Genomic DNA, 283,032 nt, shown 5'->3' on the forward strand with positions numbered 1-283,032 from the left:
CACACCATTCTGTGATTCTGCGATCTTATGTCAAGAAGAAAAGGCACTTTAAGCAGCACATATTTATATCGCAAGGCAAGGATTTCATCCAATCACCACTACATCAATTAAATATCTTGCCCTCTCAAATGACAACTCAGAACAAGAGTTCTGAGTCTCTTGAACACATTTCTGGCTACGCACATAGACAGCGGTATACAACCACCCTGCCACCACTCTAATCTGAGCTTGCTTTTCCCCCCACTAAACCAAAAACAAAACTGTAGCATTTCAGGAAGCTTCATCCTCTTCCCTGCGAAAATTTGAAATGTGAAGGAAAAGTTTGCCAAAATTTTCACACACACAATATACGTTCCACAGCTGTCTGGAGACACAAGACACAACGAACTGTTTATAGTTGAACCAATGCTCTGCAGCTCTGCATACCACAGCCATGCAGGAGTATTGACATAGTAGATGGCGACTGTATACACATCCTTGCAGCATGCATGCAGTGGGCATGCGCCTGCCAGACTGTGAGATCCAATCTCACACACAGGCAAAAATCAGGCCTTCCTGGGTCCCGTCCATCCTGACCGATTTTCCCATAGTTTGCTCACAACAGACAGGATTGATTCTTTCAAGGAGTTACCTACAGGGACTGAGTTTCCCAGTTCTCTGGCTTCAGCCCAAGCACATTTTTGGCCAAAAGCCTCCTGCATAGTGGCTTTCTTGCCCATGTAGTGGGACTCTACCCTTGGTTTTATAAAGACAACTTTGACAGACAGTTTCATCTTTCCATTAGTAACCTAAAAATTATGATGTAATGCTTACTTTACTGCCACGCTTGTCAATGTAGCCAGGACTTGGAGTAAACTACATAACAGCAGCTACAGAAGGACTTAAAATGAAGTCTGCGACTTTTGCAAGATCAGGGTGCCTCCAATTTTATTTGTGGTGTTGAAACTGATATCACAGCACAGCCCAGGCTTTTGGGATGTGCATTTTCCAGACTTTGGATTTGTGTTTGGAGGGTTTTTTTCTATTGTTGTTATTTTTGTGTTTTGTGTTCTGATTTCTAAGCTAAAACTGGACATTTGCATTTTTGCCATTAAAAAAAAAAGTCTTTTTATTTAAATTTTGTACATCTCTAACTTCAAGAACTGAAAGCATTAGAACTGAAACCTTTAAAGCAAAAAAGTGGAGAAAAAAATTGTTCATTACTTCATAAGCAGCTATATGCAATAAAAAGCATCCTCTTCAGACAGTTTTGAAAACAATGAGCAAACCCTTGTGGCAAAGTAACATGATGCTCAATAGCATAATAGCCTCCTTGAAACAGTATCCTTTAGAGTTTATTTTACCTTTCTGCTAAGAGAAGATTGCAAAATAACCACCCTCATTTCAGGACGCACACACAAATGCACACAATTAGAAGGCTTTCTGAGATGCTGCAGCAAGGAAATTCTGTAAGCAGTAATAAGGTCTGCTGGAATTGTCATCACAAGCCCATGAAAAAAAATTCAGGGCTATCAAGGGCATTCTCAAGACAGCACTTCTCCTGTCGCATCCTGGGATGTATTTCTTCTGCTTTCTCTCTGGGTCACAAGCAATTCAAATAGCAATTTTCTTAATGGCTGAGAGTTTTACTCCCTGCAGAGTCCATCTTCTTAAAGAACCACAGTGACATATACAAGCAACCTTATTCTTTATCTATTTACTGATATATCTCTCTCTCTCTCTCCTTTTTTAAGCCTCTGGGAAAAGATGTTCTGCAAACAGCCAAAACATAACAGCAGACAAGATGAGGAAGGCTGCCACACCGAAGGAAAATCCCAAGGACAGCAACAAGCCTGCAACAAGCCCAGAGAATTGGCTGGAGTAACATAACCTGCTGTGAGACAGGTGGCCCAATATAGAAGGGGCTAAAATGCAACACCATGTAAGCCTCAACAGTGGGTCCATTTACACAGATTCCATCTCTACCCAATTTCATTTCAGTTGGTGATGTAGCAAGGCAAATAAAGCTATCTCAAGCAAAGATTAATCCAGTTTAAGGTCTCAGATTGTTAAGCCATGTCAGCTCTGAAAAGCTGGACAGTACAGTCTTAAGTAAACAGTTTTAGCTTTCTGACAATAAGCCTGCACTTGGCTCATTTCCTAAACTGGATTTCTATAATACGAGTTTATTATGACTTAGCCAGATCAAACTCAAACTCTGTGCAAGAAGCTGATGTGTATTTCCACCAGAAGGAGCCAAATGGTCTTATTTGCTCCTACAAAGTCAAGTCCAAAGTGAGAGTAGCAGTACCACCAGTATTCCCAGCACCAGGAACTGGTGCTGGCATCAGCAATGACTAAAACAGCTACACCTGATGCACAGTGCATCAGAGAAGCAATGTCTGAATTGCTACATACAGATTTGAATATCATTAGAGTATGAAAATCCCCATTTCCCTATGTATCTGATCATCTGCAATACTACTTACACCTTTGTCATCTTTAAATTATTGGTGCACACAACACTGAGGTTGGGGGTTGGGGGGGGAGGGGAGGTTTGGAGGGTTTTGGGGTTTTTTTTTTGTTACTTTAAAGCCTCAAGAAATTCCAGTGCAAATTCCAAATCTGAATGTCATTAGCATAAACCTTCAGGCCACATGGAAAGCATGTGGATCTGCTTTTGTTTTTTTCTCATGCAATTGTTTTATTCTTTTTCAAGAAAATTTACAATGAATCGTGTCCCCAAAAGTTGTTTATCTAATGAGCTGGAGGAGTTGCTAATAAGCCTCAAATGGTCCCAATGATACGAATTTTCTTTTTCTAGGAGTGCTGACAGAACATGAGGTAATGCAGATTTCCAGGAGCTTTTTGCCAAGCAATCAGGCAGGATGTGAAAATGGAGCCTGGCAATTTTACACCATGCACATGATGGCACTTATGTCAAAGGTACATTCATTTTTCATGAAACATGGAGGATTCGAAGAGGTAAAACTTATCTACACAGTTCATGGTCTGGATTTTGCAAATGGATTCTGGCAGTATTTTGGGTTCACAACCACTCTAGGCTCTGTGAAATAGAGATCAGTAAGTGGAACTTGAAACATATGTATATGTCATATATTTAAAAAAATGCCAGACACTCACTGCTAATGTCCTGCTGGAAGATGCAGTACCTGAAAAGAACCTAAAATGAGGCGTATATGCAGTTTAAAAGGATGTGAAATTCATTTGACAGAAACGTAGTTATACCAGAGGCTGATTATTGTATAAAAATGGGAACAGTAATTTAAAGAAACTAGCAGCATGCCTTAACTTTGGCAATTGGAGATGGCACCTGTAGTAGTGATAAAGCAGACAGGCTGGTTAGTACTTGCTAGTGAGCAAACACATGCATCTAACCTTGATCTTTTCTTTACACTATATGATAACATGACAGTGATGCCACTCTGCATAAAAGTTAACTCTCAGTCTTAGCCCCTAGCATAAACCTTAGCCCTTTTGCCAAACTACCCCAGCCCTCCCAGTGTGCTCTGAAAACCTCTGCAAATACAGCAGTAAACACCCTGTTCAAATAACTTAAGGACCAGAAATCAACATGTCTATGGAAACTGGAAATCCTAGTCCTGAGATAGCACGATAGCACTGGTTATCAACTCCCCAAGAGTTTCCTTAAAGAGAGAAATAAGTGAACGAGATTTCAAGAGTAGCAGGATGAAAGACAAACACTGCTGCCATCCTCAAGGTTTATTTTGAGCTCCTTTGAAACACAGCAAATCCTGTACTGATTTAAGAGGGAGCACAGGTAAATCCCGAGACCAAAACACATTCAAAACTGTGAGGACAACATCTCAAGCTTGAACACAAGCAAAGGTTTTGTCCTTTTGGTGCATGAAGAGTTGGTTGTTAGACTGCCCAGCACAGCTCTATAAGACAGATGAGTACAAACCAAAGATGCAGTCTGGCTTGAGCACTGCATTTTCTGAGCAGTAAATTACTTCAAAGTCATAACTGCAACCCCTCCCGAGTCATGTCTTCTTTTTAATTCATGTGTTATTTTAGTTTCACCAAACTAGTCCAAGTCTGTGTTATGTTTGGGCCTTACCTTTCTCATGGTGCCAGGGACAATTTCCAAAGATCTTTTGGCACCTGAAGATTAAGTTACAAGGTTTTTAGGCAGCCCAAGACAGTATCTAATACCCACCAGGCACTTCACAACCTTAGAAGCCTAGAGTACCCTCCCCCACTCCCTAAACCCTCCCCAAACCCCAGACAAAATATTTAACTTTTACCCTAAGCCAGCCCAGCTAAATAAACAGGTGGGTTTGGGACTTAGGTTGATCACTGTTTTCTTCACATGGCCAACTTGGGGGTGACCACCTCCTAAGTAAGATTCCTCTCCCTCCCCAACTGATATCATTATTATTGTTAAGCAAGGCATGAAAGAAATTTCTGCTGCTGACAAGAGATGATGCTTCTGAATTCCCTTCCCCTAAGCACAAACACAGGATTAGGAGTCGAGTGCATGAGTGGAAGTTTGATTGCAATTGTTGGAAAGGATTAATCCCTGCCCAGGCAGCCGACTTCCACAGTGCAATAATTAAGTGGAACCGTTGCACGAGATGAAGCATGAGAAATAAAATTAGAGTATACCATGCAAGGGTTGTTTTGTACTAGAGCTGTCCCCACCTGGGTTTGCACTCCATCACGCTCGCTTTGTGCAATGCTGTCAAGCATCTGGACTAATCCATTATTCTAGGATGAAGTGAAAAGAACAGAGGGCCAATCTCATCGTTCTTCTATGTAATTGCAGGAGACAGTGACTTGCTATTGCATGGGAATGGAGGTAAAGAGACAAAGTCCAGAGGCAAGCAATATGAGATCAAAACTGAAAATACATACAGACATCATTCTTCAGTGACAAAACTTCTGCCTTCCTTTTGAAAAAGAAACCCAAAACATCCGGCACAAAATTGAACAGCCACAGAACGTTTAAACAAAAATAAAACCTAGGTTACAACAAATGCATGACAAAAAGCACAGAAATGTGGGAAGTCCTGACAAACAACACACATAAAAAGCTGCTGCTGTTCAGTAAAGCTCTAACTCATGTCAACAAGTCAGTTCAGAGGCAGAAAGTCTTGGCATGTCTAACCTAATACTGACACAGGGCCCCAAACTGAAGGTGGCAGGCAGTGCACTGGTAAGAATCCCCTCTACTTGAACTCTTAAGAACTTCAAGGAAGACTGACTGGCAAAATGCCTGAGTCCCCTGCTCCCATCCTAGTTCAGCACTGGTTCATCCCAAAAGCCCTCTCTTCACTGCCCAAAGCAAGAGCATTTCCACTGTTTTATGGAAAGATAAGGTTATAAGTTACCCTCCAGCCACTTCATTGCACAAGGATGTAACCTGACCTGGGGGTAAAAAAAACCCACAAAACCCAATAAACCTCCATGCAGTCATCAGCTGAAAGATGAGACTGCTGGGCAAGGATGTTTCTGTCCTGCAACACATTCAGTATATGGCTGGATTAAGGTGATGGCCTCAAGGTTTCGAAGCAGATTTCCTTTAGATTTCCATGCAACTTGCTTTTATGTGAGGCAACTCAGGAATTATCAGGATTTAAAAGCTTAAGTACTAAGATAGGGCACTTATCCAAGGTATAGCTAAAAACATCGCTCCCGAGATCCACTCTTGTTTTAAACTGACATGACTCCGGCAAAACGGACTAAGTTAGACCAGTGGAATAGTGTCAAGACATCACATGGAAGAGCAACTCACAGAAGTTAAGGGTTATTAATCTCTCACGTTCTCTCCAAAATTAAAATCCCTGCAATGTTAGGTCTCCAAGACATGCCGTGCACACAGAACGCCATCTGGTGTGTGAGAAAAACTGGATACAGCCCAGCCTGAGTTGTACTCTACCATGGCATAAGAATGCAACAGAGTCACCGCTGCTGCTAAGAACACTGGAAACGTCCTGGAATTCGGCAGGGCAGGTGGCCCTTCCCACCACAGAAGTGCACAAACTGCAACCTGGCCGCCTTTAGCTGAGTTTCCACCCCTGTGCCATGCCTGGCCTACAGAGAAAACGTAGGAAGCTGCTAGGGAGATTTCACTGGGCTTCCCCACAATGTTGTGGGGCAGCTTCACTGAAGCTTGGATGCAGATCACTCCATACCCCCCTGCCTCAAAGGCAGTCCCAATCACCCAGCAATTTTGAAAACTGAGCCAAACACTTGCCCATCTCGTGCTAGTTAACAGAAGTATCGGTCTTATCCATGGAACTATCATATCTTGTGACTGTCTTGTATTTAAAAACAATATCATTTTTCTTATTAGCCAAAGGGTAAAATGAGGTCACACAAACCATTATAGAGCCTAAAAGCCAGATATTAATTTTGAAAGACTGTAATAGCTTTGTGATCTGTGAAAAAAAAAAAAAAAATAATTCACCATCATTCCAGATGATGTCTTACATGCACTGCCTTCTCTGTAAAATGAATTTACCTTTTCATTATTATTTACTGACTGTGTTTGTATTTCATTTGTATGGATTTTATCCAGCAAACCAGAGGGGGAAAAAAAAAAAACGCCTCAGAAAATCTAATAAAAAGATGGAGACAGTGAACAATCATTAGAATCTGTATCTTGACTCTTGAGGTCACATTTCTGCCTTTTTTATTATGTTCACTTCAGGGAGACAAGAACAACATTCTGAATGGGAACAAATCAGAGCTGCTAATGGTGTTGTGGACACATTCAGCAGCACCACAAAGCACAGCTGTGACAAAATCAGTTCACCATCACTGTTAGGCTTTAACAGATAACCAAATCAATATTAAAAAATCTCTGAGACTTTTTAGTAGCTTCCTAACACAACTGCCTATGCTCACATATGGCTGAGTCAAGATCCGTATTTTGCAGCACATACTGGCCTACACCCATGCTCCAAGTGGTGGCCTTCAGGGGGTGTACTGGGAGCAGTACTGTTTAATATCTTCATCAATGACACAGTGGGAACAAGTGCACCCTTAGCAAGTTCACAGATGACACCAAGCTGAGAGTTGCAGTTGACAGCTGAGGGATGGGATGCCATTCAGAGCAACCAGGACAAGCTTGACAAGCCGGCCCATGTGAACCTCATGAGATTCAACAAGGCCAAGTGCAAGATCCTGCACCTGGGTCAGGGCACCACCTGGTATCAATACAGGCTGGGGGGATGAAGGGATGGACAGCAGCCCTGAGGAGTGCTTGGGAGTGTTGGTGGATGAAGAGCTGGACATAAGCTGGTAACGTGCATTCACAGCCCAGAAAGCCAACTGTATCCTGAACTACATCAAAAGAAGCATGGCCAGCAGGTCAAGGATGCTTCTGCTCCTCTACTCAGACCCCACCGGGAGTACTGCATCCAGCTGTGGAGTCCTCAGCACAGGAAAGACATACACCTGTTGGATCAGGTCCAGAACAGGGGCACAAAAGTGATCATAGGAGAGGGGTTTCATACTTCTGAGGACAGGCTGAGAAAATTGGAGTTGTCTAGCCTGGAGAAGGCTCCAGGAAGACCTTATTGCAGCCTTTTAGTAATGAAAGGGGCTTATAAGATGGGGGACAGACTTTCTAGTAGGGCCTGTAGCGATAGGACAAGGGGTAATGGTTTCTAGCTAGAAAGTAAATTCAGACTAGATATAAAGAATTTTTTTTATGACGAGGGTAGTGAGACACTGGAACAGGTTGCCCAGATAAGTGCCAGATGCCCCATCCCTGGAAACATTCAAGGTCACACTGGACAGGGCTCTCTCAGAGCAACCTGATCTAGCTGAAGATGTCCCTGCTCATTGCAGGGCAGTTGGACTAGATGACCTTTAAAGGTCCCTTCCAATCCAAGCCATTCTATGATTCTATGAAAACACTGTATTACACCACAATTTCAATTAGAGCTTGCAGTCTAAACTGAGACACAACTGCATATAAAATCAGGCTTCCTTAGTGCTAGTACTGACAAATGTTCCATTTATGCAACAGCTACTTCATGTCCAACATCCACAAAAAAAATACCTAACTAGGAACCTCCTTCTAGGGCATTAATACTAGAACCTGGGACAAGTCTTCATAGCTGAAGTCTGCTTTCATCATCATTATGTGTCTTCAGGGTGTAATTTGGCATTTTCCTTTAAAACCTCAATGCTGCTTAAAATCCTTTCCTTCCACAAGCAAGAATTTGCTGATTTGGATATATGTGGACTCTCCAATTCTTGAGAAATACTTTGCCAGCCTGGTGCTTAGTCTTCTACAAGTCATATCAGATAAATATTGGGGGGGTGGGGGGATGGAGGAGAATGTGCCCTAAGTCTAAACCAGAAACCTCTAGCAATCTGTTCAGTAGCGGGGAGGACAAAGACATTTTAAGCAGCTTAAATCTCAGGGTATAATATAATTTAGATTTTGACCCAGAAGCTTCCAAAGCCAATACTGAGTTTTTTCTAACAAGTTTGCAAGGACTGTCAGTTTGAATATTTTCATTAGTCCCCTTCATATCAAGCAAGAGTTTCCTATGACAGCCTGCATATGTTTAATGCATTACAGGCAGAGCAGTTTAACAGGATGACCCTTGGCTACACCCACTGTGTACAAGATAGAAACAGCATGTGGATTTCAGCAATAGGAAAAGAATTAATGACATCTGAACTGGACTCCACCACCATCTTTAAAACCAACTGTTTCTTTGCCCAAAGCCAGCGAGGCACATACATTTTTTGTCAGAGGTTGAAAGTGGCCACTCGTTCTCTGAACTCAAAGATCTTCCTTTAAATCTAAACAAAAATAATAATATGTACTTAGACTGTTGAATAAGAATCTCTAGGAACTAAGACTTCAACTGCTGCATGGATTTCTTGAGCTGTCTCTACTGATCCAACTGAATTCACCTGCAATATTTCCCAGTTCTATAAGGTGGAAAGGAAAAAAATTGCACAAAAAGCTTTCCAAAGGCAATAGAAAGAAGACAGTAACTTAACTGGCACCGAGCAAAATGGTATCTTGTATTCGCTGCCCTTCTGCTATTAGCCATTGTGGTATACATCACTGCCCTATAAAAATACTTCTCCAAAGTTAATAGACTCATTTCCAAACCACTCAAAGAATGTAGATCTCATGCTGTTACAAGTTTGGGACGTGGCCCAGAACCATCTATCAGTAGCCACCATTGCTTACACAGACTCCCTGAACACAGTATTTTCAGAGACAGATCAGTAATATAGGGTCACAACACCAAAAACCTATCAAGCCTTGCAAGGAATGGAGTCAAAGCACAAGCAAGACAACATTTTGCTTAGTAAAAATGTATAAACAACTGTAGGTTCAAGAAACCTCATCAACTTATTCACTCACCTACATCATCTCCACTCATGCAGTAATTAAGAACTGAGTGATGCCTCTTCTCATGGCCACACAGATATACTCTACTCATACAGCTAATCTACATGTTTTCTTGATAAATCCTCTCCAAAATAAGGTTAGATTTTGTTTAACAACGAGTTCAGTAGAGGCTATTTCTAAGTCTGCTGAATCACAGATTCTAAAAGAAAGTAAAAACATCCCATTTGGCTTGCCAAACAACATTTCATTACAATGTCACTGAATAATCTTATTGTCATCATCCTCTGACTTAGAAGCGTTTGGGGTTTTTTGCCTTAAAATTCAGTTTTGCCCTAAGCAAGAAACAAATTGCTTTGGCACTTTTCCCAAAGCTCACAAATCTGTTGCTGTAAACATGTACACCCCAGCAAGCACAGTTCAGATTTCAAAAACCACTGCAGTTCAGTAATTGATGACTGGACAACTCCAAAAGCAAGAAGCAGAGGAACATCAGCACATAAACTGACTGTGAGGATTCTCTTAGGAATCATATATTTAAGCCTTCAGCAAAACAATTCTTGTTCCATCTACAGAGGAATACATCACAATCTATAGCTTAGAATGAGTATTTTTTTATATAGATATACACACCAATATTTATACATAAAAGAGATTTTTAAATGCTACCTAAGTTGTATTTTATGTGAGTATGCATGTGCACACATTCAGGCATGTTTTAATAAAAGGTAAGTTGTCCTTACAAAGCTTCCTACTGTAAGTGAAGTCCAGGAAAGCTCAAGCTCACAGCTAATATCCGCAATTATGAAAAACTGATTAATTAGCCCAAAGCTTGCATGGATAGTTCATTTTCATAGTATAACAGTTCAAAGTTGAACTAGGTTCACACTAAAAAAAAAAACCTTTGCTTTGTCTCATCACTCTAACCTTTTTAATATAAATAGTTTTGTTCTTAAAGGCCTGCACATTTCTCTAAAAGCCCCTTCCCAGCATTTTCTTCCAAAGTTACATACCTGCCACAGGCTTCAAAAGCAGATTTCAAGACAAAGTACAAAATGCTGCATGCCTATGTAATAGTCAATAAATAAATATATTTGTCCTTGCCTAAGTGCATGGACTGAGATATAATGGAAACCAGAACAGGAACCCTTTTTTAGTAGGCTATGTTCTAACAGGTTTTTAAACTTTATTATTAGCTGTGGAACAGTAATTTTTTTTTTTCAGCTTTAAATTAAAAATCTCTTTGCTACAGGAAAAGAATACTTACAAACAAACTTCGTTTGTTACAAGTTTAGAAGCTCATAGTTGTTTCCAAGTTAATTACAGCTTAATTAGTTGAGTCTCCCTAATGTGACTTCATGTTGTAATTTCAAGTTCAGTCTGCCAGATGAGTCACTCCTACTCTAGAAAGTATAAACATGAAGCCATATAAGTTCCTTAGAGTCTGAGAAGGGGGAAAAAAAAGAACAAAAAAAAGGAAAAAAGTCAGGTTAGAAACAAGGCAAGAGCTAAACTACAATTTGTCCTTTATGTCACAGTGACTAAAGTTTCCAGGACCCTAATTTTACGTTCTCAGGAAGTATAACCGTTTTATTTACACACATTTAGAGAAGAGCATAAATGTCACACCAGACCCATTAGAAATATAGAATTTATTTCTCTTTACATCCAGACAGCAATATATTGCAGATTTGAACATGCCACTTCTTGTATCATACGTGACTTATGGATCCTATGCTTATAGTTGTGATAGCTATTGCTATCTTAGATCAACACAAAATGTGTTTCTGGACTGGTTCTCCTAAGATCTTTAAGCGATTACCAGCAACTTTTGAAGAAGGGTAGTCTTGAAAACCCACTTCATAAAAATTAATCTGTCATAGCCTACATCATCCAGCTGCTTACTGTTGTCTTACCTTTACAGCTCCAGATCTCAAGAAAGTAATTTCAACAGTAGCAGTGGACAGAGAGATTGAGGACTTGCCCCTTATCTTCCCTCAGGCAGCAGTTCTTAATAAGGCAATACTGTTATAAGGCCACCAAATTCCTCATGGTCCATGAACTGTGCTTTTGGCAGGGCAGCTCCTTTCCCACCTGCAGCCCTTGCTTCCCTTCCCCCCTTGCACTTCCAGGTGCAAGCTAACCACAAGAGTCAATCTTAACAGTTCTGACAACATCCTAAAACATATTAAGTCATCCACAACTAAAAGTCTCTGAAGTAACAGGGAAAAAAAAAAAAAAAGAAAAAAAAAGTGTTCTGTTTAAACCTTCAAAGTACCATGAACAAGAGGTATCTTCATAACCAGTGTCCTGACAGCACCCGTTCAGTGTACTTCGCTTCATCTTTACAAACTCAGAAAAACTGTGGTGCTTTTTTCCTTTTGTCTCTTAACTCTCCACACATTCAGCTCAAGAATACCAGGAGCTGCAGTGCATCACCACGTGAAGATGGGGAGGGGCAAGGGAGTAAGAAGAGTGAAAAGGGAGGGAGCGCTACAGAGACACTGCCCCTTGGCAGGCTCTGCACCAGCCATACAGAGAATATGCATACACATGATGAGAGATTTTGTTGCTCCAGTTTATGTGGTGTTTTTTGTTGGGGGGTTGGTTGTTGTGTTTTGGGTTTTTTTTAAATTAAAAAACATTATTCCCACTAAGGCTGGTTGTGCAAAGTTGGTTTTCAAGAGCCACCGTTCAGTCTGACTCTGTTCCTGTAGACAGACTTCCTATGGATCCATTTCTCACTAGCATCTTGCTGTAGTTTTTCTGCTGTTCTTCTTTGAAAGTATCTTTGACTTTCGCTCGTTTCAGACCTCCATCCCTGGAAAAGAGCAAGAAAGAAAAGTAACCCATCATGATCGCTACCACTATTGTTATCAAACTATGAGCTGTATTAACTATATTAGTCAACACTAGAGCCTTCACCTAAAAGATTATTAAGAAGGCTTTTCTTCAGAATTTTCAGAACATCCAAGTTTAAGCAAGTTTATTAAATTATGGCCTTAAGCCATAACGTTTATGCAGTCCAAATTTTGAGTCTAGCCCATTAAAGCAGCCTACTCATGTTGGTAACAGGTTGCACCTACCATAGAAATCTTTGCCAATCTGGGATGCTATTTCCCTAGACTGTAGAAGCAGTCAATCTTGCGCAACGCCATAGCTGTCTCTTGCCTTACATCGTTCAGAGGGCCAGAGCTGGGCCTCATAGTTGAATCCGCTTTCCTGTTCTCTTCATCAGAATCTTGCTCTCAAGTCTGTTTCATACAGTCCTATGAAATCTAGGTATTATGCTGCTACTTACTGAGGTAGGACACAAGAAAATCAGAGCAGAAAGCCTCAAGCCCTGTGTTTTATTTGTTGTTCATCAGTTTAGCCAAATAACTTCACTTCTGTTCTTTAATCTCAGCATGTCTCAACATGAGAAACAACTCCGAAAGACTGATCTTCAAAAGCATCAAGCCTTTAGGTCAACTCACTGCACGAGAGCTATGTGCTCCAAAGACTTTATGTATCTTTTTTTATTTTTACTCTCTCATACACATGAAGTTACTCCCTGGTTTTCTTCAGAGTGGAATAAAGTTATGTTAAATGTTACCTGTCACAAAGCTAAGGAGGAAGAATATCTCAATCAAACTAACAACAGACAGTCCACGAAGTTCAACAAGGACAGCACCACTCACCAGGGAAGTTCAGTCAGTCCTCCTTGGCGAGCAATGGCTGACCTCACTCTGTTGGCAAACTGAACAGCATCTTCGCCTTCCTTCAAAGGTCATAAATTCAACATAAGCAAAGCAGAGAGAAGTGAATTGAAACAGACTTCCGTAACACTTTTCATCTGCTGCCTCATCAAATTAGCTCACTGCCAAATGATCTGTCCCCTACCATTCCAACACGATCTAATGTTCCAATACAATAATAATTTAACTCATTTTTCCCCTAAAGAGTTGAAATTAAAGGAAAACTTTGCTATCAATGTCCCATCCTCTTGGAGCATCTCTACTGTGAACAGCACTGTATTTACTGCTATCCTTTGTATATATGATGCACTGCTGATGGTACCAAGCTGCATGAGGAAAAGCTAAGTCCAATCATACATCAAAGTCAACACTAACAAAAATCCAGTATAAAACTTTGAATTTGGAGACATGGGGTGGGTAGGAGTTTTGCAGGAGGAAAAAAAAAAAAAAAAAAAAAAGAGTAAGAAGAGGCATTTGCAACACAGTCAGGTTCTTCAATAGTTAAGAATCAAACAGATGCTAGATTACCTTTCTAACCATTGGTGGCATGTACCACACGTTGCAAACAATGGCCCAGCTGGTCATTATTCGCAGAAGATAGCTCACGATGTTATATTTGCTGCTGTTCCAGAATGCATCTCCAAACTGAGGATCATACTGTAAGGGACCACAAAAAAACAAATGATATAACCCTTTCCCCACAGATCTGAGACAGGCTGTGATGTTCTGAGGTGGATGCTTTCAGTCAGATGCCGGAGTACAAGAAGATTCACAACTGACATGTTTTCTTAGAATGAGGCTTTAGAAAAAGTAGCCTGTGCTTATTAGCAGCAGATGTCACCCATTTGCCTGAACTAAGAGAGCTATGTCTGCTGCAAGCTGCATGCTTCGCTTCCCTTCCGCATCAGGGAAGACTAGCTCAATCTCCCTTCCTTCCAGCTTTCTGAAGGAAGAACCTGACCCCACCAGGTCCTACCACCCAGGCTCCATAGGCTGAATGACTTCACGTTCTCATTTTAGCCACTTATACGCTAGGAGTCACCCATGACATGTAGCCAACTGCCAGGGCTCCTGTGCTTCCATTAGCAGCCATACTGAAACAGTTTCTTACTGCCCTGACAAAAACAGATCCCAAACTTTGATATTCAGCAGCTAGCTAGTTCCACTTACTTTGATTGCAACAGGATAGATTGTCCCTCCTATCTCAAAGCTCCCCTTCTTGAACATCATCACAGATGTATTGTTTATGCAGGTGCCTGTCCAGAGAAGAAACTTGGGTCATTACTTCATATAGCCTACCACATTTCAGCAGCAACACTACATCAACATACAGGTCTTACGCTCACGAAGGAGCAAATGCAGGCCCTTTATGGCTAAGTTAAGCATCTCTCCCCTGCTTGCTTTCATTCTCTGTCTTGTGACTAACTCCCTGAACAAAGTCAGAACATGCATGAGACAAAAACCACAAGGCTGAGGTTACATCTGTAGGACAGCGAACTGACATTCACAGCACAAAAGAAACAATCTTCCCATTCTTCTGCCTACAGCTTCTGTCAGGAGATCCAACAGCTAGGGACCGTATTGTGTTGTCTTCCTGTAATCTCATATTAAATTAGCAGTTCCCTAATAAAATCTAAGCCAGAGGTACATTTGATACACCAGACACATTTGAGCACCAAAAGCCATGAAAGAGAGAACAAGGATGAAATCTACACTGAATGGAGATAAGGAGCAGTTCAGCTTCTTACCTTCTGGAAAAATTAAGATCGGGAGCTTGCTTTTGTCCGCCACATGTTCCCTGAGTCTGTGGAAGCAGAAGGAAAGCTTCAAAACCAGCTCCTTTCCACTTTTTTCCCCAGGCAGGTCTATTAAAAATATCTTTACGTAGAACACATCTGTTTGAAACCAAAGCCTTTTACTGGACATAAATTTGCACTTGCTTTTCTGTTTCTCACAAACCTGAAGCTTTGGGCAGGCCACCTCTTAGGCCCCAGTGCATTACACTGAGGCAACATCCTGCTTGCTTTCCTCCATATTATTTTATTAATGACTGCCAGGGAAGCCAACAAATGTATGCCATTAAGTCAGTCAGATTAATTATAATCAACTCAACCTGCAAGAAGCTGTCTACATAAGAAAAAAAACAAACAAAAAAACAAAAAGCCTTGTGCAGGAGTCCATCCACGCTTTGCTTGCTTAGCAGCAGATTTCTTAAAAAGAGGACTCTTAAAACACCTACAGCTCACACTACTTGAGTTAGCACTTGGATGACATAGCAAAACCATACTGCTGCACAGAGGCCAATGAGGTGGTGAAGTAACCTGCTAAAGTTAACCTAAAAGTTCTTTAAAAATTAGGAGGACTTTCTATCCCTTTTACTACAGTGTTCATACTGTAGTGATACAGTTTGGTGATAATTGCAGAAGACTGCCTTTGTACGCAGCGCAGTTGTATAATTAGACACATTTTTGCCCCCCATCCAAACAAGCAAAGCTTATTATTTCTAGCTCACAATTTCAAATGAAGTTGAGACAGTTCATGTCACAGAAAGCCCACTTCATCAGTATTTCTTTTCAACAGAAAGTCCCAGAATTTGAAGTATATTCACAGCTTTTAAAAGTGTATCTGAATTCATCAGACATTAGTTATTATGCTGATGGTTACCCAAATGAGATGTTTTGTGACAGTCTGCTGCAATCCAGACCTTACCAGAACCTTTGGTCTGCACCATTTCACCCTGTATAAATGTCTCAAGCCTTTCTTGGTGACCTGGGAACCTAACATTTTGATCACAGCAGCAAGCATCTTCAGGTCATTGTGAATGATCTCGTTTGCTTCCTACCATCCCTCCAGCTCACTCCAATAACTGCTGTTGAGCCACTACTATACTGATTGCTTTCACTCCTGCTGACATCTACCAATTTGCAATACCCTGCATCATTCCAGCCTACAATAACGTGCAATTACAGATAACTCATGCCCTTGTGATTAGCATTTATAAGCAGCAGTCATCATTTGGAATAAACCAAGTAGATATGGCTCCTGTAGATGTAGTGCTTAGGACATGGTTTGGTGATGTAGTTGGCAGTCCTGGATTAACAGGTGGACTTTACAGTCTCAAAGGTCTTTTCCAACCTAAATGATTCTAAGATGTTCTTGCAAGTCAGCCTTTTGCCCTCCTGAGATCCCTAGGCTCCAACTACCCTGTTTCCCAGTGCAATCTCATCAGCTTCTTGGGCTTCCGTGTTTCCAAATTTTTAATTCCTCATCTGGGTCTTTGTTCAACAACTCTTCGAGGATTACATACCTGGGCGTGGCCTCTCGGGCACTAGCAGGTACCAGAGTTGCACTAGCAGGGCAATCCCCTGCTCCGACCCACACCTCACCTTTTTGTCACTAGATGGCGGTCTTTGATTTCTGAGCGTTCAAACCAGACGTGAGGACAGGCCTTGACCGTGGCTCTCTGAATGACTCCCATTAGTCCACCGTGAACCTGGCCAACCTGCAAGCCCAATAAGGCACATCAATCAGCATATAAGACACCTGAAAAGCAGAACTTCCTCTTCTGCATCCCCCTCAAAAAAACCCACAAGCACACCGGAGACCGCAAACCAGGACTGGGCAGTGCCCAAAAGAACTATTAAAATGTTTGAAAGGATCTAGATGCAAGTGTGGAAGCATCTCTCAAGTATTTCATCAGGTGAGGAGCCTAGCATTGACACTGCCAGGACAACTTCACCAACATGTAACTTGTAGACCAATTTCAACACAATTTATACTTTTACCCACTACCTAGTGCTTAAGTTAACTTTCACAGTAGAGATTAACTGAACTCCGCAACCAATACCCCGCAGCCTTTCCCTTTCCTGGTCTCTCTCCCTCTGCTGTGGTCATCGTGGATCTCCTCATACCATTGCATAGCATCCATCATTTGTCAAAATGATTGCATCTATCGGTGATGTGTGGTTGGCAACACAAATTCCTCCTTTCTGAGGTTTGTTTTCCCTGCAATTACATAAATTTTTTGTTAGACTACTAGTGCACTAACCACCACACTACACACACAACAGTTCCATAAAGCTGCCAAGTGAGTCAGCATCTAGTGCGACATTAACCTGCAGGTCAGGAAAGAGCTGCCCCATTTCAAATAGGATACTCACACATGGAAGTATACACACACTTTTGCTATAGCAACATCAGCTCACTCACTTGTTATGGTAATGGATGGTACCAGACAGAGCTCTGACAAGGATGCGGGAGCACGTGAGGTGGACCACTTCACTCAGATAGTTTTTCACACTGAAAGAAATCACAGGCATCTGGAGCATCCTGGAAAGCAGCTAGACAGACACACAATATTCTCCAGCCTCAACACAACTCAGGGCTGAAATTTTCCTGGTACTCTGGAGCACAGAGGAACATTCCCAGCTCTACGCCTCACTTGCTACAGCAGCTCAGCCAAGACATGCGAGACCCTTGGTCTCACTTACCGAGGCAAGGCTGTCATCTCCTCGCCAGGTACTTCTTTGTCCCATGATGTCCCACGACAGTAAGAGGAGCCCATCAGAAATCACCAGCCTCAATGCTAAGCCTGGCAAGAAGCCAACCTCTGCCCAAGTTCAAAATGCCACTAAAAGCAAGGCCACAAGCTTGTGGGTGAACTGTCAGTAGTCTACCACTTGTGAAATCTGTCCAGTCCTAATCTTGAGCTGTTTGCACGGATGCCAGTTGGCAAATTTGTCTCTCACACACCACAACACAGTACCTACCTGCTGTTTGGCAGCTGTCCAACCATTGTTGTCCCCACAATCATTGAGATAATCCCAATGGCAGCCAGGGTAAAGCTACAGGGCAAAATAGACTTTAAATCAAAATAAGTAGTTTTGTTCATTTTAGTATCACTCTCCCCTTCAAAATGGAAAGGGATTGCAGGAATTCAATTATTCCTCAGATACTCGACATATCCAGTTCCATAACTCAATAATTCCCCAACACATTGCTCAAAATCATGGTCTAGCAAAGGCAGCAGATTCAGATACCCCAATGCATGTAGTGTCATGGAGTTTTAGAGCTTGCCCAACTTACACTTACATTGCAAATACACAACTTACAGGAAGCATTCATAGAAAAAAGATGACCACTAGCCCTAACCTACTCTCCACAGTAAATGGCAAGATAGAAGTGTTCTGAATGGCTTCTTAACCATTCAAAGAAGAATTTAAGCAGGTTCATCTTTCTTTATCTACTAATGCTGCTTTTGGGTTAAAAGAGCTGAGATGACATTTCCCAAGAAAACACACATTTACGTTCCCAGACTGACAAAACCCCTCAGCACCCATGAGCTTACCGCAGGGGCAGCAGTAAGCAGTACCGCACTATAACCCCAACGACCCACACAACAGTCAGCCTCAGGCTGATGTAGTGGAAGTTGACATTAGTCCTTGTGAGGAGATTCCAGGAGACCAGCTCTTCAGAGGAAAACCTTTGGGTGACTTCATCTTCCACAATGGCTTCAAACCCTTTTCTGCAGAAGTAGAATATGTCAGAGAATTCGAAGTCCACTCGATGCAGACGCGCGATTTCTTTCTCCATAGGCGTTTCATCTCTTTCAATGATACCTTGGGAAGGAAAGGGTAACCCTATAAGGAAATAATTCTATACAGTAACAGTCATCCTCCAAATCACTTACCACTTTGCATTACTCAAGGAGACAAATTCACTGTCGGAGCCTCTCCTATGAAAGCAAGATCAGGTGGGTAGTTGAACACAGCATACTCGTCAGTAGGCCAGTTCTGGATCCCCTTCCTCACATAAACACCTTGAGCAGCAGATATATCAAGTTCTGCTGCCTCCTGAAGGTGAAGCAAGAAGGTAAACCCTTTCCCACTGTCTGACAAGTCCTCAACTCAGCAACTTTATTCAAGACCATCTTACACTTCCAGAGCAAACCAAGCAAGACCTTGGGCTTTCCATTCCCTTCTCCTGGTGCTCTGTGTATTTAAGGGCATTCAGCATCCTCCATGGATAGTCTCAGGCCCATCTCTCATCAGACATTCTGGCATCCCACAGCCACATCCAGCTGAGATGCACTCCACTACTACTTGCCAAAGCCCCAAACCACAACTGCTACCTGACATCTGTGCATGGACCAGCTTTGAACCAAATGTACCTCCCTCCCTTCTCAGCACAAGTGTTTTCTACAAGCAAAGACAGGATCACACTAATTTTTATTTAAGTCAAACCAAGAAAAACCCTCCAAAAAACACATCAAAGAAAGTTGTGTCTATTGCTGCCTTGATAAAATGTAGTTCAGCACTAACAGTTGTGTTTCAGTTGAACTGTGCCCACATAATGCCTGGCAATAGAAAAGAAACCTGGAGATTTCAGAATTGCAGTACAAACAGCAAGTATTCCCTCTCCTCCTCCTCTTTTCATTTTTTATACTTATGGTCTGACAAGCACCAATTTCTCACTAGAGCTTACAAAGGCAAGGAGAAACTGTGTAAGCTAAATATAAAGATCAAGTAGCTGCTTTCAAGCAGGTCTGGCTCCAGAAATTGATGACCGAAGGAATCCAGAATAACATTTAACTAGAACCACCACCCCATGAGACACTGAACTAGGATTAGAGGTCCAAGTTCAGGTTGTCACTCTGTCAGACACCCTCTCACAAATTGCATAATCTCTGTTTCCATGTTGAGATTAAAAAAAAACAGAAAAGGAGGGAGCATCTGACTGTTCCAAGCTACTTGGCAGTTTCCCACAAATACATGTTCCACAATGTGCCAATCTGTACCTAAAAAAGTCTTGCCAGCAGGAGAAACTTTGTGAATATATTTGCTGTACAAATCACATGCAACATTTAAATTACAAGTGACATGGAAAAAAATCTTTGTATTGCACTGTTGCATACAGACAGGATAACACAAGAAGCTCTAAGATACAAGTCCAACAAATCACTGAGGTAAACACTACAGAACAACACGCAAGAGAGATGTTACACTGCAACAAAACCTATTAGCACCTTCAGCTCTGAACCTGGCAGCCACGACTTGCAATTCCACCATTGGACCATCTCAGTGCATTCTGAGCATGACAGCACTCCTATCACTAACCTATAAACATAAATTGTTAATATGGCACACCCAAACACTCACATGCCCTTTGGGATCTAAATTATAAAACATGTAACACATCAAACATTTAGCAGGATAGACTACACTCCTGTTGCATTTTAAACACAAACCAGAGCTCTAGTTTGTGGTTCAATTTTTCCTCTCAGTCAGTCCCTTAAACCTCTAAATTGTGAAACATCCAGGACTGTAGGTGAGTCAGCCCAGCCTGTCAGCTCCATGCTGCTGTGGGGTGTGAGGCAGGTCATAGCCAAGAAACTGGCCAGGGGAACTCTCCAGCACTGATCACAGAAGTACCACTCTTCTCTCCAGTTCCCAGGAGAAATGGGAACACTTCCTCCTTATCCAGCCCCTAGTTCAGCATCAGCCAAGCAGTTGGCTCCCCTGGCTCCTGCTTCTTGGCTGAAACCAGCCCAGGGTTCAATTTTAACACACTGCTGGCACAGTCAAGAATAGCACAGCTGTAACGTCTTGCCCCACCACCCTGTGCTGTCATTGTCACATGACACCCCATGTGCAAGCTGCTTTGCAGCCTTTGGACAAGCTACTCCAAGCCAAGTTCTCAACAGCACCCGAAGGTATTATGAACAGAATTAAAACACATTCTGTTCAGGCAACGTACTTAGCCTTCTTGTAATCTGAAGTAACATTTAACAGCCTTTAATCCCTTGGCCATGGGCAGAGCTGAGTTTGCCAAAAACAGCATTATGCAGGAGTACAGCAAACCTCACTCCCAACCGAAAAAAAAGCCATAGCTGCTGCTTTCCTCAGCATCACAGCACAAGTCCCAAGCCTCCAAGCTCATATGCTCTAGTCAGCTAATTATACTAGGCTCAAATTTAGCACTATTTACACAAGCTTTTCTTTTAGTGGATGTCAGTTTTAAAGCTCTGACTTAACAGCATCTTTGTACTTTTTCTTAACTTAAAGAAGACTGCTCACCAACACAGCCAACACCCACCCAGACAGCTGAGAGCTGGTTATTCAGCTGCAGTAAGATAGACATCTACACTGCAAGTGTCTGCTCAGCCAAGAGCTACCATTGAGCCTGGCACACAAACACGCTGCCCTCTTAACACAGAGGGACCTTGAGGTAATAGCACCAGGTAATTCTCCACATAGCAACTACACCAGCCAATTTCTTGGGACTATTTCCTATCACACCACCAACGCAGGGACACTGGCTGCCATTTCTGCCAACAGATGTGAAATACACTGGATTTGGTACTGCAGAGAGAGGTGGTGTCCCCTCAGTCATGCACTCTCTCTTTCATACTGAGCAACACTGGATTTTAAGGTCTTTGGGGAGGACCGTTTTTGCTCTGCCTGGGAACAGGAAAACTTGCCCTTGCACATGCGTCTGCAATGCTCCCTCCTATCCTGACTCATCTCCTAGTGAGGACTGAATAGTCAGGAAAGGTGAAAGAGGTATTACACATTCCCCGCCCCACCCCCAGCACTCAACATGCATATGCATACACAGACACCAACACCTACCTTTACCCTGGTTTAATCAGATACTCCACCAGTTATCACTGGAAATGTCTCCTCCCTCAGTAAATATTGTGTAATGCAGCGGCACCTCTCTGCCTGCTCATGCTCTGCCACCTCAGAGAATGCCAAAGTATATGCTGCACTGTTAGATCTACACCTACACCGACCCCCAAGTACTTCCATTGACGTACAGGAACCCAGACTCCTAATTATAAGTCAGTCAGTCCTGTGGTTAAAAAGGTCTAAAGAGCAATATATAGAGCACAGCTTGGTGCTGCAGAGTCCACATCTCCCCTGCTCCCCATACCTTCTCAAGTAAGGAGTAGTTGAGACTCTAGCTTACTGCAGTAAGAGCCACCTACAGGGGGGAACGGTTAGTTTTAAATTAAAATATAAAAAGGATATTAAAAAGTGTATTTTGGGCCACCGTTGTGATTGCGTATCCCCATCCGTAAAGACCACTTGAACACAGCCTGCATGCAATCTATATGAATTACCTCAGGCCATTTTTACTACCATTAACGCTCCAGACAGTAGAGCGCAGTCGGATTAGTCCAAGTTCTGATCTACAGCATGTATTAGCACTTAACGCCCCTCAGTCACACGTACAGGGGGAATAGGTACTTGCAGTTTTATGGAAAGATAGATCATAGAACATTACCTGCTAGGTCCTCTCTCCCTTTACCTTTCTTTTCTAGGGGAAAAAAACCCTATGTGCCAGAAAGATCAGATATCTAGGAAGACAAGAGCTCCTACAGTGCAGCTCAAGCAGCACAGTTTGAGATCTTGCCCTCTCACTGACCCGTGACGTGAAGGAACACTATCACCCTTACAGGAAGAAAAAGGATATCTTGCTGCATCACTGACAACCTGTGAAACACAGAGAGCAGGGAACTGACATTATTTGGAAGGATCACACACCTTGCCTTCCCCCACCCCCAAAAAAACCCACAACTTTCAGGACACTGGTGAGTGATACGGGATATACTTTTTCTCAGACACTTTGAAGCCAGGAATTAAATAAGACCTGTTTCAAGAGCTGACGTGCAGTACCTCCAGTTTATTATTACAGGTGCTAACTGACAGTTGGATCTGCTACCATCAAAGCCTGTTTTGTGCCTGGCCAGCAGACAGTACAATACCAGTGTTTACACTATTGATAAGAATACTCCTTCGGAGGTGAAACACAGCCAGCTCGTTCAGCACATCAGTCCCCATCTCATGTTCGCATGAGCTAACTCATAGACTCAGGCAACAACTGACTTGTCTGCTAACTGGCAAGCTGGTTCTGTTTCCAGCTGTGCTGCCTAACAAGGGAGCACTCAGAAAATGCTGTCAAAAACAAGCAAATCAATACCAATACTGAAGCTGTCAGGAACCAAACGAAGCACTGGCTGCAATGTCTTGTTCAGCCTTCTCCTATTTCCTGGGCAAACAGACTGCTCTCACCACACTTGTAGCTCCAAAGTCTCACAGCCAACTCTGACCTAGTAGAGCCTATCATGACACACACACAGAATGGGTTAAGATATAGTACAAGAACCAATTTCAAAATTAGGCTAGAGGAAGAAATATGAAGCAACTCTTCAGCTGTCTTTCTACAGATGATGAGTGTAAGAAGTTCATCTGGCAAACACCAGGATAACTCCAGAGGACAAAATGTGAATAGCAGCAGACTGAAAAAAGGGAACAAGTGTAACACCACACACTCGCATCCAGCACTCCTACAACAGAAAAAGCATGGAGCTTGGGAAAAAACTACTGTCCACTAAATATTCAGATCTTGTTAGAGATTAAGCATACTCTCATGCTGTTAGGACTGTGACAGCTGGCCAGCACCCCTGCAAGCAGCAACCTAAAGACAGATTTCAAGACAAAACAAAAAAAAAAATCAAGTTCATAATGTAACTCAAAAATCTCTTTCAGCTGAGGACAGTCTCCATCTTAAGCTCTACTCTGTTTTGTTAAACAATGTTCTTTCATACCCTTCATTTCCTCACCCCCAGGTTTTTCAACCATTCAGTACAAGCCACTAAAAGCAGCATTTCATTCTGCGGGAACAGTTCTTGTGCCAGCAGCATTGCAAAACAATTACATGTATCTGTTAGCTTGCAACCACCCCACTTCTTTTCGAGCTCTCATGTATATATCTAACTTCTCTGTTTGAAAAGGACTTAGTCTTATCAATTTGATTTTACCCCAAGCTCTCACCATTAGCAGCAGGAGTCTTTAGCATCTGTGGCTGCGGCTTTTTGACACCTTTTTCTATCCGTATAGTGGCCCACTGTTGAAGAGAAAAAAAACATTAATTTCACAAATGTAGTATTCACTTAAGAAAAAAGTCACTGAAAAAACCAACAGTTAATCAAAGTAATTTTCAAAGAATATTGTCACCAGATAATCATCACTCATCTTCCTCAGATGTGTCCACAAACCCACACACAGTTCCTCTAAAGAAACGCTGAGGTAATGTACCTAATAAAAAACCCCCACTCAGTGCTAGTTAGTACTTTCCAACTCTGCTTGCCAGTCTTTGGAGAGCTGACTCAGTGCTTCACCGTTGTTTCAGTTCCAGTTCAGGTACACAGCCACCAACACCATGACAGGCCTCAGTCAGCCTTACAGGAAGCTCCAGGAACTGAGCTAGAACAGCCCCTGAGCACACAGCATGTGTTCAGTGCCAACAGACACATCGCAACTCAGCTTGTCTACTTTCAGAGTAGTTTCACCATACTGAAGCAAAAAAAGCCCTAACTGGATTAAGTCAAACTGAGGCCTGCACACAGCTAACTCTGCTAAAAAACAAAAACAGTGTTTGTAGTCATGGGAAGTCTCATTTAAATTCAGTTTCAGTCCAAAGAAGATTGCACCTAGGATTTTTCCAGGCTGAACAAAACTGAAATTTCCCTCCACTCTGCAGTTTCTCATTTCTTGGCATTTTAGAGGTCTGAGGAGCAGAGAAACAGGCCAAATCACCAGCTCTAATGAACAGCTGCAGAGCCCCTTCCCCTGCCGCTGGGAAGGGCTGCCAGCTCACTGGGGTTAACTGCTCTTTTCTAGTGGGTAGGCTGAGAGAATTCGACTGAAGTAGGAGATAAAGTAAGCTCTGCTCCCCAAGGCATGTCAAAGCTTCCTAGCAGTTCAGCTCCCTCCAAACCCCAGCGGCAGAACCACAAAGGCATCAGGAGACTTCCTCTGATTTCCAGCCCTTATTGGGCTGGAGCCAGTTTAACCTGTTCTCAGGCCAAAAGGTTTTCTTGACCTTCAGCTGACTCTGTTCCACACAGTGCTTTTAAATAGCCCTTCTACCTCCTACGTCAGGCTTCATTTTTACTGGGTTAACGATTACAACCCCTTTGCCACCCCAAAAGCCTGCCTGTGATGACAGAATAGCCCTTCTGGCCTGGATCCTTCCTTTCCCTACATGGCAGCTTTGCAAAGGGATGGAAAGCTCAGCCAGCGGGGACTGACTTTATGGCTCCCCATTACGCACATTAATTCCTCCCTCATGAGACTTAATCCTGTTTTAAGGAGTACTGTTATAACAGGCATTTCTAAGACAGACAGGTGACCTGGCAGAAATGAGCTCATATCAAAGGATCAGGATATTACCCTGATTATTATACAACTTACGCAGTATCAAAGGCATACTTTGTTTTAACAGCGTACAGATGGTCCACTGGTCTGCACAGAAAGGACCCAGACCAATGTTAAACCACGCAGCTTCCACCTTTCCCCTCCATCAGAGCTATAGGGCATTTGGTGATGCAGTTCCCTTTTGAAAAGTCACTATCCTGACTCACAGCATTATCTCTACCATGTAACTTCCGAGGAACAGCCAGGACTGCTTATTGTATCAGGTCTTGTTGAATCACAACCTAACCTGGCAATATATTCACTTGTTTTCTCAGTTCTGCTGCTGCTAAGGCAACAGCTGTTCCAAGAACTAATTTCACCTGTAGGAGTAACCCAGTACCTTCTGGCTACATATCATCCTCAGCAGTGCTATGGCCATAAAAGTTGTGGGAAACACCAAAACAAAATATTGTTCAAGGAAGAACCTATACACAATACCTCCATTTCTACATTTCTTCTACTAAATGGATTTGGGGGTACACAAACCAGCAAATACATTGACAAAATAGTTCTCTGACCAGACCTGAACCACTGTATTCAAAAATTAATATCTCCACAAGCAGGTAAGTCACTTATTACATAGGAGGGGTAAAAACAGACTTTGCTAATGGTCTCAACCATATACACTAGCTGAGAAAATAAGTTTTCATCTCCCAAATCCTCTCAAACGGGTTATCAAAACTTAGCACTGCCACCTTTTGCTATGCAAAATCCACAAGAACAGTTTCTGTTTGGTGCTCTGAAAGAGCATGCAACAGTCCCTTCACAATACTCTTGCCACAGAGATCATGCTAGACAGTGCCAAGAAGTTTGAGCCTCAGCATAAGCCATGAGGACACAGGCTATTGAGACATGCTTTTGTAATGTTCGACAGCTTGCAACATCCTACTGCATTGCAGTATCTTTTGATACTTTGCTATGCAAAGGAGGCAGCGGACTTTTCCCAAAGTAGACAGAAATTGTAGAGTCATGCTACCCAAGTAAGCTTCTACTGCTTAGAAGCATTTATCTACTCTATTCAGAGGAGTACATTCCTGCTTCCAAAGTAGTCTGACCTTTGGTCCACCGGTTCACCTAACTCCAGAAAGCTGCAGTACCCTACCTGGGGGATAGGGATGGGGACACGGACAAAAAGAAAGATGGGAGAGGATAGTTAGTTCCCTTTACTCTCTACCCATGCCTTCCCAGGAGATGGAAGCACTGCCATAAGCTTGACAGCTGTGTGGCATCTTGTACAAAGCGTTCCAGGGGACAGCTGACTTGTGCTCCACATGTCAATAGCTGAGGCAGTTTTACTTTTGGTGCCAGATCTCCCAGTGGATTTAAGCATGTTTCATAAAACCAGCCAAGGACGACACCAGTTGACCCTCTTGCTGCCCTCTTGGCCAGAAGCCTTTGGGCATTCCTAAGGGCCCACATCTAACACATGCTACAGCAAACCAGTTTTAAGTCCTCTGTGTCAGCTTTCTTCCCTCAGTCCATTACATTTCCAAAAATTATGCATGTTCCAGCAACCACGCAGCAAGATATTTTTACTTATTTACTTAATCTAATCCTTCCACTTATTCTCAGGCACCTGAAATAAAGGCACTATCATCAATGCCGAAATTTGAACTCTGATCAAGTAAAAAGCTTGTTTATATCCAGTCTAGAAAACAAAAGAGAGACCACATGCAGCAATGAGTAATCTCCCTTCCTTCCTGCTAGCTAGGGATTTGCGCCATCTGTTGCCATTTCAGCTGGTTCCTATACTAGAGAACAGCTTTATGCTACAAAGATCTATCACAATGTAAGCTGATTCATCCCACAGGTAAAAATAATGTATTTGTGTATCAGAGATCAAAAAGCATGAAACAAAATTTTAAGCCATAGCCTCTGTTCTACTCAGGAGATGAGCGAAAAAGAGATGGCACATCTTTAGGGTTTATCACTTACCAGTTACATTGACACAAACCTAACCAGCTTCTCCCAGTTTGCAAACTGGTGCTGAGCAGGCAGGCTCAACTACCTTGTTGCAGACCTAAGCCTTCAGCAGGAATCCTGAACCACTTTTGGGGAATGACTGTAACACACCAGGCTCCCAAAGAAATTAAAAATAGTTCTGCAGCTGGGGCTACCCACTGAACTAACACATAAAGTTAGAAAGCAGCATGGTCACAGAATCTACACAAATACTACCGCAGGTCTGATTTGGAAATTTTGGTATTCCAGCTGCTCAAGACAAAGTAGCTTGGATACTTTGATCATACAAGGCATAGCCTCAAAAAACCCTACACTTTACTAGGCAAGGAAAACATACCAACCTTCCTCACAAGAAAGGCTTCTAATTTATCAGCACCTTAAAAAAATCCAAACCACCACACAGCAAGTCAACAGCCTACACAAAATAGCTAAAAGATCAACTTCAGTTATGCATCACTATGCAATTCCCACATACATAGGGCCTAGGCAGTAATTGTGAAAGATCCAGTAGACCTCAGAAGCAAAAAATACATGTCATTTACAACAGATGTCAAAAAAACCTTATCTCCAGAAAAGCTGCCTATCTGGCAACTATCTCCAAAGCCAAGCTTGACATGTTGTTTCATGAATGCGTATCTAGAGATGCTGTGTTAGAATCAGTCACAAGTTTTTAGGATTACTTCAGGGACTTCCCCCTTTTCCTTAAAGGATGGAGCTTTGCCTTTCACCCCATTTATCACCTTTACATCACCTCTGGCTTAATAGCAATGCTTGACAATTATTCAGAAGAGAAGAGAATTACTGATGATGACTGAAATCTGCAGTCATATGGAGTTAGATCACTGTGTTCCCCTATTTAAAGGCATTGTCAGGTCACGTTCAGAGCAAGAGTTCATACGCTAGTTTAGCTAAGCATTCCTCCTTGGAGACTTTCCAAACCTCAGTAACAACAGAAAGACTTCGTAACACCTCCCATGCAATGCTACATTGTTTAATGCAACAGCATGCCAATTACTGAGTTATTTTGTGTGAGGAGGAGAGGAAAACACCACCACGAAGAGCAGCAATTATTCCCGAGTGAGGGCAAAAGGTCCTCAGTGGTCACCTATTCTGATGGAACATCCTTGTCACTGCCTCCAAGCATCTTTCCAAATCCTTCTGCACACATGGGCTGTGCAGCAAGTCCTTCCTGGTGGACAGGTATCCAAAGAACAACCCATCTTTACAGAAAAACACCAAAGGCATCAGCAACAGAAATGCCAGACAGCCTCTTTCACACCACCTTCACAAAATGTTACTTTAAGGCAAGCTCTGAATAGAGCTGCTGTTATTTTTTCAAGCAGCATTTGCTATCAACAGTACCAGAAATCCCAGCATTCACATGCTATGAAATTGAGAGCAGTTTCAGATCAGAGTTGTTCAGATCAGAAAGATGCTGCATTAACTAGTGATACAAATCCAGCAGAGGGTAACCCCCAACTCTGCCAGCCTTACTTAATGTACAAGAAGCCTTGATTATTAAATCTGTGGAAATGATACGTAACAGCCTTCGTAGGACTGGGGTCTAGGTTAATACAGCCCAGGGATATACTTCAGGATTATGCAGCAGATTTGCTAAAATACTACTCTGAAAGTCAGTCAAAGCCCTTAAAGAAGGGCACATCATTCACATCAGGCACATCTCCAAGACATGCTTCTTGTTAGCATCTGAGCTGAGCTGGCAGCCCTCAGAGCTGCTCTCTCACTTCAGAGCTCTGTTTCTCATCTGCCCAGCAGCCCTTGAAGGATACCAATTACACAACAGAGGCCTTCATTGACACTGCGCAACAACATTAGTCAGCAAAGCTTGCTTCAGAGGCCAGTGAGTTAAAGAGGAAACCATCAAAACCCCACAGTGATTCACCAGTTACTAGCTTACACATTCTCCTTTTCTGTTCCCTGCTCTTATGCCCAGCGCCACATGCAACCCTGACGGTGGTTCATGAGAAGAAGCTACAGCATGGCGTACTTGGGACAGGATGTAACAGCCCATCCCACTCACACTGCACAGCCACAGGCACCAAAGGGTCCTGCCCCACTCCCCACCCCCCATATATTATTCTCAATTTTAGGTCCATTCACATTGCCAGGGTTATCTGCAACGCAAGGAACTTTGGCTTGACATCCTAGCTGCTAAATATGTTACACCCTTGCCTAGCAAAAGCACATTCCCTGCAGGGCAGCATAATAAGCTATTCAAAATTGCTTCTGTTACAAGGGGCCACTATTAAACCCAGATGGATCAGTTACAGGACATGAAAAACACCTATGACTTCAAGCATCTGCTGTGCATTACAGCACAACCAGCAAAACCAACCACTCAAGAAATGCTTTCTCTGCTTTTTCTGCAAGCCCCACAATCTGAGAGCCTAGGGAGATCGGGGTGGGTGGGTGGGTGCATGCCCATTCAAGGTGCTTGCAGCCATCAACAAAACATTAGCCCAAAAATACACAATAATATGGTGTTATTTTATAGCCAGATTGTTTCTTAACACAAGTGTGACCTAATCACTTCCCTCAGGCGATCACATTTCTCAGTATTTCCTAAGTACCAGTTTAAAAATACAAGAAATGTTTTCCCATTAGAAAGAACAAGCAGGGCAGTCTGTACAAGTGTTGCTGACAAGTCAACTCTACTGCCTCAAGGAGCTAGGCACATAGGCACACCCAAAAAAACCCCACCAGCAGACTGGGGGGGGGCGGCAGGGGCACAGAGAAAAGAAAAAAGAAAAAAAAAAACACAAAAAAACCCACAGAGTGTTGGAATTGGTTCTTAACAAGGTGAGCTGCAATCTGTCAAGCAAAGATCATCACTCAGGGGTGCTCATTGCTACTGCCAAATATATAGGCACACAGTCAAAAGTAGTCCTCCAGATTTTCTGCAAACTGATGGAAACAGAGAAATAGATTACTCTGTGGTAGTGGCTACTCTATGGGCCTTAATGAAAGACAAATCATTTTCTGAAAGGCTGGATTTCCCCACTGCTTGGCAAGAGTGCTCAAATGGCATGCTTACAGGGGACTTACCAGCCCCAGTTCATAGTAGAGCTTATAAAAAAGGCAATGGACTACAACAGAGGAAAAATGAGACCAAGAGGTAAAGATGCACTAAATTCAAAATTGGAAGCTATCCGATGATACTTAAAAACAAACAGGGAGAAACGCAGCATGTTGTGGTGATTGCCATATGCAGTCCCCAGCACTTCAGCAACAGGAAAGATTTCTGAGATTTCTGTGGCAAGTGATTTCACAAGCAACAGCATGGCAGCTGACTAGCTCAGACTAGCTTCTTGTAGGAGCAAGCAGCTGCTGGAGATGCTGTTGTAGCAGTAATTCAACATTTAAGAAAAAGTACACTAACATTGTACCAGAGATCCTTCTATTAACACTGAAAGGCAAACCGTGGGCAGAAGAGAGCAGTTTCCTAAAAATTTGCTTAGTTTGGTAAGGCAATTCAGAATCAAGTTAAGGTACTTTAAGGAATAACTATGTGATGGGGGAAGCAGGTTTTCTAATAGCAAGTAGCCTGCCTGCATTCCTCGGGTATTAGCACAGCTGGTTATGCTTTTCTGCTCTTTTTTCCCTATTGCTTTGGAAAAAATGTAATCATATAGGAAAAAATATATACTACATATAAAGCTAGTGCAAGTACTTAAGGGTCAAATGCAACCCAGCAGAAGCACATCCTCAACACTGCTGTCCGTACATGCTGCATCTTGCTTAGAAGCATGTGCCTTGCTGAGGCAGCCCAGTGCAGAGAAAAAGCTATTGTACACCAACCGATCTCCCTTGTCAGTAGTGTCAGAGAGTCAAAGAACATTTTGTTCCTAAAAGTTTTCCTCCCTCTTTTCTTGGGTCGTGCTTGCAGCACTAAGAACAAGCTTCTGCTCTCCTGAAACCAGTGGGAACAGATTTTTTTTTGACAGAAAAAAAATTCAAGCACAAGTCAAGTAACATCCTCAGTTTGCTCCACACTACAGCCTAGACAACAATTGAACACCACAGACGCATTTCTATACGCCTTCTGTCATCTGGCATAACAGTGGACCAGCAGACATACCACAGCAAACTACAGACTCTCCATCTACTTAGTCACTAAACTATGGTGCCAAAGTAGACAGACCTGGACCCTCACAACAGATTAGCTTTAATAAGCACATGTTATTACCTGACAACATATGCTGTGTGGGTAACAAACCACATAGTCACTCCCACTGGTTGTGTCCTCCCACTATGCCAACACACGGGATACAAACAGACAAAGCCAGAGAACAACCTGGTATTCAGCTGGGGGTATACAAACAGCCACCGCTTCACAGTTCCTACAGTCTAACCCATCAAAGAGGCAACGAAGGCAGCAGTAGCACCACCATCCTGGCCGAGCACTCTGCAGGTAACCATGGGCAAAAATAAGCTGTTCCCTAAAAATTCTTCCACCATCCTGCAAAGAGAAAAGGAAGACCACCTGGGTGATCCAGGGCTGGAAGCCAAAGGGGAACCTTAAGGAAGCTATTAATTTAACCACTGCACTGAAAATGCCTCAGCCATCAGAGACTGCAGCATCCTGTGACTCAACATAGCCACAAAACAAAGACTACTGCTTCTCAGGAGAAAGACTGCATACCCGATTCAACAGCCCAGGAAGTTTCAGACACCTGGGAAGCTGTACAAGGCTAGCAACTGTGTATTTAACACTTTCCATTGTTAACATGATTTTTGGCAGGGAAAAGTCAGGTGCAACCACACATATCTTCATGCACTCTTCAGGTGCTGCTTCAGCTGGCTGGCAGACTATCACCCTGTCTCTGCCAGGCTGCTAACCAAGACAAGTATGTGAGCCAAGGAACAGGAGACATTTTACAGCAAAACACTTTCTTTCAAGGACTCTCCCCATGCAGGTATTCTGAGGGCATAAAGAATTCACAGGCAAAACAAGGCCAAGTTGAGATTAATTAAAATTAAGTAAAATAACTTACTTAAATTAAAAAATTAAACTTTTCACTCTCCTGCAGCAAGTCCAACTTACCACTCTTCTCCTCAGAAGACGTCCCAATTTGTCATTGGCTTTTCTTTTATATAGATATTTTATAGAGATAATGTTTATGTACAATATAATCATGTATTAATATAATATAGTTTAATATAATCAATGGCACAAAATTCCAGAAAGTATTTAATGCAAAAGTAATGACAACTCTCACAATAAGTCATTGTTTCCTCCCTTAGGCATCAGAAGTACGCCTACAAGTCACCATCACTGATATGTTGTCAGCTGCTTCTCCATGCTTCTACCCAAGATATTTTGAACCACCTCTTGTCACAACATTTGATGACACTAAAAAATAATGATTAATGAACTAAGAATAAAGAATGTAAATTGTGGTTAATCGCAGGTGAAGGTAAATCATCCAAACAAAACTATCTTACTAGGCCATCTGGATTGCTTCCTCAGGCCAGTGTGACCTTCACCTCCTCAGCTTCTGCTGTTGTTTTTTTTTTTTTTTTCCAGTAACAACTGCATCTTCTATCCTTAACAGTTATCCTCATGGCATGCAGGGCCTCAGAACACACTTCAGCAGGTTCCTTTCCACCTAAAGCCGTAAAACATTTTAACTTAAGATGTATTTAACAGATGCCGTTCTTATTAGGTGGCTCACTGTTTTTTTTAGCCAAACACCAGGGATCTTGAAGGCACTGAAGTACACCAGCAAGATTTGACTGAAAAACCTCATAGAACAAGATGAAATCAGACAAAACCTACTTTCCATAGCCACATACTGACATATATTGAATTGCCACAGACTGTGCCTTACATCATTTTACTTTCCCTCCTTGCAACTGTTCGGTTGGTTTGGGTTCCCCTCCTCCTTGGGCAAAAAGTGTAATAAAGATTTAACCAGATCACTTCCACCAGCCACTTTAACACACTCTTCCTCACCACCACCACGACCTTCAGAAAAAGCATTTTCACACACTTATGAACTATGCCACATCCAGAAAGCAGTTGTTTTGCAAGAAACTTACTTTCCCAGAGAATCTGGAGGAAGATGGCAACCAGGGTGCTGGACACGCTCGACTCGACTCGGATGGGAGCCCATTATCTCTGAGCATCAGCACTGCTGGCACTTGCCATGGCAAGCACTGGGCATGCTGCCAGGCATTTATACCCTCCAAGGGCATGACCTGGCAGGGTTTCTCTCAGGTGGGGAACAGCTGACACCCAGCAGAGACAACCACACCCAGGGCATAGTGCAGCCTGAGGGAACAAGGTTTGTTTTGCACTCCTCCAGGTTCAAAGAGCACATGCCAAAGTCTGCACAACCACTGAATTCACAGGTTTAGGTTCCCGCCCCAAGGGCTTGAACTCTAAAACTACAGCTGGACACCGATAACGCCAGACAGGATGTAACCCACCACCTCTCCTCCACAGCCCTCACCCCCCGAGGCAAGCCCAGGGCACAGGGGTCCCTGGGCTCCCCAGCGCCGGGCAGGGCCCCAGAGGCGGGAAAGGCCGTCCCCTCACGCCTGCCCGCGGGGCCCCAGGCGGGCTGCCGGCGGCCGCCGGGCAGTTCGGCTTCCTCCGGCCCGAGGGACCGTGCCCGGCTGGCGGAGCCCGGCACCCCCTCCTCAGGGCAAGCACAACTGCGCCGGCGCGGCCGGGCGGAGGGGCGCCGGGGAACTGTGAGACGGAGCCAGCGCGCCCCCCGCCTCACGCCGGCCCCACGTAACACCTCAGCGGGGCGCCATTTTGAAGCCCCCCGGGGCTGCAGGCCAGGCCCCGCTCCCCGCGGCGTGAGGAAGCGCGCCGGGCTGAGGGGACGGCGGCCCCCGCCTACCTCCAGCGTCTTCACCAGGACCCACATGTAGGCCTCGGAGATGCCCAGCGAGACGCCCAGCGCCGAGGGCAGCACGATGAGGCCAAGCACCAGCGCCAGCCACACCGCGCCCACCCGCCCCGCCACCGACCACACGTCCTCCATCGCGAGTCAGCGCCCGAGGACGCCGCCGCCACCGCCGCCGCCACTGAGCGGGCGGGCGCCGCCACCCGCCGCCCCACACCCCGCGCCCGCCCCCGGCCCGCCCCGGGGCCGGGCCAGGGCGGCGGCACAGCCCCGCCGCCGCGCGGAGGGGGCTGCAGGCCTCCGGTTTAATTGAATTTATTACATTTACCGTTGTTTAGTTCATTTAAGCACATGTTTCTCCAGCGAGCGTCTTCCCGTTAGGGGGAACAGAGGGTGCTCCTTACCGAAGACCCCCTTGGGGGAGCACAGGGCTAGGGAGATGGGGCTTTGCCTCAGGAGGTGACACTGCGGGGGGCAGAAAGCGCTGAAAACAGGCCACGTCCACGTTAAAAACTACTCCTGCAGGAAAAACATCTCCAGCGGAGCTGGTGCCACAGCGCAGCGCTGCGCCTGAGGCAGGTGTGTAGGTAGAGGCCACAGGGAGCCCGAAAACAGCAGCTCGGGAAGTAAAAGAGAGAAGGAAAATTGGGTAACGCTCCTGGATCCATGAATAGATAAGGAGGACAGATGAAGGAACAAGGCCTGCGCTTTGGCCAGCAGTGTCTGTCCACGCTGTGTCCCAGGCGTTGTGCTGGGAAGAGGGATTCGCCGAGGGAGCAGCCCGCGGGTACCTGACCAGGCAAGAGAAAGGAAACTGGAAAATGGCTAGAGGACGGTTTATCTGCCGGGGCCTGTGCATGGCAGTCACAGCATGGCCTGACACAATCTCTACCAGGAAAGCAGTGTTTAGCAGGAGGAGGCTGAAGTATAAGAGGGATGGCAGCCTTGCTGAAGCATCCTAGGGGAAGAGAAGAACAGTTTCCTGTAGGAAAAAGGCCTTCAACCTCATGTCTGCACACATCTTTCTTAGGCATTTTTAAGAAAAGGGATTTTGATTTCCCTTTCCATATTTGAGAGGTCAGAAATGTATCTAAGAGCCAATTTCTTAGGGTCCATGGAAAAACCTGAATCAGACCCCAAGCCCTTGAGAACTATTTGCAGGAGAGTCATGGGAACAAGGGTGTTGCATTCTGCCTGCTATTTTTGGCTCTGGCACTGCATCATTTGGACGAGTCTTCTCTGGTCTCAGCGTCTCACCTCTCCTCCCACAGTTTGCTGCACATAATTTCTCTCAGGCAAAGACAGGATGATCCCTGATGAAGCCTCTGGGCACAACCACCACAGAAACAATCATCCAGCTAGATCTGAGATTGCCAGCCAGAACTTCAGTATTTTCATCCCTCTAAGTGTTTAGTTGCAGTCATGCCTGAAAGGCTCGCTTAGGACTGAAGGCAGTAGGCTGTCAGTGCCATACACACATTAATGCAAGACTCCCTACTCTAACGAACTGTACTACAAGTGGTGTTCGTACGTTACAGGGGTGTGTGGATCCAAGCCAATTAAGAGTGCCCAAAGTCTGGAACAGAAACAAATCAAAAGAACATTACTTTCCAAACTGGATGATATTCACCACACATACACCTGTGGGCAGCTTACTTTAAATTTGTATTTTGCCCGTTGCTTCACAAGCAGAAGATTATACAGGGCATTTAGTACTTGCTCATGAATTTTCATCTGGGGTGCAAATGGCAGAGGCCAAAGGCTTGGTTGATAGGTTTGGTTTTACCTGGCATTAAGGAGCAGAAGTCTCCATCCAAAGAACAGATGTAGCCCAGGTAGCAACATTGGACGCTGCCTAGATCCTGAGGAAAGCAATAAGGTGTTCACAGTAACATGCCATACAGTTTTAATCTCCATTACATTTCAATATCTTAATTTAGATAGTAAGATCTAAAATTGCCACCTGAAGCAAGAACTGCAATACAGATAATCCTGTGTGCAAGGCAAAGTTTTTTGTGTTTGTTGACAAAACCTTGAAAACTGAAAATAAAGAACTTGTTTGACTTAGTCCACATGCTTGTTAACCTCTGCTTTAGTAAAATGCAAAAAAGTCTGGACTCAGCACAGTGTACGTCAGATTTGGTGGCATATGGCAAATTCCTGAGTCTCAGAGGGCTGAAATCCATCAGTGTCCATGAAGCATCAAAAGAAAATTCTGGAGACTCCTATCATAACATTCATCACGCGGAATTAAGGCATTGCTTTTTTGCTGCAATAGCCTCGCTCGTGAATCTACTGCTGCTGTCCACAGGCTCCATAAACAAATAGTAGAAAATGAGTAGTCTCTACCAACGTTTGTGTTTTAGAGCAGGGGAAGTTGACTGGTTTGATCCCTGCTGTCACGATACACCAGTGGGGAAAAAAACACTGGCAAAAAGATATTTTGGCAGGCAGCAGTTCTAGGCACAGCCAGCCATTCTGCATACACTGAACAGAAGCAGGACAGAGGCAAGACTCACATAAACAGAAACTGTTGTTTTATCACATCCAGGTTTCCCCTCCACACTCGCATGAATAATTCACAAAGCCATTAAAGATAAATTGGAAAAAAAATCAATTCCATTCTTGAGCTGCTTGAAGAACCACCCTCGCTCTCTGGGACAGCAGAGAGGAAACATGCCTGCTAACCTGACAGCCTCCCTCTAGTGACAGAGCTGCTGGCAAAGTCTTATCATGAACGGTCTGAAGTTCATCCTTTGCGCGTATCTCGCATTCCCGTCAAAGCTGGCTGTTATTGCAGAAACTGTTGACGTATTAAAAAAAAAAACAAACCCAAAACCCAAAAAAACCAACAACCACCAAACCAAAAAAAACAACACAAAAGCTTGCTGTCTTTGCCAGGTGGCCTTGTCTTTTAAAATACAGCTGTTATAAGCCACTGATCACCTATCTACTGATAAATCAGTTTCAAATGAATTCCATCATTACATTTTATTTGTTTCCTTTGTAGCCTGTGAGAACATACAATTTCTCTGCTTTGCTTTTACCAGTAAGCCTGTTTTCCTAAGAAAGGAGGATTTGCTTCATTCGGGCACTAGGACCATACTTTCAGCATGGGTAGGACAGCATGATTCCACTCAAGACACTGAAAGAGTGCTAATGTTAATTTTCCATGCTTTCATTTGTTGAAGGCTTGTTTTATACCCAAAGGCTACATGTAGTCATGCTTTCTAGTGGATTATTTTCCAGTAAAAAGTGCAAACCATAAGAAAGAAACATCTCATGAAAATATATCAGAGTTGATAAACTTGCAAGAGAACATTTTCATATATCCTTATGTTTCAACTTATTTCACAAAGTACAGTGCAAACAAAAAAAAGCTTCAGTTGAAATTATATGCTTCAAGTTCATCTAAACCAGGTACTCCAAATGGATACAAAAACTTTGGGTTTGTTTCTTTGTGAGAAGTTATCAAGATTCTTAATTTTTGTTCTATAAACACTAGTAATAGTGTATTTTATGTCTGTATTAAGAATACATTTACACTTATTGCCTTCATACGCACGGCTGTGTAATGTAATACACTATTTTAACAGTGGGCTGGATTGAATCAAAGGCTGAGAAAAATCATGTGTAAAATTCTCATCAGTCTTACCACACTGCTTTTCTGAATGATGTATCTTCAGGTTCCTTTGGCTATACTTATTTTATCCAACTTAATTATCAGAGCCCATCAAGTTTTGGCGGTATGGAGTGTGCCTGCAAATGTGGTTTACAGGATGAGGGAAATCTTGTTGAACTGACTCAGGAAGAGCGACAGGACAGCGTCACTTCACATAGCAGTCACAGTCTCCCTTTGCTAGGTTATTGCACACGTTATTGGCTTCTGGTAGGTCAGATCCAATAAAAAGTAGCTTTTCATTTGTCTCCTGTCACTGGAGCTGGGCAGCTTCAGAATATCGAACAGTTTCATCTCATGTAAATATCTGTATTTTATTGGAAATAAATAGGGTCATGGTAGTTATCCTAGTACTCCCTTTTATCTTCTGCTGTTGAGGAATGGCAGGAAGCCAGCAAACCACTCGGAGGAATTCTGTACTCCCTCACCTGTCTTCTAGCTGCAGGCAGGTCATGCATCCTCTCCACGACTGTATTTGCTATAACTCACTGTAAAAATTGATACCCTCTACACAAGGAGTCAGGTTCCCAGATAAAAAGTGAAGCTGAAAACATATAAGTGGAACGTTATCTTCTGTTGTTGTGGTCCTCCAATTCTTATTACACTGAAAATAAATTCAAGTAGCCTGACTCCTACATACCCTTTAAGCCTAGCAGTGTGTATTGACAGAGCCAGACCCTCGTGTTTTTCTCCAGGAGGGATGAGGGCTCATAATAAGCACTGTGCACTTCAAGCAGTGTCCAGGTATGCCCCACCTCAAAAAGTTTAACTTCCATAATTTAGAAATTTTGGTTTCTACAAGTTATCAGTCCAGCTACAATGAAAACCTTGTTAAAAGCCCTGAGCTTATCTTCCCCTTATACGTGGGGAAATGTGAACACAGGAGGATATGAACCGAAGCAAGCAGAAAGGGAGGGGATTCTGGCCAGAAAAGCTAATTGGAAAGACTGTGGTGGAGATAACCGCAGGCCATTGGAACTGCACACCTCCCACACAACCCAGAGGTGCCTCAGTGAGAAACTGGTCTTTAACAATGGAGGGGGAAGAGGGAAGAGAGGGCTCTTCTCTAAAGCAATGGTCATATGAATAAATGCCAGGGGCAAATGCTCCCAGGTGTTCAGCATCCAGCACTTTTCATTTGGATGCCCTAAGCACAGGCCTTGTGGTCATTTGGCCTCCAACCTACAGCAGGACTGTATCACTTGGAGCACGGCAGCTGAGACTCCTCGTTAGTCTTGGAAACAAACAGTACTTTGTGACCATTCTAGCAAGAGGTACGCTTGCACATTTTTGAATGAGACATCTCAGTGCTTGTTCCTGCAAGTTGCTAAATATGCTGGCCTTTATACAACAAAATATTTAAGAGCATACTTAAAGCTTGGTTCTGTGGTAGAAGAGCATCAGAAGGCAATTCAGTATGGGTCTTCCTTTATGACCTTAAAAGCATTTGCACACAACTGACCAAGCCACCTATAAACCTTCAGCACTGTATTACGCAGAGGGGGTTTGTGAGTATACGAGCACTTCTATGCATCAAGCACCAGAGGAGATGCAGACACCGTCTTCAGAGCAAAAATGCTACAGACAACCCAGCAGACGTGCAAGAATCTGCGGCATCAACACAAGGAGCATGCCATGCGGGTGGTACCTCCTTTTACTGTCTACCATGACCTGAGGCCTGGCAGCCTGGCTTTCTACTGCACTTAGAGAGGAGAAAGAGTCAAGAAAAAAATATGTAAGTATTACTCCAGAACGTCATGATCTTTTTAATGACTTAAGTTTCCAATATAAAAAAAATACCACTTAACATGATACTGTACTATTCTGTTCATGCCAGTGTTTTAAGGAAGAAAAAAACCCATGCTGATGTCTAGTAAATTGACTTATCTTTTCGTCTTTTTTCTAAACTGATAGGAAGGCTTGTACTTCCCAAAAGAGCATCAATAAGGTTCTAGTCCTCGCGGCAGTGTTAGACACGCATACAGCACTGCCACCTCCTGGTCCCACAGCAAGAGTGACCCGTCCCCGCTTGACACGTGAAGCAGCCAGTGCGGTGTAACGCCCTTGGTGCACCCACCACATTCCCCTGGCACACCTGCAATGCAAAGAGCGAGGACGCAACATGCAAAGAACCACTTAAAAGCCCAAATGTTTAAGGCGGCATCTGGATAGAAACCAGCCACAGCTCAAATCTAACATAAATGTATTTTTTATATTAGATATCTCTGCGTATAATCCCTTGTAGGTGTATTTTATAAAATCATATTCATAAAGACATGGCAAACAGAGTGGTTACTTGAGGTGTAACACAGTTTATTTTATTGAACATGTCTACATACATCTTATGTAAAGTGATAAATTATATGAGTAAAGGAGACTGCCCATAGCCATATGATAAGCATCTTTTAAAATCTGTTATATAATTGATAAACACAGTATTTAATGTATGAGCAAATGAATGTTTGTGATGTAGTTCCAAAATAAGCTGTTTAATAGATGCCCGTATAAACTTGAAAGGTAGGATTTAACAGCTATCCCATACAGAAAGAAGAAATGTACTTATTTCTTAAAAGTCCAGTATGCAAGTATATAGTGTTTTCCCCAATATTACTCAATTTAATATCCACCATGTAGATATTAAATGTCTTTCACCACATGCATCTTTCATATAGTCAAACACAAATACCAAGGGATATCAACTGATGTCAATAATCTGCAATTGCACACAAATCATGACTACTGATTAGTAAAGCAATTATCATATTAAAAGAGTTCAACAGGGCTCAACATACTGTAAAATTAGAAATCAGTCAATACCACAGCCATTATATAGAACATCATTGATTGGATGTACTAAACGCTAGCCTTGATGACAATCGATCACGATGAACCCTGCTCACAAAGGAGTCTGGTACACTAATTGAGGAGCCATCGTTAAATAGAATAATAAATAGAGGAGGAGGAAAGAGGAGAAATGGCTACAAAGCTAAAGTCCCTCCTGTCTGTACAACAACAATAAAAGAGCAAAGAGCCAGGAAGGTGCCTCTCTACACCGTATGTCCACTAACTTCTAAGCCTACTTTTCCAAAACCAAATGAACCTGTGAACCCCTCAATCCATGCCACAGCTGGGAAGCACACTCAAAAGAGTCTGAGCAATTGGTATTTCACCTCAGCACAAACATTTCCAAAAGCAAATCCCACAGAGGACTTGAAAACCCAGAGGTCCTGTAACACCTCTGTGAGCTCTCTCCGTCAGCCTACCTGAAATCAGGCCTCAGACCGCACACATAACAGAATACACCCCTTAGAGTGCCCTGGGGCTCACAGCGGATGCCACTGAAGAGCTGCTTTCCTCACTTTTGTTCAGGGCAGCTGCACAGGGAAGAGGCTGAATAAAACACTGGGCCATCGAGTTTGGCAGTAACTGCTTGCTGTTCTCACTACAGCTCAAGGAAACACTTGCTGGTAGAAAATAAGTTCAGAATATCTCCCTTATTATCAAGAAAACACAGTTGCTTCTGAAAGTGGCCCCAGACCAGCAGCAAACAGCATCAAGGTACTGAAGAAAGGTACACATCACAGCAAATGCAACTGTTGGACTGCTTTCAGGAACATCCCAAGCTTGCTCCCTCTACGGAATTTTAAAATACAAATAAAAGCTCAGGGGTGAGACCCATACCTGATTTTGAAGCAACTGAAGGACAGAAGTATTTCTGATTTTGGTTTGTCACAGGGAAGAGATGACCTGGGGAAACCCCACGCAACACCGCCTGCTGAAACTCAGAACAATGAGAAACTCAGTACACCATGACTCATAACCAAAGATCCGGTGTTTGGGGTATGCAGAGTTATTTCTACGTTTTCATGGTTTCCTGGAAATGTAGGAGGAATAACAGGCTCGTTCACTGGAATTTAGGGCAACTCTGCATTCAATGAAACACGCCGAGGCGGCTGTGCAAGGGCGTTTGCTACTGTTACCCAGCCGCCACTGGGAGGCACCGTTTGCACTTTTCTTATAACGCTCGCCTGTGCAATCGCTGAAACACGTTTAAAAACAGCGAGTTAGGAAAAATCACTGTCTCCCAATAACGTAGAAGTCAGCAGAAGTGGACGAGAGAAGAGCATTTCAGACCTTTCCAAAGTAAGACAGATACAGCTGTAGAAAAAGACATTTGGAGTCAAGAGAATAAAAGGATTCTAGCTACATAAATCAGACTTAACGTGCAGGTACATTACAGTGAAATATTAGACATTTCAGCAAATTCCCATTCAGCTCTCACAGAGTACAAGAGGTCACTATGTCTTCTAATAATCTGTAATGTTTCTATTGTTATCATTAACTCCTCTTTCTTATGTTCTCATGTCCATGCTATGCTCCTAATTGATAGTAGGCATCTGGGCGTCCCTTTATATACGTACAAAGTGAGTACATATATATATATACACACACACACACAGAAAGAGAGAGAGAAGAAAAAAAATGTATATTTATATATATAAAAAGAGACCTCAAAAACTCTGTCTTATATTGGTTTTGAGTCACATATGTTCTTGGAGGCCCAGGAAATTTAGAGAACCTGTCTAAAAAAATGCTTAAATACATTAAGGCAATGATGGTCATTTACCCAGAAACTCACCTTACACTGCTTAACAACGCATAGTTACAACCTGATTCAGGTTACTTTACCCTTGTAGCACAGCAGCACAATATACTTTAAACATTAATAGCGGTAATGTCTAAATAACCTCCCCACAGTCCAGGGGTGAAAACTCAGAAATATGAGCCTGATGTTAAAGCTATTTCAGACAGCGTATTTAGTTTAAAGGGGTCAAAGCATAAATCATCTTTACGTCTTCTACTCCCAACCAAGGAAAACTTAGGTAATAGTAATGCAACCACCCCAAAAAATGCTTTCAGATTCCTTCTCAAGCTCCAGTTTTGGAAGCCTGCTTGAGGAAGAAGAGGCATGTTAGACACAGTGACTCAGCCTTTACGGCATTCTGAGAGCTGCCCTTACTCATTCAAGGTTCAGGACCTTTTAAATACAGGGGACAGAGCTCCAGCCTTCAGTCCAGTGCAGAAGCAGGATAGCACCCAAGTGACTTAAGGTCCCAGACCACCCCAGGACCCATGTTGTGTACAAAGATTCTGCACTGCACCTTGGGCATGCTGCACAACTTTCATTAAGGACCTAAAGGTGGGGTTTATAAGTGTATCTGGCTTTCCATGCACCAGCTGATCAGACAGTAATGTCTTCAAAAGTCAGCATAAGCAGCTATTTTGACTCAGTCTCTGACAAACCCACATAGCGAGAGGGCCTGGTTTCATTCACTCGTTCCAACATACACTTACTTTCAACTCATGGCCCACTGTCTTAGGCATCTCAGAAGTCCAGGATGAATATATCTAGGACTTTGGTTTGCTTCAGTTGCACCAACATGATGTGTTACTGCCACAGCAACAGTTAGCATCACTTAGATGCTCAGTATGTAGGTATTAGCCAACAGCACCAAACTACAAAGCAAGGCGACATTTTATAACGTACATCTTCCCTACACTGGTTAGCTGTATCACAAGGCCCTCGTGTTTTATTTGAAGAAGCGACCCAGTCAGTTAGAAGTGCAAGGCTCATTGGATAAGGAACTGAAGGGTAAATACATTAAATAGTAAACAATAGAGGAAGTTTGTGCTCTTGAGGAAGACAGAGCCACAGGCTTCTCCAATGTAGCTTGCACAAACAACTAATAAAAAAGCCAAAACCCCCGTTACTTAGATATTTTTTTAAGGTTTTTGGCAGGGGGTTTGAGTGTCTGATCCACTGAAATATTTATTCACTTCCATCTAAACATATCACTTGGCACCAATCAGCATGAGACTGTGATACACTTGATCCTGCAAAGGAACAGAGTAAAAAGGAGCAAAAACAGTTCAGAAGCCTGGCTGCTGCAAGACCAGTGGAAGATAAGCAAAGAGGAGGAATAAGACAAGTGTGAGTTCTTTGATTGTGAAAAATAAGCTGCAGTTTACCAGCTTCCCACTCACATACTATCATGAGAACGTGTTCTTTTTACTGTTACCTTATCCTCCTGTTGGAGGAGAAAGACACACTTATCTGTGGTGTCCTTTTGGAAAACAATCAATTCCTTCACAACCTCAGTACTCTAAGGGCAGTACACAATTTCAGTTAAAAGCAATTACAAGGCTACTGCTGATAAACGCAAATGAAATACAGAATAGAAAGAGAAAGGAAAGGGGGAGATGGGAGGCAAGTAAAGAAAGCATGACCAAAACCAAGAAACATTTCTTTACAGCAGGGCAAGACAAAAAAGTTTAAGTCAAGTTGGCATTTTTACTGGCAGCTAACAAACCCCATTTTGCTCTTGTTGACAAGCTCATCACTTGCTTTAAATTTCTCTGTTCTATACGTAAGCACTTCACAGTTTTTCACTTCTTTTGTCAAGACAGCCAAAAAATGGCAGAGAAAATACAGACAACATCACCACTCCTCCCGCAGCTCAACAGGTGACCTGTAATACTCGTACATTCAGAGGTCTAAGCTATACTTTTTACAAGAGTTGGAGTCGTAACCATAATGAGGATCACACATTCAAGGGCTCTTCTGCTCTTGGTGAGCTGGGGAAGTATTGCAGGACAGGAAAAGAGGCCTGTCATCTTCTAATGTCTTACAGAAGCAAAGCCCAAATAAGAAAACTGCTGTTCCAATAGTTCTTCTTTATCACCCCATCTTTTCCTGTCTCTGGTCCCTCTTTTTGCCTGTTCCGTCTCCCCTTTTACCTCCAAGCAGGAAGAAAGCATGCAGTAGTGTGGGAAGGATGCTCCCAACACTTGTCTTAACCGCTTGCATACAACTACAGTCTCTGTTAGCAACTCTCAGACATAGTCACACAAAAAGGAAAAACTCCCAATTTTAAGCTCTGGCACACTGAAGAGATTTACCAGTTGTCAGGATAGTCTGTGACATTTCTTCAGCTTTTTATACTTGGAAACCAAATCAACAGCTTCAACAGACATGGAAGCACAGCTTACTACAGTCAGGAGCAAGCAGACCTCTTTCACAATAGGAGTCTGAAGCAACTTTCCTCTGTAGACACACTGCTAGCACTCTCCCTACCTGGGGAGCTAACAGCTTTTTAAAAGGGCAGTTTCTCCTACTGCTTACCTATGACCCCAACATTTGAACTGACTGATCCACCAAGAGAATTCATGTACCTGTAACAACTAGACCCAGGGATGATACACCAGGCCTGGCCACAGAAGAAGAGAGCTCAGTTCTGTGCCGTGCAGCCTCAGGGCCGTTACCACCTCTGTTAGCTATTAGTTTCCTAGACCCTCCAGGGCTGGGCAATGGAACATCTGTGCATCTGTCTTTCTGCAGGGTGTATTATGCTCACCATGACAGGTCCTCCATCTCTGCTGAGACCTCAGTCAGGGGGCTGCTGTCACGTAAACTTTATTAAGTGTCCTTACCAACTCATTTGTCTTAAAGCAGCTTGGGCAAAATAACACCTATCCATGTGTGCTTCTTTAGTAATGTTCAGATCATTAAAGAAGCCAGATTCTTCCATGTGGGAGCTACTCAACAGGAGAGCAAATATTTTATACAAAGAAATACTATGGGTGACAGAAATATTTCCATCTCAGATTCCTTAAGTGCACTTGCTCTGTATATTTCTGGAGGGTGGGCTTGCCAGAGAGCAAATCAGTAGCCTTCACATCAAGCATTATCACAGGCAGGTGGCTATCCAGAAATAAATACGACATAGAATAACAGAGGTCATGTCATAGGTTTTCTTTAATTTGTGTAACAAAGGGACATGGCAAAATCAGAAGACACAATATATTTTTTTAAAAAAATATGTATTTTTCTACAACATTGTCCTTTCTTGTGACTAATTTATCCCAGCATCACACACCCAGGCATCAGGGACACACTGCCCTGGACACTGTTCTGCTGTTTGTTAGTGGGACCCTGTAAAACTTCCTATGTTGCCATCACGGGTCTTGCGATACAGAGGGGAAAGTCAGTGACTGCCTCTTTCCCTCTGACAGTCAACACTTCCTCTACAACTTGCAATTCAGAAAAAATATTTTAGTGAACTCCACGTCTTCTGACATCAGGACTCTCTCTCTCCAGCAACACAGTGACTGTGGCACACAGGAAAACTGCTAGTTAAGTTGTTGAGAGAGGCTAGTACAGTGGTGTTTTATTACAAGTTGAGAAGTTACTATTTAAGTCTTCAGGCTAACTCAAAGGTTTAAAAAAATATAATGGTATTTTAATGAACCTAAGTAATTTTATTGCAGATTCTTCCCACTCAACAATGCAGAGAATTTTACTAGTAAACCTTCCTATTTATAGGATAATTGTATATTGTAAATCTCATTTATAAAATTATATCCTTATTTAATGCAAAATACTATCTCTTTATGGTTTACCTGCTGTGTCGTATGCAAAATATCTTACAGGGACAGAAGGAAAATACGTTGGTTTTAATATTAAAAAAATAGCCCACTGTCTGGTGGAGATAAGTCACAGAAAAATGAGATAAACCAACATTAAATAATACAAAATTAACAAACATTTCTGTTTCCCACAGATCCATTTTCTATTACTATCTGGCAATATTTTTTCTGTTGCTCTTCCTTGAAAGACTCTTTGACCTTTTTCCTTTTCAGTCCCCCATCCCTGAAAAGATACAGAAAAGAAACAGCCCTGAGCTCACTTCAGGGTCAAGGCAGAAAAACGTTACAATAACTAGACTATGTAGTCAAAGCACTTTTCACCCTAAATGTTGGCTCTTGCAATACAATGCTAAATGGTCTGCGCTGCCAAGACTTACCACAAAACACAAACAACACCTTTCCTTTAACCCCACGTTTAACAGGCAAATAATTTATTTTCACCAAATACTACCTTTTGGCTAGATCCACCTGTCAGCACCGTTTCTCCTTTTTATGGTATATTATTCTATTTATTCTAGTGGAACTGTTCAAGGAATAAAGTAGTGTTTTCTGACTCACAGTCAGTAAGGGTGATGGACTACAGCCCAAGCAAAGCAAATCTGGAAGAAGTTTTAACAGATTCCAGGCTAATGCTTCAGAATACAGAATGCCTAAACATACTTTAAACGCTAACCTCAAAAGTGTTGCTTCTTACCAAGGAAGCACAGACATTCCTCCTCGAGCAGCAATGACAGCCTTGACTCTGTTGGCAAAGTGAACAGCATCTTCTTCTTCCTGAAAAAAAATATATGAATAATTTGCTTTGCAACTTAAACCATTTTCTCCATGTCTCACTTAAAGAGGTACTTTCTGCCAGACAGCAGGCACTTGGGTTTCTGTCAGGCCCACAAGCCAAACGTGACCTGCAGGGCAGTTCCAGCTAGCTAGTCTTAGGGAACACTGCCTGGTTTGCCACCATCTGATGCCAAAAACAACTAAGAGGGAGGCTCTGCCGTTTCTGAGGCAATCTCAAGCAACACACAGGGTGAGGTCACAGATCAGGCCAGAGCAGGGGATGCATCTGCTCCCAGTATTTCAGTATCAGTCCAAAGCTGGGAACACACCAACAGGATCACCCTTGGAGGAGATGGCATGCCTTGAACATGGGTGGGGCCTGGTGCATTCAAGACCAGTGAATTATTGTGAGTTCTCAGGAGCCTGTTTGCCCAAACTGCAAAGGACTGAAGATACATGCATTACAGCAGCTTCCTTGCCAAAAGTAGGGCTGAGCAAAACCAGAGTAGGCAGTACCAAACTGGGGCACTACTGGAGCAAAGGCCTTGACCACTTCGTTAGTATCAGGTCAATACCCACGGGTAGTAGGCAGAGAAGCTGTGCCAGGTTGTGGGGTAAAGCGGCTGAGCAAAGGATCAGCTGGATATTCTGCAGAGCTGAGGAACACGGAGGTGGGAGGAAGCTGTGCAGATGGAGGTAAAGGGGGAACACAGAAGGCAGAAGCACCCCAGTACAAAGGGAAAAGAAGGCCTGGATCTATGTATCACTTCTGAAATAAAACAGGGAAGTCTGCACCAGGCCGAGGGACAGGACACTGACAGCATAAACCCACAAATTTATCATCTTTTCTAGTTTCTGGGAGAAGAGGAAAGCAAGGCAACTGCACCCAAGTAAAGATGCTGTTTGGGAGCAATAGGAAGCATGGCGCAGAAATGTCTGAATATCTGCAAAAGTAATTTTTACTTGAAGGTAGCTAACCCACATAAATCCATGCTTGCTTACTTTTAAGACTACAGTGTTACTTTCTGGCCTTTGTCCATTAAGTTGTCGATAAAGATTCACAAATATAATGCCAACACACTGTGCGCAGTAACGCAGACTTTCTACCAGACAACACTTTCTGAGCATTTCCAAACCATAAAAAAAAGAAAGCGCAAGTACCTCTTTGATCATCGGTGGCAGGTACCACACATTACAGACAATAGCCCAGCTGGTCATCACATTAAAAGCATAGGTCATCATGGAATACTTTGTGCTGTTCCAGAATGCATCTGCAAAGCGGGGGTCATACTGGAAGACAAGAATAAGGAAGGCATAGTATATAAAACAATATAAATACCGTGGTTTGAATCACATAAGCTGTTCTTTTTTAGCCATGAAGTCACAGTTCAACTTGTTAAATCAGGGGCAAATCTAATCACACTTCCTCAAAGCAGTAGTAAATTCAGAGTAAAGCTCCACATTTCAACATTTATTACAAGTTTTTAACAGTTAACCTTTAAAAGCAATGCAGGACCCCAAACTGTGACAGACCTGTTGAAACATCTCAACTGTAACAAGATAGATCTACTCAAAATGTAAAGACTTGTCATCTACAGGTATGCTGACTACTAAGGTTTCCTTGACAATGCTCACACCAGTTATAATGATTTTTGTAAGATTAGGCAACGTTATAGTTCCAAAAAATTTAACTAATCTATCTAAAGCTAGGGTGACTTGGCTAAACCTACTCAGAAAGCCTTGGGAGTGCTAAGAAAAGTGCCTTTATCCCCAGAGCACACAAAAGCCCTGGGACAGAAAGAGCAGGCTGAATGATACTGGAGTAATTTTATCAGTGTGCTTAACTGTAAATGTTGCGACTAATGTATCCATGACATGGCCGAACTGTACAACGCTGTATTATGTAGTTTAGCTACTAGTAGAACGCGGCATTGTATAGTTTAGTTAAGCAGATAGGAACCAAATAATGTCCGAAATGAAGACATAAGCCAAGAGTGCTGAAACAGGGCCAGAAGAAGAAAAGGTCATGAAAAGGATAAGAAGAAGAGGAAGATGACAAAGAAGATGAAGATGTCCCAAACGACCACCAGAGGACCCCCAACCCATCAGGCCACACATGTGTAGCAAAGAGTGTAGATATGATAGGTAGTTCTTGGAACTGTAATGAATATGCCAATAGTTTTTCAGAAATGTCATTAATACGTATAGATCGGCCGTATAAAGATAAACGGCAAACAAAGCCTGTATGCACATGGGGCAGAACTTGTCCCCCGTGCATCCAGCTCCAAAAATAAAGCATGCTGCTTTCTAACACTCCAAACTGGGTATTAAGAGAGTTTTGTATCCGATGTTTTGGTATCAATAACTGAACACACAACACAACAATTGCAGCTGTGCTTTTCAGGTTCTTCGTTAATCAGTTGTAAAAATATGCAGTGTTAACGTTTGCCATACTGCACTGACCTGCGAGATATTGAGCACCATGAAAAGAATCCATTTTCACAGGCTTATTCAGTACCCTATTCACACAGAGCAAACCCCTGTTTAAGGTGTATCCGCAAACAGCTTCTCCGACATGAGAAGTTTCTGTGCATAATCCTTCTGTGTTTGGAAACATGCAGACACGTTACCTTGATTGCTACTGGATGGATGGTCCCTCCTACCTCAAAGCTTCCCTTCTTAAACATCATTACTGATGTGTTGTTTATGCACGTACCTGCCCAGAAGTAAAACAGATTAAGTTTTAATCCACTCTAAGAAAAATATCATCAAAAGAATCCTAAACTATCTTTAAGGAGACTTTAGTTGCTAAAGGAGAAAGTAAGTTTTAGTTCTGAAACACAATCCCAGAGCCTGTTCTCTCTTCCATTACGCTATAAGCTAAAGCAAATAAGACTGTCATAAAACTGTTGCAAAATACTAGAATCTCACTTTCAATCTCTCACAAGAGCTAGTTAATTCTACAGAGTAAAACCTAACATCTCACTTGAAAAGACTGGGTATAATAAACTGCACTCAGTGGCAAGAGCAGTAATAAAATCAATATATTTGTTTCCTACCTTCTGGGAAAATTAAAATGGGTAATTTGGCCTTATCTGCAATGTGTTCTCTAATTCTGTGGAGAGAAAACAAAATTTCAGTGTATACTTCGTATTTTTATTTGGCCAAGAATCTAAACATCCATTACTTCTTACATAGGACAAGAAAAGCCCTTGCCCAATTGCCCTTTGCCAGTCAGTAGCCTCAGCCAAGACGTGTGCTAGTTTCAGGCCTTTATCCCAGAGGTTATCACTTGCTAACTGCAGAAGCAGGTCTTCTACAAAACTGTATACAGTCTTTATTTCACCATTTTAATGCAATTAACATGAAGTCAGAGAACAGTGGTACTTGGAGCATGTAACAATCACTTGCCATTTATTTTTGACAGGTTCCAGCTACGAACACAGTTGAACTTTTTTTTTGATTGAGGTATATTCCATATTTTAAGTTTCATGCCTTCTAGGTTCATAACATCAGTTTTATGCTACCTAATGATTCTCTGCATCTAGTTAAGAGATAGGCCACTATTTTACTATATTTGCTGCATCACTTAAAACCAAATGTATTACGACTAAGCAGATTACCAACACACAAAATCTGATGTTTTCTGAGACACCTCTCTTGCCTATGACTCAAAAGCATGCAGTTCATCTCCAGCCTGCATATAAAACCAAAAAAACCCCCACCATCACACCAAAGAAAGCAGAGAACGATCCAGCATGGAGGGGACCTTCTCCATTTTTCTAAGAAAAAATGTTATAGACAGTTAATGTTAGCTGCGTTGCACCCTATTTCATGAAGATTTAGGATGACTACAAACAGCCTCTGTGAACACCTGAGAATACTGACAATGAAAGAACTGCCACACTGAGTCAATCCTGTTCACGTCCCTTAAGTCCAGCATGCTGTCTTTGCCAGGAATCAATACTGCAGGCCCGGAGAGCAGTACAGTCAGTAAGCAAACACACTGACACTTCTCCAGAGTGCTCCTCCGGTGTTTAGCAGCTAGGTGGTACCCTGGGTTTGGGTTTGGGGTTTTTTTTTCGGTTGGTTGGTTGATTTTCTTGCTACAGTCAGCCTCCCTTTAAGCTCTGCTCACAGCAAATATAACCAGATTCAATGCTCAGAGCCAATGAAAAATGTACCACGATCTGGGAAGCAGATGTGCTAACAGAACTCAAAGTTCTGTCCTGACGTCCCAGATCATCAGCCTCAAAACTGAATGAACAGGCTCCTGTCTGTGGAAATTCCCAGAGGTTACAGGGCAAATGATCAAAAGTTCAGTAGACAATTGCTATACCCTGCACCTTCACTGATGGAGCAGTTCCAAACCTTACACTGATGACAACCTACAGCTGTCCAAAGAGAGATGCAGGGTGAGAACAGTCAGACCTCACAATTACTAGGCCTGACGGGACAATTAAGCAAACACCTCACTACCTTACTTTTTCCTCACCAGATGACGATCTTTCATTTCTGAGCGTTCAAACAAAACATGCTGACTGGTTTGCATGCAAGATTTTTGAATGAGTCCCAGAAGCCCTCCATGTGCCTGGCCAACCTGCAAGCCCAAAAGAAACTGGTTACTGTACAAACACACACACACTTAAATAATAAAATGATGAACACAGATGCACCAGTTCTTAAGCTCATTCACAAAGTATAACAATCTTGGACAAAAGTGTGCACACACCTGCCTGTATCTATTATCTTGCAGTCTTGAATGCTATCAAATCCCACCTTTTCCACCTGTAAGTTTATCCTTTTACCTAACACTACATCTACAGGCACCTCAACATTAGCAATATTTACCGTCTCTCTTGTTCATACCAAAGAATAGCATCCATCACTTGCCAAGATTAGAACATCTAATGGAGATGTGTGGTTGGCAACACAGATGCCTCCTCCTCGTGGTTTGTTTTCCCTGCGACAACAACCATAGAAGTAATTACTTAATGTTTATTCTCCAGACTACAGGCCCCATCCAATGACCATACATCCACAATCGAGACTCTCTGTGACAAAAGCATTCCAGGAACATAGCTTATCTACAGATCCATAGTAAGTGGAAGAACACAAAGCATGTTAAAATACTAATATTACTATGATATATGTTAAAACTTCTGGCAGCACTTTACAACAGATAAGTCATCTTTCCTCATACTTTCAAGAGTCTGTTCACACTTCCATCGTCTTGGCATCTCACCAAAACCAGTTTCCTTTAGCTGAGAATATAAGACTTCATTGGAGCAAGCATTTTAGCTGCATGTATTCATAGAGGCATATATCAAAGATTATTCGGACACTCAAACCCTTAACAGCAAAGATACTAGAGCATGATTTTACTTGTTTTCTAAAGTACAAACAAAAAAAATATTTCAGAAGTCTCCATTACATAAAGCTCCATCAGTAAGCAAGCAAGATCTTATGAAAACTTACTGAAATACCACCCATAACTTACTTTAGGAGAGAGCATGAAGAATTACTTACCAAATAGATCAGTTAATAGAACAGCTGAACATTTTACGGTGATACTCTTGCATGTGATTATAATACATTCAAAACAAACATTGAGATAAATTTCTAAGTGTATATTTAACCAAGAATACAGTACTACTTCCCTTTCACATACCCTGCCAATACACAACAGAAAACACAGTGGGGCATGCAAACATCTCAACAGAGTCTAGATGATCCAAACAGCTTCCTGGATCAAATTGTACCATCATAGTATCTGTGCAATAATGGAATAAGAATCCCACTCTGAAACTTGATACACTGAGTACTGTAAGAAATCAATACCAAACCAACAAGAGCAGGGTGGCACACTCACCTGTTGTGGAAATGAACAAGACCACCCACACATCGGACACCTAATGTGGCACATATCATCTGAACCTGGTTGCTCAGCCAGCACTTAATTCTGTAAGAAATAGACATACATACATTTCTATGTAGTTGCTCACAGAACAATGTAATGTAAACTCTTCAAATTATTCCCAATAGCTGTTACAACAAAGACCATACTATGCAGATTACCTGCACTAACACCTCCATGCAGGAGGAGCTTATCAGGTATCACAGATACTCTTGTTCCGTTCTACTGTAATCTATGCTAAACCCACCAGATTCAAATCAGAGAAGATAACAATCAGGATTTTGTTTTATAAACCTTCTCTGAAAGCCACTGCTATTGACTCATTCATTAACATTAATAATATAAAAATATTTAGCTGGTAAAACACACTTGAGGTTTTTTGCACCGACAGGACATAACAGTCTCACAGTATTAATATGCAGTCACTCAGGACAGATGATTTACTTGCCCTGTTCTGACTCAAATAGAGCATACTCTATTTTGCACTCCAAGACACACTTCCAGCAGTATCTATCTGGCTTACATTGCATGTCCACTTTCAGATGCCATTGCCATACTCTCTCTCACAGTGCTCTGAGTTTACAGTAGAGAAAAAGTCACCCCATGATAGTCCACATTAATCCTTTGGACTCAAGCAGATTTACACACCAGCACACTAATTCAAATCCTTAAAAAAAAAAAATAAAAAAAAAATGCGGAGACCTCAGCAAGCACTTACCTGCCATTCGGAAACCGTCCTACTACCGTAGTGACTAAGACCAGCAAGAGAATGCTGAAAACAGACAAGCAGATGCTACAAAGCAAACAATCAAAATTAAATGCTAAGAAGCAAAACTGGGAAAGCAACCAAGAAAAGGTTTTATTTAACCCTTTGATCCATTTCAAAATTCATCCCTCCACTATTAATAGCATCTAACTAGCAATACAAACCAGTTAAGGCCAACCGGATAATATGAGCACGTTTCCACTCAATCCTGCTGTATTAACTTATATATTGTGGCTACAAAGGCCAATGATATCCTGGGGTGGGGCATGAGGAGGAGCGTGGCCAGCAGGCGCAGGGAGGTGACCCTGCCCCTCGGCTCTGCCCTGGGGAGGCCGCCCCGGGAGTGCTGTGACCCGCGCTGGCCTCCCCAGTTCCAGAGACAGGGAGCTGCTGGGGAGGGCCCAGCGGAGGGCTACAAAGATGATGAGGGGCTGGAGTATCTCCTTGACAAGGAAAGGCTGAGAGAGCTGGGCCTGTTTAGCCTGGAGAAGAGAACACTGAGAGCGGATCTTATCAATGACTACAAATATCTTAAGGGCGAGTGTCAAGAATATGGGGCCAGGCTCTTTTCAGTGGTGCCCTGTGACAGGACGAGGGGCAACAGGCACAAACTGCAATGCAGAGGGTTCCATCTGAATATGAGGAAGAACTTCTTTATCTGAGGGTGGCAGAGCACTGGAGCAGGCTGCCCAGAGAGGCTGTAGGGTCTCCTTCTCTGGAGACATTCAAAACCCATCTGGATGTGATTCTGTGCAACTGCTCTAGGTGAGCCTGCTTTAGCAGGGGGTTGGACTAGATGGCTTCCAGCAGTCCCTTCCAACCCTGACCATTCTGTGATTCTGTGAAACCTGCATTGAATACAAAACCTTGTGCTGCCTGGAGTCTATCTTCCAAAAACCACTACACTCTGATCTGAAGCTATCATATGGTAAAGAAACGATCACGTTGGAAAAGAACGGCAAGTAGGCTAGTGTTCTTTAATGCAGATGACATTTTTCAATGCCAAAAGGGACTTGTCATTTCATTTTTAATAACCTATCCAGAAATTTCAATATGTACTTCCACCCCAAGCTGTAAGCTACTATATAATCATGAAAATTAAATGTTATTGGTTACTAATGGCTGAGCAAGACCAATATTGAAGCTATTTGTACACGAATGTTGTATTCTTAAGCTCCATATCTAAGTTTACACACAGGCACATGTGCTCTACTATGTGATTGACTGTATGAAATCCCTGTATGTGCTGCAGCTATGTTTTAAATATACTGTCCTCCCATCAAAGGAACAAGAAAATTTAAAAGCTCCTGCTCTTTACAAGAATACATGAATATTTGTAACTGTTTCGTCAATATGATAAAGGCTGGTTTTGCTTAATAGAAAATTTTAAAAGTTTGGAAACATAATACATTCCAAGTAGATGTCTCTCTTTCCCATCCATCCCTGTGCTCCCTCAACACTGGCTTTGCTTCAAATCCCAAGTGTTCAGCATACAGTTTCCCTGTCTCTTAGGCAGGTAGGGCCTGATCCTTTCACTTGAAAAAATCGTTACTTTACATAGCAAAAAAATCTTCAGATAGTTTCTGTAAAGTTTTGCTGGATTTTAAAAACAAATTAATTACTAATAAAACATACAGAACTTGAGAAATGTACAGCTTCAGCACATTTTTTTCTTTTAGCAATATTTAAGTTTCAATGACATCTTGGAAAACAAAGTAATGCTAGGTTCTCCTTTCTGCACTAGTCAACAGCATATAATTTCACATTTTTTATAAGTAGTAACACAAAAACCAGATCCCAACAAGTTACACCTGGCTTACCGGAAAGGCACCAGAAGACAATACCGAATTAGGATCCCAACGACCCACACAATGGTCAGTTGCCAGCTGACATGGTGTAAGTCAGCGTTGGTTCTGCTGAGGAGATTCCAGGACACCAGCTCCTCAGAGGAGAACCGTTGGGTGACTTCATCTTCTGCAACTGCCTCACACCCCTTCTTTGAGAAGTACATAACATCAGCAAGGTTGAAGCATCCTTGGCAGTGGCCAGCAATTGCCTCTTCCATGGAGGCTTCCTCTCTCTGAACAATCCCTGCAGGAGGAAACGAGTCTTCCTTCCACACAATGGAATGGACAGTACGGATTCCAAAACGAGCAAAATACACATGCCTTTTAGAAATAGCTCTCCTCCTACTCCAAGCACCATAATTGCATTGTTATGCCTCATTTACATACTGGCTTTTAATTCCACAAGTTACTTGTCTAATGCTATGCCATATAACACCACTCAATGGTTGAGGAAAGGAGAAAAGCATTCAGAGAAAGCTGCAAATAAAACCTTGAGCACAACACCTACTTCATTGTCATTTAGCAAACAACATATGTATACACACCCAGAAATGCCAATAGTGCACTGCTAAGATTGCAGACCCCTCCTGGTCCTTTGACTCAAATTCAGGCAGTGTTTCTACAGTTGTTCTTGCTGCTGTTGATTAGTTTTACTTTTTCCTAGCAATAGCAAACATCTTTCTCTGGTATTTTTTCTCAGAGCCTTCTCTCCTCACACATCCCTTCTCCTTTAGGAGTCACTTCGCTACCAAGAAACTTCAAGAAATGTCTAGATTTGTCCACTGAGATACACCTAGTGTAACACAGTAGTGTTGTGCAGGAAGAATGACAACACATTCATGCTCCATATCTCTAAAATTACACCTCATAGGCCAGCCACACAGCAAGTCTCAGTGATGTTTGCTGTGGCCACTCTGAGACCAGATTCTTACCTAGCTGGTTACAGTGACTAAAAATTGTATTGACTCATACCAGCTAACACCTGGGGGTTTTGTTTGCCTTTTTTTGGGGGGGTGGGGTGGTGTAACTGGAGGACATTAGATATGCATTATACAAAATACATCTAATTTGCCTTAATCAACATGCTACCTTCTGATCAAAATCACAAAACCTTCCTCCAGCTTCAGTGTTCAGACAATCATCAGACCTGAAATTCTGACAAACCAGTCTACATGACTAGTGACTGAAAATGGCACTACAAGTAAAAGGATTATTACGAGAACTTAATCCAGTCCCCTTTGGTCAAAGAAGAAAGGAAAAATAGTTGGGAAGAGAAAAAAAAATAAATTGGTCTTTCAGATTTTAACCCCATGCTTAGAGAAGAATGCAAATTGTAACTGTGATCTGTGGGACAGTGTAGCTTCTTTACTTGAGAGACCCTGGCTTTTTGCATGCTAGGAGTTACAAGAAGCAAGAGAGAATCCATACAGAGGAATGTCAAGGGCAAAGAATACTCTGTTCTCCTAATCTCTTAAAGAGAGAGGTGATGAAGTCAGAAAGTACAAAATACTCATGAAAACAGGGACAGCTTCCCAAATGCTTATCGGCAATGTCCTTCTATACCCACACTGTCTTAACATCTTTTATTTAGAAGACTCCATTGTTCACTGATTGTCTTGCTTATAACATACTTAAGGTCTCTTTGTAGTTTGTAACCTCAGCAGTTATTTGCACATCAAAGTCCATTTTGGCCATTCCAGTTTTCTTACTTAACATCAAATGCAATTTATGTTTCTGCTTACTCTTTTCTAGGTAAGATATTAAAATAGTTGCCTTTTTACAAGACAAATAGTGCTGTGTCACCTTCATTCAGAGATCTTACCAGTGGAGATTAAATTTTCAAGTGCCAGCGCCTTCTGCTTTTTTACTCCCTCCTCAATCTGCAGGGTGGCCCACTGTTCCCAAAACAAGAAAAGTAGATGTTGATGGTTTTCATTTCATCATTTCCAGGCATCCTGTAATTACCTTAGGTGAATTGTCTGAACCTCTCTTATTGAAGCCAGGTCTTAGATTTTCATTTTTCAAATTCAGCCTGAAGGCTGTCCTGCACACCTCCTTGTTTCATTTGTTACATAGATTACCTTTGAGCCAAACAATTTTTCCTGAAAATGACAAAACTTCTTTTCAGGACACAGGCAGTTGTTTTTTCCCTGGGGTCCCACAAATTACTGTACTACCTAAGAGACTCTATGAGGTCCACGGGTCCAAAACCCTCTCTTCCCCAGTTAGTTTCAGGCAATAGAATGATGCAAAATACTATCGCTGACATTAGAGACACGCTGGAAAAATAGATCTAAAAATGGATTTTCAGAATAAAAGACATTACCACAGTTTTAGGGCATTCATGCAGTTTCTCTTAATAGAAAACAGAGGAGGGATCATTTCATATCCATAGTATTTCTGTAGTAGTAGCTCTGGTAATGAGCTCTCACCCTTCCCCATCTTCACCTTTCTGAACTAAACCAAGTTTCTCCTCCCTGCACACAGCAGCATAAGACTTCTCCATTAGGCATATTGGTATATTTGATTTTGCTAATTTTTGAAGTTTTCATAGTTTTGAATGTTTCCATCATACACATATAGACATACAAATAGTAGCTCTCATGGGTACTAGATCCTCCCATATTTACATCAAGATATCTGCCCTAACAAAGGACACAGGACACTTGTGTGTAAGCTCTTCTCATTATTAAGGTATCAATGACCCGCTCAGGTTATGTCCTCACCTGCTATTAAGGTTTTCCCACCTACAACAGATAAGGACAAACTCTTGCTAAACAGTTTATTCCCCTCTTACTGACATACGCAGCGATTGAAGTCACCATGAAGCATGATCTCAAAATAGTCTTTACCACATTACAATGTGTTGCATGTGCCAACATCACCAACTAGCTTTTTTGCCATCCTTAAGTTCTCTACCTCATCCTTACATTCTCTACCATCTCCTTCTGTAACTATTGAAGTTTAAGTCAGTAACAAAAAAGGGACACTTTAGCTCAGCATAGTTAGGATATTTTAGTTACTGTTAGTTGACTTTTTCTGCTGGCCATCTGAAAAGAAGAGAGAAAGCAGAACAGGCAGTGATGCTGTATTTTAAACTCCATGCAAACCATCTGTTATAACACCATAAAAAAACAAACCCAATCAAACAAACAAACCAAAACAAACAACAACAACAACAAACAACAAACCAAAAAAACCCACCAAAATCCCAGACCTTCAACTTGTCTATACTTCCCAATCATTCCCTAAGAAAGATAAACTGCTACATCATCCGTCTCGATCTTTTACAACACATAAAGAGTTACTCAGAACTGGGGAGACAGGGGATGTCATGAGAACAGCAGCCCACACACTGAGAAATGAAAGAATATATGGCATAGGAACAAGGGTATCGCAGACGAGAGTAATGGCAGACATGTCAGACTTAATCACTTCATAATGCACTGCTGGTCTTCACCCCTTCGCAAATATCCTTTAGAATAGTTACAGGGCATGAGGGAGGAAAAAAATAAAAATCCCCTAGTTCAGCAAACAAAGCCTCACTCCCTGCTTTCATGTCTCCTGTCTACCATCCTGATCTTGCCCATCTCAGTCCTCCTACATGAACAGGCACCTGCCAGCTAGCAAGCACTGCCAGAAACGAGCTTGCTGATACTATCGCGGAGGATCTGGAACACATCGAGGAGGCTGGCTTCTGAAGCACAGGTAGGAAAAGGGGGATAATCACTGACCAAGCTGACTCACAATATATGTTAACTAATTCAAATGAGCAAGACAAGTCAAAACCAACAAAAAAATTATAAAGTTTACTAGTGAAGTATAAAGTCCTGCTTATAGCACAGTGTAACGGTGGGACAAAATACAAGAACTGGGGAATATCGTATGAATGTGTTGGGCAGAGTAGGTTATGGACTTCATTGTCCAGTACATATTGCCAGAGATCATCAGAAATTGAAGCAGTTACACAAAAATATGGATGAAAATCATCACAGGACACAAAACTCTCCTAACTTTCTAATTGGCATGGGAGGCTAAAGCAAGCATCTGGGAGGGTATTCCTGGCAATGTGGCATACGAGCACCCAGCTCTTAGGCTTTTCATCAAGCAACGGAATTGATGCCTGCCAAAACCAGGCTCTGTCTGGGTGAAAGTCTGGACTGACCCAGCAGAGTAGCTTTTATGCTGTTCTGCATTCAGTGGCATCTGTATCTTTGATTTGTTTTCAAAAAGGCTTTGTGATTGCCTTTGTTTTGCACAGTATTGAGACAGAGCTGTCATGCTGGTCTTTGTTGCAAAACAGTAATGAAAGCATGTTTTAAATACCTTACAAAAACATGGATGTTGCAACAAACACAGAATTTAAGTGTTAAATGGAGCAACTTAATTTCTAAGTTTGCTGACCAAATGAGAACGCGGGTGCTGTACTTGTCTTCCTCCCATTTCTGAAGTGGACACAACATGTCCAAACATCCAGCAGGTGATCCCAGCTGGAATACTGAAGACTTGACAGCTTAACTCCAACAACCCATTTGTTTGAGGATTCCTCTAATTACATTCTGAACAAAATAAGGGTACCTAATACTTCTTTTATTAATTACTTTCTTCATAGTACATGACATGAAGAGCTATACAATATGGAATGTTCATTTTAAAAAAAAAAATCTCACTTCTTGTGTTCTTTCCTCTTAAGCACATTTTGGTGTGTTGTTTGGTACCCCGTTTTTCCATACTGTAATAATTTGGTTTTGCCTCTCTTCCTCTACATTCCCATAGTTTATGGCCTCTTCTCCTATGTTCTCAGGAAAGCTTTTTCTAATCACTCGTTACATTGGGTTTTTTCAATCCTTTTCTTGACTTTGCCCCAAGGCCTTTGTCACGCGTGAGAACAATTACTCTGTGTAAAGTCTCTACATACAATTACAAAGAGAAGGTCAATAGTTTTTTTACTGCAAGCTAAAATTATCATCTAAGATCAAGCACTTAGGACCTTTTCATCCAACAGCCCTTTCTGTCTGGCCTCATTTCCGCTTCCACTTCCCAGACAAGAACCCAGATCAAATGAACTGTGTATTACATTGCATGTCTGAGAGGATGTGCAAGCAGCAACTTGTCTGTAATCAGATGGCAAAAAGCACTCACAAATCTCCTGGATGCTCTACTGAAGGCAGATGAAATGCGTTGAGAAGGGTTCCAAACATTTGTTTGGGATAAAAGCACAAGTATCAGTTCTTTGTTTTTTGATGCAGTGGCTAGCTCAGGATAACCATGTACTCCAAAGCACGCCAACGAGCTGCTTCTACTAGCTTACGTGGCTGCAACACCTGGTACTCCAGTGGGAGTTCACAGCATACCAGCTACCTCAATGTACAAGGGAGCTATCAATTCAAAGAATATCCACAATTATTAGATGGCTGATATCTTCCCTACATGTGAGTATTTCTCAAGAAACAATACACCAATTTTATACAGGAGCTCAGATCACAACATTCCACAAGATTCTTGGCAAATGGAGCTACAGCAGTTTAACATATTTATTTGACTCTCCACAGGACTGTGAGAGTATGATGTAGATTTCATTTTAGCAAATGCATTTTTTTTTGCAGCTGCAAAGCTAAAAAGCTAGAATAATGTCCCTAGCATAGCTTTGCTAGTATCATCACTTCCACCAAACCCTGTTACAGACAAGCAAATACAAAGCTTAGAAAAAAGACATTATTTCACAAATAAAAGCTTACAGGCATATTGGAAACCAACCAAATTTATCCTTAAAATATTTCCCAAAATTATAAAGATGAACTGATGGTAGTAATAATAATTATGGGCTAATAGTTATGCAACTGAGAAATTACCGTCTTGGAGATCTTTTATTATCATACTATCCACATCCTCAAAAAACAAAAGCACCCAAATACACCAAAACAAAAAAACCCAAAACACAGAACCAAAAACCCCACAAGCAATCACCCCCAAAAATTTCAAACCTTGAATCTTGCTTTTGTGAAAAGGTTTGTTTTGTTTCTGAAAAATTAGTATCTAGATTTCTCGATGGAGAAGCAGCAAAGGGTACAAATTAATTCCATACATACAATACATCTTACCCATTTGTTCAAGTCACTGTTCACACTGATAAAACACTTCAGTGAAGTCAGGAAATCAAAATTACTTATCTCATCATATGCCACCATTACTCACTGCTTAGTAATAGATCTGCAAATTTGGGCTTTATCCTAAAATACCTAGAGGTCCCATCAAATTCAGTAAGGGCTACCAGAGATGCTTTCTTTGAAAACACAATCTTGAAAAAAAATATCTTGTGCCTTTAAAGTCCTTGATTTCAGTCTCCACTCTTTTTCTCCAACTGACAAACATGGAAGAAAATAAAACACATTTTCCCTTCGCCTCCCAATTTGCATAGTCAATTACAGCTGTAAGAAGCAAATACGAACCATTCTCAGGTGAGCAGTTTTCTGTTAATTTCGCCGGTCTACCTAACAAACTAAATCAAATGCAACACAATAGAAAATCCAGTTACAGTGCTCAAGTTTGGATTTTTGGTGAAACATCAACAAGTTGTTTGGTACTTCCTAGAGCACTGATATTCCTGTAATACAGTCAGTAGTGTGCTAATACATGGCTAAGCATCTTCTTTCAGCATTTTCAGCTTAGCTATTTGGTAAGGCATCCTATTTCACCATTCAGGCTAACAACAGGAATCAAGGATGGTCTTTGCGCATTACCCAGTTAGCAAGATCTCAGGTAGATAATGTCACAGCTAGAAACAAGTTGACACTTCACTAGGTTATCAATGTCAAGTTGTTCTTCTCTTGAACAAAGGGCATGTATAAGCCTGTTTTAAAGCTAACTGTATCCCAAGCAGCAATTTCAGCCATGTTCCGGTGAACCAGCCCCAGGACTCCAAGATTAGGCCCAGCACTTGCATGCACAAGCTCTAACTCAGCATTTCTCAGCCCTACCCTTACTTGCAAAGAGCCACATGGGCCAAAGCACGAGCAAAAGGGACCTAACACATTCCCTCCGTTCCCTCTCTCTCCCATTTCCCACCAAGATAGCTCTTAGTACTCATTTTTTGTCACTATGAGACACATTTGAACAATACTTCAAAGGAAACAGTGGAAACTAATTGTAAGATTAAAACAGAGGAAACTGCTTTTTTGCCCCCAGGACAGTTACGGAACAACTTTCAACTAAAGAACAAAACAAGCCAGCCTGACCTGCTGTATATGGAGCTGTGCTCTTCCTGTTATTAGTTGCTATAGTAATGGGGAACTAGGCATAAAAGGCTGTATCTGATCAAGTAACAATTAACTTAATTACTTCTATTTTGATAAATGAATCTTCCACATTGTGAATACGAAATTATCATGCTCATAACCGGTTACGAAAACTGTGGACAGAAAAACATTTAACGTGCTTTTCCAAAAAGAAGTGCCTTCCTATATAAAACACCTACTGAGTGGGTCAAACATCCTTCAAAGTTGGGAAATGCACAGGGGAAAAGATACAGAAATTATTTTAATGTCTGCCAACTGCAGCAGCAAAGCTGTCCAAAGACCTCCTCATGTTTGTGTTTGACATGAGTGTGCCTGATGAAATCAATTCCAAGTGCCACAAGCCTCTGACTCAGGATATCAGTAAGAACTTAATTAGCATACTACTGCCTGATTTAAAAATAAGTATCACATAAAAGCCCATATTAGATATAGCCACTGCAGGCAGTCATTTCACATTGACATCAGTATCTGAAAAAAAAAGTAACCCCTGAAGTTTGCAGTCACGTGCACTATGCTAAATGATGTTCATACAGCTGAAGACAGCCCCTGCCCAAGAGCTCTTAGTGAGTGCGAGAGAGAAAGAGCAAATTACGAAACAGAAATAGCAAAGAGGGTCATGATATTAACAGTATTACATTATTGCAAACATATTCTACTACACAAATAGATGGTTCTAACAACTTAATAATAGTAATAATACCAGTAATAAGGTTTCTGCCACAAGAAGAAAGTATATTCATGCAGAACAGGTTTATGCCAGAAAGACAAAGTTAATCTACCGGAAAATGGAAATGTTTCACTGTTCAATATGATGAATTCACAGCACCTACTTTTGGCCACTGATGGATATGAAAAGTCAGACTTGAAAAATTAAATGCAATTGTGGCTTATTAAAAGCCTCTGAAAACTTATATCGGCAGAATCACGATTTTAGCCAAGACCTGTTCATCTCTAAAAAAATTATACTTTTAGAAGGTTACATGGATTCCTCAAGTCTCATACAGCAGAAATTATGACTGCTGCCTCCCCCAGATGTATAACTGGAAGAAGCAAACACACAGTCAGTATTCTTACCTAGAACAGCGCTCATCAATACCATGTAATTAAAATAATCCAAATAAACCCACAGAAACTTATGTACATCTAAAACACACATACTTGTTACTTACCAACTCCCACGAACTACTGCATCTTTTTATTTATATTTGACTTGTCCTGAGTATAGCATGAAGTATTCTAACCAGCTTGAACTAGAAGCTACGTAACACGGAATCTCTAACCCAAGAAAACCTCAAACTGGTACCAGATTATAAGATTATAACCCAGAACATAACTAGGTATCATTAAAGACACCATTCAAAAGAACTACCAAAAAAAGTTCAAGCTGCAGACAACAAACCCAAGTTAATGGAATTCTTTCTGCTGACTTCAACGGCATCTCTACCAAATGTACGGATTTTTATTTTTTTATTAAACATGTTTTGTAGTAAACATGTACCTCTTTAACCCAACTCCCAACTTACCTCTAACATTTTAATTACAATTTTCACATATAAATGAGAAATCCCCAATGACACTCGAAACACCGAAGGCAACAAAACTAACACCACAAACAAAATCATCCAGATAGACAAAATCTTGCCCTCTGCAAGGCCATGACCTTCTCTATTTTCTTCCATGCTTGCTCCTTCAAAATGGCAACCCTCTGCTTCTCTGAGAATACATGCTCATCTGTAGTGGAGAATCCAGCAAGCTTTAAGAGACAGAGGCAAATAAGAATTGCACATCCTGAGAGCCAAAGCTTTCTCTAGGAGAAGGCTGCTGCCCTCTGAAGCCTGACACCACCAATGCTCTCAATGATAATGTAATTTCTACCTCTTGTCCCGCCCAAATTCCACCCACTTCCTTTTAATTGATAAGCATTTACTCACCAAATATAATACAGGGGAGAAGAAAGAAAAAATGTAAGTAATAATATATGTTAGGTAATAAAATGCTGACAATTAGGAAACTTGTTAATGTGTCAACTAATTTTCAAAAGGTGTCTCGCCGATAAATTACAATACAGAACCACAAAGGTGTGGTTTGCAGACTGCCAAACATTTTCTGTTCTAAAACTCATTTAATACACATGAAGCACTTCTCCAACTGGCATTTGCTCTAATTAGTGACTTATTTAGTCAGGCTTTCTACTTCATGATCTAATGACTGCCTCATTTTGGTATTTGACTAAAGGAACCAAACTGAAGCTTGTGATAAAAGTCAAGTGTTTTTATTTTACTTTATATTTCAATAACACCTGTGAAATGGAGATGCAAATTTCAGCAGGCAGGAACTGACAGTCTGATAAAACCTGCTCCCTCCACTGCTCTACAAGAAATTACCCAAACCGTGTTACAGGGTTACAAAATGTACTGTGATGAAGTAACAAGTCATCTGCCTCTGTATTTATTCAACTACAGAATTTAAATACAATAGATAAGCAGTTTTCTCCCTCTGTCCTATCAAATACCAACCATATAGTTCAGTCTCTTTCACTGCCCCCTCTCCTGCCTCTGTATGCATCACAGAAGAAACAAAGGTAACTGAATCTCTAGAACCTAAGAAGAGCCTACCAGCTGCTCATACAACCTTATCACAGAATAAATTAACTAACCTTGGTGAAACGAGGGTCTAGGGGCATAACTTCCAAGACAGTGATATGCTGGTCCATAACAGATCTTTCCTTTGCACATGCTTATTATCAGCATGTTTGTCTAAAGCTGGGGCTATTCTTTTCAAAATACACCCATTCCCATGTACCTTTGGTTTGTGTGGTACAGCAGCCTCGGTACAGACAAACTGGCTTCCTTAGAAATTAAAGTAGACCCAAAGATCTCTGCAGAAAGTGCACCCAATACACACCAGTCAGTAACAGCAGCACAGGTATCAGTGGGCTACACCACACCAAGTCCTCTAGTTTATACCATGCACCCAGGCACCAACAAGCAGGTTCCTGACATGTTTACAAGCTCACGTGACACCATGGCATGCTTCTTGTGCCATATAATGAGTCATATAGCTTTGCACCTTCAGATTTGCTGCCGAATGCCATCCCTCAGATCTTTGTAACTACATCGCATCTTCAGCCATCTGCCTGCTTTACCTTCTTTCCCCCTGCTGACCTCTTTTGGAGCCTTCTGTATCTTCTACAAAACCTCACTGGTTTGTTTTTTAATATTTCTGCCTATCCATTGCTTTCTTTCACTGGCAACCTCAAGCCCCACACTCTCCCACTTACACTGCTGCTGCCAGGCACATCATTACCCACGATTTCTGATGCACCTCACCAAGACTCTAGTTCTAGGCTTCTTTAGGAACAACGTTTCATTATTTGTAAAACAGCTTTGCTCAGCCATTTCTGTTTAGCTGCCATTCCCTACATTCTCATTTGTGGTCTCTTCCTCAAGTGGCTTGCACTGCTAACACACATTCCTGAGGGTGGCATATGGTAGAGAGCTGGATGAGCGGGGGTTGATCCTGTGGCACAACACAGCACATCTCCAAATAGCTACCTTCAGCCTTGGCACAGGCGATCAGTATGCATGTCGTCTGGGTGCTAAAAACTTTGTGGGCGGGAGGGTGGAGGTAGTTTCTGGGACCTAATTTGAGGCTGGAAAGGTGGGTGAAATGAAGTATTGATAGTACACCAGGAATTAACAGGAAGGTGTGGTGACTGTCTTAATGGAATGTCTTAGCAATAAGCCTAGGCACACAAAAGAGGGACCTTCTTAAAAGGATAGAGGGAAATACAGAGTTCCCTGCCTTGGGGGGAGGAAGGTTTCCCCTTCTGGATGAGGAAGAATTGTTTTCCATCCTGCAAGACTGTATCATTTGCACTGTCTATCTAACCCTTACAAAGTCATATTCCCCGCTACACCAGTAGCACAGACACCGTAATTCTTCCCTGCCGCCTTCTAAAAAACCAGTAAGCAAGCCAACTCCTCCCATGAGCACCCATCCATCATGCTGAAGGATGGGACTGCAGCCCTTTGTCAGTTACATATTTCCCTGGCAAACCACTCAGTCCAAGTCATACGACATTTTCTGGGGGCTACTGAGACAACTATCACAGGCATACCCAAAAAAAAAGCAGAACAGGTTCGGAGGGGGAACAAATAAAACAGAGAGGCTTTAGCAATCTATTGCTTTTCACCCAACATGTCACATTTGCCACATTTGCCACAATTACTACACCCATTCTACTCAGTGTGTTCCTGGACATGCAGCACTGCAACAACGCACTGCAGTGAAAGCATCACCTTGAGTTCCTGGGCCAGCCTGGGAGGCCCAGCCCCTTGCAGGTCTGTGAAAGGGGAGGCTATAGGGATGGCGTTCCCACATAGTGAAATATGAAGAGTTGCTAGCAGCCTCTTTACTGAGGTAGCCAAACTATCTAGCCCAAAGGTACTACAAGATTTAGAATGCCAGGTCTCTTCTGATCTTTACTTTATCCACTTTGTACCTCCTGAAATCATGCAAAATTTCAGTGTTCTTACTGTTCTGTTGCAAACCTTTAATGTCACATGGTTGGGGCCACACACAACCAAAACAACAAAGCAAAAACAAACAGCAAAACCACCCAAACTGGGAATGACACAGAAATCACAAAGATTCCAATCAATTCTACATCTGCCTATTAACAGTACAGAACAAAAAACCTAATGCAATGGAAAACTGTCCCAAAAAGCACTAAAGAATGAGCTTGAGTACTGGAACTGGTCCAATCATGAACAAGTTCAGTCATGGTTAATTTTCTATCAAAAGTGGCTGGCAAAGCTTCTAAAGCATCTTTCTGCTCTTGGGAGCATGAGCATGGAAACAACTGAGACATGGTCAAAGCAGGTCTACTTAACTGCAAAGCACTCAGGATTGCTATAGAATAAACCTGGACTTGAACTGTATCTCTGTATAAAGGTGATGCACCCGCTTGTGAAGTGAAAAAAAAAGGAAATTCTTTATTTCTCCAGACAATTCATATCACAGCTTCCTATTTCCAGCCAGAAAGCTGGCATAGCTTATTACGCTGCTATTGCAATCATTGAGGGGTTTTATTATTTCAAAAGAACAACTGCAGTGTATGTTTGTCAAATTCCAGTGTAAATAGACATGCATCCAACACTACGAGCTGAATAACTACCATTCGTGATGGGGCTACAGAAAATTCCTCAGCATTAGGACTTTCTTTATTAAATTAATATTAATTAATTAAGAAATATTAGGTTTTTTAAAAATTAGCTCTGCCATCCGCTGACTTAACAGACCTTCTGCATGTCGTTCCTCTGCCCATCTTGTGTTTATCCATTTTACCAACAGCCAGCTGGCTGAAATCATGTCCGTTTTGAGGCTGGAAGAGATACTTTATCCAGAAGTGTGAAGGTATTGCAAATAATTTAAATACACATGCAGCAGCAGAATGTAGCTTCACTCATTTGTAAGGTCCAGTAAATAACAGCTGATTAATTTATACCAAATAACTACAATCACTTCTTTATGAAGAAGTACCCTATATGTCAGAAGAAGCAGCAAGATGATGCATAAAACTTCTGTTCATTTGGAAGAATGAAATCCAACTTAGAAGAAAGGGATGCTGGTAACACAGGAGGAATTGAAGAGCAAAGCTCCATTTAATTTAATGAATCCCAAATTTACACCTGCAAGCATAAGAAATTCACTTGAAACAATGAAGATATTCCTGGTCTCCTAATGAAATGAGAAGGAGATAAAAATGGGTGTCAGCTGCCTGCTCTTGGCTCTCCATCCTTGAGGTCATTCTGTTAATTTCTTATTATTAGGCAATGTTTTGCAATTGTCTGAGGGAACCAGAATTATGACCAATTTATTTTTTTCACTGCAAAGAGAAGCACTGACCTCTGCCTATCTGTAGTGCCTTACACGGAAAAGTTAAATCATGCATAAACTGCCTTTTCCTGCATAGGAGTGGCTATACAGCAGTCATCTTTCAAGCAGGTGTATATACACTGTGAACAGATAAAAACTGCAATAGGATATAGCTTTCAAAGAGCACCACTATGGTTTTGCCTTCTGTTTGGTATGTTACCTACTGTGGACACAGACTAGAAAGAACACTCAGCATGGCCTATAAAGCGAAGGAATCACAGTCACAGAAATTTTGGGAACCGCTCTTTCCAGATATGTCTCCTTCCTGTCCAATACTAAGTATTCCAGTGACTCCAAAGGATGCCTGGAAGGATGTCATCATAGAGGAGAGTCTGCAGCCAATACTGGCCTGCTTTTCTTATTAACACTTTTCGTACCAGACTACCAGAACGTTGTATGTCCCTAGCAGATACTATTCCAAAAGAGCACTGACATACCAACTTCAGTCAGGTGGTGCTTCAGATGTTGGAAGCAATACATTCCCTACAGGTTAACAAAGAGGTATTTCTACCTGAGGCAAATGACAATAGTCTCCATGACTATCAATCGTGGTCAATCTTCCATCCATTTATCTTCTTTTTTAGACTAACTATACAGGGTATATTGTTTACTTGTTTTGAGCTGCAACATGATCAAAAGTTGCTTACAGCAAGAAGTATACACCCTAGCTGTTGTCATTAGGCACATAAAGGTGTTACTGTTGCTAAAATTGTTCCTCTGACTCCAGTTGTAGGGCTCCTTAGTATTTCTATACAAGTTTTGCCATGCTACAAAGACAGCATAGCAGACTGAACTACTCAGAAAAGCCCTGTAAGTCAATGACACAAAAGTCAAGAGAGCAAATCCGGGCTGGTTTCCCAGCATCTCTTAACAGCCAGGGGTAACAGGATTATGTTCTGCAAGGTAAGTTTTTCAAACAGGACCAACTTGAGCATTCTGCACTTGAGAAATTCTGATGTGTGTACTCATACGTGAAAACTACTGAGAAGACCTCTTTTTCAATTAAAATTTACCAACTATAACGACAAAAAAAAGGTCCTTTTGGTTTTTGCTTGTATCTTCTCAATGTTTCAACCTCACATTCAGCAAACTCCTCACCTGATTACTACTTGAGGGTGAAATAATCTCTGGTAGTTTTGTTTTCATTTTTATCAAGACGGAGGTTCACACTTCACTTCTGAAAAATCCTCCAAAAGGCCAGAATAATTTTATCGATCACCTATTGCATGGTAAGCACTGTCAGATGCAATATTTTTTTATGGAAACCACACTGTCTTCACATACTAAAGTGCAAATATCCATTCCTCTGCATTCATACTCTAACTGATCTATGTCTTCTGCTCTTCAGGTCTGCACAGATCCTGTCTATGCCACTAAACAGATCTTGTTTTATATCTGGCTGCGGTAAGATTGTGCTATTTACAGTTTATCTTTGGCCATCAACAGCTGAGTTATGAAAACATTGAAGAAGTATGTTTAAGTATTGTATCACTCATTACGATGACTGTAACACATTTAGCTCTGACCACACAGCACTATTGTTTCCACACCAGATAAATGCAACAATTACAGAACCTTATTTATCATGTCCTGTAGCTTACAAAGGGCTTGTGGTTTTGTATCACAAAAGCGGGAAGCCCACTACATATTCTGACTGCATTTGTTTGCCTCAGCAATGTACAGATACCCATCAGACTTGTAGGTGTCCTGGTTTCAGCTGGGATGGAGTTAATTTTCTTCTTAGAAGCTGTGCAATGCTGTGTTTTGAATTTGGTGTGAGAACAGCATTGATATCACAGTGATGGTTTTGGTTGTTGCTAGATAATGTTTATACTAAGTCAAGGGCTTCTCAGTTTCTCGGGCCCTGCCAGCAAGGGGGCTGGAAGAGCACAAGAAATTGGGAGGGGACACAGTCAGGACAGCTGGCCCGAACCAGCTAAAGGGGTATTCCATACCATGGGACATCATGCTGAGTGTATATAAGCTGGGGGAAGAAGAAAGAGGCCGAAGGGGGGAATTTGGCATTATAGCATTTGTCTTCCCAAGTAACCATTACACATGATGGAGTCCTGCTTTCCTAGAGGAGGCCTGCCAATGGGAAGTGGTGAATTAATTCCTTGTTTTGCTTTGCTTGCACACATGGCTTTTGCTTTACCTGTTAAACTGTCTTTGTATCAGCCCATGAGTTTTCTCATTGTTAGTTACTCTTCCGATCCGATCCTCCATCCCACTGTGGCAGGAGGAGCAGCTGCATAGTGCTTGGTTGCCGGCCAGGGTTAAAGCACGACAGTATTGGGCATTACATGACCAGCAACACACATCTCACATATTGTCAATATAACTCTTGTATATGGATGGTGTATCATCAATGCTGAATGCAATAAAATTCTTTGTCAATGCCCAAAATTTATTGCCTTGATTAAATGCATAAAATTTTCTCACAGTTCTGACTTAGGAGTGACTGCAATTACAGCACAGGGTTCTTTGGGGCAATTTCTGAAAGATGTCAGCATTCATGTCTGCTTTCATCATTTTCTCCACAAATGGCTATGGAAGCTGGTAATATCCATCTGTTCTTGCTGCCTCCACCATGGCAATGCGCTCCATAATGGAGTCATCTGTTGTAATGTATCACTTCAGTTGTGTTGTACTTACTACCCATTCATTTAGTAACACATGGCCTGCATTGCAAGAAATGCATACTAGCTCTTACCCATTAATCTTGTTAGTCATTCCGTATCATCTGGAGACTCGTCACCCCCTTATTCAGTGACCTAGATCATTTATGAGCATGCTGATCATGCTGAGATATGAAAGTCTTAGCTGGTCCCTCTCTCCACTGTGACAACAGATAAGCATCACAACCATTTTCATCTTCTAAATACTGGCACCCGTCACATGTATTTTAACTAATACTTAAGGAATTTTATTTAAATGTAAAAATGCCAGAACTAACCACTCTCCTTCTAAATCCTGCCAGCAAGTTTTACGGGAAAAGAAATTGCACTAAAAAGATTGATTTTATATGCAACCTGGAAATACATGCATGAGACGCCAAAACCATGGAAGTACCTCTTCTTGAAAGACCACAGGAACATAAATCCTATTTCGAGAGTCAGAAATGAATGACTAAGGCTAAGAATATGCTTACCTATAGCTCTGGTGAGGGATGAAATCAAACATTCGCTCTCCTGAAGCGAAGGGGAAAAATTCCTGTGGTCTTTAGATGGGACCTCTGGTCATGTTTCGAAGAATGCTGTCATTTTTAACTCTCCCTTCCTGAAATTTTTTTCTAGACCTTTCTTCTGGCTGACATGATCAGGAACACCTGCTAGAATGTAAAAAAACATGTTACTACAAATATTGAAAAGAAGGAAAATGTGACTACTGAAAAAAGACAAAACATGCATTCTGCAAACTCAGTGCGTGTCTCAGGAAGAAGTGGTACCATTTACTGCTGTCAAATCATTGTTTGGCATTATCATTTTATTACTTCATTATTACAATTTATTAGGTTATTAACTCAGAAGATTCTCATCACAATCTTAAACAGTACAGTGCATCTCCAGGCACACAGCTGCATGTCCTGTCTCAAAAGGTACAACCTTGTTATAGAAAGGAGCTCAGCCAACGCCATGCCTTATCACGTCCTCCCCCTCCTTCACTGACCTTGGTGTCTGCAGAAATGTTGCTCTCACATAGTTTCTCTCCTCTCTCCTGCTGGTGCATTTTTTTCCCCCTTTCTTAATATGCTATCACAGAGGCACTACCACTGCCACTGATGGGTTGGCCTTGCCCAGCGGTGGGGCCACCTTGGAGCCGGCTGGCTTGGGCTCCATCAGACATGGGGGAAGCTTCTCACAGAAGCCACCCCTGTAGCCCCCCACCACTACCAACAACTTGTCACTACAACATTGCAGGCTGGCATGACACAATCCTCCTGCTCTGATGACAGAAATACAGCTTGCTTTACCCACACTCCCAGCTGGATGATGCTGGCCAGGCAGCTCTGTTTAAATGCTGGTTTGATGCTTTACTAAAGCTCTCAGTATACATCAACAAGGCGCGTCTACAAGGGCTGATCCCAGCCTTCGGCCTGGAGCTCCGCATGGAGCTCGCAGGCAGGGACTGGCTGCTATCGCTAGGGCCAGACAACCCACCTCACCCTCAGGAACAGCCCCCGCTGCCTCACCTGCCGCCCATCCCTCCAGAAGCCACCCACGAGCCACAGGGGACCCGAGCCGCCTTCTTAAATCGCAGCACTCTGTCACCTTGAAGGGTAAAACCGAAATAGGTATTCAGAGTTCAGAATTACGCTATCTGAGGCCAGCCAAAGGGCTGGTTTTGCAGCGAGCGTCGCCGGGCGGGAGGCGGGAAGAGGCTGTGAGAGGCCTGAGGCGAGCGCCGGGGCGAGGGCAGGCGGCTGAGGAGAACCCGCGGCTCGGGCCCGGGCCAGGCCGCCGCCAGAGCCCCGCACGCCGCCGCCGTCCCCCCCCCGCCGCTCCCGGGGATCGGATGTGCCCGCCCGGGCCCTGCCCTGCCACGGGCGGCCGCTGGGGGCTCCCGCCGCCGCGGCGCGGCCCGCCATTGTCGGGGGCATGGAGGGCGAGAGCACGTCTGCTCTGCTCTCGGGCTTCGTCTTCGGCGCCCTCGCCTTCCAGCACCTCAGCACCGACTCGGACACGGTGGGTGCGGCGGGCCCCGCCGCCGGAGGGGCGGCAGAGGCACGGCGGGCGGGGGGAGCGGAGGGAGGGTCGGCCGCTGGTGCGGGGGCAGCCCGCCGCCGGGCCTCCCACGGCCCCGCCGTGAGGGAGGGTTGCCGCCCGCCGCAGGCCCGCCCCGACCCGGCCGTTGAGGAGGGCCCGGGGCCGTGCCAGGGCAGGGTTGGCAGCGCCCATCCCTCGCCGCTGTAGCGGCGGCTGCTGCCCGTGCTGGTAATGGCAGGAGGGCCGAGGGGGGTCTCGAAACGCTGAGATGCGGGCCTGGTGCGGCGGCCTGGGTGCCGGGGCTGGCGGGAAGGCTGCCCGGGCCTGCGGGCCTCGGGGGCGGGCACCGGCTGTGCCGCCGCAGGCTGCTCACCTGTGAATGAAAACACCAGGAATGGAACAGCCGAGTACACATTCCAACCTTTTTTTTCCCCTTAAATACAGGCAGGTACTGAAAAATGAGTGAGGACCTATTCTGTTAAAAAAAAAAAACAACCAACCCACGTTCATTTTGACAGCATTTTCCCCCTCCTGAATACATTTACACTGGTAACAGAGAGAAAGTCCTGTTCAATGCTACTGGTAATGCAAATGTGTTTGTGGTTTTTTTTTGTCTCCCTCTATAAAGGAAGGTTTTCTCCTTGGAGATGTGAAAGGTGAAGCCAAGAACAGCATTACTGACTCACAGCTGGATGATGTTGAAGTTGTTTATACCATTGGTTAGTCTGTCCGCATTTTTTTAATACCAATCTTGGTTTCAGGCAATACATGACTGCTTACAGTTTCGATGAGGGCAGTCAGCACCTTACAGCAAGATCAAAGCTGCTACATCCTGGGATCCATGTTGACATAAAACAAACATGGAAAAGTTATTTTATAACAATTGATTAAAAAAATTACAATTTTACTGTAGAAAATATAATAATTTAACAGAAACAGTAGCTCTTAGTTCCTTGAATAGCTCCTCTTTGCCAAACATCTTGTCACAATAAAGTTAACTTAGGGTTTAGAATCCTTATTTGTCTTGGCCATGTTATAAACTCTCCTGGGTTTCAGTTGCCCTGGAAAAATTTGGCTTATTTCAGTGAAGCAAACTGTAATGTGTTAGCATCCATTACCTGCATATAAAATACTGTGTGTGAAGGCTGCAAACTGTTTATATATTTCATTGAACAGGTGCCAAATGTGTTTTTCTTTATAGTCTTCACGAGATTCGATTGCATGGGCATTTTCTACTAGCTCTTAACAAAAACATATGTATATGCGCCCACATATTCAACTCCATTTATTTAAAATGCAGTTACACAAAAAGAGAACAAGGTTATACAGTATGGGCCTTCTTTCCAATCTTCCTGAAAATATGGTAGGGAGAACCTGTATGCCTTTTTCTAGTTCTGCTCTAGGATACAATTAAGGTGAACGCTTTCCTCCACTGAGTGCCACAGATGAACTAAAAATGTGGGGAGTTTTTTGTGGTGGCATTGATCAAGTCACCCAATCACCACTTTCTTGTAGGCAGAGTTAGTTCCTCCAAAGCTTGGGGTTTTTTTTAGTTTACTTGTGAAAATGAAAGTAATGGAGACTTTAGGTAAAAAAAGGATTTAGATTGCCATTTGATCACCTACCATTTTTTTTCTGGTAGTCAGTCTTCCAGTTATCATTTGCCCTATGGGTTTCTGTTCTCCAGCTTCATCCTCCTAACAGCATTCATGCCTTGCTGCAGAGCAACTCAAGTGAAATCTTTCATGTTACATACTGCGGTTCTAAACAGAAGGAAGGGAAAAATAAGTGCCCAAATTGATTTTTCACTTGACAAAACATTAAAAATACAGTTTATGTAAGTGGTTCATTCCCTTTACTTTTGAAAAATGTATTAGAATCCTTTTAAAAAATACTTCCTTTCTTAAGCATATTTAATTAGATGTTAATGCATTTGATCTTAAGAAATTACATAGAATTCTTTCTTGGTGCTTCTATCAGATTAATTCTGATCATAGCCTATAGCATACATCTTGAACTGATGAACCCAGAGTAATATTACCGTCTCTTTCCAGATATACAGAAGCACATTCCATGCTACCAGTTGTTCAGGTAAGAATCTTAATCTTAAGTAAAGGGATACGAAAAAGTTAAAATTCACCCTAACTTGAACCCTTCAGGACCTAAACTTGTATTACATTACTGAGAAAACAACCCAGCTGTAACTACAGTACCCACGTCAACCTCTTGGAATTAAGATGCAAAATGCCTTATGTTATTTCCATGTTGGTTCTGCATGTCTTTTTTTGGTGTTTATCTATACATATAGAAATAGAGGTATAGCATGTTGCAACTTCTGGTGAGTTATACCATATGAACTACAGAATATTGTCAACCTACTGAAAAAAACCCACTGCTTTTCTAAAAGCATACATTCCAACCCTGCTCCCTCAAATAAAAAAAAAAAATTAAAAAAAAGAGAGAGAAAGGTAGCATCAGCCATAGACTTGTCAATGGGTCAAGAAAAAGAAACACTTGTTAGCCCCACAGTAGCAGTAGTTTCAAGGACTAATATAGTTCCCTCATAGATGGGAACACAGCTGTGCAGGTTTACAACCCTGTAAGGGGAGAATCAGCACGATTTCCTTCTCAAATCCTCCTGAAAACTAATGAACCCAGATATTACTATAAAGGAATTTTGTATCAAATTGACCACATCTTACCATTTCATAGCTGAGAGAACATAGATGCTACCTTTAACTTGTGCCCCAGTAGCACTTGATGCCAGAACAGCATCTGGGCTGTACGAGACCCCCTGCATAGCTATTTGAGTAATGAAATTAACTGCACTGTCCCAGCAGAGAAGCTGTGTCAGCATATCTTTATGCTTACCAGGGGGCAAAAAAAGCTATTAAAGTGAGATGATTGCCACACTGCTAGGGAGTACTTATTTCTAACGTAGCATTTTAGGTTTTAACAACAAGAAGTGCTGGGTCCTGGGCTTGGGTCACAACAACCCCACGCAATGCTCCAGGCTTGGGGCAGAGTGGTTGGAAAGCTGCTTGGTGGAAAGGGCCTGGGGGTGCTGGTTGACAGCCAGCTGGGCATGAGCCAGCACCGTGCCCAGGTGGCCAGGAGGGCCAGCAGCATCCCGGCTTGTGTCAGCAACAGCGTGGCCAGCGGGACCAGGGCAGTGACCGTCCCCCTGCACTGGGCACTGGTGAGGCCGCCCCTGGAATCCTGTGTTCAGGTTTGGGCCCCTCGCTGCAAGAGGGACACTGAGGGGCTGGAGCGTGGGCAGCAGGGCTGGGGAAGGGTCTAGAGAACAAGTTTTACAAAGAGTGATTGAGGGAACTGGACTTGTTTAGCTTGGAGAAAAGGGAGGCTTAGGAAAGACCTTATCATTCTACAACTGCCTGAAGGGAGGTTTTAGACAGGTGGGTGTCAAGGGCAAGAGGAAACAGCCTCAAGTTACACCAGGTGAGGTTTAGATTGGATATTGTGAAAAAATTCCTCACTGTAAGGGCGGTCAGGCATTGGAACAGGCTGTCCAGGGAAGTGGTGGAATCACTGTCCCTGGAGGCGTTTAAAAAACATGTAGATGTGGTGCTTAGGGACACGGTTTCGTGATGGACTTGGCAGTCCTGGGTTAATGGTTGAACCTAATGATTTTAAAGGTCTTTTTCCACCCTAAATGATCATATTTTTTCTTCTAATTGCCCTAATTTTCTTCTAGCTTTTATAATTCTGCAGGAGAACTGAATGAAGTTGCCTTGAAGAAAATACTATCAGGCTGTAAGAAGGTATTTTATTTTCAAACCTAAATCTTACCAAGGAGCTCACTCAAATTTTGAGGGCTGTTTTGGATACCTCTTGTACCAAGCTTTTTTTTCTTTTTTAAAACTTGCATGTTGTCCCTCACTGCTGGTCAAGGCACCTGCATCATCTTTTCCCCCTGAAAGATGAGTTTAGGTTATTTTTTACTAGGGTTTGCCTACATATATGTCACAACTTCATTTCTTTCTTATTAATTTCTCAAGTGAACAGTTTGAATATCCCAAAGGAATTCTACCAATTTCTACCTTGAGATCAGTTGAGGTCAGCTCATTCAAGCAGTTAAGCACCACTTGACCAAAAAAATGCATCTTCTCCAAAGAACAAAGTTTCACAAAGGGAAAGTAGAAGCTGGAAAGAGACCAACAGCAAAATAGCACAACAAAGTTTTCAGCTTGAGAACAAACTCAGAAAACAGGCCAGTTCAACATGTGGTTTTGAAAGAAAGAAGCTGTCACACTGGAATTAGGCTTTGATGTTCTAAGGGTTTCAACTTAACTACCTGCTTGAATATGTACTTATCACCAAAGAATTCAGATTTGTGACTTTGTACTGAATCATCTTAATTTGCTTCAATGTGACACCAGGGACAACATGATTCAACAGTAATAATAAATTTTCTTTTGCCTGCAGAGTGTAATAGGATGGTACAAATTCAGACGTAACACAGACCAGACCATGACATTCCGGGAAAGACTTCTTCATAAGAATTTACAGTCACACCTGTCAAATCAGGGTCTTGTATTCCTTTTATTAACCTCTAGCGTGATGACAGAAAGCTTCTCTACTTACAGACTGGAACATGCTTTACATCGGCCACAAGAAGGGTAATTTGTTTTTTCTCTAGTTTTAATAAAGCAGTAGCATAGCATGTACTATAATTTGGAACAGGTGGGTTTTTCTTTGTTGTAACTGAATTAGTTAAGACTGTTTTATTTTATCCTTGAAACTTACACAGTAAGTAAGATTACTCCTTATATTGCTACAGCCCAGCTGAAACCTTACCTGGAGTTCTGTTCAGGGATTTGCCTTTATAACTGTCTGTAGTGCCAGTGTCAACATGCAGACACTATTAGTTCATCTGTGCACATAGACCATTCTTGGTAAGTTTGGGTTTGTGTATAGGACTTCAACTACACATGGTGTTCACCTTCACCTATCATTGAAATATTTAAATTGGTGGTAACCTCCAGTTATCTTCAGAGACATGCTGCCCATAAGCTAGGCTTGACAAGCAAGTATTGCATTATTGCATGACTTGTACTCAGAAATGGGGGGAAGAAAAACAGCTCAAGACTCTTGTTGCTCTTGCAGTTTTCCTTTAGCCGTAAGTAGTCATCTGTGTGTGATACAATACATCCAAGCAAGAACTATACTGTCAACTTTCATCTGGAATGCTTAATGGTCAAGAACCTTTAACTATCAGAGAGGCCTTTGGGTGTTAAAAAGTCATGTTTTCATACTCCTGCTTTTTAAGTCTTTTCCAGAAAGTTCCTCTGGTGGTTACCAACTTGGGTATGGCAGAACAGCAAGGTTACAGAACAGTGTCTGGTTCCTGTGTATCTTCCGGGTTTGTCAGAGCAGTAAGACAACACAGGTACAATATATGCCACATTTACTGTTAGCTGTAGCTTTCAGTTAAGTATAGTTATCTTTAAAAAAGTTTTTTTAAATGCTTTTGCAAATGCTACAGCCGTACCCTGCTCGCTTGTTGACCAGTTTCCTCCAATTATTTACCTTTCCAAGCTACTTGGAAATTAGTCCAGGCCCATACTTAGCCACGAGGGCAGCTGTTTGTCTCAACACAGGCACCTAGTGTTGAAGCTCAAAATGCTTCTTTATTCATTATAGCTCCTACTAAGCAAGCACTGGAATCATTAACTTGCAATTATACAGTCATACTCTTGGTCCACAGGTCACAGTTCTTTTATGAAGATGGATCCTTAGAAGAGGTTCATAAGATAAATGAGATGTATGCCACCTTGCAGGAGGAACTGAAGGTAAGTCGGGCATGCCTGCCGATACAGTTACAATTACAGATTTCAGCAGTACTACAGAACAAAGTCAAGCAAAAGGTACACCATCTTGCACCACATGAGAAACAAAGCTGTGTCTTGGAAAAGCATGTTGAAAGATCAGCGAGTTCAACTTACTATTAGTAGCCATACACTAAGTTCACAAAGTTGAAGCCTTGAGTTTCCATTTGATCAGAAGTACACTAATAAATCCTCAAGTCCACTAATAATTTCTCACAAGAAGATTATTTTGAAGGAGTACTATCTGTAGTTTGTTAGATCTCCTTTGCTTAGTTTGGAACAAATAAAATGTCTTGCACCTCATTCAGCACAAGGTTCAACACAACACTACTTTGTATCCAGCTTGAAGTCATGAGTACCTTTAGGGATTTTGCAACAAGGTTAAAGTCACTTCCATGAATACTGTTAATTCCATCAAATGCTCTTTTCCTTGCAGAAAATATGCTCTACAGTAGAAGTCAGTGAACGATCTGTAGAGAAACTCTTAGCAGAGGTGAGCCAATTAAAAGAAGAAATAAAGCGGAAAAAGCAACAGAGTTGTTCAGGTAAGTGAAATAAATGTAATGCAAATCTTAGTGAGACTTCCAAAGTTGTTTCAACTTGCGGCAGCCAAAACAATTGTGTTAGAAGTGTGCAGAAGGGACTGCAATTCTCACGCTGCTTTTTTTTTTTTTTTTTCAGAAGACAGAGATGACCCAGGAGAGCCAAAGGAGAATGTTCTCCTTTGTCAGGCACTGCAAACATTTTTCCCTAATTCTGGATTTCAGACATGTATTGTTTCCTTCAAAGGCCAACAGATATCCAAGAACTGCTGTAACATTGACCATAATATTAATGTCATAGACAAACTGACTCTTATGGTAGAGGAAAGAGACTTCACTGAAGCTGAAACAAGACACCTAACCAAGCGTAAGGTCAGAGGGACCATAACAGGATCAAAGTCATTCAAGAAATCCAGATCACTGCACCTTCACCAAAAATTACTTCAAGACCAAGAGGACAGTGACCAGGAAAGGAAGTTTATGCTGATGAGCACTGAAACAGACGAGGACATCTTTGAAAAGGGAGACACAAATGAAATCTCACTCTCTCCTACTTTTTGATCTGTTAATGATTTGTCCAGATGACTTTGCACCAAAAGCTACTGCCAGCATATTCAAGTGACATATCATTTTATAGCAGGAATGAAAATAACAGTGCATTTCTGCAAAACATACAGGTGGTTTGTTGTTTTTTTTTTTCCAGTGCACAAATCCTGCCTGGCATAGAGACAAATTGGATGACATTCCTTCATCTTGCCTTCCAGAGTTAGATCTGTGTATTCTCTCTCAGGGTTTGAAGATTGCACTAGCAGCATGTTAGCAGTCATAACTAGTTGTCACATACTGCCTCAGAGAAATACAAACCGAAGCCGCTGTTGAAGGACCAGTACTACCCTCAGCAGAAGCTGAGGCAGGGAGCATCAAATGAGTACAGGTAACATGCTTAACAGAATTAGCCATCTACATGAAGTGCCACAATTTAAATACTTCAATTTATCCTTACATGTCCAGCACTTGTTTATTTTCCCCTCCCCCTTCCAATCCAGCAAGGGAAAATACAGCCACCTCAACGTTAGCAAGACTTGTAAGCAGACAAAGCGGTCCATACAGCTCCCAATTTCTGTTGCTGCTTTCGTCTTTCATACTTCCTTCAGACAATGAATTTCAGAGACCTGACACTTCATAAAAAAGCAGCTGACACCCACCCTTCAGTCAGTGATGCATTATGTTAGCCAACCACATTTCCAGTAAACAAGTATATAGACAAGAAAAGTAGATTTATTGTTTATTTCTTTACAGTGTGTTACTCTGAATACTTGATATTACATATCTTGGGGTCTGTGAGAAATGATGGGCTCTTGTACATAACTGGCATAAATCCTGTAGAAAGATAAAATGGAGGTTTTCTTAATAGAAAAGTAGGCTTGACTTGGAAAACTCAAAAGCCTTATCATACTTACCAAACACATGAGCTCTTTTAATGGCTTTTGTAATTTCCTTCTGCTTCTTGTTGCACAAACCTAAAGAGATGAATCATTTTTAGTCTCTTAAATCAACAATAACCAAATCATTAAAGGGTGAAAGGCATATTACTGACTGCTCCTTCTAGCTTTGTGTGAGTCTTCCTACACTAACACACATGTGCTTATAATGTTAAATACAAAATACGTATAATTAAGGTATATTTTCATTCCTTTATGCATACTACTAAGAATAATGCTATTACAAAATGTATAGAGTTAATAGTAGTTATTTGGAAAAATAGCTGATATACAGTTACTTTATGAGTCTAAGAAGAACATCTAATAAGAACATTAACCAGTAAATTATTTAATACTTCACATACCTGTTATATGCCTGCCGTAAATGCAGCCAGTATGCGGAGAAACAAACTGGGAAAGAAGCTATGTAAAATTCAGAAATCCAAAGTGAGTTTAAGAACTTTTTTCAGAGAGCATTAGTTTATTTTACTACTTGCATTTTATTTTTTGGGTTTTTATCTGTTTTTACAAAACTCAGTTCTACCTAGAGACAAGAAGTATGGCTTGGAGCTAGACAGTATTTTAATGTGCTACATCATTTAAGCTATATCACAGTGGAATTGGAATCAAAGACTCTTTGGTAAATAACAAAGTCTTAACACCTGCATATAGGATTAGTAGATGAACAGCTTATCACAGCTACATTATTTGACTTTTATCTGCACACATTCTTACTCTTAAGTTTTAAACCCCTACACAGATAATTATTTTTATTTTTGTGGACTTCCTACACGCATATTTAAATATAGCGAACCAGTTACCTTCATCTAAGGACAGGTATTTTCAAACTCACCTGCACATTCTTATAATCCACATTTATTCCACATAAGACACATCTTTTTGGAGGTTCTTTATAGGGGTTCTCCATTTGTATGGGCTGAAATTAGAGAATTAATACCATCTGTAAGCTTCACAAGAATATAAGGAACATACGTTATTTTTATCCTTTGGGCAAAACATGCCTTGAAACCAAAAGCAGTATTTAGTGCGTTACTGAAGTTTTTCCAATACCTTTATCTCCATTTCTCTACACAGCGTTCAGTACCTAGCAATCTAAATGGTGTCTCACTGCTACACAGCCTTTTAAATCTCAGTAATAATGACAACGTAACAAGTCAATTAAAGCAATCAGTAGGATAGTGTTTACACCCTTTACTTGGAAGGCAGTATCTACAGAAGCTGGTAGTAAGGTAGTTCTGTCTAAGAAGCCACAAGGCTTTCCTCAAAATAAAATCAAAGCAAATGGCCCGAGGGAGCTCCTGCCCACGCACACACTTCAACAGGGAGGTTCCCAAAGGCCTCCCAAGCCTCACAGTACACCACCCTGCACCAAATCCTTGCAAGACACAAGCAAAAGGAGAAACTGTTTTTGCAGACATAGCTGGAATTTGGGCAAAAAAATGTTTTTTAAAGTTTTCACTGGTACCAGACAATATGTTCTTATGACATAACAACTATACCTACTGCATTCTCTCAGGTTTTCCCAGCTATATACAGGAAATCAGTTAGTACTGCCAAAGGTTTCTTACTCCAAGTTTGAGTTACTAAGAGTTGCTTTAAGTGACCGCAGGTAGATACAGGGCTACAGAGCTCCAGCATCCGGTGACGGACAGACACAGACACACCCCCCAGCACCCGGTGATATGCCCCCACCCTCCCCCTCAGTACTCTGTGATATGCCCCCCCCCAGCACCCGCGGGTTACTGCGGGGGCCTCACCTGGTCGGACGAGTCGAGCGGCCGCTCATGCTGGAGCCGCCGCGGCTGCTCCCACAGTGCCGCTACAAGGTAAGAGCGATAGGGTTAGCGACAGCACGGCGGGAGAAACGGCCGCGCACACACCCCCACCCCGAGGGGCACGGCCCCTCATCTGACAGGGGAGGGACGAGGAAGCAGAAGGAACACACCCGGCATCAGCCGGCGCCAGGGACTCCACGTCCCCACCGCCCGCGCCGCCATGACAGCCCCCACAGTGCCCCGCCTCGACCGCCCTACTTCCGCCTGCGCGGACTCGCGGTGCACGAGAGCGGTCGCTGGCCAATGGGGCCCGGCCTGCCCTGCTTGAGGCAGGCGATTGGCCCCCACCTGCCCGCTCTGCCAGGGGAGCGCGCGGCCGGAAGCGATGCTGCGGCGGCTGGCTGGGGGGAGCGCGGCGGTGCAGGGTGTCCGCTCTCCTTATGGCGGCCCTGCCTCTCCCGGGGGCTCGGCTGGCGCTCGCCGTGCCCTGCCGCGACTGTGACCGTCTCTGCGCCGCTTACTCGCAGCCCCAGCCTCGGGGTGGAGGCTGATAGCCCTGCAGCGGCACGAGGCGGTGGTGATGGCCGAGCCCGGTCCCGCAGTACGGAGGAAGAGCTGCCCCGGCTCTGTGCGCAAGCGGCGCCAGGCCCTGGTGGTGTGTAGTACTGTCTGCTCGCCGGTGGCTCGCAAGAAGCTGAGCTCCGGTGGTGAGGGGCCCGCGGCAGAGGCCACGGTACGGGGATGGCAGGGTACGGGCATTCTGACGCTAGGCGCTGTGGCGGGGTGGCTGAGCCCAGGCCGAGCCTGTGTGACACTGACCGGGGAGGGCCTCGCTTTGTGTGAGAGGGGACGCGTTTTGGCCTTCACTAAAATACATCACTGCTGAGTAAGTATGCAGGCATCATGTCTGCTTGTAGATTGTTGTTCCATTGAATTAAAGTATGCATTGCTTTAGAGTTAAGCTGTGTTTTCCTCACAAGCAATGTCAGAAAAACACTTAACTGTCTTGTTAAGTTGGAGAAGAGTTAAATTGCATCTGATGTGTGTGGTGTACAAGTTATGCTTGCCCTCTTTGGTGTTACTTTGGGGTATTAATACTTGTGTTTTTTTGCAGTGTAGTAATGATAGTGAAGAAGATATGTTTGGCGACTATGACAGCTTTTATGGAAATGATTCTTTGCTAGCTCAAATTGATGATACAGAGCACGAACACCTACATGATAGAAATAAGGATATTAAAGCAGATGGAGAACTCATACTTGGCAATCTTCAGTCAGGAATTTACCAGGAAAAGGATAATTTTTCTACTTCAGAAAATATGGTTATCCTTAAAGCTGACAAAGAGGATGCTTTTGAAATGAACAAAAATGACCTGTTAGACAGCAATCAAGAACCAACTGAATCTATTTCAGATGACTTGCCATCATCGCAACTTTTGTATTTTGCAAAACTGAATGAACTTTCTTCTGGTTCTAGAACATCTCCACTCTCAGAGAGAAAGCGTAAATGTAAGAAGTCTTCAGACAAAATCAGGAGTCCATTGTCTTTTTATCCTGATGATGAACACAGGAACAGACCTACTGATGTGTCCTCACACTCTAACTGTGCTTTATTTAAAACTGACAGTCTTAAAGATAATCTGAAAAGTGCTATGACTGGAAATGCCAAAGCTCAGACTCTGCAGGTCTCTAAGACGAAGCAGCTTAAAGAAGCTGTTTTATCTGAAGAGATTTGTGTTGCTAGGAAAACTATTGAATCATCTTCTGTTGATATAGGCCCTTTTTATGGATTACCTAGCAAAGTTAAAGATCTATTCAGACAATTTCGAGGGATTGAAACACTTTATGGTAAAGTAACTAATGGTTTGTTGGAAAAAAATTGCTAGTGAATTATTGCCTATTTTACCTATTACACTGTAAAAATACTTAAGGTAATATTTATTGTAAACATGTTAAGAAAGTTGTTTTATTAAGTGGTTATTCTTGGTTTTTAGGTGGATGGGAAAGGTTGATATGGCTTAAAGAATACTTTGTAAGGCTCAATCACCAAAAGCTTTTAGCAGTTTATTGAAGAAAAACTCTTAGACGCTAGTCTTAAAGTATTCTATATCAAACACAAATATTTTGATACTGCTTAACATGGCCCTGGAGGCTGCTAATAATTCTTTTTTAATTTTGCAGAATGGCAGCATGATTGCTTAATGCTAGAATCTCTACAGCAAAGAAAGAATCTAATATACTCATTACCAACCAGTGGTGGAAAAACACTTGTAGCAGAAATAATAATTCTACAAGAATTACTCTGCAGGCGGAAAGATGTTCTCATGATCCTGCCATATGTTGCCATTGTCCAAGAAAAGGTCTGGATACAGTGTTTCTGATACTGCTTATCTTTTGTGATATACCTTGTTATTTGTCTGGTTATAATACTAATTCTTGCAAACTCAATGATGTTCATAGATAGATGGTGGTGAGTGACTTCTCCTAGATGCTGCTCTGAGGGTCAGTAATATTGCAATAAAAGACTTAAATTGAGGTGAAGATGCTGCATTATAAAGTGTGTTGGATTTTGAAATAATAGCTTTTTGCAATGTTACATATAGTTCTGCAGTCTTAGAGCTGTACTCCCCAACTTGCTAAAGAAATGGTCTTGAAATAAAAACTTAACAATTTTTTGATATAAAGGAAAAGTTAATTTTAGAGAACAGATGTAACCCAAGCTTGATAATTTTTGTAAGCACTTCAGCAATTTTTGTAAGCACTTCAGCTTTACAATTGGAAAAGGTAATTGTAGCTCGTGTGTTTTCAGCATTTCAGCCAGTTCATTGTGATTTGTGTTGGTTGAGTTCTTGAGGCAGGTCTGAAATCTGAAAGGAGTGTGAGTTTGTTCTCTAATTGATCTTTGGGTTTTTACAGGTTAGGGGTTTATCAAGTTTTGGGATAGAATTGGGTTTCCTGGTTGAAGAATATGCAGGAAGTAAAGGAAGATTTCCACCCATCAAGAGGAGAATAAAAAGGTCGCTTTATATTGCTACTATAGAAAAAGGACATGGTCTAGTGAATTCCTTAATTGAAACAAAGAGAATTGATGACCTTGGTCTGGTTGTAGTAGATGAGGTATGCTACAAGATTTATTCATATTTATAATATGCAATTTTTTTATATTTACAATATGCAGTTATTAGCAAAGAGCAGTTTTTTGATTACTTGGGGGTTTTGTGTACTTATCAAATTATTACTAAAGTTTTTTCTGTATTGATACATAATTTCGTAATACTTAAATCATTTTTCTTTAACTGAAGCATTTGCTGCTATATCAGGACAATAGATTCTATTTTGAGAGATCTACTGTGTTAGTAGTTGGTGGTGCATTACTTAGTAACTGCTTGTCAATTAGACATCTTTAATGGATTAGAAAAAAAATAATTCATTTTAATCATACTGAATGTATTTATGAATCCCAGAACTGAACTCCTAAATGTGAAGCCTTAATACTTTGCCTCTGGTGTTAATAATCACTAAATGGAACATCAAAAAAACCCCAAACCAAAACCAAGTTACATTTAACTGTGACAATTGCCCTTTAGTCTCCTTTTTAGTGGTGTGGCTGAGTTGTGCTTCTAAGGGTTGTTTGTGGGGTTGAATCACAATGTGTTACATCTAACAGAAATGTTTAATTTATGGAATGATTCAGGCTGACTGGCCTTACTTTAGCCTAATAGCTTCTAAACACAAGGCAGCTTAAGAACTAACTTCTACTTTTTCTGAAAGTAGCTGGCTGCTACAAAATTTTTGATGTTAACTTGCCCTGTAAGTGTTGCTTAACACTGTTTACAATCAAAATCACTTTAGACTGGTTGCTACAAAGATCTTCACACTGTTTATTGTCAGGAGTTAACTGTTTATATCAGTTATGGTCTAGTTAAATGGAAGGTAGATCTTGTTATCTATGTTTGCTTTTGGGTCTGTTTTTCTGTGGCTCTCAAGTGTTATTTCAGTGAGGCTGTACTTCTGGAAGAGCTTAGCAGTCAAAATTTACCAGAGGGGTATCATGAAGAAGCTCAAAAACCACATTCCTGTAATATTTGTTTAGGACTACATAATTTGATTTGTTTTGTAGAAGTATTCTAAACTTAGTAATATTCTTGCATTTTCTTTTTCCTTTCTTTGCACAGTTGCATATGCTGGGTGAGGGAAGCCGTGGAGCAATGCTGGAAATTACTCTTGCAAAAATTCTTTACAGTAGTAGTAAGTCATGGCTACACTTAATGTTATTAAAATATTTTTGTGACAGCATCTCTAGGGAGAAGCCCTACTTTAGCTTTCTGGATTTGTGGTGTTCTGGCTGCTTTTGAAAAGCATGGTATGACTCCATGCAGTAATAGTGTTTACTTGTTTAAGTCTTAATCAGTTGACCCTGTAATGATGGGCTGGATGGTTTTGAAGTTTTTTTGATACTACTTCTCCAATTAAATGCTTCCATAGAGAAGGATTCCTTTTTTTATGTTTACATCTCAGGTAATATTTCTTAGCTATATCCCCCTTCAAACCTGGTACTTTGGTATTTAAAAAGATTAATGATGGAGGCTTATGGATTAGATACTGAGCAGAAGTGTTAAAAATTGTGAACATGGCAATAAATTCATGTCAGTTTCTGTTTTACAGAAAACACGCAGATCATTGGCATGAGTGCAACTTTAAATAATGTTGGAGACCTGCAGAAGTTCCTGCAAGCGGAGTACTATACTAATAATTTTAGACCGGTCTGTATGCAAAATACCATCAATTAGTAAAGAAGATATTTGGCTTTAAAACTATAGCAAATCTGTTCAGGATTGTATTGCAGCTTTTGTGTTTAATTTCATGCTGTAGTGTAATATGATGCCTGCTATTGCTGGCAATTGTACCAGTACAATAAATAGCACTATGCACAAATGCAGGTACCTTTATATCGTTGTGTTAAGCCATTTGTGTCATTTTATCTAAATCAATTTCTAAATTACAGCTACTGTGATAAATCATTGCAGTTCATTTGATATAACTAGAATCTGTACTACTGGTACTTGAATGATGTCATGACAATGGTTTATGGATAGTCCATGGGATATAATATTTGTCATTCTTTGTTAAAATTAGACATTTTCTCAAGTCAGATAATTAAAACAAATTCACTTTAAAAAAAAAATCTTACTGGGGTAGAGTCTGTGCTTGTCTACATGGAAGTATGTATATGAAATGCGATGCTTAGAAAAAAACATGAGCTGTACATCAGTAATAGCTTAATCTTTAGAGAAGGTTTGGTAATTCAACTAAAGTTTTTGTTTATGGTTTATGTCTTCCTAGGTAGAATTAAAGGAATATGTAAAGATAGGAGGCACAGTTTATGCAACTGACAGCAAAACAGAAAGTGGCTTTACTTTTTCACGTTTCCTTAATTTCAAGGTAAGACTGAAGTGCTTATAACTAATTCAAAGAAACTATGAAATGTATTATTTTTTACACTGATTTGTTTACAGAACTTTTACTGAAGAAATTACTTAAAAATGGTCATTCATTTGTAATACTTACAAGACAGAAAACAGTAGGCTTTGGGGAGGGAAAAGGCCTTTAAAATAATGAACACTCAACTTGATTTTTCACTACTTTACAGCTCATTAAAAGGCTTCTTCAGTATTTTGACATGTGAAGAGCAATGAGTTTGAGTGTTCCAGATAAACAATGCTTTATGGTTTGGGATAAATTTCCTCAACAGTTGATCACTCTTAGATGATACCAAAAGACGAGATCTCTTTTTGATTTTTGTCAGTTTATTACTGCCTTGTAAGGATTCATTTCAACCTTTAAAAATAACAGTGTGTGTTATGGTAGGCTGGCAGTAGCACAAGTAACATCACTATGGTGTTGCTGTAAAGAAATTGTAGTACTAAGAGGAAGAAGCAAAGCTTTCAATTCTTGCATCCTTTTATCCCTCAGTTAAAGATGTCTTAAACTTTCAAGTGAGGATTAGGAGAAAAACTTCTTCTACAACTTCTTACAATTGTCACATTAAAGCAAGTGGGAGTGTTCTAGTGAAGGTTGAGAACAGGTATTGAATACTTGGTTTCTGAATTAATTTCTGAGTTTAAATGTTTGTCAATCTGTGATAGTATTCTAGTAATCTGCAGAAAGCAGATCCTGATCACATCGTTGCACTGGTTACTGAAGTTATTCCTAAATATTCCTGCCTGATCTTTTGTCCCACTAAAAAGAACTGTGAGAATGTGGCTTCAATGGTGTGCAAGTACCTCAAGAAGTAAGTGTGTCGTGACTTTTTAATTGTATATGGAATAATTGGTCAGAAGTTAGGAATTATCTTCACTAGTTTACAAGTGATTTTCCTTGGTTATCAGATGTAAGTACTTTTAATATGGGATCATGTGGAGTTCCTGATTGCATAAATGATGGCAAACTGCTCAAGGCTCATTAAACAAATGTTAGAAAAAAAATATTTTTTTTAAACAAACTATTTGAAAAAAATGGTTATTTGAGGACTAATAATGAAGAAAAAAGGAAAAGCTTACTAAATTAAGCTAACCTTGTGTCCCTTTGGCACTGGTCTCTGCAAGCTTAGGAAACAAACGTTCTTCTCTATAGCCTGGTATTTGATCATGTGTTACTAGTTGATTATCTCTGTTCCATACCTACTTTGTGAATGTAAGTTTTAAAATGTAAACCAAGCTTTGTTAATTAAAGGAAGTAAGACTTAAGTTTGGTTTCGTTTAAATGTGGTTTGATCAACTCATAATGGTCTAGCAAGTTACATTTTGTGTAGGAAGAAATTAAACAAAACTCCTCCCTTGCTATCAAAATTGAAACCATTTTTGATGTATCTGTAATCTTCACTATAAGCTGATACTGTCCCTATTTCTGTTCTTCAGTGTGCTCAATACCCACACCCAGTCAGTATTTGATCCTTTCTGTACCCGCACTTACAAACAAGAAGAGTTCTGTTGCAACTTAATCAGTCTCCTGTGTATTGCTGTTTTAAAGTTACTAGAAATAACTGTTTCTCTAACCTACATTAGAGGAATGGATAATGAACAGAAATAGACAGTAAGCATGTCTTAATATTTTTTAAAATAATTAATGATTGATCAAAGTCTGAAGAAACACTTCTCCTCCTAGAGAATTTAGAGCTCACAGGGAGAAAGAGAAACAAGATCTCATCAAACACCTCAAGAACATTGGAAATGGAAGTATCTGTTCTGTTCTGAAGCAAACGATCCCTTACGGCATTGCCTATCACCATAGCGGCCTTACAAATGATGAAAGGAAAAGTGTAGAGGAAGCATATTCTGCGGGTGTCCTGTGTCTACTTGCTTGCACAGCTACTTTAGCTGCTGGAGTCAACCTGCCAGCTAGAAGGTTAGTAACTGGAACATATTTCATTGTTACATTGATGTTTGCTTTGTGAAAAAAATTGCTTTGACAACTTGGAAACGTCGGTGCTGTTTAAAGTATGTTTCTGCTTTTACTAGCAAATTGGAAGTGTAAGGGGTTTTGTGTTCAACTCGGGACAAGAGTGCAACGTTGTTACATAGGAAATATCAATCTGTAGCAAGTCCCTTAGAATGCATAACTGAAGAATACTTACTTAAATGGATTAAGGAAATGCTTCGGTAATTTAGTAATGTTATCCAGAAAAACAAGGAATTCATGGTGGTTTCTTTACATGTGGTCCTAAGAACAATGTTTAAATTGTAAAATAAATCGTTTCTAAGGAGATGATTTTGAATGTGTTTTAACACAAAAATGTGTTATCTTTTCTTATACAAGTGCTGATGATACATGGCTTCTGTACTGTGTATGGCCAACAACTGTTTGCCAAGAATCCAGTTTTGTGTGCGTGTATGTTGGAATAATGTGTCTGAGGGGAGAAAAAAATTCATACAGACAAGTGTTGTCTTTCTAGCATATAGCTGATATATGGTCAGTGTTGCTTAGTAGAGTTTATATCTCAGTAATTTTCTCTCTTAAACTTAAGCCTTTGAGTAGATGTAAAGACGAGTTCCAAAGGTTCTGCTAAACATAATAAATAAATATGGCTTATCATTCAATAAGCCTTAAATTGTAAATTGTGTTGATTTACACAGCTGTTCAAACAGGTGCATTTGATTTTTATTAGTTGCTGAGCAAGGAGCATATATAAAGAATGCATTTGTAAAATTTCATTGCTACTTTAATAATTCTAATGTGCAGCATAAGTTACTGAAGGTTTCTTTACAGGGTTATTCTCAGAGCTCCTTATGTTGCTAATGACTTCCTGAAGAAGAACCAATATAAACAAATGATTGGCAGAGCTGGTCGAGCTGGTATTGACAGTGCTGGAGAAAGTATTCTCATAGTGCAAGAAAAAGACAAACACTTGGTAATTTTTACAAAGCTGTTGGTAATTTAAATTGTTGGATTAATCTACTGGTACAAACAGGAAGAGCTGCCTGTCTTAATTTTTGTTCATTTAACATTGCAAATATTTGACTTATGTAGTAATACCTATAAACTACATTTATGTGGGTTTTTTCATATGTGAACTGTGAACTTTAGATGTCTGCACTTACTTCCTTTATAAAGCTGAGTCATGCATATCACTATTTTTAAAAGTATTTTTTAAAAACTAATGAATAAGTATTTTCCCTGAACTAGTATGTTTCTTGCTCTTTATAGGCTCAGCGTTTAGTTAACAGTCCTTTGGAGAACTGTTACAGCAATCTTCTGCTGGAGTTGACCAAGGGAATGCACAGCCTGTTGTTGTCTTTGGTTGGACTGAAGGTATTAGTTGACTCTTCTCTGTGAGTAACTTAAGTGCTTGGGAATGGAAGGAAAAGCTTCTCTATTGATTCTATAGAAAAAAACCCAGACTTCTAAAACAGATGGCCTTACAAGTTCAGAACAGCTTCTGATCAAATAAGGACAAGGATTTGATTAGTCTTTTAATTTAACTCCATTACCAAGTAATCATGTAACATGATGATTTCCTTATGTGTAAAAGCCAAAATTATATCTACCTTATGGTTCATTACAGTACTAACAATGTTTCCATTTCTGATACTAGATTCAAAATACCAACAGAAACAGTGGAAACAAATTAACACGCAGTAGCTAGAATAGTGGAATAGATGGAGACCAGTCTCATTAGATCCATCATAGACTGTCTATTGTTCTGTTGTCATCTGTTTCTGTAGAAACACATGAACAGGATATCAAACTGCTGCTCCATTCAGTAAATTTTTTCATATAGCTTATGAAATATGTGAAATGACCACTTTAAAGATGCTAATTGCTTACAAAACTGATGCAGATAGCAGTTACCCGTGAGGAAGTCAATACTTTTATGTGCAGTACATTGCTGGGTGTTCAGCAGCATCTGCTATCTAAAGAGAAGAGCCTCTCAGAGGTAATTAAAGATGGACTAGAACACCTAATAGAAAAAGGACTCCTGGAAGGAAGAATGTCTGAGAAGAACCACAATTCCAAATATACGTTAACAATCACACCGTTGGGTAGAGCTACATATAAAGGTAAGACTTCTTTTTTTTATTCTTGTTATAATCTATTTCAACAAAACCTTTCATCTCAGCCTTATCTCAATTTGATATGCTTTCCCATCTTGTCTGAAACTACAATGAAAAATAAGTTGTAGAGAGACAGTTTTGATTTACTAAATTATGTTCATCCCCATTTTCGGTCTAGCACAAGTAGTGCACGACTGAACATGATAGGAATGAAGTGTCATAACAGTGGTCGCAATGGAAGTAAAACCAGAACTGTACCCCTAAAAGATGGAAAGATTTGTGTTGGGGATTTCTTGACCTAGAGGGAAGCTTGAGAGAAGGAAGTATATGACATGTAGACCAATTGCAATAGGGAGTATATCAGAAAGTTCTGATATACGCAAAAAGATAAGGGGTGTGGGATGCAGTTGGAATAGGATGAATCTCTGAAAGATTCCTTAAGTCTACGAGATTGTTCCAGGATTTCATTAAAGCCAAGGCAATTCACAAACATTACAAAACCACACACAGAACAGACTGCCTTCCCTCAGCTCCGTTTAACTGCTCGTGTTAGAGTAATTATTCAAGTTACATTTATTTTTCTTCAGTTTATACAGTATAACTAGCTTTGATGGAAGATAAAGGAAATATTGATTCTATGTTAAAGTCTGTTGCACTTAACTCTGTATGCCTGTTTAAAATTGCAATACGTTGTGTGCTTATTATAGGATCTATAGACTTGGCATACTGCAATCTTCTTTATAGAGAATTGAAGAAAGGTTTGGAAGGGCTGGTTCTTGAGAGCAATCTTCATCTTCTATATCTGACAACTCCATATGATCTGACTTTTAGCTGTAACCCAGACTGGATGATATATTTGAGACAGGTGAGAATTTACTAGCAAACATGCATTGGGGCATGTAGTAATTCTGCTTATTAGATTTTAAGTAAGTTCGTACACATAGGAAGTTTAGACAGTAGGTAACAGCTTGATGAAAAGTTAAGATATGCTACTTTATTTTAGTGCCAGGGCAGAAGTGTTTTCCTGAACTGCATAAAAATCTAGAGTTCTCTTTCGCATTTATAGTGTTTGACCCTGTTTGGGGGAAACAGTGATGTGAAACACTTCTCTTGAGTTGCCAGCACTCCAAATCCTGACTCTAACCTTGGTGCTAGTGTTGCTGTCATCAGAGTCTGGTTATTCTCAGACAAGACTTTCCTATAAACTAGTTATATGTAACCACATAGTCTTGCAAGAAAGCCACTCTTAAATTAATCAAGAGACATATTTAGCTTCGGATGCTTGCTGATTTAATCTGTAGTTTAGGAAGCAAAATCCACTAGAGGATATTAAGTCTTAATGTGTTTTATATCTAATGATTAACACCAGCCATGACTGCAACTATTACACTGTGACCAATACCTTCCTACAGATTACTATGCTTTTGTCAGGCTTAGCAGCACAGTCCATGCTTTGTGCAACTACTCTTTTCTATGAAGTGTTGTAAAGTACAGGTAGTGCTAAAATCTATATTTTCTTAAAATGTGTCATTCGAAGATGGACAGTTACAGATAAACAAGTAGGCAAAGAAGCTGCAGATCTGACTGTCTAGTAACTAGCCTAGTGACGAAGTACTGCATAGAGATATTGAAAAACACTGTTTCATTTTGAGTAACAGATTTGTGTTTTCTATAATATTAAAATAAATATCTGAAAGTTCTTTATAAATTTTTACTTTAGTTCGGCCAGCTCAGTGCAGCAGAGCAAAAAGTAGCAGATATTTTGGGAGTACCTGAAAGTTTTATTACAAAAAAGGCTTCTGGTCAAGCCGTCAGAAAGGTAGGCTGGAGATTTCTCATACCTAAGATGACAGTTCAGTCATTTCAATTGATTATTTACAAATTCGAGATTATTACTGTTTTACTTACTAAAGTTCTTTTAACCTCATTGATTGGTTTTCTTTAATGTTGTTTAATGTCTTTAGGTATAATAGACATGTTTTAGAGATCTGAAGGATTGTAGTGCTAGCAGTATCTTGAATGTGATACTGACTTTGAATTTTAATTTGCTTTATTCCTAGAATGTAGACAGTACTGTGGCAAACAGGCTTTATCTGTCATTTGTCCTTTATACCCTACTGAAAGAGACAAATATATGGAGTGTTTCAGAGAAATTTAATATGTCCCGAGGATACGTGCAAAATCTCCTTAATTCTGCTGCCTCATTCGCCTCCTGTGTTCTACACTTCTGTGAGGTAGTGTGTTAAATGAATTCCAGTAAAATCATTGGGATTGGTTTTGCAAAATCTGGACGTTTTTTCGCTTTGATTATAACAAAACACAGGTGGTGGTTTGCATAGAAAAGGTGAAATACTTCTTTTTCACCTTTCAAAATGATTTTTCCTGTTCAGAAAAGCATGCTTGTACAGTGATACTCCCTATAGTAAAAGTAACCTGTATGCTGTGAGACTGTGAAAATATACAAATACAGGGCATTTAATCAGTGTCAGTGCGACTGGTGAAATAATTGCCAATTTTACCTTTCTGTTGGAAATCAGGCTATCTGGTTGTGCAGTGTCATCTTGGGAAAAGAGCTGACTTGGCTTGGGTTTGGGGTTTTTTTTCTGTATTGAAATAATGCATTGCTTATCCTTAGAACTGCCCCACCTTTGGGATGTTCAGCTGAAGAGTGCTGAATACAACTCTGCAACCAGCTGAAAGGATAACTAGAAACAATAGTGCTTCCCCTGTCTAAAAGACAAATATATGCTTGTTGCCATAGCAGAACTCTTATCAGCCATACCCTTCAAATACAGAGCGTAGGATCTGATTCTAGTCATCTTTGTCTCTGCAGGAATTGGAAGAATTCTGGGTTTATAAAGCCTTGCTGACAGAACTTACCAAGCAGCTGACATACTGTGTTAAGACGGAACTGATCCCTTTGATGGAGGTAGCAGGGGTTCTAGAGGTTAGTAAACCTGGCTTTGTGAGATATTTTAATGTAAACTTTAATGCTAAATGTTACTGCTTTCAAGTATATCTGGAAGACCAAGCTAGTCTTTTCAAGAAAATTTGGCGTAGTGCAAATTTTCTTGAAAAGAGTCCTGCAGAGTGGGGAAAAAAGTAGTATGTTGAGGAGTGGTGAGCCGGAGCCAATAGTGTTTCTCTTCTGACTCCTACCACAGCAACAGTGAAAATGCTGTATTTGGACAATAAGTTAGCTATATACTCAGTGGGAAAACAGAGCCCAGGTTTCTTTTGTGGTAAGGATCCTTCAGTTCATGGTAATAAAGAGGAATAAGGATTTAAATATTTTAAGTTAGAAGATCCTCACAGAAGTATGTGAAGTCCTATTGGGAACTTAAGCTTTTACAATCACTTGCAGTGCTGCCTGTATTTAAAATAAGAAACTTAACCAGTCTCTGAACTGAAGACTCTTATTAAAGCAGAAAATATTTTGGGGCTTCAGTGCAAGGTTATAAGTAATCACTGGACCTCTTGGCAAATTATCTAACTTGCCTGTCCACCCTGTTGTTAGAATCGGTTTGTCAGCAAACCACTGTATTTTTAGTGGCGGTACGGTTTTATTCTTAGAAGCCGAACAATGATGAAGACTTAAAGCCTAATCAGATTTTCTGAATTGGATGCAAAAGCTAAGTAGTCTTTTTTTCCCATGGCTTACTCTGTATGGGAGTGTTTCTGTGTAAGGACAAAACCAGCCTGGACAGCATGAATCTGCTGAAGTTGCATTTTAAAGGTGACTCTTCAAAATTGTTGCTATAACCAGGGTACTTTTGCACTGGAGTTAAAACTATACCAACAGCTGACACTTGTAGCAAGTAGAATTTCATCTTGAACAGACATGATTTGCTTAGATTTGTGTGGATGAAGTAACATCAATCTTTAGGTTATTGTAGTGAAAGAGAAAATTATTTCTTGCACATTTACTTGTACAGTTTTCAAAGAGCAGTTTAAAACCTTTTCATGAGACTTAGATCATTATTGGAGGAAGGATCTGTGTCACTGGTCATACTGTGCAATTAACAGCCAAATAGAGCACAGAAAATCTTTGTTGGATAAAAATAACCACAGTTAGTGGTTATTTTTGGTGAAACTAATGACACCTAGTTCACATCAATGAACATGTGTAATCCTCTGTTACCATGGAGGAAGATAATATATTGTAAGCTGTTACCTGTTGGATGCTAAAAAAACGCACATATGCCATCAAACAAATGTCTTTCTATTCCTTGTCACCTCTTTTAAGAGGTGGTGGTGGTGGGGGGGTGGAAACCCAAAAGATAATTGATCAGATGTTTGGAGGTGTAACACTTATTCATCAAACAGGTTTTATTTCATAATGCAGGATACTAAAGCCTTGGGTATACTAAATTACTCCGCTACTGTGTAGAAATGCATTTTAGTTTAAATTTTGTAAAGCTCTAGCAGTATTTGTTTTGCAAAGGAAATGTTTGCCCTGAGATCCTCTGTTGAGAAAATAGTGCTTGGCTATTTTACATAGCAAAGGGATCAAACCAAGCTCAGAAAGCAGGTAATGCACACACACCCTTGCACTGGTGATAATCAAATTCCAGAAAATCTCTCCTGTGATGTATACCTGTCCTGTATATGTGAGCTCACAGCCATGACTTCACACAAAACGAGAGAAAGTTACTGTGGTATTAAAGGAAAAATCATTTATAAGCTTGAAACAGGAAAGTATAGCCTTTTCTGGAATCTTGTTAAAGCTTTGTTCTGTGAAAATTCTGTGGGGGAAAAAAATGGATAAAATCAGCACCCCTTCTGCTTAGACACCTCCAAAGAATGCAAGACAGTCATTCCTGTCAGTGATACTGAATGCAGAAAACATGTAAGAAAAGGGGATGTCAGAGTTGGTATCACCTAGGCTTAAAGAAGATAATGACAAATGGGTTCCTAAGAGCTAAGTAAGACTGTACGGGCCAGTAAATCTTAGCGCTAAAGGTGTATTTCTGGGGACATAGATTTTCAGTGATTATTTCTGTTCTTAGAAAGATAAATCAGAGAATTGGATTGATATGCAAAGATAAAAATTGAGTCTGGTGCAGTGATTGGCACTTAATGGTAATTCTTCTTGCCTGTTCTAATAATTTAACACAATTTTGGACTTGCAGGCACGGGCAAAACAGCTTTATAATGCAGGGTACAAAACTCTAGCACACTTGGCTAACGCAAATCCAGAAACTCTGGTCAGGATGATTGAGCACTTGTCAAGACGTCAAGCCAGACAAATTGTTTCATCTGCAAAGGTAAGTAGAAACAAAGTTATGAAAACTTGCTTCAGAACTTCAATATGTCAAAAGTGGACATTTGAATGACATTGAAAGTGAAGGGATGCACTGTAGTAGTAAAAGCATTAGTGGATATTTGTGATCCAAATACTAAAATGCATTAATAATATGTTGAAATATTTTCTTGGCAATATAATTTATCAAAGATGGTTAAAAGTAATGAATTGAGCAATTGCTGACAATTTTCCTGCTCCTAAATGATAAGCAAACTTAAACTTTTCTTGAAACAGTTTCCTATAGATAGGATAGTGGAAAGTTGTGCTCTTTTCCAGAAGGGCAGTGAAGGGCAAAAATGTTTGACAGCTTGTCTGATGAAATGCAGGTATTAAATGACTACCTTAGTCTCTGTGCTGAGTCATCATCACTGAAAATGCTGGATTCTGCCTCAGGATTTACCTTACAGAGGTGCTAGTGGTAGTTGTGATAAAAGAACAGGATTTTCAGGTTTGTACAGATGGAAGCCAACAAGGTGTAGGGTTAACCTCACCTATTTAGGTTGCTATTGCCATGCCCTGGTATTTGCTCTCTAATTGTTTGCCATTTTGATTATGCATTATGAGAAGGGCCTTCACTTAGTATCTGCCTCTAAGGCACACTTAATGCCTTAGACACATGTAAATAATCCAAGGGAAAGAATCTGTAGCAAATATTAGATTGTGCCTAAACAAAAAATACACTTATCAAGTGGTAGTACTTTCTCTCCTTCATTAATCATCTGCTGTTGTGCTGGCATTGGCTTCATGTTTGATTCTGCTAAAATAGCAAGTTTTTGGTAAAGTGAGGGAATGCCTAGAATAAACAAATGAGTGGTTGGTGTGAAAATGATACAGTCAGTAACAAAGTCTTAGTACTTTTATTCCATGAGAATAAAAAAAATACCTTTGGGGTTTATGCAATTAACATTAAATGGCCATGACCTTTTTTGTTGTAGGCTCCTTACTGCTATTTTGCTGCTGTGTGAGCTGAAAGGGAGACGTGCAGGTTCTTTACCTACATCAGTACCAAATCCAGCAATCTGCCTTACTCTCATGCTCAGATATTAAACTGATGGAGTTTTCTAGCTTGGAAGTTAAGAGTCCTTGCATGTGTTATGCTACACATGTTGCTGGGGGGACTGTTACACTCCAACTGCCAGCCACAAACAGTTCAGGGCAGTAGATTAAACAATTGCTAATGTAGGAGGTCCTATATGTCTGATGAAAAATGCTGTAGTAATAAATTTCATATAAAGCAAGAAGTTGGCATCTTGGCAAGTGTAACTTACAAATGCTTATTCCAATATGGAAAATAAATGTTTAAGTTTAAAAATGTTCTTGTTAACAGTTCTAGACAAAACTGTTTGTTCTGTTAAATTTTGTTTATTATGTGATGATAGAACTGAGAAAATCATGTGTACTGCATGAATCTTTGTGTGTTTTTCATATGGATGTACACTAAGCAGTAACAATGTTGATTGTAGTACTTGTGAAAATGTTTGTCCTGTGAGGCAAAGGTGGTGTGGCCCTGTGAGCAGCAGCAGGAGGGTTTTTTTTACAGACTTCGAAAGAAACACTGGTCTTTTAACCTGGCTATAGCTAATACTTGTATTTGTTTTCTGATATTCTTTTCCCCTTGTATAGATGCTGCTGAGTGAAAAAGCTGAGGCTTTACAAGAAGAAGTTGAAGAACTCTTAAAGGTGCCTACAGATATCCCAGGGACTTAGTGACCAGCTGTCATGAAGAAAAATCATGAATTCAAAAATCAGGATATTTTTAAATTACTTTGTAAAGTGCTGTAATTACAAAAGACATAAAAATATTTATTATATACCTCAGTTTTGTGCAAGTTCTGAGTTAAGAATGTTTCTTGGACAGTTGACTTCATTTGAAGGTTTCGATTATGAAGCTCTTGAGCAAATAGCCTAGAATCAAAAGGTGTGATCTTATTTCATTCCTGTGTTTAGACATAGCCCTAGGAGTGCTTTGGGGACTGAACTAACTGCCTGGTGTGTACTTCTGCCTAGAGCTTAGGTTCATAGCTGATTTAATGCCTTTACATTGGATATTCCCTGTAGGACACATGCTTGAGTGAGGTACTCCAAAATTTCTACTTGCAGGGATCTCTGTACTCTAGGTGTGGCTAATGGAAGGAGTGAAATAACAATTGCATTACATAAAGAAGTTGTCCCAGAGCTGTGTAAGAAACTCTAAATTATGCCTAGTTTAAGCCTTGTTAAAAGAACACAAGAATATCAAATTTGTATTCAGCCTCTGGCAATACCCCAGGGAAAGAATTCTTTCAGGATGTTTATGTAAGTCTTCCAAACAGAAAGTTTACATTTTTTGAATGCTATTAAATTTCTTGCTTAAATGTGAAGGTGCAAGAAAGATGAAGGCTTGAAGAACAGATTTTTGAGAAGCCCTGTCAGCTTCTGAGACTCCATGGGCATGTGTCAGTCACACTAGTTGGGATTTTTAAAGGTATCTGGACCAGATTTGCTCCAGCAAAAGCTTAGGCTTCATGAGAAGAGTCTTGAAGGTGCCTGAAACTTCTTCAGTTGTGATACAGTGCGCTCCTTTTTTTCAAAGCTGGTATGTAGCACATGACTAGTACATGCTAGAGCACTGCACATAAACACCTGAAAGCTGTGACAGACTGCTGGGTTAAATCATGGTAGCCAGTATACTGGCACACTTAAATACGGCATTCCTATGTAAAATCAGGTGTCACTTCTCAGTAAAGGAAATGTAAGGCAAGCCTTAGTTAAACTGTCTTTTTTTTTTTTTTTTTTTTTTTTTTTTTTTTTTCATTCAACTTAAGTTGAACACTTGACTGAAAGGGATTATAATGAAAAACTGATGAAAAGGCCAGTATTTTTACTGCTCATTTTGCATTGGAGAAATCATAGGCAGCAATTTAGTAAATTCTTTGTAAGCCTTCATTTAGCAGAAACATGCCTCTGAGACTATATGATAATTCGTAGTGGCCTGCTAAGTTTGGATACGTAAAATACTTGAGTGTGTTCAGTATTAAATCAGGTCAAGCATTTGAAAACAGCACTATTCAGAGGGAGCATGATTCATTTCCACTGCTAGATTCAGTGTCTGCAGGGGAATCCTTGTTACCAAAACATCAGTGCCTAAGGCACAAGTGGTTTTGGAAACCTGAGAACATGTTCAGTTGGCTCTGACAATAAGGTATAATCGGCCCTTAAGTGCGGAGGCAGTATTTGCTATGACTTGAGGTTATCTAAGTCTGTCTCTTAATTGCCTTGCCTTTTTAATTGAGATATATTTTTGACCAAATGATAGATAATATGAAGTTCTCTTGGTTTATTTGTGTTACCTTCAAAAGACACATGATACTTGCTCCAGCATAAATGTGGGTACCTATCTAAGCAGTTGATGTAGCATGCATGTAGGAAAACTAACGATTCCTAGGAAAAAATGATGCCTGTAAGGCCTTACTGGTTGCTGTAAAGGTTTGTTGGTGCTTGATGGTGTTCCTCCAAAGTCTGAGAGTCTTGGGTGGATTTGGGGTGTGTGTGAGCAAATTATGCAAAACTATTCACTCTGAATACCAAGTTGGTGCAGTAACTGATGTTTTGGAAATAATCTGTTAATTGCTACATTAACTACAGGAGTAGTTAATGAGCCATTAACCTCTGTCATGATACTTTTTGTGACGTTTGTACTTGCATGCTAACAAAAGCGTACACTTTCTTACTATATTGTGGAGGCAAACGGCAGGGAAAAATTATTTCTGCCATCTGTCTGTTGTTGGGCTGCTAACTGTCCATCCTCACACTTGTACGTCACCGTAACAACCAGCACTGTTTCAAGATCAGGTTCTGATGAGACACGTGTTTAGGAATGAAGTCAAATATTCCCTACAAGTGCTGGGAGCCCCTTGAAAATGTTAGCAAAAGCTGGTTTGAAGTGAGCGGGTGGTTTCAGGTCTGCATGAGGCTGGTCTGGAAAGAAAACAAGGTTGACATTTGTTGTCTCTGCTGCTCTGTTTATACAAGCTGTGCTTTGCCAGATGGATGAGTGCAACTCCCCCAAGGCTTTCTTTACGACATTTGATAACATCAGAAGTGAGATGAACGATACTGCAGCTATCTGCACTGAAACTTTGCTATATGTGTATCTGAAATCAAACTCGTCAAGCAAGGCAGTACAAATCTTTCACATTGTTTTTTCTTGCTACAGTAATAATATATGATTAAATGCTTTTTCACAGAAAGCTTTCTTACCTGGGCTTTTCGCCTGGTTGGAGATGGGAGATGGGGTGGGGGGGTGGGGGAGTGTACAACATATGCTGCTCACAGTATTTTTGTGCCTGCTGGATGATGCTGATGTGCCTCAGTATCAAGTACTGTACTGAGCTCATCAAATACAGTATAATGGGCAAGTGCCAGAACGGGTGTTCATTGGTTTGGTGAGTGTCTGTTATGGGTGGTCATGCTTGGGAAAGCTTGCACTAAGGATTGTGTTTGGTGATGTTTTGGAAGGCAAAGATTTCTCCCTTATGTCAATGGGATGTTTATGTCTTTAAGCTTGTGTGGAAGCGAAAGAAGCAACAATAGCTTACCTATGTGAAATAACAACAGGCGCTTCAGTGCTAAAGTAGGTCAAAAAAATATGACCTCTGTAGGACCATCTATAGGATATTCCTGCCAATTTCTTCATAACCTACTGCAAATTGGATCAGAGCTGTGGTGCGTGCAAGTCTCTTCAGGCTGCAACTAGTACAGAGTAAGTGTTCTTACCAAAAACTTCAGAGCGTATTTCTTAGTGTTTATGCCTATTCACTCCACATCAGAACTTGCCCACGTAGACCAGTTCTTGTGTTTGTGTGACTGACTCCCCCTGGGTCTGTAATTCTGTACTGTCAGGAATCCCTGTGCATAACTTGCTGAAAACTGCCTGGAAGGACTGGGAAGAGGATTGGGCTTAGCTTAAAGTTTAGCTGTTAATTTCCATTGTGTGAACGAGACCTATTGTGTTCCCATGTTCTGGAAAGCCGCTTCCATGTAAGCTAGTCCTGCCTAGGCAGCTATGGTTTTGTCTTTCTTTTTAAAGCTTCATTTCATCTCTTTCAGCATGGTGGTCCAGCACTGGGTATAGGTTGTAATGAGGGCCAAATATTGTTGCTTATAAGCTTTGTTTTGATGAGAAGGAAGGCTGAGTGATTTTGCAGTGCTCTGGTGTGCTCAGCAGCTTCCGTGGTACCTGAATTCATCAGCTGTAGACTCAGTGGAAACAAAGTATTTTAGCAATATCCAAAAAGCTGTGTGTACTTCGAGGAGAACTGCTAAAAGCTAGACCCAAAGTGTTGTTTCCTTCTCTGAGGAAATGGAGCGTGTGCAGTCAGAGTCTCATAACCGGCTGGGTTCAGAAATAAATCCATCTGGGAGTGCTGAGAGCTGCGTGCTGTGTCAGGACAAGGTCTGCCTGGGGTTTGACCAGCAGGGAATAAGGATAGTTTACAAAAACCTTGATAGGCATCTCTCTGTTTTTTACAGCTTCTGGATTTCCCTTGGCATCTGCTTAGTCTTAGATTCATCTTCCTGAGGCTTCTTATATAGAAACAGATGAAGTGCTGCTCTGACATGGGTCAGCTCTGTTCACCCACCCAATCACTGCTATGTCACAAGAATTGTTTGCCTTTTGTGCCGACAGCTCTTCCCTTCTGAATTCCCTTAATATGCACAGGTAAAAGAGAGAGATATGATATTTGTTCTTGGTTCTTACCCAGGAACAGCAGTGGGTGCTTGCTGTTAGCAACAGCAATGGTGTCGCTGCTGTTGGACAGCTGAAATTCCTGGAAAGTTTTATTTTTAGTTCTTCCTAGTTGTAAAAACCTAGTTGGCACAGTGTGCTAATGGTGTCACTGGCGTGGGAGAAGCAGAACCGCCAGACAGGAGCTGCATGACTGAAGTGTTTGAATACCACAAGGCAGGCAGGATGGGGTGCTGGTGCAGAGCTGCCTTCAAACAACATGCAAGTGAGTTTAAGACTAATCCTGGTTCTTACACCCTCCCCTTGTAGCTCACAGGGCATCACTCAAATTCTGCCCTAATTTCAGTGAGAGTCCAAATACCTCTGTATTGATGTCCCCTACTTCACAATATTTAAAAATGGGTGTGATGCAATGTGAGAAATGCCCAAGCAAAAGCTACCAATTGCCATTTAATACCTGTAGCTCTTCCAGGTAGCAATGCTAGAAGGCATTATTTTCCAGCTATGGGTTTTTGTGGGCTGCTAAAAGCATAACAGACCTTTCATACCCACATCCACATGCAGCAATGGAATCCAAAACGTAGCATTGACTGTTTGAAAAACAAACCTCATGCCTCTGTGAGAAATACAGGCCACTGGCAAGTGCCTCAAAGTGCCTCTCTCCAAAGAAGCACACTGAGAAAATTAAGGGAGTAGTGGTGAATTCCAACAGAAAAAACCTGTGCTTAGGCTGTGTCTTACCTGACAGCTATTAACATCTTCTGTACCTGCCATGACAAGCTTAGCCTGGTTTGCACCAATGATGTGTCACATGCTGAGCAGTGTTCTGAAATCCTGAGTTCTCCTGGGGCTGGGTGGTTTGTGTGGTGCTCCAGCCATCTGCTGATGGATGAATTACTCCTCTGGCAGATAGTCACCCCAGCCCTTCCTGCAGGCGTAGGCATATAATTGGTGGCGTACCCCTGAAATGGGAAGCATTACACTGACTAAGATGCTGAGGCAGTCAGGAATGTCACTGACATTTCCTTTCTGGCAGAGCCACGGATGTGTTAATCAAAACTAGTTCTTCTGGTTCTGGTGGCAAGTTACTTAATAGTACAAAACCTAGAGCAAGCAGGAACAGGAAGGGCCGGGCAGGCGAGCGCTGGAGCCACACTGGTTAATGGCCTGACCCCCGGGAACTGCTGCGCTTGAAGTAACAGATAAGGGTTTGACCGTCTGCGTTGTGTTCCAGCAGACAAGTGTTTTGAAAACAAACTTGGTAAGAAATACGGATGCTTCAGGATGAACTGATGTGGAATGGGAAATGTAACGGTGACATTAAGTCTCTTTAAAAACTCTGCAAATGTTCCAATAGCGTGTGTATCTAGTAATTCCTGCGCTGTGGCTGCAGGTGGCTGTCTCTAGACAGGGCTCCCTGGCAAGGCTGTTGCCAAAGGAGTGTCGGCACAGGCTGGACCCGGCAGTGGGCACCCCAGGGGCAGACCCAGAGTGTGCTTGAGTCTTTTTCTTGGGACAGCGATTCCAAGTTGCATGTTGGCTGTGATCAAGAAGCGGTGTTGCAGCGTGGGGACGGTGGGTTTCAGCCTCAGACAGCACTTGCTGCCTGCCGCTGTGACTCAGTTTCCCGCAGGGAAGGCCCGTGGCTGGGATGTCAGGCTGCTCTCCCGCCCCTGAGTAGCACCGTTCAGTGTGTAGCAATCTCCCAGCCCACTTGCTTTGCACGCAGCTGCCCAGGGTCGCGGGGGCAATGTGGAAAGCTGTAGGAGTTGGTTGGTGGCCTGCTCAGACCTTCCTCCAGCATCACAGACGCTGCAGCCGGGGAACCGACTGGAAACCCAGGTTCATGGTGTAGCGAGGCTGTTGGGAGAGTAACCCCGGGCTTCAGGCGGCCCCGCGCTGACCTCGGTCCCCGCAGCGGGGAGGCTGGAGGAGCAGGGCTGCGCTGGCCCGAAGCCCCCTCAGAGGGTCGGAAGGGTCTCGGTGCTGGCTGCTGGGGGGATCCCCCGCCCGGCCCGGCCAGGAGCCCAGGGCTGCGCCCCCCGGCCGGGCCCGCCCTCCGCGGGGGTGGTGCCGCCGGCCGGAGCCGAGGATGCTGCTGCCGCCGATGCTGCTGCTGCTGCCGCTGCTGCTGGCGCTGGCGGAGGGGCGGCGGGCGGCAGAGCTGCGGCTTGGGCTGCGGGGCAGCCCCCGGGGGAAGGTGAGCCCGGCCTTCCTCTCCCTCACCCTAGATGCCAGCCTCGCCCGGGACCCGCGCTACGTCGCCTTGCTCAGGTGAGCCGCCCCCTGCCCCCCCCCCCCCCCCCCCCGGCCTTGCCCAAAGGAAAAAAAGGGTCCTGGAGGCGGGCGGCAGGAGGGGTCCCCTGGAGCCGGGGGTGGGGGGTCCTGCCAGGCGGAAGAGACCCTCCGGAGCCGGGGTAGGGGTCCCGGCAGGCCGTGAGGGGTCCGCAGCCGTGGGGGAGATGGAGCCCGGGCATCCCGGCGGGGAGCTGGCGAAGGCGCCGCTTCCCGGGGCGCTCCGGAGACGCAGGGTAGGGGGCGAGCTGGGGGGGAAGGGGGGGACCTCCCCCCGGGGGCTTCTGCCCCCAGCCCCCGACCCGGGTCCCGGGCTGCGGGACCTGCCGCGGGCGCTCGGGGAGCGGGCGACCGGGCGGGAGGCGCAGCTCAGCTGGTCCGGGCTGGAAGCAGCGCGGGGATAAACTTGGGAGAGGAGCTGCTTTGCAAGCAGGGAGAAAAAAAATAATGGGGTGGGGGGTACAAGAAGCTGCTGAGCGGGAAGATTACGTGTGGTAAGGCTGAGGGCTGGGGCTGTTATCCCTGCTGCTTCACAAAACAAAAATTATCTGAGCCCCCAGACAAGCTTTGCAGAGGTTTGCCGGGGCACTGTCCACGTTAAGTGAAATACATGCTGAGGAAGGCCTGTCGCCATCGAAGCTGATCGAGAGATCCTAAAAATGAAGCCTTTTTGTTTCCCCCTTGAGTAACGCTCAACAGCACTGGACTGCCAAGTGATGGTGTACCCTGCCTGTTCTTTTGGGTCTGACCTCACTCTTGCCTCTTCTTCCCTGCTTTTCCTCTTCTTTTTTTTTTTTTTTTTTTCTTTCTTGTGATTCTACCTCTTTTTTTTTTTTTTTTTTTTGGAAGCTGTCTTAATTCTTTCCTTTTATCTTTCTGATGCCATACTTCATCTCCATGGTATTTCTCCAGTCCTGTTTTCCTTCCTCCCACCACTTTCATCTTTTCCTTCTCACCAAGGTGGGGAGAAGGCTGCTGCCAGCTTTATTGGCGAGTGCTCACATCTCCCACCTCCAGCCCTGACTGCACTACTGCCGCAAGGAGCGGGAAGTACTTGGTGGCCCCTAATCTACTGCATGTCACCACTGAGCAGATAGCACTGGTGTGAGTCGCGGTTTCCCCCAGCAAAGGCCAGCTGTCAGTGCCGCACATCTGGCATGGGGTGCATGAGTGGCCGAGGCAGATAGCTTTTGCTTTATAAACCTGCTTTGCTAAAGTTAATGCTTGCCCCAGCGTGGGCTCCTAATCTCTGTTGGGTACAAAAGCAATCGCTTCGGCTGCGGGACTGATGATGTCAAGTCAGCCTTACATTTGCCTTCTCGCAGGACTAGTATGTCAGTTCTGTAGAAACAAACCCAAAGAATCTAGGGGAGAAGGATGCTTAGGATTAAAAAAAAAAAGCAACCAAATCCAAACTGTTTTAAAGTGTTTCCTTACTTTGCCCCTGGGATTTGGCTCCCTGTCCATGAGTATGTTCCCTGGGGAATGTCTTCCCCTTGCCGCCCTGCCGGCCCACTTAGCTGGCAGTATCTCTGTTGCACCGTGCAGAGGGCTGGGGCACAGGTGCCCTGAGGGGTCAGGAGCACCCCGAGGTTACCAGGTAGCCCCAGGTCACCTACGGCAGTCTGTCCCTCTGGGCACTGGCCATGTTAAGCTCTATACTGAAGCCACTGTCTGCATGTATATAGTGTTTTTCTGTTTCTTGACATCCTTTCCTTAGCAATCCGAAACTGCGTGCCCTGGCAACGGCCCTGTCCCCAGGGTTCCTGAGGTTTGGTGGCACCGAGACAGATTTTCTCATCTTTGATCCCAACAAGGATTCAACTTTGGAAGAAAAAATCCTCTGGGAACTTCAGGCTGAGCAAGGTAAAACTGGCATCAATATGTTAGACTCAAAAAACATCCCAGGTTTAGGAGGTGGCTTTGATGCAGGCTGGGGATGCCACAAGGGCACAGTGGCAGTGCAGTGCCCTCCATGGGGTCACCATTGCTCTCCTCCATGCAGAGGAGATCCATGGACCTTCAGCACAGTCTGTGGGAGGAGCTGTGCCAGCTGTGGGAAAGCAAGGAAGCGTGCAGAGGGCTGCATGTCCGCCCCAGCATCTGCCCCTTTGCTGCCCTGTACTCTTTGCGGCAGCCTTGGAAGCTTCGCCACTGCCTGGGAGGTGGCCAAGGTCAGCTCAAAAGTTGTGGTTTCATTGTGAAAATTAAGTAACGCATGGAAGGCGTAATCTGATGAGAACAGAGCCTCTGTTTTTGCTACCTTGGCCAAAGCTAGGCTGGGGGTGCAGCCTTGCCCTCCTGTCAGTTTGACAGGGCAAGAACAAACCAACCAGACCACATCCAACTGCTTGAGCTTTGTTCTGGTGTGCCAGGTTTCCTGCTGTGTCCATACCCTCTTTAAACTTAGCAAAAGCACAAAAACCCTTCTAGAGGTGTTTCAGATGAAAAAATTCCCACCTACTCCTGTGGTTCGTAGCACAACAGTGCAACGGTACATCGCTGTACAACCCGGGATACCTGGGTTTGAAGTCAGGTGGTACTTTTCCCCCTGCACCACTTTGCCGAGGGGCTGTCTCCTATCTGGGTGACTGCAACCCCAGCTTCCACCTTCCTTTTTGGTTACGGCTCGTTCCTGGTTTGCATACCAAGAAAAAAAACACGAGCTTTTTCTTCGAAGTGTCTTATGACTCCTGCTGGCATTGCCATGGGAGCCGTGCAGGGCAGCCAGCGCTTTGCCATACGCGAGGCGCGCAGTGCAGGAAGCGCTTCCCCGTATCTGCCCGCAGCATGGCGGGCCATGCACCGCACCGCTGCCTGCTGGGGTGGCTTATCTGCTCCTCGGCGCTGCAGCCCAGGCCTCGTCAGCTCGCTGGAACAAAGGTTTCCGGATGGTGCTCCAGCTAAAATAGTTTATTGGGGGGTGACCACCATGATACCACCAGAAGCACAGCTCAGTCTTCCCCCACTCCCCCATATCCATCACTTTAAGCCGGGAAATATACATTATATAGAAAAAGAGGGTGGCTCAATGCATAAATATACATTAGCTATGTGGTTAACATTGTGAAAGCAGGGGTGTGTTTCACAGAAGTACGTGACTGGCACCGAGCAGTTCTGCTTTCTCCTGGGGGATGCAGCCCTTTGCATGCTGGACCCTGGCTATGAAGACAAGGGCTTAATTGCTACCAACCTTCTTCTGCCCTACAGAGACTTGTGGCTCCAGGCCTGCGTTTGCCGCTGTGGAACAGCTGCTGCTGGCCCAGTGGCCCAGCCAGGAGAAGCTGATTCTTGCAGAGCATAACTGGAAAAAGCACAAAAACACCACCATTACAAGTAAGGCTTCAATGGATTTTTCTGCTACAGTTTATAACCAGGGGGCTGCAGTTCTCTGCCCTGCAATAAAAGGGTCATAGGCTGTTCAGAGCTGAAACCTCTGGAAAAGAAATATTTTATTCATTTATAGAAAAAAAATTCTTTGAATATTTTTCTGTCTGCCACCTCATATTTAATAGTATTCAGCTGCTGCAGCCGTTGGGAGGATCTCAGTACCTTGCAGGATGGTGTGCGGTAAGGTCTGGGCTCTTTTGTCCAGCTGGGAGAGCTTGGCACATCTGCAACACCAGTCTAAATAAATACAGGCAGTGGAGATTGTTGCTTGGCCAGAGCACAGCCAGCATACTGTGACCTTGAGATAAACATCCCCTCTTTCTCCTCCGTGCAGGAAATACGCTGGATATTCTCTACAGCTTTGCAGTCTGCTCCAAGTTTCACCTGGTTTTTGGCCTCAATGCCTTGCTGCGAAAAGGTGGCTTGCAGTGGGACAGCTCAAATGCCCGGGCGCTGCTGGACTACTGTGCCTCGCAGAGGTACAACATCTCCTGGGAGCTTGGGAACGGTAAGTGCAAAGCCAGCCTGTGGGCCAGGCCAGCTGTCACCTGGAAAGGTGCCACTGCAGGGCAGGGGCTGGCAACTTTGGATGTTTTGCATGACAGCCCATGAAGGCAAGGTGTTGTTTTATTGGGAAACATCAAGGTCTTAATTTGCAAGGAGGGATTTCACAGGAAGTGCAACAGATGAGCAAATTGAGATGATTTTTCTGCTTCTACCAAGGCTCTGAGGTGAGGTGAACGATGGCCTGTGAGGTGCAGGATGTCACCCATGGGGACTGACAGGGATAGAGTGCCAGAGAGCAGCACGCTCCATCACTTGGGGCTTTTCAGTTTCATGCTCATCACCTTCAAATATCTCACCTGTACCGTGCCAGATCACGTGAAGCTGTAGGGGAAGCCACTCCCCACATGGAATGAGCTGCCCTACTTTGTGCCCTGAAACCAGAACAGGGTGATGATGCACGTGTGTCTTCCCCAGAGCCCAACAGCTTCAGGAAGAAATCTGGCATCTACATCGACGGCTTCCAGCTGGGGCAAGATTTTATTCACTTACGCCAACTTCTAAGTAACTACACCCTCTACAAGCACGCGAAGCTCTATGGTCCTGATGTTGGGCAGCCCCGAAAGCACACGCAGAGGCTGCTGAGAAGGTAGGGGTGGAGGGTCCCAGCAACACCCCCCACGGTGGGCATGTGTGAGATAGCTGTGGCTCATCTGCACCCAGATGCAGGGGGCATGAGAAGGCATCTGGGCAAGGATTTTCTGTTCCAAACCAATAATAAGGATGTACCAATGGATACATCCAGTCTATTTGAGAACTAATCCCCTTAAAATTAGGAACATGGAACTTTTTTTCTTTGACTGTGGATGACTGAAATCTTACCTGCATGTACAAGCTCAAGGCTTAAATGCTCAGCCTAAACTAAGATGCTAGCAGTACTCCAGCAATCCACATGCCTTTCGACTGAGTGCTGGCTCTAGTGCTGCATTAACAAGGGCTTTTCACCCTAGAAATCTCCATGTGTTACACGAGCATTAATTCATCCCCCCCATCACCAGTCCCTGTAACCCCCCCATGCTCCATCGCACTCCCTCTGCTTGCAGCTTCCTGAAATCGGGAGGGAAGGTGATCGACTCCGTCACGTGGCACCAGTAAGTACTGCTCTGATACCATCATCACTCTGTTTTCTTTACAAAATGTCGATTTGAACATCTCAACGGGAAGCAGGGGGGTGAAACACCCCTTTCAGTGGTTCCTCGGGTGCCTGTCCATAACCACCTCTGCTCAGAATAAGAGATGATTTGAGGGAGCGTGTTACAGAAATGCAGAAGCAGCGAGGGCTTGTAATGTAGGCACGGCAGTGGGGAATGCGAAACGTGCGAGGTGGTAATTTTGCTTGCTAAATATGTGCACTGGGAAACACGACAGTGGGATGTGGAGAAAAAGATGGCACGGCAGCTTTGCTTCTCAGAAGAGCACAAGGGAGTAGGTCACGGCGCTCTCCCACGTGACAAGAGTTTCTGCAGTGGCTGAGCCTTTTTGCACGTGGTGTGTTTCAACACGTGCCAAAAGCTAGTGAGATCTGAGCAGCGGTCCTGGTGGCCTCCAAGCTCCAAGTTGCCAACCCTTGCCAATAAAATGCACTTTCTTAAGAGAAGAAGGGGGTGTTGTATAAAAAGAAAAGAAGGTAGCTCAGACTTACTTGGCAAAGATCTCTCTGCTGAATTTTATGCAAGAGCAAAGGGTTTTTAATGTAAGGTTTTAAACAACTCGTGAGGGTCTGGGCTTTGAAACAGAGTCAGCACGCCTGACACTGCTGCTGCTCTTGGCATTAGAAAGACCAAATCTGCTTGAGTGGAATCTTTGCTCCCTAAAAGCAAACTCAGGGTGTCACCAATGACCCTGCTGGCAAATGCATCTAACGCCTTGTAAAAAATGCAACAGAAGACGAGTTAGCTGATGCGTTACATGCTGCCTTGTTTCTTGCCTGTCTGATATAAACAAAAAGCCTTGCAGGGCTCCTGACCTCTACCTGTAGAGAAGTGCTAGCAGCTTCTCCTGCTCCCTTAGGTCTGCTCTCCAGGTCAGTTCGGGCTGTGTGTGGGTACCTCCCCCTCAGATCCCACCTGCAGCGCAAACAGCATGGGCACAGTCCCAGCCCTTCTCTCTTGTGCCGTGGCTTAGAGCCGCAGTTTTAGAGTGCTCGGGTGGGCAGTGGGTAAGTTGGCCCCAGAGCACCTGCTGTGAGCTCCACGTGTTTGAAAGTGATTTCCATGTGATTCTGGTTTTCTTTACGGGCTCGAAAGCAGCACGGTGACATGCAGCAGACAGGTAACAGTGGGAAAAGATGCACATGCTTATATTATGTATCTATGTATACATATATGATTCATCTATGTATTTTGAGCTGTTAGTAAGGCATAAAATGTGTCTTTTCCCCTTCCTGAGCTGTTCTTGCCCTGTGTCTGTCTTTGCTTTGAATAAGCATGCATTATTTTCTTTACTAATTTAGGATTATCGGGTTTTAGCTTCCTCTTGTGGCTGGAAGACTTCTGCTTCTGGTAGGACTGAGTGATAGCTCGATGAAATGCAAAAACCATAGGGATACCAATTTCCCATTCTTTATTCAGACAATCCAGACGTAAAAGCCCTTTTGCTTTATGTGGAGGGCAACCTTCAGCCTGTAGAGGTGCCTCCATCCCATTCCTCTCCAGATTGCCAAAATACTCGGAGGGACAGAATTTGGGACCTATATTTTTTATATATAACTTGATACAGTAAAGCAAGTCATAACATAGGAGTGTCAGACTCCTCACCAAGAGCAGATTTTACAGAAGCTGCCTCTTATTCAGGGATGTTTCCTCATTCTGAATGAGCAGATGCAAAAAACCCCTACTACTTCGGTTGATCAAAATTTGTGATATCCTGCCTCCATCAAGGTAATTATACCTGATAGGTCCCTTAAATACAAGCAACATACCTACACATTTGGAAAACAGAAAAGGAAAAAGAATTGTACAGTGAAATAGCTCTATGGATAAATTTATCGAACAACCAAGTACTTCTGGTGGTGTTTTGTACCAGTGGTGTATTTTTCTTTAATTTTGGCTATGGGGTTTTCTTCTGTTTCAAGTTACTATGTGAATGGACGAAGTGCAACAAGGGAGGATTTCTTGAGCCCTGAAGTGCTGGATACCTTTGCCACAGCTGTACATGAAGTCCTGCAGGTACCTTGTCCCGTTCAGTCATTCCCATGTTCGGTTTGCAGGAGGTTGGCAGGGAATCCAGAATACAGTACAATTTCTCACTAGCAATAACCAGGGATCCTCAAAGCTTGGGTGCTGCTGTCATTGTAAGTTTAAAAATAAAACAACAAAAAACCCCAATACTAACAATAAATGAGCTTCAATAGTTTGCCATGCAGCAAGCATGGTGCCAGATACATCACAAACGTACAACATTCTTATTTATTGTTGTACTCGTTATTCAAGGATGTAATTTATTGCCTTCCCCACCCCCCAATTTCTTTGTATTTCGAGATGCTGAGAGAAGTGTAAATTACAGTATACCACTACTCAGTACAGGAAGATTTACAGGACCTGTCTTTTAGTGGTTTGCCTTGTTCTGCATGCATAGATGTGTTTTTTTGGAGGGGAGGGGTAGTAAATCTGCTTCTAGTCCTTCTGATCAGAATTTGTGACACATCCTGGCTCGGCTGGTGTCATCCCTTAAATGCAAACATCATACATAGGCATTTGGCTAAAGCATTAAATTTTGATTACCCATTATTTCAGTAGCCAAAACACTTAACTGTTGTCTTTTTGTCATCTTCCCTGTGCCACACTGGCCAGATTGTTGGTGGGACTGTGCCCAACAAGAAGGTCTGGCTAGGAGAGACAAGCTCTGCCTATGGAGGGGGAGCTCCCAGGCTGTCCAACACTTACATTGCTGGCTTTATGTGAGTACTGTGTCACAGGTGTGTGGAAATTACACACCTTACCAACTAAAGGGGGTTGCGTCCATGCCCTGTAGGAGGAACATCTCTGTCGGGCTTCCAGGGAGCGCAGGCAATGCTCTAGGCAGTGTTGAGGACCATAACCTTCCCACTGCTCCTAGTATGCTCGCCTCATGCCTGAGGTTTGATGTAGACCCAGGTAATAGGAGATTCCTATGGGAAACTGAGGATGAGAAGCACGGAAAAGTTGTATTTCTGCCCTTGAATCTGCAATGCGAACTCCATCCTTTTGTGAGGACAGAAAGTCATTCACGAGATGAGTGTCCTTTTCCCATGTCATCCTTCGACCACTGTGAGATGCCTAAGCAAAGGGAAATTTAGTTATGAAAATTATTTTCTCCAAGGACTTCAGTAGCATTTTATTAAAATAAAAGAATTCAGGTTTTCTTAGCACTTTGATCAGTTTATCGCTTCAGGGAGATAAAATTGCATGGGAATGTGTCGTTCACGCTTCAAAAATTAACCAGAAACATGATTGCAATGTATTTTTTTCCTCTCCTGTAAGGCATGATGATCTTTTCATCAGGGCCTGGTGTGTTAGCAAGTCAAAACCTGGTAGTGGCAGGCAACCTTGTCATTGATGTGATGGTTTCTGTCAGCCTTCAGGCCCATGGCCAGTTCAGGAGCTTCTGCTCCTGGTTCCCACCACCTGCAAACAGGGGAGTGGGGCAACTGTTCCCACCAACTTGGACCTCCGTGGTCTGAAATGATTTTTTTAAGGTAATCAATGCAAAATTTGAATTGAAATTAGTTGTGTGATTTTTGAGGAAGTCAGCATCATGCTCTAGTTCTTGCTTTCCCGCTTCCTGAGCTGGTTGGAGAGGGGCACTGGGGTACAGTTGAGGTCAGAAATTTCATCTGTGTGTTGTTTGCCTCATCTTTTGGCAGGTGGCTGGACAAACTTGGGCTTTCAGCCAGGCAGGGAATTGACGTGGTGATGAGACAGGTTTTCTTTGGGGCAGGGACCTATCACTTGGTGGATGCCAACTTTGAGCCTTTACCGGTATGTATGCAACCCCACCAACCCCACCTGAATGCTGCATCTATTTCTGCACAGGCAGCACGGCATGTGGAGATACGTCAGCTATTTTAACAGTGCCTTTTTTTTTTTTTTTTTTCATAAGATAGTCATGGTTGTACCTAAAGTTAGGTCACGTTTCATCATGGGTTCATGTATTATATATAGATACAAGATATTTACTGCAGTGGGAGGGACGCAGCTGGTCTTCAGCACAGCAGAGGCTGATTTCTGGGTTATAATGTGAGTTGTATGCAGACAGTTCTGGAGTTCACAAGGCTTTTCTGGATAGACTATGTTGGTTTGCGTACTCCTCAGCTGAATGATGAGTAGATTTTAAACAGAAGTGATACAAGGTATTATAATGAATTCCAAATGAAAATCAAACCAACATTAAGTCAAGACACAAGCATTTCTTAGGTCACGAGCGTATTTAGCCTTCAGTGGTAGCGGAAGGATAATGAAATTAAAACATGCTTTCAGTATAGTTGGATTTATTAGGAAATAAAATCCTGCTGTAATTAAACATTGTTATTTGAACTATTCGTTGTTCTTGCATGTACAGCATGTTTATTTGTTCTAGTAGCACTTAACCTGGGGGCGAGAGGATAGCATCTTTCTTTTTAGCTTTCCTCTCATTTTTCTGATTCCAAGTTGTGATTTTCACAGGCTCATAGAGACCATCTGAGAGGACACCCAGCATCCAGGGGTTTCTGTCCTGCCTGTTCAGCTGGTCCCCATACCCAGGGTCTGCATTGTCAGGCTTGTCATTTTGGGCTTTTTAGTCCCTCATTTAAAATAGGTTTAATTTAGACTGAAAGGATGTGCCTTGTTCCTCACCTATGGGCAGTACTAATTTATTGTTAATCAAGTTAATAATGCTTTAGAGGCAGGGAAATCCGAACCCAGGTCCATCAGCTTTCATTAGCATGGAAATGAAGGACAGCAGTGTCAGAAGGCTGCACCTCCTTGCAGAGGGGCTGAGCGTGTGGGCCGGTAGGAAAAGTCACTTCCCCAGGCTTGTTGGTGAGTCAGGAGAGAAACACGATGGTTTTCTTTCTAGGAAAACCTCAAAGACAAACAGACGAGCTGGGAGAAGCTCTCTAAAATGCACCAGCTGGAAGCACATCCTCCCCTGGGGCTGTGCTCAAAGAAGCGATGCTGCAAAATGCAGCTTGCCTGCAGCCTCCTAGTCCCAAAACACATCGGCACACGCGCTCTTTGGTACAGTCATGGACTTCACAGAGGAAAAGTAGTGGTCAAGATACAGGAAAAAGGAGACCTGGAAAAAAAAATGAGTCTGCACAGGGCATCAGCCTGCTCTCGGGCATCATCCTGGGGTGTCAGGATATACTCTTAACTGATGTTCAGAAATTATTCCCGAAACCTGTTCAAAAGCACGATGTTAGTGAAAGGCATAAAAGAGGGGGCTTCTTCCTGGCACTGTGCCTGTGGGCTGGGCACAAGCTCTCCTGCAGGAAGGGCAGCCCATCCCCTGGGATTCAACCTGCAAGTGCTCTGTACCCTGCAGAAGGGCGTTTCCAAAGTCCAAACATCTTTGCCACAGAAAATGCTCCGAGATTTGCATATGAATGGGAATATGATTCTAAGGTACCTTGTAAACACAGCTGTTCTGCAGCTTGGAGGCAGGGTTTTCTCTTTAGCTATGTTGTTTGTGGGAATTGAAATAGATACGGTGAAAAACTTGGTAAAGCAAAAAATTATTGGGGGGAAAAAAACCCCACCCTGAAATTATCAGAATAATGAACATTGCATTAAGCACCATGTGAAGTACCTGGCACGATGTACCCAAGTGCTTATGTGTGGTTTTGTGCCTCCCAGGACTACTGGCTGTCGCTGCTCTACAAGAAGCTGGTGGGTACCAAGGTGCTGCAGGTCAGCCTGGCAGGAGCCAACGAGAGGAAGCTCCGTGTCTACCTCCACTGCACGAACGCCCTCCAGTAAGCTTCCAGAAAGCCTCCAAAATATCCCAGAAACTGAGCCCACATCCAGCCCTAGGCCAACAAAAGCAATCTGGGACAGCACGAGGATGCACGCTATTTCTGTGAAACCTCTTTCTCTCCTGATCCTCACCATCATCTTCTCTCGCCTTGCAGCCCAAAGTACAGAGAAGGGGATGTGACGCTGTTTGTCTTAAACCTCTACAACGTCACCCAGCATTTGCAGCTACCAAGTTACTTATCAAGCAAGTACGTGGATCAGTACCTCTTACTTCCTCATGGCAAAGAGAATATACTTTCCAGGTAAGCATGTGATTCCTCCTGCCTCTGTAGAAAAGGTTGTGGGTTACGTGGCCTCCAAAACCTCACTTTGTTCGGTTTGCAAGGATGGGGGTGGGGGGAAGCGGTTACTCTTCAGTCATCTAGGGCTTTTTTCAGTAAGGTCTGACTTCTGTAGAATCAAGTATCCTAAAATCAGGCTGCTGAAAGCTTGCTAAGGTAGAAAGACACTTGTTTGATGTTAATCATGAAGCTTTTTCCTATCAGGCTTCGGGGCACTGGACCAGCTGCTGGAGTCCGTTTTCTTTTGCACAAGCACAGGTATATTGCTTTCCCAGGTGCTGGCTCCTGATTTACAGCAACGTGTTCAGGCTGTGTATGGTTTCTCCTGTTGTTTCCACTAATGCATCAGCATGGGAAGGATCTGCTCTGGGGGCATAGAAGATACCCTAATATTTGCAGGAGAGAAAAAACAATTGAAATTTTGTACTTTTCAAAGCCTGTTAACCTCACTAGAAGAGTAAGAAACATGTACTTTTCAACTTGGTGTGCTACGACTCTAAAGGACTCCTTGCAGAGGGACTGCTGCAGATGCCGTGTGTGTGATAAACCCCCAAAGGAAGTTTAGTTTAGCATTGGGCTGAGTTTGTGTTTACACTCAGGTTGAAATCTGTTTGATGGCAAACAAAGCACAGCTGCCCAAACAGTCTCTCTGTCCCTCTCCAGGTCCATTGAGCTGAACGGCCGTGTGCTACGGATGGTGGATGACAAAACGCTGCCAGAGCTCATCGAAAAACCCCTTGGTCCTGGCAGCATACTCGGCCTTCCAGCCTTCTCTTATGGCTTTTACGTTATCAAAAATGCCAAAGCTATTGCATGCATTTAAATGGTTAATACATGTGCACGGTATAAATGTAAAGCACTTGGCTAGTAGAGAAGTTTAATCCTAGAAATTCACTTTTCTACCACGAGACTAAATTCTGGCAAGAGATGCAAATGTGGTGGCACTGGTATGGTTGTGGGCTGGGGAAGACATAAGGACCTGCTGGGTAATTTGTACATTAAAGATGCTCATTAAGCTCCCTGAAGAATTATCCAGGTAGAGCAAGCCCAGGCAGGGGCTGGTTTTGCTCTCCGTCCAGCCTAGGTCACTGTGCTTGGGCATGGGGCCCTTCTCCACACCACATGTGGAGCTGCATCAGCTTCTCACGCTGCACTTGGGGCTCTGCCAGCCAGGAACTGCAACTTCCCCTCTCCCTTTTGTTTCTGCAAGAAAGTTCCTTCAAAGGCTTGCCTTCAGAAAGGGTGAGCAGGGGGGTTATTTTAGCTGTACAGCTGTGATTTTTGCCTGTGCCTTGTGGGGAAGCCTGAGGAGGGGTTGTGGTTGCTGAGGGCATCTCGAGGTGGAAAGCAAGGACGCACAAAGTAAACTGAGGTCAGGGTGCCTGCAGGGGAAACCAAGCACCTTGCCGAGGACCCAGGTCCTCCATGGGATTTGGGGCAGCACTGCAATTTTTTTCCAGGTTGGGAGAGTTGAGTCACAAGATGGAGCTGTGGCCACGTGCTTTCCAAAGGCGAGTTTTCCACACGTGAAATACAGGCTGTTCCCGCAGGGTGGGCTACTTCTGTCCTCACAAGCTTCATCCACAGGAGGAAAGGAGAGGAGCCCACCAGTGCCCTGGCAAACCCTCTGTGGTCAGTGGGCTGCACAGTGAGGGCTCGTGACTCCTCAACCTTCACCACCCTGCAGGTGGTTCAGCTGGAAAGGACTTCCCTGAACCTATCTGCAGGCGAAGTCCTGCCTTATGGTCTCTTCTGCCCTCGTGGAGATGGGAGAGTAAGGAGACTAAGCACATCACCCACCCCTCGACCATCAGCTCAGTGGCCTTAGAGCATCCTGGGGACAATCCTGCCCAGCCAGGCTGACATCCCTCCTGCTGGGGAAACAGCCATTTTGGCCAGTAATCTGTGTTGGTGGTGGGTGGCTTTTCTTCTCAACTGTGCCTTCCCCACGCCTGCCTTGCTGTGGTTTGGTGTGCCGCTGGCTGCTTTCCTCTGGCACAGGGGCTGCCTGTCTGCAGGGGAGCAGAATGCCTCGGAGAATACCTGTGGTCTCCTGCACGTGTTTATTTGCATTTACTTTTCTTGATAATATTATAACCCATGTCGCTGTCAATGCCTTAAGATATTTTGAGCACAGCAGGGAAAAACGCCACCACCACACCACTGTATTTCCCTTTTTAAGCTTTAAAAGGATGTTACCAGCTACCAGGGGTTTCAACAACATGGGGAGGGGGAAGAACAGTTAAAATTAAAACACTTTAAAAACAGATGTACTTTTGAAGCTATGATGAAAAATTGCACAATAAAAAGGTTATATTTAAGTTCAGTGTGTTGAAGGCGTGTTTGCATCCACAGCGCAGATGCATTCTGTGAAGGGTTGCATATGAGGGGGTAATATAGATCAGAATGAGAATAAAGAAGGTTGTTTGTTTACATTGTCCACATTCACTAAAAGAAGTAGAGAGAGCATAAAATGGAAAGTCTTACATACAGTCAACATAAAGTTAATAATATATTATTATAACAATAATAAAAGTTACAAGTAAAATATCAAAGTTATTGTTTGCCAGGTAGCTTCTTTTTAGACCTTTTCTAACAATTTTGTTCATTCCAATGCTTATGACTTATATTTGAAGATTTTAATTAAAGTGATTTATACCAGCTTTTGGCAATCTCCCTGGTCTTTTAAGATTCCTTTTTGGCATTCTGCTATCACACAACACCCTACCTTTCTTTTGGTCATACATCACCTGCACTTTGCATGATTCCTAACAAGAGTACCCAAGTAAATACAAATTAAAGAAATCCTACCCAGGTTGGTGTGTTTCAATCGCCATTGGTTCAGAAGCCCTCCATCCCACTGCCTGACTTGCACACAATACATGGGCTGATGATCAGAATGCAGGAGTGTCCTTGTTTTAGCTGGGATAGTTGATTTTTCTTTCTAGTACCTGGTGCAGTGCTGTGTTTTGGATTTAGTATGAGAATAATGTTGATAACACACCAGTGTTTTAGTTGTTGCTAAGTAGTGTTTACCCAAGTTCGGGAGTCTTCAGTTTCCCATGCTGTGCCGCTGAGGACGGGCACAAGAAGCTGGGGGGGAGCAGAGCCAGGACAGCTGACCTGTAACTAGCCAAGGGATATTCCATACCATAGAATGTCACACTCAGTATGTAAACTGGGGGGAGCTGGCCAGGAGGTGCTGTTTGCTGCTAGGGGGACTGGCTGGGTGGTGAGCAACTGTATTGTGCATCACTTGTTTTTCTTGAGTTTTCTTCTTTCTCTTTTTGTTATCTCCCTTTTCATTACTATTATTATTAAATTTTGTTTTATTTCAAGTATTAAATTGTTCTTATCTTGCCCCATGAGTTTTACCTTTATTCAGATTTTCCTCCCCATCCCACTGGGGGGGGCCAGGGAGCGAGTGAGCAGCTGTGTGTTGGTACTTAATTGCTGGCTGGGGTTAAACCATGACAAGAAGCTACTAGCAGGGGTACAGGGATGTCGGGGCTGCAAAAGACAGCTACTCTGGCTTTACCTCCCAGCCACATCTCCTCTGAGCACACAGCCTGGTTCCTCGTATTATGGGGTGGCGAGAGATCTGATTTACAGCTCAAGTAACCGCTTTCAACTTAAAAAGCTCTGCATACACCCAGATGGCTTCTCTTTACGAAGTGTTGTACATTAAGCTCATAGCTACTGTTAGCTCTGTGCAAACAAAGCAGGAGGGAGATGAGCATGGGAGATGAGACACTGGATCCCAGCACAATGAGACAGGCATGGTCAGAAACAGAGGCAAACCACCCTCACAGGATCTGCCTGCATCAGGCACGCCTGCCCCATGGGTACCTTATCTCAAGGGCTTTTTTTTCTCTGTGGATGTTGTAAACCTTGAGGTCTCAACCTTGAACATCAATATACTTATCTGAGACCAGGGACGACAATTATATCTTGCACACGATCCAATTTACTTTTGCATTTTTTGCTCTGGAGCTTGGATTGCTCACCTTGCATTTACAGTAAATCAGTTCCTGGAAGGTGGAATAAATTGCATCGTGACACCTTTATACAGGGGATCATTAACATATGTGAAAGTAAGGAAACTGATAATCCTTTAGAATCAGGGGCAATTTGACTAGCCACTCAGATATGTCTCGAACAAGACAGTGGGGTCTTGATAGCTTTTGGTGATTTTCCGAAGTCTGAAATGTGCTATTCTCTCTTTTTTTTTTTTTTTTTTTTTTTTTTAAAGTGAGGGGCCAGAACACTTTATAATGAATATAAATTAGTGACAGTTTGCTTTTCTGCTTTACTTTCATGAGCTCCTTTAAAATTGTCTGCAGGTCATCCAGAGTTTGCTCACCAGACCACACATTAAAAAAAAAAAAAACCCACCAACACACCCACAGTGTCTGCTCAGGAGCACCCACCTGGTAAAACTGGAATTCCCAGAGACAGCAGAAAAGAAAGGCTGTGGGCAGGCGTTGCAGGGACTTGCTTGCTGCCCTCCAGGATGCACTGTCCACATGTGGTTTGGACACTCATCTGTACTGAAATAAAGTCCTCCACGACTGACACCCTCATTGTGAGAAAGCCAAGGTCACAAAAGAAAGTATTAGTTACACTTTATTAGAGTTGAGCAACTGTTTCTTTTATGGTCCTGTGGGAATGGTTTTACTGCTGCAGAGCACTCATTGTAACAGCGAATGGAAAGATGCCAAAGTCACTTACCATGTTGGGTTTTTTTAATTCCCTTTGGGTTTTTGTCAGTTGTTCAAGGTGAAGGAAGTGTAAAACTAAGGCAGAAGTGATAATGCTGCGGAGCCACTGAATTCTCCAAGAAGTATTTCAGCAGCCAATGTGGGGATATTTTATTACTGAAACAATGCCGTGCAAGACAAAGTTTTCAGGGCCCTGTCCAGAGCTCCCCTCCCTGCCGGGTTTATGCAGTAACTCGCGTAAGACGGTGGGAGTGCTGAGTGAACGATGACAGAGATCCGAAGGCTGTACACGAAGTCAGAAATTTTTATTAACAGCAGTCTGGAGAGGATTGGGTGATGAGACACATGCTGACGTATGAACACCTATGTCTTGTAGATGGCATGTTTGATGACATACAGTCACTTCTGGGATTTCGGCAAATAGCATGCAAGGCTGAAGAAATTTAGCAGTAACACCAGCACACACGCTGTCAGCGAGATGCTGAGCTACCCTAAGTGGAGACTAGAGAGTTACTAAACCTGTGCGGGTTTTGCCCGGCTGCTCAGCCGTCGGTGGCGCTGGGGCGCGCCGTCAGTGCGCGCTGCTGGACGCCCACGGCCGGTGACGCGGCTGCCGGTGACACGGCTGCCGCCCCCAGGGCCGCGCCCTGCGGCCGACGGGGAGCGGGCGCCGCCCCGCCTCGCCCGCAGTTTCGGCTCCCGGGAGCGAGGCAGCGGCCCGCACACGCCAGCCGGGCGAGGGGCGGCGGCGCCGGCCCGCCCCAGGGACAGGGAGCGGGGACCCCCGGCGCCGCGGCCCCGGCAGCGAGGGGGACGCTGCGCATGCGCGGCGCCACGTGACACCGCCCCGCCGGAAGCGCGGCCGCGCGGCGGCAAGATGGCGGCGCTACTGGCGCGGCTCTGCCGGGGCGCCCCCGGCCTCCGCGCCGCCCGCCTGCCCCTCGCCGCCGCCGCCCCGCCGCTGCGCCGCCCCTCCGCGCCGCCGGGGCCCCCGCGGCCGCTCAGCTTTTCGGCGGCCGAGCTGGTGCGCGCCGCGCCGGGCCCGCTGCGGCCCTACTTGCGCCTCATGCGGCTGCACCAGCCCACCGGTGAGCGGGGCGGGGCGGCGCCATAGCCGTGGCGACGCGGTAACCATGGCGATGCAGGCGCCAGCGGGCGAGAACCGGGGGGTCCGGGGGCGGTGGCCGTCGCACCGCTCCCCGGCCACACGCTCGCTGGGCTCGGGCAGAGCGGTTCGCCAGAGAGCGCGTCGGTTCGGCCGTGCCGTCGCTCGGCAGCGAGCTGCCCTCTGCCCCGTGCCCCCCCACCTCTCGTTGCCCCCCTCGCCCCACCCGGGTTGTGTTCCCCCTCAGGGACGTGGCTGCGGTACCTGCCGTGCACCTGGAGCATCGCCTTGGTGGCTGAGCCAGGCTGCCTTGTCCCCCCCTCCCCCACCCCCATCCCAACCCCCTCTAGTTGCCCCCCTCGCCCCACCCGGGTTGTGTGTCGTGTCCCCCCCCCCGTCGTTGCCCGCCTCGCCCCACCCGCGTTGTGTCCCCCCTCAGGGACGTGGCTGCTGTACCTGCCGTGCACCTGGAGCATCGCCTTGGCGGCCGGGCCGGGCTGCCTGCCGGACTGGCACATGCTGGCCCTGTTCGGTGTCGGGGCGGTGCTGATGCGCGGAGCCGGTTGCACCATCAATGACATGTGGGATCGCGACTATGACAAAAAGGTAGAGAAACCGCCGTGGGCTTGCAGGGACCTCAGGAAGTGGTTTGCTGGTTGATTAACCAAGTCAATGTCTGCTCATTTCCAGCATCACCGGTGGGCCCTTGCTGAGTGCAAGGGCTTCAGGCTCCAGGCTCAGAAATTCCTCCATGTTTCTGTCAGATATGCATGCAATTAATTTGTCTATGTTTCCTCCTAGAATAGTAGAAATCTGTTTATTTTGTATAACATTTCTCTGTCTAGGACTATAATAAGTCTTCTAGAGTATTAACCTCTGTGTAAGATAATTATTTTTTTCAACAATTTTTGTCAGCAATTGTCAACAATTATTTGTTGTCAGCTGTACATAGTACTTGAGCAAGTTTATTTTTCAACTTTGCTTTGCATGACAGAGCAGAATAACACTTTTTTGCTACACTTGCTAGTTGCAATCTACCCAAGAACCACGTATTTTATTTTTTTTTTAATTTTCAGGAGCAGGTTTTTCTTGAATATTGTTAATTTCCTCATGGCTGTTAAGTGTATCATGCCCAACCCTCAGCTAATCCTCTTCTGTTATGTTGTATTTTTCATCTCCTTTTTGTTCAGAAGAGGGAAATGAGCAGAAGGCAGTGCCCCGCGTCAGATGTTGGAATGTGCACTGGTGCAGGCTTGGAGGGGGAGCATCCTGGTGATGCGTCACTGTTTGTTTGTCTTGTTTTCTGTTCCTATATTATTCCTCTGGTTTTGGGGTTTGGTTTTTGGTACTGGCAAGAGACAGGTTAATGAGCCAGTCCAATACGTGAAGTTCTTACAGCTCTGTTGTATTTGTGCAGTTGGGAAGGCGATGGATCAGTACAGGTTTTGTGGCAGCTTTGCATGGTTTAGGGTTCAGAGGTTATCAACATCTACATACGCTAAAAGTATTTGACAGGGTGGGGTGGGTGTGATTAGTAAGGTGGCGTTTTCAATGGAATGAATTCCTTTATGCATTGATGGGATGTGGTTAGATACAAAGTTTTAAAAATTCTCATTGCAGCTCTTTCTTACGTACCTTAAGAGGGTATCTTCAAAATAAGTGCGATAGAGGCCAGACCAACAGCAGGGTGTTGGCTTGTGTTGGCGATGGTGGTTTGGGGGTTTAGATTTTATGTTACAGATTATTTGGTAAATGTTTTCTTTTCTTTAAATGGAACATCCTGTGTTTGGTTATGATGTGCAGTGGAATTGGTCGCAAATACATTAAAGGCATGTTTAACCTGCAGAAGCAGTATTTGACGTTTAACATAACCTGAATGGGGGGCAGAGAACAAACTAAAAGAGTTTATTTACATTCACATTATTAAAGCATATGCAGAACACTTTATACATATGTAGCATTCTATAAAAAGTTGGCTTTCGAACTTCTTTGAATGGACTTTACACCATTTTCATCAACGTGCAAAACTTTTGTCTTTTTTTTTTCCTTTGGCAGTGGTCACCTTTGGCAAGTAACTCAGCATACATTGCAAATTAACTTTTTTTCTGATATTTTTTTCTTCCTTCAGCTAGCCTCGTATGATTTTCTGTTCCAGACGTATTTTGTAAAATCCATTGTATCCCAACTAGGATTAAATTAATTGTCCTCTCATGGTTATTAACTATGGTTACGCGTGCTAGAGGAGCCCTGCAACTTTATGGTATTTTGCATGATAATCACTTCAGTGCGTTTAAACACAGAAGAACTGCTCAAATTTGGGATAGTTAGCTCACAACTTTTTAGGTCTGATTTTTTTTTTTTCCCCCTAAAGTAATAAAATTTCAATATGAGATATCTGCAGTGTTTCTAATCAGCCTCATTGCACACAATTGGCGCTTTATTTCTGCTCTAGTTTTTAAAGCCTACATGCTTCTATTATGAGTGCTGCTGTTTAGAAATAACAGCTCATGACCATGATGGCATGCTAGGTTTGTATCATTGAAGGAACCCCATCTCATACATTCTGTGACCTGTTTCTGTTTATTTTTGTGCTTATATGCCAATGGTGTGACTTCTCATTTTAAGATACATTAGAATGTTTTATGTTGGATTTGGTATTAATATGATTATTTCAATTTTTAGGTTGCGAGGACTGCAAGTAGGCCCCTGGCAGCTGGAGAAATCTCCATTTTTCAGTCCTTCATTTTTCTTGGGGGACAGCTTAGCTTGGCGCTTTGTGTGCTCCTGTGTCTGAACTACTATAGGTGATGTATGAGTTACCTTTTATTTAAAATTTTATTATGGGTCCAGAGTTAACACCTTTTCTGTTGAAAATCTGTGCTTGGGTGCAGACAGAGGAGGCTGTTAGACATGGAATTGTGTTTAACGGTAAAAGAATTAGTTCAGTAGTATGTATGGCTCCTGTAATGCTGCACAATATCTTGTAATCTTTAGACTGGCAAACAATAAACGTCTTGGTACTTTTTACAGTATCATTCTGGGGGCAGCCTCTTTGTCTCTCGTGATCACCTACCCTCTGATGAAGAGAATAACATACTGGCCGCAGTTAGTTTTGGGTAAGCTGGAAATATTTTTACTATTTTTTTCTTCTTCTACAAATAAGTAATTGAACTTTTTCAATTACTTGAAGAAAGCAATCTGGTTTTTTATAACTTTTTATTAAAGTAAAATTACCTTATAAACAAAGGTTTGCTGTGCTAGAAGCTTCTTAAAAGAATTTATAACACAAGAGTTGATGTTTGGGTTAGGGATTTTCTTTGTTAAAAATCAGTTCCTTCCTTTGGCAAAATGAAGGGAGGGAGAAAGGGAGGAAGGAAAGAAGTATTTGTCATTTGAGAATCAGCTTTAGTTTCAGGGTGCTCTTGAAATCTTTGTTAAGCATACATTTGTCCTGCATTTCAGTCTTCAACCTCTAAAGTACCTCCCGTGCAGAAATGGATGGTGCTTGTATTTCAGGATGAGCTACTAAAACATATCTTTGTATCTTAGCCTTCACATTCCAGCTGCCTTCAGCTTTTTCAGCCAACATTGTCATTTTCAGACTTGAAGTACCATAGTAGGCTGCTGTGCACTCTTGCAGTCACTTATACTGACATCTTTTGTTTTACTGACATCTAAGCATTTTAACTTTAGACCCGTTGTTTGAGTACACGGGCATAGTTCTGTGCAAATATTTCCCTATGCTAATGAAACCAAATTTAAACTGAGGGAAAAACGTGTGGCTGTAACCATTTCTTCTTGTAGGTCCATAGTATATAATGTCAAATACTTGAATTTATTACCTGCCTGAAAATAAGTGGTAGAAAAATAGAGACGCCAGTATTTTATAAAAAGCTGCTGATGAACACTCAAACAATATTTATTTCTATACATGTAATTCAGATTGCTCCTGGCAATCTTGTAACTTTTTTTTTTTTACTCTCTTTATGTTTTTAGGGCTTACATTTAATTGGGGAGCCCTTCTTGGCTGGTCTGCCATCAAAGGGTCATGTGAGTGGTCTGTGTGTTTGCCCTTGTACTTAGCTGGAGTAATGTGGACGCTGCTATACGATACCATTTATGCACACCAGGTAGAGTAACAGTGGGAAATTTCAAGTGTCTGTGTATGTTCGTGTGTTTAATTTACAACTTTGTTGTCAAGCAGCAGTACTAACCCGCTGCCGCTCTTCACCCTCAGCTGAGCTAAAACAGCATCAAGGAAACCCCAGCCCCTGGACCTTTTATTGCTGTTTGCAAATGTTTTACATACCAGACAGAAAGCTGGAAGTATAATGAACTTTATGTGCCTATGCATTTGCATTGTGTAAATAACTTTGGTATTGGTATTGGCTCTTAGCTACTAAAGCAGCTTTAAGGACCAACCTCCTAAATTAAGTTTTAATTTAGAGACCTACAAATGGACTTAAATTGGTTTCCTAATAAGAAATGTTAGAAACTTAAGCAAAGCCCTTTTTGTTTTCCTTATGAACTGGCAGTTGGATTGTGGATTTTTTACTAATTCATCCTTCCATTCCAGGATAAGAGGGATGATATCATTATTGGTGTGAAGTCAACAGCCTTGCAGTTCAAGGAGGATACGAAGCAGTGGCTCAGTGGCTTCAGCCTTGCAATGCTCCTGAGTTTGTGCGTGGCAGGAATGAATTGTAACCAGACATTCCCGTATTACTCAGCTGTGGCTGCCATAGGTGCTCACCTAGTGCACCAGGTTTGATGGATTTATTTATATTTTTTCCATGTGAAAATTCTTGATAAGAAATCGTAGTGATTTTCTACCCCCATCAATTTGCCAACTACTTAAAAAAAATAACCCTGTAAAGAGAACTGAAGTCTTTTGACAATAAGATTGCTTCTTTTAAGTGCCTTTTGCAGACCTTTTGTTTGGAGAGACCTCCAGTGGTCCACATACTGTAGAGCACTGGTTTTCAGTCTGTTCCTGTCCAAAAGAACTGCCTCACGTTAAGCTGTGATCTCAAGGGAGCAGTTTTCTTCTTGCTTCCAGTAGCAGCTGCAGCTAGATCCTCCTCCATGTCCTGCAAGACTGTGCAGTTTTTACTCTTCTGATGCAGCTCTTGCAATGTCTGGCACATATGATCTGAGACAGCAATTGATGTATGTTATGATTGTTCACTTGCTTTAAAAGATTTTGTGGTCTACACTATCAAGGACACAGCTATACAGTAGCTATATGAATACGAATATTGCATGTTCTGTCTCTCAGAGGTGGTTAATTTTACATCTAAATAATTATACAGTACTGTGGTCTGGAGCTTCAGTCTGTGATCTGACAGTTTAACAAAATTTTCTGTGGCTTGTTCACTACCACCTGTAGCAGATGTTAATATTATAATTTCATGGTAATCGACTGTTCTAATTCACAGTTCTTTTTATAGCAGAGAACAATCCAGTTCAGTCTTGTGTTAATTTAGAAATCTTAATGAATAGCAGAAAGAAAGAAATCAACTGTGTCAGTAAAGGAAACACGCACGATCTTGTTACCCTGTTCTTTCTGAATCGTAGCAACTGTGTTGCCCAGCCTTTCAGTGACAGGTCATTCATTGCTGGTCTTGATAGGTGAGTGATAGCAAAGAGGTTTGAGCAAGTAGTAAAACCGTCAATAGTCTGAGAAGTTAAGTGTGTGGTTAACATGGAACTTTGTAAAGCACATTAGACTTACATTACACTTTAATGGGGGGAGCTTGTGCAGGTGATGGATATTAACAAACCTCTGGGTAAGAGAATTCTTATGATGGTGTAGTCTGGTACTTGTCAGCCACTGCTTTTCATAGCGGTTGTTCTTGGAGATTTATGAGTGAAAGAGTACTATGTTCCGCTACATAATCATGTACAGTTTGAATTGTCAGAGAGGCTTTACCTTGTAGTTTTGGCACAATTCCCTGCAGGGGAGGGGGTTTATAAATGAGAATGCAGACCTATTGAATGTAAATGGTGAAGAGTGTACACAAATTTTCTAGATTGCCAAAGTCACGAGAGCAGTGTTGTTCTGTGTACCACAGAGTAGTTTCCTTTTGAGTGACTATTTTAATATTCATGCCTTCTAAACGTTGTCATGCTTTTTGATCTAGATTTCTGAGTGTGCTTACCTAACTGAGTTTAGAAAGCTGAGTAAGCCTCATGAGGGTTAGGTTTTCCTGAATTGATTAGATTTGTGCCTGAGACAGAGGAATTTGGGTCATGAACGTGTCAAATTTCTATCCCACTCAAGAAGTTCAGTGGTAGAAAAATAACATCTTGTATTTGCTTTGCATTTCTGAAGGTATATCTCATGGTTTGGCTGCTATTGGGTTTTATTTCTCAGTTCAGTTCAGTGGTTTCAGCTCCCTGTGCTTGAGGGGCTGGCACATTTTCAAGGGCGTGGATAAAATGTTTTAGAAGCTTGTGGACAATGTTTCAGATTATTTGATGAGAACCTAGCCCCGTCACCTCTCTACAGCTGCAAATGGCAGAAGAACAGATTTCCTAGCAAAAGTTTCACTTCGATTAGTCTGATATATTCTGACTTCTTCAAAGGCTGAGTTGCAGGGTTTGAGGTTTTGGCGGGGTATTTCTTTCATTTATTTTGCTTAACATTTCCTCTTGCCATCCTTTTCGAGACTTTTGCACCAAGTTTTGTTTCTGGGAATATTTGTCCAGTAATTTTGCTCTTGTTGTACTGTGTGGGGTTTTTTCACCTTTAGTTGTGACTCACAGCAGACAGCTGCCAAGCTGGGCAAGCTTTGCTTCTAGCCGTTGTTACAGGTGTCCTGGTTCTTTTTTTGCAAGAGGGTTGAACAGACATGGCTAAGAGTGACTGGACTACACCGGCACTGTGTGATGAGGCAGGGCTGGGCACCTTCCTGTGCATTCCAGTTGGCTTGATTCACTGCTGGCTCTACAGTGCCTTGTCTTTACTTAAACACAGAGCAACACCTGGCAGCAGAGATTTAAAGGTGCAGGCAGGTTTGGGGGGGGCGGTTATTTTTATTTGAAGTTCCCAGTGTGGAATTATGTGGCAAGCTACTGAGGAAGATCTCAAAAGGACTTATTTACATGCCCAGATATTTTTACATTTTAAAATGTGAAACCAGACACACCAGTATCCAGGCTGTTTATATGGTCCTTCTTTGAGAGGGTCCAGGAATCAGGTTCATGTATGATCCTTGACTTTTCTGCAGTATGTTGAATAAAACTGCCAAGTAAACATAGATGCCAGTTACGCAAAAAATCCTTTGTAAGCACAGACTGTTCCGGTTTCTTGTGGAGACAACAGTATGCTTTAGAATTTGAGATTCAGTTTTTGAAGTTACAAACCTTTTGGTGTCTTTTTGTGATGTGTCAAATATTTATGAGTCTGTAGAATAATAATGCTATAATGTTATACTGTGCTTCTGCAGATTTACAGTTTGGACATAGACAAACCTGAAGACTGTTGGAAGAAATTTGCTTCAAATCGTACTGTAGGCGTTCTGCTCTTCATAGGGATTGTGCTTGGAAATCTGTGGAAACAAAAAGACATTAAAAATGTAGAAGAGTCTTTAGAAGACAGGTAGTTGAAATTGCTATAAATACTGATATTTCAGTCCAGCTAAAATGTAAGTACTGTAAGAAGGAAAATGTTTTTAACATAAATATAGCTGCTTTATACTGTTTATTTGTAAAAGCTGGTGAAAACATTCTTGTTTCTAAAAGCATGCAAATTAAATTATTCTACAATATAAGTTTTGATTATCCTTAAATGACTTCAACCGCCATAGAAGCTTCAACAAGTGCAGCTGCTCTGGTGGTCCTGCGTAGTACAAGCAAACTTCTGTCAAGCTCTCGGGACTGTAAGACCAAGTTTTTATACAAAACAGATGTCTCTTAGTGACAGCATGTGGGAAAATGCAGAGTGATTTCAGGATGTAAATAAAATCTGATTGTACATGTTTGGTGTTCTGATTTATTACATGAATGATTGTCAGTTTGAGTTGGAGCTTGTTGAGTGAAAAAATTGCAGTAACAATGCAAAGTGATCCTAATTTTCCAATTTTTATTTGTTAATTCTATACATTTTAACATGCCAACTGGTTTTATTTGTAGCCTTACAGGAAGAGCTTTTTTATAGGAGGCTGCCTATAAACAATAAAAATATCAACTACAAGCTAACCATTACATTGCTCCAAACCATTCATGTTTTTGACTGGCTTATGCTCTCTCAGTTACATGATTTGCACAGTAGTTAACCTTTTCTTAGACTCATGGTGTCAAAGATCTTCTGTGGCACATTCTGTAACTAATTTCTGTGGAAGGTGCAGCAGACACGCCTGTTCTACGAAAATGATACGGTGGAGTTGACTTCAGTTTACATACTGGTAGGCAATGCAAACACAGTTTTCTCCACAGGTAGCTTTGCATATGCCTGCCTGTGGGGCTGTGGTTTGGTGGTTGCCAAACTCGTTATGGTATTCCAACAACCCTTCCTGATGTCTGCTCTGCTCCTTGAGTGGTGGGGCACAACTGTGCAGTCGCACCAAAAACTAGGCTGCGTACTGCTCTAACTCTGAAGATGGGTATCATATTTTAAGGTTATTTAAACCTATATGTCTGAGAGACATTGCAGTCCAGAGCTGTGTGTTCAGGGTTCGCTAACTAGTTTTGCGTTACTGATGATGGTGAACCGGTGAAGAAGTTCCTGTTGCAGGGAAATGAGAAAACATATGATGAGTCAGTGGCTTTGGTCACAGCAGATCTTTTTTGAAAATTATTGCATGTTTTCTGTGGAGTGTTTCCAAACTCATCTGGAAATGCATTTTACAAAGATATACCATAGCTGTATTTCAGGTTCATTGCCTGAAAACTGAAGAAAGGTTTAGGTTCTAGGCTATAATACTGAGCAGATACTGAGTTATCTGCTTGAGCATTTTGTGATTAAAACACAGAAGTAAGTGTGTTTTTAAGTGCAAAAGAGACAAAGGCTGAACTGCTTTCTAGCTAAAACCCTGTTTGTATCTGCTGGCAGGTACATATGCATATCTTCTCCTTCCATTCCCAAGCTATTCTATTCCAAATCTTCAGAAAGACTCTTATCTGCTGTATTTAGATACAGTCTGTTAAAAAATTCTCAAATATACCTATTTCTGAGCAACAGCTTCATTATTAGCTAGTGTGCTTTTGCACAAATAAGCAACGTCTGCTGGAAGATTCTCCTCCAACGCCAAATGTTGCATTTCTCCTCCCCTTCCTTTTCCAATGTTCCTCCACAGGCTCTTGAGATAACAAATGCTTTTGGAGGCAGCAGGAAGGTCAAATGTGCCTTGCAAAAGCAACGTGAAATGCCAGCAGATGCTTGGTGAAACAGAAAACTCCGTAACCAACACAAACACTTGCCTTTTTGTGCTCCCATTGCACTTCATAGAAAAGTACATCAGAACAACACCAGCTTGTTGCCCAGGAGTAGCGGTATGTATTTAGAGTCCTGCAGAGGTACGGGGAGGGGTTCCCAAGGCATTGGCTGCCCTTCAGAGTGGGGATGGATCTTTGACTCAGAAGCCCTCTTGGGGCAGTGGCACACAGGAGCTTTCACACTCGCCTTTGCCAGGGGGAGGGATTCACCATAAGGTCATCCAAGGCAAATGTCCCTGCATTTTGCTATTTGTATATTTCTTGGTAAATGTGGTATCATGAATGTAAGCAGGTCAGATTTTTCTCTCCCTCTAATTTCAGGAAAGTGTGCACTGCAGGCACCTAGCTCAGGAGCTGTGGTGGGCAGACAGCATGGGACAGAGGGCATGGGACAGCCAGCGTGGCTGGAAGGCAGTCCAGCTGCAGGAGGTCACCAGGTCAGTAGGTCAAGCATAGTGACGGCCACTGGTAGCCTGGCTTGGGAACAAAGAGGGGGCTTGGCTCAAAGTCAGAAAGGTGTGTCAGTTTGTGGAAAGATCAGAGCATCCTGTGACCGGGAGTCACTAAAAAGCTGGCTGAAAGTCAAGATAACCCATCGCCTGTACCAGCATGGCATTGTGGTTAGCTGAAAGCACAACCACTGTGAGGAAGGACTGGTAAACAGAAGCAGGAGAATATATTTTGTGGGTACTGCTTTTTTTTTTTTTCCTTTTGGTGAAAGCAGGGAAAGGGCCATTAGTTTCTAAACACATCACAGTGCAAATATCAGGAGAGAGCTGTTTAAGCTTCAAAACAAAGCTAACAAGAAAAAATGCGGCTGTTAACCGGCCATGGATAATGTGAAGTTTCAGTATTAGCTGAAGGCTCTTGGCGTATGGGGGAGGGGGGGGGAGTTCCCTGCAGTGCCTCCCTGTAGTTTGTGATGAAGGCAAAAGGCCAGAGCAAATTTTAACATGGTGTGTGCTAGGTACAGTACCAGAATTACAAAGGAAACAGCAAAAAACCTCGTTGGTTTTACAGCATTTTTCTTTTCCTGGATGGTGGTGTTTAAAAATAAAACCACCCTCCCCTTATCCCTGGCCAGGCAGCTGTACACACATGGTTTTGTCTGAGCTAAGCAGGAAGAGGTCTGATATAAATAAAAAACAAAACAAAACAAAACCAACAATGAAAAATACTGTTCAAATGCCAAGTTCAAACTTTTAAAAATACAGCTTGAATTTCTGGAAGAGTGAGTGGAAATCCTTACCCTAATGAAGAATAAAAGAAAACCAAACCCACCCCTAAATGTTCACACTAGCACTTCCTCCAAATTGCAGAGCTTCTTGGATATGACAGGTAAAGAGGAGAAACGCTTAATATAAAATATGTTGCTTCAACTGCATAAAGGAACAGAACCAAGTTAGTAACAAGCTGAGAGGGCCGGGGGAAAGAAACTGCATGCCATTCCACAGTACTTTTGTTTGTTTTCTTGGACTGGTGTCAAAGTATTGTTCAGCTCTGAATGAAAAGTATATGGAAGGGAAATAATTTTATCTTCAAGTTAACCCTACAGGCAACAGCACATGCACAGAACGAGGGGACTGTTTTGAGGAGAAACTTCGAGAATGTGAAGTGGTTGCTTAATAGAAAGACCTATGTGCATTTTGTGTTGGCTGTCTTGCTGTAGCATGGCCATATATTTTCTGGCTTCATCAGAGTTTATTTTCCATCGAATGCTGTCACACTATTAATCACTTTTTCAGGAAACACATAAATGGAAATAAAAGTATTTGAGAGAAAAATGAAGGAAAGCACAGGCTTTATGTATACCATAATATATGTTTTGGCAATACCTGCATTACTGTTCTGCTTTATTTAAGCATTGATTGGAAGGGACCTTAAATAATTTGCACGATGCTTTTCTTTTTCCCCTGACTTCTGCATGCATGACACCACACAGTGGGTGCAGTAGTGCAAAAAATGGAAGATTTGGCAGGTCGCTGGAAGAAGTGTCACGCTGACCGTTACCTGTCAGGCAGAGGAGCTGGGAGGTCTCCTGTCTCCTTCCTGCATGAGGGCAAGAGCCAGGGCAGAAAGCCAAGGCTGCATGAGCGCAGGTCATCCGTGAGGCTGATGGGGCTGAGGTTGCTTTTGGCAGGGTAAAGGACAGGCGGGATGTCTGGTGTCACGGTGCATACCTCCTCTCCCAGGCAAAAAGTTGATTAAGACGGGGTTGCTCAACTTTGGCACCCACAGGTTCGTCGCTTGCTGGTGCTTCATCTGGTGAGGGTACTCTCCACAGGTGGCCTGCCACCAGCATGACCTGGCAACCAGTTGAGCTGCTGTGCTGTCAGGGGTCCTCTGAGACGTTGGAACATCTGCGCAAGGAAGCCATCCACTACGGAGTAGGTGCAAAGGCAGTGATTGTTGTATCTGCTGCCTTCAGACCTTGCTCAAGAAATCAGTGGCAGTGCAGAGGGGGACCAAGAAGTTTCCCTCAAGAGTTCGAGCTGCTTAGTGCAGATTTATTTATGCCAGGGTAATCAGAATGTGATTCAGCAAACTGGACTTGAAACACATAGGAAGCCACCATAAGAGGCTATCAGGGTAAACATGTTTTGCCAATAGATGGGGTCAGCACCAAGGATACAGACACCAAGGTAAAGAAGTGAACTGATCTTCACTTACATTTAAAACAATAAAATAGTAAGTGAAGTAATACAGCAAGAATAAAACAAGACAAGGCAATGCACCTAATCACTACTGCATATGACAGACTATAGTGGTTTAGAAAGACATGTCAGCAATTGCTCTAATACTTCACCATCACCCAGATCCACAGTTACTGGGGAGCCCTGGTTACAGCGAGGATTTGGCGAACCTTTCCCAACAATTGGGAGGTCCTACGCAGTGCATCTGCTTGCAGGTGAGGTCTCCAAAGTCACTGTAAGAGCTTTTATGCTGTTGAATAAACAAGCTCACATAATTTAAAATGCAGAAGCATCTGGTTTCACTCTCTTAGATCCCACCGAAGCCTGGCCAGTGTCATGGTTTAAGCCCGGCTGGCAACCAAGCACCATGCAGCTGCTTGTCCACTCCCCCACACCTGGAGGGGTGGGAAGGAGAATTGGAAACAAGGGTTGAGATAAGAACAATTTAATAATTTAAACAGAATAAAAAGGTAAGAACAACAATAATAATAAGAGTAACAATTATAATGGAAAGGTGGGGGAAAGGATAAAATCCAAAGGAACAGGGAGAAAGGAAAACAAGTGATGCACAGCACAGCTGCTCATCACCCGGCCAGCCAGTCCCCAGGCAATGATCCCCCCAAGTTTATATACCCAGCATGATGTCCCATGATATGGAATACCTCTTTGGCTAGTTCATGTCACCTGTCCTGGCTGTGTCCCCTCCCAACTTCTTGTGCCCCTCCAGCCCTCTGGCTGGCAGAGCCTGAGAAACCAAAAAAGTATTGACTTAGTATATAACATTACCCAGCAACAACTAAAACCATCAGTGTGTCATCAACATTGTTCTCACATCAGAGCCAAAACACAGCACTGTACTAGCCACTAAGAAGAAAGTTAATTCCATCCCAGCTGAAACCAGGACAGGGAGGAACCAACGGAGTTCCCTGTATCTACTTGATTTTAACCGCCAGTTTGCAAACTGGGCCAGATATCGGGTTTCATGGCCTTGACTACCTGCTTCTAAGCAAGGAAGGATGCTCTGTGTCTTCAGTGATGATTGTATTTTATCTAAGCTACATCTTTCAGTAGTGATCATAGAGAGTTCAGTAATCATTATGCATATTTTTCTAATGATCAGATACTAAATATATATATATATATATATATATATAACATTTGGTTGGTGGGTTCATCTAGAGGTCAGCTTTGGCTCAGGGCTTGTTGCTCAGGCCTCAGAACTTCAGCATGTTGGGTGCCGGGTTGATGAAATCACAGGGAAGAAATGCCATCGTCCACAAGAGGCATCACGTGCACACAGAGGGGAGAAACAAGGCTGCCATCCAACTGAAGGCGAGCAAAGCTCTCCTCCAAATACAACTTGTCATGTGTCCGCAGCAGGTGCAGAGCCACGCGGCTTCCCCCTCTTGCACATCATCCCCTGTTGGAAGAAGGGTTCGCCGGAGTCAAGAAGACGCTCAATATGAGTTATGCACCTTGCTCAACTTTATCAGTTTCTAACACTACTTACATAGAACCGATACACATGCATATTTGTAGAGCAGAAATATAACTGGTTAGTAGTCTCTAAACGCGCGCGGTTCTCACCCCCTAATTATCATGACTAAAATAAGCATTCTATCCACGTAGCTAATGTGTTGCTGTGCTTCAGCCTTGTAGTTTGTTACTCCCTATTTTCCCGTACCGGTCCCTATCTTTCTTGGCCCTGCACCTGCTTTCCCAGCAGCTGTAGCTTGTTACAGCCACGGCCTGTTGGCACAACGTAATTACTTGGTCTCAGGACTCAAGAATAGCTCAAGGCCACCTTTCTCCTTAACTTCAGCACAGCAACTTCAGCACAATTCTGATTGCAGGCCTATTCTAATACCAGGCCTGGATTGTGCAGATCTTCAGAGATTCTAAGGCCATGCTTCTGCAGACATTCTTCTACAATCCCCCTCAGTTGAACACACATTGCCTTCTCCCATCTGTCTTAAAAAGCATCTGTTATTCAGTAGTAAAGGCCCTTTGGAATCAAAAGAATAACTCATTCTGCTAAGTAACATAATACATTTAAAAAGCGCTTATCGCAAGTCAAATTCTGTTGCAAAGCGTGTTGGAGGTCATTTTGCCAATACCTTGGTTAATGTTGGATTAACTTTGTGGTGCATCATGTGTGCTGTTCGGTCAGCTCCTGCTCCTGTTGGGCTAACGTGCTGCTCCTCACAGCGCCATCAGGTTAAAGCAAGGGCATCACGTGTGCTGGACACAAGGGGCACGAGAAGGTAAGGTCCATTGTCCCCTGCAACGTGGTGGCAGCAGCTGTCAGCTTGGGGTGACACTCCTGGGAGGCCATAGAAATGGCACAGAGCGCACATCCAGGCTGGGAGGGAGGCACAGGTCAGCTTATCCAAAAAAGCCTCTGGAGCTGGCCCAAGAGCTGAGGTTCTTCTGCTTCCCAGCACTGCCTGGGGACAAGGATGGGGACAGGAAGACCTGCACTTGCAGCTTCTGGTAGCTCTTCTGCTTGTGCGCAGGTGCAAGTCTGTGAATTTTTGAGTTCGGGTATTAATGAAGGAGCAAAACAAACAAGTTGGACTACTCCAGTTACAAGAGGGTTGATTTGGTTGTTGATTTTTACCTTATGTTCTTTACTTCCTGAGCTCCTGAGATAAAGTTTGATTCCCAGAAGGCATTGTCCTGTAGGTGAAGTGGCCTGGAAGAAGGGTGGCACTGCTGAAAGGATGGTGAGAAAAAACAAGACGGTAAGCACAGGAAGCAGAAGCTCAGCCAGGCTGCGTGAAGCATCTTGTGACAAACCTTTGCCCAAGCCTGCGTGTGACCAGATGTGGATGTGAAACCACTTCTGCTACTTTCCTTCAGGTCTCGGGCACTGTGGCTGCAAGCTGCTGCAAAGTCTGCGACACCCTTGGGCCCTGGCAGTGAGCTCCCCACTGTGTGTCGGACCTCGTGTTTGGGTGTCTGCAGGACCAGGGACCCCAGTGGCAATGCACCCCCCAGCCGTAACCCCAATGCTGTTTTCTGTCTGACCAGTCAGCTAGGTGGACCCACTCCAGGGTGTGCCGTGTCCCTGGTGTGGGAGGGACGAGGGATGCACAGGTGTGGGCAGGGAACAGCTCTCTCCTTGCACCACCTGCAGTTGCTTTGGTTTTGGTGAGATGTGGACCTGACTGTCAGCCGTATTTCTAAGGGCTATGAAAATTTCCCCTAGCGCTTGCTCAGCTCCTTTCTCCTCCAGCTTTTGTAGCTGCAGGGGTTTTCCTTTCACCTGAGTCACTCCCAGTTGTGAGAAGAAGGCAGGGTTCGGGGGAGAGGTGCTCTTCCATTGAATCAGCCCAGGCATCTGGAAATAAAAACCAGTTTCAGCCACTGGAGCCCTTCTCCGTGTCTGAAACAAAACCCGGTTGAAGCCCTGAGGTTGTTACTCTGCCTCTTGAAAGAACTGGTGAGACCAGAGCTTTGGAGAGAGGCCCCCAGGCCCCCTCCTCTGCCAAGCAGCCCCCCAGCTCACAGTGGGCTCGCTGGAAATGAGCCCACTCCTTGCCACTGGAGACGCCAGGGTTGGTGTGACAAGGAGCACGAGGCAGCGTGCTGGGGAAGGTGGCTTTGCTCGTCTGTGGTAGTGTTTTAAGCTGCGTGATGGAGTTGTTTCAAATGGTACACGGAACAGGTGGGAATGTTTGCACGCGGGTGATATCAGCATAAACTGGGATCAACTAGTGTCTGGTTGCCACTTCTCTGTAAAAGACAATGGTAGGCTGAGAAATTTATGCTTTGCTTTTTGTAGAGAAAGCAAAAATGTGGTCAGGGAGGTTTTTTAATCTGTACTCCTGAATCTTTATTGAAATGGCATTTACCATAATACAGATTTAATTGGTGAATGTTAATTTCAGCTAAGTTTTTCCATTGTCTCCTTGGAAATCATTTTTATTCTTACCATGTGGAAAAAGACGTTACAGGTTTGGTTTTGTTAGTATGTTTCCTTTCTTCCTAGCTATTGAGATGTTTTGCTATTTGTTGTCTTGCTGTGGCTAAGAGAGGTGTGCTCTGCAGCCGACTGCCCATCTCCCCACAGGGCCACTTCATGGACGCAGAGAAGCCACACGCAAAGGGCCTGTGGCCACCAGTCACTGGCAGAGCCCGGCTGGTCCCCGTGGTGAGCTCCAGCCAGGAGCCAGGGCATCTGCAGTGGGAGTCACCCAGTGCTCCTGGCTGGCGCGGGGTGAGGGTGATGATGTTCTCACTGCAAGTTTCAGGAGTTTGTGTTTGGATTTCACTGGTGAGATTTTTGCAGGGCTTTTTGTCTGACCTAAATGCCAGGTGAAGGGAACGAGCTGAGGTGGATGTTGGCGATGCTGTTTTCTCAGGGTGACAAAGGGCAGTCACACTGTGATGCATCAGGATTGCAAGTGGGAGTGGGCTGCTTTCCCACAGAAGAATAGCCCTTGCAGGGCCTGGCTGCTCAGACAGTCAGTGTCACTCCAGCTCTGAATAAAGGACAGACTATTAAAATACTTTAAATGTTGCTGATGAGCTTTTTCTTAATGTGTTATCTCCCATACCAACCATGCATTTCAGTTTCCAGTTTCCCTCCGTCCCCAGTAGACTCCTAGGCTAGCTGGCATTTTGCATGAGCCTAGTCTGGCTAGCTGTTGGGATGTCAGGTATCTCCTCTTCTAGAAAATACCTGCTAAACTACAACTTTTTACAAACCTCAATTCCCTCAGCCTCTTGCAATGCTTTTTTTTTTTAGGGGTGTGTGTGGGGGAGGAAGAGTGTACAGTCGAGCCAGGGGTCAGGCAGGCAGCCCCATAATAAAGCAGGGGCAGCCACAGTTATCCTTTGGAGCCGTTGGAAGCCAAGGGGAGCATTTCACATATCACATGATTTACCATAATCTCGTCAGCACTTTTGGTAAAAAGGCTCCACCTAAATAAATACTGGCCTCTTGACAAAGCTGGCAAATTGCACTTTAACCTGAACTTCTCCTTCTTCTGTTCTTGTCCTTGGTGAGACAGAAGGAAAATGCAGAATCAGCACTTCATGCAGGATGCTTTAACTTACATCGCTTCCCGGCAAGTGGCCGCTCAGACCCACTCTGTGTCTGTGTGTCATTTTGGGAAACAAGACCTGCTGTCCTGGTGTCACAGCTTCTCCACAAACTGTGGCCATGCATCCAAAACTGTCAGTGACTTGCACAGGGCATGAGCAGTTAAATATTTGGGGCATTGTCCTGCTTTCAGCTGGGATAGAGTTAAATTTCTTCTTAGTACCTGGTACAGTGCTGTGTTTTGGATTTAGTGTGAGAATAATGTTGATAACACACTGATGTGAAGTTGTTGCTAAGTGGTGCTTACTCTGAATCAAGGACTTTCCAAGTTTCCCATGCTGTGCCAGTGAGGAGGGGCACAAGAAGCTGGAAGGGAGCAGAGCCAGGACAGCTGAGCCCAGCCAGCCAAAGGGATATTTTGTGCCACAGAATGTCACGCTCAGTATGTAAACTGGTGGGAGCTGGCTGGGAGGCACTGAGTGCTGCTGGGAGACTGGGTGGGCATCGCTTAGCGGGTGGGGAGCAACTATTGTACATCACTTGTTATTTTTCCCTTGGGTTTTATTCCTCTCTCTTTCTCTCTCCTTTTCATCATTATATTGCTACTACTATTACTAACATGATTACTGTTACATTTCAATTATTAAATTGTTATCTCAACCCACAAGTTTTACCTTTTTTCTGATTCTCCTCCTCATCCCACCAGGGCAGTTAATTTTACAGTAGCTGGGCTACATGGCTTGTGACATGGGGAATCATGTCTTAGGGACATCAGCTTGGTTATTGTAGCCTCCACGTGGGGTGTATTTACTAATTCAGAAATGAAAATGCAAATGCACCCCTAAGAAGGAGCAGGGAGCACACTTGCTGCAGATGGAAGGGATTAAAAGCAAAGGTACCATGCTGTCCTGCTGCCTCCTTACCTGGGGCTGAATGAAAGTGGAGGAGGACAGTCGGGGCTGGGGCTTCCCCCCATCACAGTGTCATCCCACAGGTTGCTGACCCACAGGGAGCCACTCCTGATGGCGGTGGGTTCAGCTGTGGCTGGACTTGGCTGAGAGCATCCTGTTTAGCCCCAGCACCACGGGCTGGGTCTGTGCTGGGCACCACAGGGACGTTTCGGCCCCATAGGACCCCCTGCCACAGCCCCCTTCCACTGCCACGCTGCCCACCCACCATCGCCCAAGCCTGGTTGTGAAAGGTCTGCACAAGCCCTTGAAGAAAAGCACCCTGAGGTGTTCTTCATGTAGCCTGCTCTGAGATCCAAGAAGTATGCTGCTGCTTTGGGGAAAAATTTTGGAATAACATCTATCCCAACAAATGCACATCAATTATTCAGTGCTGTTCTCCCCTGAACAACAACCACGTGCACACAGAGTTAAGGAAATAAGACAATATGCATGCAACCATGTTTTTAAAAGATAAATGCCAGTCTATCATTTAGTTCTGGGAAAACGGAAAAAGAATTAAAAACATGCTCTGCACATGTGTTAGGCCTGCAGCCATAAGGACAGGGCACCGCTCCCGACCTCCCCCTACAGTTACCTCCCACCGTAAAGCTTGCTCACTGGCTCCAATAAAAGCCTCCAACAGAAAGTTTCGTTTCATCTTCCCCAGAGTCTCTCTGTGCATGGTCACAGCCAGCAAGGAAGCCTGCACCGACAGAAGCTGCTCACCACAAGGTTAGTTCTTTTAAAGCACGGAAATAGTAAAAACTTACTAGGATGGGAAGAGTGGGGTAAAAGTGCAAAAGCAGAGATTTTAATTTTTTTTTTCCTTCTGCTCAGCATGTAATTTAAAGCAAAATAGATGGTAAATGCTGCTTTGGGAAGGGGGATGCTTTTAAAAAGCTGTGCATAAAAGCTGGATTATGGAGAGGTTATTACTTCTTTGCTGCTTTCTCCTGCTACCAGAATTGTGTAACTGTATTAAAGGAATCTGGCTGGTCCTTTGCTGTTTAAATTGGGCTCTTTCTTGCCTACCTGGGTGCTCAAGACCGAATTCCTCTCAGTAAGGCTGCTTAGCTTTATGTGTTTACTGGTAGGCTCTAAGGATGTGCTGGATGGAGCTGCTGGCATGCCAGAACCTTGGATGTCAGTCACTTTTATGCATTGCTGCCCCATCTGTATATTTACTGTCCTTTTTTATGGGGCGTGCTGCTGGTGACAAGCACCTTTATGTTACAGCCTCTTCATTAATGCTTGCGGTTAAGAGAGAAGCATGAGAATACTATCCATATGCAGAATGCTGTGCATTTGTAAAAGAGTAGAAAGTAGAGATTTACCATGTGCCAGCAGCATTGCGGTGGGGTGGTGGAGGGAAGCACTGGGAGGCATCGCACGCTCCCAGTTTCCCTCTGGACACACACAGGATGCTGCCTCTGGCTGCATTCGCACCGGGCTTGCAGGCTGGCGTGTGCTGCCGGGTAAAGCTGGGAGTGGGATTTCTGGAGGAGTCTGTGTTGCCCCAAAGGAATGAGATTAGGGTCATCATCGCGGTGGTGTCGTCGTCCCACCACCCCCCCCCCCCCCCCCTCCAAGCATTGCTCACTTGGTTTTAGTTTCTGTTCTGGCTTCTGAGCTGAGGAGCGGAGCGGGATGGGGAGGAGCCTGGCCACCCCGCAGCTCGGTTTCTGCTTTTGCCAAGCTGCTGTTTCTAATATGAAAAAAAACACCCTACCCTGATTTGTACCAAAAAGCCTCAACAAATGTGAGCAGGAAGTTTATCGATTATTTTTTTTCCCCCTGCTCCTTTCATCTATTTGTGCATAGAAGAACTTGAACTCAGGCCAAAACTTGTTTTTAATTGTTATTTCAGAATGTTTTGTGCTGTCTTTTACTTGGCTGGAAGAATAGAAGCATAGATATTTGGAGGTTTGTTGTTGGGTTTTTTTAGCCCCGAGCCTTACTGCTACTCAAGGTTGCTTAACCTTCTCAACCTTGCTTAATCATGGGCAGGCAAGGAGCGGGATTCAGGCTTGGGACGTACTGTTGGGTTCCTGCCTTTCTGGCTCTCGGTGATGAGAAACCGGAGATACTTGTTTTCTACTGTACCCCCCTGCTGTGGAGCCTGGCTTCCTTACGAGGAAATGTGGTATCACCTTCCTGCACGCTTTGTAGCCGTGCTGAAGCAATCATGTATAAAATATGTAATCTTGTGTAAAGTAGACCAAGTTCAACAACTGCAATGCCCGAGTCACTGGCTTTAGCTGGGGCTCGCTGCCCAACCCTGCTTGGCACAAGGGAAATCGTTTAAGCGCTAGTGAAGCCTTTCTGGGCTGGAGTGGGAAACATCAATGACCTGATGTGTTTTGAAGGCTGGATAAAATGCAAACACCTTGAAATGACACAAGTGCAGGGAAGATGGTTATGCTCTATCACCTCCAGCAGCAGCAGGGGAGCTGGGCGAAAGGCTGCCTGCTGAAGAGCAATCAATGGTGACTAGCTCAGTGGGGGATAAGATCGACCGCATTTTTTTCACCAGCTGTCCCCTTCCCCTCCTGTCTCTTTCAGAAGAGCAACGAAGAATGGCCTTGCCGTCCGTCGTGACAGTGCAGCCGCAGTACAGCATGTCCATGCCTGCTGCCTCAAGGAACGTTTGGCAGACAGGGCTGATGGACTGCTGCACCGACTGCGGCGTCTGTAAGTGCCTCGGGTGGTCCCATCCCTCAGCTGCAGTAATGTGCTGCACTTGGTCCCAAGCCCTCTCGGGCCACTTTCCTGGCCCCTGCTGCTGGGGTCGGCAGTGCTGTCGGTGCCGGGCTGGCAGGCAAGAGCCTCACCGGCTGCTGCATCTCTCCCCCTGCCAGGCTGCTGTGGGATGTTCTGCTTCCCCTGCCTGGGGTGCCAAGTGGCCGGGGACATGAACGAGTGCTGCCTGTGCGGGACCAGCGTGGCCATGAGGACGCTGTACCGCACCAGATACAACATCCCGGTGAGTGGTTAACCTGCTCCCTCACTGTGCTGTGAGGTTCAAAGTCAAGGTGCCCCCGAGTCCCCCCTCTCTCTCCCCACATCAGTGATGGGTGTGGGGCAGCAGCACTCCCCGCTCGCCCTGAGTTTCACTTTCATATCCCGACTGATGTCAGGAGCGCAGGACAGTGGTTGGAATGCCCTTGGCCATACTGATCCCTGGGCTGGTGTCCAACAACAAGCGTTAATCAAGACACAGCTCCTTCCCCGCACCCCGCACCGGGAGCACATGGCCTGCCGCCAGCTGCCGCCAGCCACAGCGGCTCGCAGAGCCTCAGCCACTGCTTCCCCGTGACATCCCCAAGCTCTGAAAGATGGGAAAGATTTGAGATAAAGGTGGGCAGACTAAAGAACAGATTAAGTCAGTTGAACAGATAAACACCTGTAATCAGATGCAGGAGAAAGGTGGACATTCACACACTGTACATATGTGAAGTGGTTTCTTCCCATGGTGGGCTAGTGCCGTCCCTAGTGCAAATCATGGTGGCCCAAGTCCAGTTTACCCAAACTGACTCTTTTTGTGTGCATTTCCCCGCCCAGGTCTCAACCTCAGATGCTGAAAGATACATAGCTACCTGCAGCCTGCAGAGAGGGCTTTCCCCCTCCTTTCCCCTGGCTGTGGGTTCAACACCCCCACCCCCCACCCCCAGTTTTTACTGCCTGCTGCTCAGGATGCTGCAGCCAGCCAGGAAACAAAGGGCACAGAGTGGAATGTAATTAACATTCCTTGGCTGAAATGTGGCTTTTGGGGAGCCTCCATCGCTAACCAATTTCTTCCTAACAGGGGTCCATTTGCTCTGACTTCTGTATCACCCTGTGGTGCCCCGTGTGCTCCGTCTGCCAAATTAAGAGAGACATCAACCGGAGGAGGGAGATAGGCATATTCTGGTAAGCTGGGTGTGCTGACACTGGTTTGTCAAGCTGCTGCCTCACGCAGCCGAGCAGCTTCCTGGGGTCCCTCCTGCCGACACCTGACCTAAGGCACAGGGTTGCTGCCCTGGGGAAATGGCCATGGGCAGGTGACAAGAGTGACCTGTCCCACAGCGAAACGTTGCTGGGAACCTTGTGTAGGACTGTGGGGGCAGGACTGGGGACACACGGTGTGGCGAGGAACGGCCATGCTTCCTGACCCTCCTCTCCTGTCCCCTTGCAGATGCTGCCATCCTCGCTGCACCCTGCCGAGCCGCTGCGGGCAGGAGTCACTGCTGCCCTGGCCCTTGGGAAAACACCCCGCGGGGGGGTTGTCTTTGCGGTTGACTCCCCCTTCCCTGGGTAATATGAATAAACAGCAGAATTTGTCTTCCTGCCTGTGTATGTGTTACTTTTGCACCACCTGAGAGCAGCCGTCCTTCTCCTGCTCTGTCCATCTCAGCAGCCCCTCGTGCAGCTAAGATTTCCCTGCGCCCGCTGCAGAGGGAGGTTCTCACTAGTGTTTTGATACTTGCTCAGCTTTTAGAAAGGATGTTTGATAGGCGGGAGGAGTCGATGTTGCTCATGCAAGTTGTAAGACTCGGAAAAGTGACTTCTGGGCTTCCTGCAGGTAGGTGATGGCTGCAGGCCACTAAGCGCAGAGCTGTCCCTGCTGCAGTGGCCCAAGTGGCTGCCTGGTGCTGCTGATCACACCTACCTCTCTGAACATAAAGCCACCGGGATTTTTGGCTGCCTGGCACCAGCCCACTTCTTGCATTGCAGAGACGTGCTCCCTTGGGGACCTCCAACAAGAACTCCCACTCTCCTGTGATTAAAGACCTGGTTGGGTTGTGGGTTGGCCAAGTCTTCTCCGTGGGCCAGCGCCACTGCCTCCTGGCCACCTGGCCACGGGCAGGCAGAGCACGCCTGCGGGTGCTGCGCTGTTAGTGGTATGCTCTCCATCCAAAGGCAGTCGTTACATCCAGCCTCTCTCCCTCACTCTTGGAGAGATGCTAAAGGATTTTTGATCCCTACAAATCTCCTCCAGCTTCTCTTTCTCTGAGGAAAATATGGGGGGGGGGGGTTTGCCTTTCTGCCTTCACCTTCACCACAGACCCGATAAGGGGCAGCGGAGGCTCTGTCAACGCTGTGGGGTGGCTCCGTGCGGCGGCACTCCCACCTGCCTAAGCCCCAGACAGACCAGACAATTCTGTGGATGATCCCTGGAAATACAGAAAACTGCATTTTTCAGCCTAAGAGAGGTAAAGGCCAGGAAAGCAGAGAGGGGGAGAGAGAAACACCATGCTGCCGCCTAATCCCAGCACAAAGCGGTACGATTTTGTCGGTGTTTGCTGATGCTCAGGTTTAACGAAGGGAAGGCACTGCACCTCCAGCAGCAGGTCGCTTAAGGCAGAGCAGGAGCCTGAAAGGAAACCATCCTTCTCTGAAAACTGCTACCAACAGCGCAGTGTCCCACCGGGGCTCTGGGCCAGTGGGATGCAGGTGGGGAAAGGCGGGAGGGGCAGAAGGAGCCTGGCTGAAGCAGCAGCAAGGTTGCAGCCAGCAGCCTTCTGCAGGGAAGCCGCGATTATGCAAAGCAGCACCTAAGCTGGCATCTGGTCTCTGAGTCAGGGGGTGCAAAGGTTGTTTGCCAGGGAGCACCCAGAGCACATAAAGGCTGAGATCCAGGAAAAAGTCAGGCGTCTCCTGGGACAAGGGTGGCTCGGTAGGTACGTACGGCTCGGCTTTACTTCATCAAGCACTGTGATACAGAACTATGGAAATTGCTTGTGGCTGAAGTGGTGTTGCTGGAGAACGGAGGTGAGGTTTTCTACCTGCAAAATTACTTCAGAGCTAAAGCACAGCATGTTGAGTGCTGCTGGCAGGCATCTCGATAGGAGTGGGCAGCAGAGGTAAAGCACAGCAACCTTCACTGTATTGTTTGTTTGTGCATGTGCCCGTACGTAACAAAATGCAGCTCTGTGACCCTGGTTATCGGTGAAATGTGGCTGTGTGGACCTCAGGATCTGTTTTATTCTTATCAGCCATTCCAACGGCACTGGTGGTGCCATGGAGCTGTAGATTTGGGGGCACTCAAGGGATGATCGTGTGGTGGAGGCTTCTCCAGGCAGCTGCCTGTTCCACACCACAGCCTCCATCCACGCAGGGATGCACCGCGCTTGTACTTGGGGAGAGGAGGGGCAAGTCCATGCTCAGCCCTGCCTGCAAAGGGCACAGTGTGCCTGTGGGGCAATGAGCACTGCTCAGCTGCATTTTCACTGTGTGCTGCTATTAATCTTGCTATCTGGTGGTGGGGGAGCATCTCCTTTGTCGTGGGAGGCTGGTGGGATCCTGCCCCTAATCCTCCTGCAGAGAAACACCTCTGCCTTCTAACCCTTGGCACAGGTGACTGAGGCAATCCCGCCAGCTGTCGGTTCCTCCTTCGAGGCCGGTCATCACCTCATGGGAGCAGATACCAGTGTCTCAGATGGGGTCAGCTCAGCCATGCTTCTGCTGCCTGCAAAAAAGTAACGAGCAAATCGCTTGGAGGCTTTTTACAAGCTTTCTCTTACAGCAGAATTCAACATGCCCTTTCCTCTCTGTGTACTACCAGGCATCAAGGGTCAGCTATATGGCAGCAGGCTGTGTCTGATAGCAGAGATGTGCCTGGGCCATTCTGTAAATGCTGGGGAGCTGCAGGAATGGCTAGCAGAGCCACCAATCCCTTTGCCACCTCTTGGCAATAGTCAATAAAAATGCAACGCCACAGCCTGTATCTCTTTGGTGTTGGATGCAGGTAATGCGCTTGATGGCATCATCTGAGTGCTGGACATAGTAACATACTTATTCCATCATATTCCTTGTGTGTAATACTTGTGTAACCGTGTAATTCTGGTGTGAAAACAATCCCATGAATTATTAATGCCACCATCCCTTTCTTAAAAATGTAAATGTTTCCCTGTTTTTTCTTTTTGTTCCTCCCACCATGCTGAGACTGCCGCTCCCTTGTCACACAGGGGCAGGGAGTCCCGGGGCACGGAGGGGAGGGCTGCTTGGCAGCCACACACCTCCCCCCTGGCACCCAGACCGGCCAGACAAACCCGCCGGAGTCGGGCGGGGGCAGGCGGGGCACCAGCCGTGCGAAGGCGCTCCGTTAAACGCCCATTGCGGAAACGCCTACGGGCTGTGCAGGGACGTGGTGGCTGGAGAGGACCTCCCTGGGGAGCCCTCCCGGGCAAAGGGGAGTAGTGACCCCCAGGCAGAGGGTCCGGCGTTCAGGCTGCTTTCCCGCTGATGCTTCCTTGGCTGAGGATTTGTGGCTGTGCGCTGGGAGCAGCGAGGAGAGAGCCCTCGCAGCTGCAGGAGCGTGGGAGCCCTCGCATCCCACCCCCACGCTGCTTAACGGAGTGGCACCTCGCTCGGCCACAGGGCAGGGAGCGTGTCCGTGTGGGGCCTCCTGTGGGAGCACATTCGGTTTTATTGACTTTATGTTATTCTTGAATTAAAGCTCCAAAGCTGAAATGAGAACGGCAGAGGGTGGTGCCGTGTCTTGCAGGGAGGGAAGGGGTCCCAGGTGGAGGTGCAGGTGGAGTTGTTAAATGGCTCAGGTGGGTTTGGGGGCAGTGCTGCAGAGCAGGAGCTCTGCTGCAGGCTGCAGCCCCTCCCTGGGGTAGGATGGGCAGGAGTGGGCTCCAGGGTGCGCGGTGGCCCCAGGGAACCAAGGAAGAGGAGGAGGAGGCACTGGCATAGACAGGTAAGCGAGGGAAGGATGGGTATTGGTGACTGAGCTTAAGGCGATGCAAAGAGACAAGGATGCTGCCTTGAAAACTGCCCAGAAAAGCAGAAGGAAGGGAGAGGGGGAGGCAAAAAGGCTGAGATGCTCAGGGAACAAAATTAAGGTGGCTGATGAGAGCTCAGGAAAGCTGGGGTTGAGCTGTAGTGGCTTTCTGACACTGTAAGTGTAAAAAACCTCACCATATTAAGCAGATAATGATGCAAGATGAACCGAGTATGAGAAGACAGGGTTGAATTGAAGTAGTGAGGCTCTGAAGCAGAAGGATTCTGTTTTCACAGAGGCATTTTGCTTGCACAGGCAGGGGGATGAGGTGCTGCTGCCTTTGGTGGGGGGCCGCTTTTGGGGAGCGCTTTGCCACGACAGACAGTGTCAGCACCTGGCAGAGCTGTGCCCCCCCTTTGTGGTGGGGGTGGCAGTGCCCTGGCAGCAGGGACCCCTCAGGGACCTGTGCTGCCCTCTCCATCTTTGAATTCAGCAGCCTGAGCAAGTCACCCACTTCAGAAACACCTGCAGCATCCTTCTCTGGTGGCTTTTCCTTCCAGACCACAAACTACCTGGAGGGACCCGACCCTGCGCTGGCAATGGCCTCTCACCACGTGGTCACAGTCCAGCCACAGATTTTGGTTGCCCCACAGGCAGGCAAGTGGCAGACGGGACTGCTGGACTGCTGCTCTGACTGTGGCGTGTGTGAGTACCTACGCGCCCCTTGCTCCCCGTGCTGGCTCACAGTGTGTTGCTGCTGTTTTCCCCGCTCCTTCTGTGGCATCACCCCTGCTGCAAACCCCACTTCTGTGGGTACCAGCGGTGGAGCAGCTCTTGAGGTCAAGAGCCACGGCTCCTACAGCGGCAACCCCAGCTGGCTTTCCCCCCTTTCCTCTTTCTTGGCACCTCTGTGTCTTCTCTCCGTCCCGCAGGTATTTGCGGAGCCTTCTGCTTCCCGTGCCTGGGGTGCCAAGTGGCCAGGGACATGAACGAGTGCTGCCTGTGCGGGACCAGCGTGGCCATGAGGACGCTGTACCGCACCAGATACAACATCCCGGTGAGTGACCACCCGCAGGGGCTGTCCCGTTGGCAGTGGCAGCCACCAGCTGGGTGCTGTGGAGGGGGCTCAAGGAGCAGAAAGGAGTGCCTGAGGGGGAAAGTGGTGGCCAGGAGTTGCATGGGCAGCTGCACAGGCGGGGAGCAAGGGATGCCACAGGAACGCATCCACATCCATGCTGTGAGCTCTCATCCAGGTCCCCACTGGGCACGAGTGGCACTGTGCTGCGTGGCCAGGGTTGAGCTGTCCAGGGGCACTGATGATGAAAACCAGGAATTTTTTCCTATTTTTCCCGTAAAAGCTGATGTGGCAAGGGTTTGTTCACACAATGTCCCTCACTCCACAGGGCTCCATTCTGGATGACTGCACCGCCATCATGTGCTGCCCCATGTGCACGCTCTGCCAGCTGAAGAGGGACATCAACAGGAGGAGGGAGCTGGGCATATTCTGGTAAACTGGACATGCTGGCACTGGTTTATGAAATTACTGCTGCACAGAGCCAAGCGGTTTCCCAGAGCACCCTGGCACGCTGTGGAGCCGCTACGGGCAGGAGTTACCACTGCCCTGGCCCTTGGGAAACACACCGCAGGGGGTTTGTCTCGGTTGTGGTTGATCCCCACCTTCCCTGGATAATATCTTGAATAAACAGCAGTTTGTCTTCCTGCCTGTGTGTTGCTGTTTATTTCTCTGTGTCCTCCTGCAGCACCAGAGCCCAGCACCGTACTCCCATGTGCTGCACAGCCAGAGCAACGCTGAGGTTATCAGGTAGAGACTTTCTCTTGCAGAACAACCCTAGGGCGAGACCAAACCACAAAGTTGGGTAAGAAGATGAAATCCCAGCCTGCTGTGGCCATGGGCAGTGTGCAGAGCTGGTGGCAGCGTGACCCTGTGCTCAGAGAGGCTTGGGAGCACTGAACCCATCCCTGTTTCTGCCTGGGCCAACCCAACACTGAGACACGAAAGGTGGCAGCACGGGAGTGATGCTGAAGGTGCTCTCTAAACTCCCGAATTCTTGATCTCTGATGTGGTGCTAAACTCTGATTTAGTGTTTAACTGTAAGTGCACAAAGCTTGGGTCAGGCCGACCCTCTAGAGTTGTCAGGAATGGCAAATGAAGGGACTTCTCATCCAGGGAGTCAGCCTTGGGAAAGGCAAAACAAAGAATGTTCTGTCTTTGCAACATAAGCCTTAGAACTTCGACTGCGCCGTTTGTGTTAAATTCTGATTAATGAGCTCTCATGGTCTTCAGCCTTGTCCTAGAAGTGACCTATCCCCTTTGTAATACCAAAAATCACACGCCCTAAGGCGAAGACCCGGGCCCACTAAAAGACCCTTCCTCAGAGAGCATGCCGAGCAGCAAGGTAAGTTAGGTGATGGATATGCAACTGTGTCATTTATATGGATGCAAATGTATGGATGGATAGGCAAATGGATCATCTATATGGACCTGCCCTCTGGGCAGGGAAAGTGCAGTAAGATTTTGTATATAACATTTGTAACTATGCACTGCGGCGCGCTGGCTCCGTTTGCTAGCATCCAGGCTTGGGCAAGTCTGCAATAACATGGTACCTCCCCTCGGTGTGTGAGGCTGCTCCTTGCACACTGGGAACCGACCCCCACCTTAGCAACAAGAGCCCTGGTGACCCAGCTGGGACCTCTCCAAGATCCTTGCCCGGAGTGCCCAGCTGCCGGCAGCGGGCAGGTGGAACGGTCGGACCCCAGCGTTCCTGGTGGTCGGGGGCTCCATGGATTCCTCTCCCTCGCTGGGCTGTAAGTGTCTCTAAGGGGTGATGCTAAAATCGAGATGTTGTATTGAATAAGTATAAATTCTAAAGTTTGTTTGTCTGAATTTGTTTGATTTTGATTTTTTAGAAAATTAATTTCTACATCAGTTGCTCCACAGGATTGTGGTAGGAGGTTAAAAGGACTGGTACACATAGTTGTGGTGAGTTGATGAACTCCAGCTGAGAGTATGCAGGCTTGGATAAAGAGTTTTGTGCTGGAAAATTATTATAAAATGGGAACTGGTTCCTCTACCGAAATATCACCCTGTACCCCTTTAGGATGCACCATTACCCATTGGAATAAGTTTGAGGGAGACCCCATGACAAAAGAAAATCTGAAACGATACTGCACTCAGTGGTGGCCGATGTATACATTGGAGGATGAGGAGAATTGGCCTGAAAACAGAACGTTAAATTACAATACTACATTGCAATTGATGTTGTTTTGCAGGAGATTCAAAAAATGGGATGAAGTACCATAGACTGATTTGTGTAATGTAATCTATGTAATGATTATGAGATAAGAAAGAAATGTAAGCTGCTGAATACTGATCCAAATGGAATATATGTCCTAGCAGAAACTGGAGAAAAGAAGTCAAAATGTTGTGTGGCATGTGAAGTAGGGAAAGGCTGTGTGAGGCTGCAAGGAAATGAGCAGATCTGGATCTGGAGAATCCAAACAGTAGAATGATGTTCAACATGCTTTTTATTGGACAGTCAGTTCCTGATATTCGTAAGTAATTAGAGAAAGTAGACGGGGCTGAAGGGTTGACCACTTCTCCGTTGGCTGAAATTGCACATAAAGTATATCGTAGTAGGGATGGAATAGAAACGAAGAAGCAAAAAGAAAATAAATAGAGATCGAAAACGTCAAGCTAATTTGCTGGCAGCTGCTGTAGTGGAGGGAAACAGAGGTAAAGGAGGAAATTTTAGAGGTAGGAGTCAAGGTTGGGGATTCACACCATGTCCTGTGGCAACCCCCATAGGGGTCAATCAGTGTGCCTGCTGTCAGAAGGGGCACGGGGAAGCTGACTGTTCATTATTAAAAGGGCAGACACAGACATCAACAAAAGGGGGCCTCCCCCCCCCCCCCCCCCGTAGATTTGTTACTGCTAGAAAATTATGATACAGAATCAAGGGGACTGGGGGTGAGCTTAGAGGCATCCCCAGATTCCAGGGGTTCAAACTGGAATCAGATTGGAATCAGATCCCCTGGTTCCAATAAAGCTGGGGGATGAAACTGTAGATTCCTTGATAGACACAGGAGCAACTAAGTCTGTAGTAACTAGTTGCAAGGGGCCTCTCAGTAAATTTAATATGCTGGTTGTTGGGGTTACTTAGAGGGAATTAAGGCCATTTTTGAATGTCAAATTGGAAGTAAAGCTTTAACGCTTGAGTTCTTGTATATGCCGGAATGCCCTATACCTCTCTTAGGTTGGGATTTATTTAGTAAACTATATGTCTAAATAATGGTTTCTGAGAATTCCATTCAGTTGCATATCCCATTGGAAAATGGCTGGAAGGTGCAAATTGGCTGCTGCAAGGGGAATGATGAAGTGAACCAGAAACCTCCAAAGAAATCCTGGATGCTGTATTTTTGTTGCTATTGGCAACTGAAATACTGGGGAAAGTTAACACCACACCAATAAAGGTAGAATTAAAACAGAACGCCAAACCAGTAAGATAAACACCAACATCCTATGAAAATGGAAGCAAAAACTGGATTAGAGAGTTTGGTAAATAAATTCATGCAATATGGACTTTTGTCCAATATCAAGCGGTATTACTGCAACTGGACTATGTAAGTTTAAAGCTAACAACCTCTTTGAATCCTGCTACTTTGTGGCTGGTATCTGATGACACAAACTTGGAGCACGTTTGTCTATTCACTATTGAAGAAGCCTTTTTCCAGCAGGCTGGATCTGAAGGGTGTTCCACTGGAAAATCCGGAGCGGACCCTCTACACAGCTGGAAGCAGTTTTACCCTGAATGGAGAGCAGTGATGCATGCGTGCAGCGGCAGCTTTGGAGGATGTGGTTGAATCCCAACCCTTACCATCACATACTCCAGCACGAAAAGCTGAATTAATTGCCTTGACTAGAGCTTTGGAACTGTCACGGGATAAACAAGCCGATATATATACTCACTCTAAATATGCCTTTGGACTGATACGTGCACATGGGGCAATACAGAAAGAAAGAGGACTTCTAACCTTGCAAGGGTCACCTTTTAAGCACGGATCAGGAATACTGAAATTATTGGAAGTGGTTCAGAAATCTGAGGAGGTGGCCATAATTCCTTGTAAGGCTTACAGACCTAAATATACTGAAGTCATAAGAGGGAATTGTAAGGGTGTTGAAATAGCGAAGGGAACGGCCGAGGAAGCAATAATGGGAGCCTTGAGTCCTCAAAACGTGGTCGGAACTGAAGCACCCAAACACAACGGGAAAGAAAACGAATTAGCGAAGATGCTAAAATGTGGGAGGACTTCGGACGGATGGTGGGTGACATCTACTGGACGATGTTTGGTAACAGCTCCCGTCATGCAGGAGTAGCTACAGCAGACGCGACAAAACTCCTGCAGGAGCAGACGCTGTAATTGCAAGTGTTAGGAGACAGGCAATAGGGCCGAAGATGCAAAGCTGTGTTGATGAAATAACAAAACAATGTGTGATATGTTGTCAAAAAAATCCTGAAGTGGAATTAGAATCTCCACCTGGAGAGGTAAAAAAAGGGAATATTTCAGGGGAATACTGGCAGACTGATTTTTCTCAATTACCAAAATGCAATAATTATAGATATCTTTTGGTATTGGTATTCCATCATTTCAGGATGGCCTGAAGCTTTCCCATGCTGGACCAACAGAGCTAAAGAGGTAACAAAGAAATAATTAAGAGAGATTACACCGAGATTTGGAGTTTCAAGTGGGATCTCATCAGACAGAAGCTCACAGTTTATAACAGAAGTAATACAGACAATTTCTGCTCTTTTAGGAATAAAATGGGATTTACGTACACCTTGGAGACCAAGTGTAGTGGGAAAGCAGAAAGGATGAATCGGTCTTTAAAGAAACAGTTGGTTAAATTGTGTCAACAATCTAATTTAAAATGGATGGATGTTTCACCTAACGCTTTGAGAATCAGAATCACCCCAAAATTCAGGGAAAAGGTGACTCCATTTGAAGTATTATATGGAAGACCGTGTGCTGTAAATTTAACAGGAGAGGAAGACTGAATGCATATTTCTGGTGGTCAGGTGTTCACCAAATATATACTGTCTTTGGGAAAGACTCTTTCCTCATTGTACAGGTGTATCCAACAGAGAGCGACTGTACCATCGGACATGCTGGTGCATCCTTTCTGACCTGGAGATCAAGTGTGCCCTCGAGCTTAGAAGGACGAGCCTTTGCAGGAGCAGTGGAAAGGACCATATTTAGTCTTACTGATAACTAATACTGCAGTAAAACTTTAAGAGATATATTCTTGGATCCATTACACCAGGATTAAGAGGAGTCCTGAAGTAAAGTGGAAATCAGAGCTGGCTCCTCTGAAACTAAAAAACAAGAGATTTTAATATGAACTGGTTTTGGACTGAAGTAAGACCCTCTATAGAATTGGATTGTATACAGGGAGGTTTGAGTTACGTAACTGCCTCTTTAATATTAGCATGTTTTCTTTGTAGATACTTGTTTAAGCAGGTTTTACAGATGTATAGGATTTTGCCTGTTATGTGGTATGGTAAATTCTCAAATTCGGTGGGATCAGGAGAACCCAAGGGCTCAAAACGAGACACTTAATGATGATCTAGGAAGCCATACAGGTAGTCAGTAAGAACGAGTTGTTGGGTATGTACACACTTCCCAGAACATTCAGATAAGGAGATCCCTATATTGGGAATACTCCTTCCTGTTACATAGTCCTGGAACCATTTTTGTGAAAATACTTCCTTTGAAAGAGATCCAAAGATAGACCTGCAAGAATGGAACATGGATATTCTCAGAGTTGGTCTGGGAGCACAGCGTATCCCACAGCATAATCATCTAAAAGGATTAGCAAAGGTAGATTGTATGAATGAAACCATCTCAGCAGAAAATCAGTCACACACAAAACAAAAAGCTACAGCTGTAGGAACCGCATCAGGTCAAAATTATGCATAAGGACCTGGACACGCAGGAAAGGGCTGGGTTTGGTTATGTGGAGACAAAGAGAGAAAATCCCTACCCTCTAACTGGAGAGAGACTTACACTGCAGGTGCATTAGTCCCAAATATAACAATTACTGAGAAGTTAGACAAGAATTTTTGGATGCAGTCTTATAGGAAGGTGTATAAATGAACTATCAATAACCTCCTTGTGGAAAGAAATAATAGTTTCCACCCATTTGTCAGATGGTTTACTCCATGGTTAGAAGCCAGTGAACTAGAAAAAGCAAGAGTAAACATAGCAGAATTAGAAATAATTGAAAATTGGTTTGCTGGTGCTGTATTAGCTTTACAAGAAGTTTTGGAAGCAGGAAAAGTAGCCTTATAAAGTCTCATGGCCTTGGATATGCTATTATAGTCTCACAAGGTGGAGTTTGCAACATAATTAATACTAGTTGCTGTGTTTGTGTGGCTCAATCTGGAAGAGCTGCTACTGATTTAGAAGAGATTTGGAAAAAAAAATCTTGCATGAGATCCAGAAAGATGGCACCTCTTATGGATTTCAGGAAGTTTGGAACTGGCTAATGTCCTGGTTTCCTGATTTACACCCATGGATTAAGAAGTTAATAGTAGTTATTGTACTCGTGGTTGTTATATTTGTATGCTTGTATGTTTTATTACAATGTATGGTGAGGTGTTGTATCATTACAACTGAGAGGAGTTCAGAGAGAGTGGGACTCATTGATAGATGGAGACATATGTAAGTTCTAAAGCGGGGGAATCATTGTCTAAACTCCCGAATTCTTGATCTCTGATGTGGTGCTAAACTCTGATTTAGTGTTTAACTGTAAGTGCACAAAGCTTGGGTCAGGCCGACCCTCTAGAGTTGTCAGGAATGGCAAATGAAGGGACTTCTCATCCAGGGAGTCAGCCTTGGGAAAGGCAAAACAAAGAATGTTCTGTCTTTGCAACATAAGCCTTAGAACTTCGACTGCGCCGTTTGTGTTAAATTCTGATTAATGAGCTCTCATGGTCTTCAGCCTTGTCCTAGAAGTGACCTATCCCCTTTGTAATACCAAAAATCACACGCCCTAAGGCGAAGACCCGGGCCCACTAAAAGACCCTTCCTCAGAGAGCATGCCGAGCAGCAAGGTAAGTTAGGTGATGGATATGCAACTGTGTCATTTATATGGATGCAAATGTATGGATGGATAGGCAAATGGATCATCTATATGGACCTGCCCTCTGGGCAGGGAAAGTGCAGTAAGATTTTGTATATAACATTTGTAACTATGCACTGCGGCGCGCTGGCTCCGTTTGCTAGCATCCAGGCTTGGGCAAGTCTGCAATAACATGGTACCTCCCCTCGGTGTGTGAGGCTGCTCCTTGCACACTGGGAACCGACCCCCACCTTAGCAACAAGAGCCCTGGTGACCCAGCTGGGACCTCTCCAAGATCCTTGCCCGGAGTGCCCAGCTGCCGGCAGCGGGCAGGTGGAACGGTCGGACCCCAGCGTTCCTGGTGGTCGGGGGCTCCATGGATTCCTCTCCCTCGCTGGGCTGTAAGTGTCTCCAAGGGGCGATGCGAAAATTGAGATGTTGTATTGAATAAGTATAAATTCTAAAGTTTGTTTGTTTGTTTGAATTTGCTGGGAATGGACTCACATTTTAGTGACAACGAGGGTGGGGGATCACAGCCCCATTCAGCTTCTCCCACACAAACCTCGTTAGGAGCACATCGCGTGGGAGCTGCTCTGCTGTGGTGCAGGAGCCTGGCAGGCATGGGTGTAACACCCTGTGGTGGAAGAGCTGGAACAGTCTGCACCTTGCTGGTGCTCGGAGGTGCAGAGGTTTATCTCTCCTTGGTGCAGGGGCTGTGGGGTGGCTGCATCAGGTAGAGCGGGGTGACGCCAGCCAGTGGCACTGTGGGAGCCCTGGGCTACCCCGGTTTGACTGCACGGGGGCCACTGCTACAGCTTGTGAGGGTGACATGACCCTCAGGTGTGTGAAGGTTGTAGCAGCAGGTTTGTAGGATACTCCGAGCATTTCACCTTCTTCACATCAATGAGAGATGTGGCTACCTTGTTTTTCCACAGGGATCTTATGTTTCCTGTGGGATCCCTGCAGACTGGAGCAGGACACGGCACCAGCTGTTGTACCCAGTGCTGCATGCCAGGGCTCTGCACCGCTGCAGCTGTCTTGCACCAGGAGCACCATGGCCCTCAGGGTGAGCACCATCAGGGCAGCAGCACATCTCAGGGACATCAAAGGACATGGATGTGCCCTACGACACCCCCCAGGTGAGGCACCACTGTGGCAGGAAGCCCATCTCAGAGCCAGCCCTGCCCCAGCAGCAGGCCCTGTGCCCCATGGCTGCACGTAGCACGAGTGATGGCTGGGATGGGGTCCCTGTCCTGGGGCCTCTGGGGTGATGCTGGCAGCATGTCACAACTGAGTAACTGTTTCCTTAAGTTGATGCAATCTTTTAGCTAAGATACTGCGCACAACTTTCCCCAATCCTCTGTCCATGCTTGTTACCTAACCAGGTCTATTTTTTTCTTTTAAGACAAACCCAAGATTTGTATTTTAGCTCAGATCAACAGTTCCCATGTTTATGCATAGGTTTTTGCTGTTCTCTTCTTCCTTTTTTCTTTCACAAGCTTGCTGTTTTAAGGCATCAGTGACAGCCCTTGTGTCATGGGCTAACTGTGGCTTCTCAAGTCACCTGTATCTGTGGGATGAGAGTGGTTTCTTACTTGTTATCCCTGTTATCAGTCCTGGGTGGGTTTGTGTGAGGCTGCTCTTCTAGGGTTCCCCTGGGCTGTTGGTGGTGCCCAAAGAGCAGTACTGTGTTGGGGACCTGTGCTCCAAGTCACCCCACCCCCTCCGGTGGGCATCTCTGTCCCCCAAACCCTGTGGGCAGCCAGGCACACTGTGGGGAGCAGCAGGGATGTGTATGGGGCAGGGATGGACCTTGAGCTAGGGGGTTCTCCACTGGGGAAACCTTGCTGATGCTGAGCCGGGTCCTTCTTGCCACTGCTTTGCCCTCATGCTGTCACAGGGTTCTTGTCTGCACAGGTGATGCTGCAGCAGTGCAGCCAGCCCTGAGCCTGGGTAAGGGATACCAGAAGCCACCTTGTCTGAGGGGCACTGGGGGATGTGGAGGCAGGTGAGGTGAGGCACCACAGTGGCAGGAACCCCCTCCTGTCAGCGCCAGCCCTGCCCTGGCAGCAGTCCCCATGCCCTGCACCTGCGTGTGGCACCGGCAATGGCCGGGACAGGGATATTTTTCTGGTTCTGACGTGTTTCTGGTGGTGTTGTTAAACCTTCTTTGTGTGACTTGGTGAACAGCTGACTCAAGGAGTCCTGCATCGTGCTCCCCCACCATCCCTCAGGTGACGCAGCATGCTCCCAGCACACAGGACATGGCCACCACCACTCTGTTTCTGGGGTAATGGCTACAGCCGCACAGGTACAGCCATTTGTTATTCTCACCACCACAGTAAAGACCAGAGCGTACAGCCATCCCCACTGAGGGAACGAGCTTTCCCCTCTCTGGGGGGAAACTGATCTTGTTAACTTGCATCTGTCAGTCTTGATTACTTTAATTTGACTGTAGTTTTCTCCTGTATTCAGCCTGAGCCCTCAGCCATGGCCATCTGTCTCCCCAAGAGCAAGCACCTCACCTCCCTGCCTCGCGCAGGCAGCCGTGGCAGTTAAACCCCAGAGGCCGGCGTGGAGCGGGGCAGAGCTGCTCACACCTTGGGGCAGGCATTACTCCTGCTCCTGGGCTGCCACGTTCCTCCCCGGGGCCTTTTGGGTGACACTGCCAGCCTACAAGTGAGATGCTGTTCCCTTAGTTGATCCAGTCTTTTGGCTAAGGTACATTTGTCAGTTCTTTCCCAGTCCTTGGTCTGTGCTTGTTATCTACTGGTACTGCTTTTGCTTTTAAAGCAAACATGAAAACTGGCGTTTCAGCTGAAAGCAGGAGGAGGTGCCCCTTGGCAGTGCTCTGTGCCAGCTGCACTCATGCTGCTGGGAATGCTGTGGGGAGCAGCCAGGCCACGTGTGGAGCAGGAATGGGGCGCAAGCTGGGGGTCTCTCTCACCAGGAAAATATTGTTGGTGCTGAGCTGAGCCCTCATGTCTCCAAGGGGTTCTTATTTGCACAGACAACGCTCTGGTGGCGCAGCAAGGTGCCAGGAGCCTCGGTGAGGGGTATGAGCACCCACCTCGTCCGAGGACCATCAGGGGATGCAGGAGCTGCAGGCAATGCCTGGCAAGTGCCCGAAGTGGCAACTGAGAGGCTGTGCACCCAACTGTGCCGTCAGGGCAGAGCTGCTGGCAAGGGTGGGAGATGCCCAGCGCAGCCAAGGGCATGGGGTTTTCAGGTGGCATGCCACAGGGGCAGGAGGTTGGTGGTGCTGCACCCATGGCAGAGCCTGGCAGGGTCAGACACGTGGGGGCTGTGTCCAGCTGTTGCTCAGGAAAACCTCGTTGTGCTTGGTGGTGGTGCTTGTGGCTGCTGTCCTGGCTGGGGGGCAGCCCAAGTGTTGCTGGCACTGTGGGGGCTGGGCTGGGGGCTGTGCGGCATGGTGGGAGGCCTGTGGCGCTGCATGGGGTGCAGATGGGGGATCCACAGGTGCCTCCCCTGGGCTGGCTGGTGCTGAGCACCGTGTGGAATTACCCTGAGCAAGTTTCCCCCTTCCCTGGAGGGGGATTCTGGGCACATGACTGGCTCTGCTGGGGACCCTGTCTTCCGTGCAGGGGCTGCGGTGTTGACACGGGTGGTCCGGGCTGAGCTGGGTGATACCGGCCTGGGGGGGTGCATCCCTGTGGGAGCCCCATGCTGGGCTGTGCAGGTATCACTGCCATGACCTGTGAGGACATCATGGCCCACAGGTGTGTGAAGGTCACAACTGCAGGTTTGTAGGATGCTGTAGTACACAAGAACATGGAGGTTTTGTTTCTGTGCATTTGTTACAAGGTACTACAAATCACCGCTAGTAAAGCAAGTACGTACTTCGGATCGCTTGCCTACAGGCACACCTATATGTATTATTTAAGGTGTTACTGGCACAAAATGCACCAAACCACTGCCAGGAGCGGAGATGATGGAGAAGCCTCATCACAGGTGATCCTGTGTTATGGAGCTCAGAGTCAGCTGGGTGTCCCTGATAAGGGTCATTCCACCTGTGAGATCTCCACACAGCAGCTCTGGCAGAGAAACTGATCTTGGGTAGGTACCATGTTACTTTTATACCTTTTTGGTGTAGGCACGTAACGGGGTGCAGGACACCACTTCAGGGCAGCTGTTGCTGGAAGGCCAGCTTGCTGTCATGGTTTCTGTGCTGGCTCACAAGGAGGCCTCGGCACCCTGCTGAAGCTCATCAGGGATGCCTGGGGCTCCCAGCTCAGCATTTGTCCCTCTTGTCCAGTCCATCACTCCGTGGCTGCTCGCACAGCCGGGCTGAGGGTCCCTCTCCCCTGCAGCCAGGGGCTTGAGTAGAGCAAGAGCTGTTGGGGTCCAGCTCAGCAGTGGCTGGGGGCTCCCTGGGCAGCGGGTCAGGGTTTGGCCTCAGGTACCAACAGCAGAGGAGGGTGGTGGGTAAGCGTTCCATCCCCTCTGGGGGCTGCCCCTACTGCCTCTCTTGGCACTGTATAAACATGGGGCGGGGGGCTCTATGGGGGATGGTGCCATGTGGGGAGCTACCAAAGCCCCTCCCGGGAGGTTTGTACCTCACCTCTGGGGGACTGGAGCTGGGAAGGGAGTTCATGGAAGGTGGAGCGAGAACTGCGGGGGTCCCCAGCTGCGCCCCCTTGGCAGCTGTGCTGTGCCAGGCTGGGAACACCTGTCCTTAGCGCATCCCCTAGGGCCAGGCTGGGCATGTCCCCCCGGCTGTGGAGGGGCACACAGCTGCAGCCCCCGGGCTGGAGGACCACCACCCCGCCACGCACAGCCTGAGTAAGAGGCAGCCGGCCCACCATGCGCCCGGGGTGAGTAGGAAAAGAAGGGACAGGTACCCGCGTTGTGGGTCTGGGGCCGGGCCGGCGCAGCCTGCTGGGGGGAAGGAGGGGGGGCAATTAGCCACGGACAGGGCAATTAGTGCCAGCTGAGCAGCTGGAGCCTGACAGCAGCCCCCATCAAGGTGCCAGGGGCAGCCGCTGTCACCCCGCGGGTGGGGGGGGGTCTGCAGCTGCCCCCTCTGCCCCGCCACTGCTGCCGACAGCCAGGGACAGAGCCATGGCTGCTCCCACCCCCCAGTGCCCCCTCCGTGTCCCCAAGCCGCTCAAAGCGCACACAGGTCTGACTGACAGCAGCCCGACCCCAGGAATTAAGTCAGGGGGGTGTCTGCAAACAGCCTGAGGGGCTCCCACAAACGGGGGACAGCCCACCCAGGTGTGTGCTCACGGAGGGTCGGGGGCCGCTGAGCTGCTGCTGGAGGCCGGGGAGGGTAAAACCCTGGCTGTGCAGGCGGGGCCCCTGTGCAGCGGGGTGGGGGGCATCTGGGCAGTGCCACCCCCTACTTGTGTGCTCGCACACAGAGCCTGTGCCGTGCTGCTGGCACTGCCCTGTGCCCCGAAGCTGGCGAAGCAGCAGTAGGAGCGCACAGAGATGCTGTGCACACCTGGAGAGGCTGTTTCAGACGGGGGAGTCACACGCAGGCTCCGCAAGCTCACCCGGGAGCCCTGGAGGGCAGCTGCACCCGCACAAAGACACAGAGTCCTTGCATGGAAGGGGATTTTCCAGGCAGTGCCAGAGGAAAAGCCTCATCCAGCACCCAAGGCAGGAGGGCTGCAGCTCAGCCAGGGCGCGGGCGTGGGGTGCCCCGTGCAGGCAGAGCAGCTGATGGAAGGACAGCCACCTGTCCCACAGCACAACCGTCCCACAGGGACATGGGAAGCTGCAAGGCACGACCCCAAGCAGCAGCTTCAGGCTCAGTTCTGTTGGGGAGGTCTTTTAATGAAAAGCTAATGGACTGTGACTGTTAATATGCTGGATAGTGGCAAAAGCGCCGCTAATGCAAGCTCCTTCTGGTACAGTCTTCCTGCTTTTCCAGAGTGGTTTCTTAGACTTTCAAGAAAGCCCTTTGCCATTCCCTCGTTTTTGTTTTACATGGGGCAAAGCAGTGGTGGTGTGCCTGCACGAAGTGAAGGCAACTAAACCAGACCGCCCAGTTTTGCACCCCACGCTGTTATTAATGGACAAACTCAATACTACTTATTTTCTAACCCTGGCAGCTCCGTATTTTAGAAATCCTCTGTGCAGAATGAGCGTGGAGAGCAGAGCGTCAGTCACTAGAGGGCATCGGGGAAGAAGGATGCTGAGGAGGCCCGCTTGCTTCTTGAATAGTCCAGCATACCAAGGAGAAAAGAGTTCTCCAGAAACGCCCGCTGTGCTGCTGCTGCTCTTTGCCCACAGGCACCCCCCCGCCCTGTGACAGGACATTTCTGCACTGGCACAGCAGTTTAACAGTGGAGAGGAAACGTGTCAGTCCCTGGTACATATTAGAACAGCAACGAATGGATGTAAAAACACAGCGTACCTATCAAGGTGTCTTTGATCCTTTACTCATTTGTGTCTGTGACGTTTTGCAGTCAGTGCAGTCTTTGCCACCTGTGGTGCTTCAGCTCCCTCCCTGGGATTTGCTGTCTCAAGGAAGTCAGACGGCTGGGAAGCAAAGTACTACAGCAGACGTGGAGCAGGGTAGTCAGGAGGACATTGTGGGAGAGACCCCTCTGATAAAAGAGCAGCATTTTTACACAGAACAACAGGTAAAAGTAACTTCTCCCGGTGCTCGTACTGCCCACCATTTCCAATGTGGCCAGCAAACAGGATTACACACGCGTCGGGCTCTTTGGCATCTCTTTTCTCTCCCCAGCTGTGGACAATTCCTAGAGGACTGTTTTCTTCCTGGGCTGGTAGGAATGCATGCCGCTGAGCGAGCGTGAAGGAACCCAGCCTGCTGGAGGCACAGCTCTGAGGTGCCCATTTTCTCCAAGTGGGGCTGTCACAACCGAGGGGGCGCTTGGGTTTAATTTCACTTGCATGGGTGGTAAGAGCTCTAGGGACTGTTTTGTTCGCTGGTAGGAAACAGAGGTCATAAATATTTCCTAGGTATGTCAATTTGTAAGTATGCAGGGCTTCGGTCTAAAAAGCAAAGTATAGGCAAGACACTTGTAAGACAAAGGACAGAAGGGCTGTGGAGGAGTGTAAGTTCTGAGCTTAAATTCAGAAGGAGGGAACACACCAGCCCACTCCAAGGAGCAGGGAACCTGCTGGGAAACCTGCCACTCAAGTAAAAGGTGTGATGTTAACATCGCAGTGTTTTAATTGGAACTTTTCTGGGGCATGGATGAAATAATTTAATGTGTGAATGTTGAGCCTTACAGGGGAAAGGCCCATCATGTTATTTTCAGGGCTAATGGGACAGACCGAAGGGACTCCTGGGGGATTTGCATCTGATACCAGGCTGTAAATACTGTATGGTACCATGCCAGCCTGATCCACAGCTCAGGGCTAATTCCTGGTGAACACTGTGTTGAGTGACATTCGATTCAGGCTCCACAGCCCTTCCTAGCGTTCATCACTTCAAGTTTTTTTCATAGCAATTACTCATACAAAACGCGTCCTACTCTCCTCTTCCTAATAAATTATTATGGTTTCTAAACATTGCCACCAATTGCTGGGGTGAAGGTGCAGAGTCCTTTTCACCTCTAAACAAAGAAGGGGCAGACCCAGGGACATGGTTGGTGTGGCAGCTGCACTGATTCTAGCTTCTGTCCTGGGTAATGGCCAGCTGGGGTGGTGATCTGCCAGATTTAATATTAAACTGCACAAGTGAGTGCATGAAAGCTGTTGGGAAGCATTGTCTGATAAGGCAATACCCCACTTGAGATGTGTATAACACCTCAGGGTTTATATATTGTGAATTGACCAAAGGTCAGTTCCTTGATACGGGTGTGCCACGCATCTGACCGAACGCAAAACACTAGTCTGAAAGGTTGAACTCCATGTTTAATCAGTTATCAACAGTAAGTATTTTTGTGATATTGTCCCACAGGTGGGGTCTGGTACCCAGTGTGCAATAAGCCAATTTCACACACAGAGCTGAGATACTTATTTCATGTTGCTCGCAGATGGGTGCTAGGTGGTAATTCCACAAAGCTAGCACAGTACACCAAAGAACTACAGTGTATTTATCTTGCTACGTGATCAGCAAAACCCACCTAAATTCATGATTATTGGTTAATTACATCAAATTGGCCTCGCTTGCCAAGTAGATTAGCACGCATGCTCCTTGCAGGTGTGGGGGCGCAAGTCTTTCCAGTCATCAGTTGAGTTGGTGGTTGCGATCTCCCCCTGCCGCTTCTACCTTTCCCGTAGTTACTGCAGGTTTTGCTGACTTCTAGCCGCCAGCACCTTCTAGTGCAGGATGTTCCCCTTCTATCAGTCTTTCAGTTCCTCTTCAGGGGCATAGTTGTTAGTGAGGCATAGCGCAACGAAGCTATTGATTGCTACAACCTAGGTATTATCCCAAACATAGGGCTACGATATGGCCACAAGTTTGTCCGGAGATAGATGAGGAAAGCTTTATGAACACTTGCCATGAATTCTCATGTGACAAATAAGCAGTCATGGCCTTGAAACCAGTAAGATAAAGAATTTATTAGGGTAGAATTTCTAAGTGAGTTTTGCACTCCTGTGCACGCAGGTTTCAAGCCCTGCAGCAGTACATGAACCCTGGATTCACCTCATCCCCTTGGGAGCCCTGCAGTAACAAAGCTGACTAAATATCAGAGGCTGCACTATCTCTGTTGGAATCTATAGTTTTATCACTGAGGAATCACATTCCTACACTGTCTCTTTTACTAATTTTGATGTAAATAGGTCTGCAGTGACTTTATGCAAGACTACCAAGCATCTCAGCAGCTAGCGGAGTTGCTAACACAGTCCCAGCAGCCTCGCTAGTACATGTGCTAGTACATGTGCTCCGAGAGAAGAAACTTCAGAGTGAAATTTAACTTAATTTAATTTAAATTAATCCTGGCCAAATCCTGAAACTGCAAAAAGACAGGCTGAATACTTGTCGTGCAATGTTTCAGACTGTAATGCAAGCATGAGCTGTGGCTTTTTTTTAGATAGACTACTCCATGTCTGAAGACAGACACAGCTGTCTATTGACCCACTCAGAAATGATCTCAAGGATATCTGTGCTCATAACTGGAAAAAAAATCATCTTGGGTTTTAACAGTAGTGCAAAACAACTGTAGTTTTTCATCTCCATTTTTATGTTGTTGTTTTGTTTCAGCATGAGTACCAGTCACACTGAGAGCAACAGCTGCCTCCAGCTGTGTCCTGTGCAAATACTCTGGTTTTTCCTAACACACCTGGGAATAGCCCAGATCTGGTACTATGACCAGTCTACTGGGGTTTCCAGGCCAGGCTGCAGGTATGCTCCCTGAATGAGACAACAGTAGTTTTGCATCTATTTGGTCATATGTTCAAATGACCCTGCTGAAATGCTACTGGGACTATCCAATGGTCTTCACTGGCTGCTAGGATGCTTCTAAGTCTTGTATAAATACAGAGTTAATGATGATAAAATTGCTGATAAAGGAAAGAACAAGATCCCAGGAGTGTTTATTCCTGAATGGTGAGATACTTATCCATCCCAAGTTATAGCCAGCTAAAAAACCTGTCCTTGCAATGTGTTTTGACCTGGACAGCTCTTACAGGCAGCCTTGTTGTTTACTAATCAGTGATGAGTCTTGCCAGGAAAATGAGAGTGTAAAACTTGTGCTTTTAACTGGAAACCATCTGTAACGTCTGCTTTTCTGCATCCTTCTGCCAAGGAGAATGCTTATGACCACATGGGTTCGTGCTCCTGTCAAAGCACTGGCAGAGCCCTCCCACAGGATGGTACCTGGGATGACGGCCAGGAACAGGCAGCCCAGATGAACTGAAGAGTTCCTTCAGCATCCCCAGAGCCTGGCCAACCTCATCTACTGGACTCACAAGCTACAGCTGTACTGGTGAGCAAAAATGAGTCACAGAGAAAATGTGAGAGGCGATGTGCCCATCTCTGGTGCCACTCCAGATGTTAGTGCAGCTCCTGGAAAGCCGTGGCCTGTCCTGCCCGGTAGGCCCAGCTGGGCAGACAGCATGTGCCAGGGACCAGTGCCCCTTCCTCCTATAACGCAGGCTGCCTCAGCTTTGGTTCCCTCCATAACATCAACTACATGCCCACGTGTTATCCTGTGAAGACCCCGCTCTGATGGGCTCAGTACAGCCTTTGCATTATTGTAGGCGTTTTGAACTGAAGGAAAGCATGCTCAGGTAGCCCCTGTCTGCAGGCCACTGAGGGAGAAGACTTCACAACCAGCTGTGCATCGTCTGACATGCCACGCCGGCAATCCCCAGGCCCTGCCAGCCTCAGCCATCGCTGCGAGCCTCTGGCAGGTGGAGATGCTTTGTTCAAATGCCATTGCTACTGCCAGCGATCCGTTTGGGGTGGCCCCCGATGAGGTGCTGCGCTGCAGCTGGCTTACGCCTTGTTCAGCTAAGAGAAAACAAGGTGCAAGTTGTGTGCTAGTCCTGGCCCTGCCCTCCCCACGAAGCCCTCTGGCTTCCCCGGCACGCAGGGAGAGGGTGGAGACTCCCGGGGGTGACGGAGCACTGGAGGAGCCGGCACCTGCTCCTCACCGTTCTGCAGCAGGCGTGATGACACGGGTGGGACTGCCCTGCCCCGCGAGCTCAGCCGGCCGTCGGGGCTGCCTTCCTGCACACCACGCTCTTCTCTTCCCTGCCTCCTGTTTCCCTTCCACCTCCTCGGCAGCCCTGCAGCGCTGACCCAGACCTGCTGCTGGTAAGTGAGTCTCTAGCAGCAGTTTAGCCCTTACGCTGAGATAGATTTAACGCAGTGTAGTGGCTTGCTTCCTCGTGCCTGAATTGCTCATGCTGTTATTGCTGAGGAATTAGATTCAGCAGCTGTTTTCCTCCAACAGCCAAGGAAAACATAGTGAAATACTTGCCTACCTTTTCCCAGCTTTTCAAGGGATTTTGTTGAGAAATATGTTTTATAAATGGGGGATGAAAGCCTCAAGGCTTAAAGTAAAACCTGTAAAAAGGTAAAAAAAAAAAAGAACATTTTGCAGGAACTATCACACTCTAGAGTTTGCCTGTGCATGTTAATGCACTGCAGATAACACATGTGCAAATGCCAGCACACCCAGAGCACTGCTTACTTGGTCCCCAATTAACACACAGGGCTCTTTTCAGAGAAGACAGGTTACAAATCCCTAGTAAATCAGTTGGCAATTAACTTACAGATTGCCTGAATCTCATTATCCTTATTTACCGAAATGGTTTTAATTTCCTGTGTGTGTTCCTGAGAAAGAGGACTGTATGGTTCTGGGCTGGCAGTACCTTTTTGTGTGCCCACATCCATTCTCTGGCCAGTCTACACCCCTGTAAATGCAAGTGACGGAAGAGGAAAAAACAGGTACACTTAACAATTTCTGTGAATTTTTATGTATCGAAAGCCCCAAATGCACATTTGTAGTACGAGCTGCACTGTTTCAGCTTGTAGGTTGCAAGACTAAACTTGGTACCCATTGAATATAAAAGACATAATATGCTCACTTAATTGTGGTTTCTCTGGCAAGTTCAAGTATTCAGAAAAAAGAAAACAAGCTATTTTTTTTAAAGAGTTTGAGCCAGCTTTTTTAGAAAACTCTGCTGAAAGCTCCTTGGGTCTCTAAAACTCTTTCTCCTTATGCAATTTCAACACTTATTTTCTATAGAGATGTAATACTTTGAAAAACTGCCTGCATTTCAAAAAATCAGTTGAAATGCACTTCTGAATTTTGCCATTCAAAATTTTACTACCACTCCTATAGTATTGTTTTTTCTATTTGAACTGCAAATCCCTCTGGTGCCAAAAGCTTTGCAGGAAGACTGGCAGGAATGTTACTTAGCATTTTATATGGACAATACAACTTAAGGCATACAATTAGGTTTGAAAGACCCCAGATATGATATTCTGTGGTTCAAGTATGTTTAAATCAGTGAAACTCTGTAGTACATGTTGTTGACATTTTATGGTTTTGTTCAGTGCCTCTGTGTATGTAGAGAAAATGAGACTTTCTACTTTACAAGCCTCAGAAGAATACGCAGGAAAGTGGCTGTGTTGAGAGCTTCATTTTCTGTGCATTGAAACATTGGGCAAAGAGATTTCATGATAGTTTTTAAGAAAGGAGTTTCATTTTGCCATTAATAAAAGGTTAAATCTCAAGATCCATTACTTTGCCCTCCCCACTAAATTTTCTGAGACTCTCTCTGAAGAAAAGGTTTTTCTATTAGGCTTGAACTGAAATTGATGCTGAAATCAGTGGCAATAAAAATGTTTTAGAAAGATTCTGGGAAACAAATGAAACTTATAAAATCCCCAAAGACTTCATAAATTTTATATTTAGCTGATGCAAAAAAAATATATTGTACCCAGAGTCGATATGATGAGGATATGAAATATTTTATATTAACGAATATTTCTGAATACAGAAGGCAATGCATATTGTCACTGAATCTTCTGCTCATTTCTGATCTGAAGTAGATATACAAATACTCTTTTTGTGCCATTCACAACAAATTCTAGGAAACTTCATTTAAAGAATTGTAGTCTGCATAGAAATTTATTTGATTAACATTCATCATGGTTGTTTCTTTGACCTGCACATGCTCTGACTTAAAATGTTTCATTGCTGTATGTCACATTAAATGCAATCATTATTTTTTTTAAACAAGGCTTAAAGCAATATTTAAAAAAATCCATTCCCAAGTAGCAATTGCAAACAGCTGACAATTTTATTAGCTGTAAAGGAGCACGCACCTGTATTCCTAAGGTGAAGTTTATTGCTAGATCAGAAATGGAAAGTTTGGTTTGTAAAATACCAAACTGTTTATCTCACTGCAAGTACTTACCCCACAGTGGGGGGGGGAAAAAAGGTTTCCAAAAAAGAAAAGCAAATCAAAAGCCTAACTCTAGCACACAGGCATTATTTCTGCTGTTAACACTTCATCTTCTCTCGGCGCGCTGTCAGCCAGGATCCAAATCGGCACTCTGGGAGGTTTCCATGAGCCACCCAGGCAAAGCCATGTGTTCCCCAGCCTCGTGTTGGCAACAGTTCTGCTCGGAGGAAGAAGCTCTGGGTTATGGGACTTCCCAAGGCTCCTTCCCACCAACATGTCCAGAGCTCTGTCATTTTGTCATCCCAAGGAGCTGCTGTGACAGAGTCCTTGCGACAGCTATGGCCCTTTGAGAAGGGAGACAGCTAACACATTTCCTAGAGCAACTGCTAAGTAACTGTTCCAGTTTCAAGTGAATGTGTATTCCGCAGTTTCTTTCTGCCATACATTCTAGTAGCTCTGAAAGTGTAAAACGCTATTTTCAGTAGTAACCTAATATCTGAAATAGGGTGGTTTTTTCACTTTGATAAATGGGATACGCCCACAAATACACCTTTCCCTGAGGGGGCAACCATCAGGAGGAACGGGACAAACCTGTGTCTTCCACCTACAGCATCCCATCCTGTCACTGCCAGTAGCACAGGTGCTGCAGCCACAAGGGGCCATGCCAATTTACACCAGAGGTCCAGCTAGAACCAAACCCAGCCTCTACTCACAGCTGCCAGTAACCAACGCCTTGGCAAGGGGCAGCATCAAAGAATGCTATTTTTCTCTGGCAGATTTGGGCACCCGGTGGGTATCAGGTCTCCCTAAACCGGAGGTTTCCTGCTGAAAGCTTGTTAAATAGTCACTGAGGGACTGTCTCTGGATACACCTGTATCTATGGATACGGTTAATCCTTCTCACCGCTGATTTCTTTATCTGGCTTCTGCAGTGTTCTTTGCAAAGATGTGTACAATCTAATCAAAACTCAATTTGTAAATTTAAATTTAACTTTGGCATACTGTCTGTTCTTAAGGACAAAGATAGTGTGAATCTGTATTTATGGAAATAGTTTCTGATCCTGGGCTTATTGTCTGCCAGTTGAATTCAGTCTGGAAGATACAATGTTTCATTCCAAGTTTGAATTTCAATGAAAAGTCTGTTTTCTAAAGAGCATTTCTGAAATTTTAGTGCAAGTGCTGAGTTTTTATGATTATTTTTATGCTAGGTTTTTATGATAGTCTTTGGAAAAAAAAACAACAAACCCAAACGAAACAAAGAATTTAACTATTCTGTTGATAATGCCTGAGGTCATACTCCACCTCACTCTCCCCCATTTGCTCATAACATTACATCAGTAATACTGAAACATTAAGCTGAGAAAAAGATATCTGATTAAGTAAAATACAGATGCAGTGATATGTCAAGGTTAGAGCCACATCGTCTTCTGAAGAATTCTGCACTCCTATCATGCTGCTGGTTATCCAACAATTTAAGGGATTTTGTAACGTCTATCTGTGGTGTTGACTCAGTGGTTGAGTATTTGGTACCTTGCTGGGAATGCTAGCAAACATCTGCTCAGTGTACTGTGAGACTTGAAGGGAAAAGTTTCCACTGTGGTTCTGAACATACATCTCTACTTTACCAAACCATCCTTTCAAATGGCAGTGATTGATGTGCAGCTAGATTAGCCCAGAAACTACTATATAAAGAGCCTTATAAAATTAGCTGTCCTCCTGCAGGTCTTCTCTAGCACAAGCAGAGAAGAGCATAGGCAGTTTCTCAATAAAAGGCCTCCAGACTCTAAATGTTGCACATTTAATTGACGTTCAACTTACTTAAAATCCATTTTAGCTTAAATTAAAGCTAGTCCCATTATAACTATATTTGCAACGGTTTCTTTTAAGTGTAGAAAAATTTGGCCCAGATTACTACTGATTACTAAAACGTTAAGACCTGATATTTTTGCCAGCACAGAAGACTACAGCTTTGTCAGAAGAGGCAAGCTTGGGCTAGATTTGGGGTAGCATCGCGGGGAGACAGATGAACCAGCCTTTACTTGCAGATAGGCCTGTTGCTGAGAGTAGGGCTTCCAGCAGTGTCACTGCACTGATAGCCAGAAAGGATAGTTCAGCTGGCTGTCAAGAAACCTCAGCAAACTGACAAGGTAAGGACTTGGGTTTTTTATGTGACCATATGACTGTGTTAGTTTAAACGGCTTTTTTTGCGAGGGTCCTTTTGTTAACTGCTCTCAAATTCATTCAGCATGTCTGAAACAGTCTCGTTATTTGCCTTGTTCCTTGCTGCAAGCACTATAGCTGTGTTAAGGTGCGGGAGGGATCATCCCAGAGCTCCTAGTGCTTATCTCACCTCTTGGTTCCCATGAACTACTGCATTACTAACATTTCCCCTATTGACAAAGTAATTAGGCTCTGATGAGTCAACACGATATATAAAGAGAGGTTACAGCTCCTACCTCCCACCTAAATGACCCTTGTGTCACTTAGGAAGCACAAAGGGGACAAAGGTCTGCATGCCCAAGGGACAGCTGGGGATGCCCCAACAGTGCAGGTGGATGGCTCACAGGCTGGAGCCTGGCTGACAAGGGAGGTGAGATAACTTTAATTATTCCACAACAACCTTCTAGTTTTTACGTAGAAAGCAAATCCAAGGAAGATAATTACTGGGCAGCAGTGTCAGTTCCCATGTTCCTATACCCTTAGCAAAAGTGTTTTGATTAAAAAAATAACCTAACAATTTTCAGCTTTTGTTAGGGTTGTGCAGGAGCCCTAGAGGTAGGAGTATCTTCACTTTCAGTGTACACCTTTTAAAGAGTACCTAATGGGCAAACTCTAAGCGCAGTCAAAACTCAAAAGAAGTCTGACAAAGCGGCTGGGCAGAAGGCCAAGTCCTTTTGGACCTCAGTACTTTTGAGCTGATCTTTTAGTGAGTCACTTGTTGTACCTGTGGTTTCCAACAAGCGTGCAGTTTATGTATGGGCCTCCCTGCCAGGGGCAGTCCTCCAGAAAGAGCATAATGTCATGCTAGTGCCTGCTGTGAGAAGTACCTACTTCCTCGTACTGGGAGAACAGATGCAGTTGGTGCCCTTGGCCAGGTGCTGCTGCAGGGGGCTGCCGGGGGGGTGTCTGTGAGAAAGGACCTGCAGCTGCCCCATGCCAGACTCAGCTGCCTCCAGCTGATGCCAGCAGACCTGCCACTGGCCAAAGCCAAGCATGTCAGCAATGCTGGTAGTGCCTTTCTCAAAACCTGTTTTAAGAAAGGGTGAAAGACACTGCGCAGCATCTGTGAGAGAGGAGTGAGAAAATGTGGGAGAAACAGCCCTGAAGTCACCAGGGCCAGTGAAGAAGGAGGGGGAGGAGGTGCTCCAGGCTCTGGAGCAGAGAGAGCAGCTGGGTGGGCAACTGGTGGCCAGCCAAGGTCAACCTGCCACAACAGACCATCAGGATAGAGGGAGACTCTTCTATCTCCCTAACACTGCCTGTGGTGTGAAGCAATGTGGCAGACCCAGCTCCCCATCAGATCTGTGTCACCCCAAGGTCTGTGCTCGCAGGACCCAAACTTCCTATCTGAAAGAGGGAGACATAGATGGACATCTGCAAGGCTCAAAGTAGGTCCAGTGCTGAACACTGAACCCAACAGGCACATCTTACCTCTCCATACCTACAAATCTCTCTCCTTCCTATTTTTTTCATTTATAGAGGGGAAAATGGCAGAAGGCCAGCCACACCTAAGTATTCAGATGTCAGACTTGAATACAAATGGCATCCCCAGCAGAAATCAGTCTTCTCCAGACTTAGCCAGCAGGGGAGGAAGCATATTAACTTTCCACAACATCTGCTACCATGTGAAGGTGAAGACTGGGTTCCTGTGTCATCAAAAAACAACCGATAAAGAAGTCTTGAGAGATGTCAAGTAGGTATCTAAACATCTCTTCAGAGTACGTGTTATGTTTTGTTTCTGTCCAGACAGTTGAGTCCACTGATGTCACTGAGCCACTAAGCACAATATACAGCATTTGATCAAGATTTAGAAAAATTGTATGTATGTATGGTTGTTTTGTGTTTGCTATCAACTGTGCTTAAGCTTCCTGCTGGCCCCAGTGGTCCTCAGTCATTAGTGCTGAGCCTGTGCAAGTGACAGGTGATGCTGCTGGGTGCCGTTTCCCCTCGACCCGGGGGGGACAAACAGCCTTCCTGGCTACAGCACAGGGGCACACGAGTCAGCTGCGGTCATTTCACCCTGCCTGGCAAGTCTCCCGCTGTGCCATGGTGTTCAGCTGAGGTACCAACAGCCTGCCCTCAATAGTTGCGTCTCCTTCACTATGGTGGCCTTTGGGAAGGTTAGTTTCAGGTGTTTTGACGTAAAATGTTTAAGATGGTAATATAAAGGAGGGTTAGGTTAACTCTGAAGAGATGTAAAGTTTTCTCTTTGCTTTTTTCCCCGTGTTGAGTGCTACTGCAGTAAAGGACTCGCGTCGTTATAGCCTTTGTTCAATAATCTATGCATAAGGTTTGCCCATTCATAGTTCAGTAGTTAAGCTACGTGGCAAGTACTTGTACAATATGCCATTGCAAGTCACCTGTGACTTTCGCCTCCCTAACTCCAATTTCTACCATAAATTTTCACCCTTTTGTGTTGCTCTGTCTGTCCTGCTCATTGCCCATGCAATTTCCACACCTCACAAACATGAGTTCTTAAATCTTTCCTACTTTCCTCAAGAGCCATACATTATGGTAACTCAATTGGCTGACACTGGTCACTTGCAGTGGTGTGAGCAGAAGGCCCCTTTTGTGAAGACCAACATTTTACACATGTGATGCTTTTCCCTTGTAGAAAAGGCAACATCTGCATTTGTTTTGTTACATATTGGTTTTTCATATTAAAATCACATATAACATATGTATAATGTGTATGCTTCTTAATCTGTGGAACCATACATTTCCACAATAAGAAATTGAAGGAATAAATATATGCATCAGGAAGAGCAAAACCGAGCCTCCTAGGCTGCATGTCATTAGACCACAATAACAGCTTTACTGGGCCAGACCCACAGCCAAGTCCTCAGATTACTGATACCTGGATTGCTGATAACAACCTGTACCGGAGTGCAGTTCAAGGTAAACCTGGTATCATAACACATGGTCAGCATTTGTATGTGCAATGCTATTCCTGTGCACACCAAAGCTTGTCGAGTGCAGGTTTTAGGGGCTAGTTAAGAAAAATAGCAGCGATGCTTTCACATGCTCCAGCAAAAAGATAAAAACCCCAGGCAGCAGTATTTCCATATACCGTATCATTTCTGTAGCACCTTTTCCCCAAATACTTCAAAACCTTTTCTATCTGACTTTGGATTTCCCCCCGTGGCTTAAAACCAGACACTGAGATACTATCAACGGCAGTTTCTGTAAGAAAAAGAAATCCCTAGTATGTTCTTTCCACAGGGAACATTAATGTTTCTAAGAGAATACTACCTTTAGAACTGAATGTGGTTAAAGCAAGTGTGTGCCTCCCTTCTAGAGATCCATGGGGGCAAAAGCACGCATACAGGTTTTGCTATATTTTGCTCCAGTTTCTGTGTTGTCTTCATTATATAGATTAGTCCTTCTTGAATTAGGAATAAAAATTAAGGTGGAGTTTGACTGATCACAAATATTGTTTGCAATCAGGCAGCTTCATTAATTCCAAAATCAATGGGATGCAGAAGGTAGCCCTACAGATAATGTACGCTAGCCTACCAGATGAAACTGTAAGAGAGATAAAAACACCGTATCTATTTTGTTAAACCTATTTTGTCTTACAGTGGCATCATAAGACCAGGGCTGAATGCAATTCTGGGACCCACTGGCAGTGGCAAATCTTCGTAAGTGCCCCCTTTGCCCTACACAGAAATTACACCAAGGAGAAAATGAACCTGCGCGTATTTAGCAGTAAGGGATAATACTTTCAGGGAAAGATTTCTTTTTCATTTCTGTCTGTGCAAATCTCCATGGTTTCTGAGAAGTACCTGAATTCAAAAAAGACAATCAGCTTACATGACAAAGATGTAATTCAATTATAGTCTGCACTTTCCTGATACATGATGTTTATGTATCATTCTAGGTTAAATTATTGAATGAATGGACATAAATGCCCTATGAAATTGCACAGATCTCGCTTCCTTAGGAGACCAGGACAAAAGAAACACAGCCCTTGAAAGTTGCTGGGGGGTTTCTAAACTGCAAATGTTTAACATGAGGTGGTTTCATGTAGGTGTTCGTTCCATGAACTGGGTTTGTGGTTCAGAGACCTTACCTCCTGCATGCTCATCTGACAAAGTAACCAACTTTTCTCCTAGTCTGCTTGACATTTTGGCTGCAAGGAAGGATCCCCGTGGGCTTTCCGGTGACATTTTGATCAATGGAGCTCCTCAGCCTGCCAACTTTAAATGTACCTCTGGATATGTAGTACAGGTAGGTAACTTTTATCACTCTATGGATTTTATTGTCCCCTTCTGACTGCAGTTGTAAGAAGTTGCTGCCGTGTTGCAAGTACCTTGCTTTGATCCAAGAACCAAGGCTGATGCAGTAGCAACTCTCCACACATCCACCCTCGCTGGGAAAGAGTCTCTGCTTTGTATCTGAGCCTCTTAATGCTCTACAGTTGGTGGGAGCAGGCACTTTGGATCCCTCCTTGTTCCCCACCTGGGGGAACAGCCGTAGGCTACCAATACACATAGAGTATTTTCCAAGTATGATGCTTTCTGGTGATACACAGCTTGCACCTCCGCTTGCCCAGAGACAATGTCACTGGTTGTGTTCTGAGAGAACCTTTTTCCTGCCAGGGTGGGTTAGGGAGAAAGACATGTAGAGACAAAAGGGAAAATGCATCCCTCTTGAATCTTTCCCCTTGCCACTACCCATGCTCAGCAGCATGCTTGCAGTTTATTGAGACCTGAAGAAGTGCACTTATGAAAAACCCTTACAAAAGCGCAGTCAGCATGTTACAGAAAAGGTAGTGTCTTAAAACACATAACTCTCTCAACTTGCTACATCTGACAGATTTCTTTTGAAAGAGGCAAACAACTAATATCTGAAAAACCTACTCTCCTTCCTCTTTTGCTGAAAAAAGCTTGGAAAACGTTTGCCCTTTCCCACACGGACCTAACCTCTCTTTTCCCTCCTTCTCTTCTGCCTGCTTTTATCCGCGGTGAGCTGAGACTGCATTAACAAATGCACAGTGATAGTGACCTGAGCTATAGCTGCTCCTTAGGTCCCTTTAGCCCTTCAGTATCTCACTCAACACTTCCAAAAAACTGAATAAGGTAAGAATATGTGAGTGATAGCTTTGAATATGTTGCTATTTATGCATTTTTGGTATCATGCATGATGGAGGATGTGCCTATATTTTGTTGCTTTATGAATAAAGGTAAATATAATTACGTGCATGAGATCAACTCTCTGCTGACACGGGCACTGAAGATGTGCTTTGCCACATGTTCTGGCAGTTGCTACTGTCCCTCTGCATGGAAGGACAACATAAAACACAGGTAGATGCAGTTCTCAGAGGACAAAACCAGAAATTGCTAACTAAGCATCAAGTATCTACTTTTCTTTTTTTAAAAAAAAAATTAAGGATGATGTGGTGATGGGAACCCTGACTGTAAGAGAAAATTTGAAGTTCTCAGCAGCACTCCGTTTGCCGAAGTCAGTGAAGGAACAGGAAAAAAATGAACGTGTGAATCAGATCATCAAGGAGTTGGGTTTAAGCAAAGTGGCAGATTCCAAGGTAAGGCATGCAAATATGATCCTTAAATCATGAACAAATATTAAGTGCTTTATTTAATTAACCAAATGGCTTAGCATGACAGATATAAAAAAAAGTAAAATCAAACAGACTTTCAGTAATACAACAGTTATTAAAACTTCTGTATGAGGATCTGTACAGACTGCACTGATACTGCAATATACTATTACACTGTGGGGAAGGGGAAAAGTAGTCTGTGGTTGGAGAAAAAGAGAACATCTTAAGCAATAATAATGTTACAAACCAGCCTATGTGTGAGGTAACATCTACATCTGTACCTGAGAGTAGGGTCAAAACTTCTTACAACTCCTCCCAAATGCTGCCACATCTGTAGGATGTTGTTCACTCAAGTATTTGTTATCTGGCCAAACAAGACAAGTTTCTTATTTTGTGGCAGGTTGGCACCCAGTTCACTCGTGGGGTGTCCGGAGGAGAGCGGAAAAGGACCAATATTGGGATGGAGCTCATCACAGATCCTGACATCTTGTTTTTGGATGAGCCAACTACAGGACTCGATGCCAGCACTGCTAATGCTGTTCTACTGCTACTGAAAAGGTGATGGCCTTGGAAACAGCCTCCTGTTTTCACCACTCAATTCTGCCACATTTCAGTTGTATCTAACTTACATTACAGTTAAAAGGAGCAGACAGGGAAATCGGACATGTAATTGTTTACCAGCGAGCCAAGGCTGCAAAAGGGGTAGGAGGAAGGCTGTATGCATTCTCTTGCTTCAAAGCAGCTGCTCGCAGCAGTACACAGAGCAGCTTGCACGAAGTGTGTGCGTGCCAGGGCTGCTATTTGTCCATGATGGCTGCCAGAGACAGCTTCATTTACTGGCATCCCTGCCTGTGCCAGAAAAGTGATAGAAACCTCTGTTGTGCAGTGTGGTAAGGGGCTTGATTTTAATATGGATGGTAGATAGGACACAGCTAGCTATTCCCCCATAACAAAATCTTAGGCCTGTCTTTAGGAAAACAAGCACAACACGCTGTTCACAAATTTCACATAATTTTGCGTTGACTACAAGCAGAGAGAACTCAAATGCCTCTCTCCAGGGCTTTCTGTTTGCATCAAAGTCTTCTGAGGACCTTCCCCTCCAACAACCTTCCCAGCGAGAGGGAACTTCCTTTTCTCACACAAACACTATAAATATGACCTGAATATTTTTTTTTCTTTTCCCTTTCCCTCTCCTTTCTCTAGCACTCCAAGTTAATCAAACTTAACCAAGGCTTAACTGAACTTTCAAATTCTTTGAAATGCTTGTTTTAAATTCTCTAAATACTGAGTCGACTTGCAAAGCTAACGCCTCTGTTGTTCTTCACATGCAGGATGGCAAAACAAGGGAAAACAATCATCTTCTCCATCCACCAGCCTCGGTACTCCATATTCCGCCTGTTTGACAACCTAATGCTGCTGGCTGCGGGGAGGGTGCTGTACCACGGGCCTGCTCAGCATGCCATCGAGTACTTCCAGTCTATCGGTGAGCACAGCTCGCAGCAGGGCCGACTACAGCAGCATCTCTAGCTCACCCTAACCTGAATACAATGCCAAAAGCACTTGATCAGAATGTGACGCTGTGAGCATTATTTTAACAGACTAAGCTTTTCTCTTGGTGTTCCACCTCTGGACCCATATGTGGGTTTGGATGAGAGAGCTGACCTCTAGCTGACTGTTCCTGGGTGCATCTTAAGGAGACAAAGCTCAGGCTAGGGTTGAGAAGGGCACATCACCAGCTATCACCTTGCTTTCGCTGACAGAGCTGTTTGGCAGTGCTGTTCAGCTCTTGGGTACGCACGGACCTTGTGAAGCCCGCAATGCTTATGGTGCAGGGTGCTCAATGGGCACAATGGCGTGGCTGTGCTCATGACGGCCGTCTGCCAGTCACACAACCATCACTTAGGGCTTGTAATGCTGTCACTGCAGGCTATGAGTGTGAGCCATACAACAACCCTGCTGACTTTTTCCTGGACGTCATTAATGGAGACTCCACTGCGGTGGCAATGAGCAAGACCAATGAAATTAACACAGGTATGAAAAGCAGAGGTGAGTGAAATGACCATAACATGTTATCTTGCCAGAAGGTGTCCAGCACAACACAGAAAAATTACTCACAGGTGTCAAACAACCAATAACTGTGTTGTGCAAGCGTATGGTTATTTGTATGTATGCGAGTATTAGGCACTGCTGATCCATGTTGCTTTAGAGGGGAAAAGAACCCCAAAATCACACCATTCCTAAATCCTTTTAGTTTAAACATGGAAAATTATTTGCATAACCTGAAATAAGTACCAGATTCACCTATAGCCCTACTATATTAAATATTCCTGTCTATGCAAGAATAGTTTGCCTCTCATAAATGGGTATTTAGCAATTTATCATTGCTTTCCATTTCTACATAAATGGACCTGCATACTTTTGTGTCACACTAAAATCACAAGATGTTACAGGTGAAATAATATTTTCCTGTGTTGAAGTTATAATGTTTGGGAATATAAGAAACTATTTTGTTACCTCTCAGCACAGAGAAAGAGCTTCTTTCATCTTTGAGGCAAACCAACTGAAGTCTTGTGTAAGCAGAGACGCTAAAGCAGGACATTGTTCCAGTTAGGGACATAATTCGATGCAGTTATGACCTGTATTTTTTATCTAATGGAATGGTTTATCTGTTATGAAATTACTGTTTTCCTTTCTCCGAGTAGTGCGGGAGGAAGGGGTAGAGATAGGGGACCAGTGTTTTCCTGATGCTTCCCTGAAGTTGTGGTAAGGCAGAAATTATCCCCAAACTAACAAATCAAATCTCACCTACGTTCAGTAGCATGCTTTTTCATCCTGTCTGTTGCTACTAATGAACGGCACGCTCTCTTCTCACATGAATGAAAAGGGAAATGAAGAAATGAATATGCTAAAGTTTCACTGTATCTTTACCAAAAAAGCAACCAGCATTTTACAGAAATGCCAACTGTGTTCAGGGCCTGAATAATATTATAGCTGGCAACACACGTTGTATTTGTCATTGGAAAAGCACACACTGGACTACAGTTGAGAGAGAAAAAAAGGAACTCCTGCTAGAAATTTATGACGGGTTCAAAAGTTTGGTTGAAGCAGACATGTGCAGGATTACCTGGATCTAAAAGTCTGGGAGGCCTAGGATTATCTCACCAGATCTGCAAAACAGATCACCTACAGAAACCTAGGGGGGGAAAAAATGGCTTTTTGATTAGAAGTCAGATTCCCACCAGTTTGAAACTTCACTGGCAGACAAGGGTTTACCTAGTCAGTCTGCTGTGAAGCTGCTGCCTGCGGGTCAGGTTGCAAAGACAAACACAGAGGTTTGGTCTTATTTATAACTGACTCTTTTGAATTACATGCTACAGGACTGAGTGCAATGAATCACTGGAACTAAATGTTTGTACTAATTCTTCTGGTTTGTTAGTAACTCTCCCACCCCAAACATAACTCTCCTTGGCTTAACTCCTAAACAGTCTTCTCATCCGTTACAGAAATGGTTGTATTTCTTTTTAATCTCTTCAGCAGAGAGCACTGAAGAATGCACTGAATATGATAAAACCTTGGCTGAGAAGTTAGCAGAAAAATATTCCAACTCTGCCTGCTACCAAGAAACAAAAGCAGTATTGGAAAATATTTCTTTGGGAAATAGAAAGAAAACAAAAGCAGTTTTCCGACAAATCACGTACGCCAATTCCTTCCTTCATCAGCTGAAATGGGTGTCCAAGCGCACATTCAAAAATCTGGTAGGAAACCCTCAAGCTTCCATAGCTCAGGTGACGTTATTTGTATCTATCCTTTTGTGGTGTATGTCGAATTTATTTCACTCCTGTATTAGATAAGTCATTGGGATGATTTTGTCTCTTGATATTTTGACTGCAGTAAGCATGTGAAAAAAGTGTTTGGGGTCTAGAAATCTGATTCACTAGAAGGTGTCCTGAATGCTCCCAAATGAGTAGCATAAGTGACTGTTCAGCAATTACTTTTGGACTACTGAAAGACTTTGGGAGGCAAGATCTTTTCCGGCAAGGTATTCTGCTGCTCCTGGCCAGGAGCAGATTACCTCCCGAGTAGTTTCACACATTTGCTCAAGAACATTCTTCAGATTTGGCTTTAATTGTCCAGGCTTGGCTGTGGGGTTTGGCCTCAAATCTTCTTCCCTACTAGGGAAAATTAACAGACTACATTTGCATACTTAATTAAACTTCAGCACACAATGAAGTGCTGGCAGTTGGCTCAAGTGTAAAAATATTTTCACAGTCTCAGAATGTGTGTGTCATTCGGTCACTTGATTGTTCATAATGGTGATGATGTCTTCCGGAGGTGTGATGAAGGCCCCAACAGGGTCTAACACCTGCCACAAAAGATGAGCATGTTCTACATGACTGGCCTTGTTAGTGCTGCTTTTTCAGAAGAATCAACGCCAAAATTGTTGATTTCTTCAAAGCTGTACATTGCCTTCAAAAATAAAGAATGCCTGGCTGACCTCTGCAGAATGACTAATCCTCAGGAATCCCCTAATTCACAGGCCAAACTCTGCTGTCCCAGCACCACCAAAACTCCCATTGCAATTCTCAGCAGTTCTAGAGGAGGCAATAGAAAACCTGGTCTAGAGCCAGGGGTATAAATTGTCTTCACCATGGTTAATATAAGAGTGAACAAATGGCCAGTGTGGAGGGGAAATGAGTCCAGAATCCCCGATGTTAAAAGGCTTTGAGTATGTGTGTGTGTGTCTGTATGTTGATACTGCAGAGATCCTTAATAATTGCTTTGTAAAACCTTGACCTTGTGACAAGAATTAGAGTCCCAAGGATCTTGTAATACCCCAATGTTAATGGTCCTGACTTGTTTCTCACAATCTTTTCTATCTCCCCACCCTCATTAGGGGTGGATTTTACAAGCATTCTTTTAGGGGTACACGGCTCATTAAGGCTTTTTTCATTAATCTGCTCCAAATTGGTCTTGATATGATCCCTGGTTTCCACTGCAATTGGCTTAGGAGCTGAATTATCCCTGACATTTGCTCCTTTTGGCAGGACCTTAGCGATAGGGTACCGTGGATCAAGGTGTTTATGGTATTACAATTCATGCATTGCTCACACTTAAAAATGACAGAACTGCCTGACACCATCAGTTTTGCTGAGATTTTTGTCATCTGCATTTAGCATTAAAAAAGTGTGATGTTCACATTTCAGTCTTTTAAATTATATCCTTGGGACAGATGGTATCTTTGCTTTTTAAATTGTGTTACAGACTGCATATCTCAGTACACCTATAGCCCGATGGTAGTATCTCACTCATGTTAAAAAGAATCCCATAAATAAAATGTGTGATAGACTGTGAAGCATGAAAATAAACTGTCAACCCCAACCTGGCAGTCAGGAAAGACTGCTTTTGGTTATAAACAAATATAAATAAAATAGCAGTGAGATGGCACCAGAGAAACCCCTGCAGAAGTGCTGCATTGAAGAGTTGCGGTCTGCCCTAGAGCTGACCCTTGTCACTGACAGCAGACGGAGATCCTGTCTCCAGGAGAATGAACGGAGGAGGGTATCATTAAGGAGAGAGGAATGATGTTGCAATACATCATCAGTTAACTTACTCATGATATCCAAGCATGGTTGAAATAGTGGTGGGGGGAAGGAGCTTGGCTGAGGTACACATGATGCTGTGGTTCCTCTGGGGAAAGGTTTTGTTGCCTCTTTCCAACCTGCCCCACCAAACCCCTGCTATCATCCTTCTCCTATTACTGGTGCCAGCACCTTCCCGGCACTGCCAGAACAGTTCCCTCCAGTCATAGATCTGGCCAGGCTGAAGGTCTGGGAAAAGCTGTGACACTGCTGCAAAAGTGTGCCTCCTGCCAGTGCCCCCACTGAACAGTGAGCAGCAGCTGAAGCTCCTGTACTGTCCCTCCATTCTAGCCGCCCCAGTGCCATGCCTGCATGAGGCAGCAGTGACTGGCTGCTGCCGAGGGCAGGTGGCTCTGGGGACCTGCTGTGTCTCACAGACGCCTCTTGAAGGATACTGTGGCACAAGAATCAAAGTACTGCTGTGCTGCAGGTTGCTAACCAGCCCATCGACTCCCTTCTCAGCCTGGATAGCTGTTCTCCTTTATGAAAATGCTTCCTATCAATCTACACTCACCTGCTACATATTTAAAAAACCTATTGAAGCTTTGAAAGCAGTAAGAATAATACTTCTCCTCTTCTTTTATGTTTAGCTGTGTGTTACAGCCTTCCTGGGACTGGTTGTAGGTGCCATTTTCTTTGGACTTAAAGAAGACTCTGCTGGACTACAAAACAGGTTAGTCAGTTTAGGTAATGGATACCAAAAAAATTGATACAGATCCCTTGTTGTTGCGGTAGGGTGATGAACAGCTTGGAGGCTGAGAAGGAACCCACAAGCTCGTTAGGAAATATATCCACCTCTTTAAAGCCAGTGCTTTTCCTCGCATCAGTGGGTAAGGCCAAACCCATGTTAGTGACTTCAGAGTGAGGATGTTCTTCTGCCTCTAGGAAAGTCCCTGCAGAACTGAGAGGGGGATGCAGCTCTGCCCTGCCATGCTGCAACCTAGACAAGCAGTCTAAACGAAGTGAGTAACACTGCTACTGTAGGATGACATTTTTCAGTGCCAGTCAGGTTGCTGAAAATGCTGAACAGCAGACATCACATTAAAAAGGCTTAATTCAGCATGGCAGCATTTTAACTTCTTTTCTGCAAAGACTTCCCCAAGATAAAAAGATTAAAGATTAAAATGTACACACTTGGCTACATAAACCTGGGTAACTAAAGCTTTGATCTTGCAACTGCTTCTACATACACACTTGAAGTTACCAACAGTAAGTCAGAAGGTGCATCTAAAGCTAGATTTTAAAAATTATCCTTGTCTATGTATCATTCTGACAGCCGTATGTACATGACCTGAGTCATGCAACTAAGAAAGCTCTGGGTTCTTAGTCTTGAAATGTTTCATACCTTTTACTTAAAAATGGCCCAGTTTTAAACTGGCTATGAAAGTGTGAAGTCAAAGCCTTAAATTTTAGTGGAAAAGGTGAAAACAACTTCTTACATTGCTTATTCAGCTCCTCATAGTTTGCATCAGAAACATGCCTCACAGACTAAGAATTTTCAACTTGTCAGGAAACTACATTAGAAAAAATAAGGAAAAATCTGTTCATTTTCTGTCCTTTGACTGCATCAGGGAACATACTATTCTTGCATGCAAATAACAAATACTGCCTGTACCACATCTGCTTCAGGCTTGTTACGGAGTCAGACTTGTAGCCAGGCCTTTTCCTGTGGAACTTGGGATGGGAGGTCACATACTGCCCAGCTCCAGGCATTAAAGTTAGATTTATGTATGCTGCAGTGGAAACTACATTTATATCACATTTTTAATAACAGCTTGCTGGTTTGCTTTTTGTAGAGTGGGTGCAATGTTCTTTCTGACCACCAACCAGTGTTTCAGCAGCATCTCAGCTATTGAACTCTTTGTAGTGGAAAAAAAGATATTTATGTAAGTAAAACATACAAAAAGGTTGTCAGGGACTGCTGTTAGAGAGTTTGTTTGTTTGCCCTGCTGTACCTAATTGTCATTTAAATGTACCTACTACAGAGTTTTCAAGTTACTTCATTGTTAGTCCTCATTGCAAAAGTACTATTTTAGTCTGTTAGTAAATTGTCTACGAATCCCTAAAATGGTGCTTACAACTGCAGACGGCTCAGGGTTGAAAATTATTAACTTATGTAGTAAAAAACCCCTGAATACTCAATTTAGGTATTGATTAATAAGCTTGTGACTTGCTAGTGAGGACAGTAAATACTATCTAACTGGATTCTTTAAAGCTATGCAGATTACACTGTACAGAAAAGGCAAATTATTTAAGTTGTACCCTTGCTCTCTGATGATACGACACATATGTTTACTAAAAATTATGTGCACAAGTATCCATATTCATTTGCATATGAAGATGGCACCGTTACTATAGTATGTGGCTGACTGGACATTTGCATTACAACCTAACCACGGAAGAATTCTTTTTTACCCAGTTTGAGCTAAAATTTGTTTGCCTCCAGCTGAAAATAATCTTACTGTTTTTAAGTGATTAAATTTGTAATATGCCGTTCACGTTTCTTTGTTCCAGACATGAATATATCAGTGGGTACTACAGAACATCTGTGTATTTCATCTCAAAGCTACTGGCTGATTTAATACCCATGAGGACTCTACCAAGCATCATCTTCACCTGCATAATTTACTTCATGTTAGGCAAGTATGGTCTCCTACAGCCCCATTACAACCTGAATAAATCAACAAGGCATGTGCATATAGATGTGCATGTATACAGCTATATTTATATAGGCTGAAGGACTATTATTATTAGCAGGCGGTGGTTACTGTGCGTGCTTTTAGCACACCATGCTGTTTACTGAAAAGACACACTTTCAAAGATTTAAGCATTCGTGCCAGAATCTGTGATGTCTGATCTCCACTGTCCCCAGCAGGAAGTGTGTCATAATCATTACTGCATAGGTGTGATTTATTCCTTTTCATTTATGGCCATCTTAGCTTCTGGTGACTTTAACAAGACACTTTTTCCATCCTTGCAAGAACACTCATCAAAGAAAAAGTTTTGTTTTGAGAACTTAATATTGTGTAAATTAATATCAGCCTGTTCTTTTTGGTGAAATGCCTTCTGGTTAGTGAGCAGAATTTGAAAACTGCTGGCACCAAATTTTACAACCCTAGAACACCTTCAAATGTTATCCCTAAAATGTGTCCCGGGGCAGACCATTTTCTTAGGGTAAGGTTTCAGATCACTCCATCTTTTTGGGATATCCCACAAGCTTGAAGGTGCAAGCAAAATTTAAAAATAATCACGGTTTGCTTTGGTCTGAGTTTTTTTCCCTAAGGGGTAGGAAACAAGGCTGCATCAGCAAGAGGCTCTCAGATTGGGAGACTGGAGCAAGACAAACCTTGCTACCAAATCCATAGCCACCAAAAGGCCACTAAGTCCATTAGGAGAGCTCTCTGCTGCCAGCAAGTGAAATGTACAACTACTGCAAGTGCATGAGAGATTTTTCTTTTGATAGACAACATGAAGCCTTCACCTTGGACTGTGGGGAGTACAGTACTGTAACTTATACCCATTCTGATATCTCCAGTGTTACGGTGGTTACAGGCAGACTACTTATTCATCCTCACCTCTGCTGACAGGGCATAGACATAGGGGCTGTCACAAGCCTCACTGCAGGCTTGCGTCTCAGTGATGTAGCCTATGCTGTCAGACAAAAGGTGCTTGGTAGGCAGGATCCACTACGTAAGTCAGGATAGCGTTCAGGTTAGGGTAGAGCTGTGCAAGGATCATACTGAAACCCTTCTTGTTCTGATCTTTAAGGTTTGAAACCAACAGTAGAAGCCTTCTTTACAATGATGTTTACCCTTATGATGGTGTCCTACACAGCCACTTCTATGGCGCTAGCCATTGCAGCAGGACAGAGCGTGGTCGCTGTAGCAAACCTGCTCATGACTATCACATTTGTTTTTATGATTGTGAGTAGCATTATTCAGTTTTCTAGACTGAATCCTGAAATCCTAGAAATGCTGAGATCTAGAAACCCTACAGCACAGAGTTCAGCTGAATTCTGCAAAAAGACTGTGGGGTCAAGCATGTCTAACATCCTGATTTGTCCGATTTGAATATTCTGATATTCTGGGCTTGAATATTCTGATTTGTCCTTTTAACTTACAAGGACCAGAGGGCTGGGTGTGAGGGGGAGGGATGGTGGTTCCTCTGCCCCCTTCTCTGTGGCTCTGGCAGCCAGCCTACTGCCTGGAAAGCAGAAATACAGCCTAGAGCTACATCTTGTTCACTCTCCTTTAGCTTTGCCAAAGACAAATTTGGCTGCCTGAGGACATGACCTGCAGCCTCCTGCTCTCTGAGGCCATGACCGTAGTTGCCCTCCTCAGCTGCAGAGCCAGCCATCGGGCATGTTAGCAACAGGCAACACACAAAGAGCTACGGCTGGAAGGCAGGCACCATAAACAATGAGGCAGCGCTGAACTTACAGCCAAACCCACGTTGCCTCAGACTTGGGGCACACAAGCAAAACTGAGTGCACACCTCCTGCAGCTCCACACACCCCAGCAACAGCAGACAGTTCATGTGGGACCCACAGATGGGAAGCATCCAGGTTTAATGCATGTTTAAATTTTATCTGTTTAATGCAGATTTAAAGCATTCCTAGTTACTCATTTTGGGAGAAAGACCACATGGGGTTATGGCCCAAAGCTGGGTAACAAATGACTCCTTCCCTCTCCCCCGTTCCTCTACTGAAAGAGTTTCTTCCTCTAGAAATGCCTTCCCACTCGTTTTAATCTGAAGAAGCAGAGTCAAGAGCTAAAGAACACATGGTAACAGCATGTAATTTGTAATTGTTGTTGTTGGGGCTTTTTTGTAATCCTTGCTTCTAGATTTTCTCTGGGTTGCTGGTCAATCTCACAAGCATCGTGTCCTGGCTCTCCTGGCTCAAATACTTTAGCATCCCTCAATACGGAATGACAGTAAGTGCTGTGTTTTCCTGCGTGCAGACCTGGAAAAGATTTGCTAGAAAGGATGTCTTTACTCATGATAAAGAAAACATTATGGGCTAATAGGCAAAAAAAGGTAAGCTAATTAAATTCGGCAACCTCAGAATGTAGTGCAGTATCTTGGAACAAGAAAGGCTTCTCATCAACCGGCACCCACTGCTGCTTAGAAGAGCTCATTTCTGTAACCTGGAAACACCTAATATGAGCGACACTAAATAACTACATCCGTTGGAATGCAGCTGGACAAAAACGATACAGAGTAAAGAACAATGTTATCCCTAAAAGACAATTCTTTTTTCCATCATTCAAACAAAAACTTGTCAAGCTAAAACTTTTCTCCTAATTTTTGCTAATTTAAGTCAGGGCGATGTTTCACAGAGAAATTTGGGTTTTAACATGTCTATGCAGAAGTAGTCTAGTTGGGGGAGGTGTTAAAGGCTGGTGATGCACCACACATGCATTACAGGGTGTGGACTGCACACATTCCTCTCTTACAAGAAAAAGAACTGTGCTGCTCAGTTAAAAAAAATGGGGATTTGGCCAACATAATAAACAGTGATACCATCATGTTTTTAGAATAAATTTGAATGTAATTATATCTCCTCTTGTTCATGTATCTTTGGTTTACCTACTAATTTCTGTTGTCATTGTTTCTTTTATTTGAAAAGGCTTTACAAATCAATGAATTGGCTGGCCTGAACTTTTGCAACATCACTAACAACACAAACCTAATCGGCAATTACAACTATCAACAGATAAAGCAGTCGTAAGTATTTTGGTATATTAAAATAAATCCCTGTCCTGGTTTCAGCAGGGATAGAGTTCATTTTCTTCATAGCAGCTGGTGGAGTGCTGTGTTTCGGATTTGATGTGAGAATGATGTTGCTAACACACTGATGTTTTTAGCCACTGCTAAGTAGTGTTTATACTAAGTCAAGGACTTTTCAGTTTCTCAGGCCCCGCCAGCGAGAAGGCTGGAGGGGCACAAGAAACTGGGAGAGGGCACAGCCAGGACAGCTGGCCTGAACTAGCCAAAGGGGTATTCCAGGCCATGGAACATCATGCTGAGTGTATAAACTGCGGGGAGCTGGCTGGGGCCTGCCCACCACTGCTTGGGGACTGGCTGGGCATCAGTCTGTGGGTGAGGAGAAACGGTATAGTCCATCACTTGCTTTCTTTTCTTCCCTCCCTTTGGATTTTGTTCCTCTCCCCTTCTCCCTCCTTTTCATTGTAATTGTTGTTCTTGTTATTTTATGTTATTTCAATTATCAAATTGTTCTTATCTCAACCCACAAGTTTTACCTGTTTCCCAATTCTCCTCCCCATCCCTCTGGAGGGAGGGGTGGGGAATGAGCAAGCAGCTGCATGGTACTTATTTGCCAGCTGGGGTTAAACCATGATAATACCACCACCAGTAATTAATCTGTTTGTGAGATACCCACTGAAGACCAGCAGAATCTGTGAGTTTTTCTATGGAAAACTAAGTTTTGACTGGGTTTTTGCATTCTGTCTGCAGAGAACATTCTATTTATTCTACTTATTGTCATGTTTAGTATTTATAACACTAGAAATATCTGGCATTATGCCTCCCATTTTCTTTAAACTGCATTTACTGAAACACAGACACACAAACTACAATTATACAGCCTCACAAAACCCATTTCAGCTTCCTCCAGGAAACTGATTGTAGCTACAAGAAACATTTACAAACAGAAAATAAAATAGTAACATACAGCTGGTGTTTGCCTGGCTTACTATAGACATGAAATCACACTACAACTTCTAGGGATCTTCCTAGATACTTCAGACTGACAAAGCTTATATGCATGTGTATTTATCCATAGGTTGTGTACTGGAGATGAATATCTGAAAAATCAAGGAATTGATGCGAGTAGCTGGGGCCTGTGGCAGAACCACCTGGCTCTTGCCTGCATGACAGTAATATTCCTTACCATTGCATACCTGAAACTGCACTTCATGAAGAAGTTCTCTTAAAACCAAAATGAAAAATGCATTTCCTACTGTTCAGTAGTTTGATAAACCAACTAGCAATTGACTTTACTCTTTTTTGAGACCTTCCTTTGTACTTTTGATTGCACAAGTCAACAATGTGAATGCCATCCTTGTATATTAAATAGTATTAATGCACTTTGCTGAAATGTCTAGCATGCCTCAGCTCTCTTTGCCATAAGAAGTATGCAACTATTTATTTCTTCAAGAGACTACTCATTCTTTCTGCATGTGCTAGCTATGAATTAGTTAAATATTAGTTTCATTGTTAAACAGCTTAACCCCTCCCAAAAAAATGGTTCCATACTTTAACTAACACTTACATTTGCTGGCAAGTAATTCAGTCCAAAGTGATGGTTATCAGGACACCAATGCAGTCCCAACTGCTAACATGGTCACAGTCCGTGTGAGACAGTAACAAAACCATCCTCTCCATCCCTGTGCACATCTCATGCCCTCTTCTATTTAGGAATCGTTACTGCTCTAGAGTGTACTTGATTAATGCTGAAAGTTTTTTTCTTACCAAGCTCAAGTGGTAGAAATACTACTTTTTAAGTAAAAGTGACTGTGTGCTTTCTTACGCAGCCAGTTTGCATAACCCTTGTATCAAAACGTGCATTTTCTCTGTGTAACAGCAAGTCATCTTCACTGTCCTGCTATTGCTGCTGCTGTGAGTTTTTAAGGTGTTGTTTGTCTGTTTTTTTTTTTTTTTTTTTTATGGTGACCAGTTTCAGGTGTACAACCACCAACCACCAGCTACCCCATCTGTAAGGGTCTGTAGGCTGCAGTAACCCTTTCCTGGCAGGGCAGCTTTTCCCCCCAGGCCATGGTAGTTCATCTCCTTCCACTTGGCACAGATGCAGCAGCAGTTCCAACAAGGATCTTAGCCCTTATCACTCTTCCCCCTTGTCACTTCATGCAATAAAATTTGCTTTATTTTGAAGACCTGTCACCTTATTGCGTCTGCGGTCTACAGACTCCTCGCCGGACATCCCTGCTCCTGCATTTGTTTAGGAGGTCGGCAGTACAGCACCATCACGGGGGAACACTTGCCTAACTCTACTTCTTCACCAGTTTCCTCCCCTCTGCCACGACAAGCCCACACCCGGGGCTTAGCCTCCCCCTCACAGCTGAGCTTGGTTATCTCCTTGTACACAGCTCAGCCTGCACATTGCAGCAAGGCTACATCAGTGGCCCTGAGGTGAGGTTTTGCCCTGTGAGACGAATGGAGGGAGCAGGGGCCGAGGCCTAGTGAGGCCTGCTGCGCCCCAGTTGCTCTCAGCTATAACGCAGCAGGGCAGAGCCTTCGTGCCTGCCAGCCACCAATCACCACTCAGCAGCTGCACCCCGCAACCAATCACCGCCCGCCTGCCTGCTCTATGCCCCGCCCCTGCTCCTCAGGCAGGTGAGGGGGAAGGGCAGGACCGCAATGGCGTTGCCATCTGACATGGAATTAAACTGCTGGAAAACAGTGATCGCGCTGCAACGGGTTTTACTTGCCTAGTTACGCATAAAGCAAATGCATAGAAATGCACAGAGGCCAACTGCGCAGCTCTTCCTTGGGTGTCTGCTGTTCATCTTGTTGCTGCCGCAAGACTTGCCCTGGGCTGGGTGGGTGGCACACAGCCGCGGATGGAAATGCCTCAGCACTGTCCGGCTCTGGTTCATTTTGATATCAACCAATGTTAACTGTGCCAGCTCTCCTACTAATAGAAAACATAAAGTAAACCATAGCACAAATCAGCATTACACATTTCCACCTCCAAATGTATTAATGTTGCGTTTAAATGACAGTGTGTTAAAGTCAGCCACTCGCCCGGTGAAGCGTGGTGTCCCGCCAATTTTCCTGCAGGTTTTCTTTCTACACCACCATCAGTGAGCTCAGCTCCTGCAGAAGGCAGCAAGTGCTGAGGTACCGCAGGACAAGCTGCTGTCACACACCCAGGACAGCCGAGGTCCCTCTGCCTTTTTTTCCCTGCGCTTCAGTACTTTTCATCTTTTGCCTCGAGCAGAGTTTCGAGAAACTTACAAAATCTTCTTTCTTCATGAGACTTACACCTCTCTTTCCAGGATGGTTGTAGTCAAAAATGATTCAAGGCTGAACGGCAGCACTGGAACAGCAGTCTGAATGCATGCGTCTCTCTCCTGTCAGAGATACTCGGGTTGGAAGCAGTAGTGCAGACCTAGGGCAATGGCAGCAGGCAGAGGAGTGAGGGGGAAGGGGAATAGGAAAAAAACCTACATTGTTCTCTAGCCTCCCTTTGCAACCCTTGCGATGGGTACCATGGAACGAGACTTTCTGCAAGGGCAACCCGCAGCTGTGCTCTGAAATATTTCGCTGTGAGTTTTGAAACAAGTGAAGCAGGTTCCTGTGGAATAACATTAATCAAACACTCTTATTCACAGTTGAACTGCCTGAAAGGAAACAGCTGTAGAACTGCATCCCAAACATAACTGCAAATTGAGTTTTCGCATCTCAACAAAGACATGTCTTGCCCTGAGCGGGGTTGTTAAGCCGTGCTCTCATGGGCTTTTGCTGCAGCCAGAAGTGCCTGCCCCCAGCTGTGGCACAGCAGCAGCAGCCAGTTGTTGGGACCCAGCACCAACAGCTTTCCCACAAATCAGTAGTCAAGATGTGGCTTTTCTATAGCCAAGACATGAATTTTCTGCAGAAGCCACTGTTACTTTCCACAGCATCTGCTACAGATTTGTGGAGTGGCATTTGATGTTGTCAAAAATTAGCTGATATTTTAACAGATATCATCAAGTAGGTGTTTTCAAAAAAACATTGCTTCATACCCTTTTTTGTTCAGCTTTGTTACAACTCTACATAAGCATCCAACAAACAAATGGAAAAGTAAAAGTTGAAATAGTGTAATAGAGATAAAATTATAGGTTCACAGACACAATAGCACACCTGACATTTTCAATTTCCAGTTTAGCTAGAAGGGGGCCTTGTACAGAAAGGTGTTGACATAGACCTGAATTTTAGGGAAAACACACATGCGACTTTGAGAACACAGGCACAAATAGAGTAACACTAAAGAGATCCTCAACATTACAAAGAGTCCTGAAAAACTGAGGAAAGTACAGAACTTGCTTGATCATTAATATTTCTGTATTTAGTTATTTAAATGTACTCAGTTTTTAGAAAATAGGTTATGAGACTAGTAAGTTTTAAAATCCTTCTACCTGACTCTTGCATTGGAAAATAGTTGGCTGTTAATTTATACTTTGGTAAAATAACTTAAGTTTCTGAAAATAAAAATTTCTTCTTAGATTATCAGGAGGCAGTCACCTTAATACTCTACAGACGTGCTCTACATTCACACTGGTGTGGCTGAACTGTAAGCCTGACCTCACGTATTTCTATGCATGTACTTAACAATTAGAGCCAAATATGAAATCATATTTTTTTAGTACTCAGGGCTTTCATCAGTTCTTGGCAGATTTTCATTTTACAATATATCAAAATGGACAGACATTCAAATTAACAAAATTATTACACAAATAGAATAATTCTGGTTTTGTTTTGCGTGGGATTACGAGACGCAGCCTTTACACAATTGTGGGATGCACTGGCATGGCAAATATTCCAAAGCGTTCAAGCAAAAGATTTGTTCCACATCAGCTGTATTTACCATCTATAGACACGTCAGCAAGCAGCAAATGACTGTACAGTTTTGCTATGGGTGAATAGATATAATAACCCTAAGCATTCTACATGGCTACCAATCAAACCCAGAATTTGGGACACGTACATTGCATCTTCATGGCGTTTCTTTGCTCAGATTAGGCACTTTGATGTTCAGTGACATACTTTGTAGAGCAGAAATATTATTTTTAGTATAAATTTAAATTCAAGACTTTTCCAAGATGGTAGAAAATTAGAAGAGACTGGCAAAATGAAAACCAGGTTTCTCAAAATGGTTGTTCCAGCTGTACTTAGTGACTGAATAAATCTTTAATTTGGACAGAATTTCACTTCACGCTCTGCGCAGTATCTATTATCTAGATAAGCAAGCCAATTTTTACTTTGCTTTTACATCATTTCATTTACTTCTCCAGATTTCTTTCAGAATGGTTTTGTTTATTCTTAGGCTTTTAGATATTTTGGCTGCAATGGAAGATGCACATGAGCTTTCTGGAAACATTTTGATAAGCGTACCTCTGGATATGCAGTAGAGGTAAATAACTGCCTTTGCTGTTTATGTCCCCTAAGGGACATATTCTGCATTAAAATTAAATGAGTCATTCCATGCAGACTTGCACTGACATGTCAGGTATTAAGCTTACTGTGATAAAACCTCTGTATAACATTTTCCATATGTTGGTATCAATATATATGAATATATATTGAATATATTTCTGTATATTGATCTATGGATAATTTTTGTACATGGAATTGTTGTCCTATCTCCCATACCATAATTCCATGGAAACGATTTGGTTGAGGCTTAAACAACCCATCATTTAGGATAGCTTCATCGGGTTGGCTATATCTTGAAGTTTTTGCTTATCTGCTTTTTCTTCAAAGTGTCTTTTCTGTTTGAGATTCAAGAGAATAGTCATAGTAATACCTTGTACAGGTCATAGTATTACCTTATACAAAGTGTTACCTTACAGCTTTCTCTCTGCTTTGTTTTTAGGAGTTAACCAACCTCTGTTTTCACCTGCTTCGTTTACACCATTAGAATTTATAAATAATGTATATAATATTTTAATAAAGAGATTCCAATTATTTCTGGAAAGAAAAAAAAGCTGGAGATTCAGCAGTATTTTCTGCAAGTCTTCCTTGGGACAATATTTATAATGTTATTTTAGCAATCAAACCACCAACAGGAAAAATTTTATTCAGCTGCTTGCCAGGAAAATAATTTATCCTCGACAAATATCATGTGAGCACTAAATCCTAACCTACTCTTTTCCTCAGATTTTACATAAGCATTTAAAGTCAGTGGTAATGTATTTCATAAAAGCTATTTAGACATTGAAAAGGACATCAGGATTCCTACTGACATGCTTCATACTTCTTAGATTTGCATGCGTGTTAGTTATTCAAGGCACGATTTCTCACAGAAGGGAGGGTGGGAAGGATATATGCAGAAACCGAATGCCAGTTCTGGTTTTGCTTTTACATTCAGGATGTTGAGGCAAGAGAGGACAATCATCTTTTCCATTCCCCCACCTTGCCATTCCATACTCAGAGTGTTTGACAGCAGGCCAGGTGTCCCAGGGCACTGCTCATAATGCTTTACAGTACTTTAGGTTGGTGAGCCTTCAGCAACTGGGGGTCCTGGTCACAGCAACAGGCACTGACTAACACAGACTTAAACTTTCCCTTTGCACGATGTTGATTGTGTTTGTAAAGAAAAAAAATATTATATTTTAATTAGATCCCATCTGGTTATAAAAGATAAAATATTGCTTAAATGAGCTGTGGCTCCCTATCACGGTAACGTTTGAGACGTTACCCTGCTGTGTAAAACACCTATCCCTCAAGGCAAGAGCTTCCCATACAGCTTATGGGAAGTTGCTGCTTTCATTACCATGTGACTACTTCGATTTAAATGGCAACATTTTTTTTTTTTCATTTAATTCAGATCCTCCAGGTCTATTATGAAATGGTTTGCAGGAAATAATTTACCTAAATATGCTGGCACTTGCTCCCAGGCTAGGAAAGGCCTGGTGAATGGTGCTTTGAAGTCCGAATGCCCTTCCTCCGTCTTCAGGGTTTAGTGGGACCCTGGTTAGAATTAACAGCCAACCATTTCCGTCGAGTTGCAGCTGTTGGGAACAGATATATACAGGTATGTTATTCATTGTATACATAGTTCAGTTTCTGAGTCAAGGGCCTATTTTAACATTAATTTTAAAAATATGTGGGGAGTGTATCATCTCCGTTCAAATCCAAACTTGGTAATAACTGAACTGTCTTCTTTCTCACTTTACATCTTTCTAATGGAATGAACCAACGCGCTGAACCATAGATCAAGTCCTAACCTGAAGACTTTAACCCTTTGGTCCTTTTGGCAGTGCCAGGGCTTTTTTGTTTTGTTATCAATAGTACCTGTGTTACTGCTCTTTCAAGACTTTCCATAGAACTAGTCTTAGAGCATTCTGTACCCTTTTATTAAATCTTACCTTAGGAATTTTTGATGCTTAGTATTGTTTCAGGGTTTTGCAGGTTATGAATGTGAGCCACACAACAATCCTGAATTTTTGGAGAGTGTCACTACTGAAGACACAACTGTTGGAGCATTGAAATATACACATGTGGCAGTCCTTCTGGTAAGACAAGATGGTTCCTTTATGACAAAACTTTTCACAGCTTAAGGATAACCAACAATAATATGTTATCTGCAAGATGTTAATCTACTTCCAATATAATTATAATAATATTTTGTTAAAAATCTCTGAGGCTAAATTAGGTTTACTGCAAATTTAGAGGATACGTCTAAAAATCTGTATGAGATTTATATAGACAGCTGTAAACAAACTGTCAGAGCAGGCAGGTATCATACATAAAAGACCCACAGAATTATTTTTGAAGATTTCTCCTCTCCATGTTTGCAAGTGTTTAAAAGCCTCCCAGCTTCTGCTATCTTTCTCACAAAGAATGAAAAAGTTTGCATTTGAGATTTGAAATTCTTGACATTTTGTATGTGTTTTCTTCAAAACCCCAACCTTTTTATTAAAAAAATTGAAAAAATCTTCACCTTGCCATTTCAGTGTTCTACTGAAACACTGCGTGATATTTCGATATATTAAAACTTGATGACTAATTCAAGAATTAGGTCAGTCGTTATTAAAATAATTAAACTGAAGCAGATATTCAAGCTGACATTTCATAGCTTGCATCCATAAGTGCTTGTGGATACAATTAACACTTTGCTGCTTGGCTCAGAGCTGCTCAGACTGTAACATAATACTGTATTTTAGCCTCCTAAAGAACTCAGGGGAACTTCTTCACATCCTGAAAATAGGAAGTCCTTTGTTAAATTTCTGAAAGCTGAATCACAGTGCTCATCCTATCAGCTACATCCAGCATCATTAAATATGAAACCCAAAAGAAATATGTGCTGTGTTAAATAAAAATACTTTGTTACTTACCCGTGCAGCTTCCTTGATAGTGGCAATGATCACAAACCACGAAGCATACAGAGAAGATAATGTGGCTTTATGAATTCCTTATTCCTGCTTCATTTAAGCCTCTGTCTGATGGAATTGCCCCAGTGTGAATCTCTCCTTTCACTCCTTCCTTGATGCAGAAGACTACAGAGATGCAAATCAAGAACACAACTTTCAAGGGAACAGTTTTGTGCTGTGACTGTTTTCTTGAGAATGAAATTAGTTAGAATTCTAACTAATGGTTAGAATGCTGAGACATATACCTCTGAGAATGCCCCATCATTCTTGGTGGTAAAATGTGGATTGTAAAATTCAACTCTTTTTGTTCAACTATTTCACCTGTGTTTTGCATTAACAGATTTATTAATCTTTTATCTCAATTCATATTTTATCTTTCCAGAACATTCAGAGCTAGGATGCTACTTATAAGGAAATGAAAGGATCTAAGCTTTTGGACAGCCACTGTGTTCTAACCTTCACATTCGGATACACATGAATTCAGGATTCTTGCTGACCTAATCACTAATTGTTGTATTGCCTTGATAGTGAGATGAAGTGCTGCTGGGGAAAATGAAAGCCTCAAGTACAAAAATTGGCAGAAAGTATTCTGTACCTTTAGTTTACTGACACATTTTTCCTTTTTAAGCAGAAACAGTGAGGAGATAACAGCTATGTGGTTGCTGCGAAGAAATTGGCAGAAAAACTACTCCAGGCCCCCATACTACACAGACATTAAAGTGGAATTAGAAAAGCTGTCTGGGGGGGTGGGGGGTGAGGGTGGGGGTTTGATCAGCCCGGATTTAAAACTGTAAAACTCTACAGTCCAGGTAGTTGTAGGTGGTCCTTAACATTTCAACATTTAAAGAGTTATAAATATAATCACAGAGACTATGTTCCAATCTGAAAATAAAATAAATTTCAGCATACAATGGTGGCTTCTGAGAAATGAAATAATCAAATTAGGTTAAAATACATTTTGAAAACTTTCACAGTTTCTTGGCAACTCCTAAGCTATTCTTGCTTTACACTACTCATTTTAGCAGTTGGCCATCTATAAGAATGTATTTATGCAAAACAAATGTTTCTTCCTGCACTGTCCAATACTCAACTCTGTATTTCACTCTGCAGAGAAGTTAAAATACTGCCTGTATGATTGCATTTCCACCGAAGTGGCCCATATGGCCAGAGCAAACCCAAGAGCTGCTGCCCAGGAAGAATTCCTGTTCATCTCAATGAAAGTAGACTCTGCTACTCCTAAGTGCATCACTTTTTAGCTTATTTGCTCCCAACGATTTTAATGAGAATGCCCCCACACTAATGAACTGACAGCAGCCCAATCTAGCCGTCAAACTGTTAGCTGAGCTCTTGCAACTCCATAATGAGATTTATAACATTTTATACCTTAGTCGCATGAGCAGAAATTACAGTAGTAGTGATACCAGACTTCACTGTCACACTAAGATTATATTTTTCTCTTTTTATCTAACATTCTACTCTCCATATGTATCTGGCTCAGAAGTAGTAGGACTAATGAAATGCTTAAATGTGATCACTCATGACAGACTATTTTCTTGTACTTTGGAAAAATTCAAATTGGCAGTGGGCACTAATGCCAACCTGTCCTCATTCAAAATTAAAGTTAGATCAGCAGACCCACTATGGCAGAGGTGAGAATTTTTCTTTCTTTATTCATTCCAACAGAAAGGCATACAAATCAAGCTGAGAGAAAGGCAGAAGTGAAATAATAAATAAAACTTTGGTTCCCTGCTTTTGTTTGGGCACTGAATAGTACAATTATACTGGTTGCACAAGCCAAGAGATACATCACCTGTATAGGTACCTTTATGAACAAGGAAAGCAGGAAAAAAAATAATAAATGTGATTAGTTGGAGAAGGGAAATGAGTCTAGAATCCCCGACGTTAAAAGGCTTTGAGTATGTGTGTGTGTCTGTATGTTGATACTATAAAGATCCTTAATAATTGCTTTGTAAAAGCTTGACCTTGTGACAAGAATTAGAGTCCCAAGGATCTCGTAATACCCCAAGGTTAATGGTCCTGACTTGTTTCTCACAATCTCGTCTATCTCCCCACCCTCATTAGGGGTGGATTTTACAAGCATTCTTTTAGGGGTACACGGCTCATTAAGCCCTTTTTTCATTAATCTGCTCCAAATTGGTCTTGATATGATCCCTGGTTTCCACTGCAATTGGCTTAGGAGCTGAATTATCCCTGACATTTGCTCCTTTTGGCAGGACCTTAGCGATAGGGTACCGTGGATCAAGTGGTTTATAGTGTTAAGACTCAGGCATTGCTCGGGCTTAAAATGACAGAACTGCCTGATACCATTGTTTTCCTGAGATTTTTGTCATTTGAACTTAGCCTTAAACAATCATGATGTACAGAATTTAATCATTCTGATTATATCACTAACTGGACTGAAAACGTGTTTCTGCATATGAAAATTCCTGTTTCAGTTTGCTTACATTTAACATTAAGTGATTTAATCTGGACTTTAGGAAAAAGACTTACTTATGTTTAGGTTTTATGTGAAATTACTCAATCTGGTTGAAGATTTTTCTTTTAAATCCTCTGTCTGAACTACTTTAAAATAATTAAAAATAAATCACAAGCTGAGGGTTGCTATTTTCTAAAGAGGTACTATAATTCCTTTGAATTGATTAGTTTGAAGGAAGCTTTAAGATAACAACAATCTTACAAGCTTATGCTTTTAAATTTTATTGCCTTCAGTACAGAAGGTAAGGTTTTTAAATTTTCAGTGCCAGTAACTGAAAGTAATTCCTTGTTCCTTGTAATGAATGCTCCATTTGCTGTAATTAATAGCATAGCTTTGCTAAATAGCAGGGGGGTTATGTTTTCATTAACCCTTGTTCCTCCTAAGCAAACCACGGACCTAGTGAGAAGGGGGTTTCCCCCAAATACCTGCATAAGTCAGGTGAGGTACTGATTTCTGACTTGCTCAGTATGAACATTCTTTTTGTTCCTTGCCTAAAGCTCAACTTTTCAATCTGTTTAATCAGCTGCTACAATCTCCCAGCCATAGATTCTGTTACTGGCAAGCACCTAATCGCTGCCTAACAGGCAAGAACAGATACTAAACTGGCTAGACACAGCTAGTATTTCCAAGCGTTCTGCCCAGTGCTGCTTGGGAAGCAACTTCCTCCTCTTTGGCTTATTTTACAACAGTAAATGACTGCAGTGCCGTTTTCAAAGTACTAAATAATTATAGGAAAGACATCCAATTAGGTGGGTTTTTTAAATAGAAAACTGCATCTTTTCAAGGGAATTCAAAGTACTATTGACAAACACATACATTTGTCAAATAAAGATGGGTTCAACATGCTAAGACTTCTATCAGAGTTCTCACTTCTGTAACAGGCTTTGTTGCAGTTGAAGAATAGGTGCAATTACAGCACCTACTAAACAGATTACTAGTGACAGATTTGATAACACCGCTCTCAACTGAATTATTTATTTGGTTCTGTAGGGATGTAGTCTTGCAGCTCACTCATCAGAAGGTGTAAATGGCCTGAATAATCCTTAAGACCATTTACAGAAGAAATTTACTGTGAATTTACATACACAATACCCCAAAAATGGAACGGTTAGTCAGTGTTGGCATACATCGTTCAAGTGTTCACATTTTAGGAAAAATATTTTAAACTTACACAGGTTCTGAATGCCTCACGTGGGAGAAGCCTGGAAAAGCTCTGTTTATTTATTAAGAAGAGGAAAAAAGTAAAAGGTAACCTAAGTACTGATAGCAGCCTAAGAAGAAAACCTGTATTAAATGAGAGCTTTCAGTGTGTAGAAGGCCACTGACGAAACTGAAATAATTGGTATCCAATTTGGAAATAAATGCAGTTTAAAAGAAAACAAAAATAAAAACCAACTACAATAACTATACAAGTAGCTAAAGATCTAGTGGATTTCCCATTGCCCTGAAATTTATACATCCAGTTTGCATACGTTTCTGAAACTACATTTTATTTGTGATGCATCAGCAAACTTTGTTAAGGATTTACTACGTCACAGACTGTGGGTAACGCGTGGAAGTTCAGACTGAGATTTCACAATTTTAGTTCTTTAAACTTAGGAAATACGCGAAGCTTCAAAAATATTACCCATGCAGAAAACAGTAACAAGGCTTACTATCTACAGGGGTTTTGTTTTGCTACAAAGGAAGGAGGCTTATTCATTTGAAAGCACTTTGTCCTAATTACAAATGATGAAAAAGAGAAAAATAGCCTTCACTGACTATGCAAATCATGTGTCTGGTAAGACTAACTAAAGAGTGACTTACCTTAAGATTACACTGTTATGCTACTTTCGTCAAGGAAGAAAATATTTGGAATTTCATAACTCCCTTTTAATTGTTTGCTTGTTTATATTTGTATTTATATGTCTTTATATAGCTTTCAGCAAGCTATTTCCTTTAATGAAAGGCACAGTTCTTATTTTTTAGCCACAGAGAAGTAGCTAAAAAAGTATTTAATAATCAAGAATATAAGTTGTTGGAACAATTTTGTTGGAATAAAGAATTATTCCAATGGAACTTTAAATGGGTTAGTCAGCCTGGTGGTAGAACAATTTTAATGGCTATTGATGAAGCAAGCAGGAGGCTAGACACTACAGAAAGCAAATCTCATTTTCAGAGTTGCTGCCTTGTTTTCAAAACTGCTGTTAGCAAGCAAGTTATTTAATTGATTCTGCAAAATATTTACATGTAGTTGGACATCTACATGATACATACGACTGACATTTTGAATGACACATCTAAAAGGCCCACGAGTTACGCTGACTCAGGAGTTGGGTCTGTTCTTTTTCACAGGGTCCGTAGGCTTTATAAATCGTGTTGGTTCAACCAAAGATTTAGCAAGTGCCTAAGTGACTCGGTAGTTCTTGCTACGGACTTACGTGTTTTGCTGACAAAGTCACTATGGCCGTCTGGCTGCTTTGGGCTGTGTAAGAAGCGTTATCTTCTTTCCTGACTTCTGTGCTGGTAGATACAATAAAAAACTTGCAGGCCATACATTCGCTACCTGAGAGGAAAGATATTTGTTTAATTTGAGTTTTCCAGAAGGCATCGAGGTAATTGTAGAAAAGCACCCTACTGAGGGACAGAGTGACAACCCATTCTGCAAGGAATGTGGAGCATAAGGAAGCATGCAAGCCACTGAAGCCAGATCTGAACACAAGGTACAGAGAACTAGTTAGCTGGCCACTGTCTGGTTTCAGGATAGGGACACATTTTTACCACAAGAAAAAGAGATCTTTTTGTTATCACCAATACAGTTACCTCTTGTATTTTTATTCTACTGTAAACATGTCCCACTGCAATATTTTCTGCATCAACAACTAAAAAAAAAAACAACAAAAAACCCCCAACAAAACAAACATAGACAATTAATTTGTGACTTTTAATTGTTCTCTTTTAAAAAATCAGTGCTTTATGCTTCCTTACTACCAGTGATTGTATGCTTATCCCCCCCCCAAAAAAAAAAAATCAATAAAGAGATTTGCAATTCAGGAGGTTGTTCCATTACAGAGCAAGGATTAAAAATAAAATATAAAAGCCATGAGGAATTTATGTCAGGTAGACACTTGGCGTTGACAACCAATAAAGTTTATTAATACATCCACTAGAGAATAAAGAAAATAATTAAGATAGTAACATCACACACACACAAAAAAAAAGAATGTCCATCTCTTTTCATCACAGAGACTAAGTAGTTACAGATTAAGAGCTCAAGATGACAGTTTCTTTACATGTGGGAACAGTTGGATGAATTCAAGGGCAGCAAGTAGCCTCCACAAAATATTGTCAGCCAAGTATTTTTAATGACAGAATGTATAGACTACTACCAAAAGCCAGAAGACAAGAGGAAGAGGCAGATAATGGAGATGCACAGATAGCTAACCCAGAAGTTACAGAGTTTCTGGAAATGACAGATCAATGACATTTTTTTCAACTGAATGAATGTAATACCTCTATTACTTTACTTACTATTACTCTATAACTGAATGAATGAACCTCTAGAGTCTAAACCATTAGTAAGTCCAAACCACCTTTATGGAAGAAAAGCATCTCTGTCCAGTTCTTCTCAGAATTCCTTAACCACGAGTCCCTTCCAACTGCAAATTTTCTGTGATTCTCTGACTCTGTATCAACAAATCCCTCGCTTGAAAAAACAGTTGAAATTACTTATTTTCAAGGCATTCCACAGAAGGTTACAAGGGAAATTAAAAATTGTAAGAAGGCAATGTAGTGCCTGAACAGATGGCTACAAGAAGCAGGACTGAAAACAAATGCACGGTTTCAGAAGTGCAAAAGTAACAATGATAGAATTTCAGGTATGGAAGGACTAAGACATATACCAATAGACTGAACAGATTGGGATGATTCAGTCCCAATGCATTTATTAAGCAGCATTGGGAATATAAATTAATTTTTACACTTACCTGGTAGGATCAGTCTCGGCAGTTCTTTTAACAGGTTTTTAATATAGTTACTGTAATTTTAAAAATATTTGAAAATTCGAATGATTCTGTTTCTTCCAGAATCACTGTCCTTGTGGATATAGTATACTGACTTTGCTACTAAAATATGATCCTAACATATGATTATTTTTGTGTTCTAGGCATAAGTATATATGTGGATATTACAGAGCAGCTGCTTATTTCTTCTCTGGCTGATTCAATACCCAGCAGGACTTTGCCAAGCATCATCTTCACATGAATAAATTATTTTGCAATAGACAAGTATTCTGCAAAAGTAATATGCATCAATATAATCCTTACCTACCCATCAGTCCATGTGGGCAACCACACACTAACTACTGTTCCTCATGCAGAAGCAGTTCTCCTCCCATTTTTATCTTGTCTCTCAACAAACTTCAGCTATAAAGAATTTTTTGAGCGTAAACTACAACACAAACATGCAACACTGCCAGGCAAACCAGAAAGCTCTGGCCTGGTGAAAGACAAACTGATGTTTTTATTTTAAAAGTTTCAAGCCCAAGTTGCAGCCTTCTTCACCGTGGTGATTTACTGCCATCCTGGCACCTATACAGCCAATTTCATGGCTCTAGCAAAAGCAACTGGACAAAATGTGGTGAGTATTGCTAAGCTCCTGATAAACGTTTGGTTTTTATTTGTGAGTGCTAAAAGATTTTTCAGTTTCTTCCCCTGGGTCTTTGATATGGCACACAACTAGATTACTTGAAAAAATAGTTTCTAACATACACTTTAAAACAACTTGGTGCAACCCCTGGAAATTTGCAGTACGCTTACAATATTATTTGGTACAATGTCCGACAACATTGTCATATTTACCACACCCCAAACCTGATGTCTATAATACTTGAAAAAGAGCATGGCAAAAGGGCAAAGGTGCCTTCTGCAGAAGAAAACTTACAGAAAACTTACATCTGATGCTCAGCCCAGTTACTGCCTCTGCAGTCTCTGTCATTTTGCAGTTAGGTCTCTGATGAAAGCGCTTCACAACCGCATCATCAAGGCTGCACAATTACTGAAGTGCTGCTGAAAACCATCCTTATCCAAAAAGAAATTACATGGAATTGAAATAATCACAAAACGAGGGTAAAACATTATCAGACATACCGATTAACCCATACAGCTCGTGAACCCAAGAACAGGCAGGTCAAAACGTGTTCATGGACCCAGACACTTTCTATCAGTTCTTGTCCCTGGTTTTTGACTACATGCCTGCTGCAAAATCCAAACCTCACCAATGACTAACCTAGTCTGTTAAAATAAGTAAATAAATCATGCTTCTCCAGTCTCATATATTTCCTTCATATTTTAAGAGAAATAATCTTTACCTCCGTAACGTTTTGAGTCATGCTGTCCAAGCAGACCATTTCATTCTCAAGAAAGCTGACTTGCCAACATTCTGGGCACTCTCCTTCTTCAAAGAATACGACACTGCAATTATTCCCTCACTCTCCAGTATGATGAAAGAGCCACCTGCCTCCTGTAAGGCATTGGTTATATTTCCATTGACCTAGTGGGCACAGAGTCAAGTGCTTAGGATGCAATACCCTGCTCTGTATGACTGCAGACAGGCACCTCAGGTAACGTGATTCTGAACCACACAGTGGCATCAGTTTAAGGTGAGTCAAATCTCTTCAAACAATCCCTGTTATGGATTTGTAGTTATATATTTTCTGTTGGCAGATTTTCTCTGGAACACTGGTAAGTATTACAAGTATTCAATTATTATTTTTTTTTCCCTGGATGAAAAATTTCAGTATTTCTCACTACAGCCTAATAGTGCTAGGTTTTCTGTGCATTTTATTCAAATAGTCTTCCAAAAGAGATCATAATTTAATTGGGGGAAAAAAAAAAAGGGCAGCGGTTTTCTAATATTAACTGGTAAATGCTATTTTCATAAACATCACTTTTCTGTCTCTTGAACGTTCAGTAAAGTGCAATCACTCACTTTGTCTTTAGCTGTATATTTTTATACAAAAGACACAGCACAGAGAGTACAATCTGATCGTGTAAATAGCAGCAATGCCAACAGGGACCCCTGGAGCTGCTTCCCCGGATCCTACACGCGACACACTTCTATTTTCTAAATAATCTCAGTCTGTGTGATTCTGGTGCTTACAGACACAAACAACTTCTCTCAGTCTGAATACTTTCCTCCTTTTTTCAAATGTGTTCTCCTGCCAGATAGAGCCCACATTCATCTCGCTGCTAGCCATCGAGAAAGGGCTCTGAAATGTCTTCTGAATGTCACATACGTGCTTTTTCTCTCCCAGTCCAAGCCTCCCTCCTATGGCTTGCTGGGCATGTATTAACAGCCAGTTGGACAGTTAAAACAGGTGAAACCTGTTTCTTCACTTAATTGTTTTAAATGACTAAGCCAGGACACCCAGCTGGCCTTTATTACACAGCTCTAACATTGTAAGAACATTGAGAGAAATAGAAATTTCTTACCAGGATAAACGCATGACTCACACAAGGATTCTGTCCCCGCTTTCTGGGGGTCGCGATGGCAAAGCAACCATTTTTCAAAAATGGAAGTTGGAGGCTCTTGCAAGGGGACTTATTGCCTGCTTAGAAAAAGGGGGAGAAATGCCCCAAATTTTTAGGCAAATTACCTGTTTCTAAAATTTCTAAATCTATGCCTCATTAAATCCACCTCAGTCCTTCAGAAGTGTCACTACAATGAAATGGGTCATCTTGGGAAAGGAATTCCTGCCAAAGGAATCTCCTCTTGACATTTACCTGGCCAGTTAGTCCTGCTAAGCCAAGCGTGGCCAGCATCTTTACAGTGACGGTATTCGAAGCTCAGTAACACGTAACAGTTTTCAAACCACAACAGGTACATGACTCTTCCATACGATAAATATGAAAACCTGCTTCAGCTGAGAGCTTTTCAGGTCTGGGGCTGCCTCCTCCTGCGTCAGGAGACGGTTGGGAGGGAGCGGGGAGGCTGGGTGCTGCCAGCTGGGGAAGGAGAGTGCCCAGAAAGCCCCCGGCTGTCCCTCGGGGTCCCCAGCGGTGGCCCCCAGTGGTTCACAACTAAATGCTGCTCGCCAGGTCTGCTCCTCCGCAGCTGGAGGCTCCTCACGAGTGCATCTCTCGGCATACAGCCATCTGTAACTGGGCAGTCAGGGAACTCAGCCTTACAGCGTCCATCCCTGCTGCAGGAAAAGCTGACCACAGTAGGGGAAAGCGTGCTTATCTCAGACGCTAGAATGAACTGGCAATTGCAAGTCTAGCCCAAAAGAAGAAGGGTTTTTTTTGTGAGTATTTGTCGGAGTTTTCATTGTACCACTCTTCATCCAACAGTGAAAAGGAGCAGCCTGTGCAGACACACTCAGATGTTTTTGGCAGTCAAGGTACTGTTAAGAGCAATTTGAAAATACCTTAAATATGACTTACCTGAAAACAAAGCTCAGCTCTTCCCAGTGGAAGGATTTTTTTCACAAGTAGAAGTCTCAAAATCTGGACAGCAGTTAAACAAATTCCAGCTCTGTAACAGTTCAATACTTATTTGTTTTCCGTAACTAGTATTTCAATGAACATCTAGTCCCTGTGAATATCTGCTAATCTTTCTTTACGCATTTCAAGGCTTCACAAACAAATGAGTTTACTGGTCTAAACTTTTGTCAAAGTATCACCAGCAAAACTGTGGCTGATGCAAATTGTCACTACCAGTCCTTTAACAAGCTAAATATTGCATTTATTACCGATAACTTCTTGAGAGCCACAGAAACCCAGTACACTCCTTCAGTCTCAAAAGACTTCTTGCTCTCTTCCTAGCATCCCACTCCTGGTAGGCCAGCTCCAAAACACCGCAACACCTGGCTGCAGGGAAGCTGCTCACACCAAGTCCACATTCACATCTGTTACAAAAAGCACAAGGTTTGCTGCCTTCAGGCCCGCTCTTTGCCTTCTGGGATGCAGTTTCAGTCTCCCCGAGTACTCCTTGGAGAAGCAATGCAAAGAGCTGCCAGAAATCTTGAGTCCGAGGAAGACTTGTTGTGATCCCACTGCTATATTAGCATTGCTGACACTTAAGGACTAGCATGTTTGTGACAGTCCTTGGAACCGAGGTGGGACTGGCTGAGTTTGTGTGTTAGCACATCAAGGTGAGGCAACACATATAAAAGAGGGACAACCCTTTTGAATGTCAGTCTACTGCCCAAACTGTTAAGCTGTCCCTCCACCTCTGTCCCTCCACCTTTCTGTACCTACTTTGCGCAATCAGTGCTTAAAACCTGGAAGGATCCTTAAGGCACAGGAGGTACACAGACTTACTGTGACACCAGAATCAGAAATCTTCTCATGCGCTCTTATGTTCCTGAAAACAAGCCAGAACACAAGCTGCTGTTTTTGTTAAGATTGCACAGAGGGGAAAAAGTTTGACAGCTTTTTTTTTTTTTTTTTTTTTTGCATTTCTTCATTGTAGAAGACTGTTTTGCAAACTATTTTCTTTTGAAATATTATTTTCTATCTTTTCTGGAAGACCCAGAGCACGAACTAAACTCTTACTGAAGAGGTATACAGCAGTAATGTTTTCTTCTATTTAGCATGCTTCACTAAATAATACTTCATCATTTGTTTGTTAGCAATTGAGAGGCGATTTTTCTTCCAGTCATCCACAGCATCTTTCAGGTAAAAAAAAAAAACAGGGCATAATCCAAGTTACTACTAAAAAACTTTTAGCAAAACAGAAGACGGCCATGTTTCTGAATTAATTTGTTTGTGTGCAGAAAGGGAAGAATGAATTGCTGGAATTCTGTTGCTTGCAAACCAGCGTGGAAAACAGACTGATGAGACTTAAGTGTCTCTGAAATGTCTGGCTCTGTCTTCTCTCTTGAAAGCAGGGAGCTTATGTATCTTCCTGCCACCAGTTACCTGAGTTTCCTAGGGGGCCTGTCACTGCCCTGAGGACCCCAGCAGAGACAGAGATGCTGTATGGGGAGGGGGCCAGGGACACAAACAGCATAAACCCTCTCCTGAAGGAGTGTTTGCAGAACGGATTCTGAAGAAGAAGTCCTCCACCTCCAGTTACCATCCTCTCTGCTCACATTGCACATTCCGTCTAAGTGGGGAACCAAAAAAAGCCCCATCAATGCCTAAATATACAATTGCTTGCGGACATTTTATCATAATTTTACTTTTCTCCCTTTTTCTTTTTTTTCTTTTTTTTTTTTTTCAGATGTAGATTTACTGGAGAAGGGTATTTGGATACACAAGGCATCTAAGTGATGCTCACGGGATGTGGCAGAATTATGTGGTTCCTATTCCAACCATGCATCTCAAACTGCACTTCCTGAAGAAATTCTCAGAAGTCAGCAACACTATAGCACAGACACAGTATTAAATAAAAAAAGGTTCCCACTTCCCACACACTGACTTTTATAGCACACTGATAAAGGCTTAATGTACTTAATGAACTCAGTATGTATTTCATTAAAGACTGAGGTGGATTTACATTAAGCATTCCATTTTCATTAATATAGTATACTTTTGATCTGGTGAGACAGCTGCCCAGACAGAATGATGGGGCTTATATGTGAGCCTGGGACTTCCAAGGACCATTATACCCTCCAGATGCTGTAGGATTCTCTGAAACAAGGTGGAAAAAATACAAGGGAATAGAGAACGAGAATAGAGCAGTTAACTTATCAACAGTGAAGTAATAAAGGGACAGAGTTACTAGCAGTCGGAGCTGCTACCTGAAATAGAAAAATAGATCTATGCATTTGCACAAACACAAATGTGAAATAAAGTAATAAAAAAAGCAGTAGGATCAGCCCTTTCTGTTCATTTATATCCTGTACTCCCCTTTTACACTTTTAGGAGACCTGAGAATAAGGTACAAGATAGAAACGACACACACAAATAATACGTGGCATTTTTAATGTTCTGTTATAAACAAACCAAGTGTATGGCACAATGTTTGCTTAATAGATGATATAAAACATTTATTAGGAAGTAAAGTGCTCAGTTTTACAGATCAATACATTCTTGATCACTGTAGAAGACTTGCATAATTAAAAGCTTCCTAATAAGACCAAACACTGTATATTACTATGGAAAAATCTTACCTTTGTAATAAGTGACAAATGATATTATAATCTAAAGTTGAAAAATGAAATAATAAAATGTTTGTAACATTCGTTAAGTGGCCATGCACCTATTGCAAGGCTCACCGTCAACATACACGGGTACCCCATGAAAACTCACTGCACTTCAAGATGAAGTTTGTTATTAAGTAACGACACGTTACAGAAATATACCTCAACAAATAGAGCTATGAATGCAAGTATTTTCGTAACAAACATATACTACAAATAAAAGATAAACTGCCTGCTTGAATTTACATTTTGAAAGATAATTTTTTTACAGGAAACCTATTTAAAACCAGACTGATAGGTCTGGTTTCTTTCTTTCTTTCCCTCAGGAAGGCCCTGCCTCGCCAACTAGATCGCTTCTGCACACTCCCCAGGTCCCTGCTGCCATAACCCTCAGCACGCCACATGCTTTACAGGCCACAGACACAAACCTCCACACAAAGTGTTCTTAGCAAGGTTCCAGCTGATTGCTGGACAACACAAGTTGGGCCATTTGGCCAAAGTAATTGATTTTAAGTACATGATTATTTAAATACTATCTTAGCATTTAGGTAACACTTGTCCCTACAAACCCAACATCAATTACATGTTACACACATGTAATTAGTTAGCATGCATCGAAGTTCAAGCCGAAAATCACGTCACATAGCAACACACTACACATTTTGGATATACATAGCCTTGTTTTCATATTCATATTTAAACTACTTTGGATTTATTTTCTATTTTCCTTGCATATCAGCTGGCCATGTGTATAGTATTGGGTTTTTGCTGTGTTTGTTTAGTCAGAAATGCCAGTCCAACATGGAAAACCTTCCTGAGGAAGGTTTCTAACATCCAAAAACTTTCAATCAAGGCAAGACAGAGCTTAGTCTGAGTGTCTCATTTCACACAAATGCCCTAACCACTGTGCTGTGCGCCGTTGACGGGGTCTTTTCTGAAAGATTTCCTCTTAGTGTAGGACAAAATAACCAACAGAAAGAAAAAATACTTCACAAGAATCACAGCCTGTTTCCTTAAGTCGTTCTGTTCTCCAGCCAAACCTACTAAGAACTTCCAACCTTCACACTGAGCTTCCTCCTTCTCCACCTTTATGTTAATTAAGTTTCTGTGCGTACGGTTTCTTGTAAACCTAAAAATATGGAAAGGCATGAAGTCTGTATAGTTTTAGCAAGTTCTCTAGTTAAAGGGAAGGCATTCTGAGTCACTGTACACCCAGGCAATGCAATATTAACAACATATACAAGATGTAAGCTTTGCCCAAGCAGTACTACCACAAGAATGAGGTGCTAACCCCTGGCAACAACTGTTTTTTGAAACAAAAAGCACCAACATAACATATACGTGCTACTTCATTAAATAGGCATTTTTTCCTCTATACACTCTACTAATAGGTAAGATGTGATTATGTACCTTTCCATTTTCCTTTACATCAACTCCAAGTCTTTTAATACAAGGCAACTGCCATCTTCAGGAAAACAAGCACAATTGACAACCTCGCTCCTAAACTGGCATTCCACATATGGAAACACGTTGCTAGGCAAAACTACAAACACTATGCCTCCACGTGTTGTATAGGAAACTAACGCAATTTCAGTGTTGCATCTCTTTTCAAAACCAAAGCTTCTATGACACAGAAAGCAGAGAAAATTAAATACTAAAAATCAGTGATTATACTACAAACACCTTTCCAAAGCAATCATGCGTTGCCCCTCAGCAGAAAAGCCTATGTAGAAAAATACCCAATAATTTTACAAGTAGTTCTGTTAAATGTAAATACCGGCTACATATTCAAGATGTAATTAGAACTTGATAGAGCATGAGATCAGATTTTCCCAACTGTCAGCAACTTCTTTGCCCCCCTCCCTGTCACACTCAAGGATAATTTAATGTTTTTCAATTTTGTGTGCTTTTAAATAATATATTTTCTGCAAAGTAACCATACTTAATTAAGAACCTGTGGAATGTTTATCACAGTAACACTTAGATAATGACAACATAACACTAAAAAATGGTCACTTTGCAACAAAGCTGAAAATCATTATGTTAGTTGGGTGCGAAGAGGCAGTTCTCAAATATTACTTTTGAAATGCTACTGGAATGCAAAAACATGCAATGTGTACAGTTTCTATTATGGAATAATGTGATTTACAGTTGTACAAACTAAGTGCACTTTCTTCTGCTTAAAGAAACAGCATTTCTCAAAGACAAGAAAAAAATGAACATTTTAAGTTAATTAAAATATCTTAGTACACCAAGAATAACTCAGAATAAGAAAAAACTCTTAAAAAAAGTGCTTGCTGTTTTATCTCTTTGAAAAGTGTCCGCTGTTAAAATGAACGAGACAATAACCTGATGCCATCTTCCTTTAAAAACTGCTTTCAAAAGCATTTTAAAATCCTATTTTCCAATAGAAGTCAGAAAACTCACAGCCTTTCATTTGAATGCTTTAGTAACAGCACATTATTTTGTCTGAAGCTTGCTGCCATCATGAAAGTGTTCATAACAATACATTTATGGAACCAAGATTCCTTGCAGGTAGATTCTGTCACACCTAGTGTCCATTCTGTCTCCTGCATTTTCATTTCCAAGGCTGACAGTCTCACTGCTAGTAACACATAACTGAATTTTTACATTTGTTATTGATTGTCCAAGAATACCTCTGTTCTGCTTCACTAATGTGATGAGATGTGAAAAGCTATCTTCAATTAACAGTTGGTCTCAATGATCTTAAAAGGTCTTTTCCAACCTAAACAATTCTATGGCTTACATAGGTCTGAAAATGCCTAATGAAAAGAATATTTACTTTTGCCCACCAGTGAAAATGGCCTGTAGTGGTCTGATCAGGATGATCGCCTCAGGTTGGGCAACAGTGGGGTAGTGTATTTGCTGGCTTAATACTGACCTGATATGTTTAGAACCACCTGCAAAGTTAATTCTACACATGGACGTTACTCCCTCCATTTCCTCCTCCCCCATCAATACCATCTGACTGGGAGGAAGATGGCCGAGAGTTCCTCGAACGAGGCTGGCCATTCAGTCCGAGGGGTGTTCCCAATCGATGGCTCATTTGGGATGCTGTATCATCTGATTCCCATCGCTCCAACTCCTCTCGCACAAGTCGCTCCATTTGTTCCCTGTGGATTTCATTGTCACGACCCAGTCTTTCATCCTAAACAGATTAAAAGACACAAGCTGGAAGTGCAGCTTCTGAACTGCAGTCAAAGCAAAACCCTATACAAATGAGGGAAATTCTTATACCACTCAAGTATTTCGATAGACTAGTGGAGAAACACAGCTACTGCATTAAAATCTTCTCCTTTCAGTGATCCACCACCAGGTTGTCACCTTCTCTTAGGAAAGCACAATTTGTAATACAGTTTCTAACATTAAATCCATCTCCAGAAACGTAGAACACGAGGAGAGCACACCCACAAGAAAGCCCCGTCTCAAGACTCAAGCAGAATTACTGGCTAGAACAACAGTAATAGCCAGGAACACCGAATCCGTGACAGGGCAGCTGCAAGTCTGACCTGTATAACCCACCAAGACAGTCCATCTCACCCACCCCTCAACAGCCCTATTCTGGCTGGTCTTGCCACATCATGAAGCCAACTGGTTTTAGCATCCACAGACATAACGTTTGTCCCACTGGCCACTTCCAAAGGGCCCTCAAGAAAGAGAGGGTGGGAGAGCAGGCAATAGAAGCCAGATAACCCTGGTGACAGAAGTGACCTGCTTCCACCTGCCACACAAACCCAGAAGGAACATGGGAGAAGACAAGGGTGCGTGGCCTGCTGGGCTGGATTTCCCAGACTCTAACAGCCTAGTCCATAAAATCTTTGTATTAATCCCAACAGACACCAAGGAACGAACAAGCTGCTTCAGCAACTACTGACCACCGCTGCTGTCCAGTTCAGTGGTTTAAATGGTGCTCTGTTCCCTCAGTGCGACACAGGCCTGCTGTAAGATGAGCTGTCATATCTGGAACTTGCATCACATCCCTAACATTTCACGGTTTATATCTCCTGTTTTCCTAATGCAAAACTGAAAGCACTTGGCCAATGCCAACACACCCACCTCATCTTTACCATCACTCCCTCAACTCCCAAGCCAAGCAGCAGGAAAAAGTGCTAACAGTAAGCCAGCCATGCAGGTTGCGATCAGGCAGGAGACCGGGAGTTTCTTACCTCTGTCACTCCATCTAACAGTCTTCCCAACACATCTCTCCTTTTTAGTTTGGCTCTCTCCATCGCCTCCAGCTTCACAATGACCGCATCAATCTTGGAGACGATACTGCCGATAGAATGCTCCATGCGATCGACCCGCCTCATGAGTCTGAGGGCAACAAGCGTGAGCTTCAGTGACTCTCACATTTCCGAGTCACTATCGTTTTCTCACGTCAACACACACAGCAGGTAAGGCTGAGACAGCATTTTAATTCAAGCATGCATCTGACCTTCCACAACCGAATCCTACCGTCTAGGAAGGGAGAAGGTACACAAGAGCGAGAAGGTAACACAGGGTAAAGCAGATGGAGCGGAAGCACATATTCCACTGTTTTCTCTGCTTTTAGGGCATCCTCATCAAAATCTGTTGGGTCTAGTTACACAAATTCTTCATTCAGCAACCGTTGCTATAATTAATATGGAGATCTATCATTTTAGACAGAATACATAGTCACAAATAACTTAATCTTCTTAAAAATAATAGCTGAAGAAACTAAAATAACCTCAAGGTTTTACTACTAAAAAAACCCACAAAAGTGTCCTGGCATTATTGTAGCGTAACCATTTTATCTGTCTTTTCTATGACCGGGATTTAAGGACACAGGTTTTTTTGTTGAAGGTTTTGGTTTTTTGTTTGTTTTGATTTGGTTTTGGTTTTCTAACTGGTTCCCATGAGCCTCTATACAGTATTTCCAGTTCAGATAGCTACTAAAAAGGAGTGACTTAAGCACCTTAAAAACATAACATTTACTTTTATGAATAATTTTACTAATATTCAGAGTTCTAGGAAAGACTACTATGTAACTGAAAGAAGAAAAAAACTCACAAGAAAAAAAAATCAACAAAAAAAATCCCACCATGCAGGTTTGTTCGCCTCAGAAGGATAAACTTACACTTGGAATTCTTCATAGGAAACCCCACTTGAGCTGCTGCCCCTCCTCCTGGAGCTGTGTCCACTGTCTTCATCCTCATCCTCCTCTGAGTCGTCCAGGCTCCGGGGGAAGCTGCGGCTGCTCAGAGGACGTGGCAGAGAACTCCTATCCATGTCCAGGTCCTCCTTTGTGAAAACAGAAGCCACAGACAGAGAAGAAGATATAAAGAATTTCACCTGCACACAGGGGATGTAGGTGTCACGGTCAAAGACTTCCTGCTCTCCCCCTTGCCTTTTTACAGTTCTGCTCAGACAGCCAGGGATGAGAGCAAATATGAAAGGAAATAAAAGGAGTCTTCTGGGGCAGCAAACCAGCAGGGGAAGAAAACTGGCAGATGGCACTGGTGGCACACCACTCCCAATGCTGAGCTCACCCTCTCTTTCTCCAGGTCATCTCTCATCTGCTGATGTTCATGTTCTGTCAATTCCTGGTCCCCATCCTGGTCATACTTGGTAAATATTGCTTCAATCTCTGCATCTGTGTGCCCCTTCCTGAAAAAAGTAGTAGCAAAACCAGTTCCTTTACTTCACGTTTTTCAGATGCTGAACAAACTTCAATTGCTAGAACAACACTCCAAACAGACTTTCATTCCCAAGCCAAAGACATGACTGATCCCTATGCTGCCTACAAATTTGCAACACTGATGACAACAAAAAGCTCAACCTTCGCTTTTCATTAGCTAATAGCACAAATCTCCCCTGGACTGCATTCTGCTCCTTCACAACCATCTGTTTTAGACCTTGATTCGTTCCCTTTCCTTGAACTCCCACCTGTTCACAAACTCCTGCAGCGGCTCTGACAGAAACATTACCATTTCCTCAAAGGCCTTCGATCTCTGCTTCCTCATACCCTTTCTCCCCCACAACACAGCAACTCAAGGAGGTTGAGCACCAGAGTACTCTGGTGTGGGATTCACCCCACTGCAGCAACACCAGCCACAGGGCAGACTCCAGGGGCCAGAGCTCAGCAGGGCTCCTTAGTTAAGACTTCTCTTCCACTGCAAACTGACCACTCTCTTCCCACTCCTCTTCTTCTGCAGTTCCATCCCACAGTTTCGAGTTTTCCTTTGTGCAATGCCTGCAGACCCATATGCCAAGATCATTTACCTTCACACATCTGTTTGTTTACATAAACCTCCCACCAGACAGAGGAAAAGCACAGGCTTCCTCACCCACTAACCAAAAGAGCAGCACTGCTGTCTTGTCTTTATTCGTATCAGCTACTCTTGCTATATCACAGAAAGGACAGAAAGAGAAACTTCCATTAAAGACTTAACATCAAATGTCTCTGGGGATATTACTCAAAATAAGAAGTAACAGATTCCTTACCCTTTTAGATCTTGCCGGAGTTCATCAAAATTTAGTTTTCCTCCACCTTGTCTCAGACTTTCTGAAATGTCATCAACAGTAGTTTTCTTCAATTTAAGTTTGATCATGGCTTTGTTGTAGCCCTAAAAGAACAAGTGAAATTTCGTGTTTTACTTGTTATGAAATGTTAATACTTGATTTCTAGTAAATTTTCTGATTACACATATCAGCTAGTGTACACTGTCATTCAGTGTGTTCCAAGAATTTGCCTTTTCCCCCAGTTTATCTGCCTTTTATTTCAGCGTTTAAGTGGACAACATACAAATACCTTTGCAGTTAGAGGTAAGGTTTTCATGATTCAATTTGCACTGCAGGTCAATAGGAATGGAGTATTTTGTCCCAATAAGAGAACTTGGGCAGTTACTGACAGCTAAGTGACAGTTTTAAATACTGCTGACAAAATGGGTACAGCTTTCTACGGTCATTTTGCTTATCTCTTATTCTTCAGTTGTAGGAATGACCTTTTTTAAAAAAAAACAGTCCTCATCCCAACAAAGCACTTTTCATTTTTCTCTGCTCTATTTTAATAACCAGTTTCAAGTTTTAAACTCTGAGTTACTGGTCATGCTGAGTATGCGTTTAGACATTTCTGACCACGGTACAGCACTGCAACCATGCCACAGCATGTGCACGAACACATGTTTTTCCCTAAACTGGGATTTGGGTCAAACTCTTAACTTTGTATTTAACAACCTTACTAGGCAGCTGCCCCTAGGAGCTCCCATCACATTATCCAAGACTTGCCTCATCTTGTTGCCTGAAAGGAGGTAATTCTGAATTCTGTCACCAAACCAAACAGCAGTTTAGCTTCATCAGTTCAAATATTTCTGTATGTGCCTAGAGAGACCAATCCTATGTTGCATGCACTAGGCTAACGATTCAATGCAAAGTCTCAGATGAGTAAAATACATTGTGATGGAAAGCATTCATTCATTTAATTTAACTCAGCTCAGATTCATTTAACTAAGAGATGTGTATTTTTGTTAGCTGCTGCCAGTTTTATTTTGTACTGTTTATATAGCATTTTATGGAGTAAGTTCAGATGCGAGGAATGAGATGTCAAACAAAAAGTTACTTTTACCTTTCTGATAAGGTCAGACAGTTCCATCTCTGCCTTCTGTTGAGCCATATCCGATTTGACTTCGGAGTATGTATCATTGATAATAGCCAAAAACATATTCTGTTCATGAGAAAAATGAAAAAGCCCACTTTGAAACTTCAACAAGTCTGAGCCCTACTACCCCATGACCTCCATGTCCAGGCCTATACATTAATTTTTTAAAAAAGGCCAGGAGAAGATGGTGGGCTGTTTATAAAGCACTAACATCAACAGCTTAAGATATCAAAATATGATGCACTGCAGTATACAATTTTTAATCGACTACTTATTACTAACAATAACTGAAGAATTACTTTCCAGAGAGGTTTCACGCTTACACGCAGTAGCGGCAATAAACCATGCCTGTTTAACATTACACATGTAAGTTTGGCCTCCTACCTGCAAGGCCAAACTTACACAGATAACAAATGTGAATTACAGGCAACACAGCTGGCAACAAAAATGCCTGAGGAATCAAGTTAACTATTCATCCCATAACCAGCACAAACACATGATTCGTACCTCTGCTACAGCTCTACTTGCATTTCAGACTAAAGATAAACCCAAAAAAGCTTAAAATCAGACACCTGACATGTATGCCACCAACTCTTTTCAGAATTTGGTCACTTGTTCAGACAAAAGAGAAAAAATTGGTCTCACTAACCCTGTACTAATCATGTAATTTACTTGAGACACACTATCATTACTGAAAGGGTCCTGCTAAACATGGAGTAAACATGACTGAATTGCAAGCTGGACATTCAAATTCAAAAAGAATTACTCAGTTTACTGGCACGTTCAATGTACCGCTCTCATACAGAAAGGCAGTGTTAACCTGTTTCCTCATGGACTTGAAAATGGACTTAATATTTCAGGAGAACAATCTTGCAATGCTGTATCTTTATGCATTCTTGCCCAACACCAGAGAAGTAAGAGGTCACTTGGCTACTATTTTGTTTTCAACTGTCCAACATTAAGAGTTGGTGCTTTCCGCCCATCTTTCCTAACTTAGTTGCCAGGTCTCAGACTGTTCTCAAGGAGCTTACAGCCAAATGACAGGATGTGCAGATATTAATAAGCACAGAAATTATAGTGAGTGTTTTGGATAACCTGCTGTGTCTCCATACCCCAGTGCTTTTCTGCTATGCCTCAGAAAAAAAATATTTCTTTCCCTTGCTATATACTAGCCTCTGCTCCTACAGATTTTGTGAGGTGCTTCAAAGCAAGTATGAAACCTGCTTCACATGCTTCTTTGGCCACAGTGACTCCTGTGTTATCTTCAGATGGAACAATTAAATTTCTCCACTTCCTTACTAGTGAATAACCAAGATGAAGTCTTCTCCCACAAATTTTATCTGAATGCCATTTCTCCTCATGTCAAAGAATAATAAAAAACTTCATTAAGTACAAGGGTCATTAAATAATTTGAAAAGTTATGATGATACAGGACTGATGCACCATTTTAAGGTTAGTAACATCCTGCTTTAACGCTTGCCACCTTATCAAGTCACCAAAAGACACACAATTTGGGGAATAATCTGAGCATTTCTTGCTCGTGTAACAGCTTTGGTCTGGTGGTATCATCAAAACCAAAATTACTACATATTAATGTTAGCACCAAACTAACTGAAAACTACATCCAGGTAGAAGGTACTAGAGCTCTTCACTTATACTGACATAAAAAAACTAATTTACTTGGTTTCCTAGGTTTCTAAGAGACAGGTCTCCTCCCTCTACGTTGCTTTATAAATTATTAGTAAGACTATAATATGAATTCAATACTAGTATTAACAGAGAGCATACAAAAGATGAGTACTTGCTCAAAATACACTCCCTGTTTGAATTTATTTGTCAGACAATCACGTCTACATCCTGCCTCTCAGAGAAGTTAAGCTTCTTATCATACTGTTTGTCAAAAAGTGTACAGGTAATTTGCACTGGGAAGGTGAGAAAGACAGGGCTCAACTGTGCCCTGGAGAAGGAAAAGAGGATAGAAAAGAGGCCTTTGCAGACAAACCTGCATACCTGAAAGCTGCTGTACTGCCGATTAATTAGGCTCTTCTAGCAGACAAGCCATGTGTTGCATGCATGAATTAGGCTGAGGTAAACACAGCCAGCCACACATTAGAGCACTTTATAAACTAAGAGGCTGCATGGAACATTACAGCTACTTTTCACCAAAAGATATGGGCTTGCTGTGGATGCCAACCAGGCAGTAATCAGATTTTAAGAGACAAAAAATGCTTTACAATAATAATAAAAAAATAAAATAAAATAAACCACAATGTGGAGCACTATATGGGAATGACAACAAACATACAATGCAAATTTATATGAAAAAAAAAATAATTGCAGTGACAACACATGCAACATCCAGGCCCCCACATGGGCTGCACACTCACCATTAGCAAAAAAAGCCCCAAGTAGTACTAAGAACCCAAGAGATACAAAAACTGCCACCTACCCACCCCGCATAAACAAAGGCGTACATACCAAAAGAACGAAGAACATAAAGAACACAAATGTAGTGAAATAAATTGGTCCCAAAATTCGATTAGCTTCTTCAACCTCTGTGAAGTTAAAGTCTCCCAAAATGATGCGGAACTGAGTAAATCTTAAAAAACAAAACACATCCAGGAGTTGAAAAAAAAAACCACACTTCTGGAGCTGTACAAGAATTCTCAAACTATTTTACCCTAGCAGTCTGACTGATGGGCAGCAGAGAGGTCTGCACTACTGTAATACTTTATCAGGCACTGCAATAGGCAATTCCTCAAGCCCATCTCTAGGAATAACCAAATTCACAGTCAGATGCCACGTGCACAGAACAAAGCCATACGATGGTTACTTCTGGCTTTCAGTTACAACTGATAATGGGGGGCAACAGGAAGCAGAGCAAACCAGTGATTACCATTGTGAAGCTTTAAGACACACTCCTGTCCCTCTCCCAGTGCCAAGGCTGGAAGAGGCTCGCCACTGTACGGCACCATCAGCATATTTCAAGTTCCCCTGCTTCTCTATAAAAATCTTTTTGCAACACTGCCCCAGTGTAAGGGGGCAGGGGGAAACTGGTAACTGAACTACCTGGTAATTACCTCAGTCAGAATCAGGTTATGTTGTACCAAATTAATAAAGGAAAAAACTGATTAACAACCCAGTATTAAGTCCTCTCTCTCTCCTGGATTCTAGCAGATACTTAAAATTTACTAGTTGGCTGTCTAATATGGACTCTGTGAGTCAACCAACTACACATACGATCGGGAACACAGCATTATCACGCATACAGCACTGCAGTAAGCATTACAAACATACGTAAGCATATGATCATTCAACTGCTAAAGACAGTTATTGCTTTGTCTAGGAATGTGACCAACTGTTATAAAAACCATGTCAACCAGAAACTGCCATTTTTAGCTCACTGATCTAACAATAGCGTATTCTTAATCTCACAGCAATGACAGTTTGTGTACTAAAAACGTTACAAAAAAAATGTATTTGCTACTGAGCTCCATCAACAGTGATATATCTACATCTGTTTAGATGGATGTCATAGAATTTTTTGGTCTCTGACGAGGCAACCAAATCCATTTACCAATATACTGAGAAATTCTTTGCATTTTTTTTCTTGTACTTACATGCAGTCCTGGAAAGTGCTGAAGTCATCGATTTGAGTGCCAAAGACAAGATAGGCTAACTGAGCATAAGCTAAGAAAATTATAAAAAACATAATAGCAAAGCCAATGACATCTTTGACGCAGCGAGACATGGTAGTGGATAACTGACTCATTGTTCTGTTGAAGTTAACAAATTTGAAAAGCTGTTAAAACAAAACACACAAAAAAAATCCACAACTGTAAAGACAAGGAAGACAAAAATTTCTTAACACAATTGCTCTCCAGCCTTTTACACATGAGATGTCTTACTGTATTTGACTGGAGACAAAGTCAGTTAATTTACATTTAAAAATACATCACTTCCTAAAAACGCTGAGGATTGCAAAATGCAAAATTCTGTCAGAGCACCAACTTCTTGTTTGGGTGTAGTGTTTTGTTTGCCCGTTTGTTTTCCCCTCCTCTATCTGGCATCCTGGCTTCAGAGCAATGTTACCGAAACGCTTCCAAAAGCCTATTTATTTATCTTCATCTTCAACGAAGATGTCAGCTATGAAGTAGTAAAATATGGAAGAAGTCACAGTTGACTGCTCTGAGCAGGTGATTGGACTACAGGCCTCCTGACGTACCCTCCAACCTACATCATTCTGTTACTCTGCAGTTTACCGTATTTCTTATAAGCCACTTTATTTCTTAAATTTAGATCAGTTTTGTCTTATAAAAAAGTAAGAGATTAGCCAAGTTCCTTGATAAACCTAAGTATCACTTTTGGAGTACTAGAGTAGAAATTTACTTATCATTGGTCTTCCATTTTCCCCCGACAGATTAATAACTAAGTGCTTCTCTGCAGCTTTATACATACAGAGGACAGGAAAATTAGTATGGACACGAAAAGAAGTATCACTAGAAAGGAGGCAGTAAAACAGAGAAATTAGGTTTAACTAAATTTATATATCTATTTTCATATATCAATCAAATATCAAATATATTTTCAAATTAATTGGACTAGCTTTACCGATCCTTCTAATGATTCAGAAGTTTTGAATAGATAAAATGGGCACAGTTAAACCAGGCTAGGAAAAAGCAGTACTCAGTAAGAATTACTGACTTATCAACTCAGGAATAAAAACATTTCTTTACTCATCTGCTGTGACAAAGCACTAGCACTGACTACCTCTACTAGACTTAAACAAGGGCTGACCAAACCTGTGGCAAATTACAACCTTGCTTTTAATCTGCAAGAAGTTACTCCTGTGCTTTGACTTTCTGGCATAACCAATTTTAGGAGAAACAACTAAACCTCAAATAATATATCAGCTGAAACTCACAATGCTGCTTACATTCTAATGTTAGAATAAGTGTGTCTTGGAGTTACCTTAATCCAGACAAAAAACACAGTGACTGCAGCAATGTTGTTGAACTGCATTTGCCAATATGCCAAAGGTTCAAAATTGGGGAATGAGTTCTGATCTTCCAGTAGCTTCTTCAGGAGTGTATCAACGGTTGATGTCCTATAGATGCTAATTCCTATAGCTACAACAGAAAGCTGAGGACAAAAGAAACATACACATTCATGAAAGATGATGAGGGTTTTAAAATAACTTGTTTTAGCCACATACATCGTAAAGTTAAGATACGAGGAACCTTATGGTAGCGCTACAAATAACATGATGTGAGCTTTAAGTAAAAGCAAATACATTGTTTTCAAGGTGTTCTAACTACAAAGTTAGTTTCAAACAGGTAAGTAACAGCTACGGATTGCACAGAGCCTAGGGAAAAAAAAAATTAAATAAATCACTGAAGCAAACTTCTCACAGTCCTTCAGGGTCAACCCTGCTGGTCACTGACCACATTAGTGTTTAGGGCCAGGCAGTTGTGAGGACTAGAGGGGGCTGGGTTTCACCACCTTTCAGTCAGGAGTAATGTAATGGTCCAGTGGTTGCTATTTGGAATAGGATCCAAACTAGAACTTCTGGACACATCAGGAAATGCATTTCACAACAGAACCATTACAGTCCTAGACTACAGACAAATAGCCTGGGAGTAAGAAGATTTAGAAATATTTTCCTTACCACAGTTGAAGAACAGGGTGATGGTGAAGCCTAGCAGGCTCAGAAAAATGAAGCTGTCACAGAGAAAGAAATATAAGGAAAGAAGACAGCAACTCAAAAGAGTAAAGATGAAAGAGTAAAGAGCAGAAAGCCAGCAGTAGCCAAAAAGGGACTAGAGTTTCCCTGGAGTACAGACTGAACCATATTGCTTGTTCTGGGCAACAGCAGAAAAAATGTAGTTTTACCATACAGGTAAGGTTCTTGCTTTGACCTGTGCAAACATGCTTTTTATTAGCATAAATGAACACTTCATCATGTATACAGAGCCATAAAGTACATAATCCTAAACTAGAACAATGTCCTTCAGACAAGGTATAAGCATAGAATTTTGACTCTTTCTGTGAACTGAATTTTACACTCACACCCCTGCCATTACGTATAACCAACAGCGCACAGTTCATGTAAACATCCTCCTAAACGGTCCTTCATTTACAAAGCACTGTAATGCAAGTATGATTTCTCCAGACTGCATATACTAACTTCTAGGCGTAAACCTTTAATTCATCCAAGCTTGAAGACACAAAACAAGTGTGGGATTGGAACTGTTTTAGCACTGCTGGCTTTGTATACTTTCGGTAAGCACAGCCTGATGTAAGCCCAGAGTGAATTATATTACATAGTTCAAATTCAAAGCTCAGCTTTTCTGCTATACCAGGATTACTGACATGCGACACTGTCCGCTTAACCCAGAAAGCAGCCCTGACAGCTGCTAGCACTCTACAATTTTGAGACCCTTCTTCAAACTTGGTATTAGCTGGTATTTTAATACTCCCATTAAATTTCTTTGTGGTTCTTTGCAAACATATTCAAATTCCAGTCACGTTCCTCCAAAGGCAAACCACTACTTGAAAGCAAATGATTTTTTTTCTTGAAAGCCTCTGTAATAGTCTGTATCAGATTCTTAGAATAGAAATGAGGGCAAGTTTGTCACCTTCCATAAACGGCTGTGCCTTTATAGACAAAAATTGTGAAAAAAGCATACTGGACAAATACTCTAACTTTTCACCAGGACGTAAAGGTCGAAACCACTAAAGACAGAACAAGCAAGTTAGCAAAATACACCAACACTACAACACAGATTAAAATTGTCTTATTCAAACTCATAGCCCAATAGTCTGGAAGCATCCTCCCTAATAACAGGTCTATCCCTTAAACCCGCCACAGCAATACTGTCATTAACATTTCAGAAAGCAATTTTAGCCATATTATAAAGATTACTTACCACAATGATAAGGATATCAAGGCAGTTCCAGAGACTTCTGAAGTAGCGCAGCCTATGAATGTGAATTTCTAAGATCTCTTCCACCATATAATAAAGAACAAAAAGACAAAATGCCATTTCACAGGCTGCCAGGAAAAAATCAAAAGTGGAGATGTAGTGAATCAGCCTCACTGGCTGAAACTGCCAAGACGTAACAAGGCCTCCAGTTGCTGGAAACTCCACTAACAGCCTGCATTTAAAAAACAAGCAAAGAAAAAAAAATATTTACACAGTGCTGATGAAAAACACTACTAAAAGATACATGGTTTTATTTACATTATTAATTAAATAATGGAAACAGGTAAAAGCCCACATATGATTCAGAGAAGCCACGACACAGAACAGAAGGTAAACCTTACCGCAGTCCATTTTCACTAAAACCCAAAGCATTTCAGGAACAGAAAGACCAGTCTTCATCTGCATCTGTTTCACACTGTCTAAAAGACTGATGTTTTATATCCATGTATTTATTTTAATGAGCCAGCTTGCCAGAAAAGTTGCCTGCAAACTGCAACCAAGGCGTTGTGGCATCAGGAAAGTCAGAACTGCCTCCAGCTGGCGAGTGCAGCCACCACATGCACTCCCACTTCTTTGACAAGGAGATGTGCCGCTTCCATAGTTTGTCTCCTTTATACAAACCATACGCTTACCCATGTCTTCAAAACAAAGCAATCACAAGACAACCCCAAGTCTACAACCTACACTGTGCAATCTTAAGGCCGTCACGCTTCTGTTCATACCTGACAACGCAGAATAGGTTGATGTTTGCATTGTATACAGAGAAATCAATGAAAGCTGCTCTGGTCCCTCTGTCCAGCCACAGGTTCTTCTTAAGGCTAGCAATCTGCACAGCTGTCACTTCTCTGGTCCTTGAGAGGTCTTGGTAATAGCCAGCCCCACTGTATGTGGCAATCAAGCCCCAGTGGCTGCTTCCATTCAAATCCTTCTCATTGGTGTAAGTCCAGCTAGGTCAGAGGTGAAACAGAGGGAGCACTTAAGTGTTTCTACTTTCAACTTAAAATTAACAAAAGAGACAGAAATAAAACCTGACCAAAAAAAAAGTATCAGTTACTTAAAGCTACTTTCATTTAAGCAGTACTTGTAGCAAGTTTTGATGTACCCTGGGGAAAGAGCTTACAAAGTTCCTCTGACTAACACAAAATTAAGATGGAAAGCTGGGTCACAAGTATATTGATTATGAAAAGAGAACACATAAATCCATTCACACAGAATTTCTACCCTCAGGGAAAGAAAGAAAATTGGCGTTTACATAGTTACATTCCACCTCCAACACCTTGTTACAGTTCAACTCACACATTGGCCTCCAAGAAAGGCAATGTTATTCCCATTTTTAGCCAGGGAAAACAAGTCTGTGAAACCCACTGCAGCAATACAATCTGGAATCACAGCAGAGGTGCTCCCGAGTTGCACAGTGTACGCACAGCATACGCGTAACAGCTACCAGTGGCACAATGACAGCACCTAAACGCAAGTGGATACAGAGGACAGTCCCCTCCCTGATCGGTAAGGTTTCTCCATGAGCAGAACTGGCAGCTGCTCAGGATCTACCTGGCTTTACAGACAGAACATACAGCAAATGCAGAGTCGCTTCTGCCAAGTGACCTACTGTGCAATTCAGCATAACCCAGGTCAGGGGCGGGGAAATAAAAATGCATATCTACAGGAATACTACATACGCTGTTCCATTTTGAAGTCCAAAAGGAGCGGTATCTTCATTAGCTACAGAATAGACATCATAGCAGTCTTTGATTTCATCCTTTAAGTCTTCAGGTATTGAGCATGAACCATTTCTCACTTTCAGCTGCCGAATGCGAGGCACCCCTAGGAGCAGGTTCTCATAATAAATGAAGCTTTTGTTTTCTGCCATAGTTTTGTTGTTGTACCACATCTCCCAGTAAAGACCATCCAGCAAAGGTCCTTCTGCAAACTGGAGAAGACAGAACTTTAGTTTGCATGTTGTCAGCACTGTTTTCATAGATCTTCACTCTGTAGACGAGTTAGAACTGCAGTTGATAATTTTTTTGACATAAGACCTTACTGTTACCTGTTCTCCAACAACATCCTGCAACCTGGCTCTACTCTGCCCCACTAGCATGACCTGGGTTTTAAAATGTCACATATTAAAGGCCTACTTTGTTCCACAGCTTTGACATCATGCATAAAGATCTTCATGCACAACCCCTACCACATTAGCAAAAAGGTCCTGGAGGTTAACTTTACAGGCCATGACAGGACAAACAAATCAGAGCAACAAAGATATAAAAAAAATTGGGCTTAGATTACCTTCCAGAAGTCATCCATTGTGGACAAAGTTTTGAAATCAGTTTTCTCCATTTTTGATACAGGTGTTTCCAGGAAGAGCTGCGACATAACCCTTGTGTAATAGTACATACTGGAGCTCACTGTCCCATAAGTCACTGCAAAAGATTTGGTAATGGGTGAGAGGTAAAGAGGTAAGAGAAGGGAAAAAAAGAAGAAAAGAAAGGAGAACAAGAAGAGAGAGTACTCTGTTTTGAATACATCCAGTTGCATTCATATAGATTTTGCACTGAGAAGTTTAAGCTTCAGAACAAAATAAAATCTACACCAAGCATCATTTGTCTGTCAACTGTGATTAAAATACAAAAAGCAGTGAAAAATAGACAGATCAATCAGTTTAAAATACTCAAGTTCTCCTTCCCACACCCCATTCTATTATTAACGCTTTTACAAAACCTAACTTCAAGAAAAACAAAGGCACAATTGAACAGCCTGAAGAGAGGCAGCTAGTGCCTTTTTAGGTGACTTGTGCTATGCAAGTATCCCCAGAGAGCTAGCACAGATGGCACAAGACCTCAGAAGAACTATGCCCTGCTTGAGCAGATAATGATGGTCACCAGGACATCACAGGGCACTGTGAATGACATTAGCCACCTATGGTTAGACAATGAAACTCTACCCAAGACATGTAGTGCTTCCAAGACAATCTCCCCACAAAAAAATAAATGACTGTGTGTTACTACTTTTCCTCACACTGAGCCAAGCATTTGGCTGAGGAACACAGAGCATAAATTATAAAATTATGTACAAAGCCAAGATGGCTTAAGAGAACTGTCTCTGGCACTGTTACTACCTATAAATACTTAAACCGTTTTACGGCTAAAACTGAGACAAGCCTGAAAGATTAAGTTCTACACTGAACAATTTTATAAAAACATCTTATAACAGGCAAGAAAATCTGTTCTCTTTAGTAACTAGAGAGCAAGAACTATTTTTAATGGACTTTTACTGTGGCACATGGGATGTATCACATGACTGTGCAATACCTGGATTCTCGCTAAATACATACTCTCAAAAATACAAGAGCACAAGAAAAGTCCGTAACATTTAGCCTGCACTGGAAATCTCTCTCCTAGGACATGCCAAGCCACAGAGCAGCCTGTCCCATAGCTACTGCTTACATCTAAAATGAAAAAGGATAATACTTAAAAATATCCGACTAACAAGTTAGCAGTATCTGTACGTCTTTAACACACTATACTTTTCCTTTATTCTGTTACCAAAAATCTTTTTCTGTAGTAAACCAAATTGTTAACAGCCTGCAATCAACCTTTTTCTGCTGAAACCAATTTCACTTTACTGTAATTCAGGTCTCTCACTGCTACACCTCCCCTTGTAGTACAGCATACCAGCCACAAGCAGTCTCATGCTACTTTGTCCATAAACCTGCACTACACATTCTTAAAGGACTCAGGAAGGAAAACCCCATGATATTTAGTATATAACCATGCTTGCAGTACAAGACCAAAACAGTTGTGTCAGTGGTTTAAAAGTTTGGGTTTTTTTTCAGTAATTCTACTCCAGACAAGCAAGGCAGACCTGCTCTCAGAGCCAGTCTACCAATGTAGTTTTGCATTTTCTTTTGCATTCCAAGATTCTCTCTCTCCAAAAGCAAAACCATCACCTTGTTCTATTACAAGTGATCATAAATGACAACTTCAGTGTCACTGACAGTTCAGGCATTTAGAACAGAACTGCCCACGCTAAATATCGAAGGCTTGAAACATACCAGCTTTCCAAAGATACACTAACTTAATGCACACAGATTTTGTTGTTATTCTCCGTAGTAACCAAATAAAATATCTACTTCACAACTCCATAGTAAGTTCTATTTTGCATTGTCGTACTAATTTTTATGCAAATATATGAACACGACTTCTTTTGACTGTTAAAGAACCCTAGGAATCTTGAAACTGAATTGTATAACAGCTTCAAGTTCCCAAGGCCAGAAAAGACGACTGCTCTCAGAACCATTACATTACACCAGCCACAGCCGTTCATGGGGCTGTCTGAGGCCTGTGATAAACATCCCATACTATCTGTGCTCCAGCATCACTAAGGTTCTTCACCCAAAGAACAGCAAACTCAGTTGAGGCTGCTTTCTTAAACTTTGGATCCAGGAATATTGTTGTGCAGGAGGCTGAAGATCCATCAAGCTCCTCACACCTCTGGTCAGTCCATATTTAGCATAATCTGCTAATATTACCTTCAGTGTTGATTCTAGAGCACCTAACTCAAATCAGTCACCTTCTTAAAAGCCAAATTAAAAAAAAAAAAAGAAAAAGAAAAAATGGTAGGTTGAATGTTACTCCATTCTGTGTTCTGTAGTGTTACAATACTTCACATGATATCACAGGCAACAAAACAAATGACACAGATAATGGAAATCTCCAACTGTGATCCATCTACACTTGAGTATATATAGGCTGCAGATGCATTTAAAATATCCATCATCATGCAAACACAAATTATCAGATATTTCTAAGTAGGTAGCATGATCTCTGCCTTTCCAGTTACTGTGAAGAACTTTTATTCTTAGAACGATGTGTATATAAGCTCAGTGATAAATTTGGAACTCAGTGATTTCATTTTCTGTCCTAGTTGACTAACTCCCACTCTTCACATTTAACAGTCCTGTTTAGCAATTCAAAATGTGCAGCGGAAGCATTACACTGCAGTGCAGTACTACGTTAAAAAACATGCTCCCTAAAAACAAAGAATAGGTATATCATCATCCTGCTTAAAGGTTCAAAACTTGTTATGGCACAGAATGTTGCAGCATTTTCAAATCTCAAGCAACAATTCAAGCACAGGAACAACAGAAAGCTTTAATTCCAAGTATTTGCCTACACACCTGCCTATTAATTAATTTTCCTCCCACATCACTGAAACAACCTTCACTCTGGAATCACAGAGAGTAAGCAAACTGCACAAAACTGGATGCAGTAGTGCCAAGCAGTACTTACAGACACACAAGACCATAAGGAAAATCACGTATGTGACCAACTCCCGTAAAACACTTTTCAGATAGCGCTCTCTGCTGGTGTTGCTTTCTTCCATGAGTCTTGTCCCCCACAGACCTTAAAAGGAAAACATACATCATGATGTACACAGATGTCTGACACTAGATACACAAGTGGCACAGTAAGTCCAGTGGTTTTGAAAGCTTAACCTATGTCATGTCTGCTTCATGTTCTTCTATGGATTTTAACCTGATCAAAGTTCAAGCAAGAACAACTTCTTCCATAGCCTGAACGGGGTCTGCAGTATTAGCTATTCATGAGACACCGTAATAATTTATTAACGGCTCAGCAGAACAGAATCTGCTGAAGATTTGCCAGAAGTGCTGTCACATAAAACCACATGGTATGAAAACACATGTAAGTATACAAATACATGCACAGATAGCCATACTTTAAGAAATAAGTGCAGTGTTTGGGGCTTTTCTTAAATATGAAAAGCATTGTTAGATGAATGAAAACGGATATTCAGTATTGAACCTATATTAGTAGTCTTAACTAACTTTCTACCTGAAAGGAGCATACATCAAACATTCTTAAAGAAAACAAATCGTAACCTTCCTTTCCCAAATAGGCAAGGCTTGTCCAACAGAGATGCAGCAGGGATCTTGGTAAGTACATCTACACGATTTCTTTCCCTGCACAACAAAGAATTATCACTGACACTTTAGTAGCAGCCTAAAGGAGCAACCACCATCTGGTTGTTAAACTGGGCAACTGCATTAGCTTAACCATTTTTGCCTGTTACTAGCTTCACATTGTACTTGACATTGTCAAGAAGACAGCCTAAGAGCAGTTACTGAACTTCAGTGATCCTTTCTAAAAGGGTAACTGAAAACCAAAAGGATCTTTTAAACGGAGTCTCTAAAAGAAACAACCGTCTGAGAACAGAAAGCAGTTAGTAATCATACTTATTTCTCATGCCTAATACAGAACAGGAAAAAAAGCTGGGAATGGCTGCTGATGCTCAGACCATAATTGCTACCTTCAGGGAACTTCTCCATTTAATCCTAAACAAAAGGTGACTTGACCTTAGTTTATGGTGGGAGACAAAGCATATAAAAATAAAAATTCACTCCTACAGAAGCACACCAAACTTCCACTCTTCTCCTTTTCAGGTTTTTTAAACAGCCAACCTTTCATAACACCTTTATGTTCTCAGCAGATGGAAATGAAGTAACCTCAATCTCCCTAAGTAAAAATCTTCAATCCATCAAACGTATCACAGTAATTCAAAGTCAAATGGAACAGCAACAAGGGATAGCCAAAACACATTATAAAACTGACAACGAAGAGAGTTCACTTGCTTTGCAACCACTGCTGTAAGACTAAGACAAAGGGCTAATGTGCCTGCTGCAGAACTTCATTCCCTAACAAAGGGAGAGGAATAAGGCAGCTCCTCCCTCTACCTGCAAATACAAGGTGTGTTCAGAAAAAAAATAATGTGTTAGATGTTTTCAGAAGCCTTTCAACTACCACATTTTTAAGTTGTGACCTAACCACAGTCAACCAGGAAACTTCTCTTGCATAGGCACAGCAAGCACTAATACCCTTAGCCTTAATCTCTGTTCACACTCCTTAATTAGTAACTTATAACTTTCACTAGTGTCAGCCCCCAAAACGAGAGCTTTTCCAAAGCTGTTCTTTAAGGCTAAGTCTGAAAATTTACAGATAAAGACTGCAACCTTACTACACAGCATGCCAAATCCTCACCGTTAGGTCATTCTTGAAGAGAGAAACACAAAACCATTTACAGAATCACTAATAATAAAGAACGCAACAAATTCAGCCTCTTAACACAGCACTACGTTGCACTAACAACCCTCATAATAAAAGCAAGAAAACATTAAGAAAGGAAGAAAAGGCTGGAACAGCCAGTGAGCTAAGCTGGCAAGAGAGTCGAGTCCCGGCTGTCAGCACATTACTCACCAATAAGAAATGTGGTGAGCAGAAAGCTTGCAAGGTCAAATTCTGTCATATTACAATATTTTTAGGAGTCAGTCAGCAAGGAGCAGAAAGTTACATGTGAAGAAACAAAACCAAAAACCAACAAACCAGCACCAGAGATCATACAATGATCTTAGTGTTAAATGAACTCTACATTTGCTCATCACCTAGGTTGAAGCTTTCATTACTTGCCATGTTTTTAGAAATTTAGGTCCATTACTCCCTTTTTTCTTTGTTATAATACTGCATCAAGAACAGTGGCAGTAAGCCCTGCTAGATTTAAGTTGACATCTACGGCAAGCACCAAAAATGTTTCACTTCTAGTCTCTATTAATAATTTTCTGTTCATTCCTTACATAAATTTGCTATTCATCAACTTTCTGACAGATCTCATTTATTAAATGAATATGCAACTAAATTGTCTCACTCATTCTATAGCCCAAACGGCTTACCGGACAAGTATATGAACTCAGAAGAGTTGTTAAAAAATAATGATCAAATGCAAATAAAAAAAAGATAAAGTTTCATCTTACAATACAGTCTAGCTTGTTAGGTACTCACTAAATTAAAATCTGTTTAGTTTACGCATAAAGTGTTACATACATTTACATTATATATATTAAATGTGTGTATATGTACTTACATACACACACATACCTACATAATCATAACGTCCAGTTTATGAGGTACAGAATGCATATAAAGTAATTCAGATTTGTGTAAGAGTTAAGTTCTGAACGCCCTCAAGCCAAGATACCTATCACTAACTGATCTGACTACACAGAAACTCAGATGCTGGGGAAAGAGTGGGCTGAGGGAAGGAGAGTGAAGTGACCCTCAGGCAAAGATGCTCTGTCCCAAAACAACAAGGAAACACAGCCTCACCATCCTTAATACACATTCCTTAGTAAAGTGTAATCGGAGCCTACACTAGTTCAACTCAGTAAAAATGCCACGATGCATTCTTCGTGGAAGTAACAATTAATGAGTGACTGGAAATGATATTTGATACTTCCATTGAACAATAACTAAGAAAACCTTTCAAAAAATGCTCCTTTGTATTGATGCACAGGGGAGCGCAGCAGCACTAGGTGACCAAGTACAGATCTGAGGGGCAGATTATCTTTCCAGCCTGGCTCTGGAAATGGACTTTGCTCTTACCCATTAAAAACTTCTGATTACTTTCTCCTTAACGGAGTTCAATAGTCATCCCCTCCTCTCTTCTCAGCATCTGGGATGTTTGCTGTAGAGATCTGCAAAACCAGACAGACTAAATCTACTCCGGACTCACATTAGAATCTGGGAAGAATCCACAAAGAGAAGAACCTGAAGTGGAGACAGTCTGAAGTAGTTAACTTTCTGTTCACTTAGTAACTCTAGTTACAGTCTCCCCAGTAATTGGAAGTACCAAAATCCCATTACCTTAAATCCTCTCTGCATTTTTATTTCACAACTGACAGCAAGAAAAGTGCAAGGTGTCACTCAATATCCTTCAGCTGATGCGCGGCTACTTGTTTAGCCATGGTAACACTATCACTTTTGATATCCAAAGGATTACTCCCTCTTGTTGAATTCTGTGTAGTGAAATGGAATTTTATTAAATAAATCTATGTTAAATTTCCTCTAGTCATCTTGAAATAAAACTGAGTACTTGAGCATGCCATTTTCCAGTCTTCAAAGACCCTCACAATTATCCACGAAACGTCAAAAGAGCTACTGAGTACTCTTCCCAGTATTAAAACCTCAGTTATCCTTCAAGTGCCCTATATTAATGTCAGGCTTGAAATCAGCCCTTTCGCTGTGCAGCCTGCAGCAGCCACATTCTTCAGAGGTTAGTTACTTACACAGAAGGTAAGTACAGCACCCTGCAGTACCTCCACAGCATCAAAATCACACCTAGCCATCTACTGTGCCTATAAATTAACGGCAACATTCTCATGAAAAAGCCAGGAAAGGATCTGTCTACTACAGCAACCGTAGCTACACTTGCCTATAAACAGAAAACACATGCAGCTGAGAAATCAACAGAAACTGTGGATAGCAACCACAGGGATAAAGCCACTGCAAACATTCCTAGAACATGAAACCAAGTCTTTTTATTTTACAGCTAAAAATAGAATACTACCAGTGTATATGGACTGTCTCAAACAGCAAGAGGCAGCTTGGTCCACAGCCATTATTGAAAATATTTCTTTTTGTTTTCTTGCACTGCAAAAATGTGTAACTTTGCACTGTCTTCCACACAGTGCACACTTAATGGGCTCACACCCGGTAGCGTAAAGAGAACCATACAAGTCAAAAGGATGCATGATGTTACCATGTCAAAGGTGGTCCTCATCTTTCAGCCTGAAAGCAGAAATTAAAAGTTAAAGCTATGGACACAGATCAGCTCCCAAACTAGTTATTCTAGCACAAGATACATTGCTTTTAGGCAGCAGAACAGGTAAGGGATCCGTCTATCAGAGCACAGCCAGATCATCTCTGGCAACACCTGCCTGCTGATGCTGCTGAAGGCTCAGCTGCACTCACTCTGCCCAGCACAGCATGCAGTGTCACCAAAAGCCCATTCCTCTTGGTTCTGCTACTTGCTCAGCTGAACAAGGTGAAAATACATATATAGGCTTAAAGACAAATAAACTACTTGAAAAAAGCACACTAAAACCAAGTAAACTTCCTCCATCCAAAACCAACCCTAAGCTGTAGATGCAGATGAACTATAGATGATTCAACAAAGTGTTTTACCAATCCTTCATTAGAATGGCAGCTCACAGGGGAAGGCCGTGGCGGTGTGGGGGGAAAGTCTGCCTGATGGACTTTATTTCCATCTGCAAATACTCTGACATTACAGAAATCACCTGGTATTAACCTCTGCCTTCAGGTTCAAAATGGCTCAGAAACCCACACGAAAATCAGTCCTAGTGTGGATAACCTGTCTGGAATATTACTGCAGAAACCATGACTGAGATGGAGCAGTAGTAACTTATGCCACAGCATCACAAAGACACTCTCACGTCACGTTCAAACACCACTATTTTTCACCACAGTTAAAAGCACACACAGGAGGTTCCTTCTCAGCAACAACTAGTACGAAGGAAGCAACTGAACACTCTACCTTGATAAGAACTTTTATAAAAGGACTTCACTTTCTCCATGTGAAGCGGCTCCTTTCCTAGGCATTTATGTATCTCAGCAACAGACTAAACTAAACACACCATTGAAGACTTCGAACAGAGCAGTGCCAGTTCATGCGTAACACATAATTATCACTGATATTCTTCCTGGCCATTCTGGTCTCCTTATGAAGTGACTTAGACCACTGAAAACTTCCCCAATAAAATCTGCTGAAAAGAAAACATGCCCTATTCCATAGTTTCTGCAAGTCTGACTTGCATCCAAGTAAAACACTGCAATGATCAAGAAAGATTATGGTGCAGAGAAATCATTACAGCAAATGATTTTTGAATGCACGCGAAAATCAAAGTGAAGACGTACAGAACATACAATAGCCTAATTTACAAGTCCCTGATTAAAATCTAGTTCGTTTTGATACCTCTGCTGAGGCTGTGCCAGCCAGTAACAGTACTGTCACTTTAGAAAATTCACATTTTAGAAGAGGAAACCTTATTTTCTAAATGTGTTGACTTTTCCTGCAGCTTTATAAAGATTCTGCCTGACAGTTAACCAGCCCACGTTTAAAACCCTCGCAATTTGATGCTGACATTTTAAGCTGCTCAGAAAAGGATGGGGGGGTTCCTGACACGTGCTCCCATACCCTTGAATCCAACGAACTCCCCATCTACCATTTTCTCTGCTGGGTCAAATCAGCCCCGGACAGGCCGGGCCCAGCGCAGAGGTAATGCCGCAAGCTCAGAGTGATGCTCCCAGTGCCCGCCTGACACGGTCCCACCGACGTTCTCCTGCTATATCCCTTGCTCATGGCATCCACTGCTGGCTCCCAGCAGCCCAGGGCACCGCGCAGGAGCAAAACATGAGTAAAACACCCCCACGATGACCCCACTCTATGCACAAATGGCAGCCTAACCACCCCTTCTATAGGGAAGGTGATGAAGAGAGGACAATTATTCCGCTCCAGCTCTTCGAAGACCTGGCGTTGACCCACATGTATCCAAAAGTGACTCGGGAGAGTCTCTTACACTAAAAGCAGCCGGGCAAAAGCCCCAGGGGGCAGAGAGCGCCGTGCTCCAAAGGAGGTGAGGTGCGTGTGCTGGCGGCATGGCCAGCCCAGGGAGCAGCCACGGGCGCGCACGGAGAGACGCGGCCTGACAGGAGCCGGGCAGGCGGCAGAGAACGCGGGGAGCGGGAAAACCGGGCAGGCAGCGAAGGGGCGGGAGAGGGGGCAGGCGGGGCTACCAACAGCTCGCAACGGTTCCTCTCGGCGAAGGCTGCCGAGCAAGGCCGGGGAGCCCGGCTGGCGCAGGGAGACAGGGCTGGGGACAGGGCCGGGGACAGGGCCGGGGCCGCCGCTCACCTCGCAGTCGCCGCGCCAGGCGCTTGGCCCAGGTCGCCCGGCGGGGCGCGGCGCCCTCCGGCGGCACCTGGTGGCGGCCCGGCACCTCCGCCCCGCCGCGCCCCGCCGGCCCCCGCCGCTGCCGCCGCTCGCCGGCCCGGCCCGCCGCCGCGCTGCCCAACGACGACGAAGCGCCGGCCGCGGGGCCGCCCCACTCCACGTCCATCTCCAGCACCGGCCCTGCTGCCGCCGCCGCCGCCGCTTCCTCCTCCTCGGGCTCGAAGCCCGGGTTGTCCCGGCTCCAGGCCTGCCGCGAGCAGGCGGAGAGCGGCGGCGACGGCGGGCAGGAGCCGGGCCCCGCCGCCTGGCCCAGCCGCTCCAGCTCCAGCTGCTCCCGCCCGCGCCGGCAGCCGCCGCGGCCCGCCATCAGCCCGCCGCCACCGCCCGGGGCGGAGCGCCGCCGCCTCCGCCCCGCGCCCGCCCTCCCGCGCCGCCCGGGGCACGGAGGGAGATGTAGTCGCCCTCCCGTCCGGCGTCCAGCGGCGGCCGCGTACCCCCGCCGCCCCCCGTGAGGGCCCGAGCCCAGCGGACGCCCTGCGGCACCGCGGCGGTAGCGGTGGAAGGCCGCCGCCGGGTATTTCAGGCCAGCCGGGCCTCGGTGCGAGCAGGAGTCGGCCCGGTGGAGGGGTTTTGCTTCACGGATGGCGGCGGAACGGCTGTTCCAGGTAACCTGGAGAGGCATCAAAGCCCCTCACGCGGCTGGAGAGCCCCCCGCCCCGCCCCAGCACACAGCAGCGCAGCCCGCGGGTACGAGTTGTTGTGGCTTTATTGCAATCCAGTTACAGCAAGTACAGGCTGGCAGCACGGAGAGCAGCGTGCCCACAGCGTCGTCTGGCCGCCCTGCGCCACTGTCACCGCGTCCCGCGAGGCCGGCACAGCACGTGGGGCGTGGGCACTGCTGGCGGCCAAGGGGAGGCCACTGGGCAAAGAAGAGCCCCAAACCCAGGAAGTCACCATATGCCCTACGCTGTACAGGTACCCAAAATGAAGCTGCACCCCCCTCCCCTTAGGCAGGAACTGAAAAAGGGGAACATGACACTCGTCCCCCTTTAAAGGGTGACTTCATTATTTTCAATGCTGTGACGATCGCGAGCATCCTCAGCACTCTCCAATGTTTGGTTACTGTTATCGTCAGGACTCTCAGCTGAGACGCGGCTCTCCCTGCTTTCCACACTCTGCTGTCTCTCCCTGCTTTCCACACTCTGCTGTCTCTCCCTGCTTTCCACGCTCTGCTGTCTCTCCCTGCTTTCCACGCTCTGCTGTCTCTCCCTGCTTTCCACGCTCTGCTGTCTCTCCCTGCTTTCCACGCTCTGCTGTCTCTCCCTGCTTTCCACACTCTGATGGCTCTCCCTGCTTTCCACACTCTGCTGGCTCTCCCTGCTTTCCACGCTCTGATGGCTCTCCCTGCTTTCCACGCTCTGGTGGCTATCCCCTCTGACACTAGCCTTGCTATCAGCTTCTGCCTCACGGCTGTTGAATTTCTGCCAGCTGTCGTTTTCCACACTTCGGTCACAGCGCTTGCTGTCCAGCTCGCTGCTGTCCTGCCCGTGGCTCTTGTCAGCCCATTCCCTGCTGACAGTGTGCTTCCCCAGGGAGTGGCGGGTGGCAGAATCCTCCTGGGAGAGCCCTGCTTGCTGGCTGTCTGCATCTGGAACGCTCTCATCCTCCTCCGTGGCATCATACGCAATAAGCTGTGTTAGAGAGCAAAACAAGAGAGAGCCATCGTCACTCCTGAGGAACTGATCCGTCAACAGGTGCTGCAGTACCTCACCAAAGTGAGCTGCATAGGCTGCAGGGACACTCAAAGCCTGCACGATTCATTTCCGCCTGGAGACACCATGGTCTTTTATGGTGTCACGTGAACATTTCATGTTGCAAGGAACTCAGGTTTGACCCTGGCCTCAAATTTCACATGTGCAAGTACAGCATGATAGTGCAAACTGCAGTATTGCACAGCTTGCAGCAGCAGGCTACAGTCCTGCCTCACCACGCTGACAGCTATCAATACCCCCTGATTTAAAGTATCCAGAGAAAGGAAATACATTCCTTCACTTATGCCTATTTTCCCCTCAACAATCCTTTTGAAAACTGACTCCCACAAAATAACATGTCCATTTTCAAGTTGGCTACCCTTTTCCAAAAACCTGGGTACCACTGCTCAGCACTATTTACCTTTTTTGCAGCTTTGCGGAGTTTGCTAGACTTCACTGCCCTCACCCTGTAGCCCACGCTGTCACCTCTGCCGGCATTGTCTCCCCGGGTGAAAGGGGGGAATGGTACAGTTACTGGAATTTCTGTGGGAAAACTTGTGACAACCTCATCAGATTCATCCGTGTCATTGGAATCATTATCTTCATCATCATCATCATCATCCACATCTTCATGGCTTTTGCTTGACACATCAGGGAAGTGCTAGAAAACATTTATTATGCATGAGGCAAATGAACATACATCTGAGATGTGCAGACTGGTATCTGTCCTGTTCGCTTATGCACTGTTGAGGGGCTATGTGCACAAATCACTCTGAATTTGCCTCACCCTGCTTTGGTGAAGCAAAGGGAGAGGTTTGTTTAAGGAGAGATGTTACCATAAAAAAAACTCATTTCATTGAGGAAAAACTGAGTGCTGTTACACACTGGCTGCCCTGTAGCACTCAACTGACATTTTGCTGTTCAGAACACTTACTGGTTTTACTGGGAGGTCCACACTTTCTTCTGAAGAGTAAAGAGTCTGAAAACAACATAAAACTCACTATTAGTACACAGTAGAGCCGATCAGCATGTTGACTATTCTTTAAGCACTTAATCCTAACTTGCAAATCTTGGCATTGAAAGGTGCTCTGTTTTCTCTTCCAGTTAGTTTCCCCTACCTGCTGAGGTGATGCCAGGTCATTCTGTGGGTGCTCCAGACTCTCCCAAGACTGAGAATTCACATGGTGGTGTCGATACCTGTGTGAGTGATGGCCCCTGGCATCCTTTAAGATGAAAAAAAAAAAAAGGGGGGGGGGTTAATCCACAGAGGAGCATACAGGAGCAAGCAAAGCTGTCTGCATCACAACCTCTGTTTTCAGGCAGAGGTGGCATCTGCAGTACGTGCCATCAATACCCCCTGCAATTGCAAATCCTCAGCCATTCATTGCAGTAGGAAGAGGACTCAGAACAAGCCATGATCCCAGATGAACATTATACCCAAACAATATAATACAGATGTGCCTTTCCCACTGGCAGAGGCTGGGGAATTTCAGATCAGTTTTTCCAGCTCATTTTTGTTCAGTGAAATTTGGAGCTATATCTAGTGACCATTGTTTATGCTAATTCTCAGGTCCTTTTCCCAAGAGTGATTTATCTCCCGCATCATGAAGGCTCTAAACTAAATGCAGTAGCAGAGCAAAGAATTAATTTTACATGGGTAGTAGCTGGAAATGGAGTATAAATCAAATAGCTATATAGAAGACTATTTAATAGAGTTCATTTACACCACTCCAAAAAATCATGGAAATTGTATTAAAGTGCTCTTCCAACACCAAATATTGTCATCTGATCCACACTAATGAATGTGGGTTATAGTAGCTATGCCATGCTGCAGTCCTTTTCTCTTTTAACTGACAGCTTACACATTTTTCGTTAAGATTTCCAGTGCTAGTCCAGAGATGCAGCTGACAAAAGTCCACAGCCAGGACATCTAACATGGCAAAAGTCTACTGACATCAGTGGCTCTCTGCTTTGACTGTCTGAGAAACTGGCTCAGAACAGCCAGGTGAGGACATGTTCTGCTAGCAGCTACAATTGTAAAACAGGTATTCTGATACTAATGTGTAATAGAGGGGGGGGGGGAAGAATTTATTAAAAAAAACTCATAGAAAGACAAAAGGAGCTTACATATTTTTCTTCAGAGCTGGCAGAAATGGCATGGTGCTTGGATTTACTCACCTTGAAGGGAGAAAAGAGAAAAAGCATTTGTCAGTATTGATTTCTTTCTAATATACAAAGAAAATATGCAAGTCATTGGTGATACGCATTTGTGGTTTACTCACTGGCCATGCAGCGGTGATACTGATAAAGCATAAACACAGAACTGCCACCTTCATCGTAACGATTTACCTAGAAAATATTTTGGAACAGTGAGTCAGCAAGGTAAAATACCACAAAAATCCCTTAAGCTTTTACTTTCTCCTGGTGTACTTCACTGTGCTGAGACTAGCTCTCTGCTAAGGATTCAGACTACCCATGTCAATCTTTTTCCTCTGTCCTCCATTACCACTCCACACCCAGCTAGTTTTGTAATGACTTAGCAACTCAAAAGCTGCAAGAATTTTAAAAGCAGGTACTGTGAAGTGCAGAGCCGTGGTGCGAATAGCTGCACTGAGAAGGTGAGCAGATTCCTTCTGTCATCTACTGACTTGCACTGGCAAAGGAAAAACCTTGTGAAAAACAAAGTGCTATAAAGATCAGCTTTGGTTTATCATCATTTAACACAGTTTTGTCAGAAGAGACAAGACAAGACAAATTTGGCTTGGATTCTCTTTTCAGTTATTTTAAAACTAGTTTTCAGGGTTATTAACTGGAGTTGCTGTGAGTAACCTCCGTTTATATGAACATAAACTGCTCTTATTGATAGACCTTTATTTCCCCCTCCAGAAGTTTGAACAGAATAACCTGTCTCTCCAAGCAAGAGATTAAGTGAAGTATCTGCTCATATGGCAGTTTTAGCAATTTAATAAATGAGTGATTCCTGCTGAAATTAGGAGGGTGCTGAGCTGCAGTAAATTCTGGTGCTGACAGACCAATTCCCAGGTTAAGGAACATTCCTGAGAAATTAAACTGATTTACTGGTGAAAAAGAGGCATTTAAAACTTTAGTAAATCATAGCAGGAAAAAAAGGCTACTAAGGGCACATTTAAAATGCATTAGTAAGGCTGGGCCTAAGACAGGACACTCTAATAGAGGTATTACAATTTCAAGAGTTACACTGATCCTGTCCGTTCAGTAGCATGCAGCACAAACTGCAAACCTGCCAGGAGAAACAGGGACATTGCCAGGCAGTGGTTACATGAGGGAGGAAGCTTTCTGTGTTCAAGTACCAGCTTTGAGTTTCCAGCTTTTCAGTAACCTCCTTCTGACATCTATCAGCACACAGATTTAAAATTGTGATCATGTATCATACCTTGCATCGCTAAAGCAACTTTGCTCCTATGAAAGCACACCTTTTTCCACAGAGAAACATCAAATGTCCCTGTCCAGTGAAGGAGTTTTCAAAGATCTCCTGCCCAACGCTTTCTTGAATGAAGCTGCAGACAGAATGGCACATGTCAGGTAAAAAAGCAGAACAAATTACCTTTTCTGGTGCAGGAGTCAGCTGCTGCAAGAGTGCCCTTAGTGATCCTAGTGGCAGCTTCAGCCAGTTGGCTCCCAGGAACTCTGGCTTTCTCCCCTCGTCCCCGACTGCCTGACATCTCTGACCTCGGGGAATTTAAACCCTGTCCCAGGCACAGCCACCAATCCCGATGTGGCGGAAAAAGATGAGGTCATGAGGCTCCTGGCCGCCGTCCTGCCCACGTTCTCCGATGCTTCCTCTTTGGCTTTGTGGCTTTTGAAGCAAACAAAACCTACTCTATGGTTAAAACATCACTTATGGGCAAGATCATTAACCAGCAGGTCTCTTGAATGCACAGCATTTGGTACTGTGTAGGAGGACTTCAGGGCATGTCTGTCCTCCTTTTGTGAAAAGGCAGAACCGGCTTTCCCAGAAACCTTTCATGCCCTGTTCTCTAGGGGGTAGGATGGTAGGGTTATGTAATGTATGCAGGAAGAAAGAGATCTGAACATAAAATTCCCCAAAAAGGTGTTAACGCTTCCACAATGTTGTAGATTTTCTCTCCGGGGAATACACGTTGCAACACGAATCACAAAGACAGGGTGCAGAACATGGCCTTTTGACTTTTTGGTCTGAGTTGGGTCAAAAAATAAAAAAGAAAAAGAAAAATTAGTGTGTCGCAATAGGCATTTTGTAGCCAGAAACTTGTTTCTAAAAGTATACAAGAGCCACTGGTAATTTAAAAGGGTTTGTGCACCGTTATCAGAAATTCACACTTCTTTTCTATTCATTTGTATCCCTTCTGGGTCCTTTCTAGTTTCATTTACTGTCTCGAGTGGTTTGGTTGAGTCACCTGCTACAGCTGTCTGCTCACCAAACCTGCTCCAGAACCCTTTTCAGGAATCAGATGCCAGAAATTTTTCAAATTAAAAAAAGAAAAAGGAAGGGGGGTGGGGAAAGCATCTATAGCTCCAGTACAAGGAGCGCCATGACCAGCATCAGGAAGCAAGGGACATCATGGGGTGAAATTCCATATCTGCTACGGAGCAGTGCATGGCCCTACTGATGGGCAACAGATCTGTTCTGCCTCGCTTGGATGGCCATAGTTTTGGATAGATTCTGCCTCATCTGTGACGTGCTGTAAGCCTCTCAGACCCTCTTCTATTTGGTCTTTAAAATGACAATGGGGTGTCATTCAAACACAGGAAAACATTCCAAACAGTCCTTTTAGAAGGCAGAATATTTATAACTGTTTCAAAGAAGTTCTCTTTCTCCTCATTTCTCCAGCCCAGCTGATGGCTGATGTGTCCTTAGTCAAGCAGCAATGAAACAGACACCTTGTTGTCCCAGCCTGTGTTACCAATTTTCCTGTGCTGCTAACACTTTTGTGGCATGTTTAGAAACACCTTGAGGAACATACCCAGGTAAACTCAGCAACTGCCCATCACATCATCACACAGACCTATCTAACTATATTTTTGAGCTGAGATCAGCAACAGCTAGAAGTTTAATGTAGTCTGCTTAATAGAGAATTCTAATATCCCAGGAGGAGAACTGGATAATAAGATAGTATATTAACAGTTCTGCATGTCCTTAAACCCGTGTATGCATCCACCTGAATAAGGACTATCCACACTTTTATTTCTGGAGCTATGTGACCATTATTATTTACTAACTCAGGAAAGACTTTTCAAGCAAAAAAAAAAGCCTTCAGTAACTAGCATTTCAGTAGTGGGATCTTCTGCAGATTTAGATAACTTACATCATATCCCACTGTATCTGCAGCTCAATGCTTCTGGAAACCAGTTTACTGAAGCCCTTGTACGCAGATACAGGACTCAAGCTGTAAGTGGATGCTATTTAGAAGTTTCGGCTTAAGCATTATGTAGTAGCTCATCTATCCACATTGTAATACACGACAATTAACTTAGTAATAAGGACTGTTTCAAAACACCACTGCTGTTGACTGCAGGGAACCCCAAACCAGGTCCATAGGTAGCCATGTACCTTTGATCCCAAACACCGATACAAATGAATAGCCCAACTTGCAGCTCCCCTGACTGCTAAGAAAAAACTACTTCCATCCGACAGAGACAAGCTTGGTAGCTCACACCACTGAATATGGGACTGGGTATGCTGGGTCCTGCTCTCCTGTCTACACACTGCATCAAATTTTAAGCCTGCAAAAACCTACTTTCTCTACCCACCATTCATCAAGAGACACGGAACTGAAAAACAACATTATACTGAAAGATTCCCTAGAGCTGATGTCTGGCCAAAACAACAAACCTTCTAGCATCTGCAGTCTGCATAATGGCATATTACTGTCTATCGGACTTTCAGGAAAACACGTATTATGTCAGGACTTGTAAACAACCTGTTTCACCAAGTTCAGCAGCTGTCTTCAGTCATGCTGGTTGAGAAGCCCAGAGCCATTAGAAACACTGTTTTCCTGCAGTTTGTGTACAGATCGATTATCCCTGTGGCTTTTCAAGACGTGTTTTTGCAAGTACCTGGAACACTTGTCTCCCAGCGGAGATGCTATGTGACCCCCAGGGAATGGTTTCTGGCAAACAACTGGTATTTCCAGTGTGGTGGGAGATAGCAGCGTTTCTGAGTACTGTTGCCGAAGCTATATGGTTGATTTTGTAAGAACTAGGGAACAACAGTGATGTTTTGAAGTAACCCAGAAGCAGGATGTGAAGTGACAGTTATTACTAAATGGCTTCATTTTATGCAAGGTCAGCCAGTACAAAGCTGTAGTAAATTTAGCACTTGTCTCATGCCTGTCATTATGTGGTTATTCATCCTGTAAATCAGTTAGTCTAGCTGAGAAATCCTTTGCCTTGGTAGGAGGCTGTGCTTCTCGTCCTCTCAGATATAAGGAACAAGCAGGGCAGAAAGGGGAGAACTTTCACGATTTTCACTTCCCACATTAAAATGCCTAATTCTGGAGAGAGCATTTGGCTGGCGGTGGCACAGCAGAAGCAACTTACTCAAATTTGTACAAGTGGGAGGGTACATGATTTTAGCTTTCAAGAGCTGTCAGGGTCTGTGCAGAGCACAACTGTGACAGGCTGTAATTTGTTGCATGTAGGTGACATTTTCTACTCAGCTATCCTGTCAAGCAGAGCTTTTGACCACAATTTCTTCCATCCCGGGCTGCCTTAGAAACATGTGGTTAGGCTGCCATTTCGTGTCGTCAAGAAGCACTATCAGTGCCTGCCTGTGCAACCTTGGACACGTACCAAAGATCCTGAGTTGAGGCATAAGCGTGATGCCTGGTGATATCTCTGGCCAGCGTGGGACATCCCAACCTGCCTGCATGCTGTAATGCTCAGTCTTTCAGGAAAGCTGCCTTTTGTTTAGACTTGTTCACCAAAAAGCAAGTCTCAGGTAACACCAGAGCAGCCTTAGGTGGCAAAGACCAAGACTAGGAGAGAGAGATTAATTTCTTCAGCAGCATTAAGAATGTTATCAAGTAAAAGCCCTAAGAAGCCACAGCTTAGCAGTGTTCTTAGAAACAACTGTTTTCCATCTAGAGTGTCCCAAAGAAAAGCAGACTTAGTACAAATAGTGGTTTCTGTGAAGAACAGGTGAAAAGCAAAACTTTCTTGCATTGCTTCCATAAAATACTTCCAAAAAGTACCTTGGAAACTCAGCATGTCAGCCAATACACTATGTCCTCAAAAGCCTTTGAATTTTCCTAATTGAAGGTTCAAAAGTGGGGAAAAGCTTACATTCAGCAGCTGGTAGGCTTCAAAAAACCTTCTGCCTCAGAGCACCACAGCGTTTGTGTCCAGGCCTAGGACAGTACTCGGTATGCAGAAGGGTTTCAGATCTGTTCAGTAAAGAATTTACAACAGAGGTTTGCTCCTTACACCCATGAGCAGGGCAGCCCGATAATGCATGCAGTGCAGCACAACTGTGTATCTTTTGCTTTGCACCACTTAGAGCATTTCCAAAAGAGAGCAGCAATCAAACAAGCAGCAGCAAGTTTCTCTCCAGCAAAACCTTTTGTGGAGCAAACAGGGCAGTTCAGAGTGATGCGAGGTTCATGACCTTCCAGCCACCCTTCCACTTCCAACCTGCAATGCAGCTCAGATGACTGGTTGGCAAGGTGAGATCTAGTTCACCCTCATTAAGGCAATAAGGGGGTTATGGTATCTTACTTTCCCAGAGCTGGCCCTAGCCGTTCCGGGAAGGGTTGCAGAACTAGGCAGACCATTGACCTAGAGCTGCAGTAGGTGATTAATTGGGACAGAACAGAGACTTTCTGGGAAACAACCCCACTGTAAGCAGCCAGCATGTTAGAAAGTGCCAGTGTTTGGCAGATAGCGCAGTCTTTTGGTCTGTCTTTATCTCCCTCTGCATAAAGAGAGCCCACTTGCTTGTCTCTGACTTCTGACACTAGTTGCTACCTGTTCACAATTTCAAATGCCTTTTTAGAAACAGCTTTGGAAACTGAAGAAAAAAAATAATTTTGAGAAACCGCCATACAGCTGTGGCCCACAAGTCCTGGAGGCTGAACAGCATCAGTCAGATCCCAGCTTTCACAGAGCTGAGCAGTTACTCCTACTACAGCATAAATACAGTCCAGCTGCCTGTAGCTGCCTAAAACAGAACCCTGCTGATGGTTCCTCTCTTGATTTTACAGCCAGCTAAAAACCCCAAATTTTCCAGACCTTTTTTTTTTTTTTTTCCTGTTGAAATTAATATAATTTAACACTGAAATCCATGGAGCGGCAGCAGGAATTAAACCAACACGGAAACATTAGGTTATTTTTAGGTCATTGTAGTTACTAGTGCAAAGAGCAAAACACCAGACATTCCAGTGCTGGTTGTGTTGCTGTGTTTCACCTCTGAATTGACAGAAAAATAATTGCATTTGTTTCAACTGGAAAATTTAATAAACACAAAAGTAGCCTGAATTAGAAACAAAAGCAACCAATGAAAATATATGTGGCGTACATTATGTTTTCATGACCGTGCAGTTTTGTGATGTATGTAACCCTCAAAATGCAATTGTTTGAGAACAGACAACGAGACTTTCACCATCTCAATGGGAACTGAGCTCAATCCACTCTCTCAAGATGCTGGCTCTGAAGCCTGAACACCGCTGCAGAGGTAACGGTCCAGGATGAAGCAAAGCACACAAGGTGCATGTGCTTAAATCCTCTATACGTATATAAGAAAGTAATCATCAGTTTGTTGGCTCAGGGCTCACAATCTGAGTACCGAGGGGAGTTTGATAGTAGGAAATAGCATCACAGTATGTTGCGTTTTGGACAAGCATTGCAAAAACACTGTGACAAGTTGTTTCCCTCTCTCCCTCCCCTACTATCGCAGTTCCATTTCCTATCCTACTGCAAAACTTTATCCTCACAGTGAGAAAGGACACTAATGGAAACGTCTGAATATGCAGAACGGGTATGGAAAGAACAGCATCTTCTTGCTCTGCATTGTGCAACTGTTGGAAAGTCACAAGATGCTTGTTCCACCTAGGCAGGGACTTTTGGCAGGGCATTACAGGGATGATTCTGCACACCCAGTACCCCTCCACTTCACTAAGCTCTGCTAGCAAAGCACGAAGAGCCACCCCCTCGCTGCAAGAAAAGAGCAGATTACAGTACAGCACGACTGTACAGTACAGAGAAGAGGTGTGCAGAGAAGAGGATGGGCCAGCTCCTCCTCCGCAGTCACCCACACACTGCTTCTGTGCATAACTGAGATGAGCACTGCAACCCTAATACTACACGACAGAGGAGAATCCTAACTGCCATCATAATCCTTATCACACAGCAGCGTTGATTTTGCATCCCACATACACCATGCTGAGCTCACGTCACATTTCCACCCAAGGCTCACAGCATGAGGAAGAGAGTCCAAAAAAAGGTTGCTACCAATCGCAGAGACAAACCTTTTACAAGGCGTACTTTAGGAGTCCCTCCTGGAAGGGGCCAGCACAAAATAGATGATTTGGAGAGGTGCCTGCCGGCCATTACGCAACACAGGATTGCAGCCTGCATATCTGTGGTTATCTGTACACAAGGCATGTTTTCTGCAGCCTGCCTGGATTTTTCTATCTTCAGAAGGTCTGGGGAAGGTAAAGCATGAGTTCTACGACCACGACTACTAACAGCGCTTGTGACCCTGTCAGTAAACCTGACCTCACACTCAGGCTGGGCTACACACCACAAACCCTTCAGATTTCACGTAGCTTCAGGTTTTGTTGTGAGCGGTTTTCTTAACTCTCAGTCTAGGACTGCTGTGGTCTGAGGTGAGACGGATGCAGACCTGACTCAGTGTGAACGCAAATATCTCCCAGGCACTGTGTACCAGCATGTGGAGCCCCCGCTGGCGGAGTGGGAGGAAAAAATCATCTGTGGGCCTGATGAAGGGAAATTAAAAAGTTGGAGACTGGATTTAGGGAGGAAGTTGTTTGGCTGAGAAGCTGATTTGATTTTGTGGGGAAACCAAAAACCAGCAGGCTAGAGTCATGGCCTCTGCCATCTCGACTGAGTCACAGGGAGATTCCCCACAGTTTGCTCAAGCTCGGAGGCGATGAGGCTGTTTTCCCTCTAAGTCCATCCAGGCAGGAGCTCTGCAGGCACCAGGCTTCACTGCAGCAATGGATGACTTTTGTTCTGGCTTGGAAGGTCAGGAAATCTCCTGCATGTCAAGATACTTCATCTTAATTGGTATTGAGGTAGCCACATCTTGTACAACAAGCAGTCAATGTTGTACATTGTATGTACAATGTTCCATAAATGTTGCACTCAGACCTAGCACTTTCTCCTTGTGTTTTGCATATTACAATGGTATTAATCCTTTCAGTTTTTAAAAATTGGGGGTTGTTTGGATGGAATGGGAAGTAGTAACTCGCACCTGACAGGTATTACCATCAGCAAGTCAAAGGAAATATTAATTTTCTTAATTGTATAATTCTTCAAGTAAATAGGATAAATTGAAATACTGAAATAGTTCAGATGATGTGGTGAAGCAAATGTCTGGGAAAATCAAAAAGATTTATTTTCATTAGAAAGGTACCTTCCACACCCCACCCTACACCCCTCATGTTCAGTCAGTTTTCTTTTCCTTTCTGGCCTCCCTTTTAACAGGACTGGAACGCAAAAAATATTTTGTTTTGTAAAGTACCTGCTGAACTGGCAGCTCACATACACAGGGCAGGTGGCCTTACTCCCCAGATTTGTCATCTCCTGGACCGGCCAGTCCCTGACCCTTCCCAGCACTGAGCACCAAGAGCTCCAGAGCCTGCGACACAAGGGAACTGCACAGAGGCACGCTGAGCTTGGCTAGCCAGGGGGAAAGACAGCCTGTGAGGTAAAGGAGCAACATCAACACTTTTGGCAAGCCCCTGCTCTTCTTCCTTGCTAACCAGCTCTTTTTGGAAGGGAGGTGCTTTTTTGGAAATACACAGTTGAGAGATAATCACATCCAGATTTAGGAAATAACATTTTGCACATAATTCATACTGGCTACCTAGACAGATTATTGGTTGAGCATGTAGCTATAAATTTGGCAGAATAAACGGCAAACTGTGGTTGGCACATGGATGCAAAGCAGGAAGCAAACTGCAGCTATACATTAACTAGGGGAAAGGAAGACCTAAGAAACTGAGTAAATCAACAGGCTCTGAAGCAAACAATAATAAGGGGCAGAGGACAGGGTAACTAACACTTGAGGAGCATAGGCAGTATCAGGGCTCTTTGCATTAAGAAGAGCATTGCCAGGCAATAAATAACAAGCCAGAACTGCTGTTTTGCTTACTGAGTCTTGTTTATCACAAAGTCAAGTGACTTCTCCTTACCCATGGAAAATGTGAACACAGAGGATGACAAGCAATTTTGGGAAGCAACATCCGTTCTGTATGGAGAAACTTGATCTGCTATACCCAAAATAACTGATGTTGAAACACAGTCTGAATCTCATCTAAGCAATTGATTAGACAAAATGAGGAAGCACAAGTACTTGTTGGAGCTGTGTTGGTCTCACCTCAGGCAGCAGGGCAGTGACAGGGCAGAGACACGTGGGCTGAGCCAGACTGGCAACCGCAGATCTAAGGAGGCAGGTTGACAACAGCTAACTGTGCCCTCAGCAGGCTGCTGAAAAGCATTTATTATGGCACCTGGTCCCTGAAGGAAGTGCTATAGAAACTCTGGCACGTGCATCTTCATTGGCACCGCTGCAGACAGCCCACAGGAATCTGTTTGTCCAAGCCCTGCATGACCACACCGCTGCCCGCATCCCTGACACTTCTTGCTCCTGCAGGACGCTAATAGTGATGGCAACTGCATATCAACCCAGCTCCTAAAGAGAGGAAAAGAAATAGTGTGGTGGCTACAGCAAAAAACACAGCTGGCTGCAGGTCAGCATGTGGCTAGCAAAGCTCCTTAGTATAAATGACTTCTGCAGAACAGGTTCTTCTATAGTAACCTTTTACAAAAAGAAGCTAACTTGCGCTGGGACGGGTTTTAGTACAGACACCCTCAGAAGCAAACAGTGTTTGCATCCATGCACAAGGTGGCTAGAATTTTACTGATTGAAAATTAGAGGCATAATTATATCCCAGGCTGAAAGTCTGATCAGAGCAGGCTTACAGCTGGCTCAGCCACAGCGATACACCCACAGAGAGATGCACGTATGTACTAACATACATATGCAAATACCGTTAATATTTGAAATTCTACTTCCTGAACCAAATGACATGCTGGAGTTCTGAGTCCCGTGGAAGTAACACAAAAAAAACAACGAGAAAGCAGCAGACCATGGCAAGTCCTAGCAAGGCTAGGCCAAGCCCCATGTTTGAGAGTTCAGTAAAGAATGAAGGAGGGTGGCTTAATTTCAACAAACATGCATGGCCACGGATGTCTCCTTTGCCTCTGCCTCAGGCAAAGAAGCCAGGCTGATGCGCTGCCCATTTCTAGAAATACCTTCCAGTCTTTCTGATCAGCTGATTCATTCATCTTACCTCTTTGCTAGGTGGTGGCTTTTGTGAGAGGGAGCAGCGTAACAGAGCAGCAGTCCCGTTTGACACAGATTCCTGCAAGAGGAAACTCAGGACTGAGTCTCAGAGCAAGGGTGAGAGGAGGTGGGCTGTCCAGGGAACATTCACCATGGCTTTTTTTGGCCAGTGCCTTGAGTGTCATTACTGGGATATAACACAGCTGCTTTTACAGGCTAGTTACAAGGCATGCTGGCTGGCTTGTCTGAGCTCTCAAGATTACAGAAATAATGTAGATTTCCCAATGATAACTAAAAAACACAGTGGCATCAAAGTAGTAAGAAATGCAAACTACTATGGTGAGATTTTTTGAAGTAGCCTTTCATTTCACTCCATGTCTACCATACCTTCCCTTCCCATGCTGACGTTGCATCATGTGACTTAAATAATTTTCAGCAAAAATAATATTAAATATGGGTCTGATCTTGCAAAGCTACTGTGTGAGCACAAGCTTTCTCTTATTGGTCATACATTTATTGGGGAAAGATTATTCAATATATATATTTTTTAAAAAGAGGCAACTATAAGACCTGATGCAATAACTTGCCTGTTTTGTCTATCAGCTCCTGGACCGATACTGCCCACACACCAGACAAGGCATAGATGCCCAAGAGATACTAAATTATCTCACTCTGAACTCACAGTTCTGCTAGCATTTCTCTTAACACATTGATTTCCCATCATTAACATCATGGAAAGCAAGGAACAATACAGAGGCAAAATAAAAAAAAAACAAACCCAAACAAAAAACCCAACCAAACAACAAAACCCAACCTGGCCCCGTATTTGCATTCCCTGGATGTGGGTTTTAAATATCTTTCTTTAACAGGAAACCTTCCCCATAGACTTTGGTGGAAAACAGCTATGTTTGCACATAACTCAGATTGCACACTGGAGGTGGGGAAGAGGGTGGCTTTTTTTATTACGTGGGCTACACAGACACTGCAAATTGAAGCTTAAGACACCAGGGCTGCTCCTGTTTCACCACGGTATGGCCTGCTGACAATTAGCCTGTCTGCTTGGGCTGCTCCTCTTCCCTATCCCCTCCCTTCGTAGCAATTGACAGGGGTGAAAGCAGGCCTGTGCGCTCCCTTGTTATGTGTGGCTTGGTCTGTCCAGGGGGTCCAGGTCAATACCCGTAAGGTCTTCCCTGGAAAGCTGACAACTCTACAAAATGCAAAGGCCTGCATTTGTAATAAAGACAGACCGAAAGAGTCAATTACCACAGTGTACAGATGACACGTACCAGAGGGAGAGGGTTTGTGGACTTTTAAAGCTAAAACAGGCCATCTTCTACTTTAACTCCCTGCACAAATGAGACCGAAGGACCAACTCCAGATATTGCTGAGCTTAACAGCTTGCATTTGGCCAAATGCAGTTATTCCTCCTGAACTGGGGTTATTCTGGGTTAAAGCTGTTTTCCATAAAGTCACATTGATGAACTCTAATTATGCTGCTCATCTGTAACTTCAAGAATTAAATTATGTACAGGCTTTCCCATTGTTTTTTGTGGGGGAGAAATTATTCATGCCATTTACACAATTCAGCCATGCACAAACACAGCAGGCTGGCTCACAATTATCAGTTGTATTCCAGCCCCTCCAGTACTGGTATTAACAAGTTGTGTTCTGGTTTCAACAGAGACAACACTTGACGGAGGTGCTGGTGAGGATTCTTCAGCACCCTTCTGCTCACAGCTGAGAAAGGCTCCCCAGAGCACTGGCTTCTCACCCTGCTCCATTTTCAGAGTTTTCTGCCCAAGAAATCTTTGTTTTACTGTATGGTGATCAGGTCTGAGCCCTCTAGGGAAACAGGAGCTTCCCCAGCTCCATTAGGCTGCATGCACATCTGGTTTTCTGCAAATAAGATTTTGTCTCCCAGTGATCAACTCTGAAATACAACAAGATGGTCAAAGTAACAAGCCACTGACAGAAAAGGGATTAGGAACACATAGGTATTAAAAAAACTAGACATTCGTTCTTGAGGTGACCACCGACAGTCTCTCTCCATTCCTCTCTGAATGCAATACAGACTGCCTGTTGTCCACTGTCTTTTTATCCCATTCCAAGTTTTTGTCGTAGAAATACAGAAGAATAACTTTTCTGGATTCAATGGAATTAATGCAGACATGTGGGGGGAAATCCACAAGCGGAGGATCCTTCCTGCCTGACACCTGTTCAGCATCTCTGTACGTGGGAAGCAACATCAGAGTTTTTCAGGTTACTCAGCACAGTGTAACCCACCTGCCCCGTGCGAGGTGCCCACCTCAGTGGGTCTCACCCACATACACACTCCCGCTCGGTGAGGGTCTGGTAGGGTTGGCATCTGTCGCGCTGGAGCTACCAGCTCTGCTGTACACTGTTATCATGCAGAGCCTGTGCCCAGCAGGAGCAATTCTTTGTGCAGGTTATTCAGCTGTTACTCTCCAAAATGTCTTCACCCGCAGAGCCCCTACTCTAATGAGCAGCAAGGCAGAAATCAGGCTCTCCAATGAAAAAGATCTATGGGTTTATTTGTGTGTTCTTTTTATTTCAGCATCGTAATCTCCTTACCAAACGTTCTAGGAAAGCACAAGAGAAATGTTTCTTCTCTGAAATGTAATTAACATAGTTTTCTTCCTGTTGCGAAGTATAATTGCAAATATAAACCGAAGCACAAGAATGAGGTTATTTTGGGCAATGGTTTGTGCATCAAAATACTGTGACGAGTTTGGTTTGTCAAACAGAAGACAGGGCAGACGTCTCTCTCCCTTCCTGTTTAAGCCAGTGGTCTGGGAAGGGCTGCTGTAACCTATAATGACGGTCAGCTCACCAAAAGCAACTTGTTTCCCCCAATCTATAAATGCAGTTTTCCAAAGACTGAACATATGCCACAACATGCATATGCTTTGTGATCCTGTTTGACATGGCAAATCCTGTTCTGATCTCAAGTAATATTAAAACTTACATAGAAATACTCAGTTCTGACAAACCTGATACATATACTTACTCATGGGCAGCTCACACAAAGATGTGGAATATTTCTTCAAAGCAATGAGTCAAACTTTCCTCTGAAAAAGCCTCTCCTAACCATGGAAGAACTTGACCAAACACGGGACCGTTTTCACGTTTCACTGTGTATTTGCAATTGCTCTCGAGGTGGCAAAGCACTTAAAGACACATACAACAGCCCCAGGAGCTGTTGAGAGAATTGGAGTGCAGTGTGATGTGGCTGCATGGTTACAACCTAGGAAAGCAGCACTGGTGAGGCACCTCCTGGCTGGAGGTCATTTTACTCAAATGCGTAATTCCCTGCAATGTGTCCCCACATACAAGACCTATAATCCAAGACGGAAACAGAGGACTGAAATAACAAATAGTTTACTTTCCCCTGCTTTCCAAACAAGGTCAATCATTAAACAACAATGAAAAACTATATTCTGCCAGTGGGAAGCCTCACTAGTATAAGTAGGTCTAACACGGTTACTGAACTTGTTTGGATTTGGGCTCAACAGTCATTACTATAAAGCTTTCTGAGCCAATGTACCTGAACAAAATATCAGCTGCTTCCTGTCTTATTTTCTTAAGTCACTGCAGGAATTTACAAATAAATGTTAGGGGCCTCCATCCATAAGGAAAGACACTGCAGCACAAGTGACATGGCTGAATAAACCACTGAGCAAAAGCTGGCAACAAGCTTCTTGCATTATACGTGGCTCAGGTAACACAAAACAAGGCTGATTTGGCAGGGACCACACAGGAGCAATACCAGTTTGCCTGAAAGCTGCTCCCCCTGACACTTGAACACAGGGGTGTACACTGTGGTGGCCCTCCCCTAGTTCTGCAGCACCTGCCTGGCCATCCTTCTGTGCTGCCAGGGCCCGGGGGCTCCACGCAGGCTTGCACGTCTTGGTGAGAAATGCGCTGAGCTTTAGGGAGCAGCATCACTGCCACTGCCCAGGGAGGTGGCAAAGTGACCTAGGGACATTGAGGCTGCATCTTCCAACAGTCAAGGCATGTGTTAGAAGGCTATAGGAGTGCACATGACTAAGCAGAAGCAATATATGCGTATAGTATATATTTTTTAAATTAATTTTCTAGATATCTATCAGAAGGTAACCCCATCCTGCCTGGAAGGATCCAAGACAAGAGAAGCAACAAGGAGAAAGAAGGGAAGTTGGAAAGAAGATTAAATATTTTGATTTCCTGGTAATTGCACAGAGACCACTGGACAAAACCTGAAGAGTTTCTTGAACCAAATTCCTGCTGAAAGATGGGAACCTGAAAGGTATCCCCTCACCATGTGTTTTATAATTGTTTCGGCCCATTTGGTTTGGCAACTTACTCTGTCACAACACAACACTGACAGCTATGGATCAGAAAGAGTTTTCCCAGAGACCTGACACTTCCAGCAAGCACTTAGTACCTGATTACTCTTCTAGCTCTGTTTGTAGAGCCTGTGACAGGTCTGGCCTTGTGTCAGAAGCAGATGTCAAGGACAGACATGCTGAGACTGTTTCTCTCCACAGCCAATGCACACCCCTACCCTCCTGCAACACCATCAGGGTGCTGCTGCGAGCAGCTGCCCTCCTGCCCACCCCAGTTCTGGCCACCTGTAGCTGGGCAAGTGCCAGCAAGCTGCAAGCAGCCTGAGGCAACAGACACATTTTGCTCTTGCCTGCCAGCACAAACCTGCAAGGAAAATCCAATCACAAGCATGCAAGTCCCTTCCTTCCTTCTACACACACAAGGCACCAAATCCTAAACCAGCCTTGTTACTTGGCAAGGCTTTAAGGTCCTGCTGTGTGTCACATTGGCTCAAGCAGGGTGCTGACAGCAGGGGATGTATCTGTTAAGACCCAGGCCATGCAGCCCTCGCCTGTCCAAGGGGGTAACACAGGCAAGCTGGTCTGAGAAGAGTGGGGGTGCCGGGCACAGCATGGATTTAGCATTTGTCCAACACTGATCGTGATCACAGGAATTGCTGCAGGATCACAATCACCCCCATGGCCTGTCAGGGTGTACAAAAAGGCTTGGAGTTTTCCATTGGGAAAAACAAACAGAGAAAGGCACATGAAATTTTTCAGGCAAATCACGGGGCCAGCCAACTCACGGGGAGGTGGTTTAAGCCAACCGTTGCATGTCTTTGCTTGTGTAAGGGTTCTGCCTCACGCACAGCACGTGGGGAGCTCTGCTTGCCCATGACCCCCATCCACAGGCCCTGTTTGCTTGAAGCCTGTTGCAGGTACACACCTCTCAGACCAAACACCCGGCACACCTGCAAGCTTTGGAGAAACAACCTGACCATCAGGAGGAGCTGAGGTCCAAACTGCCCCTTTGTATAGCAAACACAAAGAAATACAAACCAATTCTGAGCAATCCAGAAGTGTGACAGACTGCTTTGTTTCAGTAACATGTAAAGCTTTTAAACTGGGATTTTCCAGCAGCCCTCCAGTGCCAGGCTGGTGCCTTATGAATCATGTTTTGTCTCTCACTTCAGCAAGGTAAGTATATCAATTCCTGCAGCAAAGGGGGTTAAAGCTCTCTGTTGCTCACCCTAATGAGCGCAGGCTCCAGGCTGAGAAGTGCTTCACTGTCATTAAAGAAAGAGGAAGATGCTCACACCAGCAACAGAACATCTCTCCAGTACAAGCTTTGCCTTCCTGAGGATCTTTAATGACAGCATGCCATCACAGGCCAAGAACAACCACAAGTCTCTCTCAAGCACACAAACACTAAATATCCAGCAGTGTTAGGAAAACACAAGTAGCTCTCAGTAGATACCTGTATATGAACTGAATGATACCAGCACTTTTCTACCTATACCGCATAATAATTCCTTTGTAGTTTTTACAAGAAAGGGAGCTAAAAAGAGCATGCCATGCCACATACCTCAAGCAAAACCTTCTCCTTGTGCTTGGCATGCTGATGGGTCACCGGCCCTTGCTAAGGGTCAGAGCCTGCAGCAAACTTTGGAAATGCATATCCTACATGCAAAAATGGTTAGAAATCACCATTTTGCTCCTGATACAAGTCACATCAAGGGATTGGTTAGCAACAGTGGAGGATCAAAGAGACAGAAAATAAGTAAAATACCTTTTTCTCAGCTGTTTCTCATCTCCTGGAAAAGCACATCACAGTGGCTGCTCTAGGTACTTGGGTTGTCACCTGCACACAGACCCAGCTGTCCCACACTGAGCCCTTGAGCCTCAGGGCTTTATTTTCCCCCTGAAGAGGTTAGCTTTTGACCTGTGCCCTTGCATGTCCTACAACTCTGAGCCCTTAAAAGCCTTTTCCATGGTCCTCATGGCTATTGGAAATCTTCTGCAGAGTCTGAGAAGCAGAATAGCTGTTTTGAGAACAGCCCAACAGAACAATTCCATGCCAGAGCCCTGCACAGCTCTGCCTCTCGAGCCCAGCATTCCGGGGAATGGACCCCCTTGCTTTCTCCTTTATGGTGCCCTGGATAAGGCCTTGACAAAGTTGCGTACTAGTCACTTTGTCCCTGACAGCGTAGTCTTCGAACGGGAGAGAAACAGAGGCTAACATCAGCTACTAGCGAGGCTTTTGCACCATGAGGCAGAAGTATTTTATTGCTGTCATTAAAAATCCAGAGATTTTAATCTCACTGGTGTCCCAATGCATACCTTGTTAACTTAATCTGATATTCTAGTTAGTCATAAACTCTCAGGCTGCATTCATGCCTTTAAATGAACAGGGCTTTCAGGGGTGAAGTGTGGTGCATAGCTTGCTGCTGCCAAACCCAGCTAGAATCCCCTCCCTTTAGGTGTGCCAGAGCAGACTGCCCACACGGCACGACCCAGGACAGTGCCTGGCCACAGAGCTCAGTCCCTGGGGCATCAGCACCTCGGTTTCCCCACCCAAGAAGCGGAGGCAGTGGCTGGCGGTTGTAGCAGAGAGGTTCAAAGCTTCTCTCTCACCACAAAGCTCTGCTGGATGGCATGGATGCCCCCCAGTTCCCCTCCACATCCCCGAGTGGAGAAACACAAGCCCCCGCTCCAACAAATGCCTCCACCTACCAATTTGGGGGAGGTTTCTTTACGTTTAAGCCACTCAAAGGGCCCGGTTTTGTTTTTCCAGTGACCAGCATGATGCTCTGCTCTTTTCTGGGGTCTGGTCTTCTGTTTTAAGTGGCCCCGAGCCAGGCTGCGCTAGTTAAGCAATAGCAAAACAGCTCTGGTCTAGCACACTCCCTGTTAAAATCTTACTCCTGGTTGAGCGAACAGGAAGCTAAAAATTAACTACCTCCCTCGAGCACACCTTCACAAAAGCCCCTTTCTTTTGTAGGGGCAGTGAGGGAAGCACTCAGGGCTTACAGAGAGGGGCTGTGCAGGGCAGCGACAGGGAGCAGGGACATCCTCCCAAGCAGGGAGCTGGGAGAGGGCAAGAACATGTTAGACCTCACGTATCACAGCATCTCAGATTAAATACATCTGGTACCCACCACAGCCACGTCTGGTGACAAGAGAGGGCACGCAGAGGTGACAGAGATCACTTCTTCCCCAGGAGAAAGGCAGAGTTTCCTGTCACCTGCTTCCAGGATGACTTACTCATTGCTGGGAAGTGCTGAGAGCCGCAGCTGTTCCCCAGCTCTTGCACAGCACATCCGTCTTACCCCCCGGCGCGTGTCAGAGCTGGTTTCCAGCCGCCAAAGGAAGCCCATGCAAGCCTGGAGGCAGCAGCACAGTCACTGGGTCCAAATGAGGTGATGAAATCATCAGCTGCCTGTGACCCACCTCAAGCAACTTTGCTTCAGGCATTTAGCTTGGAGACCAACATACCTGCCTGTTAGTGATTTACATTCATAATACCTTAACCTGTGTGCATGGGAGCTGTCTGTGAAACCCAGGGAGCCCATCCAGGGAAACCCGGCCTGAGGTCCCTCATTATCTGTAGCACAAGCCTCCTCCTGCTAAGTGGAGCGGACCTGTGCAAACCAACCTACAGGTCTTCAGCATCCAACTTCTCACCAGTATAACAGTTATTTACTTTTTTACTGGCAACTATTTTACAGCAAGAACTAATTAGCACTAATGATCTTGAACCAGAGGCATTAATAACGAACAGGAATAAAGGGAAATATTTTCCAGGCAGCAAATGAGGCTCCGAGGAGTCTGCCAGGCCACAGCAGCACTGGATCTCTTGGGTGTCTCCCACAGCATCTTCCATTCACTCCTGTTTTGGCTCATTTCAGAAAGCAGAAAATGACGCTTGGAAGCATAGAAGAACCAGATAGGTGAATAAGCAGAAGACTATTCCACAAAATTGATATCTAAGGAATTTCATTAAGGAATCCCTGACCTCCGTTTGTCTGGGGATTTTAGACAGTCGGAGCAAGAAGCCAGCACCGGTTTACTGAGGATGGGAACAGAGGCAGCAAGCACTGACAGAAGGCAGAGCAGGGAGAAATTAAACACCAGGGTGGAAATGCATAATGGGAAAGCCAAGGCTGGAGAAACAGGAGTGGAAAAAAGGCCTAAAGGGAAAAATGCAAATAGAGGAGAAAAGTCAGAAGGCTGGCAGGGCAGAAGGCTTGAAGCACAGGTAGCTGAGGAAATTGAGCTGGAAAGGGAGGGAGGGAAAGCAAAATAAGAAAGAGGAATCCACTCCAAAAGGCAGAGCTGGTTAGTCAGAGGCAGAGCTGAAGCACAGGGAAAGAACACGGCCCCAAGCCACCCTGTCCCCACCAGTGCTGCACAACCTTCTGCCCAAGCCTGTGGCAACAGTCCCTGCTGGGGCAGGTCTGCCAGCATCTACGCGACTGCACAGCTTGTTTTCATGAGCCAGATCACTTAATTACATACTATCCTCAGGGAATGAACTTAAAAGCTCTGCCTCAGAGCTTGGTATGATCTGCATAAAAAATGTGGAGTGTAAACTTAACTGCTGTTTGTGGCACAAATCTTGGTGTTCACGCAGTACTCTGAATGTCTGTAACTTACCTAAAGGTGCCCCCGCTACCACTGGCCCGTACAGCATACACTGTCAGCACGCTGTCACCAAAACTCCACTCAAATACGCGGCCAATGGCAACTATTTTATCCAAATTCTCCCAACGGGTTTTCCACACATACAGGCACACCCAGTCCTGTTCCTCTGCTATACATCAGCAAACCCTGTGCTGGAGCATCACCTCATTCCTGCACAGGCTCTTGGGGACGTGCCACCTCCTGCCAGCCCTCCAAGGTGCCCCCAACTGCCTGCAGGGAGGCAGCTCAGCCCCACTTTGCTCAGGAGACAACAGTGATCAGCGCTTTGCTGCCATTAATGTATGCATTCAAGCTGCTCTAATAGAATAAATGGGCAAGAGTCAAAAGCCAGTGTGTTCCTCAGCTGCACAACTGATCCTGCATGAGCACAGGCATCCCCTTTCCAGCCAAGTGTCTATTTCCATCCGTACAGATTCAACCCTCTCTGACTTTCAGCCGAGTAAGTTGCTTTTTACAGTGGTGCTTTGCAGTGCTACATCTTTGACCTTCAGGAGTTAACGCTCCAACTGAAAACCATATAAACATTTAATATATATTCCCAAAGCAAGCTCCACAGCTCAAGCAGAAGTCAGGTGTTTAATGCCAGAATTAGTGGCTGCAGGCATGTCAGCCTGCAAAGTTGCAGCCAGCAATGCTAACTCCTCTGTCTGTGACTTTTGGCTAAAGGTGGGGTAAGGTAGGCCACAAAACTATCACAGAATACCACACGGGAAGGGACCTCAAGGATCATCTGGTCCCAACATTCTTGGCAAAAGCACAGTCTAAACAAGATGGCCCAGCACACTGTCCAGCCAAATCTTACAAGTGTCCAATACTGGAGAATCCAACACTTCTCTGGGGAGACCATTCCAGTGGTTGAACAATTCCTGTTGTTCTCACTGCAAAAAAGTTTTCCTCGTGTGTCCAACCAGAATCTCCCCAAGAGTAACTTGTACCCATTACTCCTTGTCTTTTCCATGTGATTCCCTGTAAAAAGGGAGTCTCCATCTTTGCAGCCACTCTTTAAATACTGGAACACGGTGATAAGGTCTCCCCTGAGCGGCCTTTCCTCAAGGCTGAACAACCCCAGTCCTCGCAGCCTTTCCTCACGCGGCAGCCTTCCCAGTCCTCTGGTCACCTTTGTGCCCCTCCTCTGGACCCTCTGCAGCCTGTCCCCATCTTTCTTGTACAGCGGGGACCAGAACTGAGCACAGTATTCCAGGCGTGGCCTCACAAAGCGCCGAGGGGGGTAGTGACTTCTTCACCTGTGCTGGCGATGCCCTTGCCGATGCAGCCCAGCACCCCGACGGCTGGCTTTGCCGCAGCGGCGCACTGTTCACTCGCACCGAGCTTGGTGTCCACCAGGATCCCCCGGTCCCTTTCCACAGAGCCGCTCCCCAGCCGGGTAGATCCCGGCCTGTCCTGCACTCCGGGGTTATGTTTTCTCAGGTGCAAGACCTTACACTTGTCCTTGCTGAACCTCATAAGGTTCTTGTTACCCACTCTTCCAGCCCATCCAGGCCTTCCTGCAGGGTGGCTCTCCCTTCCGAAGCGTCCGCTTCCCCACTCAGTTTGGTACCAGCGGCAAACTTCATCAGGGAGCACTTGATCCCACCGTCCAGATCGCTTATGAAGACGTGAAACACCCTTGGGCCCAATATGGATCCCTGGGGAACCCCACTTGTGACAGGCTGCCCGTTTGCAGAGGAGCCGTTTGCCACCACCTCTGGGTGCAGCCTGTCACCCAGCTCTCCCCCACCGCACGGACACTTGCCCAGGCTGTAACGCATCGGGTTCTCTGGGAGGAGGCTGTGGGAAACTGTATGGAAAACCTTGGAGAAATCCAGGTGGGCAATGACCACCGCTCACCCCACACCCACCGAGCAGGTTACTTTGTCGTAGCAGGCGATCGGGGTCATCCAGCACCACTTGCCCTTGGTGAATCCGCGCTGGCTTTTCCCAGCCACGTGCTTCATTTGACTTGTGATGGGCCCCTGGAGGATGCGTTCCATAACTTTCCCAGGGACCAAAGTATGACTGATGGGCCTGTAGTTCCTGGATACTCCTTTAAGCCTTTCTTGTAGGCATGCGTGACATTAGCCTTCTGCCAGTCTTCTGGGACATCCCCGCATCTCCACAACTTCTTAGATTATGGAGAGCAGCCTTGCAACACCACCAGCCAGCTCTCAACACCCCCGGGGGGCTCTTGTCACGGCCCAGTGATTTGTAGGGGTCAGGTTCCTGTAACAGTTCACATACCAACTTTTTCTCCACTGACGGTGGGTCTGTGTGTGCCTCAGCCTGGACTTTCGTTCCCAAGGCCCAACGTGCTGGTAAAGACAGAGGTGAAGTAAGTGTTGAGAACCTCTGCCTTTCCAGCTTTGTTGGTGGTGACTAATTCACCGCTCCTGTTCAACAGTGGGCCAATATTTTCCTTCTGTTTCTGCTGCTGGTTCACATACCTGAAGAACTTTTCCTTGTAGTTTTTGGCATCTCTGGCCAATTTCAGTTTGAGCTGAACTTTTGCTTTTCTAACTGCATCTCTGCAGTTTCAGTTGCAGGAAGAGATGCTCCTCAGCAAAGATGTGGGATCATGACCTGACCAAAACAAACTGTGTTTAACATGTGATGGCTGATCCACATCATTGCTTCCCGCAGCAGCATCCCCTGGTCCCTGCCAGACAATCATTACATGCTTTTGTTAGATTTCTATATATTCTCTTTTCTGTAAATTTAAAGAGGACCTTCCCTTCCAGTAAATTACAACTTTCTTTTAGCTTTCAGGCCAGTCTGCAGCTCATGTTTTCAGTCAGAGTTGCTCGTTTTGGGCTTTCCCGAGGCGCTGGCTGCAGAGAAGGTTAAGCAGTTTAGCGGTTGAGTCGCTGGTACAAAAACAAGCCTACAGATTTCTGATCCAGAACACACACCAAAACAACACGCTATAGAGAAACAGCCCAGCTGGAGCCAAGTATACGTGCTATCACATTACACACCCACGATGTTTATTTACAAAGCAAGCCAAGTAGGACTGCCACCCCTCCTGGTTTCCTTAAGCATGCATTTTTCATGCCCAGAAATTGTCCTTGGATCAGGTTTAGGGTGGGAGAGGGATGTAAAGCAGCCATGTGTGCATGACCCATGGACAGCACGCTTCTCCAGCACATCTAGCAGGAGGTGAAACACAGGTGTGCATGAGAGGGCTTGCCGACAGCTGCTGTGGGTGCTGAGATAACCCAGACAACAGTGGATTTTTTTTGCACTCGCGCTGTGGCTTTCCCCACAGAGAGCACACCCATCAACCCCGTCAGGGGACCTCAGCTGTCACCACAGGAGATAACACCTTACCAGGGACTCCGCAGCTTCACACAACTGCCCTGCACACTAAGTCCGCAAGCCTCAGCCCCACACTGAGCTGGGGCAACACCCCGTGAAATCTACAGGTGCACCTCCAAGCTTTGAACTGGACTGGTCCAAGGGTTGTGAGCACTAGCAAGGGGAGAAAAGTGGTAGAAAAAAAAATGCCCCCAAAAGGGGAATTTCCCCTAAAGGTTGGGGAACTTCATATCAGTACCTGGAGCTGCATATCAAAGCCCCAGCCAGCTTTTTGTTGTTTCACAAAAGCCTGAATTTTTCTGCGCTCCACACCCACCTTACTAGGGAAAAAGCACTTTTTTCTCCCCCAGAGAAGAGGTAGTTTAATTCTCGTTTCAGCAGGGCTGTACAAGTCACAACATGAGGCTGGTGAAAGCCTTTCGCTTTATAAAAATGCCTCCATATTCTCTAAGAGCTGAAACAGGCTGAATGTTAATAACCATTTTCTAGAACTCCACCGACATTCACTTGCACTCTTTGTCCAAGGGCTCAAAGTCCTCTAGACCTATGGCTCCAGGGCACAGGTTCCTAATTACCTGGGTTACAGGATTGTCACCACCAATTAACAAAGCCCTGGCAGGTGACCAAGGCCACATTACAGACCATGATGGTGAAGAGATGTGATAATTCACCCCGCATGCTCAGGCACACAAGGATGTCTGCGAGGCATCTGCAGGGTCCACAGCCACACAAGGTCTAGCCACAACATACTAAAGACACACACAGCAGAGCAGCTCACTTCATTGTATAAGTCCTGATGCAGCCACAAGGCATAAAGCCACAAAGAGTAACCACCGAGAGAGAGCTATTTTTAAAACATATAGCAAAGGTTTAGTGGTTTGGGGTTTTTTTTGTCATTCCCCTGCTCCCCTCTTTACAGCAAAGGTGCTGCCAAGTCAGCCAGTTCCCAGTCCCCAGCCTACCCAGGCAAAAGCCTGCCCTAGGCAGGAGAGCCAGGAAAGGCAGAGCAGGGCATGTTGGCCATTGCTTCCTCTCTGCCCAGCAAACCCAGGGAAATACAGCCCCACTCACACTCTGCTGCTGGCGTATTGGTACCTGCAGTGCTGCCAGCCCCACAGCCGGGAGCACAAGATGCTGCTCCCATCCCACTCCAGCAGCCTGGACACCCACAGCTCCCCAGGCAGGGCTGGGTGTGAGTTTGCAAAGGGGCTGGTACTAGTGCTCAGGACACGGAGCCATTCACAGCCAGCTGCTGCCCTCCCGGTAGATATAAACGATTCCCCGGGAGGCTGAATACCCAAAGGCTGGGGTCAGCAGGTTTCCTTAATAAGGATGCTACTCCTAGATACATCACTGGAAAATCTTTGCAGCTGTGTGTGCTTTGGGGAAAGGACCTGACCCGAGCCTTGCCCGACTGGCCTGCTGTGGCAATCCCCAGTTAGGGGGCATGGCTTACCCTCCCCTCATCTGGCTCACTTGAGTCATGGGGGAGCTGACTCCCTTTTCATGCAGCGCCTGCTTTTTCCAGTACTGCTGCCTGTGCTGGAATGTCAACAGAAGTCTGGTTTTGCAAAACCTGGGGAGTTTCCACTGCCACACCTGTGATGACTTTTAGGCTCTAGAAATCAGTGATAGCTCACAATAGCACTTTCCCCCTCTAAGCCTGACATTTACCTGAATAAACAACCACCGATACTTGCCAGGACATAGCCCCCCCAGTTAGTACTGGTAAGGGAAGCTGGGATTTTTAGGGACAATGTCTTTCCACTTCTGTACCCCCAGAAAGTATTCTAGCGTATATATAACTCTTCACTTGGGTTCACTCACTTACAGGGTGGGATGAGAGACCATAAAGCACTTTAGCAACAGCTTCTGCTGTCCCCACATGAAGAAGCGCCTGTTGATAAGTCACTGCTGCCCTTCAGCAAAAAAACCCAAAGCAACACATGGGAACAGGAAGTAAAGACATATATATTAAAAGTCAAAATCAAAGTTTCCCCAAAAATATACAGCTCAGCAAAGCCAAAGACAAAAAAGCCAGAGAGGAGCACCTCCTGTACCTGGTGGCCACCTTTGGCCCAGCTGCAAGCCTGCTGTGGGTGCTGGGTTGCAAGGGGGGGTGGTGAGAACCCTGCCAGCTCCCACCCTGCCAGCGCCCATCAGCTCAGACTTTGCTGCAAGCAAAAAGCAGCTCTCCACTTTGCTCCAATGCCCTGGGAAGCCCTTTTGTCCTGGTTTCAGGTGGGCTAGACTAAATTTTTCCTTCAGGAAACTCACAGTTTGTCCATTCAGTGGTCCCTTGTGCCATTTGGCAAGCGAGTTTTGGAAGAGCAGAGCCACGCAGCTTGGTGGTGGTGAGGAGGGGGCTCGGGGTGAGCATGCCAAAATGCTCAAAATGCTGCGTGCCCCAGGATGTAGAGCCAGTCACCACAAAAAAAATTTCCATGTGCTTTAACAGCAGCTGTGCAAGGAAGTAGTGCTGTTTTGTGAACGTAGGCTGTTCACACCTGAACTAGCCAGTTTTATACCTGACCTTGCTGTTCAGGCAGTGTTCTCAGGAGCTCAGGGAAGCAGAGGGGCAAGAGGGCAGCAGTACCCATCCCAGCACCAGGCAGAGTTGAGCATCATTCAACAGGCACAAAATGTTTCCAGCAAAAGGCCTTTTATTCCACTAGATGGTGCCCAGGCCTTGCTTATAGATGTCGCTTAATGATGTGGACAAGGATGTGCTCAGGACTGGGGATGGAGGTGGCTGGGCACCACACCAGGGTCCCTATGGGGCTGCAGACCCACCAGTCGCAGTCCTGCCAGTGGTGAGATCCCAGAACGGTCCCTTTCGTTTATCAGGCAACGGCATATACCAAGCCTGAGCTCCCTGAGCATCGCTGTGGTCCGCCAGACTTGGAGTGTGACGTGCCATGGCCATTCTGGGGGTGAACCACCCAGCTTGGGCTGCCAGCAGCCCTGTGGCCCCTTTTGCTCTGAGCTGGGTAGGCCAGCACAGGAGGTCCCTGCACCTTTGAGGGTCTTATGAATGCTGGCCCACGCCTGGGAAGCTGCGGGCAACCCCCTGCCCTAGGCTGCTTAAACCTCCATGTCCCTGCCTGGCACCAGGCTGCCTGGCACGGCTGCCCTGGAGGCACCAGGGCCTGATGCCCTGCTGTGGGGCATAGTGGGCGCATGCAGGGTTTGATCCTTTCCCCTGGAGAGCATGAGCTCTAGCAAGGTAGAGCCCTGACAGCTGGTGCTACTGATAGCACCAGTGGGATACACAGTGTTATCCTTGTCCTGGTGGTCCCAACATCAATCACCCACGCACAATCCCTAAGAAGCAAGCTTACGGCCCGAAATGGGAACTACTACTTCCCTGCATCTGAGGCAGGGGAGCAGGTGCTCTGCGGGTACATTTCTGACGTAGCTGCTCCTACCCCCTCTCCTTACATGGGTGCAGCGCTGGTGAGGGGTCCTCTCCCACTTGTCCTGAGGGCAGCACCACTCCCCGTGAGGCTCAGCACCACTCCCACTGTGCCGTTTGCTCCAGCCTGCTGCTGAGCACGCCTGTTTTAGCAGCTTCTTGGACAGAAAAAGCAACCTGCAATTGCATAAACAGTTATTAACTTTGAGCATCACTGGCGGCACGGCTCCAGTGTGACGAAGCCCAGCCTTGCTCACGTGCAGGAGCCAGCGGTGGGAATGGCGGTGACACGGCCAGGGCGTCACGGTGCTGCTGGAAGGGCGGTGGGGATGGCAAGCACCCCAGCAGTGTGCTGGAGGGTGCAATACAGATTTCTCACTGCAGGAGATGGAGGAGCCAAGGGGGATGATGCTCTGGGGGGGTCCTCAAAAAGGACAAACCACCCAGGGAGGAGGGTGGCCCTGGGCAGGAGTCAGAGGGGTTTGATACCCCAAGGGAAGGGTGTGCAGGGCTGGATGGCCAAATTGCAGCCCCAGAAGTGATGGCTGGGCCAGGGATGCACTGGAGCCAGAAATGCCCCCACGCTCAGGGACCAGCCCTGCTACAGCACGCTGCTCATGGCAAAGCAGCTGCCTGAAGTCCCACTGCAAACACGAAAGCCAGGAAGAGCCTTAGTTACAGAAATGCCTTTATTTCTCCATTAGGCTGGAAGCGAAACCGTGAGGACAGAGGCTTTTCCTCACTGTTTATTTACTCGCTTCACATCAGTGCATGAACAACACTACCCTATGCCATGTAGTACGATTGCTGTTACGCGGCTGCCTAGCACAGCAACCCCCTGCATCGCTGGTGCAGCCCTGGACGCAGTCCCCCTCAAATTAACAGCAGGATTGCATGAACCAGTGGCTTTTGGCTCCTGGGCTGCAAAGCACCGCGCGACCCTCAGCAACGCGTGGCGTGCCCCTCGCCCAGGCAAGAGCAGCGCCCGCAGCGGGGATGCTGGGGGGGACAATGACATGTGGGCACCCCCAGCTTCACCGCTGGAGCCCGCCGGGTCGGATACTGGCAGGCCCTCAGAGGGCTCCCCGGCTCCACCGACTGTGGGGGTGCCCCGGGGCTCCCCACCCCGAGGGCTGCAGTCCTGTCTGTCGGCTGTCGCTGTGGCTGCCCTGCTCCCCCTCGGAGGACTGGCTGCTGTCGGCGCTCCTGAGGCCGGTGTAGGGGCCGGCCCCCGCCCCGTCGAGGGCATAGAAGGCCCGCTCGCGGACGTGGAGCACGTCTGCACGCTTCACCTGGTCCACCTGCCTGCTGTGGCTCAGCGCCGCGAATGCACCCGGTCCCCCAGCTCCCAGCCTCCTGCCATGGTGGCCACCCTTGGCCACCGCCATCCCAGCCTCGCCGCCTTGCCCCTGCTGCCGGCCTTCACCCACTGCCACGCTGCCCCTGGCTTGCCCTGCCTGCAGAGGGGGGCTGCTCCCTGCCTTGGTGCCCTGCAGCCTGCCCCCCGCGTTGCCGCCGTGGGTGCCAGCCCTCGTCTGGGCCCTGCTTGGTGTCCGGCCGCCAGCTTTCCCATGTGGGGATGGCACTTCATCCGTCCTGGGCATCTTGTCCAGCCCTGCTCCCCCTGGCTGGACCCTCACCCCCACCCTGGGCCGTGCTTCCCTGTGGGGCTGGAGGGTGGCTGGCCCTGCTTCCCCACTCCCCCCTCTCCCGGCCACAGTGCTCTTGCCTGCTTTGCGGCCACCAGCTGTCCCCAGGGCAGTGGTGCAGTCCCCCTCACTCACCCCAGGGGAGGCAATGGTGGTGCCCAGGTGGATGCTGGCCCCCTTGGCTGGGACAGTGGCAACCATCTCCTCACCCCCCTGGTGGGGGGTGGTGACAGACAGGCGCCCTGGCCTCCCCTCAGACCTCTGCCCCTCACCTCTCACCTCATCGTCGCCATTCCTATGGATGCCAGCCCCCGTGGGGATGGTAATGACACTACCAGTGACCCTCCAGGGGCCAGGAGCCACCGGTTCTTCTCCATCAGCAATGGTAGTGGCACCATCCTCATCATCTCCCATGGGACGGCCATCCCTGGGGCTGCTGGTGACACTGCCCCCATGGCCTGAGGTGGCTGTGGTGGCTGGTCCTTCAGGCTGCCTGCGAGCAGGGGTGCCATCATCATCACCAGTGTGTGCCACAGTGACGCCCAGCCTGGGCAGGGGGCTGCTGGTTCCCGCAGTGGGAATGCCGTCATCGTCACTGCCAACAGTGGCACCGGCCTGGGTGGTTTCTTGCTCGCCCACGTGGATGTTGGCCCTCCCAATGAAGATATTGACCTCATCATCCTTGTCCGGAGAGATCTGGGTGAAGCTGGTGGCCCCCACTGCACTGCCTACCTTACCACGGGTGACAGTGACACTGCCCGAGTCAGGGATGTAAGCATATTCATCCACACCTTCGGCATCAACCTGGACATCCTCCATCTTCTCAGTGACGGAGGCGAGAGCACCTCCCATCCCTGTTCTCTGCGTGATGCCCTCCTGCCCTTGTCCAGGGATAGTGGCCTCACCACTGCCCTCATCCCCAGCCCTTCTGGTAGTGGGGGCCCTCTCCCTCCCAGCTGTCATGGCCTCCTCCACTGGAACCCCCCCAATGGCACCATCATCCCTGTCCTCACTCCTGACACCAGACCTGTTCCCCGCCATGGCCTCACTGGGGCGTTCGCCCTGGGGGAGAACGGAAACACCGTTGTCCACTTCAACCACCAAATCCAGGTCGCCGCTGCCCTCCGAGCTGGCCGGGGTGGCCCCTGCAATGCCGACACCACTGCGTGCTCGCGTGCTGGTGCCCGGGCGAGGACTGGGAACATCCCTGCCGGTGCCTGGGGCACTGCGGTTTTCAGGCTTGAGGCTGGTCCTGTTCTCCATTGCGTCAGTGCTGCCGCCATCACCTTGCTCCAGGGTCACCCTGTGTTCTGTCGGCCCCTGCCTGGCATCGTCCTCACCCAGCTGGTGGCTGGGGATGGTGCCCTGGCCGTCAGCCTCTTCCTTCTGTGCAGTACACATAGGGGACAGGTCAGGGCCAGCCCCAGCCTCTGCCAGCTGCGTGGGGTGCTGCAGCCAAGCCCGGGTCCTGGAATGCCACCAGGCCACCTCCTCACCTTTATCTGCGTCTGGTTCCTCCGTGTGGAAAATGAGTAGACATATTTGAAAACATAGAAGCCATGCTTGGCATTGCAGCCTTTCAGCAGTATCTGGTGGGGAAGAAAGTAACCAAATCCCACAATTTTCTTCTTAAATGTGATGGCAGATTTCCTTGCTGTGCCTGGCACTGCAGCAGGGTCCCACCGGCACTCACTGCCTTGTGGCTGCCAGTGTGGGCAGGAACCTGGGCAGGACATATGTGCTCGTCTCCTGGGCTCTGGGGTTTGGTTTTCCCTTGGGTTCATTTTCTACCTTTGCTGGCTTTCAGGAGCTGTGGGGTTTCAGTTGGGTTTTTTTGCAAGGTAGCTTATGGCTTGAATAAACACCCTGGTTGATGGTCTCATCAGACATAAGTGATGGGACTGATGATAACCAAAGTGCTGGAAGGACAGCAGCTAGCTTCCAGTAGGCAAAATCAAGCATTTTCTTCCATCTACTCATCTGAACGTTGCTACTGATGCATTTTACACTGATACACTTTGAAAAAAAACTCCATAGAAGCTGGACCTGGGACTTTTATAACCTCACCTGTGGGTACATAAAGAATTTGTGCTCCGGGGCTGGGCAGGGGCAGAGGAGCAGCTGGTGGGGGGAAGCCTTTCTCTCCCCTGAGCAGGTCCCACCTTTCCCCTCCCCTGCTCTTTGTAAGGGCTGCTCGGATGTGAGGGGGCTGCTGATCTCTTTTTCCATGGCTCACTGGGGCTGCCCTCCACAAGTGGCTTTTTCTCCCTGTGGCCCTGGTGCAGGGCACCCCGTGGGGTCTGGATAGGGCAGGGGGGGGACATACCCGGTGCTGTCCCACACAGTTCCCAGCAGTTCTTCCAGGCAGCGGCGGCGGCACCTGCGGACAACAAAACAAAGTGAGAGCTGAGCAGCCCAGCGCTGCCCTGGCATGCAGGTGGCTGCCAATGCCAATGCCTACTGCCAGCCATGTGCCCCATGATGGGCACACCACAGCGTCCAGGGAAGGGTGGAAAAACTGTTGATAAGCCAAAAAAATCCCAGCACTACCCAGAGTGCCGGCTTAACGTCAGCCATTAGGAAAAGTCAAAAGCCCATTTAAAGGGTCTGAAAAGTATTGCAAATTCCACTACAGCACGCTTGCATTGCATGCTGCTTCCACTAGGATATTGTTTGTTTGCAAATACTTTTACGGGATTCTGCTGCAGAGTACTTTTATGGCAGAGCAGTTTTAATACAGAGCGCCACTGCTCACACTGCAGTGCTCCAACTCATGGCTGGGATCTGACTGAGATGGGAGCCTGGAGCTGGTTACCTGCTGGGGATTCCCAGTGTTTACTGGGCAACTGAGCAGTAATGCCTGTGCCCTCACAGGCATTTCTGTACATGCTTGCAAGCATGCAGCTTCCCCTGATTATCCTGGCAGTTTTGGGGATGTATTGGCCAGTGCATCCCTCAGAGATGTGGGACCTGGAGGTGAGAGCATCCTGTGAGCCCTACCAGGCCAGTTCAGAGTATTCCTTATGTGCCAGAGTGGGAGACAGCCCCATGGAGGGAACCCCGCTCCGATCTCAGCAAAATCAGCCACTGAAGTGCCCCAAGCCCAGCTGAAAGAGGCAGAAATGTGCCCCAGAGTATTAAATATTCCCAGGTTATTCCATTGTTTATGAACAACGTCAAAGGCCAGATTACATCCCCGGTTTTGCAGCAGGGTATTAACTGGCTGTCTTCTGTGCCCCTATCTGAAAAGGAAATCTGTGCTGATTTATTGCCTCTCGCCGCCGTGCTGCCCTGCGACAGACCCAGTTGTACAAGCTTGACTTGAGGGCTAAAGGACACACAGCTGGGCCCCGTGTCAGGGCTTCCCACATCAGGGAAGGTATGGTTTCCCTCCTCTTTACTCTGCCAGAAAAGCAAGCCTTCACTAGGAGCAGATTTTCACTCTATCTGTGTATTTATTATGTTGGACAACAGTTGTGCAGGACAAAAGTGGCTGCTATTACATTTATCTTAGTTTACTCTTTGTTTCAGTTATATCTGTCCAAATTCTGCATTAGGAGAGCTGGAATATAATTGCAGGTGCCCCTCCGACCCCTGTTACCCACATGGGTAAGGTGAGCATCGTCCCCATGCCTCCCTTCCTGAGGCTCCACTCAGGTTATTCCCAGGCCAAAGGCTCTGGGCAGATCCCGGATCCACAGAAATCAAGGCAAAGAGTTACAGCAAGCCAGACCAGCCCTAGCACAGTGCCCGAACTGCTAAATTAAAGGGACTTGCTCAGGCACCTCAGTGGTGGTGTATATTTTTCCTGCTGGGTTCACCTCTGCACCAGCACCTCAACAGCCCCCCTCCCCTCCCCGCCCCCCCCAAGCCCCAGAGGTGCTACATGCAAGTACAACTCATGTTTTCCTGCTGCTGAAAGCGTGCCAGTGTGCACTGGGTGTATACCCTGCACTTCTGGTGGCACGCTGGGAAGCTGGGGAGAGCCATACTCACAGGTGTCGAGAAGGCCAAGCTGAGCAGACACAGGCACATGAGGGCTGTTTGCATCTTGGACAGTTCCTGCTAGCAGAAAGTGAAGTGCCACCAGAGTTCGTCTTCCTGGGACTTGCGGTCCCTAACGGTCCCTGTCAGCAGCAACACAAAAGCTCCTGCTGTCCCAAAGCCCCCATGGCAGTGGGGCTATCCAGCAACCCTGGCTTTCCCCAGCCTTTGAGGTGGCCCTTGGCATCACTCTGCCTTTCTGCACTCCTTGCAGCAAAGGCGATGCTCTCACCGTGAGCATATGGCAGCAAGGTAAGGACACATACCCAGCCAGCAGCATTCTAACACCAGGTATTAAAGCTTCTTAACTCTGTCAAAGCAGCTTATTTGCAGTAAATGACCACCAAAACCGCTGCAGGCTAAGCCATGCAGTTGTAAGCCCGAACTGAGGAACGCACGTGCTGTTTTCAGTAGCGCTGCTAAATGGCAGGAGACAATAGCTCTGTTGGCTAACAGTTCTCATCTCACCCATCCCCTCTGGCTTGGGCTCGCAGGTCCAGCCTGGAGACTATATTCAGCCATGCAAGCCTTGGTACAGAAAACATTGGAGGGAAATTCATGCACGAGGAGCAGCAGTACGAAGCAACACAGGCCCCAGAGAGCGCGACGCAGAGACGTGCGCAGCCAAGGCTCAGGCCGTCACCCCGTCCCCACCGCAGCTTGCCCAGTGTGAAAGCAGGAGATGCCCTGCTCAGGGAGAGCAGAGCCAAAGGGCTGGGAAGAGATAGGACAGGCAAACTAGGTAAGAGGGTTACCTGTCGCTGTCGGAAGCAGGTCCCAGCAGCAGACCGTGGAGGCTGTGCCCACTTTGCTGAAATTTAAAGTTGGCCCCAGGCGCGTGGAGCCAATCAGCTCCTGCCCAGGGACATTTGTCAGGGCTGGCAGCACCCGCAGATAACCAGGGGGAGTAATTTCCAGCTAAAAATGTGTTTGTGGTGGAAGTCAGCTATCAAATGTTCCACCTGGCTGGATAAACAGAAAGCATGGTTTATAAATATCTGTTCTGAAGGCGAAATTGCTCGATGATTAGCGCAGATCTTAAGGTGGCACACATCCAGCCCAGTTATTGATAAGAGGGGGTGCAGGGGGTCACGCGTGCTCACCGTGACCAACATGGGAAAGTCGGCAGGGCTGCAGAGAGGGAAGGGCAATACACTGAGCCCAGCCTGGTCGTGGCCACCACCAGCACCATAGGGCGGCACTGGCCAAGCTGAGAGCTGCTGCCACACCGTAACTTCTGGCACTTGCTTTGTGGGTTTCAACCTCAGCCCTCACCGAACAAGTGCAAAATACAAGTGTAGTAAAAAAAGAGAGAGAGAAAAAAGGAGTTTTTTCATGCACTGCTTGCACAGGTCCCTTCGAGCCCACTTTTGCTGCGGGAAGGTGCTACCAGGATGTGCATGACGTACATACTCTCCTCCTGCCCTCTTCTAGCTTTGGTGGTATTGCTGGGTCACCTATGCACATGGCCGGGGGAGGGGGGGTCCCCCTCCTGCGGCCAGCCTGGCTCAGCCACTCCCTGTGGTGATAGTGACAAATGCTCCCATTCCACCCACCACCCCGTCCCGACCCAAACCCTGGGAGCAGGCACGACCATGCCTTAACACCAGAAATGCTTAAACCTTCAGGAACCAGTCTCAGGTGGGAACAAATCTCGGAGCCAGGAGGAAACTTGCCCTTTCTCCCTTCCCAGGGTGCCAGAGCCAGGTGCTGCCTGTGGGTCTCAGAGCAGCCAGCTGGTGCACCCTGGTTCAGGGAGGCAGAGCCCTGGCCGGGTGCCTGGGGGGGCTGACGCACGTGGGACTGGGCTGCACACCCTGTGGGAGCGAGACCCAGCCCCTGGCAGTGCCAGGGCCCTTTGTCTGTACTGGTTCCCTGACGTCTTTGGGCACCCCCTGGGGATACAGATGATGGGGCTCTTGTGTCCTCCCTGCTGGCCACGAGCACACGTGCCAGTGCCACCACAGGGATTTGGCCCTGGGGTGCCCACCCTGCAGGCAGCACCCCCTACCACCCCATCAGCTGCAGCTTGACTTTGGCACACAGAGGTGGTTTTGTACAGCGGCCGGAAGCTTCCTGCTGCGAGAATAGAAATTTATTTTGCAGTTGGACCTATATCAGGAGCTGAACACAGGTTTCCTTTCCAGGAATGTGAGGACAGCACAGTACCTACCGTAACCCATGCGTGAGGAACATCACTTTGCATAAATGGGGGCACCTTCCCAGAACTCAGCAGGATTTGGTCCTTCCCCATTCCTGGTGCTGACCCCCAATTGCCCAGGGCCATGCTCCCGTGGGGACGTAGCTCTGGGCATGGATCCTGAGGACTGCAAGCCAGGCATTCCCATCTCTGGTGCAGAAGGTGAGCTGGCACGCTGCTGTCACTGCGACAGCCCTGCCTTGCCCTGGAAATAAGGCCATGTGGCTGGGAGAGATGTGGACCATTTTGGGCTGCAGCATTGGTGTCTGAAAAATGTCTGAGGTGCCCAGCCTCAGTGGGACCCATATTCCTGGTGCAGGGATGCAGAAGAAAAGCTGTCATTACAAGGGTGTACATCTGCAGCTAGCGATGCATGGAAAGAAAAATCAATGCCTCTGTAATTATTACTGTTTTCTGGTGCGTGGTCAGGCCACGGGAAACATGCTACTGAGGAGTGGAAGATGTGGTAAAGTTATTGCCACCCACATATTGCAAATTCACGTCAACTCTAACGTCAAATTAGCAGTGACCCTAAAAATGCCCTTCCATTTTTCAGGGGACTCTACAGGGGCTTTTCTAGTTAGCTTTTCTGTTCCTCCCTCCTTTTGTGTGCATCTGAGCTGGAATAAAGAAATGTAACCCTGAGTAGCACGAGCACCTGTAGCCCCTCAGCCCACCAAGCACCATGCTGCCCTGCTGATCCCAGCACATTCAGTAGCAAACCTTTCATCACCAGCGAGCTCAGTTCGGTTGCTTTATTTCATTTCACTTTGTGAGATACAAAAAAGAAGCCTGGGACAGAGCTGGTGCGCCCTGCAAGCCATCTGGTGTCTCCTCTGGTATGCAGGGGCTGCAGGCAGCCTTTGGATGCATGTTCCTGAGTGGGATGGGGCAGATAGGGGGCACCACAGGGGCTGTCCCGCTGGCCGCTCACTGGCTGTAGTAGTAATCCTGCCCGTACACATCATAGCCATGCCCCTTGTAGTAGCCGTACTCGTCCTCGTAGGCCCGGTAGCTGTCCCCACGGGTGTACTCATCCTGCTCTCCATAGATGCCGTCAGTGGTGCCTTCATCCCCCCGGCCATGGCCCCCGGCTGTCACATCATACTCCCACTGCTCCCCAGCTGTGGTGGCATCTGTGGGTCCCCCATCTCCCGTGGTCGTTGCCTGGGACAGCCTCTCTTCATCAGTGGTGCTGGCAATGGTGGTGGCTTCGGTTTCTTCCTCTTCTTCCTCCTCTTCCTCCTCTTCTTCTTCTTCCTCCTCCTCCTCCTCCTCAGCCACACCAGTGCCCTCCTCAACCACTGCAGTGCCATTGCCAGGAGATCCATCTGCCCCCTCCGTGGTGTTAGTGCTTGTGCCATTAACACCATTCTCGTACTCAGCTTCTTCTTCTTCCTCCTCCTCCTCCTCATTCTCGTCACTGTCTTCATTTTCAGAGTCACCCCCCTTACCGGCAGCACTGTCCCTGCCCCCCTTCAGAGGCCCTTGGCAGCCCTTGCCCTGGCAGGGGGAAAATAACACAGCATTAGCTCGGTGTTAGGGGGTGGCAGCTTTTCGGTGATGTGGCACGGGGAAGGTGTGTGCACAGCCGAGCATCCCCCCAGCACCTTGCATGGCAAGGCTGCCTTTTTGGGGTGCCCCTTCTGACCCTCCCACTGGGCTAATGACCAGAGCTTTGCCCAGCTGGGGGCACCTTGCACAGCAGAACTTCAAACAGAAATGGGACGCAGAGCATGCCATGGGTGCAAGCAACCATGCAGTGAGCATACATGCCCTCCCTCCTCCATGGGTGCTCCCCTCCAACCCCCCAAACCACACCTGCTGGGGGGATGTGATGTCTCCTCCCAGCCCACCCTGGCTGCCCCCAGGGGCTGCTCCAGTGGGGTGGCCAGCTGCCTCGGTGCCAGCATGCGATGCCTCCTGCAGGGACAGGACAGGGCAGGTGGTCAGCAGCAGAAGTGGAAGGCAACCCTCCCAGCAACGAAAGGGGCACGCAACATCCCCAGACGGCATTTGAGCGCTGCTCCAAATCTCCTGCTTTCCCACGGGTCTCGCCCCAGGCTGAAATTGAGAAGCTGCAGCAGGGCAGCCTGAGCCATGCAATTAAGTGGTGGTGGCTGGAGTCGGGTGTTCCCATTCTGGCTACACATTTTGCTTTACAAAGCATCTAAAGATTTGCGTTTGAAGTTTCCTCTCCCAGTTTCCAAGAAACAAAGCAAGCCACAGGCGCACTGCATGCGAACACACTATGCAGCAGGTGTAGACAGCTGGTGAGAGCGTGACAGCTCAAAGCCAGTCCTGAGCCCAAAGCCCACCAGCAATGAGCCATCAACACTGCCTGGCCCCAGAGACCATGCAGCACAGCGGGTCTCTCAGCAGGGTGCGTGGCAGCCCACGCAGTTATAAAAAGGCAATGAATAACCCAAATGCCAGCAGAGCCTGGAGCAACCACTGAAGAACTGGTGGGGCAGCTCACTGTGTCCCTAGCCTGGGAGAAGCACCTTGCCACCAGCAGATGAACCTAGCTGGGGCAGGGAGACAGAGGGTTGCTACTGTCCCTGCCCTGGGCAATCCCTGCAGCTCATGCACCAAGACCAAGGATGGTCACCCTGGCATTTTGGGCCAACTTCAGACACTTAAAATATAGGTGCAACTGATGCCAGAGAAAACCCAGGCTGTTTTTCCTCTCCGCTGCAGAAACCATCAAATTACACGGTGCAGCTGGCTGTGCCGATGGGAGCAGTGCCCCCCATCTAGCAGCCAGTACCATGGTGCTCTTTACATACCTACAACTGACCTTGGGGCCTTTAATCATGATTTATCTTGCTGACCACCCCCTGCCCATGAAGGCACGCAGCGTCCCTGCCTGGGAACCACCACTGCTCTGGTGCCCTTGAAACAAAAGGGGCACCCCCAAACAGCAGCTGCATTCCTGCATATCACTTAATTTCTTCCTCAGGAACGAAATTCCCCCTTTGGCTGTCTCATCCCACTACTCAGTTATCCCTAGTGATTGCAGTGGTAGGGGAGAGCAACAGGCAGAAAGGGGCAAATTGCAGGGAGATGCCAGGTCTGGGGGACAGGGGCCACCCCATGCTGCACCCCAGCCCCAGGTGGGCCTCCAAAGGGGGTTTTAAGACCAGATGCCCAGGCTTATACCCCTGTTAAGAAAGATCCCTGAAATTAGCATTCAGTTCATTAAAAAAAAAAAAAAAAGAAAGAAAGAAAAAAAAGAGAGACGTGATTAGACCTGACACATAGGTTTCCAAGCATGCTGTATCCCTGTCTGAAAGCACCTGTGTGCCTTGAGACTACTGGATTATTTTTGAGCATTCGCAGCCTGGTGAGGCACAAGAGACCTTTGTGATCCCTGGAATTTAAATTTGGAGCTGGATGACTCTCACAAACACAGTGGTGCCCAAGCTCGCATTGCCCCAGCAGACCGGAGCAGCGTTAACAGCTTGGCTGGTACAAACATGCATTTCCCAATACAGCACCAGTTTGTGTCCCTCTGCACACACACGTGCAGAACATAACCCTGTTTTCCACAGCAATTTTATCAGCACTATGGGGGCAATGCATCCTGGAAGGGGGAGGTAAGAGGAGCCCCTAACAGTGCCGTTTGCCTGGCGTGTGAGCCTCCCTGTTTCTGCCCTTTGGCCCGTTCTGCTCCATTCTGAGCCACTGAAAATGGAAACCTGGAAAGTTTGCCTCAGGGTTGTTTGGTGCATCCTCCACCCATCTTCTTTAAAAAAGAAGAAAAAGGAAAAAGTATACAACACCAAAAATAATAAATAAAGCCCAGAGTAGAAAATCCAGTTGCATCCAGGGTGCAAGGCTGTGGGCGGTCAGCAGCCACAAATGCTAATGAGCAGAGACTACAAAACCAAAGAAAGTTCCTAAATTCTTGTATTTGTTTTGCAGGCTGTTGGTTTGCCGTACTCACCCCCCCTTCCTCCTCGTCCTCAGAGCCGTCCCCTTCTTCCTCCGATGAGTCACTGCCCTAAGGAGAGGGAAAACCAAGCCATAGGCGGGCTGGCAGGTCTCCATCGGTGTCACGAGCGTGACGGTCTGAGCCCAGCCCCGCAGGCCAGTGGCAGATGGGGAGCAGACCGTGCTCCCATCTCATTTGGGCCAGTATCTCTGCATCTGGTGGGCAGTGAAGCATCAGCAACGCCTCTGAAGCACCCACCTGGTACCATCGCTGCGGGGGATGCACATAGGCGTATCTGTACAGGTAATACCGGTGCCTGTTCTTGAATACCTACAGAGAGAAGGGGAAAACCTCAGTCTGGGGGCTGGGTACCAAAACGTCCTTGTCCTCAAGGCCAGCATTGCGTGGGGCTGGGTACGCGGGGGAGGGGGAGACCCTACCGCATTTTCTTCCGAGTCGTCTGATTTGGCTCGCCGCAGCCAGCTCTTGACCTGGGGGAAAGGCTGGGTTGGCATGCACCCCACACCAGCCCCGGCACAGCCGGGGAGTCCCCCCGCTGCCCGGCACTCACCGAGAAGGCGCACGCCATCCCCACCAGGCAGGCGAAGACCAGGGCAGTCCTCATGGCTGCTTTCTCTAGGAACAGCGAAACATGGCAAGGGTTTGCTTTGCAGCAAGAAAGCACCGTCATTACCCAAACCATACAGATGTATCTGTCCACATGGGTATCCGGCAACCAGAAAGGCCAACCTCCAGCCACCTCTCGCTGGGGTCACCCAACCCCTCCAGAGACCCAAGTCTTTCTTTTTTCTTTGAAAGATCTGCCTCAATTTCCATGAATACATTTTGGTTTTGCAAGGAGCCACAAAATACCAGCAGAGTGAGTTTCATCCAGTAGCAGACTCGTTGCTTTCCCTGAGCGGGGCTACTCACTCCCGCTTCCCCATTGCCTGCAAGTGAGTAGCAAAACCCAACCCCTGCCGGCGATGCGACAGGAGCAGCCGGTGGGAGCACTGCCCACTGCAGCCGCCCTCCCACAGCCCTGCAACCTGCTCGGACTCTGCCCAGGGAGCAACACCCCTGGGAACTACGCCACAGAGGGTTTAACCTCATTCAGGATAAATAAATCAGCAAATAGATGAATATAAACGGCTTCTACAGTCTGTAAGTGACAAAAATAGCAGTGGCAAGGCACCAACGCAAGGGTCCCCCTTAGGCATATCCAGGGAGAAGGTTTGGCTCTGGGCAAGTCCAAGCTGCACCCCCTAAGCATCAAAACCTGGCCTGCCCTTCTCCATCCTGGCCTCAGCAAGGAGCACGCCCGACCCTTCCCGCAGCACCTCAGCCTCCCTGCAGGGAGGGATGCTCCTGACATCCCCCTAGGCTCAGTCAGGCCCACTAACTTTCCTTTTTCCTACCCGTCCTACAGCTAAACCCACCATCAGCTGTGCTGAGGTTTGGGGGGAGTCGTTATTATATTTATCTGCACTTGATGTTTCCTCACCTTTGTTTAGCTCAGCCTAGAAAACAAGCTGACCGCAAGCTAACTTCCCTGGCCATGCTGCGAGGCTCTGGATGCTCATGCCCTCAAGTGCTTCATGAAGCCACAGATCCAGAAAAGGGCTGCAAGCAGCCTCCAGCCCCACCAGCAAGCTGAGCCCCTCCAACCTCCCTGCAAAAAGCGGATGGCAATGCACAACCCGGCTGGGAAAAGCAGCAGTAAGCTTACCCCACCACGGCACCAATGGCTACCCACAGAGTCAGCCGGCACAGATTTCCTCCTGCTGCTGCCCTGCCGGGATATAAGGTCTATTTTTGCCCCCCCACCCCCCCGCCCCAGGCAGTCACCGCCCTGCTCAGAGTGACGCCAGCCCGCCAGCATGCGCCAGAAAACCCCCAAACTTCAACACCGGCAGATTTGGTGCACAAACATAGTGCCCCACACCGCTGCCAAACCCAGGGAGGTTTGCACCGTGCCGCTTAATTGAGGGTCTGGCCTCAGCGGACTGGCCAGGAGGCCAAAGGGTATAATAACACTCTGGATTTAAATTAAAATAAATATTGGGAAATCTGTTCTCGAGGGGTGTCTACCTCCCTTTTTGGGAAATTCTGTTGCTGTTTTTTCAAGAAGACAAAAAAGACCAACCTCAAAGGCCTGGTTCCACAGTCATTTGTGCATAGCCATTAGGCAAAAAAAAAAAAGACTAAATCCAAACAAGTCTCTCTCCAGGCTGCCTGCAGAGGTGAAACTGGCCTTGGGAAGGGCAGGGAAAGCAAAGGGGACTCAGGTACAGGTGTCATCAGTCCCCATTAGCCCTCTAAGAGAGCCATTTCTGCCACAGTGATGCTACAAAATGCATGTCTGCATTGTTCCTTGTGCCCCCAGAACCACGCAGACCCACACAGGGACCAGCCTGGACCCTGGTCTCCAAACCCAGATATTCCCCAGCTGAAATCTGATGGCTCCGCACATGTCCCCAGCAAAGCAGAATAACTGCCTGGGGGGAAAAAAAATAAATGCCCAAACACCATTCCCATGGCTACCCAAAGCTCAGCGGAGACCTTGGTGGTAGGATACGGCTAGTGGTCAGAGCCCACCCCTCCTTCCCTGCACCTGACAGCAGGGGATGGGGGCACGCAGGTGCTGCGGCTGCCCCCCTGCACCGCCTCTGCAGGGACATCCTTTCTCCTCTCCCTATATTTATCATTTCCTGCCGTGATTCCAGCTGCCCAGTGTGCCACTGCTCCCTCTTTCCCTGATATTTCTCTCACTCATCAGTGACAGCCCCTCGGCACTCCTGCACACGCCTGGGCTGCAGCAGCTCAGGGGAACTGTTCCTTCACCAACGCAGCTTTGCTTTTCACAGGGCACCGAGAATTGCAAATCCCACCTGGTGCATTCAGCCCTACAGCCATCAGAGAGGGAACGGCGGGGCTGGGAAAACACATGCCTTCAAGCAGGTCAACGATGCTCAGGTTAGCCAGTGATAAAACTATGGTTATTTAGAGCAGAAAACCCCACTTTGCAGTGGAATACCTGAACACATATGTTTCTGCTCAAAACCCAAGGCTGTGGTTGCCAAAAGCCTTACCCATATCCATAAGGGCCCAATTTGAGTCTGAATTTGATTGGGAAGCAAAGGATTTCCAGTTAACCAAATTCTCAGGTTAGGACCAGAAAGACAAAGCTTTTTTGTTTCTTTTTTTTTTTTCCCCCCCCCCCGTTATTTTGTCTTCTTGCTCATCACCACATCACAGGTACATCATGGGGAGCTGCTAACTGCTGATGAAACACCATGTACATGACATGCTTTTGGGGAGGGAAAGGTCCCTTGCTGCCTTCCAGGGGTCTGGCAGCCCCGGCAGCAAGTCCCACCACAGGCCTGCCATGCAAAATGCTGGGGTGCATGGCACAGCTGCGCCTGCCCCATGGGCTTCAAAGCGCGGTGTGTCACGGCGAGGAGCCCTAATTACAAGGGAGGCCTGAAGCTGGCCGTGGTTTTCAGCTGGCGCCTTGGGCCAGGAAAACCCACACACACACACAAAGGGGGGGGGGAAAAAACAAAACAAAAAAAAAAAGCAAAAGCAAAAGCAAAAAAAAAATATTTAAAAAAGCAGCCAAGCGGTTTTCAGATGCCAGCACAGCAGCACTGTGACACCAGTGCTGTGAGGGACCCAGCGGCCCCACGGAGCTGGGGTGGCTGGAGGGGCTGCCCTGCTGGGGGGGTGATGTGGAGGGCATAGCACAGAGCTGCTTCCCGCTGCCCCAGCGCTGCCCTGCGCAGGAAAGCAGCGAGCACGTGCCCAGCTTTGAGCTTAAATTTCATCAGGGCTGGAGAACAGAGTGCTGGTGGAGGTGATTTTTAATGTAATTAAAAGCCTGCTGCTCCAGGCTGCTTAAAAAAAAAAAAAAAAAAAAAAAAAGAAAAGAAAACTGACTATAAAAGTGCATATTTCACGGAAGATCCCTAAAAAGCACCAGGATAATTAACGTGTGCCGAAGCGCCTTGCACAGCCAGCACCTATGTTTAGCTCCTGGGCCAGAGAGTGGGTGCTGCCTTGGCAGGCCACTGTCAGCACCAACCTCACAGCGCCACGCAGGGAGGCCAGCAGGGAAGTTGGCCCAACGTATCCAAAATGCTTCCATTTAAAATTATAATATTAATAATAAAATAGAAGTTTTAAAAAGCATCACATCTCAGGGTTGGAGCATTGGTCTCTTAATGCTTTTGCAAGAACTCCAGCTCTCCAAAGCAGCAGGGCTGGAGAGGTCATTTGATATCTGTTATTAAAAGTGACCACAGGATCTAAGAGCTTAATGAAAATAATCTCACCTTTGTAGATAAATAGCTGGAAACAAAACACGGAACAGCTCACCTGCCCCTGAGGGATGTGCCAATAGGTGACCGCAGCAAAACCCCACTTTTCAGGAGCATGCTGAGACAACGAGGCAGGCGTACAGCACGCAGCCCATGGGTGCAAACGCGATGGTTTCCCTTCTGCACTCCCATCAGTTTTTTAACATGTACAAATATGCTGCCGTGTTGC

At 44.4% G+C, this 283,032-nt stretch overlaps 14 protein-coding genes and 2 long non-coding RNA genes across 40 annotated transcripts in view; 7 read left to right on the top strand and 9 right to left on the bottom strand.

Annotated features, from left to right (window-relative positions):
- Positions 1–10,985: 10,985 nt before the first annotated feature.
- On the bottom strand, positions 10,986–34,425 carry LOC308054862 (glycerol-3-phosphate acyltransferase 3). The gene is made up of 12 exons (XM_080368256.1): positions 34,190–34,425; positions 23,928–24,000; positions 18,437–18,707; positions 17,859–17,933; positions 17,299–17,388; positions 17,001–17,094; positions 16,476–16,591; positions 14,838–14,893; positions 14,260–14,345; positions 13,618–13,746; positions 13,033–13,112; positions 10,986–12,173 (listed from the first exon to the last, which is right to left on the bottom strand). Exons 1-12 carry the CDS (start codon positions 34,331–34,333, stop codon positions 12,047–12,049), a joined length of 1,341 nt encoding a protein of 446 aa, XP_080224382.1. The 5' UTR covers positions 34,334–34,425; the 3' UTR covers positions 10,986–12,046.
- Positions 34,426–46,449: 12,024 nt separating this feature from the next.
- On the bottom strand, positions 46,450–78,046 carry LOC308054921 (glycerol-3-phosphate acyltransferase 3-like). 9 transcript variants are annotated; one of them, XM_080368384.1, is made up of 14 exons: positions 77,417–78,046; positions 75,232–75,369; positions 64,484–73,171; positions 57,488–57,560; positions 55,639–55,909; positions 53,771–53,845; positions 53,008–53,097; positions 52,005–52,098; positions 51,620–51,735; positions 50,195–50,250; positions 49,766–49,851; positions 48,297–48,425; positions 47,056–47,135; positions 46,450–46,584 (listed from the first exon to the last, which is right to left on the bottom strand). In XM_080368384.1, the coding sequence occupies exons 3-14, from the start codon at positions 64,637–64,639 to the stop codon at positions 46,470–46,472; spliced, it is 1,341 nt and encodes a 446-aa protein (XP_080224510.1). In that variant the 5' UTR covers positions 64,640–73,171; positions 75,232–75,369; positions 77,417–78,046; the 3' UTR covers positions 46,450–46,469. The 9 variants fall into 9 exon arrangements, with proteins under 9 accessions (XP_080224510.1, XP_080224509.1, XP_080224503.1 ...); XM_080368383.1 differs by lacking the exons at positions 75,232–75,369; positions 77,417–78,046 and having other exon boundaries at positions 72,052–73,391; XM_080368377.1 differs by lacking the exon at positions 46,450–46,584 and having other exon boundaries at positions 47,056–48,425; positions 72,052–73,171.
- ABRAXAS1 (abraxas 1, BRCA1 A complex subunit) lies at positions 73,391–80,669 on the top strand. 2 transcript variants are annotated; one of them, XM_080369255.1, is made up of 9 exons: positions 73,397–73,585; positions 74,235–74,325; positions 75,661–75,697; positions 77,322–77,388; positions 78,053–78,246; positions 78,897–79,016; positions 79,335–79,419; positions 79,892–80,000; positions 80,137–80,669. In XM_080369255.1, exons 1-9 carry the CDS (start codon positions 73,499–73,501, stop codon positions 80,556–80,558), a joined length of 1,212 nt encoding a protein of 403 aa, XP_080225381.1. In that variant the 5' UTR covers positions 73,397–73,498; the 3' UTR covers positions 80,559–80,669. The 2 variants fall into 2 exon arrangements, with proteins under 2 accessions (XP_080225382.1, XP_080225381.1); XM_080369256.1 differs by lacking the exon at positions 78,897–79,016 and having other exon boundaries at positions 73,391–73,585.
- A 588-nt stretch (positions 80,670–81,257) lies between these two features.
- Positions 81,258–83,569, bottom strand: MRPS18C (mitochondrial ribosomal protein S18C). The gene is made up of 6 exons (XM_080371126.1): positions 83,445–83,569; positions 83,257–83,318; positions 82,332–82,415; positions 81,844–81,901; positions 81,458–81,517; positions 81,258–81,377 (listed from the first exon to the last, which is right to left on the bottom strand). The coding sequence occupies exons 1-6, from the start codon at positions 83,494–83,496 to the stop codon at positions 81,301–81,303; spliced, it is 393 nt and encodes a 130-aa protein (XP_080227252.1). The 5' UTR covers positions 83,497–83,569; the 3' UTR covers positions 81,258–81,300.
- Positions 83,570–83,657: 88 nt separating this feature from the next.
- HELQ (helicase, POLQ like) lies at positions 83,658–99,947 on the top strand. Of its 6 annotated transcripts, none has more exons than XM_080409949.1 (18): positions 83,658–84,007; positions 84,389–85,121; positions 85,455–85,633; positions 86,190–86,390; positions 87,449–87,521; positions 87,939–88,036; positions 88,617–88,715; positions 89,420–89,565; positions 90,438–90,677; positions 91,539–91,680; positions 91,977–92,081; positions 92,611–92,830; positions 93,532–93,689; positions 94,545–94,643; positions 94,885–95,058; positions 95,658–95,771; positions 97,957–98,091; positions 99,753–99,947. In XM_080409949.1, exons 1-18 carry the CDS (start codon positions 83,855–83,857, stop codon positions 99,834–99,836), a joined length of 3,153 nt encoding a protein of 1,050 aa, XP_080266075.1. In that variant the 5' UTR covers positions 83,658–83,854; the 3' UTR covers positions 99,837–99,947. The 6 variants fall into 6 exon arrangements, with proteins under 6 accessions (XP_080266075.1, XP_080266078.1, XP_080266076.1 ...); XM_080409953.1 differs by having other exon boundaries at positions 83,868–84,007; positions 84,394–85,121; XM_080409954.1 differs by having other exon boundaries at positions 83,869–84,023.
- A 5,008-nt stretch (positions 99,948–104,955) lies between these two features.
- On the top strand, positions 104,956–119,815 carry HPSE (heparanase). The gene is made up of 12 exons (XM_080367317.1): positions 104,956–106,131; positions 107,873–108,018; positions 109,363–109,488; positions 109,877–110,050; positions 110,524–110,695; positions 111,150–111,197; positions 113,180–113,273; positions 113,898–114,004; positions 114,950–115,064; positions 116,922–117,040; positions 117,197–117,343; positions 118,046–119,815. Exons 1-12 carry the CDS (start codon positions 105,950–105,952, stop codon positions 118,203–118,205), a joined length of 1,590 nt encoding a protein of 529 aa, XP_080223443.1. The 5' UTR covers positions 104,956–105,949; the 3' UTR covers positions 118,206–119,815.
- Positions 119,816–122,842: 3,027 nt separating this feature from the next.
- On the top strand, positions 122,843–131,188 carry COQ2 (coenzyme Q2, polyprenyltransferase). Its single transcript, XM_080369600.1, has 7 exons — positions 122,843–123,191; positions 123,648–123,814; positions 125,891–126,012; positions 126,239–126,324; positions 127,205–127,338; positions 127,785–127,973; positions 130,660–131,188. Exons 1-7 carry the CDS (start codon positions 122,981–122,983, stop codon positions 130,813–130,815), a joined length of 1,065 nt encoding a protein of 354 aa, XP_080225726.1. The 5' UTR covers positions 122,843–122,980; the 3' UTR covers positions 130,816–131,188.
- Positions 131,189–135,768: 4,580 nt separating this feature from the next.
- Positions 135,769–143,895, bottom strand: LOC308056379. The gene is made up of 2 exons (XR_013924804.1): positions 142,674–143,895; positions 135,769–138,682 (listed from the first exon to the last, which is right to left on the bottom strand). It is a non-coding gene; the product is annotated as an uncharacterized lncRNA (long non-coding RNA).
- Positions 141,914–145,664, top strand: LOC308056078 (placenta-specific gene 8 protein-like; the record flags this gene model as incomplete). Of its 2 annotated transcripts, XM_080370902.1 has the most annotated exons (5): positions 141,914–142,071; positions 143,902–144,030; positions 144,198–144,322; positions 145,145–145,248; positions 145,514–145,664. In XM_080370902.1, coding segments are annotated over exons 1-5 (411 nt in total). In that variant the 5' UTR covers positions 141,914–142,019. The 2 variants fall into 2 exon arrangements, with proteins under 2 accessions (XP_080227028.1, XP_080227027.1); XM_080370901.1 differs by lacking the exon at positions 145,514–145,664 and having other exon boundaries at positions 145,145–145,252.
- A 147-nt stretch (positions 145,665–145,811) lies between these two features.
- On the top strand, positions 145,812–152,742 carry LOC308055915 (placenta-specific gene 8 protein-like). Of its 4 annotated transcripts, none has more exons than XM_080370541.1 (4): positions 145,812–149,023; positions 149,608–149,752; positions 149,980–150,104; positions 150,451–152,742. In XM_080370541.1, exons 2-4 carry the CDS (start codon positions 149,647–149,649, stop codon positions 150,556–150,558), a joined length of 339 nt encoding a protein of 112 aa, XP_080226667.1. In that variant the 5' UTR covers positions 145,812–149,023; positions 149,608–149,646; the 3' UTR covers positions 150,559–152,742. The 4 variants fall into 4 exon arrangements, with proteins under 4 accessions (XP_080226667.1, XP_080226666.1, XP_080226668.1 ...); XM_080370540.1 differs by having other exon boundaries at positions 145,812–148,877; XM_080370542.1 differs by having other exon boundaries at positions 145,812–146,600.
- An 8,918-nt stretch (positions 152,743–161,660) lies between these two features.
- Positions 161,661–211,132, top strand: ABCG2 (ATP binding cassette subfamily G member 2 (JR blood group)). Its single transcript, XM_080371464.1, has 15 exons — positions 161,661–173,909; positions 175,798–175,857; positions 176,332–176,446; positions 177,609–177,761; positions 178,177–178,334; positions 179,108–179,259; positions 179,703–179,807; positions 181,311–181,561; positions 184,006–184,088; positions 185,212–185,301; positions 185,930–186,054; positions 187,184–187,338; positions 188,260–188,349; positions 189,045–189,142; positions 190,221–211,132. The coding sequence occupies exons 1-15, from the start codon at positions 173,491–173,493 to the stop codon at positions 190,369–190,371; spliced, it is 2,205 nt and encodes a 734-aa protein (XP_080227590.1). The 5' UTR covers positions 161,661–173,490; the 3' UTR covers positions 190,372–211,132.
- On the bottom strand, positions 209,924–237,339 carry PKD2 (polycystin 2, transient receptor potential cation channel). Of its 2 annotated transcripts, none has more exons than XM_080410512.1 (15): positions 236,562–237,339; positions 230,072–230,185; positions 227,070–227,203; positions 226,463–226,713; positions 225,506–225,730; positions 224,727–224,955; positions 222,769–222,939; positions 221,418–221,599; positions 220,276–220,396; positions 217,765–217,863; positions 216,645–216,766; positions 215,690–215,807; positions 215,278–215,438; positions 214,346–214,493; positions 209,924–213,327 (listed from the first exon to the last, which is right to left on the bottom strand). In XM_080410512.1, the coding sequence occupies exons 1-15, from the start codon at positions 237,280–237,282 to the stop codon at positions 213,094–213,096; spliced, it is 3,030 nt and encodes a 1,009-aa protein (XP_080266638.1). In that variant the 5' UTR covers positions 237,283–237,339; the 3' UTR covers positions 209,924–213,093. The 2 variants fall into 2 exon arrangements, with proteins under 2 accessions (XP_080266638.1, XP_080266637.1); XM_080410511.1 differs by having other exon boundaries at positions 215,278–215,441; positions 236,562–237,338.
- On the bottom strand, positions 218,116–220,265 carry LOC308056469. Its single transcript, XR_013924846.1, has 2 exons — positions 219,259–220,265; positions 218,116–218,309 (listed from the first exon to the last, which is right to left on the bottom strand). It is a non-coding gene; the product is annotated as an uncharacterized lncRNA (long non-coding RNA).
- A 9-nt stretch (positions 237,340–237,348) lies between the features above and the next one.
- On the bottom strand, positions 237,349–242,086 carry SPP1 (secreted phosphoprotein 1). Its single transcript, XM_080369467.1, has 7 exons — positions 241,935–242,086; positions 240,634–240,700; positions 240,479–240,529; positions 239,470–239,574; positions 239,286–239,330; positions 238,773–239,012; positions 237,349–238,291 (listed from the first exon to the last, which is right to left on the bottom strand). Exons 2-7 carry the CDS (start codon positions 240,685–240,687, stop codon positions 237,650–237,652), a joined length of 1,137 nt encoding a protein of 378 aa, XP_080225593.1. The 5' UTR covers positions 240,688–240,700; positions 241,935–242,086; the 3' UTR covers positions 237,349–237,649.
- Positions 242,087–261,088: 19,002 nt separating this feature from the next.
- On the bottom strand, positions 261,089–273,140 carry MEPE (matrix extracellular phosphoglycoprotein). Of its 4 annotated transcripts, none has more exons than XM_080364949.1 (5): positions 273,103–273,140; positions 272,300–272,430; positions 270,630–270,683; positions 269,800–269,892; positions 261,089–269,689 (listed from the first exon to the last, which is right to left on the bottom strand). In XM_080364949.1, exons 2-5 carry the CDS (start codon positions 272,351–272,353, stop codon positions 267,728–267,730), a joined length of 2,163 nt encoding a protein of 720 aa, XP_080221075.1. In that variant the 5' UTR covers positions 272,354–272,430; positions 273,103–273,140; the 3' UTR covers positions 261,089–267,727. The 4 variants fall into 4 exon arrangements, with proteins under 4 accessions (XP_080221075.1, XP_080221076.1, XP_080221073.1 ...); XM_080364950.1 differs by having other exon boundaries at positions 272,300–272,365; positions 273,103–273,123; XM_080364947.1 differs by lacking the exon at positions 273,103–273,140 and having other exon boundaries at positions 261,089–269,892; positions 270,630–273,096.
- Positions 273,141–273,848: 708 nt separating this feature from the next.
- IBSP (integrin binding sialoprotein) overlaps positions 273,849–283,032 on the bottom strand; it is a 12,951-nt gene continuing 3,767 nt past the window's right edge. The window contains exons 1-7 of one of the 3 annotated variants that reach the window (XM_080369956.1): positions 280,214–283,032; positions 279,056–279,120; positions 278,925–278,975; positions 278,743–278,814; positions 278,497–278,553; positions 276,369–276,470; positions 274,044–276,050 (exon numbers count right to left, since the gene is read on the bottom strand). The exon at positions 280,214–283,032 is cut by the window's right edge and continues 3,767 nt beyond it. In XM_080369956.1, the coding sequence (XP_080226082.1) occupies positions 275,478–276,050; positions 276,369–276,470; positions 278,497–278,553; positions 278,743–278,814; positions 278,925–278,975; positions 279,056–279,109 (909 nt within the window). In that variant the 5' untranslated portion in view covers positions 279,110–279,120; positions 280,214–283,032 and the 3' untranslated portion in view covers positions 274,044–275,477. Of the gene's footprint in view, positions 276,051–276,368; positions 276,471–278,496; positions 278,554–278,742; positions 278,815–278,924; positions 278,976–279,055; positions 279,121–280,213 lie in introns of all 3 variants that reach the window. The other 2 variants (XM_080369957.1, XM_080369958.1) reach the window with 2 other exon arrangements.

Source organism: Falco punctatus (assembly GCF_963210335.1).
Source record: "Falco punctatus genome assembly, chromosome: 1".
In the NCBI taxonomy this organism is placed as follows: Eukaryota; Metazoa; Chordata; class Aves; order Falconiformes; family Falconidae; genus Falco; species Falco punctatus.

Excerpts from the sequence above, each read along its gene's own strand:
- LOC308054862 (XM_080368256.1), bottom strand. The coding sequence starts at position 34,333 with ATGGAGGACGTGTGGTCGGTGGCGGGGCGGGTGGGCGCGGTGTGGCTG. Across the intron at positions 17,095-17,298 it reads ACCATCCATTACCATAACAA|GGAAAACAAACCTCAGAAAG; the intron begins GTGAGTGAGCTG and ends ATGTAATTGCAG. Across the intron at positions 16,592-17,000 it reads ATGATGGATGCTATGCAATG|GTTGGCCAGGTTCACGGTGG; the intron begins GTATGAGGAGAT and ends TTGGGCTTGCAG.
- LOC308054921 (XM_080368384.1), bottom strand. The coding sequence starts at position 64,639 with ATGGAAGAAAATAGAGAAGGTCATGGCCTTGCAGAGGGCAAGATTTTG. Across the intron at positions 57,561-64,483 it reads TTGTAATTAAAATGTTAGAG|TGGGCCACCCTGCAGATTGA; the intron begins GTAAGTTGGGAG and ends TTTTGGGAACAG. Across the intron at positions 48,426-49,765 it reads TCCATCCAGTAGCAATCAAG|TATGACCCCCGCTTTGCAGA; the intron begins GTAACGTGTCTG and ends CTTGTCTTCCAG.
- ABRAXAS1 (XM_080369255.1), top strand. The coding sequence starts at position 73,499 with ATGGAGGGCGAGAGCACGTCTGCTCTGCTCTCGGGCTTCGTCTTCGGC. Across the intron at positions 78,247-78,896 it reads TTACATCGGCCACAAGAAGG|TCTTTTCCAGAAAGTTCCTC; the intron begins GTAATTTGTTTT and ends CTGCTTTTTAAG. Across the intron at positions 80,001-80,136 it reads AAAGCAACAGAGTTGTTCAG|AAGACAGAGATGACCCAGGA; the intron begins GTAAGTGAAATA and ends TTTTTTTTTCAG.
- MRPS18C (XM_080371126.1), bottom strand. The coding sequence starts at position 83,496 with ATGGCGGCGCGGGCGGTGGGGACGTGGAGTCCCTGGCGCCGGCTGATG. Across the intron at positions 82,416-83,256 it reads CGCTCGACTCGTCCGACCAG|CCCATACAAATGGAGAACCC; the intron begins GTGAGGCCCCCG and ends CTCTAATTTCAG. Across the intron at positions 81,378-81,457 it reads TAAAAGAGCTCATGTGTTTG|GATTTATGCCAGTTATGTAC; the intron begins GTAAGTATGATA and ends ATCTTTCTACAG.
- HELQ (XM_080409949.1), top strand. The coding sequence starts at position 83,855 with ATGGCCGAGCCCGGTCCCGCAGTACGGAGGAAGAGCTGCCCCGGCTCT. Across the intron at positions 85,634-86,189 it reads TTGCCATTGTCCAAGAAAAG|GTTAGGGGTTTATCAAGTTT; the intron begins GTCTGGATACAG and ends GGGTTTTTACAG. Across the intron at positions 89,566-90,437 it reads GTGTGCAAGTACCTCAAGAA|AGAATTTAGAGCTCACAGGG; the intron begins GTAAGTGTGTCG and ends TTCTCCTCCTAG.
- HPSE (XM_080367317.1), top strand. The coding sequence starts at position 105,950 with ATGCTGCTGCCGCCGATGCTGCTGCTGCTGCCGCTGCTGCTGGCGCTG. Across the intron at positions 111,198-113,179 it reads GACTCCGTCACGTGGCACCA|TTACTATGTGAATGGACGAA; the intron begins GTAAGTACTGCT and ends TTCTGTTTCAAG. Across the intron at positions 115,065-116,921 it reads CCAACTTTGAGCCTTTACCG|GACTACTGGCTGTCGCTGCT; the intron begins GTATGTATGCAA and ends TGTGCCTCCCAG.
- COQ2 (XM_080369600.1), top strand. The coding sequence starts at position 122,981 with ATGGCGGCGCTACTGGCGCGGCTCTGCCGGGGCGCCCCCGGCCTCCGC. Across the intron at positions 123,192-123,647 it reads GCGGCTGCACCAGCCCACCG|GGACGTGGCTGCTGTACCTG; the intron begins GTGAGCGGGGCG and ends GTCCCCCCTCAG. Across the intron at positions 127,339-127,784 it reads ATACCATTTATGCACACCAG|GATAAGAGGGATGATATCAT; the intron begins GTAGAGTAACAG and ends CTTCCATTCCAG.
- LOC308055915 (XM_080370539.1), top strand. The coding sequence starts at position 149,371 with ATGAGGTGCTGCTGCCTTTGGTGGGGGGCCGCTTTTGGGGAGCGCTTT. Across the intron at positions 149,753-149,979 it reads CTGCTCTGACTGTGGCGTGT|GTATTTGCGGAGCCTTCTGC; the intron begins GTGAGTACCTAC and ends TCCGTCCCGCAG. Across the intron at positions 150,105-150,450 it reads GCACCAGATACAACATCCCG|GGCTCCATTCTGGATGACTG; the intron begins GTGAGTGACCAC and ends CTCACTCCACAG.
- ABCG2 (XM_080371464.1), top strand. The coding sequence starts at position 173,491 with ATGTGGCAGACCCAGCTCCCCATCAGATCTGTGTCACCCCAAGGTCTG. Across the intron at positions 179,260-179,702 it reads CGAGTACTTCCAGTCTATCG|GCTATGAGTGTGAGCCATAC; the intron begins GTGAGCACAGCT and ends CTGTCACTGCAG. Across the intron at positions 181,562-184,005 it reads CTCAAGCTTCCATAGCTCAG|CTGTGTGTTACAGCCTTCCT; the intron begins GTGACGTTATTT and ends TTTTATGTTTAG.
- PKD2 (XM_080410511.1), bottom strand. The coding sequence starts at position 237,282 with ATGCCTCTCCAGGTTACCTGGAACAGCCGTTCCGCCGCCATCCGTGAA. Across the intron at positions 225,731-226,462 it reads GGACTTCAAAATGGAACAGC|CTGGACTTACACCAATGAGA; the intron begins GTATGTAGTATT and ends CCTCTGACCTAG. Across the intron at positions 214,494-215,277 it reads TCCTATGAAGAATTCCAAGT|ACTCATGAGGCGGGTCGATC; the intron begins GTAAGTTTATCC and ends TGTTGCCCTCAG.
- SPP1 (XM_080369467.1), bottom strand. The coding sequence starts at position 240,687 with ATGAAGGTGGCAGTTCTGTGTTTATGCTTTATCAGTATCACCGCTGCA. Across the intron at positions 239,331-239,469 it reads ACCTGGCATCACCTCAGCAG|ACTCTTTACTCTTCAGAAGA; the intron begins GTAGGGGAAACT and ends TGTTGTTTTCAG. Across the intron at positions 238,292-238,772 it reads TCCGCAAAGCTGCAAAAAAG|CTTATTGCGTATGATGCCAC; the intron begins GTAAATAGTGCT and ends TCTCTAACACAG.
- MEPE (XM_080364947.1), bottom strand. The coding sequence starts at position 270,783 with ATGGGGCACATGGCTGGCAGTAGGCATTGGCATTGGCAGCCACCTGCA. Across the intron at positions 269,893-270,629 it reads ACTGTGTGGGACAGCACCGG|ATACTGCTGAAAGGCTGCAA; the intron begins GTATGTCCCCCC and ends CTTCCCCACCAG.